Source organism: Schistocerca serialis, chromosome 7, assembly GCF_023864345.2.
Source record: "Schistocerca serialis cubense isolate TAMUIC-IGC-003099 chromosome 7, iqSchSeri2.2, whole genome shotgun sequence".
In the NCBI taxonomy this organism is placed as follows: Eukaryota; Metazoa; Arthropoda; class Insecta; order Orthoptera; family Acrididae; genus Schistocerca; species Schistocerca serialis.
In genome coordinates this window covers 269,446,962-269,735,319 of record NC_064644.1, presented here as the reverse complement: position 1 = coordinate 269,735,319, position 288,358 = coordinate 269,446,962, and the positions used below count along the sequence as shown (strand labels likewise).

General features: G+C 40.7%; 2 protein-coding genes across 2 annotated transcripts; one reads left to right on the top strand and one right to left on the bottom strand.

The window, feature by feature from the left end:
* Positions 1–75,537: 75,537 nt before the first annotated feature.
* Positions 75,538–203,218, bottom strand: LOC126412051 (histone PARylation factor 1). Its single transcript, XM_050081429.1, has 8 exons — positions 203,017–203,218; positions 183,382–183,483; positions 176,260–176,503; positions 154,969–155,105; positions 128,544–128,692; positions 111,094–111,332; positions 107,778–108,031; positions 75,538–75,679 (listed from the first exon to the last, which is right to left on the bottom strand). The coding sequence occupies exons 1-8, from the start codon at positions 203,161–203,163 to the stop codon at positions 75,626–75,628; spliced, it is 1,326 nt and encodes a 441-aa protein (XP_049937386.1). The 5' UTR covers positions 203,164–203,218; the 3' UTR covers positions 75,538–75,625.
* A 361-nt stretch (positions 203,219–203,579) lies between these two features.
* On the top strand, positions 203,580–256,790 carry LOC126412050 (rab proteins geranylgeranyltransferase component A 2). The gene is made up of 10 exons (XM_050081428.1): positions 203,580–203,735; positions 215,515–215,581; positions 225,663–225,863; positions 228,503–228,716; positions 234,811–235,048; positions 247,679–248,108; positions 248,641–248,765; positions 251,110–251,255; positions 251,870–252,064; positions 256,049–256,790. Exons 1-10 carry the CDS (start codon positions 203,687–203,689, stop codon positions 256,235–256,237), a joined length of 1,854 nt encoding a protein of 617 aa, XP_049937385.1. The 5' UTR covers positions 203,580–203,686; the 3' UTR covers positions 256,238–256,790.
* Positions 256,791–288,358: the final 31,568 nt, after the last annotated feature.

The window sequence follows — 288,358 nt, the reverse complement described above, 5'->3', positions numbered from 1 at the left end:
CTCATTACAGATGTCGGACATCGTACACTGGGCAGACTGGTTAAACAGGACAGGGCAGCGAACTGTGGTGGAACTAACATCAGATTTGTCGCTGTGCAGAATACAAGTGTTTCTGAACACATACGAGGGGCGTTTGAAAAGTCAGTGCAAAGTCCGAGAGATGGCACCACCAGCGCGTATCGAGGTCATGTTTAGTTAATAGCATCTTTGGAAAGAACGCACACCAAGTTTCAGCCATATTGGTCTATTTCGTTGTGTTTGGCATTCGTGTGAATCAAGGAAGTCGAGTGATTATCAAAAAATGGACGAAAAAGAATTTCGTGTGACGGTTAAACATTACTTTATGGAAGGCAAAACGCCTCAGGAGACTAAAGAGAAGCTTGATAAACATTACGGTGGCTCTGCACCTTCGATTAGAACAGTTTATAAGTGGTATCAAAATTTTCGGAGTGACCATAGGGGCACAAGTGATACTGAACGTTTTGGACACCCTGTGGAGATTACAACTCCAGAAATCATTGATAAAATCCATGATATGGTGATGAAATATGGTGATGGATGGCAGAAGAGTTAAGGTGGGTGAGATTGCTAGTGCTGTGGGCATCTCGAATGAACGGGTACATAATATTTTGCATAAACATTTGGACATGGAAAGCTTTCCGCAAGATGGGTTCCGCGACTGTTCACGCTTGACCAAAAACGGAATCGTGTGAAGTGTCGTTTCGTCACTGTGGATGAAACATGGACACATTACTATACTTCTGAGACCAAAGAACAATCTAAACAACGGGTACCGAGGGAGAATCTGCACCAAAAAAGGCGAAGACCATTCCTGCGGCCGGAAAGGTTATGACGACTGTCTTTTGGGATTCGCACGGGATAATCCTCATCGACTATCTGGAAAGGGGTAAAACTATTACAGGTGCATGTTATTCATCGTTATTGGACCGTTTGAATACCGAGCTGCAAGATTGGACCGCAAAAAAGTGCTTTTCCATCACGACAATGCACCAGAACACACCTCAGCAGTTGTGGTCCCAAAATTAATTGCAATAGGATTCCAGCTCGTTTCACATCCCCCCTATTCTCCAGACTTGGCTCACTCGGACTGGTATTTGTTCCCCAATTCGAATGGCTGGCGGGACAAAGATTTTATTCAAACGAGGAGATGATTGCAGCAACTAATAGCTATTTTGCAGACTTGGACAATTCCTATTATTCGAAAGGGATCAACAAATTAGAACAGCGTTGGACGAAATGTATAAGTCTAAAAGGAGACTATGTCGAAAAATAAAGGTTTACCCCAAACACGTAAGTAGTTTTTATTTTTGCACGGACTTTTCAAACGCCCCTCGTAGTCCACTCATCACTCCTAACGATGGGCCTCCACAGCAAATTGGGCACGTGACTATCGGCATTGGACGTTGTCGCAGTAGCAGAGTTTTTCATTATCCGATGAATCCCGATACATTCTTCATCGGCATTGGACGTTGTCGCAGTGGCAGAGTTTTTCATTATCTGATGAATCCCGATACATTCTTCATTATGCCGATGGCAGGGGTCGAATCCGTCGTCTTCCAGGGAAAGAGCTCCTTGACACCTGTACTGCGAACGGAGACAAGCTGGCGGCGGCTCCATTATGCTATGGGGAACATTCACGTGGGCATCCACGGGTCCAGTAAAGCTCGTGCAAGGCACCATGACGTCAAAGGAGTATTGCGCACTGGTTTCAGACCATGTACACTAATTCATGACGATCATGTTTCCTGGCGGCTAAGGCATTTTTCAACAAGACAATGTGTCATGTCACAAGGCCGGGGTGAGATGGAGTGGTTCGAGGAACACAGTGGCGAATTCTAATTGATGTGCTGGCCCCCCAACTTGCTAGATCTGAACCCGATCGAACACATCTATTATTTGATTGAACATGACGTCAGAACTCATCGGCCCCCTCCCCAGAATTTACGGGAATTAAGAGACTCATGTAGACCACATGTAGATGTGGTGCCAGCTCCCTCCAGCGACCTATCAAGGGCTCATTCTTTCCATGCCACGACACGTCGCCGCTGTTATCCGTGCGAAAGGTGGCTATTAGGTATAGGGTCATAAAGTTCTTGCTGAACAGTGTACTTTTTACACTGAAGCGCCAGAGACTGGTACAGGCATGCGTATTCAAATAAGAGATATGTAAACAAGCAGAATACGGCACAGCGGTCGGCAATACTTATATGGGACAACAAGTGTCTGGCGCAGTTGTTAGGTCGGTTACTTATGCTACAATGACAGGTCATCGAGATTTAAATGAGTTTGAACGTGGTGTTACAGTCGGCACACGAGCGATGAGACACAGCATCGCCGCGGTAGCAATGAAGTGGGGATTTTCCCGAACGACCATTTCACGAGTGTACCGTGAATAACAGGAATCCAGTAAAACATCAAATCTCCGTCATCGCTGTGGCCAGAAAAAGATACTGCAAGAACGGGACCGACGACGACTGAAGAGAATCGTTCAACGTGACAGAAGTGCAGCCCTTTCGCAAATTGCTGCAGATTTCAATGCTGGGTCATCAACAACTGTTAGCGTGCGAACTACTCAACGAAACGTCATCGGTATGGGCTTTCGGAGGCAAAGGCCAACTCGTGTATCCTCGAAGAGTGCACGATACAAAGCTTTACGCCTCACCTGGGCCCGTCAACACCGAAATTGGACTGTAGATGACTGGAAACATGTTGCATGGTCGGACGAGTCTCGTTTCAAGTTGTATCGAGCGGATGGACGGGTACGGGTATGGAGACAACCTCACGAATCCGTCGACCCTGTATGTCAGCAGGGGACTGTTCAAGCTGGTAGAGGCTCTGAAATAGTGTGAGGCGTGTGCAGTTGGAGTGATACGGGACCCCTGATACGTCTAGATACGACTCTGAAAGGTGCCACGTACGTAAGCATCCTGTCTGATCACCTGCATCCATTCATGTCCATTGTGCATTCCGACGGACTTGGGCAATTCCAGCAGATCAATGCGATAACCCACACGTCCAGAATTGCTACGGAGTGGCTCCAGGAACACTCTTCTGGGTTTAACCACTTTCGCTGGCCGCCAAACTTCCCAGACATGAACACTATTGAGCATATGTGGGGTGCCTTGCAACGTGCTGTTCAGAAGAGATCTCCATCCCCTCGTACTCTTACGTATTTATGGACAGCCCTGCAGGATTCATGACGTCAGTTCCTACCAGCAATACTTGAGACATTATTCGAGTGCACGCCACGTCGTGTTGCAGCACCAATTTCTTTCGCTCTTCAGTGTATATAATCTTAAAAACATTTCATTGATGTTTTTGTGATCAAAATGAGAAAATTTCTCGTAAATTTACAGAATTGTCAACGAAAAACTTTTTAAATAATTTGTTAAGTTTTCCCTGCAGTTGCATATATTTTCTTTTTATTATTGAGTAGTTTCGAACGCTTGCGTTTATCTACTAACCATTCCCTACGTTAGAATGTATAACATCAATAAAAACATAAAATATCAAATAAATATGTTGATCTGATAAGCCGACCGTTGTGGCCGAGCGGTTCTAGGCGCTTCAGTCTAGAACCGCGCGACGGCTACGGTCGCAGGTTCGAATCCTGCCTCGGGCATGGATGTGTGTGATGTCCTTAGGTTAGTTAGGTTTAAGTAGTTTTAAGTTCTAGGGGACTCATGATCTCAGATGTTAAGTCCCATAGTGCTCAGAGCCATTTGAATCATTTTTTAAAGTAATTGTATGTGTAAAATGGGCACAGCCTGAAAACAAATGAAATAAAACATTACGGTAGAAGTTGCAGTTATAATTGAGGCACTCAGATACGCAAGGCATATAATATCAACGATATTCTGATAATAACAGATTCGCGCAGCGCTGTGAAAAAGTAGAACACAAATCATGGAACATGAAAACGAACTGTAACCTTTTTGAGGTACAAGAACTAATTTATCAGTGTACCCAATAACACAAAAGAGTGCAGCTTCCCTGAGTGAAAGGGCTTTCCAGAATCAGAGACAACGAAATGATCGACCTTTTAGCAAAAGGAATACCTTTCTTAGTACGGCTATGTTAGACAGATTTCGTAACTGCTACAATAAAGAAGCATTTCATTATGTTCCTGGACTGAATTTTAACGACGAGCCCTGTCAGAAGTTCTTTAATCCTTTCAGGACAGGAGGGTACACCAAGAACAAAAAATGCACATGAACTACCTTCCACTCCTCCTGCAGTATGGCACGTACACTAACTATCCGGATTCTGGCTAATGTCCAAGAGTCCGGCAGAAAATAAACAATCTACACAGATAGCACTATAAACGAAGCTTCACTTCGGATCGTCGTTTACTTCGCTGGCACGCCGACGAGAGCTATTGAGGGACTGCAGCCGGCGCATGAGATGGCCAGCTTTCGCCGACGGGATCTGCCCGCTGTGGTCGCTGCGTTTGCTTAAATATCCGTTCTTCCAGAAGAGACGTACTGCCCTCTCCGCACACGTGACCAGCAGGGGCGTGGCTAGGCGGTACTGCAGCAGCCTCTGGCTACGGCTGGTGAGGCTTCTCGCTCCCGGTACGCCTCCTGGTGACTTTCCAGTAACGCGTCCAGCGATGTCGCGACCGCGTGCATGAGCGGCGCTGTTCCTTGCCTGTGCAGTGTATTCGTCTTGTGGGTTGCGGATGGTGTCCCTAAACACAATAGCAATCTCTTCCCCCACCGATGCGTCGAAGCGCCGACGGTGGCTTCAATGAAGTCGGATTCAAACGGTTCAAATGGCTCTAAGCACAATGGGACTTAACATCTGAGGTCATCTGTCTCATAGACTTAGAACTACTTAAACCTAACTAACCTAAGGACATCACACACATCCCTGCCCGAGGCAGGATTCGAAGCTGCGACCGTAACAGCAGCGCGGTTCCAGACTGAAGTCCTCATCCAGTGGCCGCTGCAGATATATTTCCCAAAGGTTGATTTTTGCAAACACCCAGCCACCTATGAGACGGGGAATAATGTACTCCAGTTTGGAAACGGGATATGCAGCGATCATTGACTGGGCATTGACAATGGCCTTTAAATCGCGCAGATACGAAGATCGCCTTTAGGTTTCTCTACTATAATAATGGGGGAGGCCCACTGGCTATATTTGGTTGGGACGATGATACCGTCATCCTGGAGGCATTGTAGTTCAGGTCCAAGCCTGTCCTGGAGGACAATCTCGATGCCTGAAGAATTTTGAAACAGCAGTCAGTGTCAGATGAATATGGGCGTGGAACCCAGAAACACCCTTTGATGACTTCTTGAACACCACCCCGAATTTAGCCAACAGTTCCTCAGTATAGGGGCACCAGCCCATTGCAGGAACAGCTTCAGATGTATTGTGTATTTCGAGACCCAAGGTGTTAAACAAGTCGAGTCCTAATAGACTGGATGCCCCAGGGGCGTTCACCATCAGGATTTGAGCTGGTATCAACATGGCACCATGACGAAATTGGCGTTGGAAGTAATCCTTCACTGGAATGAGATCATTACTGAAGCTGCACAACTTCGTTTCAGAAGGGTGGATTGGGAGAGACCCAACAGCTTTATAAGTGGCCCAATCATTGCCGCTGATCCAGTATCAATCAGTAGGGTGTCAGATTCATGTTCCATCTGTACTTGTATAGACATCAGCTTTGTGAACCGGGGAAGGACAGCCTGCACAAGCGCCACGTCAGGAAAAATGGGTTCAGAGTCCAGTCTAGAGGCATGGAAGTGGGCGAGCAACAAACTTAGGCCGTGCGCTCAGATTTACCATAGGCGGAGTACTTTGTCTTGCAGGACCGACACTGATACTGGAGATGGTGAACAAAACAATGCTTGCACTATGGTAAGGTTTTGACAGAATGGCTCCTAGGAGGATCTTGATTGGCTGTAGCAGCAGCGTGCTGACGTGAGTATCAGAAGAGGGTCAGGCGGGAAAAACCAGAGCCGGATCCTGAATGGAAGCGGCTGCTCGGATAGACTTTTCAAAGGCTCTGATAAAAGGGAGATATATCTCAAGGGAGGAGTGCTTTAATTCCAAGAGATCTTGCTTCAACGGGTGCATGAACTAAAATCATATCCCTAACTAGGGCTGAAGCATAGGAAAGCTTACATTGACCGTTATAGCAGTGAAACCAGCAATGCCGGGAGAGAACCTGGAATAGGGCAATCCATTCCCTGTATAACTCAGAATGTAGTTTTTGACAACTAAAAAACTTGTATCGAGTCACGGAAATGTGCATTTGTGCATCAAAATAGTCAGCTAAACCCTTGTTTAGGAAGACGTATGGTACAGCGTGAGGTTCTGCCTGTGGATACAACGGCTGTAAGAGCTTGTAGATGATGGGACTCGCATTGTCCAAAAGGAAAGCTCATTATTGTTCATCACCACAAACATTGTACACCGCAAAATGCTGTTCTAACTGAGTCATGTAACACGCCCACTGTTCGATATTCCTATCAAGAGGTTGGAACAACGGTAGTGCCGATGTGCCGCGGCGCCCTGGTGCGGTAGATAGGGAACTGAACTCTGCAGAACGGGAGGGGGGACTCATTCAAATCGAGGATTTGCTCGATGAGAGCTTCATTAGTATGCTGCATCCTTTGAAGCAAAAGCAGCACTGGACTCGTAATGTCCATGAGGGGTGGCGCAGATACCGCTTGATCCTGCTCTACCAGGGGCATTGCACACGGAATTAAAGTCCAAAATTGTCCTCACCGCCACTATTGTGTTCTTAGATTGAGTCTTAACGACTAGACGTGGTAAAAGTTCACAGTGGTTCTGTATTCCTTTCAGGAGGGTACACCAAGAACAAAATTTACACAGAAACTACCTTCTGCTCCTCCTGCAGGATGACACACTAACAGTCTGGGTTCGGGTTAGTGCCCATGTGTCGGGCAGAAAATAAACACTCTACACTTTCCACATCTGATGATTGGTACCGATTCAGAGAAACTTCTCGGATGACGAGAGGACGTGTTTCTGCAAATACTTAACCATTCACGGCATTCGGAGTTCAAACTTGCACTACGTCATGCAACATCAATAATAAGAATGCGAAATGATCACGGATACAATCCTGCACATCTCCGCAGAATAAAAGCTTTAAGTACTACTTATTGCAAAAATCGTCACTCAGAACTTGCAGATCTAATGCTGTTTTGGGTTGGGATGTTTTGGGGGGAGGAGATCCAACTGCGGGGCCATCGGTCTCATCGGATTGGAGAAGGATGGGGATGGAAGTCCGCAGTGCCCTTTCAAAGAAACCATCCCGGCATTTGCCTGAAGCGATTTAGGGAAATCACGGAAAACCTAAATCAGGATAATTCTATAAAGCAACTGTCAAGGTAGGAATTCACATGCCCCGAGTGTCCAAGCTTTAACAGACGGTCAAATCTCTAGTGCGCATTGCAAAATATTTTCGCGAAATGGACATTCATCAGCAGAATTCCAGGACGGGAAGACACTGAGCCACAGCAACCACATTATCTAATTGACTCCTGGCCGTGCGGTTAAAGGCGCTGCAGTCTGGAACCGCAAGACCGCTACGGTCGCAGGTTCGAATCCTGCCTCGGGCATGGATGTTTGTGATGTCCTTAGGTTAGTTAGGTTTAACTAGTTCTAAGTTCTAGGGGACTAATGACCTCAGCAGTTGAGTCCCATAGTGCTCAGAGCCATTTGAACCATTTGAGCCATCTAATTGACTCCACAGCTGCACGCTAGCCAAACGATTCCACAATAAGAAACCGTCTGCAGGGATTCTCATAACTGCTTATTTGTTCACAGTTTTAATACGCAGCCCTGCTACGATCGAAATACGATAGTCAGCTATTAACATCCTGAGCACAAGATCGGTGCATCACCTGATAAAGAAAAATATTAATATAAAGCAGATGAAATAAGTTTACACGGCTGTATTATTTGGACTGACATCTACATCGCAATCAAGAAAGAGAAGAAATGCATAGAAATCTCAGCGTAAATATATCAAATGAATATGTATTGCTCAGCAAAGCGAACGAAAGACCTAGTCGTGGTAGAAGTACCATCATGTTTTGCCCTAGAAACAGGAGGAGACATAGCAGCAGCGTACACTCCAGTATAATTACAAGTGGAGTGTGGCAGTACTTTACACGTCAGCACGACAGCGGCCTGCGTAGCACAATTAAATATAGATGACTCTATTTTTGACAATGTTCTTGGCATATTTCGACAGAGTATACTGTGTTTGAAACCATTTTTCGTCAGAATATGCCACCGGCCCCATTTCTCCTGATGCCTAATTTTTACATATGACTTTAATGTTGTATGCCTTCTTTGAAACTAAATAGTCTTTCTCGCACACCACAGCTCCTTTGTTCTGGCAATATATCCCATGGACATGATAATTTTTCGAAGCATTTATTTGCTAGCCTTGAATCTAGTTATGAACATAAAAATACTGAAGTTTCGCAGTGTTGGTATTTCTTTATATTGTTCATAATATCGCAGAAACTGTTGCCTTACAACACATTTATCTATACCGCAATGGGACACTTATTGTGTGCCCTTTGATTCTAGACAGTTGAATCGCCGTTCTCTCAGCATGCTGTCCCTCCTTCCATAATTCACGCACCACAGACGTACTCAAGTTTTACACATTGCTTGTGCATTCTGTCATGCTTCCAGTGCGCCCTCTCGCTCCTACTTCTTCTCATAATTAATAAAGTTGGTGATGTTGGCATGAAGCCGACGTGGCAGCCCAAGAACGCACTTTACCAAATTACTTGCTATATTTGCACTGCGAAACAACAATGCGTTTCATTTTGGACTCGAACAGCGCTGTACATAGTCACTTGAAGAGATTATTCCCTGCTGCGACCAGGTCTTCGCTTTGTCGAGCAATGACTTGTAAACATACTACGAGGGTGCGCTTAAAAGTAATGACTCAGAATTTTTATGCGAAAACTCTTGAAACTTATTGAATAAAACAAGCGTTTGTAACATTCTACATCTTTTATTGTTCATTACTACTTATTGTCCGCCCTCTGCCATTAGAGGGTTCCGAATTGTAGCATATAACGTTGACGATCTGTAATGTAACTATGTCGATGCGTGAAAAATAGAATGCTGTAATCGAACTTCGAATTCGTAGAGTTCGTCCACACATGGAGCACTCTCTCCTTCATAATTACACTGGCAGACCACGCACGCGCGCTGCGACTCCTGCAACAATCTGACGCCTTGGATTCGCTGCCCATACAGTCCCGGTTTGGCCTCACCCGATTTTCATGTTTCCAGAGCTCAAAGAACACGTTCGAGGACTTGTGTTTGAAAGTGATGAAGTATTGAAGGCACAGATGAGGTTGTGGCTCCGTCAACAAAGTCATACATTCTGCAATGACAGTATCAACAAGCTGGTCTCTCGTTGGGACAAATGTGTTCGTCAAAAAGGTGACCATCTTGGGAAATAAATATGAAGACATGGAGAATAAAGATGGAGAATGTTAATACGTTTGTTTTATTTACAAAGCTTTAATAGTTTTCACTTAAAAATTCGGAGGTATTACTTTTCAGCTTGACCCCGTAAATAACAATGTACTTGGCTATATAGCTGGGCACTTAGAGGTCAAATAAATGCAGGACAATTCAAAATGAAAACAGCGATTACGAATGGTTATAACTATTTAATGTGAAAGAAAGTTCAGTATTTTTACGTACTTTATACGTGATCTATGTCTTTCCTCTTGACATAATCCATTTTACGCCATACGTCCTAAAGCACATGTGGAAGCACAGACGCGAGTACATTAGAAATGATGATTTTTCATTCTGGAATTATTTTCGGCAACGGAGGTGCATACAGAAGGTCTTTCACATAACCTCATAAAAAGATCTCATAATCAAATTTTCCTCGAGACATAAAGTCTCATCTTTATCTACGAGAATAATTCAAAAATGGTTCGAATGGCTCTGAGCACTATGGGACTTAACAGCTGAGGTCATCAGTCCCCTAGTACTTAGAACTACTTAAACCTAACTAACCTAAGGACACACACACATCCATGCCCGAGGAAGAATTCGAACCTGTGACTGTAGCGGTCGCGCGGTTCCAGACTGAAGCGCCTAGAACGGCTCGGTCACAGTGGCCGGCTCTATGAGAATGATGGAAGCTGAACGAATGAAATAAAATTCGTAATACGGCCGCTTCTTGAGCCCAGTCTCCGCCCGCATCTCGTGGTCGTGCGGTAGCGTTCTCGCTTCCCACGCCCGGGTTCCCGGGTTCGATTCCCGGCGGGGTCAGGGATTTTCTCTGCCTCGTGATGGCTGGGTGTTGTGTGATGTCCTTAGGTTAGTTAGGTTTAAGTAGTTCTAAGTTCTAGGGCACTGATGACCATAGATGTTAAGTCCCATAGTGCTCAGAGCCATTTTTTTGAGCCCAGTCTCCTTGTGTACGAGGCAGGAATGGTGACCTTTATACCACCGCATCAGATGCAGGAATGTCAGCCGTAGTGCTGTGGTGGTTTAACAATGAAGTAGAACAAGCGGCATGGGACGACCGCCCCGGACGAATAGAACGAAAAAAAAAGTAGCTCAGCGTGTTCAGGCATGGGGCTAGATCCCCTCTGTAATAAGAAAAAACAGAGTGAATGGATCAACGATGAACTTGAACAAGCGTCATTGGACGTCCGCCCAGAACAAGTACAACGACCATTAACGAACAAAATGAGATCAACACCAAAAAAAAATGGTCAACATTCCTGCCTAGTAAGCAAAGAGACCCGGATTCAAGTCCCGGCCGTAGCACAAATTTTATTTCATTTATTCTATTTCCATCATTACCCATAAAAATAAATTTATAAGAATCAGACCCGGAGACGTAATTGGCCAACAGCAGAATTCAGGGTCGTCATGATCAGAATCATCAGTGCAACTGTTTGGGAGATGCTCACTTAGAAACGTGCGAACTCCCGTAACCCAATGTGGTGGCTGTTCCATCTTATTGAAGTTGTAGCACCCGCCATTGCTCAAGCACGTCCAGACAACAGTTTCTTGAAACATTTGATTCAATGAAGAAAACTGGGCCGTACAGTTTTTGTGCTGAGTAACACTGTGCTTGTACAGCAATCGAAATTTTGAACTTTGTTTTGGATTCTCTGTCATTCTTTCGATGTATGAATCAATTACACAGGTGTGCGAAACGTAAGAACGAAAGTAACGTTCACATGACTTGTCACTGCCAAATAACATAGCTCAATGAAACTTGGACCATACACAGAAAGAATTGCTAGGATACATTACAGTACAGTACAGAAAATAACTGAACGAAATACGCAATGAGGCGAACATAAATAACACTTTTATTCGTGATGGTGCCCTGTACATTACAATAGACGAAACATTGTTCTTAATAGGATGTGTGATCACCGCAAACAGCAATGCAAACGCTATGTGCTCTTATGCTGGTCACAAGCAAGGTAAGGGGTTCTTGTGGTAGGGGTTCGGTTGTAGGCGCTTCAGTCCGGAACCACGCGGCTGCTACGTTCGCGGGTTCGAATCCTGCCTCGGGCATGGATGTGTGTGGTGTCCTTAGGTTAGTTAGGTTTAAGTAGTTCTAAGTCTAGGGGACTGATGACCTCAGATGTTAAGTCCCATAGTGTTTAGAGCCATAGGGCTTCCATTCCGCCACCATTGCAGCTGACAGCTGCTGGAGAGTCGTTGGTGCATATGGACATGTTGCAGAACGTCTCCCCAATGCATCGCACAGGTGCTCAATGAGCTTTAAGTCAGGAAACGGAAAGACCACCTATTCGCCGAATACGCCCTCGTTCCAAGAGCACCTCCACCTGCGCTGTCGATGCGATCGCGCATTGCCTTCCTTAAAAATGAAGTTAGGGTCGAATTCGCCCGTGAAAAGACGCACATGAGGAAGAAGGAAAATGACACAATAACTTTGACCAGTCAGTATATGTTGTTCGAAGAGCTGAAGGTCAGTACGCCTATGCAACATTATGCTTCCCCATGCCACATCACCTGGACCACCAAAACGACCATTTTCGAGAATACTGGACATACAATCATATGGAGAGAGGTGGAAATATGTAATTCATCCAGAAACATTGTCGAGCATGATCATTTTGATGTTGTGGTATGGTGAGGCATAATAGTGCATGGGCTTGCTGACTTCCAAATCTAAACGCAGTACACTCATTGGTCAGAGTTATTGCGACACTGTACTCCTTCCCCATCTGCCTCTTTTCAGTGATGCATTCGGCCCAGACTTCACTGTTATGAATCACAATGCGCGTCTGCATCGAACTGTGTATGTAGAGGAGCTCTTGAAACGAGGGGATATTCGGAGAATGGACTGGCCTGCCCGTTCTGCCGACTTAAATCTCATCGAGCACGTGTCGGCTGTGTTGGGGAGACCTGCTGCAGTATGTCCACATGCACCAACGGCGATCCAGCAGTTGTCAACCGCGCTATAGGAAAAACTGAACGCCTTGCAACTACAAGTACTTACCAGCCTTGTACCCAGCACGGGAACACATTGCAGAACGTGAACTGTCGCCTGGGGTGATTACCCAACCTACTAAGAACCATGTCCCGCCTCTCTTAATGGCCAGGGGACCATCAAGAATTGCGATGACTTTATTCTAATTATTGTCTTTAAATAAAATAGGCATTTCTGTTAGTCTTATTGTACATTTATTTCAGTTACCTTACTTTACTTTACTGATTCGTGTCTGGAAATCAATCTCACTACTGGGCCACGTCCAGTGTTCTTTCTTGTCCAGAGGCAACATCTATAGGCACAGTTTGGACAGGCCAGGATGTGCCCCATGTCTTGCAGAGCACCACAATCGCGTCTGCTGTCATCCACCTTACCGTGACCCCACCTGATAACTTTTTTTTTTCACCAGGGGCCACTCCTGTTCTTATACGATTCAGAGTCCTCCATGTTTCCTAGTTTGTTGTGGAGCCACCAGGCACTACCTTTGCTGGTGGATATTCAGGTGGTGGTTCTTCAATGGCCACTTTTAAGAACCTTCTACGGGATCTCAGTCGTCCAGGATGGCATGTGGTGCCAAAAAGAGGATGTATCTCATCAACAGTTTGTCTGAGCCTCTCTGTGAATTCGTGAAGTGTTCTTCAGGGGCTGGGACTCGCAAGACCAGCAGCTCTGTAAATATTTGCTAGGGGTGCGGCTTTCATACACTCCACTGTTACTCAACATGTTTCATTAAGGCTTATGTCGACCTTCTTCGCATATGTCGTTGTGGTCCATACTGGGGCAGGCATATTCAGCTGAAGAGAAGCACAGTATAGTGCTTGGGCGGTGGTTCTCAAGATAGTAATTTGCTGTTTATGAGTATCCGCAAAATATTATTTCTGGGGGCCACATTCCGACTGATCTTTTCATAGTGATATCGTCTATATGTCAAAGATATATTCAACGTTACACCCAAATAGGTTGGTTTATCTGTGTGTTCCAGTGTGGCATTATTCAAGGATGCACTGAGCTTTCCCTTCGCTTGAGATCAAAAGTGGAAAACACTTACTTTAGTCTTCTAATGATATGGTCTGAGAGAGTTATTTTGATGGTACTCTGACAAGACTTTGAGTGTTTTCTCCAGTTTCTGCTCTACCTGGTTGAAAGACCTCCCCTCAGCTGTGATAGCCAAGCCATCTGCATATGGGAAATGCTTAGTACGATTAGATATTGGCTGGTCGTTAGTGTCATCATCATCATTTCCTTAGCCCCTTGTCCCACTTCAATCCGGGGTCAGCCCTGTTACTATGGATTTGGCGATGTCAGTGTAAAAGGGTGGCCAGATACCCTTCCTGTCGGCACCTGTACCACCTGGGGCGGAAGTAGTGTACCTCAGCTGTCTGCATCTAGTATAAACCATGAAATAGTGCGAACGTTTGCAAATGTCTGTGGGTCGTGTAAATGAGGCGGTACATGGGGACCAGCCCAGTATTCACCTAGTGGGATGTGGAAAACCGCCTAAAAACCACATCCAGCCTGGCCGACACACTGTCCCTCCTCGTTAATCCGCCAGACGGATTCGATCCGGGGCCAGCACACCTACCCGAGTCCAGGAAGCAGTGCATTAGTGCTCTCAGCTAACCTGGTGGATTTGACTGGTCGTTAGTGTACATATTAAAAAAAGGAAGGAGGCCAGAACGCATCCCTGGACTAGTCCATTTCTTTGTTTTCTATACTGCTGCAGTTCCTTCTATGTGCAGTTCAAGTTTTGTTGACCTATGTTACTTGGCTGTGACACATTGTGCGAAAGTTTCTTTCATCCTAAAGTTTTTGCACATCAATGTCGTCATAGCTGTTTGTAATCGCTACATTCATTTTTAAGTGTCCTGTACATTAATAATACACTACTGGATATTAAAATTGCTACACCAAGAAGAAATGCAGATGATAAACGCGTATTCATTGGACAAATATATTATACTAGAACTGACAGGTGATTACATTTCCACGCAATGTGGGTGCATAGATCCTGAGAAATCATTACTCAGAACAACCACCTCTGGCCGTAATAACGGCCTTGATACGCCTGGGCATTGAGTCAAACAGAGCTTGTATGGCGTGTACAGGTACAGCTGCCCATGCAGCTTCAGCACGATACCAAGGTTCATCAAGAGTAGTGACTGGCGTATTGAGACGAGCCAGTTGCTCGGCCACCATTGACCAGACGTTTTCAGTTGGTGAGAGATCTGGAGAATGTGCTGGGCAGTGCAGCAGTCGAACATTTTCTGTACCCAGAAAGGCCCATACAGGACCTGCAACATGCGGTCGTGCATTATCCTGCTGAAATGTAGAGTTTCGCAGGGATCGAATGAAGGGTAGAGCCACAGGTCAAAACACATCTGAAATGTAAAGGCCACTGTTCAAAGTGCCGTCAATGAGAACAAGAGGTGACCGAGACGTGTAACCAATGGCACCCCATACCATCACGTGGGGTGATACGCCAGTATGGCAATGACGAATACATGCTTCCAATGTGCGTTCACCACGATGTCGCCAAACACGGATGCGACCATCACGATGCTGTAATTTCATCCGAAAAAATTACGTTTTGCCATTCGTGCACCCAGGTTCGTCATTGAGTACACCATCTCAGGCGCTCCTGTCTGTGATGTAGCGTCAAGGGTAAACGCAGCCACGGTCTCCGAGCTGATAGTCCATGCTGCTGCAAACGTCGTCGAACTGTTCGTGCAGATGGTTGTTGTCTTGCAAACGTCCCCATCTGTTGACTCAGGGATCGAGACGTGGGTGCACCTTCCGTTACTGCCATGCGGATAAGATGACTGTCATCTCGACTGCTAATGATACTAGGCCGTTGGGATCCAGCACGGCGTTCCGTATTACGCTCCTGAACCCACCTATTCCATATTCTGCTAACAGTCATCGGATCTCGACCAACGCGAGTAGCAATGTCGGGATACGACAAACCGATCGCATTTCTCCTCCTTAACGAGGCATCACAACAACGTTTCACCAGGCAACGCCGGTCAACTGCTGTTTGTGTATGAGAAATCGGTTGGGAACTTTCCTCATGTCAGCACGTTGTCTTTTGTGAATGCTCTGAAAAGCTATTCATTTGCATATCACAGCATCTTCTTCCTGTCGGTTAAATTTCGCGTCTGTAGTACGTCATCTTCGTGGTGTAGCAATTTTAATGGCCAGTAGTCCTTCCGCCCCCTGAGCCGGCCCGTGTTGCAGGTGATCCAGCCGACGCCGGACGCGTCGCCGTGCGGCAGCGAGCGCACGCTGTACGCGGCGGTGCTGCCGCAGGCGCAGCTGCTGCCCGGCGCCGCCAGCGCGCGGCCATCGCTGAGCAGACCCGCCTCCCCCGCCGCCTCCGCGTCGCTGTCGCCGCCGGCGCCGCCCCCGAGGCTCGCGCCGCTCGCCTCCATCAGCTCCTGCGCAGCTTCGCTGCGCACCGACGACTGCGCCTCCGTCGGCTCCGACTCTGTCTTCCTCGACGACGATGACGTGCTGGACACCGAGGACGAGGTAAAGAGCCGTGTTCTGTTGCTAGAACCATGAATGCGTTTGACATACGAGGATTGAACGACAATACGAAAACACGAGGTGAAATGCATGCTTCAACATACAAAGTGCGTGAGAAAAGTAATGAGATTGATTTTTTTATCTACCAAAGTTTTTGTTTTTTCCGCTTCAAAGTAGCTACCCCGGCAGCTATACGAGGTCCGTTCAAAAAATTCGTAATTTCGCGCCAATGGTGTGTCGGAGCGAAATGCTGTTGGCATCCCTGCACACGCCTGTGTTCAACCCATTACAATCTGACGGGACTTCAACGTCACACTTTATGAAAATGAGTGTAAAACATTCTTTGTCATTTGAATTGCCCGGAAATGTAGCGCGCCACTTATTCTTGCTATGGTAAATTTTTAATGCATCGCAGTTCTTTCACGGATGTGTTATCTGTGAGGCCAAACCAATTTGAATTTCAGCGCGTGCAGTCCTCGCAGTATTTGGTTGTATACAGTTGCAGGATGATCGTTCAGTTTTTATTCCGTGCATTTCCAGTGACATTCCGACCTCCATATTTCTTTTTCCTATTACCCGGTAAGTCAATTTATGCTAATAATTGGCTAGAAGCGGAATATATTATAAATGCTTAGATTAAATCTGTAAAGACAATTTCGTACTTGTAAGTCTCGTCAGGCCTATAGATATGTGTTCTTGCATGACAGGCTATGGCGAGAAAGTTGTAAGGTGAAGAGATCCTGGAGTTACTCTTGGAGTATTTGTCATCTCACATCGATACACCTGATAAGGAAAGTAGAGATTCTGACACAGAACGAGTTTTAGAAAAATTCAAACTCAACAATGTACAAGTGCAAAGAACAAAAAATTATGCCACACCCTCTACCAGTCAACAAGAGAATATTTCCACTTGTTCTGAAGAAGCTGAAGAAATGCACGCTTCAACACTGGAAGTGTGTGAGAAAAGTAATGAGACTGATTTTTTATCTACAAAAGTTTTTTTTTCCTTCTGAATTTGAAAATGACCTGACAGATGACGAACAAGAAATCAACAATGTACATGCGCACCAAGAGGAACTAACAAAAAACACGCTGCTAGGCGCAAAGACAATACAGACTCTCCCTCAACCGAAAATGAATGAAATGCTGAAATCATGAATGGCAATCTAAAAGTTTCTCGCAAATTTAAGAGACAAAGCTGTCCAACACTTGTGAATTCATACATTAGATATTCATGACAAAAGGTAAAACACTTCTGAAGGAAAGAGGAAGGCCAAAGCAAGAAACGTCTCCAAGTTCTTCGCTGAATAAAAGACGGAAGAAAGGCTTTTCAGCTTCAAATGAAATTCAGACCCAAAGTCTCGAAGCTCATTGGCCAAATTTTGTTGCAAATCGTGGCCGATGTGAAAACTGTGGTATTCATAACATAGAATCAAAGCCTCATTCTAAATGTTCTCATTTAAAGTATTTTTGTGTGTCAATGAAAGAAAAAACTGTCTTTATGAGTACCACTTTTCATGAAGTACTGTCTGTTGCTGTCTGTACCGCTGTGACCTGAAGGGACACTCAAGTCCCTTTTTGATAAAAATTAATAAAATTTGCATAATGTTATTTGACCTGGTTTTTCTTTGTACTAAACCTATTTCCTAACAACTAGAATACCACGGAAAAATTTCGAAACGTCTAAGTCAAAAAATTAAAAAATTCAGACCACAAAGGGTTAATGTGTAACTGCTGGAAGTTTTGTTGTTGTATATGTGTTAGTTATTGTTCAGTGCTATATTGAGTACAACGTTGTGTCACACACCTTGCGAATTTCAAGATGGCAGAGTTAGAGGAACAACGCGTCTGCATTAGATTTTACGTGAAACTCGAGAAAATTTTTACAGGCACACTAAATGCTGCAGAAAGCCTACAGGATGAGTGCTTAAGCGGTACTCAGTGTTACGAATGGTTCACAGGGTTTTAAACTGGCCGGATGGAAGTTAAAGATGAGTCTTCGACGTCTACCGACTACGCTCACGTGAGGAACGTCAACGAAATTGTGTGTGCCAATCGGAGACTATCTGCCCTAGAGATTGCAGAAGAATGTAACATTTCAGTTGAATCATGTCATGAAATCCTGACACAGCATATTGGAATGCATCATGCTGCCTCCAAGTTCGTCCCACGTCTCACGAGTCAAGACCAGAAAGACCACAGCCTCGCATTCTGTGAAGAGCTTTCGGACTGCGCAAATGTGAGGGAGATGTTCCTTAAGAGAATCATAACTGGTGATGGGACATAGGTGTATAGTTATGATATTGAGACCAAAGGTCAGTCTTCACAATAGGTCGATAAAGGTTCTACAAGACCAAAAAAAGCTCGTCAGCTCAGGTCAAATGACAAAGCCATTCTGATAGTTTTATTTGACTTTGAAGGATGAGTTCATCATGAACTCGTGCCACGGGGAAAAACGGTTAATCGATGGTACTACTGGGATGTGTTGCGACGCCTGCGAGAAAATGTGAGAAGGAAATGACCTGAAAAGTGGAAAGACAATTCATGGCTCTTGCATCATGGTAACGCATCCAGACATTGATCCTTGCTGGTGCGTGATTATTGCACAAAAAACGAAATCACTGAGTTGCCTCATCCTCCGTACTCTCCAGATCTGGCCCCTGCAGACTTTTTTTTTTATTTCAAAGTTGAAAACCTCGTTGAAAGGAATAAGATTTGCAACGATAGACGATATAAAAGGTGCTTCACGTGATCCAGCAACAGGTGTACAAAGACTACTTCTGGAAGTGGAAACAGCGTTGGGGGCGATGTTATCAGTTGCGGAAATGCGTCTTACGAAGGAGACCATGCACAATAAGCAAAAGCTAATCGTAGACAAATTTTATGGACAAAGTTCTGGAATTTTTTGAACAGACCTCGTACACCGACGGCGTCGTTGTTCCCTGACTTGGTAGTAGCGCTGAAATACTTCAACTTATAGGGCCTTTACCATGTCGATCACATTCTTTTGAATGTTCTCCAGAGTCCCAAAATGACATCCTTTTAAGACACTTTTCAGTTTTGGGGAAAAGAAAAAAAGTCACGAGGACGCAGATCTGATGAATAGGGGGGCTGTGTAATAACAGGAACTCCTTTCGAGGCCAAAAATTCCGTGATGGAAGTGTTAGAGTGACATGAGGTGTTGTCATACTGTAACATCCACATGTCTGCAATGGGCAAAACTTTGGTCAAAATTTTATGTACAGTGAAAGTGTTTAACAGGTTACCCATCATCCTTATTGTCATACGATTGTCTGATCTCACACCAGCACACACGCATTCGACGTTTTCGTTGGTTTTTGAAGTTGAAGGTCTCCCTGAGCGAGGTTCATCTTCGACATGTTCCCGGCCTTCCAAAAATGATTTGTGGCAGTGAAAAACTTGTGCTCTTAATAAGGAATATTCCCCACGGGCCTGTTTCAACTTTTCAAAGGCCACACTCGAGGATTCTCAAGTTTAATACAAAACTTGATTGCATAACATTGTTCTAAATTCCGCTGTTCCATTTTAACAGCTCACAACAAAGACACTACTTACTTTCTGGCGCTCTCAAAAATCACGTGATAGCTGTACACAGCTGAAACTCTGACAGAGCATGTAGAAGAGACGGACGAATACGCCAGTGTACAGTAGTAGAACAACACAGCGTTGTCATATTGTTTGCAGTGTTGTCAGTCTCATTATTTTTCTCACGCACCTCATAAATGCAGAAGCTAACCAAGCCTGCAGGTTGCGCTGTTGTATTTGACAATAAACGGTATCTGGGTAATGTCCTCAATCCATTGCGATTAACAGCTGCGGTCAGAACAGTGTTCTACACAGTTGTCACTGCACTGTGTTGGAGATTCGTGAATTCTCATGTGGGCAAATTTATGGTGCCCTTATGACGGGTGCTTCCAAAACCAAGGTAGCTGAAGTGTTCATTGGTTCAAGAAGCATTGTATCTAAGATTTATAGCAAATACAGGGAAAGCGGGAAAACATCGTCTGTTTAGTCGCAATGCAGATGAAACTGTGTGTTCAGTGTTCACGACAGAAGCTCATCTAAGAGGATTGTGACGAAAAATAAGAGGACAGCAGCTCCAGATGTCACTGCAGAACTGAATGCCACACCCCTGAACGCTGTCAGCACTAAAATAACATGAACAAAGCACCATAAGCTGCTAATCACAAAATGCTCATCAGTGACACAAATGCCAGTAACAGAAAAAACTTGGTTCTGAAGCCATAAAACCTGGACTATGGAGCAATGGAGGAATGGCATTTGGTCAGATGAGCTTGCACACTGTTGCCAACTTCTGGCTGAGTTTTCGTCCAAAGACTGAAACATGGTGGGGGGTCAGTGACGATTTCAATAGCCATAGTGGTGTATGCTTGGAGTTCAATGACGCTCAACATCAGGGTTATCAGCACCCCAAAGGCAGCTGTAGTGGCATATTCCATGGTTACGCTGCAAAGCAGCATTACTGCCAAGGTTTATGTGACCATTTTGGCTATTAGGTCCATCCCATGGTACAATGTTAGTTCCCCAATGGTGATTCTGGGGTCCAAGACTGCAGGGTCCCTGCACATCGTCCAGCACTGGATTGTTGCTTCCTCCATGTCCGCCACAGTCACTAGGTCTCTACATTATTGAGCCTTTGGAGAGAAGGGCGTATGATCGCTACCTACCTCCATCCCCGCTACCTGAACTTGCCACTCTTTTCAGGAAGAATGGTGCACTCCCTTCTTAGGTTGGTGTACAGATTGCACCTCGCAACTCTCGCGATTTATCTCAGGGACCAGCTAGGCTGTGCACTATTCTTCCTTAGCATCAAACTTCTTTCTTCCATGCAGATTTCTGTAAGTGAAGTGGCTATAAAACAAAACTCAGCTTCTCTACTTAAATAAAGTGTGGATTGGTTCCAATAAACTCTGTATATTGTCACAAACTTTCATAAACAGTTACAGATTGCATGGGAAGTTATTACTCCCAGAACCAACTCATATTGCTGTCTTAAAGCCATCTCATTAACATGTCTGTGAATAGTATAAAACAGCAACTACTTACATACATCATATTCATCTTCTTGGTGCTGGATGTCTTCCATGGTACCATAGCTCCTTCATTCCTCCTTGCTCCATGGAGATTACATATGCTCTCGAGCATGTTAACTCTGCACCTGTTGAGTAATACTTTCCCACAGTATGTGGTCTGCTGTTTACAAACTAATTGCAGTGGCACACGTCTTTACTCTAAGCTCTATATTTTACGATGTGATACATGCCTTTCCATGAATGGCATGTATCACCGCATATCCCTCCACTAAAAGAAAAGACATCATAATCATATATTTAACAATCTATCAATACAAACATACATATCCTCTAATTAGAATGTTTGTTAGCTCTGTTGTTATATATTTAATAGCTCCCCTAACTTTGGCTAGCAAAGTGGCATAGAGTGAACCACAATTACATTGCTTTCTCTCAGAGCGCTTTCATCTCTTTAAACATTAATTCCATTAATCTGTATTCTTGTCTTTGGATGAAGCAATTGTTATACACTATTTTAGGACCAAACTTCAGATTATGCAGAGACTCAAATACTAGTGGTAAACTACAGAGTTAGCTAATATTTACTTTCTCAATTTATTATCCAGTTTAGAGGAGATGTTCCCTTAAGCAGAGTCCTTATTCCTTTTCTTCACAAACATTATTCTTAAGCATTTCTCTCTTCTTTAAGGCTATCTTTCTGGGGATTCAGTACCCTTTTCCTCTTATTTTGTAGGCCCAGTCAGTGTGATGTACCTCTCCTTTCCTCTAAAGAGTTTGGGGTCCTTCCTTCCACAGGTCCACTTGAACCTGGCATAAGATCTCTTGTTTGGGGTTTACTTACCCACAAATTGGTTGGGATCCCCCTTTCCTTGAGTACTTCATTACTTCTTCCCTTCCACTTCACCTCATCTTAAGGCCACACCCTCCATGAAACTCCAGCTATCTCCTGCTTTTCCACTACATGTTCTCCTGTCTATTTTCCTCCCCCCAATACTCCTTTTCCTTCTTAATGTGGGCTTGTTATTTTTATATCAAGCTTATTAGTAAGACACTCTGTCCAACTCCTCCCTCCCCTTGAAACAGCGTCTAGCCTAGCGAAAGAATACCCTTAAATCATTTGTGTTTGTGCATAGTCTGTACGTGTGTATATGGATGTGGGTGGATGTTTGTGTATGTGCGTATGTGCATGTGTGTGTGTGTGTGTGTGTGTGTGTGTGTGTGTGTGTGTGTGAGAGAGAGAGAGAGAGAGAGAGAGAGAGAGAGGAGTAGTATACACAAATCCCATACCTCCCCTGTAAAAGTTAAAAATAAACTCATCCACAAAACATCAAATTACTACAAAAGTTAACAAAGATCGTCACTTACATTCTCGATAATCATGAAATGACACATTTTGTACCATGTTCGTCAAATTCATAGCCAACTGACTATTTTTTCATCACATAGTTCATTGTTTGTACTTCTTTACCATTTCCACATTGTATAACCTATCTCTTTCTCCATTGTTGACTTTATCAAAAATAATGCTTTGAGGTGTGGCACCCTGTCAACTCTGTATGGAGCAACAAACTTAGGAAAAAACGTACTTATCTCTTTCTTGAGGTTTGAACTCGTGTGATGGTCGTTAATTGGTACCAGATCTCCAATATTAAATTCTGGTATTTGTGCCTGTATATTATACCGTTTCACTCATGAATCCTCACTATCTACTATGTTTTTCTGCACTTGTGGATGTACGTCGGCTATCACTCTCATTGCAGCCTGAGGCCAACTAAACAATTTTAATAAAGGTTCTCCCGTAAATGGCTTATCCATTATTTACATAGATGACAATTGTAATCTTACCCCCCCTACACATCACTATTAAAATTCTCTTAGTCTCTTCACTGTTTTCAAAAGCTTTGAGAGGTGTAAGATATACTGAAGGAAAACTTTTTACTTATCTTCATCATCTCATTGTTGTTGGCTCCAAGTCTTTCATCTGGGGTACATTCTTGAGGCTGTAATTTTTATAACATTGTGGGTTCTTGTGGACCTGAGTAACTGATGAAGATTTGCCTATTGCTATGAATATCTTTGTAGTTTATCCCATTCTTCTAAATCTCAATCTACATCTACATCTACATTTATACTCCGCAAGCCACCCAACGGTGCGTGGCGGAGGGCACTTTACGTGCCACTGTCATTACCTCCCTTTCCTGTTCCACTCGCGTATGGTTCACAGGAAGAACGACTGCCGGAAAGCCTCCGTGCACGCTCGAATCTCTCTAATTTTATATTTGTGATCTCCTCGGGAGGTATAAGTAGGGGGAAGCAATATATTCAATACCTCATCCAGAAATGCATCCTCTCGAAACCTGGACAGCAAGCTACACCGCGATGCAGAGCACCTCTCTTGCAGAGTCTGCCACTTGAGCTTGCTAAACAGCTCTGTAACGCTATCATGCTTACCAAATAACCCTGTGACGAAACACACCGCTCTTCTTTGGATCTTCTCTATCTCCTCTGTCAACCTGACCTGGTACGGATCCCACACTGATGAGCAATACTCAAGTATAGGCCAAACGAGTTTTTTGTAGGCCACCTCCTTTGTTGATGGACTACATTTTCTAAGGACTCTCCCAATGAACTTCAATCTGGCACCCGCCTTACCAACAATTAATTTTATATGATCATTCCACTTCAAATCATTCTGTACGCATACTCCCAGATATTTTACAGAAGTAACTGCTACCAGTGTTTGTTCCACTATCATATAATCATACAATAAAGGATCCTTCTTTCTATGTATTCGCAATACATTACATTTGTCTATGTTAAGGGTCAGTTGCCACTCCCTGCACCAAGTGCCTATCTGCTGCAGATCTTCCTGCATTTCGCTGCAATTTTCAAATGCTGCAACTTCTCTGTATCCTACAGCATCATCCACGAAAAGTCGCATGGAACTTCCGACACTATCTACTAGGTCATTTATATATATTGTGAAAAGCAATGGTCCCAAACACTCCCCTGTGGTACGCCAGAGGCTACTTTAACGTCTGTAGACGTCTCTCCATTGAGAACAACATGCTGTGTTCTGTTTGCTAAAAATTCTTCGATCCAGCCACACAGCTGGTCTGATATCCCGTAGGCTCTTACTTTGTTTATCAGACGACAGTGCAGAACTGTTTCAAATGCCTTCCGGAAGTCAAGGAAAATGGCAGCTACCTCGGAGCCTGTATCTAACATTTTCTGGGTCTCATGAACAAATAAAGTGAGTTGGGTCTCACACGATCGCTGTTTCCGGAACCCATGTTGATTCCTACAGAGTAGATTCTGGGTTTCCAGAAATGACATGATACGTGAGCAAAAAAACATGTTCTAAACTTCTACAACAGATTGATGTCAGAGATATTGGCCTATAGTTTTGTGCATCTGCTCGACGACCCTTCTTGAAAACTGGGACTTCCTGTGCTCTTTTCCAATCATTTGGAACCTTCCGTTCCTCTAGAGACTTGCGGTACACACCTGTTAAAAGGGGGGCGAGTTCTTTTGCGTGCTCTGTGTAGAATTGAACTGGTATCCCGTCAGGTCCAGTGGACTTTCCTTTGTTGAGTGATTTCAGTTGCTTTTCTATTCCTTGGACACTTATTTTGATGTCAGCCATTTTTTCATTTGTGCGAGGATTTAGAGAAGGAACTGCAGTGTGGTCTTCCTCTGTGAAACAGCTTTGGAAAAATGACTTCACAATCTCCATTTCAGAACACTAATTCACATTGATGTTGACAAACTTAGAAAAACTACTTCCATCTAAGACATGCCCACTACTCCTTACATTCTGCCATACTAACTATATTCCAAAGAGTTTACAAAACAAAAGAGCTTGCAAACTTTCTTAACAAAAGAAGGATCTTCAAGTTATATCATTATTTTATAAATGTGTCCAGAAATCAATTTAATAATTAACATTAGATGGTGCAATTAATAATATGAATTTTAGATTACCTATAAATTTTGTTACTTCAAATATTTTTAAAAGAAGAGTAATTTTAACCATTATAGTTCAATTCTTTTATCTTGGCGGCTCGTGCATGCCCGCCCAGACGCGGGAGATTGCTGTGTTGCCAGTTGCACACGACGCACGCGCCAATAGAAGCAGCGCCATAGTATAGCATAGTTCGCAAGCTTACGTTTAGGAGGAAGTGCACAGTTCATGAAGTAAAGCCACCACGGCCGCATTAACCCTTTCGCTGCTACAAAGACGTGCTCCCTGCATTCCACGCTGTGCGCGATTTTGTCACTGCACTGCTCGCCTGCACTCTTCAAAATTTCGTGCAATGGTTTACTACATTTAATGCTGCATAATAACTGCGTTGAACATCGAAACAAAATTAAGTCATTTATGGGGGAAGGTATCAGTCAAGAAGACGTGTAAAAATCAAATTTTTGGGCCAAATAGTTTTTGTCCAAGCAGTGGGAACACCATGTGTCTGCACAGGCGAGCAGTGCAGTGATGACAAAATCGCGCACAGCGCGGAATGCGGCGAGCACGTGTCTGCAGCAGCGAAAGGGTTAATGAAGAGACAAAGCACTAGAAATTTCAAAAAATTGTATTCAAACGAATATAATTCGTGTAGTAAGGCACTTCGATATTGCTTTTAAATAATGAAAATATTAAGCACTGCGCAAGGTTTGAGCTCATAACCTTTCGCATGGCAGCCCAACACCTTAACTGTTACGCTAACGCACCTCGCCTGACTATAGAATGCCATGAGGACTATAACACGTGACGCAAAATACTGACAAACACTGTTGGTATGACTATGAATTACTCACGCTTCGTTGAAGTACAATAGGAAATAAACAATTACCGCTGTTCTTTATTGCGAAAAAGCGGTTCGTGAGAGTGATACAAGCACCTTTCCTTGCTATCGCCTGAATTAGGAGTGTTATTGCTTGTTTGGTTTAATTAATTAATAGAATATGAAGCAATTGGTATAAAGAATGCTTTCTCCAAACTTTCTATAAAAGAATGTCTGCTATCAAGACATTGCTTTTGTTCTATTACTTTATTTATGACTGAACGTTTCTAAAACTGAAGACTTTCGTCCATGCTCTACACTGCAGTGGAGATGTGGCAACGTCATTCTCTATTCATTAGCTGACAGTGTTTTGTGATGTCAGATGCGCAGAACGAACCTAAACTCGGCCGCCAACATAAATGACGCGCACTTTAGTACATATCGATTGTAACAAATTAATTTCTTTTTATACATTTTAGCCTGAAACATAACACATCATATACAAAATCATATGAAGTCTATGCAGTTAGACAGCTGATACAATGTTCACCATTACAAGAAATGATAGTGTACATGGTATTAGTTATTTGTATAAAAAAAGGTAATGTTAGAGGAGGGTGACCCATTACACAGTCCTGTTGTTAAATGTGGATATTCATTAATTATCCCTTAGAATTTGGGAATCAATTGCAACCAACCTGAATGCCTCATCAAACAGTAAGTCCTACACAACCTAGCAATTTTTTTCAATGTGCATTCACTATGGTTACTTTGCAGGTGGTATTTCAAAATAGCAACGTGTCTAACATTTTCCCAAGCTTTAAAGTTCTACCCACAAACTATGGGCCATTGTCTGTCAACAATGTACATGGCTGTCCTATATCTGAGAAATATTTTCGTAGACATCTAATTGCTGTCTCTGTGTTGACATGCTTAATAGGATAGAGTTTAACATACTTAGATCAACACTCAACTAGTACAAATATTTAAGTCAACTCCCTCTACTCATTGGTAATTCACACACCCTATTAAGAACAATGTTGTGTCTATTGTAATGTGCAGGGCACCATCACGAATAAAAGTGTCATTTATGTTTGTCTCATTGCGTATTTTGTTCAGTTATTTTCAATTGCTTGCACAACAATCGAAATTTTGAACTTTCTTTTGGATTCTCTGTAATTCTTGTCGATGTATGAATCAAGTACACAGGTGCGCAAAACATAAGAACAAAAGTAACGTTTACATGACATGTCACTGCCAAATAACATAGCTCAATGAAACTTGGACCATATATATATAAAGAATTGCTAGAATATATCACAGTACAGTACAGAAAATAAGAAATCAATTGTCCCTCCTTGGCTTAAGGTTTTCCACTTACCCCAAAAATATGGATCATCAGTTATATCCTTTATTCTTAAGGCTAGGTTTCTTACTTCATTATTAGTATAAGTTATTGATAAATAATGAATGTTGAAGGCAACACCAGGACCTTCCATTCTTACTAAATCATTCATGCTCAATGGTAAGCATGATGATGCATCAGGAACTACATTTTATGAGCCATTTGTATACTTAATGTTAGTTTGATATTCTATCATAATTAGTACCCAACGTATTGACCTCCTATGTAGTAGTCAACTTTCCATAAGGAAAGCTAGTGCTTGATGATCAGTCTACACTATTAATTTAGATTCCCAAATTAGAATTAGAATTTTTTGTACACTCCACACTATAGCAAGTGATTCTTTCTCTGTTGCTGTGTAGTTCAAGTCATGTTTGGTTAGAGCTTGGCTCTCAAAAGCTAGTGTATTATGTTCTCCCATGCTAATATCCCACTCTCCCTGAAACAACTCACATGTTATTCCATAATCTGAGGCTCAGTACTTGAAATAAAAGGTTTGTCCATCTGAGGGTGTTTTAAAATGGGTGCCTCTGCTAGACCTACTTTAATCTCATTAAAGGCCTAACACTCTTCGTTACCCCAAATCCATTTTGTTTTTTTCTCCAGTAAGTTTGATAGGTTTATAGGTTGACATTGAATATATTTGCTATAGAATCCTGCTAACCTCAGAAATGCTTTCAGTTGTTTTGTACTTTTAGGTTCTTGACATTATTTTATGGCTCTTATCTTATGTGGACTTGCTTTTATTCCATTTATGCCTACCAAGTGACCAAGAAACTTAAGTTCTTCTCTTCCAAAATCGACTTTGACAGTCTTATAGTGATTCCTTTAACATGAAACCTTTCTAATGTTTGAACCAGTAAATCACAATGTCCTTCCCATGTCTTGAGTTCTAGGAGTGTGTCATGTAAATGGATTATTGGTTCTTTCAATAAATCCTTTCCCAGCGCATCATCCAAGACTTATTAATACTGACACTGATATATTTAATCCAAAGGGTAACACTCTAACCTGATATGACTTACCCTTATACAAAAAAACAGTAACTTTCTTTGAAGTATCATCAAGTTTGACTTGCCAGTGCCTAATATGAGATCCATTGAGCTAAAATACTTTGCTTGCTCAAACTTCATCAATATTTCATTTATACTGACCAGTTGACCTTTTTCAGTTTCTATAAGGTTATATAGAGCATGGGGGTTCAACACTAGACGTACTGCCGCCATTGCTTTATGCACTACTAATAACAGGTTATTGCACACACTAGAACGCCTTTCTATCATTCCTCCTTCTATCATTTTATTAATCGCCTATTGTATTGATGGTGGTACACTTAATGGTACCGGATAGGGTTTATAGAAAAAAGGCGATTCATCTTTGATCTTAAAACAACATATATAATTACCAAGTATTCGAGGTTTATCTGAGATAACTTCACTACACTTCATCAATATGTGGTATAGATCATTTTTCTATAACTCAGTTAACAGATCAGATTCATAAGCTTTTGTCCTAATTAATTCTTGCGGTATACTTTGCGTATCCAAAGCATTCTCTCAATCTATCGTGGTGCTCGTTGCTACAAGGTAGATGTTACATGCCTTGGTATAACCAATAATCTTGCCACTAAATGGTACTACAAATACTTGGTCTTGCTTTGTATATGTTAATATCTATGCTGAAAAATCCGGTATGACTTTAAATCTTATCAGTCAGTCAATACCTAGTAACAACTGCAAATTTACATTAGACATTACTAAGCATGTCTGCATAAATATAATATTGTTTAATGCCATCAGTAACCGCACTTTATGATTAATTTTCTTGCTTTGCTTCCAGTTAATCCTACAATGTGTACCCCTGTAAGTGGCCATATTGGATACACTCTCTTATATTTTAATGCACCAAACAAAAACTGAGATACAATAGAAATTTCACTCCCTGAATCTATGTGCACACTCACTTCCTGACCGTCAATCATCCCAAAACTATTATTTTAGTAAACTCAATATCTGTTTCTTTGTCTTCTTCAGCAAGTACCAGTTTTGAAGTCATGTTACCTTTTTTTTCATATGGGCCTACACTTAGTTGAAGATGTGCTGAATCATGACCCCTTGACCAGGACAATGATTGTCTACAACTATTGTTGTATGGTATGGTTTGTCAAAAAAGGCTGCACTATCCTAGCACCTTCCTTTAGTCCACTGTTTGTAAATGATTGTGTATCAATGCTTTGTACTTCCAGTCTTTGTTGTTTAGATTTACTGTTCTGACTTTTATTTACCTGAGAATAATTAACCTCCTGTTTTTTCTGGTATTTGGGGTTAAATTTACCTCATTCCTGGCATGTATCCTCATGACTGGGATTAGGTGCTTATTATTCATCCCATCGAGATTTTCAACAAATGACAGCAATTCATTCATAGTAGACCAACTTCTATATAAAATTTCGTTTCTACATGGTACAGTAAATGCCTTACCAGTACCTTTGTTGGATTACCTTAATAGTTAGATCCTGTTAGATATCATTCTATATACTTTTTGAGACTACCCCATGAACTGTTAAAATCTTCTGGGTCTAATAATTCTGGCATCAAATTCTCTCATATTGTTTTAGACAGTTGAATTTCTCCTGAGAATCATCCCACTTAGCAGCATCCCCTAGCAAATAACTCAATGTGAAATCTATCTTTCTGGAGTCTTCCCACTTCTGTGATAATGACCTGCGAATCACTCACAGGAAGTACATTGGACTTACTTCTCCATCTGGTTTAAACTTTGGAAAATGCTTGTAAAAGTTCATTCCACTTCCCAACTGTTATTCCTCTAATAGTGTTAAATCAAAAGATTTACCTTTAAGTTGACTTTCTGTTAATAGCCTTCCACTTTTTGCCAGTTTGTCCCATAGTCCTTTTAGCTCATTGGTGTTGTTAGTGACTTCCTCACAATTTCCTAAAGTTTGTGGAGTCTCCTGACATTTCTGATCTAACAATGCTTGTATTTTTTTCAACAAACCTGAGTGTATCTCATACAAATATACAGAATCTCTGTTGTTGCTTCCCTGTTCTAAAATTTCTATGCACATTTGGGCATCTGACGCCTGATCTTTTACCAGTTTACATTCTGTTTCTGCAAAGTAATGTAAACTATCTACATCCATATGCAAATCTTTAATATTTTCATGTATCTCTTCCCGAAATAAGTCACATTCTTTCAAGACTTTGGTGTGTATTTCTTCTGTTAACACATTGAGTCTTTCATCTAGATTATGTACTAAATGTGCTGTAATGCTTCATGAGTGTCTTTAATCTGGGTTTCTAATTCTTGTCAAAGTCTGTTTTGGTTTTTTGTTACTTGCTGATGAGTGTCTTTAATGTTATTTCCTAAGTATCTTAGAAAATTTTTCATTAGGTCCCTTTATTACTTGTGAAAATTCATCATTTGACTGTCTCTGTATGTCTTCCAGTTTTTGTAATAACAGAGTTTGTAATAACATTTCACATTGACATCTGTTAACATTTTCCTTTTTTGCACTGGCATAAACAGACTCACAAATATTATCAAATCACAGCACTACACCCACAAAACCAATTTTGACGTGAAGTACTGGTGTAGCTCACCGTAATTGTACTGCATGCTGGTGATGGTCTGCTCATTGATGATTGCATTATGATGACACAATGGCTTAGACTGCATGTTGGCATTGCAGTAGTGTAGACTGCTTGCTGGTAGTATGGTGATGCAGACTTCACTCTGACAATGGATCAGTTGTCAACAGCTGTGTGCTGGCCAGATGTCATTCGCTGCATGCTGGCTCTTGGTGAGTCATCTACGGCCACGTGTTTGTCAGTTTAGAAACATGTTCTTCACCCAAACACATTGACTTGTTGTTTATGATACATATTGCCTTGCCAATGTGTCTTCTCCTTGCTGGTTTATTACAGAATTTCTTCCTTTCAATCAATTTTTTATCTGCCACTTTCTACTCATGACCATACTGACACCATGTGGAGTGTTTTTAATGACTGATGACTGCTATATTCAGCATGTGTGGTGATGTTTTGACTGCTTGAGCAACATCTGTTCAAGACCTGTTACTCCATGCAACTACACTTAACATCACTGCCTTAACACTTCCCTATTAGAAAGGTGCACAGATTCAACTTTGCAACTCTTGCTATGGTGTGCCCTACTCTTCCTTATGGAATAAGACTGCTACTCATAAAAGAAATATTAATTTATTAATTAGCTTGCTTGCTCTTTGACTTATTGTCTTTGACACAGATAAGACAGATACTGGATTTAAACTCACTTTTGATTATTTTTCCTAGATGCATACATTCTAATTTTTTTCCCTATCTAAGATTAAAAAATCTGTGAAAAAAAATTGACTATGGATGAATATGTTTTCTTTTTGGCTGCTGTAGGGATAGAATGGGTTAGATACAGGACGAGTTGGCAGTTGGAGGTTTCTGCTTCTCCAGTTCTCAGAGAAAGCCAGGCAAGGTTGGAGAAAACTGCTACAGCTTGTGAGGAAGACTCCATCTCTCTCCTGGCCACAAAAGTACTCACAGTCACCATAACATTTTCTAGAAAACACTTTCAAAATGAGAAAGTTGAACAAACAGTATCAGTATGGTATCTTCTGACTAACAAACTGGTCGCTTAGGGAACGTCTTGAACACACAAGCTGACAGCGAAATATTTCATGTCATTCAGACTGTGATAGTAGCAGATTCACCCAGTATTGTTAATTCACAAAGAAATCACTATGCACTGTATTGCAAAACACACCAACAGTTTTTATGAAGGTCCAGGGATCCAACATCGAATAAAAGTTCATAAATGATATATACCTTTTTCACAAATTAAATTTTTTAATGCTTGATAATTGCTATTACAAGTTGACTTCATATGACTTCTATATAGAAACTTATCTGACCTCAAAAGGCATAATGTCCAATCAGAATTTCTTATCTCCAACAACTAGAAGAAAACATAGATGCTCCTCTTTTTTTCAGCAGAGAGGATCGTCAGAGCAAAGAGCGTTGTCATATCAAATTCTGGTAGCAGAAGCCTGCCAAGCTGATCTGTGGAAAACAAAGTCCCCTATGGACAGCAAAAGAGAAGTTATCATCAGGCTGCCATCTCCAGTACAGGACTTGGCAGGCTCTTAATAAATCGAAAACAGGAGTGACAAGATGCAAAATTTATTTAAAGAAAGAGGGTATCAGAGAGGAAAACTCTGTGAATTTGGGGTAAAGGAGGATTCTAAAAATTTGTTGGTTTGCAGTAATCTGAGCGAACCCTTTGACAAGAAAGGCTCAGCTGCAGCCAATGACCATGCTGTTCTGATGGCTGCACACTGCACTCACAAAGCATGAAATTTGCTTAATAATTAATAGTGGATTCTAGTTAATTTACAAAATATTCTCCTCCATCACTCCAATTCAGAAATGAACATGGGGAAATTGCCCATACTAACACCAAAAACTGTGAAATTCTTGCAAAATACTTTTCTAAATTACTGAATTGTGAAAAGCCTGCAGAAAAATTTGAGTTCCGTCACACACAACAAAACCCAGACTCAAAGCCACCAAGTTTACAGGAGATTAAAGAGATAATTCAGTCACGGAAAAATAACAAACCATCAGGAGAAGACCAAATCATCACAGAATTATGGAGAAATGCAGGAGAAAATCTTATTGCAAAACTCAAAGAAATTATACATGAAATCTGGAAAACTGAAAAAATCCCCACAGATTGGAAGACAGCAATCATACATCCTATGTACAAAAAAGGAAGTAAAATAGACTCCAACAACTATTGTGGAATCTCTTTACTGTCAACAACATACAAAATTCTGTCTAAAGCCCTACTAAGCCCAGCAGAACCTCAGCTGGATTCAAAACTAGGCGAATACCAAGGTGGATTCAGAAAAGGTCGATCATGTGTAGAACAAATCCTTAACTTGAAAAACTCGATGAAATATTTGTATAGTACTTCAAACAAAAGTTATGTCATCACATTTGTTGACTTTAAAGAAGCATATGACAGTATAGACCGAGAATCCCTTTTTGAAGTATCAGCGGAATTTGGACTAGATCAAAAGACAACAAACATCATAAAAGAAACACTCATGGAGACCAAATCCAAAGTAAAATTTATGGGAGAATTGAGCACAGAATTTGAAATAGACACAGGAGTATGACAATGGGATGTACTGTCCCCAGTGCTCTTCAATTGTGCTCTTGAAAAAGTTGTTGAAGAATGGAGAAAAGCAGGTGCACCAGCACAAATACTGGGACCAAATCGTAAGGGCATAGAATTAGACTGTTTAGCATTTGCTGACGACATGGCACTGATCGTACAAGACATTACTAATGCATAGAAACAGCTAGAATTATTACAAGAGCAGGCAGCAAAAATAGGATTACAAATTTCATTTGGAAAAACAAAATTCATGACTGACATCAAAGATGCACCTTCTGATCTCAAAATTGATAATAACTACAGCTCTTGAGTAAAAGAATTTAAATATTTAAGTGAAAGGATTGCAGAAAATTGTAATGAAAAGAAATCTGTCAGATCAAGAGACCAGAAAATCAGAAAATGGAGACGGCGTTTCAGTTAACAAAAAACGTTTACAACAAAAAGAGTCTCTCGTGGAACTGCAAAGTACGACACTACACAACAGTAATTAAACCCGAAGCTCTCTACGCATCTGAGACACTAAACCTTCAACACAGAACACTAAAAGGGGAATCAGAAGTAAAATAATGAGGAAAATCCTAGGTTCAAGAACTAAAGATGGTGTGCATTATCCAAAACCCAATGCAGAAATATATAAAAATATCTCCAAAATAACAGACACAATGCACATGAGAAGAATCCAATTCATGAGGCATTTAGAAAGAATGGACCCAAACAGGTTAACGCACAAAATCCATACATTTTTCAAGAACAAAACTACAAGACCGAACTGGTACAAACAGATGGAAAAAGACCTGAGAGAATTAGGGTCTCCAGATCTACATGACAGAAATGAAATTAGAAAAATCACAAACACACAGCATTTTGAGGAAGAAGAGAGAAAAACTAACTGACATACATGGTCTACGCAATGAAAGCCAGCCCATTTGTTGCTTATGAAGGAATACTGGGAGAAAAGGAAGGCCAACAAATGTTGATTACGCGTGGTCCTAAGTGATCCATCTGTGAAGAAGAAGAAGAATGATTGTAGTTCTAGCATTATATTGTGCTTTAGTGTTTATCTGGACTCAGATAAATAAAAATCTGGAAAAAAGCTTCACTGTGAAATAAAACAAAGTACAAACCAAACTGGACCCATTCTGTTCAAACAAGTGCATCTTCGCCCATCTGTGAAATTAGAATCAACTACTGTGTTTCATCTAATACTATGCTACTTCCTCCCAAGAACTGTAACATGCTTGGGTCCTTGTTGGCATGCCATCCACATTGTGGTTGAAACATTTCTGCTCAAGCTTATCCCACTCTTCAATAGTAGCCCTCCTGCAGTCATCCAGTATGTGACAAGTGTTCCTGCATAGACACATAGATATTAAAGATGCCCAATTTCATTCACAGTATCAACTCACAGTAAGATTGACCCATCTCCCTGCTAAACTCACTGGACTGCCTACTTGATGATATACATTGGTACATGGCAGCCTCCTTTTATTAATGATCATCAGTGTTGGACAAATCTTGTTCTTGTTGGTGAAAAGAACCCAATGTCAATGATTCAGTTCCACTGCAGGTGTTCCTCTGTCCAAGCTATTCATGCATTATGGTGCTGGAGAGTTATACTGTGTTCAAAATGGAAGCATAGATCCTAAATTAGCCCTCAAAGTTGCGTCCAATAAAGCTTTGTTTTCCCTGAGAGTACTCATGAAAGTTAATTTGAAGGCAGTGGCCGGTGGTGCTGACAATGGGAAATCAATATGGGTTTGATCTTTGGTGTTTTGTGTCCAGGTAGTGATTGAATATTCAAAAAACTTTCTTATTGACAATCCTTCTTACCATAATATGATAATGCATGCATGAGATTAACCTGAAATGACAATCCAAGGCACGTTCACAAACTGAACATTGTACACAAGATGCAATGTCTCAATCACAGTTGCAGGTACACCATACTGTACTGAAATATGCTCAGAATGCTGGTTAATGTTTTACCTCCATTACACAGGTGATTTTGTGTAATGAAAATAGTAACAAGGAAATGTTTTCCAATGAAAAAAACACAAGATATGGAAGTCATGAGGATGCCACTGAACTTTTTTTGAGTAGTTTAAGAACCGTTTGTAACATCTACAATTCCAACAAAGTAATAAAAATTACTTTATTATCATATACTAACAACTTTACACCATGTGTTGACACATTGTGTAACTAGATCACATGATGACACACTATGCTTAAAGAATTGCAGACATCAAATTCACTGTTAAAGAGAAAAACTCTGATGTTGAAATTCATCTTGCACTACAGATTGCATACGGAGATGTGTTCACGTGCTCAAACAATGCTAGGAAATGGGTGAAACACTTTGCAGATGGGAACACAACCATCTGAGATGAACCTCAACACAATCACCTTCAAACTGCATACAATTTTATGGAACAAGGAAAGAACTGATGAGTTAATCAGAAAACCTCATATTGCTGTAATTGGAATTGCAACAAAACTTGTGGCAGGACCTAGTGCAGAGCAGGAAATTATACAAACCTTCAGTCATCAAAAAGTTTGTGCCTTTTGGCTACATGATTAATGACTGATATCAATATAATGGAAGGAAACATTCCACGTGGGAAAAATTATATATAAAAACAAAGATGAGGTGACTTACTGAACAAAAGCGCTGGCAGGTCGATAGATACACAAACAAACACAAACATACACACAAAATTCAAGCTTTCGCAACAAACTGTTGCCTCATCAGGAAAGAGGGAAGGAGAGGGGAAGATGAAAGGAAGTGGGTTTTAAGGGAGAGGGTAAGGAGTCATTCCAATCCCGGGAGCGGAAAGACTTACCTTAGGGGGAAAAAAGGACAGGTATACACTAGCACACACGCACATATCCATCCACACATACAGACACAAGCAGACAACTGCGCTTTTGTTCGGTAAGTCACCTCATCTTTGTTTTTATATATGATTAATGACTGAAGACCATTCAGTTCAAGTTTTCAAATGAAGGGTGTAATCTTACCCTCCAACACATCACCATCAAAGTTCACATTCTTTGCACAAATTTTGAAAACTTCGAGAGGAGTAAGATTACAAAAGAAGAACTTTTTACTTATCTTGATTATCTAGTTGTTGTTATTGTTGCTGATTCAAAATCTAATTGTGTCTAGGAGTGCATTCTTGCTGCTGAAAATTTTGATTTAATGTTGTGAATTCTTAAAGACGAAATAACTGATGAAGAGTTGCCTGTTGCTATGAATAGCTATTTATTTTATTCCATTCTTCTAAATCACGCCGACTTTATAATTTCCACATTCAAAAAACTAATAATTACATTGTTGGTGACAAACTTATAAAACCGTCTACTTCCGTCTGAGGCATGCCCGCTGCTACTTACATTCTGCGGTACTCACAGTTTGCAAGGAGTTTACAAAGCAAGAGAAATTACAAACTTTCTTGACAGGAGAAGAATTTTTACCAAATTATATCATTTTTCATAATTAAATCCAGAAACAAATTTAATAATTTGTGTTTGGTTGTGCAATTAATAATATGAATTTTAAGTATGCCAGATATTTTGAATTTTCAATTATTCTTAAAAGAAGAGTAATTTTAACTGTTAGTACATATTTATTGTAACACTTTAACTTCTTTTTTATACATTTTAGCCTGAAATATAATACATCGTACACAAAGTCATATGAATACTTTTAGTGAAACAGCTGAGGTAATTTTAACCTATGCAAGAATCAATAGTACATATGGTATCAATTATCTCTATATAAAAAAAAGGTAATGTTGCAGGAGGATGATTCATTACAAGGGGAGAATTTATTAGTGAATATTATGACAGGTGATGAAGGATAGTTCCGTTGAAATGAACCTGGAACAAAATACCAGGGGATAACTTGGTACCATTTTGGTTCACCATCAAAAAAGAAAGCAAGGATGGTGTAATCTGCTGGGAAAGTCATGGGCAGTGTCTTTTGGAATGCATGGGTTTGTATTCTTGTTGTTCTTCTTGAGTACAGTTGGATCTTAAATGCTGTCTACAACATCTGCTTTAGAAGTTCCATGATAAATTGTACAATAGATGCCCTGGAGAGATGATCATCCGGTAATGCTGCATCACACTGTTTGTGCGACCAAGGAGAAAGTTAGGACATTTGGTGAGAAAACCTTCTGCACCCACCCAACTGTCCTGTCTCGCCACCTTCCAAATGACATCTTTTTGGTTGACTGAAAGAATAGCTGTGAGGAAGAGGTTACAACACACTGGAGGCTCTTGTAAAAGAATCTGCTATGCTGGTTCACGCATATAGCTCACCTTGAGCTGCACCCAAATCACAGCAGCATCAGTCTGTGAAATTTGAAATGTATTTTATTCATCTCATAATGTACAGAATTTCAGAACATATCTCTGATGTGCAGGAGACATGTTGAGGTTACAATTTGCTTATTTGAAATTTTGTCACATTTACAATAGTACTTGTGAAGAATTTACTTATTTAAAATTTGTCAAACTTACAATATGTACATCCGCTATAACTATTGTAAATTTTTATTCCATTTTAGGGATCCAGCTCAAAGTATCACTTGATCCTTCGTGAAATCTTCCAAAGAGTAGTAGCATCCTTCATTTAGAAAATCATGTAGCTTGCTTTTTAAAATATTTATTTTCGTATTCGTAATGTTGCACCATTTTATTGTGTTGTGAATTTTCATAGCTATATACTGAGGAGTCTGAGCACACTATTTTAAGTGATGTGGGTTGAGCATGAAGTTTTCTTTATTTATTGTGTTGTATGCATGATCAATTTTTTTTTTTTTTTTTTTATGTTTTGGATCAGCTCTGATGCGTAGGAAAAGAATCACCTCAAAGACATATAAAGAGGGGACTGCTAATATTTTTAGGTCTTTAAATAATGATTAACATGACGCCCTCTGCTGTGCAGTGCACATGTTACAAATGATTCTTTTTTGCAACTTTAAAAGTCGTGTAATGTTTCCCAAGTTTCCCCAAAAAATTATGCCATATCTAATAACAGATTAGAGTAGCTATAGTATGCTATATTTTCCTATTGTCCAAATGAGTGGCACTGGTTAAAATTTGCAATGCAAATGCAATGCTGTTTAATTTATTTGCTAGGTATTTTGTATGTGAATTCCAACTAAAATTTCTTTCTAAATTTATTCTTAGGAATCTGACTGAGTCAAGTTCAGTTTCTTGATTATTGTGAGTAATACAGATTTCTTCAGTTTTTGACTGTTTGGTTTTAAAACTCATCACGTGGGTTTTTGAAATGTTTAGCCTTAAGCCATTTAGAGTAAACCATGTTTCCAAGCTACTTAACATATTTGTGCCAATGCAAAGATATAATTAGGTGGAAGGTAAGTGCAACACAATTTAATGGGACAGGTACACAAACGCCTAGAGGAAATACTGTTCATGCAAAGAAAAAGAGAGGGGCAGTCAGTAGTCAAGAATCTGACAAATTTCAGAGAAATCATTAAATCTGGTGCTATGTGCCTGCCTCCAGACATCTGAGGTTTGATTGCAAATGTGAACACACTTTCATGGCAGTATCGAATTCTTTTTCTGGTGTCTCTAGGACCGTACAGACTGTAAGAGTGCAGAGTCCTCAACTGGAGTGAGAGATTTCAAACTGTTGGTGAGAACATTAACATCTTGTGGAAAATCACAGACACCTAATAGCCTACTATGTGCAGATAAATAATCCATTCTTGGTTGTAACTAGGTTGTTGTACTGTAAACAAGAAGTGTAAGTGCTGGCCTGTTCTTTCAGTCACAATTCAACCTTACGGCATAGAAGATAAGAATAGAGAAAAACAGTTACTGAATGAGCAGCTTGACTGAACTAGGTCAAGCCTGATTAATTCTTCCCGTTTGTGAGTGCTCAGTATACACTTACATCCAGATGACAAGAAACAAAAAAATTCTCACAGACTGATAAGATCTGTGATCCACACTCGATATTCCCATCCCTTCTGTGATCATTTGCCTCGTCACATTCCATAATTGGTGCATGTTCTTAATATGTTTCCCAATAGCTTGAAAATCACCATCATCAAACCCTAGTATAACCAACCACATACGTTAAAGCAATGAGCAGGCATCAGAGTATTGGAACAATTCATCTTGTCATTGAAGAAGCTTCTGATAATAATCTGGAATGATATTTTTTAGAGCCAGTATCTCCAAAAACTTATGAAAATTAAAGCCCGTTTTGTGTGTCTGTTCCCCTGCTACTGCTTGGTGAGTAGATTTTTTCCTATCTGCCCATTTACATTATATTATCAATAATTTATTATTTTTGTTGGAACAATATTCTGATACACCAACTACCTCAAATAGATTTTTCTTACACTCAAACACAGCTCTTTATTTTGCTGCTTGTAGTCAATTATCAGTGGATAGTCACACTTTCTGAAAGTGTGGATAAGCAAACAATATAACATAAACAAGAATGATTCCAGTCTAACAACTCATCTAATGCCACACACTACAAAAAATTACAATGGCAAGAAAATATTAAAGTCCAGGTTGATAAGTCAGTTTCAGTGTCATTCACTATAAGTTTGAGCGCTGAGCTGCACAGAACACTGAACTGGACGTGGCTACTCTGGAATGACTTTTTGTCAACATAAATTAGCTACAGAAATACTCATAAAAATTTGGTCACAATTGCTAGCATCATGGGCACGATTGCTGTGACCTCCTGAAGAAGAAAATCTTTTTGCCTTGTTGATATGCTATCCAATTCAAGCCTTTTTCTTCTTCATAGCATCTACAAGTTTACACTGCACATAAGAAGCTGCCACTTGGGTAGCAACTGTGTGTGGAGAGCACTCGAGGATTTTTTAGGTTTATTGACTCTCCATTCAGTCCTTATAATGATAACAGTAGAAGATGTGGAAGTATCAATGTAAGATCCAACAAGATGCCCCCACAAAAGTGAGAGTATCAAAAACCTAGTGGTTCACTGCTGAAGCACTTGTAGGAAAGGGTCAAAGTTTGAAGCTTTTCCTAAAAAGCAATGGAGCTCACATAACACTAGATACTACAGAAAACTCTTTAAAACACAAAATTGAAAAAAAGCAGGATTTTTGTGGAAAACTGAAACAGACATTGAAATGATAGGCTTAAGGGAAACGGTCAAGAAACTCTAATCAACTGAGATAGAAATTGAAGATGCATGTGACGTTTTTTAGGGATTGTATCAAAGGTGGCATAAGCTTATAAATGGCTCCTTCTGCTGATGATTGGATTCATCCCCAGATGTAACTGAAAACTTCAAAGAAAATCTTTATTTGCCACTATGTAAGTTTCCCAATCATACTGTACTCATTGGAGGAGATTTCCATTATCTATCAATTGATAGAGATAATTACAGTTTTGCTAGTGACACTAAAGTTAGTACCCAGGCACTCACAGATGAGATGGGCACTGAAATTGAGGATAGCAGTGCTCCTTTACAAATGCAATTCCAGGAGTATTGCCCCAATTTAACTATTGTAACATTGCCAAAATGACTGAAATAGAGACTAGTGTCAGTGACACTAGAATACAGCTAAAAACATTAAAATTGAACAAAGATCCAGAATCTCTATGAAATTCTCTACTGAATTTGCAGCTGTGTTAGTCCCTCTTTTTACCATACTATATCATGCATATTCTGATATCAAATGTAATGACGGGCCTTGAACAGAATGACTAGCATGGATTTCGAAAATATCAGTCATGTGAAACCCTACTCATTCTTTTTTCACATGATATCCTAAAAGCCAAGAATCAAGGCAGCCAGGCAAATGCAGTATTTCTTGTCTTCCACAAAGCATGTGACTCCATATGTACATATACTTATTATCAAAAGTATGATTGTATGAGATATCAAGTGAAGTTTGTGACTGGACTAAGGACTTTTTAGTAGGGAGGACAAAGCATGTTATCTTGTTTGCAGCATCATCAACAGGTGTAGAAATTGATATATGTAACCCACGAACCTGTCTTTCACTGCAGATGCACACCATGCCTGACCTCTTAAGGGAATCAGGAACTGTGAATAAGGAGTCCATGGGTAGGTGATGCAATGTCAGTACTGTGTGGCAGGCTGGGAATTTTGGGTCAGATGGTTAGCATGATCAGATGGTCCAGGCAGCTATGTCAACTGCTCACATTGAGCAGAAGGTCCAGGTTTGAGTTGTGGTCCAGCACAAATTTTCACTTGTTACCATTGATTCATTTCAATATTCAATGCAGCTACCATCATTGATACCTCTGAACAAAGATGTAGAAGTAACTTCAAATCTGCCCCAGGGACATGAGTTGGAATCCTTGGTTGGTTGGTCAGTTAGTTAGTTGATTGGATGGTTGGTTGATTTGGGGGAGAGGACCATACAGCAAGATCACTGGTCACATCAGATTAGGGAAGGGTGGGGAAGGAAGTCAGCCATGCCCTTTCAAAGGTACCATCCCAGCATTTGCCTGAAGCAATTTATGGAACTCATGGAAAACCTAAATCAAGATCACTGCACACAGGTTTGAACTGTCATCTTCCCGAATGTGAGTCCAGTGTGCTACCCACTGTGCTGCCTCACTCAGTGTTGTTGGAATTCTTGCTGTTCTTGTTGTATATTACTGACCTTGCAGACAATATTAATAGTAATCTCAGACTTTTTGCAGATGATACAATTATCTATAATGAAATACTGTCCAGAAAAGATGTACAAACATTCAATCAGATATTTATAAGATTTAAAAGTGGTGCAAAGACTGGCAGCTTGTTTTAAATGTCCAGAAAAGTTAAATTTTGCACTTCACAAAACAAACAATGAAGCATTATATGAGCACAATATCAATGAGTCACAATTGGAATCATTTAACTCGTACAAACATCCGAGTGTAATAATTTATAGGGATATGAAATGAAATGATCACACAGGCACACTCACAGGCAAAGCAGGTGGCAAACTTTGGTTCATTGGTAGAATATTAGGGACTGCAATCAGTCTATGAAGGGGACAACTTACATAACATCTGTGTGACCCATCATAGAATATTATTCATGTGTGTGGGACCCATACTAAATAGGGCCAACAGAAGAGATTGAATGTATACAAAAAATGGCAGCAAAGATTTATTTAATCAATGGGAAAGTGTCATGAAGACACTGAAGGAACTGAAACGCAAAATGCCTGAATACAGATCCCAACTAGCTCGTGAAAGTGTAATATGTTTTAAGAAACATTTTTCAGTGATGCCTAGGAATGTACTAGAACCCCTTACATATCACTCCCATTGGTATCATAAGAATAAGATTAGACTAACTCCTGAGAGTCATGTACCTGTGATACCACTATCAGAGGTACCTCAAGTACTATTATGTCCTGTGAATCCTGTCTCCTCTGCAGAAGTACAGGGTCTGTCATTACTCATCCACTTGATAGTGAGTGGCAGATCTAGGAGACCTGTAAAGGATGTATGGTACCAGGGAGGCCTCTGTGTGTTGTACCGATCCCCCTAACCAACAAGTTTGAGGTGCTGTCTTTCACTTAAATTGAGCCTGTGGGACTCACATCACCTGTTTTGGGGAACCTTGTTCTATCTGATATCAAGAGGAGGCAAACACAAAGCGGTAGGTTTTATCAGCAGGTTATCATCAGCAGCTCAAATGTACAGCAAATGATGGTATGCCATAGGGAAATGGCAGGAAGGGGCATGAAAGGACACCAGGTGCACGCAATGTATATTCTTGGGGGCCTCATTCAACATGTTGAAGAGGCTATTCCAGCAGCCAATGACAGAACAGGGTGCAACCAACTGCAGATTGTGGCACACATTGGAACAAATGATGCCTGTTGTCTGCGTTTGAAGGTCATACTTGGGTCATTCCAGCAACTGGCAGAGGAGGCTGAGAAGTCCAGTCTTGTGCATGGAGTTTTAACGAAGCTCACAATTTGAAGCATTGTCTTCAGAACTGATCTTGGCCCTTTAGTTCTGAGTCAAGAGGAAGGACAGAACCAGAGACTTCAAAGGTTCTGTGACAAGCTAGGCTGTGACTTCCTGGACTTTCACCATAGGGCTGAGAACTGTAGGGTCCCCCTGAATAGGTCAGGAGTGCACTACACATTAGGCCACTTCTCAGGTAGCTGACTGTGTGTGGGGTGCACACAAGGGATTTTTAAATTAGGCAGCTCCCCAGCCAACCCAGATAACTATAGCCATAAGAAAACCAGAAGCATCAGTGTAAGACTGAAAGAAATGCTTCCCACAGGTGAGAGTATTAAACATTCACAACCAAGTGCCAGAGTTTGAAACACTCATGAAAAGCAGTGCAGGTCAGATAATACTAGGTACAGAAAGCTGGTTGAAACCTGAAATTGATTGCAGTGAGATTTTTGTCAGAAATTTGAGCATGTATCAAAAGGAAAGGCAAATGGGAAATGGAGATGGTGTTTATGTTCCAGCAGACAAAAACCTCAAATCCACAGGGACAGAGACTGAAGCTGCACATGACATTGTTTGGGCAAGACTCAGTATCAGAGGTGAGCATAAAATGGTAACTGCACCCTTCCATCACCCACCACACCCATCTCCTGATGCAACAAAAAACTTAAGAGAATATCTCAGTTCCTTTGTACTCATTTCCCAAATCATACTGGAATAGCTGGCAGAGACTTTAGTCATCCAACAATTAATTGAGAAAATTGCAATTTTGTTAGTCATGCACATGATAAAGATGTCCTGTGAAACATTACTAAATGACTTCTCTGTAAACTATCTAGAACATATAGTTTGGAACCCCACTCATGATAAAAATATATTGGATCATATTGCAACAAACAGACCTGACTTCTTTAAGGATGTCCATGTCTGAACTGGAATCAGTGACCATGGCATGGTTGTGGCAACGATCATTACCAGAGTACAAAGGACAACTAAAACAAGTAGAAAGATACTTATGTTCAATAAACTAGTTAAAAAATCAATAGTGTCATTCCTCAATGAGCAACGTTAAATTTTCAGCATAGGGTAGGAGCACTTAGAGGAACTATGCTCAAGTTTAAAAGAAAAGTTGACCATGCACTGGATAGATATGTATCCAGTAGAACAGTTCATAAAGGGAGGAAACCTCCCTTGTATAGAATCATTGTGAAGGAAACAGATTAACGCATAATAGGTGTAAAACAAAGCGTAGAGTTGTAGACCAAGAGCTGCTGAATGAAATGCATTTGGCAAGAAACCAAACTACCATAACAGAATATTATCAAATGATATTTTACAAAATCCAGAGAGATTCTGGTCATATGTAAAGGCATATGTGACAACAAAATTATTTTCCTGCTGCTAGTGAAAGAGACAGGAACTGAAATCGAGTGTGGCAGAGCAAAAGCTGAAATGCTTAATTCTGTTCTGAAATGTTTCTTCACAAAAGAAAGCCCGGATAATTGCACCATTTTAATCCTTGTACCACTGAAAAGATGAATGACATAAATGCACTACTGGTCATTAAAATTGCTACACCAAGAAGAAATGCAGATGATAAACCGGTATTCTTTGAACAAATATATTATACTAGAACTGACATGTGATTACATTTTCACGCAATTTGGGTGCATAGATATTGAGAAATTGGTACCTAGAACAACCACCTCTGGCCGTAATAACGGCCTTGATACGCCTGGGCATTGAGTCAAACAGAGCTTGAATGGTGTGTACAGGTACAGCTGCCCATGCAGCTTCAACACGATACCACAGTTCATCAAGAGTAGTGACTGACGAATTGTGATGAGCCAGTTGCTTGGCCATCATTGACCAGACGTTTTCAATTGGTGAGAGATCTGGAGAATGTGCTGGCCAGGGCAACAGTTGAACATTTTGTGTAGCCAGAAAGGCCCGTACAGGACCTGCAACATATGGTCATGCATTATCCTGCTGAAATGTAGGGTTTTGCAGGGATCGAATGAAGGGTAGAGCCACGGGTCGTAACACATCTGAAATGTAACGTCCACTGTTCAAAGTGCCGTCAATGCGAACAAGAGATGACCGAGACGTGTAACCAGTGGCACCCCATACCATCACGCCGGGTGATACGCCAGTGTGGCGATGATGAGTGCATGCTTCCAATGTGTGTTCACTGCGATGTCGCCAAACATGGATGCGACCATCATGATGCTGTAAACAGAACCTGGATTCATCCGAAAAAATGACGTTTTGCCATTCATGCACCCAGGTTCATTGTTGAGTACACCATTGCAGGCGCTCCTGTCTGTGATGCAGCATCAAGGGTAACCACAGCTGATAGTCCATGCTGCTGCAAACGTCATCAAACGGTTCGTGCACATGGTGGTTGTCTTGCAAATGTCCCCATCTGTTGACTCAGGGATCGAGAGGTGGCTGCACGATCTGTTACAGTGATGTGGATAAGATGCCTGTTATTTCGACTGCTAGTGATATGAGGCCATTGGGATCCAGCATGGTGTTCTGTATTATCCTCCTGAACCCACCAATTCCATATTCTGCTAACAGTTATTGGATCTTGTCAAACGCAAGCAGCAGTGTCGTGATATGATAAACCGCAATCATGATAGGCCACAATCTGACCTTTATCAAAGTCGAAAACGTGATGGTATACATTTCTCCTCATTACACAAGGCATCACAACAACGTTTCACTAGGAAACGCTGGTCAACTGCTGTTTCTGTATGAGAAATCGGTTGGAAACTTTCCTCATGTCAGCACATTGTGGGTGTCGCCACCGGCGCCAACCTTGTGTGAATGCTCTGAAAACCTAATCAATTGTATGTCACAGCATCTTCTTCCTGTCGGTTAAATTTCGCATCTGTAGCACGTCATCTTCGTGGTGTAGCAATTTTAATGGTCAGTAGTGTATTAGAGTCAGTGGTGTTCTGAAACAGCTGAAATCCTGAAAGCTGAACAAAGCTCCAGGGCCCAATGGAATCCCTATCAGATTCATACTGAATTTGTGGTTGAGTGAGCCCCTCTTCTAATTATAATCTATCACGGATACCTCAGACAAAAAACAGTGCCCAGTTCTTGCAAAAAAGCACAGGTCACACTCATCTACAAGAAGGGTAGTAGAAGTGATCCACAAAACTACCATCCTATATCCTTCATATCAATTTGTTTTAGAATCTTATAATATCCTGAGCTCAAACATAATGAGGTATCTTGAACAGAATAGCCCCCTCAATGCCATTCCGCACGAAATCTGAAAACATCAGTCATGTTTTTCTACACGACATAATGAAAGCTTTGGATCAAGGCAATCAGGTAGATGCAGTATTGCTTGATTTCTGAAAACCATTTGACTCAGTAGTAAACCTATGCATAATGCCAAAAGTATGATCATATGGGGCATCAAGTGAAATTTATGACTGGACTGAGGATTTTTTGGTAGGAAGGATGCAACATGTTATCTTGGATGGAGAGTCATCATCAAATGTAGAAGTAACTTCAGATGTGTCCCAGGGAAGTGTGTTAGGGCTCTTGCTGTTCATTTATATATTAATGACCTTGCAGACACTATTAATAGTAACCTCAAACTTTTTGCAGATTATGCAGTTATTTATAATGAAGTACTATCTGAAAGAAGTTGCATAAATATTCACTCACATCTTGATATAATTTCAAAGTGGTGCAGAGATTGGCAATTTGCTTTAAATATTCAGAAATATAAAATTGTGCACTTCACAAAATGAAAAAATGTAATATCCTGTGTGTTGCAATTGGCCAGTTCATAAATATCTGGGTGTAACACTTTGTAGGGATATGAAATGGATGATCACATAGGTTTACTTGTGAGTAAAGCAGGTGGCAGACTTGGATTTTTTGGTAGACCACAAGGGAAGTGCAATCAGTCTACAAAGGAGACTGCTTACAAATCACTTGTGAACTGGTTTTAGAATAATAGTCAAGTGTGTGGGACCCATAAAAATAAGACTAATAGGGGATATTGATGTATACAAAGAAGGGCAGCATGAATGGTCACAGGTTTGTTTGATTCATGGGAGAGTGTCAGAGGAACTGAACTGGAACTCTCTTGAAGATAGAAATAAACTATCATGTGAAAGTCTATTAACAAAGCTTTAAATGAAGACTCTAGGAATATACTAAAACCCTCTAATATCACTCACATAGGGTTCATGAGGATAACATTATAATAATTACTGCATGAACAGAGGCATTTAAACAATCAATCTTCCTGTGCTCTATACATGAATGGTACAAGAAGAAACCATAATAACTGGTACAGTGGGACATACCCTCTGTCATGCATCTCACAGTGGTCTGCAGAGTATAGATGTAGATGTAGATGTGCATAGAAGTGTTTAAGCACTCATTCCTCCCATACTACATACACAAATAGAGTGTGAATAAGCCCTAATAAGTGGTACAGTGGGAACTACCATCTGTCATGCACTTCACATCGATATGAAGAGTGTAGATTAACTGTAGATGTAGACATAGAACTAGCCTAAAACTATATACCAGCTTAAAGCAACACATTGCCTCTTACCACTACTAAATGAAGTAACAAATTATGGCTACAATGTTGATGCATGAAGAAATCAGAATCAGAATTCATGTGTGGTGGACCACGTTTCATTCTACAGAAATGATATATAAACACAAGCAGTCAAAGCTTCTGTTATAATGCTGAAATTTCTTTTTCTGTCATTTCAGTTGTTTTTAAGAAGACTTGAACGATGGAAGACATAAGATGCATATTTGTGTATATGTGTAATCAGTTTATTAACATTCAAAATGATGAGACTAATTAATGATTCCTCAAAAATAATGAATACCATGAACCAGCAAAAATGACATATGGCATTTTACTAAATACAACCAAAATTGATGCAAAGAGTTAAATAAAACTTGAATGGCATTTCTACTTATACTTTAATTTCAAAGTAAGTTCCCAACATGATTTAATGAAACTGTGCTTCATCCTGCGATTCACTATTAAAGATGAATGAACATAAATTGCTCCAGACAGCACCACAAGATCAACCAATAGGTGCTTATGAACATGAGCAATAATACTAAAAAGTGATACAATTTTTAAAAATTCTGTAAAATCCAAATTGAAATAAAAACAGCAGATCCAGTCACAAACATAGACCCTTCAGGTAGCCGCAACAAACAGCCACAACATGTTTTACTTAGTGATTCCCCCTTCCCCTTTCTTCCCCTCCCCCCCTTTCCAATTGCTTATAGCTCTGCGCAAACAGAAAGGTAAAGAAGTCATTGCACAACAGAATTTTACAAATTTGCTGTATTTTAACATACTAAATAAAATGAAAAAAAACAAAAAATTACAAAGATGATTTTGAAACAGGATTAACTTATCCTACAGAATTCATGAATGGATGAGAATCTGTCCTCTGTCTAAGTGCGGTTTGTCATTTTATCCCCATACAAGCTCAATATAAAGCATTTGCTGCTTAAAATAACTGATGAGAGGTATTAATTGATTATTTTTATGTTACGTATTGCTGTATTAAGCTTTAATGTATCCACTGCCATAAATAAAATATATCAAGCAGATTTTGAAAACCAAAATAGTATGTCCACGAGGATAGCTTCAACTATTTTAATGGAATAGGAAACTGAAACTGGCCATTTCCCAATAAAAGTAAAATGATTGCTTACCTGATTTCAGTCAAAGACTCTTGGATCAGTAATAGTTAATGTTTTTCAAAATTTTATGGTTATGTAACATTTTCCTGCAAGTGTTATGGAATTCTTAGTTGTGTGATTCATGCATCTCTCCACTGTTCTTAAAAGCCAAAACCCATATTTAGTGAACAGGACTAACTTATCTAAAACTATTTTGAGAGCCTTAGTGACGTGGTATCTGCAAGAAACTATCAAAAACAGATGTTAATTTTTAATGAATCCTATGCCTCTTATCTTCTCATGCATAATAAGTCTCATTATTTTTCATGCAAAATCTCTGATAATTGTTCACTTCTGCTCTCAGGTGGAAGGGTTCTCGACAGACAGCGATGAAGGTGATGGTAGCAACCGTGTACGTCACTTCCTGCAAGTGCCACCTACTGTGCGGACGTTCACCCCTACGAAACGCTGGAGTGACGGAGCTGCTTCTTACTACCGGCCACGGAGGTTGCTGCCACGCCAGGCAGCTATAACCTCACAGCTGTCAGTATCGACGGAAGACACAGCAGCAGCTGCAGAAGTGGAGCGAGTTGCTCGGCGACCGCCCTGTCCATTGCCACCGGATGCCCGTCATTCCTCAAGCAGCTCTAGTGGGAGCCCCACACTCAAAGAGACACGCTTCTAAACATCCACTGCAAACTTTGTGGTTAACAAATGCCCATGATAGCGGTGAAGACAGCAACATGTTCCTCACTGAGTAAAATTACAGAGCCACTATGCAGGACCTGTCAGATTTTTGAAAACATTCAGCTGCAACAGGCTAAAGTGTGTGCTTCAAAAGGACTAAGACTGGTAATGAATGTAAATGAAGGGAGCCCAAGTGGAACAAATTTAAACTCTGCCGTATCTCAGGAGCCCACATACAACAAGAATGGACAGACAGACATAGATGTATTAATATTAGCTGGGTAAAACCAATCAGTTAATTCTGTACTGGCAACAGCACATTACAAATAAAACTGTTGAGCATGGTACTCAGCAGTTTCTCCAAACATATGAGTTTTTTTCTCATCAATAGTATGGAATTCAATAAAGTTATGGAGCTACTACAAGGTGTCCACAAATCAGAGTAGTAAAACAATATTGCTGTCCAATTTCTGTACGTGACTGATGTAGTGAACATATGTTAGGCGTTTCAGTCTTTGTTTAGTGCCCTAGGAGTTAAATAAATATTGAAAACTGTTAGAACGACCGGTGTAACATACCAAATTAGCATGGTACAATCTCATTGGTGACTTATGTCAAATTGGCGTGGAAATGGAAGATGTGCAATGATTTCTAAAGAACTAAATAACTGCAGTGAGATAGCAATTGTTAATGTCCAAAAGACCCTAATACTCGGGTGAGACCAGTACGAGTTTTGTGTATTACAGCCAGTTGATAGGTTGTTGACCCACTCTTAGTATTGTCGGATGCCTAATGGTAATCATGTATGGAAACCAGAAAATGTTGGTATACCTCCTTTAAAACATCAGGACTTCAGGACTCCTGCATGTGGCAACTCTGTACGGGGGCTGAATGCTGTATTGTGTCTGATTATCCACATCAGTGCATATATGCTATGATGATTGTCAGACACTGTTTTCTAACATTATGAATTTCTCTGGGCAATTGTAGTTCCATACATCTCCCATTTCTTAACTTTTCAAATACGCGACATAGATAGACCTAAGAAAAATTGCAGTCTGTGTATAGAGTGTATGCACATTTTTCTATGCTTTTATGTGTAAGTTAGTGTGTGAGTGCCACAGGTATCCTATACAATGCTTAACCATTACAGTGTATATGGATATTCACACTGTGCCTTGTCTTGTATGTGCTTTTCAGAATCAACAAGCTCATGGGAGAACAGTGCAGCTAACGAAAACAGTCACTTTATGTGAAAGTACGCTATTACCATTACTGTCTCAAAGTTTCCCTATCATGAAGCTGTATTCATTTTTCATTTTGCCAATGCTGGTTGCTGGTAAATGTGTACATGTACTACAAACTTTCATATGTTTGAGGAAATCCTAGGTTACACAAAGTCATAAATTTCAGTTCATGGTGATGAAATCTTGATGAATATTATTTAAAGAAAGAATCAAGCTACACACACAGATACATGTCTTATGCAACTTACTCTTCTTCAGATCATATAGTAATCTTGTACATTACATTACTGATAAAAAGTGACAAGCGGCCTCACAAACTACATATTCACTCTAAGCATCCTTCATTAAGGAGACATCATAATTTCTATCAGTAGTTACAACAGTCAGAATACTGTTTGCAACTGTTATGTCAGATGTAATTCTAGATGGTTCTTCAGCCTCTGACATATTGTGACTCAGAATCAATGGCAGGGGAGAATATTTTCACAATTGTAGACAAGTTCTTCTGCAGAATTTCTGTAAATTTATTTTTACATTACAAAGGTAACAAATGAAATATTTGTTGGAAATTACAGGAGATGCTATGAGGTGATAATTGAATTAATCACTACATATGTGGTTCTTAGTATGAGTAGCTGAAGTTCACTAGGATCCAGTACTACCAAATATAAATCTCATTTATACAAGAGTTGTTTGCACATTCAGTGCTATTTCTGTATGACCCAGACAAACCGAATTATATGAGCTTCAGTTGTAGTGGCCTTCCAGATAATTACCATAAAAGATATGGTGCTCCTGATAATTCAAGTATAACAAATGTATGTGGTGGCAATGTGCCAGATAAATATTTCTGTGCTGATGTCATACAGGACAAGTACATGGAACAAATTATTTTTCCTGTGTGTGTGTGTGTGTGTGTGTGTGTGTGTGTGTGTGTGTGTGTGTGTGCGCGCGCGCGCGAGTAGCACAATTATAAGTGCTGTTTCTCTCTATATTATAATTTTTGTTTTCTCACCAATGTACAATCAGATAAATATGGACCCTGCGGAAAACCGGACCAGCAATTAAAATCTTCCAACAGTAGTGAAAAATGGCGATGAAAGAGAAAGATAAAGGTTAAATAACAATGCAAAATGTAGCAATCAGAATATTTTTCTGGCATATTTTTTTTCCTTGTTACTATGTTGCATGTGTCACAAGTTACATGAATGTCTGAGAAAGTAATTCCAGTTCACGTCATTAATCTGACTTGATAAAACATGTTGCAGGTAATGAGTAATAACAAAAAAAAGAGACCAAAAGTATTTTAAGACAGAATAAAAGGTAGCAGAGCCTCTATCCCAGTTACTGCAGTGTCTGGTGCTCACCATAACGTCATTTGTATACCAAACAGTATTTTAGAACTACATAATATTTGTCATAGTATACAGTCTGTTTGCATTTAACATGTGGATGCTGAATTTGAGGATGAGAGATCAATATATATGGTGGTCTAGAACAACATACACAATCTCATGATACCAGCTGATGAGCAACCTGTGTAAATAAACAGCATGCCGAACATGTAGCAAACTGTCTTTGAATTAAAAGACTTGCATCAAGTCTTACATGTTCCCTTTACATTGAAATTGTCCATCAACCACAAGTATACATTCTTCCTACCCAAACATCAGTATGCCACATGAAAATAAAGTAATTCGCTTAGGTGATTCGTGTATTATGTGTGACATGTATAGCAATGCAGTAACAGATATATTAAGTCATGAAAGCTACTGACCACACAAATGTGATCAACTTCATGGTGCTGTTGTTTCTCTCAACCCAATGGAAGACTTTTTGCCATGAGTTTATTTCAGCAACAGTGGAACAGACCAACAGAGAATTCAAATTTCACAGTCTGCAGCATTTCTTGAATCTCTTCCACACCTACACAAAATGGTAAAGAAGTACATGCACTGTACAGATGTTGTATTTATTGTTGCAGACAAAGTTGCCAGTATGTTGAAATTTCGAATGAACAGACATAGAACACATTTTGTTTCTGGTACACAACATATTAATAACGTGACATTTCAACACATTCCTGAACTAACACATAGTTCCCATTCACTTGCTGATGAAATCTGTGTTCCTAGCACAAAGTTATATTTTGAAAACCTGAACATCTTTTCATAGGTAATTTGCATGAATTTTTTAATGTTACTATATCTATTAACAATCCTTCAATACAATATTCCTGATTCTCAAAAACAGGATTTCCTTTCTGAGAAGATCTAATGCTTGAGCCAAGACGTTCTCTCTGTTCATCTGTTAAATGATGTAAAGTCAGGTAATGGAGAACTCATCCAGAGAAAAGAAAATTATCCTCAAGCACAGGTTGATTCAATTTAAGTCAATGTCTGAGGAGTCTTATCTGGGTGGTAGAGAGCATGGGGTATCACATACTCAACTCTATCTTCACAGTTACGTGGTTATAGCATTTCTGATGGGAGAGAAAATTTTTATTTTCATATGGAAGATGAGTCTCTGGACTGTGCTATTAATTCCAGCTCAGTTTCTAATTCACTTTTCACCAGTAATGAAAATCTGATTTAAGATTTCTTTATCTTTAATATAAGATCTTTGTTTAAATAAAGCCATTTTGGATGCCTGTTTCACAGTCTGTCCACTCAGTACAGGACATGTTGTGCAAAAACTTTTTGCTTGTTTAAATTACTAGTCATAATTCAAAATACTGACGTTGGTGGGATCATTGTGGTCTCCGAAAGTGACTCACATATTGCATGACATTTTCCTTCATGAGCAACAGTCACAAATTTCATTCATCTACAGATGTTTTTTGCCTCTTCATTCTTGGTTTCGAGTTTATGTTTCCACAGTCACCAAGGAAACAATTATGCCAAAGTAAACCGTAGTAAATTCACCACACAGATTACTGCACGAAATATGTATTTCTGAAACTCCCTGCCAGGAAGTTTCATATCAGAAAATTCATTCTGGAATATGTATTTCTGTCCTTATATGACCAAGTAAAATTATGATTTCACTGTATGATCTTTGATCTAATAATTCCAATGGAAAAGATTTGTGCAAACTCCTTCAAGTTACCTAGTCACAGTAAAACAAAATAACTGCTTCCTTATCATAATTTCAACAGTAAATTACATAATGTCCAGAGTTGTTTTGCCATGTAACCGTTATTGCCAACCATCTTATTACTTATTAATAAGTCTTCACAAACATTCGCAACATTAGACTTTTAAAAGAGTAAAAAGCATCAATGTATTCAAAGTGAACATTGCAGCAGTTTGTGGAAAGTTAAGTTTTTGAAAATAGTTGCATGAAGATGACAGACTACTTGATTGCTGCAAATCAACATTCATGTATGGATGATTAAGCTGAAACATACAAACATAATTGATTACATTGCTATAGAATGACAGCAAACACCATTTGCACAAAATATAATTCAGTTAAAAATATGCTGACTGTAACAACACAATGGTCCTTCAGTTTTCTAGCAGTGAAAATTCCTTCCAGTTCCCTGATCAGTACTGACTGAAAAACACAATAAACTGAGTCCACAAATAATTTATTATTTGACTGTATTCTATAATGTGCCATTAGTAGCTACAGATGCATTGCTAAATAGGTACAGCTGCAAACTATACACAAATACTGAAACTTTTTGAGAAGTAAAGCACTACCTCACATACTTAATGTTGGCCATTTAACATTCAGAAAAGGTAATGGCACAGGTAGAATTAAAGTTGAATAATGAGTTCCTTTGTGTATGGGTGATATAACTTTTGTGGATTCAACAACATGCTTAAGATCTAATTGTGATATGATCAAGTCTGATCCACAACAGGGCACAGGCTTCTAAAGACTGTTAACAAATGTGTTAAAAAATTTTGGCCCAAATTTAGTGCAAAAACATTTATTTAAAATATTTTTATTACAAAACTAATAAACTATTTCAATATAGAAGTACTGTAACTTATGATTTTTTTTAAAAAATATACAAGTATAGACATCAATCTAACACCTCTAGAAACAATATATTCTTCAGCCAGTTTACTGAAACAGCTTTGTAACACTGACAGTAAAACCATGGGGTATCTATCAGTTCATATCTAGAAGTAATCAAGAATAATTATTGTTACATATAAACATTACTGCAATACAACAACATATGCTTTTCTCCGCAAAATGTTTAAAATACTTTACTAAGTGGCACAGAACAAACATGATATAAGAAATAAGTCAACAGTCTTGTGCAAGCTGGTATGAACAGTCACACTTCTTTATACAGTCCAACACTTACAATGGCAACAACAAAAATGGGCTACAAAAATACCATAACACATAATCTAAATATGAACTACATCACATGTCACTGAAATTAGTATTAATTACCAAAATGTCAAATACAGAAACATTTGAAACCTTAGATACCTGGTTGTGCATGCTATGTGTTAACAAAATACAAGGCTTGCACCAACATTTATTGCACTAAGCATTTACACACATTTACTGGTACCTAAAAAATGGCAGAGCTGTCATCATCAAAAATGAAAGCAAATCTTTTACTTAACATATTTTTCTTCATAACATGTATTTCATTCTTTGAATTTTTTTAAATCAAAACAATGTATGTGCAGTCAGAATTTCTGGCAGTTTTATGATAGTTTTTAATAAAACTGAAATGAACTGTCAAAATTGTGTCAAAAGACACTCATCACATAGTACAGGACAAGCAGGAGCAAAAGAACTCAGCTTAAAAAGAGATATACAAAAACTTCTAAAAACTGATTTGATTTCTGTCCATATACTAGGCAGTTGCAACACACAGGCAAGAAAATGGGACATCAACATAAAAGAAGAAATCTAAGAATGTCAAATAATCTCATGCATATAGACTACTGTAGTAAATGATAACTCAGTTTCTCTTTTTAGAGGGGGCAATGTGCACATCTCTTTTCACATACAGAAATCGTATACAAAAATGAAATAATCATATTTTACACTTACATTCATACTCTGTAAACCACTGTGAAATGGATGACTCAACGTACTTTCCACTGTACCATGTATTACAGCTTCTTCCTATTCTATTAGCATATGGAGTACTGGAAGAATTGATATGAAGCAGAGTATGAAACATTTCTATATTAAAAAAATTATTAAAAATAATGATATTAATAATATATATTCATATTTTGATCATTTTGTACAATGGGATGGACAAATCACTTGGACAGAAGTATGTATGGGGCAATCAAATGAAAGCAAGACAGATGGCAAAAAAGTACGTAAACTGTTTATTACTTCAAACGTAATCCTCAGAAGTGTTAACACATTCATCCCATTGTGGGACAAGGCAGTTAATGCCTTCATCAAAAAATGTTTGCAGCTGCATGTAGAACTGTGACTGTACCCAAGGCTGTACCTCTTCATCTGAAGCAAATCAACAGCCATGAACATCTTTCTTCACAGCTGCAGGGCCAATGCACATGTTGCCGTGGTTGTTTCAAGTATGCTGCAGCAGTTTTGCTGCGAAGCCCTTACACATCTTCCCCACTGTCTCAACGCCTCCCCATGTGATTTCCATATTTCTGAAGCCCTAAAGAAAGACATTTGTTGCTGTCGATTTGCTTTGGATGGAGATGTGCACACCTGGGTACAATTATGATTCTGTGAGCAACTGCAAACCTTTTTCCACAAAAGCAGTAACCATCTTGTCTCACAGTGGGACAAATGTATTAACAGTTAGGACATTTACTTTTGAAATAATAAACAGTTTACTTACTTTTTTCCATCTGCCTTGGTTTCATTTGGCTGTCCCTTATACAACGTACCAAATGTAGATAATATTACACACAAACAATTTTGGCTTTAATTACACATAAAACCAAAGAAAATCTTACGTCACAGGTCCTGCCAGGTTACGGGAGGAAACAAGGCAAAGACTGAGAAAAAAGCAATAAGGTTGTGCAATCTTCAGTTCAGAGATGGTAGAAGGTAATGATAAAGAGAGAAGTAAAAATATATCTGTAAGAAGCAGATAAATGGAAAACAGTGAGAGTGATCAAAATTTCATACAACAAGTAGAAGAAAGAAAAATGAAATGCTATCTGTGAGGGAGAAAGAATAAAAAAATAAACAAAAGTAAAGCAAAAAACTTCAATAGAAGAAGAAAGCAGATGGACAGCTAATGCAGTTTGATTCCATGAATGTGACATGATGAGAGTAAATTTTGGAGAGACAGGTTTCGTCTTCCAGAGTTCAAAGAAGCAGCTGCATGGTGGGAGCGTTTAAATAGCCCTTGTGCTATAGCATGCACTCAGGGCTCTTTTTGTGGAGCAACTGGGTTCTGGCCACCTCAAAGACATCCATACCCATTCATCCATTCTGCTAATTTGATAGTTATTGCTATGGATAAAGCAGTACAGTCCACTTGTAAGATGGTAAATTAATGAGTAGTTCAGGATACGGCCTTTCCTTTAATGCTATACATTTTACCAGCAGTAGGCTTAGATTAGGTGGCAGTAGGTGAGGATACAGTTAACATTTCATAGTGGACAAGCAACTTAGGGATGGGATGCTGGTCTTGAATGTCAGAATCTCAGAAGGGTGTTTAAGAGGTAGCAGCATACAGGATTAAGTTGATAACACAATGAGAAAATATTTCAGGACTCAACCTGGGAAAATCATAGTCCTGATGGAGTAATTCAGTAAGGCATAAAAGTGTGGGTACTACTGCATTATGAGCATAATGTTTCTTAGCTGTTTGGATGCAGGAACTTCACTGATGGTATGAAGTGACAGGAGGAAATCGCACAGGAGATATGTTTGTGGATGTCAGTGGGGTAGTTGCAAGAGAGAAATGCTTGAGAGAGCATATTGGTATAGGTGTTACGGGATTTCGGTTTCAATCAGATTCATTTACCACAATCACCTACACTGTACGAAAGGGAATATTTGACTTGAAAAGGATTAGAGCTGTGAGAGTGGAGATATTGCTGTTGGTTGATGTGAAGGGGGCTGAAGTTTGGATGTATGACTCACAGAGTTGCAAGTAAACACTCAGCAAGATGGCTTGACTTATGGACAAGAATGAGGTGAATTTCATCTGGGAAAATAAGTTGAAGGAAGTTCAGCAGATCTTCTTTACAATGAGTTTATACTGCAAAGATATTTATGACTATATAGGAAGTCAAGGGGCACAGCTTCTAGGGAGCTGATGTATGCCTCTTCCACGCACCAGACAGCGCATTCTGTTTCCCATTGCCACCTATTCCCTAACAACTAATAAACACTCTTTTTGTTACACGTTATCAGCACTGTCTTGATGGCCTAAGAGATTATTGGCAGAGCTGGGGCTTTCTCGTGCTGCACCCTGGAATGACATCATCCCTCCCTGGTCTCCTAACAACATGCACTTTCACTTCCAATTATTCTCTTAAACTTTTCAGCATCCTTGTAACGCCCTACACCATTCCCAGACCAAAATTTTAACCTGTAAAACATTTTCCATGCACTACCACCTTCTTTACCCACATCATTACCAAAATGTAAAACTTAAAAAGACTTAGCCACAAGCAAAATTAATTGTGTGGGTTACCAGCTGATACCTGTCTACAATGTGCATTTCTACACAGGGATGAACTACAATCTGGCAGAAAGCATGAAAGGACACAAATACACTGCTTCAGTTGCAGAGTGTGCTCTATAGCATAATTCAAGAGACCACAGTGGTTACTATACCACATGGTCCCACTCAGAAGCTGTTTCCCTAAACTGTGGAAACAGGAACTTCAAAATATACTTTAATATACCTAAACTCAAATCATTTACCTTCACCCTTTTTCCTTCCACAATCAAATTTCTTTTTATTTTACTTCTATGTTTATATTTCCCCTCTATAATTGCCCCTTTGTTTATCCTCCATTTATTATATTTTATTTGTGTCATTCTCTCAGTTTTGTTATTTTATCTTATTATTAAAAACCTGCTTTTCTTCTTACTATATCCCTCACTTCCACAAACTCTAAGCTGAAGAGGGACTAGTGTTTTTTAACATAATACTTTATATCTCCTACTTTATCTGATATTATTCTCTTCATATTTGTCTCCTTCTTCACTCATACATGGTAGGACATTGTAGCCTGATTTCCAATTGATCTGTCCATCCCACTTAGCCAAAGCTCTTTTAAACATCAGGTATAGTCATGAATGCTAGTACTACTGTAATTTATTTTTTGAAATTGGTATTATATATCAATAATGTTGTATGTGTCGATTATACCAATGTGAAAGGAAATTCAACCACATCCACAGCAGTCTCGATAGTGTTCAGAGATGGTGGGCGTGTGTCTGTGAGGTGTCTGTGCTTGTGTGAATGTGTGTGTGTTTTCCTTTCTTTTCTGAAGAATGCATTGGCCAAATGATTAGTGTGTAATAATCTTTTCATTGTGCCTGTTTGCAAATCAGGGTGACACTATATGGTGAATAATAATCTCTCCTTTTCATAATTGTTGATACTTCAATCTGGACTTTCTATTGTTTCATTTCCACAGTTATCTATTTCCTTCTTCACACATTTTCTAGTAACATTATAAGTCTGCAACAAATGGGTTTCTGTCTTTAGTTAGAGACTTTCTTGGGAAGTTTTAAGGTCTTCAGATTTTTATGGAAATTCTCATTCTGCAGAAATCACAATGGCAAATGATTAACAACTTGCACGCATCTTTCATTCGAAGTAACAATAATTTTATCAGTGATAACTATAACCAAACTGTTTTAGTCACCAGTTACAGCAACTGTCATCAACTCCTCCTTGAGAATATGCTGTAGTTTCATGTCCACATCACTGTCTTCAAGTGGCCTGGCATACCCCTCAGTCTCAAGAAAACAAAATACTGTCCAGCATTCTTATAGACAGTGGGGGGCATTACATATACAATCTTTTCTTTCTTATTGTGGCCCTCTCTTGAGCAATTTATCTTCACATGATCGTGAGGGCAAATGAACTAACTGTTGTCAACCTCCACAACCTGATTCACTTTATGTTCCAGACTCCAACAAAGCTTAAGTAATTTCAGCAATCCCGTCTAATAGTTTCTTTTCAGCTAATCTATTGAGTTCAGTTCAGTATCCAACTACTTACAGCTCACCACAAGTGTACATTAGCCATAACACAACCTGGCTGTTAACTGCTGTAATAATATGCTTACCAGTTGGGTACCTATGTCACTCCGATCCTGTATTAATATGTAGACGTTTTCTTTTGCCTTTTGTGATCAGTTCTTATATTTTGTTGCATTCCTAAATACTTTTACTATGATCTGCAGAAAAAAAATCAACTAAATTTTATTTGGTAATGTCACTAAAAAACTTGTCAGAGACCAAGTAATTAAATTTCTGCAGAGATGAAATACGTGAACTGATTTTGTTTAAGCAATATGGTTATTGCATCTTCAAAGTCTATTCATATTTTGGAGAAAATACTGTAACATCATTGTTTATCTTTGTATGGAAAATCTGCATTGAAGAAAGGCTTCACGTATGCATTTGACTATCCACATTATCTGTTAGGAGGCATTGACATAAGTAGAGCAAAGAGAATTTGGCAGTTTTAAAACACTACAAATGTGATAGTGTGAATGAAAAACTAAATTATTATCTATTTTTATCAATAAATGGTTTAGAAGGGAGTTTTTAGTGATTGGTAGTGACCAAATGTAAATATGTGAGACGTTAACTTTTCCTGGCGAATTGAATGTTCAAATAATTTATGAGTTTGCTGCCGGGTGACGTCGTCATCCACTGCCACCATGGTGGTCGACGACGTCACCCGGCAGCAACCTGTAAATTACATGAAATGTAATTTTTTTTGAAAACCTCACATCCCTCTGGTGTAATGGAAAAACAATAGATGCACTGAAGATCTAAGACTTACAGCCCACTACAGATTTAATAAGTAATGGTGTCAGAGACTTTTATGTTGACTTTTTGGGGGATAACATTAGGGTGGATGTTGTTGAACATTTTTTGGGCATATGAAACCTTGAAAATGTGTTAATTACATGTAATAACTTTGTAGAGAAATAACATGTTATATGAATGTATAATATAACTGGCTTAAAAGTAGTTTTCAGTTCTTCAGTCCACAGATTTCAATAGTACATTTCAGTCATTCACTCAAATAAAACAAACCACAAAAATCTGCAATATATTAAAATATAACAAAGTCAAAAATTTCATATTGTCTCCTGAGGCATTGCTAATAATATCACTTTTGTTTACTTCACAAAATTCAGTTGAGAGCTGTTAATTTTCTTCTAACTTTAAAAATACTTTCCATGGTTTCAGCATCTTGTGTATTGGTTCCTTTCTATATAATGGGATCCATTTAAAAATGGGTAATCCCATTTTGGTTTCTAGTTTGCCTTCTTTCAATAGGATAGCCAAGCAGATCTGCTATGGCAATAAAAGTCTCCCTGAAATATTCCCCTTTGGCTGGGAATTATTGTGATGATCTCATTTTTGAACTAGACATTTGCCGTGATGTCTATAGTTCAAGGTGTAGTGCTTAGCATTGCTGCCTTTAAATTGTCGGGTCTTGGGTTCACTTCTGGGCCTGGTTGGAGATGCTCTTCACTTGGAGACTGGGTGTTATCCTAATCATTTCATCTCATTTTACTCACAAAGATGTGCAAGTTGTTGAATATGTATCAAATAAAAAGATTTGCAGCTAGTTGCCAAGCAACTACAGACAAGGTTTCAATTCTGTCACTGATCATTTCATTTTTCCATATGTCCATCATTGTTTCCTCACAACTAAAGATGTGTAGGCTCATACTGTTAATTTAGAATATCTCAAGGAGAAAATTATTAGACATTAAATCAGTAGTCTTGGCGTCATCAGTGTAAGAAATAAGCAAATTGCATTTCTTAATCTGCATCTGTTTCACTGTGGTAGGATCAATGAAGAGCACACAATCAGCAAGTTATTTCATTAATATCCATGGAAGATAACACACTAAAGGACCAATTACAGAGTCAGAATGAAATGTGATTGTGGCTTCTTGTATAGTAACAATACATAAAAATAATTATAACGCATGCACACAATAAAATTACAACAACAACAATAGAATAATACCTATTTATTATCATGTGTAGTCTCTTTTAATGAGTATCACATTTCAAACAAAAGTGTTCAAATAAAAGAAATTTCTTTTTGATGTTTAAAATACTATAGAAGTTGTACACATGGAAAGTTTTTTTCTTAACCAGATCCAAAGAAATGAAGAACATATTTCCCATCCTTTTTTTGGATACGGACTTTCCACTGGTACTGCCTATGTTATAAGTACATACTTCTGTTGAGTGTTACAGTACATTTAAACTTATAAATTATTGCATATTTTTACTTTTCACCCAAAATATGTAATTAATTTTATGTTACAAAGGTGTGTATATGTTACTGCACTTTATCCTCATTCTGGCAGGTAAAATTCAGGTATGTGCAACAATAAAAAACAATTCCATATTATGTGGTGGGTGGTTGAGCTACTATTTTTTCTACATTATTATTAGTAGTTTCCCTTCATATATGTACTACATTATTGTATAATCTATGACAACTACGATTTTGTTAATTCATTTCACTATCAAATGACAGTCTAGAAATAGACGAAAAATTACCAGAAGTATGACAAAAAATTTTCAACTAGATGTGTTTATATTTTACTTCACTCGAACTGCATCATAATAAAATGAAAAGATAAAAAAGAAAGGAAGGAAATAAAACTATGAGTGACTGTGTTGCACTTTATAACTCTATACTGTTAATACTGAATATCTTAAACCAGTTATTATTTATGTTTCTGTAGACAGTTCTCAATCTATAAATTTGATTGAATTTGTTCACTTTCATTTTTTCTTATAATTTCTACAGTGTTTAGCTCTCATCTTTCATCTATCAAATGCATCCAGCTCATTCCTAAATCTATTAAAAAGTTGTTAATTCAAAGATGATCACAGGTTTTAGGAGTAACTTTCTTTTTCCTTGTACTCTGTGCATTTCTTCCTATTTCCTCTTTTCACCTTTTGAAATATCTTATATGTGTGAAGCTGCACCATGGTTTTGTTTGTGTTAAACTGTAGATACCCAAGAAGTAGCTAAAATCAATTACAGATTAAAGGAAAGCAAGGGAACACTATCTCAAATGAAACTGCAGCCTCTCTGACAGTATTTATGAAGTAAATTTGCAACAATCTCTCTCAAATACAAAAATTATGAATATTGACACACCAGTAATGTCTCACATTTCATTTGTTCCAGAAATGCTCTGTGCACTCCATTTCCGTCACCTCATGGCAAACTTTTTCTCTCATTGAAGACTAGGTAAATTCTTTGTTCATAGATTTCAAATATTGGTCGATAAAACCACTAAGTCACATACATATGGCAAGAGGTAGCCACTTACTCTTCCTCGAATTAGTAGAGTTCAAGTGGTATTTAAGTACATACACCCTTCCACTCTTTTGTTCCTCAGTTTCCATCCAGACTACAGTTGTGCTCTGTGAGAATTTGGGAAGAACATTTAACAAGTAAGGATGCGTGCCAATTAACCTGTGTGTTTTGTACCAACAGACAGTACAGGCCTGGTTTTGAAATAGAACTTCTAATGTAATATATACATGTGATTCCTTCATTTGTGTGAAATTAACGGAAAATGTCACAACAATGTAGCCATAAACTGGATGATAGAAAAAGCATTCCAAGTCAACGCAGCTGATACATGAAAACCAGTTAGGTTTCCCACCAGGATGTAACAAACTGAACAGGCTATTGCCAAACAGGTGATCATGCTAGGATCTTCTGATTATACAGTGAACTCATGTAGTTTTCTCTTTGCTTGCTTAAATTTCTCAAAAAATAGAGAGAACTTCAGAACTATTAGCTGTGTGTTGCGGTATTATCCTGACTATTTTCCACAACTTTTTGAACAGGGTCTAACGTTTGAAGGTACAGTAAGTAAGCTGATAAGCAGAATGCACACAAATGTAGGAATTAAATGAATTTCCTTCCAGTATAAATAAAGAAAAGAATTCGCAAATTCCCAGATGTTAAACATATACATAAATATTCTCATTAGCTATATGAACTAAAGTACAGTAAGCAAAGAGCTACATTTATCAACTTGAAAAATCCAGAATGGAATGTAATAATATTAGAGAAGGAAAGTTGCTACTCACCATATAGCGGAGATTCTGAGTCGCAGATAGGCACAACAAAAAGATTCTCACAATTACAGCTTTCACCCACTAAGGCCTTTGTCAACAGCACACACACACAAACACACAGACACACACATATACACACACGCACACACAAATGCAACTCGCACACACGACTGCAGTCTCAGGCAACTGAAACCGGTTTCAGTTGATTGCACTCTCAGGCAACTGAAACTGGTTTCAGTTCCCTGAGATTGCAGTTATATATATGATGATATGGTTATAATAAAGGGAAACATTCCACGTAGGAAAAATATATCTAAAAACAAAGATGATGTGACTTACCAAATGAAAGTGCTGGCAGGTCGACAGACACACAAACAAACACAAACATACACACAAAATTCAAGCTTTCGCAACAAACTGTTGCCTCATCAGGAAAGAGGGAAGGAGAGGGAAAGACAAAAGGATGTGGGTCTTTAAATACGTCTGCTTGTGTCTGTATATGTGTGGATGGATATGTGTGTGTGTGCGAGTGTATACCCGTCCTTTTTTCCTTTTTTCCCCCCTAAGGTAAGTCTTTCCGCTCCTGGGATTGGAATGACTCCTTACCCTCTCCCTTAAAACCCACATCCTTTTGTCTTTCCCTCTCCTTCCCTCTTTCCTGATGAGGCAACAGTTTGTTGCGAAAGCTTGAGTTTTGTGTGTATGTTTGTGTTTGTTTGTGTGTCTTTCGACCTGCCAGCGCTTTCGTTCGGTAAGTCACCTCATCTTTGTTTTTATATATAATTTTTCCCACGTGAAATGTTTCCCTCTATTATATATATATATATATATATATATATATATATATATATATATATATATATATATATATATATATATATGTGTGTGTGTGTGTGCGTGTGTGTGTGTGTGTGTGTGTATTGTCGACAAAGGCCTTAATGGCCGAAAGCTATAATTGTAGAATCTTTTTGTTATGCCTATGTGCGACTCAGCAACTCCATTATATGGTGAGTAGCAACTTTCCTTCTCTAATATTGTTATATTTATCAACTTGAGTCTACACAGACAACAATTAAAAGAAACTGTTGAAATTACTTAAATGGTACAGTATAGGTTTCTTGTGAAGTAGTTTCAAATCCTCTACATCTCCTAATTTATTGGCTTCTGATACTCTACTGATTGGATATCATACACAAAACCAATTTTATAAGTGGTTCCCTATGGTGTAACATATAGGCAGCACTTATTACTTCTTGTAACACACTGCAAAAAAGTAATGAGTAAGGAAATTACTTTTTCATGTGTCCAGTCTTAAGGCTTGGTAAGTTCTGCTCTTAACAGAAATGTCACATCAAATAAGTGGATGTTAGAAAATTTAATTAACAAACTGCCTGGAAGGCCAATCAGGAAAAAAGCAGCAATTATAAAATTATCTTATCTTCTCATAACAACCCATACTTTTACTTCCTTCACAAAGCAAAGGAACTTTAACAAAAAATAAACAAAAATGAGGACAGGTAAACACTCATCTATAACTGATTGTGTTATGTTTGGTGCATAAACAGATAATAAGCAAAGGCACTTCAGTTCTGAGAACTAAATCACACACACACACACACACACACACACACACACACACAGTGATGCTAACTGTTTATAGCTGGTTGCTCAAGCTGAGAGAATCAGCTGATGGGTGGAAGGATGCCTGTGACAACAGGGAGGGGTTAGACGTAGTGAATGACGCAGAAGTGGGCCTTGCAGGAAATGAACCCGAAAATTCAATTTATTTGTATCATGAATGTAATCTTTGTCAACATACTTTGTGATAGAAAAGCAAAAATTATTAATCAGACAATGAAACAACTTATTTGTGACATCTGCAAACCAAGTAATGTGAATTCCAAAGTTAAGAAAATATATATATAGAAATGGTTGGAAGAGTGGAAAGTGTATATGTATAATCCACAAAATGTTTATTTTCCTATGATGAATGGTTGGTCTAGAAGTGTGCCTCTAGAAATCAAATGAACTTTAACATTCAAAATGCTCTGAAAAAAAGAATCTTACAAAGTTGTTTTGTTTGTAGTATTTGTATGTGTTCCAAATTTTAAAAATATAAACAAAAATAATTGTTACATACTGTGCAATATGGCCTTTGATTGTTTTGTAGCTAATAAATTATATTGTACAGTCATTGTATTAATAAATTAATGTCAATGTTAACTTGTTTTTAAGTGTTATTGTAAATGAAGGATAATACACTCCCTATTTGCTCACCTGCAAGGAAGAATGTTCCAGACCTTTTGAAGATCATATAATTAGATTACAATAATGTACTTGTATGACAACATCAAGTTAATAATCCTGATAGGAGTGAAACATGGAAGGACATCATCTTGCCACCATTGATGAGACAGATATAGAATTACTGAAGGAGCTGGACACCATAATGAACAGTGGGTTCCAGAAGTGATTCCAAGATTGGAAAAAGTGCTGGCAGGTTTTCTACTGCATCTCACAAGAGCTCAACAGGACCAAAGTATGGTGGCTTGAGGGCCATACTAGCACCTCCGTATGAGCGGAGTGTTTCTAAAACCAATACGGGCACAGCTTAGGAAGGTGGGAGGCTGAACCGTTCTGCTGATATTTCAGGTAGCCTGCAGGGAGCTACAGACAAGCAAATGATGGCAAGTGATCAGACAAAATGTTACTGTACAGCTTAACAAAGAGACATGATAGCAAATACACTGAGATGCCGAAAGTCATAGGATACCTCCTAATATCATGCATACCTCCTTTTCCCTGGCATAATGAACCAACTTGATGTGGCATGAACTGAACAAATCATCAGAAGACCCCTGCAGAAATACTGAGACACGATCCCTCTACAGCCATCCACAATTGCGAAAGTTTTGTCAGTGCAGGACTACGTGCACAAACTAACCTCTCGATTATGTTGGGGTTGTTTTGGGGAAGGAGACCAGACAGCAAGGTCATCGGTCTTATCGCATTAAGGAAGGATAGGGAAGGAAGTCGGCCGTGCCCTTTCAGAGGAACCATCCCGGCATTTGCCTGGAGTGATTTAGGGAAATCACGGAAAACCTAAATCAGGATGACCGGACACGGGATTGAACCATCGTCCTCTCGATTATGTCCCATAAATGTTCGATGGGATTCACTTCAGACAATCTGGATAGCCAAAATGTTTGCTCGAACTGTCTGGAATGCACTTCAAACCAGTCTCAAACAACTGTGGCCCAATGACAAGGCATATTGTCATCCATTAAAATTTCATCATTGTTTGGGGACATGAAGTCCATGAATGGCTGCAAATCATCTGCAAGTACCAGAACATTACCATTTCCAGTCAATGATTTGTTCAGTTGGACCAAAGGATCCAGTCCATTCCATGTAAACACAGCCCACACCATTATGGAGCCACTACCAAATTACACAGTGCCTTGTTGACAACTTGTGTCCACGGCTTCATGGGGTTTGCATCACACTCGAACTCTAACATCAGCTCTTTCCAACTGAAACTGTAACTCATCTGACCAGATCATGGTTTCCCAGTTGGCTAGGGTCCAACTTATATCATCACGAGCCCAGGAGAGGCACTGTAGGCAATGTCATGCTGTTAGCAAAAGTACTCGCATCAGTTGTCTTCCGCCATAGGCCACTAATGCCAAATTTTGCCACTGTCATAACGGATATGTCAGTCAAATGTTTCACCTTGATTCCTGTGTTTATTTCATGAATTGTTGCAACTCTATGCAAACGTCACTGCTCTCAGTCATTGAGTGAAGACTGTTGGCCACTGTATTGTCCTTGATGAGAGGCAATGCCTGAAATTTGATATTCTCGGCACACTCTTTAACAGTGTGGATCTACAAATATTGAATTCCCTAGCAATTCCTGAAATGGAATGTCCCATGTGTCTAGCTCCAACTACCATTCCCTGTTCAAAGTCCGTTAATTCCCATCATGCAATCATACGCACATCAGAAACCTTTTCACATGGAGCACCCGAGTACAAATGACAGCTCCACCAATGCACTGTCCTTTTATACCTTGTGTATGCAATACTACTGCCATCTTTATATGTGAATATCATTGTCCCATGACTTTTGTCACCTCAGTGTATATCTCAGACCCCATTTCAATCACTGTAAACTTCCCCAAACAAGAATACCTTCAACATCTGAACAAAGTCCACCTCGATAGCTGAGTGGTCAGCGCAGCAGGATGCCAACCAAAGGGTCTGGATTCGATTCCCAGCTGGGTTGGAGATTTTCTCCGCTCAGGGACTGGGTGTTGTGTTATCTTCACCATCATATCATCCCCATTGACACACAAGTCACCGAAGTGGCATCACCTAAAAAGACTTGCACCAGGTGACACGTCTACCCAACAGGAGGCCCTCGCCACACAACATTTCATTTCATCTCAACAAAGCGTGTCCTGCTGGCTAGTGGGATGCATACGCTCATGTGATATTTGATGCACTCATACCATGGCCCCTGTTATTTGAGTGTAACAAGCTCATGAGAACTGGCTTCCATCACGAGGTTAAAGCAGAGTAGGACAAACGGAATGAAAACATTGTCTTATTCAGCAATGGACTGAGCATCCAGCCAGCAACCATCAGCAGCCAAGTTACTGCATGACAATGACCAAGGAGTACTTGGATGATAGCTTTTGGATGTACAGGGTAACCCAAAAGTCTGTTAACATTTAAAAATTCAATACTTCAGGGGATAATGTAGGTAGAGAGCTACAGATTGAGACATACTCGAAATTACTTTTTTTGAACCAAAAAAGTGAACAAAAGACCAACAGATAGCACTTCATATGATACAAAAGTAATCATTAGCATAACAATCGATTTTTAGTAAAGACAATTGTCTTTACAGCAATGCTCAACATGTCAATCACCATTCATCAAAAATACCAGAAGTTGCACTGTACAGCATATCAGAAGGTATGATGAGAAATTCCCATTGGAGGTTGCCTTTTACCATCCATAATGATGTTGGATGACCACAGTTGATGTGCGACTTCAGGTAACCCCACAACCACTAATCACATGGACTGAGGTCTGTGGACCAGAGAGGCCAAGCATGACGGAAGTGGTGGCTCAGCACATGATCCTCGCCGGATGATATGCGCAAGATATCTTTCACACTTGTAGCAATATGAGATGGAGCATCATCCTACATAAGATCCTACCTTCTAGTACATGTTTATCAACCAGGCTAGGGATGACGCAATTCTGTAACACAGCAGCATACCTCGTACTCATCATGCTGATAGTTTGAAAAGCAGCACATCACTGTCCAGCACCATCCGTTGGCCGCTTTTTGCACTCATGCCATTTCAGGATGTGTGTGACAAGTTTTACCTCTCTACCAACATTATTCTATGAATTAGTGCTTTCTCAAATATTAATGGATTTTCTGGTCACCCTTTATAGTCCCCTCATGCAGCTGGAAGCCAAAAAAATGTTTTGTTCAATGGCAGTTACAATTTGTAGCTGCTACAAGAGCAATATTATGAGTGATCTTTTGCTGTGTCATCAGTCATAATATCTGAAAATATCAGCCACAACAAAGGGAAAGTGATTTCTTGCCACAGACTAAAGAAAAGAAATGAGAGGAATGTATTCCAATAGGTATGTTGTGGCACAGGCCGTGAAGAGAAGTGATGATGAAAATTGATCGGCAAATTGTGAATGGCTCAAGCAATATATGAGTTCTGTTAGAAAAGTAGACAACATTTGGCAGAGAAGGGCTTACCTGCAGTGTTGGACATGTAATCACCCTCAGAATAGTTCCCTTGAGACTCCACACACTTCTCCCAGTGGTGCTGCCATTGTTGGAACCAAGCCAAAAAAACCTCTTTCGGGATGGAGTTTAGCTCAGCTGTCATAATGTCCTCTCTTGTCTCAAATTTCATTTCTTTTAAAAGCCTTTTGAGTTTGAGGAACAGCCAGAAGTCACAGGGGGCCATATCAGGAGAATAAGGAGCCTATTAAAGTACAGGAAACTGGTTTCACATCAAAAATGTCTGAATCAAGTGTGGGGAACGTGCTGGAGCGCAGTTGTGATGGAGGCGCAAATTTCTGGTTGACCAAAAGTCTGGTCTCTTGCCCCCACACACAATTACATAAGTGACAGAAGATGCCCCTGCAGTATTCTTTGGTGATTTGAGCTGGTGGAGTGTACTTGTGGTGTACCACACTGCGGGAGTCAAAGAAATCAGTCAGCATCACTTTGACTTTGCTGTGCACTTGTCGGGCCTTCTTTGGTCTTTGTGATGAGAAATGCTTCCACTGTGACAACTGGGATTTGATTTCTTGGTTGTACCCGTATACCCTACACCCAGGACTTGTCGCCCGCGATTATGATGTTCAAAAAGTCGGGCTCACTGTTTGTGGAATCCAATATGTCATTTGAAACTTCAACCACAAGTTGCTTTTGTTTTGTCATCAGCAGCTTCGACACAAATTTCCCTGACACTCTCTTCTTGGCCAAATCTTCGGTCACAGTGGAATGTGCCAAAAAAGTGCTGACGCCCTCCCCTTCCACAATTTCTACAATAGTCATACAACGGTCTCACATCACCACAGGATTCAGTTTGGCCATGACCTGGTCAATTCAGCATGTTGGAGACCAACCGGAGCATGGCTTTCTCTCCACCAATCTGCAGCCATCTTTGAACTTGTTGTACCACTCCTTAATCTGTGTGATACCCATATCATCGTCACCAAAAGCTGTCTGAATCTTCTGAATGGTTTCCACCTGGCTGCCGCCCAGTTTCTGGCAAAATTTGATGCAGTAGCGCTGCTCCAGTCATCACGTCATTTGCCTTGCCATAAAAAACTAATGCAAGCACTCCACAATACTTCACTCAACAGCTGCTTGCCAGCAACTAATGCTATCGACAGCCGTGAAAAAAATTCACACATGTGTATGAAGGTTAAAAAAAAAATATGAAGAAGAAGAAGAGAGGGAGAGGGAGAAGAAGAAGGAGAGAGAAAGAAAGTTAGTTTTATACATTTCTAGCAGACCTCATATTACCTGGATTTCTGGACAAGGTATGATTCACAGATGAGGAATATTTAAATTAAATGGCTAAGCTAGTTCATAAATACACATACAATTTAGCAAAACCAGTTGAACATGCACAATCATATTGTTGTACTCAAATACCACCACCACCACATTTTCTGTTATGTTAGCAGTCCCTTTGCAACTCCGTTTCCTGTAATCCACTGCATCCTTCTTAGTATTGCTGTATATGATGTCGATGAGCACATCATTTAGGATCTGAAATCTCTTCCTCTCTCACCTCATCTAACCTTCCAAATACCCCTCTAACAAGAAGACCTCACGGAAATCTGATTTTTGTAATTTTTTATATTTACAGTAAAGTACATGGAGTTCAGAAAGCAAATATCAGTCACATGAAACAGTCAGGTTTCTTGATGACATCTTTATAATCTGGACCCAAGGCCAGGACACCTTATCCTCATTCCTCTACTATCTCAACACCACCTCTTCCACCCACTTCACCTAGTCCTCCTCCACCCATCGCACCACCTTCTTAGGTGACTATTTCTTCCTCTCAGATGGTTCCATCCACACCCCAGTCCACATAAAACCTACCAATAAACAACAGTACCTGTGCTTTGATTTCTGCCACCACTTCCACACCAAAACATTCCTCCCATACAGCCTGGGCAACTGTCGCTGAATCCTCCCAGACATAATATACAAACAGATCTCCCATGCCATATCACCACACACACCAGAGCCTCACAGCCATCCCAACCACAAAGAAGTGCTGCCCTTGTCACCCAGTACCACCCAGGACTGGAATGACTGAACCACATCCTTCGTCAGGGCTTTGGTTACCTATCATCATGCCCTGAAATGAGAGTCATCCCACCCAAGATACTTCCAAGCCCACCCAAAGTGGTGGTCCACCATTCACCCAACCTCACAATATCCTAGTACATTCCTATGCCACTCCCACCCCCCTTCCCCCTGCCACTGGGATCATACCCTAGTGGAAGACACAGATGCAACACCTGCCCTATCCACCCACCCACCACCTCCCACTCCATTCCTGTTACAGGCTTATCCTGTCCCATCAGAGGCTGAGCCACCTGTGAAAGAAGCCATGTTATATCAGTTCTGCTGCAACCACTGCACAGCATTTTACATTGGAGTGACAACCAACCAGCTGTCATTCAGAATGAATGGCCACTGCCAAATTGATGGCAAAAACAAGTTGGACCAGCCCGGGGCACAACATGCAGCACAGCTCAACATGCGAGATTTCAATGTCTGCTTCACAACTCATGCCATCTGGATCCTTCCCACCACCACCAGCTTTTCTGAGCTGCTTAGATGGGAGCTATCCTTAAAGCACATCCTTCACTCCTGCAACCTCGCTGGCCTAAACCTAACATAACTCTCTGTCCCCCCAAGCAAAGCTCTGTACCTCTTGTTTATGTATCTATCATCGACAGAGTGCTTCTGCCTTTCGGTAAGTCAACTCCTTTATTTCTAAATAATTTGTTTTTATCTTATAATACACAGGAATTTTGAGATGTGGATTTCTAGCTCAGTTTTGAGAATCACATGGTGATTTGAGTGGAGTTATTTCCAAAATCATGTGAGAGAAATACAGCAATTCAAAACCACGTCAGCTGTGTCATCAAGGCTATGATGTAACGTTCTAGTGTGTCAGTAGGTTTTTATTCTTTCCGTACTGCCTCTACATGAAATAAAAGAGAACCAATGCACAACAATGTCATTATTTGAATAGGATGGAAATCTGTAGTTGTGATGTACATGTCAAGACAAGGATATGATTACAGTTTCACAAAAATAGGGAGATTTATTCAAGAGAAAGAGGTTCACAAATTGAGCAACTCAAATCACACGTTTCTCCACTTCTGGTTCTTATGCAAGCAGTTGTTTAGCTTGGCATTAATTAAGAGAATTGTTGGATGCTCTTCTGAGGGATATCATGCCCAGTTCTATCTAAATGCCATGTTACTTTATCAGAATCTCTTGATGGTTGGATAGCCCTGCTCTTAGTGCTCCAAATGTTCTCAAGTGGGGGGATTTTTGACGACCTTCCTGCCCAAGGTAGGGTTTGCCAAGTATGAAGACAAGCAGTAGAAACTCTCAACATGTGTGGGCAGGCATTATCTTGCTGCAATGTAAGCCTACCAGGACTCCTCATGAAGGTCAACAAAAACGGGGCATATAATATCATCAAGGTACCACTGTGCTGTAAGGATGCCTCAGATGACAACCAAAGGGGTCCTGCTATGAAAAGAAAAGGCATCCAAGACAATCACTCCTGGATGCCAGGCCATATGATGGGCAACAGTCAGGTTGGTAACCTGCTGCTTTCTCGGGTGTATCCAGACACATCTTCGATGGTCTTTGGAATTCAGTTCGAGATGGGACTCACTACTAAAGACAATTCAACTCCAGTCGAAGAGAGTAGTCTGAAGATCTGTTTGGAAAAGCCCGGACAGTGGTGGCATACCAATTTGACTGTCAAGCACAATACTGCTCGACAGCTAGTAGTGATGGTCTGGGCATCCATTTTTTCTGAAATTGTATCATTTTTTTGTCTGTACATGTACCTCACATCTACTGCTTTCTGTCCCATTTGGATAATTCCTCTGAGGTGTATCTTTTTTTATGTCTGAGGTGTGAGTTTTTTATGTCTTAAGAGTGTATCATTGGCAGCTGTGCTCTACCCTTTTGTTCACTTAGCACTTATTATTTACCCTAATATGAAAAAAACTCTACCATCCGAAACAAAAAACTTACATGAGAAGAATCAAAGTTTTTGGCAAGACTGAATACTGTGCCACAATGTCCCAACTAGATATGTGATCACCATAGTATCATGCTGCAGATTACATTATCAACAATTGTATTTCAACAATATTGTGTCAAAATTTGAATTATTTGAAAAAAATACATGAACAACATTTTGGACAGAAAAATTGCATCCTTACCAGCTTGGGGGAATAACCCACTGAACACAAATGGCAGAGGAGGAGAGAGTAGGTTGGGGAGACAAGGGGGAAAGGGGGGAGGGAACAGAGGCAATTACAAAGAAACCTATACCTTCTATATCTTTCAACTATTTTAAAAAATTTCTTCACTGAGAGAAAGGGAAATATAAGAAGTTAATGTAAGGAAGAGAAAAAAATCTTTCCAAATGGTGGGTCTGTTGTGGTGTAACATTTCCTTCCATGTTCCTCTCCTGTCCCTTTATTACATATCTCCACTTCCTACTTCATGCAGCCCATAAGCACATAAATTGACAGGAGGGCAAGACCTACAAGTTTCAAAAGTGCTACCTGACAGTCCCAACCACACTTTGTTGACAAATCACTTTTACTGTAGATATGCAACCAGATAACAGAGTGGAGGATAGAAAACGGTGAAAAGGAGTGTGACAGAAAGGGGACGATGACAATGACAGTTAGAACATGGAAAAAAGTAGGCAGTCCTAGATAACTTTGGGATGGTGGAAGGGGGGGAGCGGTAATACATGGCTCTAAGAGCATAGCAGCAAATTTTGACTTAATAGGAGAAAGAATCACAAAACTAATGCACAGTATGAGGAAACTAAAAAAACATACCATAACAGGTGGGATAGGAAAAGCCAAGAGAAGAAATAGAGTGACAGGGAAGGGAGTGGCTAAGAATGGGAACAAACTGAGTTTTGTGCCAGAGGGATTTTTGAGGATTGAGGATTTGCTGGAATGAGAAAAGCTGACTACACAGCTCAGAGAAACTGGTGCTATATGAAGGTCTGGGGATTAGGGGGGGGGGGGGGGGGGGGGGAGTGTCTAAAACGATATAGCAAATCTAATGATGCAGCTGTTTAGGTGAAGAGGGTTGACATGAAAACAATATCAGTTGTCAAAATGGATATATTAATGGCAGCTACACTGACAGGCAGAAGCTTTATAAACGTTGGGACTGTAGAAGTTGACAGTCATCGGATTATACATCACGGCTGTAGAGGTTGACAGTCATCAGATTTGCTTCTCTACCGAGGACAGGATAATGAGACAATGCAGCAACAGGACACAATTTTTGTAGTAAACTTATTTTTCATATTGTATAAAATATCATTTATTAATAAACCAAATTAATTTTTCAAAAAGTGTTACAATTACATTATTTTTTCAAGAGACTTAAGTCACTGCCTTTCCTACGATCTTCTAGATGGGCCTGTAAAACAAAATAAAATTCAGTTAAATATATATTTATAAACACACTAACGCTGATAAATGCCACTGAGAGTAAAATGTCTGTAGTAGACAAATCTACATGGTAAGTCAGAAAGGACTTAATAACTTAGGGACAATATAAAAATTTAATGAGATAACTAACAGAATTGGCAGATGTGTAATTTTGTAGCAAAAAATCTGAAGTTTGATTTACATAGTGCATCAGTACTCCATTCTGCCACCAGGAGCACCAGTGTAGTTCACAGTTAAAATGGCTACTTTCACTGGTACGGAGCATGCTCACTGTGTGTTTTGGTTTCATGCAATGAACTCTGCAACAACTGTTCAGCATACATTTTGCACCAAATACACTAATGTACCTCCAAGCAGGCCTACAATTTGCTCTTAGCACAAGAACTTTGTTGAAACGGGTTGTACACTGCGACATCATAAATTGCCAGGTAGCCTGCTTCTTTTTGATTATGTCAAACACGTTTGATAAAGATGAATGAGATGGGATGGTTTACTACCAGTGAGATGGTGAAGCACCTCACTTCCTCACAGGAGCACAAGGTTTTTTCCATAATAGCTTCCCAGTCAATGGATTGGCCATGAAGGCCAATTGCATGGCCACCTTGCTCCACACACTTGACACCACTGGATTTCTTTCTCTGGGGTTTCAGTAAAGATGGTGTGTATGTTCCCACCCTACCAAACAATTTAGCCGAGCTGAAAAATTGAATCTACAGTGCTGTTGCACAAGTTACGTCTTGTTTGCTGCAACAATTGTGGGAACAAACTGATTACCAGTGGGATGTTTGCCGCATCACAAATGGTAGTCACATCAGGCCAAAAGGACACTTGACACTAAGTCATTTGAAACATGAAATTGTATGCTACAAAATGACACATCTACCGATTCTGTACCACATCTCAATAAATTCCGAAGTTGGAATGTGCTTCTTGACTCATCTGTATCATCTAACTCTACTATTAAAAAATCCCCAATTACACATAAATTTCACATTCATACTATAGTTTTTGCTTAAGTAATACTCATAATTGTGATATAATTCTGCCACCAAGCATGACTTTTTACGGAATATTATAAACAAATGCACATGTGAATGCAGTACACTTGAAGATTTAATTATTAATTCCATTGCAGTGGATATGATCTATTGTATGTACAAAATAATTTCCTTGCTGTAAGGAAGGTAATCTATTACATGTTATACTTATACAGACCTCAGTTGCATACACATGTAAGGTTACGTATACAAGGTTACTTGCTTTGGACTCACTTTACTAGATGTGATGTGCTAAAATTCAAAGAACTTTTAGCATTTTTATATTTAAATTGAAGGTGGAAGGGGGAGAATGGGAAAAAAAGGGAAGGAAGCGGGTTATTGATGTCAGTCAGCTGCATCGGGACTTCATGTGGAACCAGCAGCGACGAGTGAAAATGTGTGCTGGCCTGGGATTCAAATCGAGGATCTCCTACTTTGTATTTGATAATGGTGTAAAAGCTAAATCTATATTGCACAGGAGAAAAATGCAGTAATATACAGTCAAATAGCAATGGATTATTTCAAAAAATATGTAAGGTTGTCTGTTTCTTAAACATACTTCATGAGGTCACACCACAAGAAGTAAGTGATGGTAAATCAATAAATGAAACAAAAAATTTAAACTATACAGTTTTTGTTCATTGGAGATAATATAAGATTTTGAAGGTGGGACGTCAAAAAGTTGACTTTTTCTCTCTCTCTCTCAATTCACTTATGTCTTGTGGCATCATATTCTGGCACAATTCGTTGCCAAAAACAAAAGTATTTGTTGCACAGAAGCATGTGATAAAGATAATATGTTGCATCCACTCTAGAATTTCTTGCTGACAGTTTAAAAGTTTGGCATACTGAGAACAAGCTCACTGGACACTTACTTCCTAATAGTCACAGTTTGAAAACTGCAGTGACATTCACAAATACAGTACTGGAAGGAGAAATGATTTACACTATCTGTCACTCAATCTTACTGCAACACAGAAACAAGTGAAGCATTCAGACATAAAAATAACTGACCATCTATCCTGTGATGCAAATAAGTTAATGGCTAATAAAATTAACTTCAAATAAAATCAGAAATCATATCTGCTCAACAACTCCCTCTACGCCCGGTACCCACAGCTTTACTTCTGCCAGTACCTCGTCTCCTACCTTCCAAACTTAACAGAAGCTCTCCTCCGAACCATGCAGAACTAGCACTCCTGAAAGAAAGGATATTGCGGAGACATGGCTTAGCCACAGCCTGGGGGATGTTTCCAGAATGAGATTTTCACTCTGCAGCGGAGTGTGCGCTGATATGAAACTTCCTGGCAGATTAAAACTGTGTGCCCGACCGAGACTCGAACTCGGGACCTTTGCCTTTCGCGGGCAAGTGCTCTACCAGTCTCGGTCGGGCACACAGTTTTAATCTGCCAGGAAGTTTCATATCAGCGCACACTCCGCTGCAGAGTGAAAATCTCATTCTGGAAACATCCCCCAGGCTGTGGCTAAGCCTTGTCTCCGCAATATCCTTTCTTTCAGGAGTGCTAGTTCTGCATGGTTCGCAGGAGAGCTTCTGTTAAGTTTGGAAGGTAGGAGACGAGGTACTGGCAGAAGTAAAGCTGTGGGTACCGGGCGTGAGTCGTGCTTCGGTAGCTCAGTTGGTAGAGCACTTGCCCGCGAAAGGCAAAGGTCCCGAGTTCGAGTCTCGGTCGGGCACACAGTTTTAATCTGCCAGGAAGTTTCATATCAGCGCACACTCCGCTGCAGAGTGAAAATCTCATTCTGGAAACTCCCTCTACTTCAAACAGGACCATGTGGAACAATCTTGCATGTTCTTGTACCACTCCTGACATTAATTTGTTTCCTTTATTGAACCACACTTTGTAGAAAACACTCACATACTTATCTGACTGCTCACTTCAAGCAGGCACTTTACCTGATGTATTGAAAAGATCTACAATTACTCCAGTATATATATTTAAAAAAATGAGAGAGTGTATGTAAGTAACTACAGACCCAACACAATTTCCTCTCGCATTTCAAAAATACTAGAAAAATTTACATATGACAAACTTATGGAATTCTAAATAAAAACAATGTCCTATGTAATGAACAACACATATTCTGAAATAAGAGGTCAACAACAACTGCATTTATGAGTGCATCAATTGCAGACTAAGCCTTATGGACAAGAAACAGGCATCGACACAAGTATTTATTGACCCATTTAAAGCTTTTGGCATGGTGGATTGTCAGATTCTACTGTCAAAGCTTGAAAAATATGGTACTTGAGGTCTGTTCCACAACTGCATTATTTCTTTCCTCAACAATCTGAAGCAAGCAGTATGCATCAGGCACACAAATGACAACCTTAAAACTACTTCTGAACACTTGATGGATTATAAACTAATTAAATATGGTGTACTCCAAGGGTCAATAATGGGGACCTTCTGTTCCTTCTGTACATAATTAACCTAACTAAAATGGGGATAATCATCATTAACCAATCATATTTACAGATGACACCATAATTCTATTAAGAAGACAAGTAAGGAAGAATTACAATAACCTACATCTACATTTACACAGAAACTACACAAGCCACCACACCGTGCATGGCGGAGGGTATACTGTACCACTGCTTGTCATTTTCTTTCCTGTTCCACTCTCAAATAAAGCAAGGGAAAAATGACTGTCTGTACACCTCTGTATGAGCCATAATTTCTCATATCTTATCTTTGTGGTCCTTACACACAATGTATGTAGGTGGCAGTAGAATCACTCGGCAGTCAGCTTCAAATGCCAGTTCTCTAAATTTTCTCTGTAGTGTTTCTCAAAGAGAATGTTGCCTTCCCTCCAGGGATTCCCATTTGAGCTCCTCAATCAGGGGGGGGGGGGCGGGGGGGGGGGGGGGGGGAACTAAAATTTCACACCACTTCACAAAGAAAATGTACAGCCCATCTTTCTCCATCAACGATGAACCAGTTGGTATCAGTACAGAAACTAGGTTCTTGGGACTAAGTAATGTGAAACTGAAGAAATCTATTGAATGCCTTAATGCAAAACAGAGCAAGGCATGCTACCTTTTTTGCACACTAGAAACCTGCTATAGTGCTAAATCAGTAAAAAATGCATACCATACTTACTCTCATTCTTGCCTTAAATGTGGAGTCACTTTCTGTGGAAGCTCTAAAGCAGTTACAAGCACTTTTAAACAGCAAAAAATGGTCATTAGAAACATGTCTGGGTGCCTACATACTCATGTAAACTTCTATTTAAGATCTCTGGATTCATCCTTTACCATGTATCTACATCGTGGAAGCCCTTATATTCTTTAAAATAAATGTAATGGGTAAGGACTGCGGATTACAGAAAATGAACTGCAATACACACGATCACTTTATTGAGGAGAAAAAACTATATGACCCAAATCAACACATTCCTGTGTCAAAACTGTTCTTTCTACATGAGAGTTAAACTTTACAACAAAATTCCTGACAAAATTTAAAAGCAATTATTGAAGTCAAAACATTTGGAAAATATTTAAAGTCATATTTACAACATCACTGCCCTTATTCCACTGAAGAATATTAACATTTATGAAGTGTAATGTATAAATACATAATGTATGTAGTGTATTACTGACATCTTAAATAAGTATTTGTAGAAATCACTTCCACTTGTATACTTATAAATCCTTTTGTCCAACGTCTTATGCATAAGCTGCTTTGTAGACAAGAGAACCGATAAAATACAATCTACAAACACACATAAGACAATTAAACAAAATATTATTCTTATTTCATCTGATGTGATGTTTCACAATATAGTTTCGCAATCACTGGCAATAATGCTATAGTTAATTTATCTGGAAATAAGTTTCATAATAAAATATTCATTATTTAAGTCATCAAGAACACACAGAGATAAAATCTCCTGGGAGCTAGCTAACAGTTGCTCTTTGCTTAATTGTTACAACTCATAAAGGAGTCTCCATTTTCCTCTTTTTAACAAATGTCTTTCTTTTTTCTAAACCTTAATATTTAAAAGCATCAACAAAAGTAATCAATTTTTGAAAATATAATATAATTGGAAAGATTAAAAAAACAAAACAAAAAACCTTTTCGCTAAGCAGCCGAAGGAGAAAACACACATAAATGTTAACAAAATGTGCAAGCTTTCAGAACCAGTGACTCCTTCTGGCAGAAGAGTTGAAGTGGAAGAATGAGGAGTGACAGAAAAGGACTGGGGAGATTGGCATATGGGGAGACTTACAAAACAGCCATTTGTAACCCTGGTTCAGAGGTGATTAACGAGAAGGGATAAAGAAGGAAAGACGGATTATTGGGGACAGCACCAGACATGATTTGAAAACGTGAGAGCTTAAAAGGTGGAAGGTAGGGTACTAAGCAAGACAGGGATTACTGATAAACAACGTGCATGAGTTAATAAGAGCAGAAAGCTAGGTGCGCTCTACACCATGTCAGTCGTGACTCCGGTGCCTGTTTCACTACACGTGCCACCTGGTTTCTGCACCTTGACACCAGTATTTCAGAACTAAGCAGGTTTTGGGACTGGTGTTGCAACATGTCCTTGGTTGTCCCTTTCCAATCGGTATTTGGTCTCACATACTTCACTCCCTCTCAGTTTTATACAACTTTTATTTCCTGACCTGTGTAAACCAATGCCCGCCCACCCCCCCCCCCCCTCCCCTCCCCCCACACACACACACGTCTACCCCATATAATGCACTTAGTTTTCTGTTCTTATTAACTCTTGCATGATGAGTGGTCAGTAATCTCTATCTTACTCAGTACCCTACCTTCCACCCTTAAGCTCTCAGGCTATCCGGCAGAGCACTCAGGGATTAGACTGCCAACAGGTGTAACATTGGGAGGCTGTGAGGAGGGGAGAGGGAAACAGGTGCAATAAAGGAGAGGGGAAAGGGAAAGATGGGTGGATACTGAAATACAACTGTATCTCATTGCTACCTATCAGAACCCCTCGGAGAGCATTAAAGATAAACACCAGTCCTAATTGTTCAACTGTAAAGTGACCTGTTTCCAAATTAAATAAATAAAAAGAAAACACACACACCACTATTTCAGTATACATATAATTCATAAACGATGCTTTGCTGATTAACGTTGTTCTTATGTGAGAAACATAATATAAATGTGAGATTAATACTGTAACTAATCGAAAGAAATGTAGCACATGGTCAGGATGTACCAGTAAACTTATCATTATAAAATTACCACAGCAAATTAAATAGAACATATAAATAAAGCACATTAATTGAATCTCCAATATATGTTAGCACTAAAATTCAGGCACAAGTTGATTTGTTATAAACAAATTTAGAAATGTAATTGTTACCTGGAACATAATTAGTCAGAAAATGTTATATTAACTTGTAACTAAGCTGAAAATAGGTTCACCATGTTCAGCACTGAGATTGTAAATTTTTAGCAATGTGCATCTCATATTCAGCTTAACTTTTAATTGTGATTTTATATAAAATTGTAATTTTCATTGTAGGTAATTGTTAACAAAAGTATAAATAGAGGTCATGCAGGCACCTTGGGGCACTCGTTTTTTGGCTAGGGTTGCGAGCAAATGTATTGTGGGCTCACTCGTTTGTTGATTGTTGTGAACTCTGTGTCGTTTGATGTCAACTTTGGGTACAGGTGATGTAACTGGTACAGTTCACCAGGCTCGGACACCAGAGTCCTGTAAATGTATTGGTATTAAAACTGCACTGTACTTTGGAATTTATTTGGGAGTCTTCCGCAATCCTTTACATGGGCTGCACAGCGACGAGACATGAATCCAGGAATTTTACGAAACCCAGAGAACTAAACAACTCTCAATGTTGGTAGAATTGACGTGAAAACAACAGCGCATCGACTGGGCATTTCAATCAAAACATTTGCAATGCGGAGGTGTGAAAATATAAACATCTCAACGTGGTGGAGGAGCTGGGATCAAGTGGAAGACTGTGCAGAGGACGACAACTCGCAAGAATTCCATGTACAAGAGGCAGGAACCATAACCTTATGAATCAGATAAGTACCCCTTTTAATTGTTTTTATTTCAGTCGCAGACAGTGTCCTACAATTTTCTGTTTTTGTTTCATTGCGTGCGTGTGACAATTTCACTTGTTAGGCAGGAAAGTGTTTTGTCTAGTGTTTAGCCACTTTGATCAAAATGAGCGAAACTCAGTTAAATCGAATAGGCATAACCACACATTCAGGCCGTCAATTTCATGCTTCAACTTCAAATGTACACTTAAACAGTGAAGCAAATTCTGCGAGCAGTAGTTGTTCGCCTTTTCATGGTTTTTCGGGAGCAAATCAGCAACCTAATTTAATTGATCAGATATCTCAATTGTTCAATAATAAACTAGAACAACTGATAACTCAAAATAACCAATTAGGTAGCAACATTAAAGAGGTCACAGAAAGGCTGGACCAAAATTTGAAATCATTGAGAGAAGAAATCAATGCAACAAGTAACAAAGTACAAATTGTTGCATGTAACATAGAAAGGATAGAAACCAAAGTTGACTGTTTGGAGGCTTTCACAATCTCCGAATTTAAAGAAACAAACAAAGGCATTGAATTAGTTAACGAACGTGTCAAAACCATGGAAGTACTCATTTTAAATGAATCAGTGAACCGAAAAGATGAGTTAAAAATGTTGCAGGAACTCTTTGTTTCAGAAAAACAATTCGTAGGGGAAAGATTGAAATAAAATTCTGAAGTTGTTTCTGATAAGATATCTCGTATTGACGAGAAAGTAGAAAGTGTAACAACAGAACTGCAAACAGTCAGCTCTGAAGTTTCAAAATCGCAAAATAATAGAATGTCCAATTTTGATTCAAACCAGATGTTTGTGCATGGTTGCAACAATGTTAGTTTAAAATGTTACCCAGGTGATGTGAAACTGCATCCGGTTGACTTTGTGCATCAGTGCAAAGACAGTTTCCAACCAAACATACCAGAGTCTGCTAAAGTTAAATTTGCGAAACGTTTTTTCGATGGTGACGCCCTTACATGGGCGAACCAAAACATTGATACAAATACTACGTCTTTTGCCGATTTTGAACGCCAATTCTTGGCAAAGTTTTGGTCGGAAAACAAACAGGCAAGAATAAAATCTGAATTTCTTAACGGTAGCAAATATCACACAGGTCTTGCAATTAGCATGCCAGAATTTTGTGAAAAACAGTTAGGGACATTGTCGCATTTGAGCAAACCTTTGGACGAACTGATACAGATTGACGCACTGAAATGGCGCCTACCACACCGTTTTAAGTGGGGACTTGTATATGGACCAGATGACAGTGTTGACGAATTTTTACGTTATGTAGACAAAATTGACCGTGCATGGCAGAATGATGACAGACAGTACAATCAAAACCTCAGAAACATTCACAATAGGAATGGGGGGGTCACAACAATATAATGGACACAGAAATAATAACTGACGTGGTAACCAAAACAGTAGTTACAACAGACACGAAAACCATCAAGAACAGAGAAACAGTAACCAGTTTCACAATAGCAATTCCAACCAGGGAAACAGGTAACCACCTCGTTGGGAGCCTGTCAATTCGAGGTGAATAATTATGGCACAAACCAGGCAAATAGGAGGTTAAAGAGACGGAAACATAAAAGCAATCATTGTTGTTGTTGTTGTTGTTGTTGTGGTCTTCAGTGCTGAGACTGGTTTGATGCAGCTCTCCATGCTACCCTATCCTGTGCAAGCTTCTTCATCTCCCAGTACTTACTGCAACCCACATCCTTCTGAATCAGCTTAGTGTAGTCATCTCTTGGTCTCCCTCTACAATTTTTACCCTCCACGCTGCCCTCCAATGCTAAATTTGTGATCCCTTGATGCCTCAGAACATGTCCTACTAACCGGTCCCTTCTTTTTGTCAAGCTGTGCCACATACTCCTCTTCTCCCCAATTCTATTCAATACTTCATCATTAGTTATGTGATCTACCCATCTAATCTTCAGCATTCTTCTGTAGCACCACATTTCGAAAGCTTCTCATATTTAAATATGTCTGCTTGTGTCTGTATATGTGTGGATGGATGTGTGTGTGTGTGTGTGTGCGCGCGAGTGTATACCCGTCCTTTTTTCCCCCTAAGGTAAGTCTTTCCGCTCCCGGGATTGGAATGACTCCTTACCCTCTCCCTTAAAACCCACATCCTTTTGTCTTTCCCTCTCCTTCCCTCTTTCCTGATGAGGCAACAGTTTGTTGCGAAAGCTTGAATTTTGTGTGTATGTTTGTGTTTGTTTGTGTGTCTGTCGACCTGCCAGCACTTTCATTTGGTAAGTCACATCATCTTTGTTTTTTTATATATATATATATATATATATATATATACTTACTTATCGCGAATGGACCCAGAAGGATCACGCAAAGCTTTCTGACGTCGTTTCTTCCATACTTCTTTCATTCGTTCTCCATGTTTTCTTTTTCTTTCTTCTGTCCATTTTGTTCCTGCTCTCTTTAGTGCTTCCTTCTCCGACAATACAATCCACTTTTCCACCTTATTTCTAAAAGTTTTCTATCTTTGACATCTTTAAGTTCAATATTTGCTTTTTGTAAATCTAATTTTACTTGGATAATCCATGGTGTTGTTGATTTGACTTTTTCTATGTAAGTGAGAATTCTGTTGGTGAGTCGTGTGGGGGGAAGTCTAGTGACATGTCCATAAAATTTTAATCTTCGCCTTCTTATGTCTGCTGCCAGGTTTGATATAGTTTCTGTGGTTCTTCTTGATTGTATCCGGTATCCTTCTTCTGTTAGTTTTGGACCTAAAATCTTTCTCATAATTTTGCGTTCTTCTTTTAGTATTTTTTCTAAATCACATTTTGTGTGGAGTGTGAGCGTTTCACTAGCATATAGTGCTGCTGGCTTAATTACTGCGCAGTAGTGTCTGATTTTTGTGTTCGAGGAGATGCATTTTTTATTGTATATTTCATGTGTCATACCATATGCTCTCTTCATTTTCTGTTGTCTGATCTTCTGTGCAACTTTCTCTCCTCCGGTTGGCTCCAAAATTTCACCTAGGTATTTAAAATGTTTTACTCTATTTATTTTTCCATATTTTGTGTTCAAACTGTGTATATGGAATTTCGTACAGAAAAATTCTGTCTTTTGAAACGAAATTTGTAAACCTACTTTATCCGCGCATTCCTTAAGGATCTCTATTTGTTTGGTGGCGATTTCTTCATCATCTGCAAGTATGGCCAAGTCTTCCGCGAATGCTAAACAAGATATCTCCACGTTGTCTTTGGTTCTACCAAGATGGATTGGTTTCCAGTAGGATTGATTTTTTAATTCTTTTTCCCACTCCTTAATGACTTTATCCAGGACTATATTAAACAGAAGTGGAGATAGCCCGTCACCTTGACGTACTCCAGTTTTTATGAGAAAAGGTTCAGAGATTTCTCCCCTGAATTTAACTTTAGATACAGTGTCTGTCAGTGATTCTTTGATAAGCCTTAGTGTTTTGGAGTCAAGTCCAAGTTCCTCTAAAATGTTAAACAAAGATTGCCGGTCAATTGAGTCATAGGCTTTCTTAAAATCTACATATGTACAAATTGTGGGGGCATTTCTAATTGCTTTGTGTTTTAATATTGTCTTTAAATTAAATATTTGTTCTATGCATGAGCGACCGGGGCGGAAGCCTGCTTGATAATCACCAATTTGGCGTTCCAGCTGCTCTTGTGTTCTTTTCAGCAGGCATGTTGAGAGAATTTTGTAGGTGACTTGTAAAAGTGAGATTCCCCTGTAGTTATTGACATTTGTTCTGTCTCCTTTTTTATGTAACGGGTGAATAAGGGCACATTTCCAATCCTCTGGTAATTTTTCTGCTTCCCATATTTTTGTTATTATTTTTGTGAGCTCTTGCAACGTCTTTGGTCATTGGTTTTTTAATAGCTCTGCAACAATGCCATCTTCGCCAGATGTTCTATTATTTTTTAAGTTTTTAATGTGACATTTGATTTCTTCCTGTGTTGGTGGTAATGAATCCGGTTGGGTGTTGGCACTGATTTCTTTGGGAAACCTTAAACTAGGTTCTGGGCAATTTAGTAGGTTAGAAAAATATTGAGCCAATACTTGACAGTTTTCCTGGTTTGTTAGGGCTAATTTACCATCCGGTTTTCTGAAACATAGATTTTGAGGCATATATCCTCGTATTTTATCTGCGAAAGTTCTGTAGAAGTCTCTTGTATTATAGTTTTGGAAATTTTCTTCTATGGCATCCAGTTGTGCCTTTGTGTACTTCCTTTTTGCTTGCCTAATAGATTTTGAAACCTGTTTTCTAACCTCGTTAAATAAATGTAGACTTTCTTGTGATTTTTTACTGTTATATTCTTGAAATGCCTTTTTTCTCCTTTCCAGTGCATTTTCACAGTCTGAATCCCACCAAGGGTGTTTGAATATCTTTTTCAAGGGAATAGTTTCCTTAGCTATTCACGTGATTTTAGAATGAAATTCTTCCCATGTGTTTGCCTTTTCCTTCTCCCATTCTTCTTTTACTTTAGATTCTTTAATCTTCTTGGTGTCATATTTCTGTATTCCTGTTTTCTTCTGATGACTTCTTCGTGCTGTAAACTTGATTTTAATTCTAGTTAGGTAATGGTCTGAATCAATGTTTGCTCCTCTGCGTACTTGGACGTCGTAAATTTCTTTTTGTACTGGGTATGAAATCGCCACATGATCTATTTGAAACTCGCCAATTTGTTGTATAGGAGATCTCCATGTCTTTTGTTTTCTTGGACATTTTCTTAGAGATGTTGATATATATATATATATATATATATATATATATATATATATATATATATAAAAAAAAACAAAGATGAGGTGACTTACCGAACGAAAGCGCTGGCAGGTCGATAGACACACAAACAAACACAAACATACACACAAAATTCAAGCTTTCGCAACAAACTGTTGCCTCATCAGGAAAGAGGGAAGGAGAGGGAAAGACGAAAGGAAGTGGGTTTTAAGGGAGAGGGTAAGGAGTCATTCCAATCCCGGGAGCGGAAAGACTTACCTTAGGGGGAAAAAAGGACAGGTATACACTCGCACACACGCACATATCCATCCACACACACATATATATATATATATATATATATATATATATATATATATATATATATAAAACCCCTGCCACCTTTAGAATTTGAAAGAGAGTATTCCAGTCAACATTGTCAAAAGCTTCATCTTCATCTACATCCTCTTCCACTTCCATAATATTGTCCTCAAGTACATCGCCCTTGTATAGACCCTCTATATACTCCTTCCACCTTTCTGCTTTCCCTTCTTTGCTTAGAACTGGGTTTTCATCTGAGCTCTTGATATTCATACAAGTGGCTCTCTTTTCTCCAAAGGTCTCTTTAATTTTTCTGTAGGCAGTATCTATCTTACCTCTAGTGAGATAAGCCTCTACATCCTTACATTTGTCCTCTAGCCATCCCTGCTTAGCCATTTTGCACTTCCTGTCTATCTCATTTTTGAGACATCTGTATTCCTTTTTGCCTGCTTCATTTACTGCATTTTTATATTTTCTCCTTTCATCAATTAAATTCAATATTTCTTCTGTTACCCAAGGATTTCTACTAGGCCTCGACTTTTTACCTACTTGATCCTCTGCTACCTTCACTACTTGATCCCTCAGAGCTACCCATTCGTCTTCTACTGTACTTCTTTCCCCCATTCCTGTCAATTGCTCCCTTATGCTCTCCCTGAAACTCTGTACAACCTCTGGTTCTTTCAGTTTATCCAGGTCCCATCTCCTTAAATTCCCACCTTTTTGCAGTTTCATCAGTTTTAATCTACAGTTCGTAACCAATAGATTGTGGTGAGAGTCCACATCTGCCCCTGGAAATGTCTTACAATTTAAAACCCGGTTCCTAAATCTCTGTCTTACCATTATATAATCTATCTGATACCTTCCAGTATCTCCAGGATTCTTCCATGTATACAACCTTCTTTCATGATTCTTGAACCAAGTGTTAGCTATGATTAAGTTATGCTCTGTGCAAAACTCTACCAGGCGACTTTCTCTTTCATTTCTTAGCCCCAATCCATATTCACCTACTATGTTTCCTTCTCTCCCTTTTCCTACTCTTGAATTCCAGTCACCCATGACTATTAAATTTTCGTCTCCCTTCACTACCTGAATAATTTCTTTTATTTCATCATACATTTCTTCAATTTCTTCATCATCTGCAGAGCTAGTTGGCATATAAACTTCTACTACTGTAGTAGGCGTGGGCTTTGTGTCTATCTTGGCCACAATAATGCGTTCACTATGCTGTTTGTAGTAGCTTACCCGCAAACCTATTTTTTAATTCATTATTAATCCTACTCCATGTAAATGTAATGTAAATAGGGACTACTACTTAGATGATACTAGTTATAAGCAAAACTTTTGGGATCACATGTTGAGTGAATTGAATAATGCACATACTCAGGCAGGACCACAGTTTGAACTTAATGAACATGACTCAGCATTAATTGATGACACATTAACACCTGATGTAGACAGAACTTATGATATGTATGGTATCACTAGCTTGTTTTCTGATGAAGGTAAGGATAATGAGGTATCTATATTAGTAGAAATTGGTAGCCAAAATGAGGAAATAACACCTGACTCTGATAATGAAACAGGTAGCGATTTCAGTAGTGTAACTTCAGATGTTGAACACTTAGTAGTTAAGGCAGATGTTCATGCAGAGGCATCACCCACATATTATTTTGATGATGATTTTGGTAAAGATAGTGTTGTGAAGGATGATGTATTTGATGATATATGCACACAAGAGGAATTAGATAGCATTATTTATGTTGAAGTTATTGATAATGGTGTTGCAGTTGAAAGTAACTCTGAATGCTAAATTGGTTCGTGTGAAGATATTAAGGGTGCAAACAAGGTATTGGTAACGATTTTTATAAAAGAAATCTTAAGTAAATCTACTAATAAGAAGGAACAAGCTAAGTTGATAGGTGAGAAGATTTTGGAATCAATTGTCGGTGAAAATGAAGTTTGTTTAAAAAATAATAAGGAAAGTGAAGTCATCAAATCAGATCCATCCATGAAAGATAATTTTAAGTCTAGTGAAAGTAAGGTATCTGTCTCTGTTGTGACTCGCCGATCATTTAAAGTGCAATTACGCGCATCCTCTACGTGCGGCACTGTCTGCCAGCCATGCAGCAGCTGCACCACCTAAGCAGCCAGCTCAGCAGCGGCCGCTAGACTGGGACTCACTGCTCATTCGAATGTTAACGCGTGCACGTCTTGCTTGTCAACTTACTCTGCGATTTATATGTGTTGTGTCGTTCTGAAATGTGTGTGTTCAACTTGACGTTATAACAATTGGCGACGAGGTAGTGGATTTTTCCTTTTCACTGTTGACCCACAGGTTTCCATGGCTACTGTCGAGCAACTATTACAAAGTCTCCTTGAACAGCAAACGCTTCTAACAGCGGCGATTCGCGATTTTGTCGCGGCGTCAAATGCGGCGCGTTTCTCGTCATTGGCTATACCTCCTTACGACGAGACGGCGGAAGACTGGTCTGACTATGAAAAACGTCTTCGACAGCACTTCTTAGCATTTCATGCCACGGACGAACAACCGTGTAAGTCACTGTTCCTTTCCTGGATTTCACCTCAAATGTATCGGTTGTTGTCACAATTGGCTCCTTTGAAGGATCCCGCGTCTTTGTCCTTTGCTGAAATGTGTTCACTTCTGTCTGTCTATTTTCAAAAGCAAACGCATGTGGTAGCCTCTCGTGTTGCCTTCTATCATTGTCAAAAACAGCCGCATCAATCCTATCGCGCTTGGGCTGCTGAACTTCACGGCCTCAGTCGAAAGTGTCAATTTGTTACTGACCTTCACAAAGAATCCTATGCCGATTCCATGGTACGGGATGCTATTATCCGGTCGGCACCCGACAAAGAAGTTCGGCAACGTGCCCTTCAGTTGGCAAATCCGACTCTCGATGAAGTTCTCTCCATTGCGAAGTCTTTTGAAATTTCTCGTGCCGCTGGGGCACAAATCGAGGCGTGGGGTGATGATGGAGAAATACAACCTCTGTGCGCTGTTGACGATGCGTGCGGTGCGTCCCCGCCGGCCGACGTGGCCGCGGTGCGCTCCCACGCGCAGCCTCGGCCTAACTGTAAACAACCCGCTAATAAACTGCACCAAACCCCCGCAACTTCCTTCATGTCCGCAGTGTTTTACGAAACATTCACGCGAGGATTGTCCCCAACGTTGGGCTGTGTGTCACAATTGCAAAAAGAAAGGTCATGTGTCTTCTGTTTGCAAATCCGACCGCATACATTATGTTCATGAACGTGCCACTGATTCTGATTCTGTGTTGTCTGTCAATTGCACTTCTTCCCTTTCAGGGAAGTTATTCCTAACTGTCCAAATCCTTGGTCGAGATGTTCGCATGCAGGTGGATACCGGTTCTGCTGCCATTATAATTAATTCTCAGACGTATCTTCGGTTGGGTTCTCCACTCCTGTCATCTGTCACTCGGCAATTACAGACGTATAATAAACAGAAGAATTCTCTCTTGGGACAATTTAATGCTGAGGTATCTTACAAATCCGTCATTCGCACTGTTCCCATATTTGTGGTCGACCAGAGTAACGCAGAGAATCTTTTTGGTTTCGATGCCTTTCGTGTTTTTGGGTTCTCCATAGATGACTGTCAATATCGTCTCTGATGCTATTCCTTATGCTCAATTGGATTCCTTGTTGACGACATTTTCATCCCTTTTTTCTCCTGGGTTAGGCCGTGCAAACAACTTTGAAGCTCATATCACACTCAAACCCACTGCTCGGCCTAAGTTTTTTCGGGCTCGGCCCATTCCTGTCGCCCTTCGTGATCAGGTAAAATAGGAGCTGGATCGTCTCACTACTTCAGGGGTCTTGCTTCCTGTCACTTCCAGTGAGTGGTCCTCTCCTGTCGTCGTCGCTGCTAAGCCAAATGGTGATATTTGTCTCTGTGGCGATTTCAAAGCCTCTGTAAATGCTCAATGTCTCATCGACACTTACCCTATGCCACAACCTGAAGAACTGTTCACTAAACTTGTTGGAGGCCAGTATTTTTCTAAAATTGACCTGTCGGAAGCTTATCATCAACTTCCTCTCGACGCTGCTTCCCGGCAGTTTCTGGTCCTTAACACGCCTTTCGGCCTCTATCAATACCAACGCATGCCTTTCGGGGTTGCTAGCGGCCCTGCTCTCTTTCAGCAATTCTTGGAACAATTATTGCTCCCTGTCCCTGGGTGTATCAATTACATGGACGACACTGTTGTCACTGGCTCCACCACTGAAGAACATCTTCAAAATCTCCGCACACTTTTTCATGTCTTACAGACTGCCGGTCTTAAGTGTAAACTTCAGAAATCACAATTTTTTCAGGCATCTATCACGTACTTGGGGGTTTCAACTCTCTCGGGAGGGTATTCGTCTGCTTCAGCAAACTGTCACTGCAATCGATGCCCTTCCTCGCCCTACATCTGTTAAGGAACTGCAGGCCTTCTTGGGGAAAATAGCATACTATCACAAGTTTTTACCGTCTGCGGCTTCGGTGGCTCAGTCGTTGCATCGCCTGTTGCATAAAAACGTGCCTTTTCACTGGTCTGCGTCATGTGATGCGGCTTTCCAGAAATTAAAGACTATGCTGAAACAGGCCCCGTGCCTGGCTACTTATCGACCTGGCCAACATCTTGTTCTTGCCACAGACGCCTCTCAATACGGGGTTGGTGCAGTCCTTGTGCACTGTTTTTCTGACGGTTTGGAACAACCCATTGCTTATGCCTCCAAAACGCTCACGGATGCCCAACAAAAGTATTCTCAAATTGAAAAACAAGCTTTGGCCATTATTTATGCTCTTCATAAGTTTGGTGTTTTTCTCTATGGCTCAAAATTTCATCTTGTTATGGATCACAAACCACTTGTTTCCTTGTTTCATCCATCAACGTCACTTCCCGACAAGGCTGCACACCACCTCCAGCGTTGGGCTCTTTACTTGTCTTGTTTCAATTATGAGATTCATTTCCGGCCAACGGCTCAACATGCGAATGCTGATGCTCTGTCTCGCCTTCCCATGGGTCCTGATCTGGCATTCGATAGGGGTGAACTTTTGTGTTTCCACCTGGATGTTGCCAAACAGCAGGTTGTGGACGGGTTCCCCATCACTGGGGACAGGCTGGCGGCTGCTACGGGTTCTGACCTTACCCTCTCCCGGGTTTTACGCTGTATTCAGAAGGGTTGGCCAGATTGCCCGCTCGCTAAGACTTCTGATCCGTTGCGGAATTACTACGCTTTGCGCTACCGCCTCATGGTTAGGTCGGTGTTATCCTCCTTTCCACTGACAATGCTTCGCCGCGTGTTGTGGTACCTGCGTCTTTGCGTGCTTCGATCTTGCGCCTCCTTCACCAAGGGCACTGGGGTGTGTCTTGCACAAAATCTCTGGCGTGCCGTCATGTGTACTGGCCTGGCATCGACTCTGAAATAGCACATATGGTCGCTGCCTGCGGCCCTTGTGTGTCACAGGCCACTGCCCCGAAGTCATCTTTGTCACCGTGGCCTTCGCCTGAGAAGCCCTGGGAACGCATTCATGCTGACTTTGCGGGACCCTTTTTGGGTAATTATTGGCTCCTTGTAATTGACGTCTACTCTAACTTTCCTTTCATTGTCCGTTGCACGTCGCCTACCACCGCGGCAACCACCACTGCTCCCGCCCGCATTTTTTCTTTGGAAGGCCTCCCCTCTACTCTTGTTACTGATAATGGTCCGCAATTTGCCTCTTCCGAATTTGCGGATTTTTGTGCTCGTCAAGGCGTTATGCATGTCACGGCTCCGCCGTTGCATCCACAGTCAAATGGTGAGGCTGAACGACTGGTCCGCGCATTTAAGGCTCAGATGCGGAAACTTCTGACTTCTTCTGCTGCTGATGATGCGCTTCTCCAGTTTCTGGCGTCTTACCGTTTCACCCCCATGGGCAACCACAGCCCGGCTGAGCTCTTACATGGCCGACAGCCCCGCATGCTACTTCATCTTCTGCGGCCTTCCACCTCACGGCCGCGGGTGCCTTCACTTGGCCGGTTCACCGCTGACGACCTCGTCTGGGTACGGCGATATGGCAGGCAGCCAAAATGGAGCCCGGACCGCATCTTACAACACCGTGGCCGACGCCTGTATGAAATCCAGATGGACACGGGTGTTGCAGTGCGTCATTCGGACCAGCTTCGGCCTCGTGTGCCGGCAACGCCTGTTCCGAATGCCGCTACACCACCTTCGGCTCTACCTGACGCTCGGGATCTTGGTATCTCTCAATACTCATAATGCAGCCCTCTCACCGTCATCGCGATGCCAGCACAAGAACGGACGCCACCACGAGATGCACCCATGCAGGAACCGGATGACCATCCTCTGTCAGAGCCAATCTACTTGCCTCCTCCTCCAACGGACGCCGACACATCGCCCATGTCTCCTGTTATATCAACTGGACTTGCCGCAATGGGCAGATTGGTGCATGGGGCCCCAGCAGAGTCAACCCCTACGTCTCCTGTCATCTCGACCCGTTATCATTGGGGACACTTCCGTCCGTACGGGAAGCCTCCTCCTCGAGACTTTACGGCGAGTCAAACAACGCCTATGGATGTTAGCCGTATCCAGGACGCCTCCATCAGGACCAGTGCAACAATTTCAAAGGGGGGAAAAGTGTTGTGAGTCGCCGATCATTCATTCAAAGCGCCGCCGCGCAATTACGCGCGTCCTCTACGTGTGGCACCATCTGCCAGCCATGCAGCAGCTGCGCCACGTATGCGGGCAGCTGAGCAGCGGCCGCTAGACTGGGACTCAGTGCTCATTCGAATGTTAACGCGTGCACATGTCTTGCTTGTCAACTTACTCTGTGATTTATATGTGTTGTGTCGTTCTGAAATATATGTGTTCAACTTGACGTTTTAACAGTCTCATGTGTATTTAATTCCAGTCATAATGATACTCAATCATGTGTTGATTCTGACATTGAAACCTGTAGTGAAGAAGTAGGTAATAACATTGATACAACTGAATTAGAAAGTGACTTGTTGGCAGAGAATGTGAATAGTGACCCAAATATTACCTTAGGTAGCCCTTACGTAGAAATAAGCATTAACAATTGGTCAGGACTTTGATTGATTGACACTGGCAGTCCCAATAGTAGTATCTCAGCCAAGTTGAGGAACAGGATAAAAGACACTGAAAGTTACATCGAATTTCCCATCACAGGTGTACGGATTAAAGGTGCCACCGGCAAGTTTAGTAAGTTAATAAATAAACAAACTTTAATTACATTTTCTGTTGGCAACATTAATTTTGAACATGGTTGTTTAGTTATTCCAGATCTCAATGAGCAAATGATTTTAGGGATGGACTGGATAGTTAAAGCAAAGGTGAGTTTTGATTGGCAAAATTCAGAATTACTGTACACTGAAGCAAAGGCTAGTATTCAAGGAAAAGTAGTGATCCAGTTAAATTCAAGTACAAAAAAGCAGGAATTGGAAAATTTTCTCTGGGAAAACTGTAACATTTTTAGTGATCAACGTGGTAGGATCAAAGATTATGAATGTCATTTGAAGTTAAAGCCACACGAATCCTTTTTCATTAAGCCTTATGGGGTACCCATCTGTAAAAGGACAGAAGTGGAGAGGGAACTCCAGAAAATGCAAAAATGGAGAATAGTAGAGAGAAGTCAGAGTCCATAAACAGCCTGATGGTCTGTATTTCAACAAAGGATGGTGGTGTTAGGCTGGTACTGGATTCACGTCACCTGATTAAGTTTATAGAAAGACAAACAGATCATCCTGAATCCATGGAGGAACTCCTGTACAACTTCAATGATACAAAATATTTTTCTAGCCTGGATTTGACCTCAGGTTTTCATCAAATCACATTAGCACAGGATTCAAGGCAGTACATAGCCTTTTTATATAATGGTAAATGTTTTCATTATTGTGCTGTTCCGTTTGGGCTGAATGTGTCTGTAGCCGAGTTTATTCGAGCTTTGGATCATGTGATTGGAAGTGAACTACTATCTAGACTAATTATTTACGTGGATGATGTATTAATAACCAGCAAAACTTGGGAGGAACACCTTGATACTTTGTACAAATTAGCCAATAAGTTCAGGCAAGGCGGTATGACCCTTACATTAAGTAAATGCAAATTTGGAGTATCAGACTTGAAGTTTTTAGGCCATATAATTAACAGAGAAGGCGTTCTGCCTGACAGTGATAAAATTTCTGCAATTGTCCAGTTTCCATGTCCAAAGAACAAAAAAACAGCTGAGGTCATTTTATGGTTTATGTAATTTTTATCGTAAGTATGTCAGCACCCAAGCTTTAAATGCACCGTGTTTGAGAGAGCTATTAAAAAAGAACACCATATGGGAATGGACAGATCAGTGTCAAGCAGCATTCGATGAGATCAAACAACAACTAAATAACAGTCAATTACTCCACAGACCTGACCTTTCACTACAATTTTGCCTAATGACAGATAGTTCAGATTACGGATTTGGTGTACATTTTTTTTCAACAGAAGGAAATTAATGGAAAAATACACTCCTGGAAATGGAAAAAAGAACACATTGACACCGGTGTGTCAGACCCACCATACTTGCTCCGGACACTGCGAGAGGGCTGTACAAGCAATGATCACACGCACGGCACAGCGGACACACCAGGAACCGCGGTGTTGGCCGTCGAATGGCGCTAGCTGCGCAGCATTTGTGCACCGCCGCCGTCAGTGTCAGCCAGTTTGCCGTGGCATACGGAGCTCCATCACAGTCTTAAACACTGGTAGCATGCCGCGACAGCGTGGACGTGAACCGTATGTGCAGTTGACGGACTTTGAGCGAGGGCGTATAGTGGGCATGCGGAAGGCCGGGTGGACGTACCGCCGAATTGCTCAACACGTGGGGCGTGAGGTCTCCACAGTACATCGATGTTGTCGCCAGTGGTCGGCGGAAGGTGCACGTGCCCGTCGACCTGGGACCGGACCGCAGCGACGCACAGATGCACGCCAAGACCGTAGGATCCTACGCAGTGCCGTAGGGGACCGCACCGCCACTTCCCAGCAAATTAGGGACACTGTTGCTCCTGGGGTATCGGCGAGGACCATTCGCAACCGTCTCCATGAAGCTGGGCTACGGTCCCGCACACCGTTAGGCCGTCTTCCGCTCACGCCCCAACATCGTGCAGCCTGCCTCCAGTGGTGTCGCGACAGGCGTGAATGGAGGGACGAATGGAGACGTGTCGTCTTCAGCGATGAGAGTCGCTTCTGCCTTGGTGCCAATGATGGTCGCACGCGTGTTTGGCGCCGTGCAGGTGAGCGCCACAATCAGGACTGAATACGACCGAGGCACACAGGGCCAACACCCGGCATCATGGTGTGGGGAGCGATCTCCTACACTGGCCGTACACCACTGGTGATCGTCGAGGGGACACTGAATAGTGCACGGTACATCCAAGCCGTCATCGAACCCATCGTTCTACCATTCCTAGACCGGCAAGGGAACTTGCTGTTCCAACAGGACAATGCACGTCCGCATGTATCCCGTGCCAACCAACGTGCTCTAGAAGGTGTAAGTCAACTACCCTGGCCAGCAAGATCTCCGGATCTGTCCCCCATTGAGCATGTTTGGGACTGGATGAAGCGTCGTCTCACGCGGTCTGCACGTCCAGCACGAACGCTGGTCCAACTGAGGCGCCAGGTGGAAATGGCATGGCAGGCCGTTCCACAGGACTACATCCAGCATCTCTACGATCGTCTCCATGGGAGAATAGCAGCCTGCATTGCTGCGAAATGTGGATACACACTGTACTAGTGCCGACATTGTGCATGCTCTGTTGCCTGTGTCTATGTGCCTGTGGTTCTGTCAGTGTGATCATGTGATGTATCTGACCCCAGGAATGTGTCAATAAAGTTTCCCCTTCCTGGGACAATGAATTCACGGTGTTCTTATTTCAATCTCCAGGAGTGTAGAACATCTTTCAATCAGTTTTGGCAGCCGAGATCTGCAGAAACATGAACGTAATCACACGGTGACTGAGAAGGAACTACTTGCCATTGTATGGGGTTTCACTAAATACAGGAACTATCTAGCAGGCCATAAAGTCATAGTTTTCACGGATCACAAAGCTCTATGTTATATTCAAGACTGCAAACTTTTCAATAATAGATTAACCAGGTGGGCCATATTTTTGCAACAATTTGATTATAGCATTCAGTATATAAAAGGGGATCAGAATCTAATTGCTGATGCGTTGTCTAGATTACCTGTGGGGGGTGGTCAGGAAGAAGAATTATTGGATAACAAAGTGTTTAAAATAATGGACATGAGAGGGATTACGGGTGAAAAGGAAATTACTAACATTTGCAGTCAGCTTAAGAGATACCAGAACCAGGATGATGATTTGAAACTTGTGAAAAGCCTTATTGGTAAAAAGGGTTATGAAAAGGTTGGCATGTATTATCAAAACTTTAAAGGTATTTTATTCAGGAGACATAACACTGACTCTGACATCTGAAAGGTTTGTTGGCCTATACAATGTGTTGAGGTTTTAATTAAGTACACACATGAGAGCTATGGACACTGTGGAATCATGTAATGCACTGACAAACTTAAAGAAAATGTCTATTTTAATAATATGTTTAGAAGAGTAAGAAAGGTTATACAAAAATGTGATCGGTGCCAAAGAGTAAAAGTCACAAATCAGAAATACCAAGGTTATTTACAAAGTATTGTGCCAAAAGGCAAATTGGAACTGATAGGAATTGATTTGTTTGGCCAATTGCCGAGAACTAAAGAGGGTTATACATATTTGTTTGTAGTTGTTGACTTATTCACTAAACTAGTAAAATTGTATCCACTAAAGAAGGCAACAAGCAGGAAAATTTTAAACTGTTTCTGTAATGATTACTTCACACAGATTGGAAAACCAAAAGCCATACTTTCAGACAATGGGAGCCAATTTACATCTACCGTTTGGAAAGATTTCATGAAAGATGAAGCCATTAAGTACATTCTTATTTCCATATATTCTCCGTCTTGTAACCCAACTGAGCACTATATGCGTGAAATAGGCAGGCTTTGTAGAACTTACTGCTATAAAGATCATAAAATTGGTCAAGTTACATATGTGATTTTGAAGATGTTTTGAACGCCTTACAACATACAACAACTGGCTTTACGCCTTATGAAGTCCATTTTAACAAACACCCACCAAACATCTTGTATGAATTGATCAATTTCGCTGTCTGTAATGAGTTAACACCGGACGAGAGAACGGAAATAGTAAAGAAAAACATTGAAACACACTGTGCCAAGAGAAAGCTTAAGGGAGGCTGTGGGGAGGGGAGAGGGAAACAGGTGCAATAAAGGAGAGGAGAGGGGAAAGGGAAAGATGGGTGGATACAATGGCACAAGATGGCACACAAAGAGGGTGGGAGATGAGAATAGGGAGGTGATAGGACAGAGGGGGTGGAAGCTGTTGGGTAGAGGGTGTGGGGTCAGCAGGTTACCAGCCGGGATAATTTCGGGATTGGAGAATGCATTGTAAGGATAACTCCCATCTGTGCATTTCGGGAAAGCTACTGGTGGAGGGGAGGATCCAGATGGCCTGGGTTGAGAAGCAGCCATTGAAATTAAGCATGTCGTGTTTAGCTGCATATCATATCACAGGATAGTTTCTTTGCTCCTGTGCACAGTTTGGCAGTGTCTGTTCATCCCAGTGGACAGCTGGTTGCTCGTCATACTAATATAAAAATCTGTGCAATGATTACAGCAAAGCTAACATAAGACATTGCTGCTTTCAGGAGATGGCCTGGACTGGACTATCAATACTGGAATAGGAAGTGCTGGGTGGGTAGATTGGACAGGTCTTGCACCTTGATCTTTCACAGGGATCATATCCCACATGCAAGACCTACCCAATCAACTCACCCAGCACTCCTATTTCAATCCTGTCACAGGCTTATCCTTCACATCAGAGACCAGGCCACTTGTGAAATCAACAACATCATATACTAGCTATCCTGAATCACTGCACAGCTTTTTATATTGGTACAATTACAAACCAGCTGTCCACCAAGATTAACAGCCACCGCCAAACTGTGGCCACAAGTGAAGTAGACTACCATGTGGCATAACATGCAACTAAACATGACATGACATGCTTTATTTCAATAGCTGCTTCCCAAACCAGGCCATGTGGACCCTCTCCTCCACCAATAGCTTTTCTGAACTGCATAGATGTGAGTTACCCTTACAACACATTCTCTACTCCCAAAATCATTCCGGCCTCATCCTACAGTATCCTACTTCACCCAACAGTTTCCATCCCCTCTGTCCTGTAACCTCCTCCCTATTCTCATCTCCCACCATCTTCATGTGCTGCCCTCTGCCAACGTACCCACCTATCTTTGTCCTTCCCCGACCCTCCCCTTTTTCGCTCCCTGTTTCCTCCTCCCCACCTGACTGCCCCACAGCCTCCCGAAGCTGTGTCTGTTGAAACTCTAGTACCTGCACACTCCACCAAACATGCTCTTCTCTCCAGCCACCCATACCCTGCTACCCCTTCCCCTTCCCTGCCCCCTCCAGATTGCTGCTTCCATTCTATGTGGCATGTGCATTCTGGTTCGAGCTGCCGGAGATGGCGGTCACGTGCGTATATATATATATATATATATATATATATATATATATATATATATATATATATATATATATATATATATATATATATATATGTGTGTGTGTGTGTGTGTGTGTGTGTGTGCGCTTGACTGAAAGCTAATGTGCAAGTGTCTTTTCACTGTGCCTGTCTGCAACTCAGCACGTCATTTTTATGGTGAACTGCAATCTATCTCTGCCTTATACTGCTGATATTCCGACTAGGAATTTCCCTTGTCTGATTAGTTTGTTTACTTAAAGGAAACAAATATTTCCAAGTGCTTAAATTATTTAACAACCCAATATAAGCACCCTTCTTACACTTGTGTAGAAGGAATGTCATTCTGAAATCAAAAAATTAACCATTATTCACTTGTTATTTTTGTCTTTCATAAGGCAAACAATACTTCATTCAGCTGTAGCTTGAATAAGCCTGTGCCTTCATGAAACTTGGTGATATATTATATCTGATCCATCTCTTTTATTCGTACAGAGTGGTAACTACAGTCATTGTTTAATGTTAGGTCACAATGCCTCTTAGCAACAGCACTGGTACTCCCAAATGATTTAAATTTTTATGCATTTGACTGCTGTTAGTTTTGTCTTACAAGCAGTCACAGGTTTCGTCTGTATCCAAAATGAATAGCTGATTTTCAATCATGATGTTATACAGCTGACTTAGATTGCTAAAAAGCTATTACAAATCTTCACATGAGGAAAAATTGCTCAGAGCTCCAGAATGTATATGAATATGTAAAGGTACCTGTTCATTTACATACAAAAATATACATACACAATGTAATGGAATATGACCAGTTGCTGAGAGAGAACATAAAATACACAACTCTTTCTTTCTAGTAGGTTTTGACCAACATGAAACAAAAATAATGCAACACTATGAAAACCTCTTATTGTGACATGAGAGACTTGAAGCTATATTGCTTTACCACACCTCTTGCATGTGCTAAGTGCTGAATACTTCTGACATGCTTAACATTTCCAAGACGACTCTTTTTTTTTTTTTTGTTCCCGCCCCCCCCATCCCCCACCCCCCCTGGGTGTTGGATGGGCACTAGGAGCATTACAAGTATTGTGTCCTATTGAGCCTTCAAGACGGCATGGCTGAATAAAATAATCTCTGATTTCAAGCCGCGTCAGTTCAAATAAAATTCTTGAGCTTTCAATGGCTAGCTTGCCATCATGGTAAGGAGTAAAACTACTGGCAGCCATAACTATGATTACGGCCACTGGTACCAATCAGAGGGGGCTGAAACGATGCACGCACAGAAGGTAAGTTGGATAGCTCACAGTAGCTCTGGCCCACTGTGAGACCGAGTGACATCAAGTGGCGTGAGGGGCCAGCGCCACATTTGAAACTGCCACTTCCGCCTCCCTAAAAGTGTCTGTCATTGATTCTTTTTGACATCCACAGCCCACCCTTATGCCCTACTCAGTGTGTACCCCGGTCTCTGTTGAAATTGTTGATGTTCATTCTAATCTCAGCCGCCTCTTTTATAACGGAGTCCCAGTATGTTGACGGGCCGGAACATTTGTCTCAATCCATGTCTCTGTAGTACACATCCTAACTTGCTGCTTGTTGCCCCACAGTATGTCAGGAAAGCCACTGGCTTCGCTTCTTCTGCTGATTCACAAGGCGTCCTTCTTTGGTGACACATGAAAGCATTTGCAATGTCTCTTTTGCTGTAGCCATTCACCCTCAACAAGTGCCTCAAGTGCTGCAATTCAGACTGTAGGTGGTTATTGTCAGAAATAACTTTGGCTCTGTATATTGAGATGTTCAGGACCATTTTCTCGTGTACAGGGTGATGGAAACTACCGACGTTCAAATATTGAACAGTGAGCGTTGGTTTCCTGTACACTGAATGACCAAGCTGGCCTCCTGCCTTCCGTTCAACTAAAATATCTAAGAACAATAGCTTGCCATCCTCCTCCATCTCCATGGTGAGCTTAGTGTTGGGATGGACACCATTCATGTGCTCCACAAACTGCTGCAGTGTATTTTCACAGTGAGGCCATATCAGGAATGTGTCATCGGCGTACCTAAGGAAGCACACGAGTGCAGGGGACTGTGGCGAGCCCATTGCTGTGCCATCCATCATTTCATAATATTTGTTGTGGTACAAGAAGTACGTTGGTGCTGGACCAACAGCTTTCACTTGGAATTGCCAAGTTGTCCTGTCATATTCTAATGACAATGCACTTCTTGCACCATGACGAATATTATGAAATGACAGATTGCCATCAATAGTTTTACTCCTGACACAATGGTGGAGCTAGCAATTGAAAGCTCAAGAATTTTATTCAAATTGTCGCGGCTTGAAAACTGAGAAGATTTTATTGATTACGTACTGTATTTATTTACAATATTTACACTATTTATTGCAGTTTTTCAAACTGACAACTCCACAGCAAAGCAAAAAACCTCAGTCAACATAAATCCCAGGATGTACATTGAAATGTAATTTGTTGGTTTCACCAATAGCACTGCAATTAAACTGACCTCATATTGCATTTACCCAAGTATAAGTTGACCCTGATTATAAGACAACCCCTTTATTTTCAAGAGGTTTCTTGAGAAAAATTTACTTTTTATGTTCTGTAACAAATCAAAATTACAAACTGTTTTACTGGTAAAGTATCTGCCTAAAGAGTTAACATTATACCTATTCTAAATTTATTTAATTTATTGACTGTCTACATTTTAATGATGCAAGGAGAAGTACAGCAAATGAAAAGAAATGGTTTACACTGATTTGTGGATCATTTTCTTTTCTACATTTTTTGCTTACTAGCCCTGTCTTTTGTGGTTTTGCTATTTTTAATAATCAACATCCTAATAGCACAAATGTTACATTTCTATCTTTGTTGTCAGAAATATTTGGCCGAGTCTTCTGAATATGTTGTAATTTCTAGGACTTTTGTCACCATGGGACCTGAGAACATGACTCTTTCCATCCAAATGGACACAGACTTTGCTTCTATACTGACATGAGAATGTTACAATATCTCGTTTCCAAATATATTGTCTGTCTGCCACTCCCTCATTGGCTGTTTAGAACCAGCAGCTGGCACACCCCCTTTCATTCATCATACATCACGGCATCAATCGATAACATTGCAGAAAAAAAAAAACTCCACTGGCCTTTAGCGTCTCTTGCACAAATGAATGCAATTTTGATTATTTGTGCAGTTTTAAAGTCAATTCAATTCATGCCTTGGCTGTGGTGGTGTTGTGGTATCTTTGTATCCTCTGATTGACTGGTATCCCAGTAGGAGGCACGAGTGCCGAACTGATTCGCTTGGTTTATTGCTGTTTGCGATTGAGGAAACAGGTGACCAGTGCCACGGTAGAGAGTTGGTGTTCTAATAAGGCAGCAGCAGGTATGCACTGAGGGGCCAGTCTGTTGACAAGGTGGTCGTTGGGGCCTCCTGGTGTATTTGGAGCCATATGCACAATAGCATCCATTGTTGCTCTCTTCTGGGTTTTGGAGAGAGTGTACCAGCAATCTGCCTTCTGGAATGTCATCACAATGCACTTTGAATAATCGCATATGGTGTATTAAAGAAGCTATGGTGTGTGTTGTGTTTTTCCTCTCAGTGAAACTCGCCTGTAGAGTTTGAAAGATGAGGGTTTCTTGCAATTGCTGTAACCTATTTGAAGCTGCAAATGTAACTTGGCAGAACTGCTTAGTGATTTCTATTTCTGTGTGTATGAGAAGTGTTGTACAGGCAGCTGGTCTGTTAGACTCTCCAAGTTAGCCTTGGGTTACATGAATGTTTACTTAAGTGGGCCACTGATTGAAGTGGTAAATTGGTATTTTGAACTCTTCAACTACAGTTCTCCTGGTGGTACTTAATGTGCACGTGTGTTTCCATTTGTTGTTCCTTAGCTTTAAGTCATTCCTTATCTGTCATAAGTTTTGATCAATGTTGACTAAGCTTTTGATGTTTTAATTTAAATGTTCTTTTAAAACTTGTTTTAGATGGGTTTAAATCTTGAGGGTCTGCAACCTCAGTCTTATCTGTAAATGTTAAGCCTAAAGTTTGTGCCATGGGGGTAAGATTGTATCTATTTTTCTGCAGTTTCGAAGGAGCTTTCGATGTCTATTGGTAAATCTGCTATTGGTTATTGCAAATGTCTTATCATTTTATAGTAGCAGTTTTAGTACAGTAATTGAAATTTTTGAGGATAATTAAAAGGTTTAAGCCTTATTCACTTAACTTAGAGTTAAGTAATTGCTTAGCGAAGGTTATGTTACCTTAAGGGCTTTATTAACTCTTGAAAGACCTGAAGACATTATTGTCGGAGCTCTTGACTTCAGTGTCATAATGTGTATGCTATTTATTGACAGCCCCGACTTCTGAGCCGTGACATTGTAATTGACGTGGCACTGGCTCACATGTATGTACTTCCGTATTTCGACCTGTGTGCGTACTCTGGCAGTGTCTCTCATGGCCATTAGCTCTCGCAGGGGTTTTGATTCTGGCTCCAGCTGCTAAACAAGTTTAGTTTTCTGGATATTCTATTTGATGGGTGGTTTTAAGTAACTGCCTTTTTGAGCTTGCCCTGTCTTGTGATCTCACATAATGAACCAAGGAATCTATTTTCTGCATTGAGTTTATGAACACTTATGTATGTAAATTTTTGAATGTTTAAATTCCATCTGCAATTCACTGCTCTTGATGGTCAGCTTGGAATGACTTGCTTGCACACTTCTCATAACTTGTTGATAGATTACCAGACACAAAGTTGTAAATTTGCCCTCTTTCTTGTTCTTGGTTGTCATGTAATTTAATTAGGAAAATGGAAATGGAAATGAAGTCCCATGCTTCTTTACAGAGCGTAGGGGAACGATGCGGAAGACCCGCACCGCTTTACTAGGCAAGGTCCTAGTTGAGGTGGTTTGCCATTGCCTTCCTCCGACCGTAATGGGAATGAATGATGATGATGATGTAGACGACACAACAACACCCAGTCATCTCGAGGCAGGAAAAATTCCTAACCCCGTCGGGAATCAAACCCGGGACCCCGTGCTCGGGAAGCGAGAACGCTACCGCGAGACCACGAGCAGTGGACAACCTTTACTTAATTCCACTGTTATACTTGTGTGCATTTTATTTAAGGGCCTTACAGCCATTTAAAATTTTGGATTACTTTAATGTGTTGTTTACTGAGTTTTAAGAGTGGTTTGGAGTTGTTTGGGTGAAGAGACCAAACTGTGAGGTCATTGGTCTCATCGGATTAGGGAAGCATGGGGAAGGAAGTCAGCCATGCCCTTTCAAAGGAACCATCCCGGCATTTGCCTGGAGCGATTTAGGGAAATCATGGAAAACCTAGATGAGGATGGCTGGACGTGGGGTTGAACCGTCATCCTCCCAAATGTGAGTCCAGTGTGCTAACCACTGCGCCACCTCACTTGGTTTTTAAGAGTGGTCCCTGCAGGATTGTCATAAACAGTATTTATTTCAAGTATTGTTTCTCCATTTTAAATTTGCTTGTGTATGTGATGCTTGTAGTTTAAATTGATATTTCTCTTGTCTTAAAGTCTGCTTATGTAAGAGAAACTTGAAGTTCATTATTGTACAACAGGTGCAAGAGAAGATTGTGGTTTTAATTATCATTCTGATTATTGACATATTTTGAAATAAATTTGTAATTTCTTAAGGAAAAATGATGTGCTCATCCTGGGTTCACATTTCCACCTCTACTATCATTTGTCCATTTGTCCACTACAGACCGATTCATGGAAATTGCAGCTTAAATGTGGTACACGTACCTAGAAAGCCAAAGTATCTGGTGCACATACCCATGGTTTTCAACATGATGTAGTTTTGCTGCCTGCTCACTACTCCCATCCCTGTACTCATCCTGCTTCTCAGCCAAGCTGGTATCACTGTTCCCCATGAAACCTTTAGATAGGGTTGTGCTTGACCAAATGTGTATCACAGACAGAAACAACTTCCAGCATGCAAATCATATGTAACAACTGCAACAATACATAAATGAAAGATCGTAATCACGATTCAGTCCAGTTCTCAATCTTTTGTTTGTTCTGCAATCAAATAGTGAGGTATGTTCGTACTATCTTCACAACGAGTCTTGCTGCTGTAATTTATTCTCGCAACAACAATTAGTCGGTTTATTTTGTTTCTTAGACATTTCATTCTGAATTAAATTTCCTTCTTGTTTCATCTCAAAGTTACCATCTTCTAAAGTTTATTAAATGCTGGTAACATTTTTACCTAGTATTCTAATATGTGAACAGCGAGAAAATTTCTCACTTCCAAATCATTTAACATATCTGTACAATGTCTCATAATCTGGGTTTAAAATCAAGCAATGGGTTTTGAAAGACAACATTTGTGGTTCTTTGTGTTATCTTTACTTAATAAGCAGTATTAATGTTGATTAATGTTGGTATACAGTATCCATACACATATGAGAACTTTTATTGTAAACCTGTTCAAATATACAAGAGTCTGTAAGTTGATATAATTTAGCACTACTTCCTCCTGTGTTTCACAAAATTGTCAAATTTCAGGCAGAGCAATAGATCGTTGGATGGGCTAGTTCGTAGTTTCTTATGTATCCTTTGTACTAGCACCATACGAGTCGAAAGTCATGATTGCTCAAGCAACATCAATACTGTAACGAGTGCTTCAGCGTATCAGGAAATCCTAAGCCTGTTTGAAAGTCTAAATCATCTACCCAGCCCTGCTATCACAAATTCTTCAAAATAAATCTGCATGTGACCTCATAGCCAAAGCTTCACCTGTAAATGTAAGATGATCCCTAAACGCTATATTAAATAACGAAAAATCTCAACCCTGCAGCTATTGTTTAATCTGTGAATATAAGACAGCTCTTTATTTTTAGAATGACTAATTTGGGGAAAAACCTCGTCTTATAATCAGGTTAATACTGTTTTCCATTACTGCTAAAGAAAAAATAAGCCAAGTCTGAAAACCTCCTTAGCACTTCATCACACAATTGGCACTTTAATGGTCAACTGCCTTAATAGTCAATCACACTCACGGTACAACCTGCTTTGACTGCTTTAGCAGTACACACAGTCAAAGTGATAATAGTGTTGGCCTAAGGAACTTGCTGAGTTTGTTCACGGAGAAATCTTTCCTATATCAATTGCTTATAGTCATCTAATGAGTCATAACCTCACATTTAAAGAAGAACAAGTGATCTGTTAGAAGAAAATAATGTTTACTAACATAAGAACAAAACTCAAGTTACCTCAAGAATAGTAGCAAAGTCTTCTCGACCCAGTAGCCCATATGCTGTTCCTGCTAACTGCCTGATGGTATTGTGGAAGACATCACCACCAAAACAAAACAGTGCTAATGCTAATTCCAGTCCCGTACCAAAATCACATTCATCAGTGGCGATATTGGCTGCTGTAATAATTTCTTGTAATTTTCCAAGGTGTGCATCACGTTCCTCATCTGTTGTTGCTGTTACAACCTTTTCCAACAGCTTCTTCAAGGTTCCTTTTCAGAATTGAAAGATAAAAGTAAGACTTACTAGTAAATAAAAATTATGAAACTGAATTACTGGCCAGTAATGGAAGTAACTATTGTACTGTGCAGAGAAAGAAAGGGCACACATTGAATGTTCTTTACTGTCTATATTAAACTGTTTTTAATAAAACTTCAAAAATTTGTAGAAAGAAACAACCTTCAAAATCGAAAATCCTGTCCTTTCCTGCCTCACTCCCCCCTCCCTACACACACACACACACACACACACACACACACACACACACACACACACACAAGATTTTAGAAAATTTTACATTTGTTGTCATAGTTAAAATTCAGCACAGATCTACTCTTAACGTTGCAAGTAACCTCTTGTTAAAAAATGGCATTCAATGTTACATTTACCGGATAAACTCCACAAACTGGGATCTTACCCTAGTGAAGTGTAAAGCTGTAAATAAAAGAATAATGACCAATTCAAAGGTGGATCACGGCAATTTCATCCCTCCTTAGTGACTGGTATGAGGTACAATGAGCTTTTGGCTGAAGCCTTCTTCAGAAATGAACACACACACATTAACACAAGCAAGCACACCTCATGCACACATTACTGCTCTGTACATTGAAATGTAATCTGGTCATTCTTTCACAGGGATCAGTTCTCAGTTCACTTTTCTTTAGCTTGCACATTGCAGACATGCCAAAAACAAAATTATGAAAGTTTGGTGACACTCGTGACTGCATACTTGCAAAAAGGTGTACCTAAATTGAACAGTCAGAAAAGATCCAAATGGAGGAACTGGAGGAAGTGGGAATTACAAATGGAGACTCCAACCAAATGTCACCAAAGTGAAGGCTTTCTGCTTCCCCCTAAATAGTAAAAGTGAAGAAAAAAATCTCAACAGACAGTTTGAAAACACTACAATTACTCACAATAAAACATATAAGTACTTGAGGGGAATCCTTGATAGAACGCTGTCTTTCAGAAGGCATCTAACAAAAAGGGCAAAAAAATTGAAAATCAGACTCATCATCATTCAAAAGTTATGTGGTACAACGTGTGGAGCATCGGTATCCACCCTATATTCTTCTGCTTGGGTCTTGCCTTCTTGTCTATTGAACATTACGCCTCAGTTTGGCTAAGCTGCCAAAATGCACAAAAGATAGATTTCCAACTAAATAACACCATGAGAATGATTGCTGACATCACTAAATCAATGTCTATGGGATAGCAGCCAGTACTAAGCTACCTTTCACACCCCCAACTACGACAAATAAGTGCTCTCATGAAAGAGTAAAAAAAGATAATGGATAGTAAAAATCTACCGATTCGTCAAGATGTGAATGATGCAGACTGTAACTGATTCTGCTCTAGATGACCACCAATAATAATAGCAAGGGTCGCTGTGGAAGATAAGTTCAACATAACTAATCCATCAACTCAAGAATGGACTGGACAATAAAATAATACAATGCCATGTATCACCCAAAAACCACTGGGATTTGACTTGCCATGCAAAACATGGCCAGTGCTAAACAGAATTAGAACCCAACATGGCAAATACACATACCTTTTACACAAATGGGATAAAGAACCATACTCACTTTGTTTTTGTGAAGAACCATGAATTGTCAGACATATCATCAAATAATGCCCCACAAGATCATACCATGGCAGACCAGAAGACTTGCTGCTGGTGATTCCAAAATCAATAGATTACATAAATGCTGCAGATGTTTGTGTATAAGATTTTATATTGTAAATGTTATGTTCTAAACTCTATGTATTTTTCTCTCAACGTGTCAAAAATCCAAATGATAGAAAAACACAGGCAAAACATACAACATTAAAGAAGAACACATGACACTATCCAGGCCATTTACCAACATGCATGTCCACTTTATAGCTTTCTATAAAAAGATGAATACTACCAAACTGGCTCACAGCATCCATGAAGAACTGTCACGTTAAGGAGTTGCGAGACGAATTTGCTGAGCGTGCTCCACAATGTTATTCAATAGACCTACGCGTTTGTTGTATTACACAGGACATCTGGATTTTCTCATCAAGAACCAGTTTCCTCGAACTCCAGAGGTACGAAATTGTCCTTCAAGATATCTGCTCACCATTTAATCAACAGTACTAGTACTTATGATCAACTAGTATACCATCTACCTCACTTCTCCTGGATGCTGGATTTGTACTTTCTCCCCCCCCCCCCCCCCTCCTCCCCGTCTCCTTGTGGGTACTGGAGCTGGGATTTCTGCAAATGTATGAGTGGAAATCATAACTGCCTTGAAAGCTGAGTATTTAAATATATTTGCCAATGAGGAGCGTGGCTGCCCATGCTCATTCACAATCAATACCTTGAAAATGAGAGCCAGGCTCACTCAGAACATCTTGGTGTTCACAATCAGACAAATAAATAATAAAGGATGAAAAACACGAGTACAAGACTGAAACCATATATTGCATGTGTGATATAATTCTGAAGAGATGGTCAATACAAACTTTAACAAATAAACAATAAAAAACTATTAACACCAATAAAATGTTGGGCCACCAAAATGATATACAGTGGTCTAACAGCTCTAAATATCATCTTTTAGTAAACAGTTTGAGGCACATGAAAGCCTGAAAAATGTAATCACTTAAAAAATGTTTAATAGATGCAGTTCCAACAATTATGACACAAAAGATGAAATTAATTTATTCTGCTTTCAATAATGTACTGGTCTACAACTGGATTTTATTTATTTCAAGATACTCAAGATTTGATCAAGGAGTCATTGCTCGGTATCTTTAGGAAGCATGATTACTGCCACTACTTTTACTTCCTCACAAAAGCTGTGAAACCAAACTGTGATAGAAAGAAACATTATAGGTTTTGGGCAAACCAACGATTTCTAGGCACCTAACACTTTTGAGCTTCTGTAATCTGATCTTACAATCCTCAAATGACCTTAACCTCTTTAAACACTTGCAAAGCATATTAACAGAGAAATATGATTGCCTTCTTTTTCGTCAGAAATTTCAACACCTTAAGATGTTGTCATTTAGTTGCACTTACTTTCAGACTCTATGAGGCTTCTGTAACCAAGTTCAGTCTTCTTGTCATAAGGAACAACCATTCCTGCCTGATGAAATGTCTTACAGACAGTTTTCCTAGATCGAGCTTTCATTTGTGGTGTGTTGAGATCCAGAGTGATCTTGTGGTTTGTGGCCCATTCTTGCAGACTACTCTGTATTCGAGAAACTTTCATTTTTTGGAATGGATCTGCTTTAGAACGGTATTCCTCAAGATATGAGCTGTGAACAGAATGAATGAAGCATGCAGAAATAGGTTACAAAGTAAAATAATATTAAAAAACGAAATTTCTCAAACTATTGTTTTAATAATAATAATAACAGTGGTAATAATTAATGTGCTGTATATGCTATCTTGCAGTACATCATCGAGGATCTGATTCTCTTCCTCCCTTGCCTCCTCGTCGCTTCAACATACGCTTCTAAGATTGTTTTTATAACTCCCTTACTCCTCCTTTCTTAATATATGCTCTTCCTTTCTTAATATATGCTCTATCCAGTTACTTTTCCTTCTTTTTATTACACTCGTGAATTGTCTCTACTCTCCCACTCTTCTCAGGACCTTCTCATGTTTCACACTATTCACCCAACTTATTCCTTGCATCCTCCACCAAGTCCACATATCAAAAGTCTCCACCTATTACGAACTTAGTTTCTCATTACCCACATTTCAGCATCATACAGGACGGCACCTCCCACGAACTGTGGATCTTGCCAAGTCGGAGACTCGTGTACCTCAACAACACAGAAAGTCATACTGTACATGCAGCCAAAATGGAGGGGTAGCAGTGCAGAGACCAGAGGGGCAATTTTCTTTTCAATAGTGGGGAATACTCAGGAGAATGTCATAATCAGGAAAAATAAGATTGGTATTCTGCAGTCAGAGAGTGGATTGTTACATTACTTACTCAGGTAGGTAGGTTAGAAAATGAAGAAAGGGAAATGGACTGGTCGAAGTTATATATAGTGGGAATCAGTGAACTGTGGTGGCAGGAATAACAAGACTTCTGGGTAGGTGATTACAGGGCTATAAGTACAAAATCAAATAAGGGTAGGCTTAAAAATGAATAAGAGAACACAAATGCGACAGCTATGAATAGCATACTGAATGCATTATTGTAGCCTAGGTAGATACCAAGCCAACACCAACCACAACAGTAGAAGTTTATATGCCATCTAGCTTTGCAGATGATGAAGGGACAGAAAGAGTGTATCGTGATATGAAGGAAATCATCCAGATAGTAAAGGGAGATGAAAATTCAGTTGTGTCAGGTGTCTGGAATTTGGTAGCAGGAAAAGCTAGAAAAGGACCAGCAGTAGGAGTACATGAGCCGGGGGAAAAGAATGAAAGAGGAAGCTGCCAACAAGAATTTTGTATGGAGCATAATTTAATCATTGCTAACACTTGATTTAAGAATTATGAACAAAGGCTGTATACTTGGGGAAGAGCCAAAAACAGTGAAACATTTCAGATTGATTACATAATGGTAAGGCAGAGCTTTCGGAACAAGGTTTTAAACTTTAAGACATTTCCAGGGGCAGACCATAAAATATGAAAACTGGATAAATTTAACAAACCACAGGTTGTTGAGAGTTTCAGAGAGCATTAGGCATTGTTGGATTGCAACAGGAGAAAGGAATACAACAAAAAATGAATGGGTAGCTTTCAGAGACGAAACAGAGAAGGCATCAGAAGATCACACAGGTAAAACAACAAGGCCTAGTGGAAATTCTTGGATACATTAAATTTAATCAACCAACACAGAAAATACAAAAATCCAGTAAATTAAGTAGGTGAAAGAGAATAAAAATATCTAAAAAATTAGACAGACAAAAAGTGCAAAATGGCTAAGCAGGAGTCACTAGAGGACAAATGCAAGGCTGTAGAAGTAAGCATAACTAGCAGAGAGATAGATGCTGCCTACAGGAAAATTGAAGAGCTCTTTGGAGAAAAGTGAAGCAACTGTAAAAATATCAAGAGTTCAGATGGCAAATCAGTACTTAGCAAAGATGGGAAAGCTGCAGGTTGTAATGAATATATAGAGGGTCTATATAAAGGAACAAACCTGAGCACAATATTACAGAAAGAGGAGGAGGAGGAGGAGGAGGAGAAGAAGAAGAAGAAGAAGAGGAGGGAGGTAAGATACTGCAAGAATAATTTGAGAAAATGCTGATGCTGATATAATGCACCTGGATTCATTACCTCAGAATTATTGAGATCCTTGGGTGAGTCAGCCATGACAAAATCATTCAGCCTGATGTGCAAGAGCAAGATATATGAGGCAGGCAAAATACTTTCAGACTTTAAGAAGAACATAATAATTCAAATTCCAAGGAACGCAGGTGCTGACAGGTGTAAATATTACTGAACCATCAGATTAATAAGACACGGTTTGCAAAATATTTACACAAATTATTTGCAGAAGAATGGAAAAAAGCAGTAGAGGCTGACCTTAGGAAAAATCAGATAAGAAATGTAGGAACACGTGAGGCAACACTGATCCTACAACTTAGAAGACAGATGGAAGAAAAGCAAGCCTATGTTTACAGCGTTTGTAAATTTAGAGATAGGTTTTGGCAATGTGGAATAGACTACAAAATAGGTAGCAAGGATAAAATACAGTGACCATAAAGTTATTTAAAACCTGAACAGAAACCAGACTGCAGTTACGAGAGTCAAAGAACATGCAAGGGAAGCCATAGTTGGAATGAGATTGAGACAGGGTTGTAACTTATCCCTCGTGTTTATAGCTGTGAAGGAAATCATGGAGAAATTTGCAACGGGAATTAAAGTTCATGGAGAAGAAACAAAAACTTTGAGAATTGCCAATGACAATGTAATTTTATCAGAGACAGCTTATGACTTGGAAGAGCAATTAAATGAAATGGGTAGTGTCTTGAAAGGTATTATACGATGACCATCAATAAAAGCAAAACAAGGGAAATACAATGTACAGAAGTTGAAATAAATCAGCCAACACTGAGGTAATTAGGATAGGAACTGAGACACAAAGTAGTGTATGAGTTTTATTATTTGGCCAGTAAAATAGCTGCTGATCACTGAAATAGGGAAGATACAAAATGCACACCGGCAATAACACAATAATATCTGAAAAAAAAAAGGAATTTGTTAAATCTAGTATAAATATAAGTGTTAGGAAGTCTTTTCCGGAGATATTTGTTTGAATTTTAGCTTTCTATAGAGTGAAACATAGACAATACACGATGCAGAGAAGAAGAAAATAAAAGTTTTTGCAATAGGGTAGTATAGAAGAATGTTGAAGATTACATGGGAAGGTTAATAACAAATGCAGAGATTATGAATCAAACTAGGAGAAAGAGAAATGTGTGGCACAACTTGACTAAAAGAAGGGACTGGCTGAATGGACACATTCTGGGGCATCAAGGAATTGTCAAAGTGATAACAGGAAAAGATGGATTGTAAAAGGAGATCAAAGATAGAATATAGCAAGCAGGTCCAAATGGACACAGATTGTTATATTTATGCAGAGAGGATGAAGCTTCTTTCACAAGACAGACTAGATGGAGGGCTGCATCAAAACAGTCTTCATACTGACTTGTCTGGCATAGCAGTAATAGGTTATAAACACAAATATTCCTCATGAAACAGTCATCTATTAGTGAAAACTGTATTAAATTCCCTAAAGTAGTCCCAGAGATAAGCCTTCACATACAAATGGAAAAACGTGGCTGGGGACTTTAATTTATAATATTAATGATTTGCAAACAATTAACTGGGTAAAAATTAAGAAACATGCCATGGCTAATGCAACGGGCTGCATTAGCAGATCTCACCACAGCTGACCGAATGTTATTGCAATGGGGACTGCTGTTGGTACAAGGACTGCACTGCAATGCCAGGCAGTTACTATGTCGCTTGGTGCAGCCGGTTTGGAAATATCAATGACACAGCAGGAAGGCAGAGACATTGCAGCACTGGCAGCCCAATTACTTCACACATGAGCCACAGGTTTATTGTGGCTTACATGATAAAATATCAACGACGCAGCAGGAAGGCAGAGACATTGCAGCACTAGCAGCCTGATTACTTCACTTACGAGCCACGGGCTTCTTGTGGCTTAAGTGATAAAAAACAATGCTGTAACAAAACATGCCAAGTCCAAAGTTCTGGAATTAGTGCTCTCTACCTACCCTTTGGGTCACTTGAGGGTCTGCTTCAGATGTTGCTGGCCCTCAACCCTGGAGGTCTCTGGCTATCATACAGGGCCATGCAACTGCTCGTAGGCAAATTTTTGCTTGCTTGCCTCTGTTCTGGAAAGATATTGCTGTGGTGAGCAGTTCCTACTATCTTATGTCTACACTGTGATCTCACGCACCACATCTGGGGCTACCTGGTCACCTTTAGGAATCACAGCTGTTGCAGTGGGACACTGACTACCTTGCCTCTGGCATTATTGCTCCCCCACCTGCGCAAAACCACTGAGCTGTGTGCTGACCATAGTGCCTTCTCTGTCAGCGCATACGGTTTTTATGTCCTGTGGCATTGGCCTCTATGGGCATCAGCATGACCATTGCAATACAAAGTGATAAATATGTGGTTTATCAATGCTGTATCACTGATGACATGTTGGATTCTATCAGGCATCTACTCACCACCTTGCTGCTACCCTGCCTGGATGCTGGGCCACAAGCACCCAGATTTCCAAGAACCTCACGCATAACCCACCATAGGGCCAACCATCACAGTCACTATAATATGTACAGAAGATACAAATAGATTCTGGTGATAATAATTTCATGTGGCTTAATGGCCTTGTGAAAGTCTTTCAATTGGACACCACTTCCGTGACTTAACTGTCCCCAATGGGACTTAAAGTTTAATGTGGAACCTGAACTGTGTGTCATTTCTAGTGAATCTCCACTTCACTGAGATATGAATGTTAGATTAAAAGGCAGACAGAAAAATCCGTAGCCCGAACTGGATTGATTCCATGACCTTCCAGTTTCCAGGCCCAAGCATTACTGCTAGATCACCAAGCCTGACATAGATTCAAGTCAATCTTTGCTGCTCCCTGTTGTTGTGGCAAATGTTTACTTTACTGCTTTTTTTCTGCCAGATACTGCCTTCTATGTAGCTGACTAGCTTATTTCCATGAGATGTCAATTAAATTCAGAAAAGATAACAATACAAATATTACTGGTCCACAATTACTTATCAGTAGCAAATTACACACAAACCTTCCTTGTGAATCAGTCTACCAATTAGTGAGAACAGCATTGAAATCACTACAGAAGTTCCCAAGATTAGTCTGAATTTGCGCACAGTAACTGAGGCAAGGGATGTTAATTTATAATAAGTATTTACTGATTATCTACTCAACCTATTAATGTTTTATCTTTATTTATAGAGCTGATGATGATCATTAATTGTTCATGCCAATTAATAATTTGTGACAATCTGCAACCCCAACTATTAAAATAAATATTTCCAGTTCTCTACTCGCTATTATCAACACATCTTTCGTGGCATGTGTAATGAGCCTAATTATCATATACTGTAAAATCTTTTAATTAGTAACAGTTTTCACTTACACTTAGAAAGATCTCCATGCAGCTGCTTTGTATCATTTGGCAACCTATTAAGGATACAGGGTACTTATAAATGGTGGAAAATTTTTTTATGACTTTATTAAATTCTATACTCTTTCCTGATTATATTGATATATACATTACAGGGTTTCAAATGAAAAATAACCGATATATACCAAATTTTAAAGTTACAGTCATGTATACCGCCACGGCTCCTCTATTTCTGTTACAGAAACCAGTATTATTTCGAAAAGAACTGTGAACTTTCTGTATCCAGCGATTATACATATGACACATTGTATATGTTGCTAAAAGTGCAGGTTTCTAGTGTCTGTAAATGATTATCTTTACTTTTGTCTCGTTGAAGCAGTTTTTTTTTTTTTTTTTTTGTGGTTTTAGGGCGCACAACTTCAATGGTCATTAGCGCCCTGACTACTCTAAGAATGCACCGCGAGGCACAAGTTGACCACAACAACTAAAAGGGAAAACACGATAAAAGACAGACTGACAGGCATATGATTAAAAAACAGCATCATCAAATGTCCTTAGCGAGGTGTGTCAAATTGATAAAACAAAGAACACGAGCAGCTGCTCGTGGGTCATCCGCTAAAATGGCATCGAAAGTATTTGGCAGGTTAAGATCGAGGCGCAGTGTGTTAAGATCTGGACAGGACATTAAAATGTGTCTAACCGTCAGCAAGTGCCCACATGGGCAGAACGGCGCCGGCGCAGCCGTCAGCAGATGGTGATGGCTGAAACGGCAGTGTCCAATTCTTAACCGGGCTAAAACGACCTCCTCCCGCCGAGAAGGGCGTGAGGAGGACGTCCAAGCCACGGGAAGAGGTTTTAAGGCCCGAAGCTTGTTGTCGGTAAGTGCAGCCCAATCGGCATGCCACAGAGATAAGATGCGCCGACAAATCACCCTGCTAAAATCGGACGAAGGGACGCAACAAGAAGCTGTTCGAGGCTGGAGGACCGCAGCCTTGGCCGCGGCATCTGCAGCTTCGTTCCCAGGGATACCGACATGGCCCGGAACCCACATAAAGCTAACTGGAGAACCGACGTCCACCAGCTGCTGAAGAGAGCGTTGGATCCGGTGTACGAAAGGGTGAACCGGGTACGGATCACTGAGGCTCTGGATGGCGCTCAGGGAATCTGAGCAGATGACATAAGCAGAATGTCGGTGGCGGCAGATGTAAAGAACAGCCTGGTAGAGGGCAAAGAGCTCAGCTGTGAAGACCGAACAATGGCCATGGAGCCGGTATTTGAAACTTTGTGCCTCGACAATAAAGGAACACCCGACCCCGTCATTGGTCTTAGAGCCATCTGTATAAATGAAAGTCATGTCGATGAACTTCGAACGAAGTTCCAAAAAACGGGAGTGGTAGACCGAACCGGGGGTGACCTCTTTTGGGAGCGAGCTGAGGTCAAGGTGAACGCGGACCTGAGCCTGGAGCCAAGGTGGCGTGCGGCTCTCGCCCACTCGAAAGGTTGCAGGGAGGGAAAAAGTAAGGTGTTGAAGGAGGCGACGAAAGCGAACGCCAGGGGGTAGCAGGGCAGAGACATACAACCCGTATTGACGGTCAAGAGAGTCGTCAAAAAAGGAACGATAAGACGGATGGTCGGGCATTGACAGTAGCCGACAGGCATACCGACAAAGCAGTATATCGCGCCGGTAGGTGAGTGGCAATTCGCCAGCGTCAGCATGAAGACTCTCTACGGGACTGGTATAAAATGCTCCGATCGCAAGTCGTAAACCCCGATGTTGTATGGAGTTGAGGCGGCGTAAGATGGATGGCCGTGCAGAGGAGTATACGAAGCTCCCATAATCCAGCTTGGAGCGGACGATCGACCGATATAGACGAAGTAGGACGGTTCGATCCGCTCCCCACGACAGACCACTGAGAACACGGAGGACATTTAAAGAACGGGTACAACGGGCGGCCAAATATGACACATGTGGAGACCAGCTAAGTTTCCTGTCAAATGTAAGGCCTAAAAATTTGGTTGTCTCCACGATTGGGAGAGCAACGGGACCGAGTCTTAAGGACGGTGGGAGAAACTCTTTGTATCGCCAGAAGTTAATACAGACCGTCTTCTCGGCAGAAAAACGGAAGCCATTGGCGACACTCCAGGAGTAAAGACGGTCAAGAGAACGCTGAAGACAGCGCTCCAGGACACGTGTACACTGCGCGCTGCAATAGATGGTAAAATCGTCCACGAAAAGGGAGCCTGATACATCAGCTGGGAGGCAATCCATTATTGGATTGATCGCGATGGCGAAGAGAGCGACGCTCAAAACTGAGCCCTGTGGCACCCCATTCTCCTGGCGAAAGGTGTCGGACAGGACAGAACCCACACGTACCCTGAACTGTCGATCCATTAAAAAGGAACGAATAAAAAGAGGGAGGCAACCGCGAAGGCCCCATGTATGCATGGTGCGGAGGATGCCCGCCTTCCAACAGGTGTCGTAAGCCTTCTCCAAATCAAAGAACACAGCCGCGGTCGGGCGCTTCCGCAAGAAGTTATTCATAATGAAGGTCGACAAGGTAACCAGATGGTCAACAGCAGAGCGGCGCCTACGAAATCCACATTGTACATTGGTAAGTAGGCGTCGAGACTCGAGCAGCCAAACCAATCGAGAGTTAACCATTCGCTCCATCACTTTACAGACACAGCTGGTAAGCGAGATAGGTCGATAACTGGAAGGCAAGTGCTTGTCCTTCCCCGGCTTAGGAATCGGGACAACAATAGACTCGCGCCAGCATGCGGGAACATGTCCCTCAATCCAGATGCGATTGTATGTACGAAGAAGAAAACCTTTACCCGCAGGAGAAAGGTTCTTCAGCATCTGAATATGAATAGAATCTGGCCCTGGAGCAGAGGACCGTGATCGGCCAAGTGCGTTTTCGAGTTCCCGCATGGTGAATGGGGCATTATAACTTTCACAATTCGAGGAGCGGAAGTTAGGTGGCCTAGCCTCCTCTGCCTGTTTGCGGGGGAGGAAGGCAGGGTGGTAATGAGCGGAGCTCGAAACCTCTGCGAAAAAGCGGCCGAAGGCATTGGAGACAGCCTCAGGGGCCACAAGGGCGTCATTCGCGACCTTCAAGCCAGAAACTGGTGAGTGGACCTTAGTGCCAGATAGCCGGCGCAGGCTACCCCAGACAACAGAAGAAGGAGTAAAACTGTTGAAGGTGCTTGTGAAAGCAGCCCAGCTGGCTTTCTTGCTTTCTTTGATAATACGACGACACTGAGCACGTAATCGTTTATAATTGATACAATTCGCCACTGTAGGGTGGCGTTTAAAAGTGCGTAAAGCACGTCGACGAGCACGTAAAGCGTCTCTACATGCTGCGGTCCACCAGGGGACCGGTACACGACGTGGAGAAGAAGGAGGGTGAGGGATGGAATATTCAGCAGCAGCGAGAATGACTTCCGTGAGGTGTGCGACCTGACGATCGCAGCTTGTAAAGGTTTGATCCTGAAAGGTCGCCCTGGAAGAGAAGAGCCCCCAGTCTGCCTTGGAGATGGTCCAATTAGAGAAGCACGGAGAGGGGGTATGCTGCAGGAGATGGATAACACACGGGAAGTGGTCGCTCGAATATGTATCAGAAAGTGCATACCACTCAAACCGGCGTGCAAGTTGGGGAGTACATATAGAGAGGTCTAAATGGGAATAGGTGTGAGATGTGTCCGAAAGAAAAGTAGGGGCGCCAGTATTGAGGCAGACAAGATCGAGCTGGTTGAAAAGGTCTGCTAACAAGGAGCCCCTCGGGCAGGATGCTGGAGAGCCCCAAAGGGGATGGTGGGCATTGAAGTCTCCAGTTAACAAAAATGGTGCAGGTAGCTGAGCAATAAGTTGCATCACGTCTGCCCTGGCAACGGCAGATGACGATGGAGTGTAAACGGTACAAAAGGAAAATGTAAAAGTGGGGAGAGTAATGCGGATGGCAACTGCCTGCAGGCCGGTGTGCAACGTGATGGGATCGTAGTAAATATCATCCCGGACCAGCAACATAACCCCTCCATGAGCTGGGATACCTACCACAGGGGGTAGGTCAAAACGCACAGAGGTGTAGTGTGCCAAGGCAATTTGATCGCATGGGCGTAGCTTCGTTTCCTGGAGGGCTACGACAAGCGGACGGTGCAAGCGGAGCAGCAACTTCAAGTCCTCTCGGTTGGAGCGAATGCTGCGAATATTCCAGTGAATAAGTGCCATCGTAAGAAAAGAAAGATGAGAGAAGTGGTCACCTCGAAGGCCGCTTAGGGCCTGGCTTCGAGCAAGCACTGCCGCCGCTATCAGTAGGCGGACAGTCATCGTCCATTGGGTCTATAGGGTCATCGGCCATCTCGGGAGGATGGCCGGGAGGGGGAGCTTCCTCCGCCAGTGAACGGCCAGATGTACGGCAACCAGCGGTGCGGCCAGGCGAAACGGATGACGGCCTGGGGCGGCAGCCGCTGGGTGGCGCAAGAGAAGAAATGCGCCGTGGCGGGGAAGGAGAACTGTGCTTCCTATGCGCCTTTTTGGAAGGACGTGTAGTGGAAGTATCGGTCGAAGGCTGGGAGGTCGAGGTACGGAGGAAGTCTGCACGGGATGGTTCCTTCTTGAAGGCCCGTGCATCTGACTACGGTGTCTTCGTCTTAGCAGAAGCTGAGGAAGTTGCTCGTGTCTGTGGGGTGATGGGAGGAAGAGGAGACGTCGACCGCGCGATCTTAGCACTGGCCGAACGGACGACCGTGGTGCTGAAGGTCAGATCGCATGTCTGGGTTGCTACCTCCCGGGTAGTCCGAGGAGAGGCGAGGACAGTACTGTATTTCCCCGCTGGGAGCAGCGTGGGCTTCCTACTAGCCAATAGCTTGCGAGCAGCCGAGGTGGACACTTTCTCTTTGACCCGAATTTCCTGGATACAGCGTTCTTCCTTATAGACAGGACAGTCGCGGGAGGATGCGGCATGGTCACCCTGACAGTTCACACAACGAGGAGACGGAGGTGGACAGTCACCCTCATGGGCATCCCTGCCACAGGTGACACATTTAGCCGCATTGGAACAAGACTGTCGAGTGTGATTGAAACGCTGACACTGGTAGCAGCGCGTAGGTGTCGGGATATAGGGGCGAACAGAAATAACCTCGTAGCCCGCCTTGATGCGCGATGGCAGCTTAACACTATCGAAGGTCAAGAAAATTGTCCGGGTCGGTACAAGGTCATTGTTGACCTTTTTCATGACCCTATGGACAGCCGTCACGCCCTGCTCAGCGAGGAATGATTGAAGCTCCTCGTCAGTCAATCCGTCGAGGGAGCCAGTATAGACCACACCACGAGACGAATTCAAAGTTCGGTGGGCCTCCACCCAGACAGGGAACGTGTACAGGAGGGTGGCCCGAAGCAGTTTTTGTGCCTGAAAGGCATTCTCAGTTTCTAGTAATAAGGTGCCGTTACGCAACCTGGTACAGGATTTGACAGATCCGGCTATGGCATCTACGCCCTTCTGAATAACGAAAGGGTTGACAGAGGAAAAATCCTTTCCGTCCTCAGTTCGAGAAACTACGAGGAACTGTGGGGCAGGCGGTAGTACTTTTGTCACTGTTGGCTGGTCACGTTTCCGTTTTTGGGTCGAAGTCGAAAGAGATGGAGTAGAATCCATTGCGGAGGAATCCCCCATGATTGCCAGCGTCTCCGATGGCGCACTCCTTCCTTGTGGGGACCCTCTCAGAGGGCACTCCCGCCTTAGGTGAATGTTTACACCTCAGGTCACACCTCCCGAGAAACAGACGGAGGGACCAATCGGCATGGTCAGAAGGTATCAGCTCAGGCAATCACCCCTCCCCGGGCCTGGCCTTTACCAGGGGGTACGCACGTGCCTTACATGTCTACCCAGGGCGGGGACTTACGCGTTACCCCGTCACCGGCTACGCGTGCGAACGCGTGGGTCGGCCTTCAGGCACGCACAGGGAGGAAGGAAGAAGAGGAAAAAGAAGAGAGAGAGGGAGAAAGAGGACAGACTGTCTCAAACGCCGAGGCGGAGACCAGAGAAGGCAAGGAGAAGAAGGCAATGAGAAAGCAAGGGGAAGAAGGCAATGAGAAGGCAAGGAGAAAAAGGCAATGAGAAGGCAAGGAGAAAAAGGCAATGAGAAGGCAAGGAGAAAAAGGCAATGAGAAGGCAAGGAGAAAAAGGCAATGAGAAGGCAAGGAGAAAAAGGCAATGAGAAGGCAAGGAGAAGGCAAGGGAAAGAGTAAGGAAGACAGTGAGGTGGAGAAGAGCAAAGAAAGGAACCAACAAAAGGAAGGAAGAAACGAGAAGTGAAAAAACCAAAAGGATCACGATGATAGGTCGTGGAACCGTCCGTCTCCGGACGCAGGCGCGAACTACCCCCGTGAGGGGGATGGACTCCTTTTAGTCGCCTCTTACGACAGGCAGGAATACCGCGGGCCTATTCTAATCCCCGGACCCGCAGGGGGGTGAAGCAGTTTGTTCACATGTTACTGAGTGCTTGTTGCCCAAGTGCTACATATATTTGTGGAAGTACATATCCTTCAGTGTGCAATAAATATGAACTATGCCATGCGTCGAGAAATTCAATAAAAGGAAATTCCTTGGTAACCAGTTCACAAACAAAGCAAGCCACATTTTTGAAAGTAACCTATGTATCAGTTCTTCAGCGAAGATACTCCCACATGGCACGTCTCCTGGTGATTCAAATTTTTGTGTTAACAATGACACTGTTTGTAGTGGATTTGTTGTTGATGATGTGGACATCTTATCTTCTTTGATAATGGAAGAGGCAAAGTATAAACAATGTGACTGTGTAGACTGTCTGGAAATAACTGAACAACAAAATAGCAGGAAGGGTTTAGCGTCAAAATTGGTTGTTCTGTGTAGATCCTGCAATAAATTTACTTCGAAAATGACTTCAAACGTTGTGCATAATTCATATGATGTGAATTTGAAGTTAGTGTATCCAATGCATGCAGCAGGAAAAGGAAAAAAGGCTGCTCAAACAATTTGTGGTTTGATGGCCTGTCCTCCTCCTCCTCCTCCTCCTCCTCCTCCTCCGCCTCCTCCTCCCAGTAGGTTCAGCAAGCACATAAAAATACTTTTAGGTGCCTTGACGGTTGTGTCTAAAGCATCTATGAAACTTGCAGTAGAAGAAACTATATATTAGTGGAACCAGGGGCGTTGCTGTTGCACTTGATGGGACATGGCAACATCGAGGACATCGTTCCTTGAATGGTGTTTTAAGTGCTACTTCTCTGGAGAATGGAAAAGTTGTTGATTTTGAGTGCTTATCTAAGTACTGCCGCACCCACCATGGTAACACTGACAGACATATTGAACATCAGTGTTCTAAGAATTATGAGTGTTACAGTGGAGGTATGAAGTGTGATGGAGCTCTAAAAATATTTCAGAGGTCAGTGCACATTTATAACGTTAGATATACGAAGTACCTAGGCGATGGGGACTCTAAAGCTTTCAATAAAATTAATGAGTTCATTGTTTATGGTGATACCTCGGTAACAAAACTGGAGTGTTGTGGACATGTGCAAAAGAGGATGGGTGCTAGATTGAGGAAGGTACAAAGAGAAATGAAAGGAAAGTTGCTATCAGTTGGAAAACCTCTGTCTGGCTGAGGCAGATTGACAGAAACTGAAACAGACCTCCTTCAGAGTTATTATGGACTGTCCATTAGATGAACTGCACCTCTGAATGACGTTACAGCAATGAGAAAAGCTGTATGGGCCACCTACTTTCCTAAGTTGTCCACAGATGACCACCCTGTTCACAGATTTTGCCCTAATGGAGAAGATTCTTGGTGTGGTTACCAAAAAGCAAAAGAAAATGGTCAAATATACCAGTATAAGCATTCTCTTCCTGAGCTTGTTATAAATGTAATAAAACCAATTTTTAGAGACATGAGTGACCCTGTTCGGCCTAGTAAATGTCTTCATGGGGGCATTCAGTAGACAAGTGAAAGTTTCAACCATTCCATATGGGAAAGATTACCGAAGAATGTTTTTGTAGGACTAAATACATTAAAAGTTGGTGTCCTAGATGCAGTGATATGTTTCAATTATGGAATGATAGGAAGGTTGGAAGCCTTGAGAAATTTAGGCACAAAATGTGGCTCTAATATGGAAGATCTATTGCTTGCATGTGACAGACAACAGGTGCATGAAGCTGAAAGCTTCACTCTTCAAGTTACCAAAGAAGCAAGAAGTGCTAAAAGGAATGCCAAGAGGAAGCTTGAAGATGAAGAAATGCTGCAGGATGAAGACTATGCTTCAGGAATGTTCTGAGGCACAGTTTAACATATCTTCATTCACAATTTCCCACAAGAAGTATTTTTCAGAATTCAGGTACAAATATTTCCTAAAGTTTATAAAGCATTGCTCTAATTTTTTCTGTAACTCGCAAATAGTCCATACTTATGTAGTAGACCTACGCTTTATTGCAGAATCAACTACATTACAGAAAAAATAACATTTTTAGGAAAAAAAGTATAAAAATTAAAATGTAAGATGTGATTTTTTTTATCCTTGCAATATACATAATAGGTTGAATTAAATATGTCTAGTCCCTCAGCCATCATGTCATGTGTATCTGGTAAAAATTTGGTCTCCTTCAAATGTATAACATTGGATTAAATGGTACCTCAATTTGAGGGAACATTTTGGAAAAAAAATTGCATCAATGTCTTTGTAATTTTTTTTAATAGTCCTAAACAGGTTCAAAAATATTCAAAATACTGCTAATTTGTTTAGAAAGTGTGCTGCATTACCTGATATCAACAAAAAAAATCTGTAAAACACATACATTATAAACAGTGTCTGAAAGAAATAGGTGTTGACTTTACATAATATTGAGCTGGAAAAGTGCCCTGTATCCTTAAAGAAAAGACTTACAACAAGTGGGCTCTGATCCAAGAGCTCTTTTATTGCTCAATACTAAGATAATCATCTCTGATTGCAATATTGTAATGATAAATGTATTTAATCATTGTGTTACTTGCTAGGTTCTTTTCTATGGATGTAATTGTCTTTAGAATAGACACAGAAAACACAGTTAGCAAATTATACTTACTGAACCATTCCCTGATAGATTTACATTTATTTGAATTACCCAGTATTCTAACTGCTAGCTTCTATAGACTGTTGTGACTTAAGGATTGACTGCTACCATGGAAATACTAGGGGGTGGAGGCCCATATGGGAGGCAAGGACTGCATTCTGCCAATCCCACAAGACCTGCCTAGCTGCAGCAACCACTTGAAGTTGCCAAACCTTGATCCCACCACCACAAAACTTATTGCTTGCACTATGCTACAGTTTCAGTCTGCTCACTGTCCTGTGTGACCACTGTACTCTGTGACTTTGTTCATTTTCGTTTTTGTAACTGTAGGATTTTATTTGTTTTTACCATTATTTGTTGTATGGTTCTGTACAATGTCAGTAGGAAGTCTGTCAAAAATTTAGAGTAGATAAGATCTCTTGGCCAGGGGATTGCCACATCAGGGCAGTCAAGGGTTTGCATGTTACATGAAAAACTTAATTGTGACCCGCTGCTCACCGTTAACAATGTAATCGATAGAACTGCTACAGTTTTGATACATAAACAAAAACACTGTTGTGAACGCTGACAAAGAAAACGTTTGAGAATGAAAAGTGTATTACCAACACATGAGGGGCAGTCAAATGAAAATCGAACACCTGCCACAACAGGACCATGGAATCATTGCATTGAAAACTAATCATCATATGAGTTAAGATATTTATCCCACTGAGGAATGAAATGATCAATTCCTGTCTCATAGAACGAGTCCGGCTGCTGACAGATGCACATTCGCTCTCATTCTTACACTTCCTTGTCCAACTGAAACCAACATCAAAACTTTTTTCTCAGGTTGTCAAATATGTGAAAATAACACTGTGAAAGACCTGGTCTGTACAGAGGATGCTGTAGTGTTTCTGAACCAAATTGCTGAAGCATAGTCTTTGCCCAATTGGCAGCACAGGTGCGGGTGTTATTGTGCAACAGGATGATTCTGTCTGACAGCATGCCAACAGCCCAAGGGTAAATGGCAAAGCCAACAGTGGATAAATCCCACACCTCCCTTGCCAAGGAAATCAAAAGCTGAAACTTCCTGGCAGATTAAAACTGTGTGCCAGACCAAACTCGAACCCGGGACCTTTGCCTTTAGCGGGCAAGTGCTCTACCAACCGAGCTATCCAAGCACTACTCACGCCCCATCCTCACAGCTTTACTTCCGCCAGTACCTTGTCTCCTACCTTCCAAACTTTACAGAAGCTCTCCTGCAAACCGTGCAGGACTAGCACTCCTGAAAGAAAGGATATTGCGCAGACATGGCTTAGCCACAGCCTAGGGGATGTTTATAGAATGAGATTGTCACTCTGCAGCGGAGTGTGCGCTGATATGAAACTTCCTGGCAGATTAAAACTGTGCGCCGGATTGAGACTCGAACCCAGGACCTTTGCCTTTCACAGGCAAGTGCTCTACCACTTGCCTGTATGTTATTTATTGACATCTAGGGCTACCAATTTTTTCTGTGTACAAAGTCTTCTAATATAATATTTTGTACTGTCGGGTGTACCACTGGAAAGTGAATTGGAAAAACACACACACACACACACACACACACACACACACACACACACACAGAGAGAGAGAGAGAGAGAGAGAGAGAGAGAGAGAGAGAGAGAGAGAGAGAGAGATCCCTATGTGGCAAATGTAAAAAAGTAATCTTGTAGCAATATATCATCAGTGTGCAGAACTCATGATTATAGGAAAACACAATTTTACATTCTTGTTGTATTCTTATCCCAAAATGAATCCAATTACAAATAAAAAATACAGCTACAAATGAAAATAATGTTCAATGTCACATGTCAATTTGACCACTGTCACTGTTTTACGTTTATAAAAAAATTCCCTCTGTTCTAATGTTAACGTGCTAGCTGTTCCACATTTTACTGTATTTGCAGGTGTAAAACTGTTGAAATACCTAACTAGTGGCAAGCAGTGATATACATTGGTCAGTAAAATTTACCCTTCTTCCACCACATCTTGAGAACAATCTGAAATTGTCTGTTAAGCTAGCGCTCTCTCTCTCTCTCTCTCTCTCTCTCTCTCTCTCTCTCTCTCTGTGTGTGTGTGTGTGTGTGTGTGTGTGTGTGTGTGTGTGTGTGTGTGTGTGTGTGTGGTGTTTTTTTTTTTCCAATTCACTTTCCAGTGGTACACCCAACAGTACAAAATATTATATCAGAAGACTTTGTACACAGAAAAAATTGGTAGCCCTATATGTCAATAAATAACATACAGCCACATATGTCCTAACGTTATCCCTAGGAGTTTACAAGTAACTTTAATGTTTTGGCTTGGGGATAGCTGCAAGTATGTACACACCTTTTAGTAAAAATAATGATAATACAAACAACGTATGGTGTTCTCAGATTTACTGACAAACAATTGCTTTTGAATGGCAAGTGGCAACAGATGTGCCAGCATTGAGAGTAAAATGCAAGGATGTGAGAAATGAGAAGAAACAATACTTGTGAGACTTTGTGACATGTAAATGCACAATCAGAAACATGGAAAGGAAACACACTAGCTAGGCTTGACATTCTTTGATTTGAATTCAGTACTTGCCAGTATACACACATTGTTATTCCCAACATATATTAGGGCTCCAATATGAAGGCAGTAGTAATTATCAAATTTTTATTTAACTACTTTCATTCTAAGTGGTAAGTATTGTGAAGCTGCAAATCTTCTTACTGTAATAACTCACAATTAAGCTTTTGGGTTATGATAACTTTTTCTGTTATTAAATGCATGTTATCCTTACTTGACGGCACCAAAGAGATTTTCAGCCATGGGTTTTATCAAGCAATCCACAGCAGCACAATTACTTGCGACGAAGCAAGGTGCTTCTTTGGGATCATCACGAAAATATCCAATATGGAACAGTTTCTTTTCATCTCCTTTAATTACTGTCTGTAATTAAATAAAAGCAAGTTTAATGGGTGGCAAAAATATAATCAACTGGAATAATTAGTTACTTTTAAATTATTACTGAATAGTTACCACCACCATTACTGGATTCTCCATTCTGTCAATAAAGAATGCAAAACTCATGTACTATGCTTAAAAAATAAAACACTTCAAGAATAAGGCAAAAATTATTTGGAACATCAAAAACAAACCAAACTTATTCAAATGAAACTGAGTATCTGGAAAACAGCTCAGGCAGAAATGGTGACACTTTCAAATCATTTGCTACCAGTTCCATTTTTACTTCCTTACAATGCCTACAAGCACTGCACCCAATAATGAACAACCAAATACATATGCACTAAATCTCTTGTGCAGACACTGCCTGTATCACCAATGGACAGTAGTTTTAAAAATACAATTCCTAAGGAAACTACAGAATTCAGTAGCCAGTGCCACTGGCTGTGATGGTGTTTCTAGCAGAAAATTAAAACCTTGTTCTGACTTGACAGGATTACCCTTAAGTTATCTTTGCAAATCAGGCAGTGACTTGGGGTATTTCCTGAAAGACCTAAATAGATTCTACTAACACCCACTGACGAAACTGGAGAACTGAACTACCTGTAATTACAAACCTATATCACTCCCAGCCCCGCATGAACCATGGACCTTGCCGTTGGTGGGGAGGCTTGCGTGCCTCAGCGATACAGATGGCCGTACCGTAGGTGCAACCACAACGGAGGGGTATCTGTTGAGAGGCCAGACAAACATGTGGTTCCTGAAGAGGGGCAGCAGCCTTTTCAGTAGTTGCAGGGGCAACAGTCTGGATGATTGACTGATCTGGCTTTGTAACATTAACCAAAACGGCCTTGCTGTGCTGGTACTGCGAACGGCTGAAAGCAAGGGGAAACTACAGCCGTAATTTCTCCCGAGGACATGCAGCTTTACTGTATGATTAAATGGCAGATTCAGAAGGATGTAGGTTGCAGTAGGTACTGGGAGATGAAGAAGCTTGCACAGGATAGAGTAGCATGGAGAGCTGCATCAAACCAGTCTCAGGACTGAAGACTACACAACAACAATCACTCCCAGCCTTGTCAGAAGTGTTGGAGGAGGTACCTTACAACTGAGCAGACTTGTTAACTGCCTCTCACTTTGGTCTCTGTAAAGGATCCTCCACGCAGAAAGCAATACAAGATCTTATGAATGGAGTATCAGCACAGCTAAACAAGAAAAATTATCCGGTTGATATATTCTGTGGACCACAAAATTCTACTTAGCACACTTAGACCTCCTTCCCACTACCTTAAATGCTTTTTGTAGCAGATAATAAAAACCTGTTTCAACTAAACTGTGATACGCACATTTGCAGTACAATATAAAAAAAAATAATATTCATGTAGACTGCCTTCTTGTTGATGGTTCAGTATGGAACTATAAACTATGCTGGTAAGACATTCAATAACTTACCCTCTAACATAGAGCAAGAATTTGGGAACCACCACCAGTTCAAAAGAAAATTAAAAACACACCTCATTACAGACTCTTTCTACTAATGATCTGAATACCTAGTTGTAAGGAAAGCTCTGTTAACTTTATGAGAAGTAGTAGTGTCTATTATAAAGCTGCACGACAAGTAATAATGTAATAGAAGTAGGACTCAGTACTTTTAGACATAAAAAACTATATTATGTGAAAAACATCATTGTAATCAAGCAAATATTAAGCTACTAACAGGAGTTAAACAGCACCTACATAGTGAAACTGAGGAGGTAGCAGCTTTTTTTTGAAGAAGCAGTCTCTTTACAGTGTATGTAATATTAAGTAGGACACTGATAATTATTGTTAATGCAGTACATAGATTTAAGTCTTTATAATGTGTCTGTCTCATGCCAGCTCATTCTACAGCCTTTGGTGTGATTGGTTGGTTTGTGGGATTGAAGGGACCAGACTGCTACAGTCATCAGTCCCTTTTTCCAAAACTTCAAACACCCACACAGAATAAAAACGAACAATGGAGGTGACAACAGACAACACAGGACAAGAAAGACTTAGACGGAGACCAGACAAAAGGAATTAAAATCACACAGAGTGTGACGTGGTTGGCCGACCATAGAGACAAAAAAGGAAAAGCCAACCACCTAGAAACACACTAAAAAAAAGTACCCAGTCTAAAATCGTAGGCCAAAGGCCAGACTCAAAACAAAAAAATGACAAACACTCAGATTAAGTGATAAAATCCCCCTGCCCAAATAAAATGCAGAACTAAGCCTGCCATGGCAGCGTCATCTGTTAAAAGGGCAGGCAGTGTATCAGGCAGCACAAACGTCTGCCTGATCACAGCTAAAAGGGGACAGGCCAACAAAATGTGGACCACTGTCAAAGCGGATACGCAGCGACATAGAGGTGGGTCCTCACAGCACAATAAGTGGCTGTGCGTCATCTGCGTGTGCCCCATGTGCAGCCGGCAGAGGACAACAGACTCCTTGCAAGAGACCCACAAGGAGGAGCGCCATGCACCGGTAGCCTCCTTGATGGCCCGAAGTTTGTTTGGTGAAGGCAGGATGCGCCATTCTTCACCCCAGGTGCGAAGGACAGTCTGCCGCAAAACTGCCCTGAGGTCACTCTCCGAAGGCCCAATCGATAAGGCTGGTGCACCGAAAGCCTGTTTGACCAGCATGTCAACACGTTCATTGCCCGGGATGCCGACATGACCAGGAGTCCACACAAAGACCACAGAGCGGCCGCAATGGGCAAGAGTTTGGAGGGACTCCCGGATAGCCATCACCAGACAAGAGTGAGGGAAACACTGGTCGAAGCTCGTAAACCGCTCAGGGAGTCGTTACAGATAACGAAGGACTCACCTGAGCAGGAGCGGACATACTCTAGGGCACGAGAGATGGTGACCAACTCATCAGTGAAAACGCTGCAGCCAGCCGGCAATGAGTGTTGTTCGTAATGGTCCCCTAGTGTGAGAGCATAATCGATACGACCAGCAGCCATCAAACCGTCAGTGTAGACAACGTCAGAGCCCTGATACGTGGCAAGGACGAAAAGAAAGCGGCGGCGGAAGGCCTCAGTAGGGACCGAGTCCTTTGGGCCCTGTGCCAATTCGAACCGAAGGCATGGGCAGAGCACACACCACAGGGGTGTATGCAGAGAGGCCCGGAAAAGAGGTGGAAGAGGGAAAACCTCTAGCCCAGAGAGAAGCTCTCTGATGCGAACCGCGATCATACAACCCAACCGGGGCCGACGTTCTGGGAGATGGACAACAGACTGAGGGAACAGGAGATGGTAGTTGGGATGCCCAGGCAATCTACAAACATGTGTAGCATAAGTGGCCAGTAGACGTTCGTGCCGTAACCGCAGTGGAGGGACACCTGCCTCCACAAGTATGCTGTTCACAGGGCTGGTCCGGAAAGCTCCAGTGGCAAGTCGGATCCCACCGTAGAGGATAGGGTCCAGCACCTGCAACGCGGAAGGGGATGCTGAACCATAAGCCAGGCTACCATAATCCAGACAGGACTGAATTAACACCTGATAGAGCCATAAGAGGGTAGACCGGTCGGCACCCCAGCTGGTGTGGCTCAAGCAACACACAGCATTAGGATGCCGCCAACACATCTGTTTAAGCTGCCGAATAAGAGGGAGCCAAGTCAACCGGAAATCAAAAACCACATCCAAAAACCGACGTGTCTCCACCACAGCAAGAGGTTCACCGTCAAGATAAAGCCATGGCTCAGGGTGAACAGTGTGTCGCCGGCATAAATGCATAATGCAGGTCTTGGCACCCGAAAACTGGAAGCCATGCGGGAGGGCCCAAGACTGCGCCTTGCGGATAGCACCCTGCAGCTGACGTTCAGCAACTGCAATGCCAATGGAGCTATAGTAGAGGCAGAAGTCGTCAGCATACAAGGAAGCTGAGACAGACGTTCCCACCGCCGCAGCAAACCCATTAATTGCAATTAAAAACAGGCAGACACTGAACACAGATCCCTGCGGTACCTGTTCTACTGAACTCGGGGGGAACTATGGGAGGCCGTAACTTGCACGCGGAAGGTACGATGCGACAGAAAATTTTCATATGAAAATCAGCAGCAGACCCCGAAGACCCCAACCGTGAAGGATAGAGAGGATGTGATGTCGCCAGTCATATTGTATGCCTTCCGCATGTCAAAAAAGACAGCGACGAGGTGCTGACGGCAGGCAAAGGCTGTACGGATGGCAGACTCCAGACTCACCAGATTATCGGCGGCAGAGCTGCCTTTACGGAACCCACCCTGAGACGGAGCCAGAAGGCCCCGAGACTCAAGTACCCAACTCAACTGCCGGCTCACCATGCGTTCGAACAACTTGCAAAGAATATTGGTGAGGCTAATGGGACGGTAGCTGTCCACCTCCAGTGGGTTCTTGGCAGGTTTCAAAATGGGGATTACGATGCTTTCCCGCCATTGTGACAGGAAGTCACCCTCGACCCAGATACGGTTGTAAAGGTCAAGGAGGCGTCGCTGGCAGTCCGCCGAGAGGTGTTTGAGCATCTGACAGTGGATGCGATCTGGCCCGGGAGCCGTATCAGGGCAAGTGGCTGGGGCACTTTGGGATTCCCACTCACTGAACGGAACATTGCAGGATTCAGGGTGGCGCAAGTGAAATGAAAGCCTCTGACGTTCCAACCACTCTTTCAGGGAGCAGAAGGCCAGTGGGTAATTTGCAGAAGTGGAACTCAGAGCAAAATGCTCTGCTAATGGTTTGTAATTATGCCAGAGTCAGTACCAACTGCCCCCTTCAGTGAGAGCGCAGGGACGCTGGCAGGGGTCCGATAGCCATAGAGGTGCCTAATCTTGGCCCAAACCCGCGACAGAGAGATATGGAGGCCAATGCTGGAGACATACCTTTCCCAGCACTACTGCTTGTGTTGGCGAATGACGCGGCGGGCCTGCGCACGGAGCACTTTAAAGGCGATGAGGTGTTCTAATGAGGGATGTCGCTTGTGACGCTGGAGTGCCTGCCGGCGATCTTTAATCACCTCAGCGATCTCAGGCGACCACCAAGGTACAGTCCTCCGCCGAGGGGACCCAGAAGAACAGGGAATGGCAGATTCTGCAGCAGTAACGATGACAGTGGTGACCGAGTGAACCACTGCATCAAGGGAGTCATTGGAAAGAGGCTCAATAGTGGCAATGGAGGAGAAAAAGTCCCAGTCAGCCCTATCCATAGCCCACCTGCAAGGGCGCCCAGAAGAGTGATGCTGTAGCAGTGACAGACAGATCGGAAAGTGGTCACTACCACACAAGTCGTCATGCGCACTCCATTGGACAGTGGACAGACGGTAAGAGGCTAGGGCTGCAGACCGAAAGGTCGATGGCTGAGTACGTGCCATGCGCAACACTGAAATGTGTGCAGGCACCATCATTTAAAAGGGAAAGGTCGAGCTGTGCCAATAGTTGCTCAATGGTACTGCCTCAGCCTGTTGCCACTGCTCCACCCCACAGAGGGTTATGGGCGTGTAAGTTGCCCAGTAACAAAAAAGGTGGCGGCAATTGGGCTATCAGCGCAGCCAGGACATGCTGCAGGACATCACCATCCAGTGGAAGATACAGACTGCAGACAGTAACAGCCTGTGGCGTCCACACCCGAACAGCGACAGCCTCTAAAGGTGTTTGTAGAGGGACAGACTCGCTGTGAAGGGAGTGAAGGACATGGATGCAGACGCCACCAGAGACCCTTTCGTAAGCTGCCCGGTTCCTATAACAACCCCGATAGCCACGGAGGGCAGCGGTGTGCATTGCTGGAAACCAAGATTCTTTAAGAGCAATGCAGGGGAAAGGGTGAAGGCTGAGAAGTTGTCGGAGCTCAGCAAGATGGTGGAAGAAACCGCTGCAGTTCCACTGGAGGATGACATTATCCATGGCCGAGAAAGGCGTGAAGGGACTTGGGAGGCAGATTATGCCTCCTAGTCACCTGCTGCCACCGATTGAGTACCTGTGCAACTGCAATCCATTGCGTCTGAGGGACCAGCGAGATCCAGGCCCTCAGCAGATGCCAGAATCTCCACCTCATCCTCAGATGCAGAGCTCGAAGGTTGCGGTGGGGTGGGTGCCACCGTGAGTTCCTTGGGCTTACATGTCTTCTTCTTGGATTTCTCACGCTGCTCCTTGGGTTTCACTGGCTGGGAGGGCTTCACCGACTCAGTCTCTGGGACGGAGGAGGATTGCAAAGCCCTACGACCAGCTGCTTGTGGGCACTAATGCCACTGTCAGGCGTCATCCTTCCCGCTTGTGGAAACCTGGGAAGGGGACCCAAGGGACCCCTTGCGAGTGAGAGTAGCCGAAGAAGTTGGACGCTTCTCCGGCTTGGAAGTGGGAACGGATGTCGCCGATGGGTGGGGGGTGTTGCTCCCAAGGTAGGCGGCACAGGAGCAACAGGGTGGGTAGTGCCCCCCATGGGCAAGGGGGCACGTGGAGTTGTACGGCTCGGCGACCTGGCTGGAATTCGCTGAAATGATGTGGCTAGCATGGTTGTTGTAGCAGCGGCGTATGAAGATGTCATTCGCACGGGATGTAGTCAGTCATATTTCCTCTTAGCCTCCGTATAGGTCAGTTGGTCCAGGGTCTTATATTCCATGATTTTTCGCTCTTTTTGTAAGATCCTGCAGTCTGGCGAGCAAGGTGAACGATGCTCTCCACAGTTGACACAGATGGGAAGTGGGGCACATGGAGTATTGGGATGTGAAGGATGTCCGCAATCTCGACATGTGAGGCTGGAAGTACAGCAGAAAGATGTATGGCCGAACTTCCAGCACTTAAAGCACCGCATCGGAGGAGGGATATAGGGCTTGACATCACATCGGTAGACCGTCACCTTGTCCTTCTCCGGTAATGTATCACCCTCGAAGGCCAAGGTGAAGGCACCGGTAGCAATCTGATTATCCTTCGGACCCCGATGAACTCGCCGGACGAAATGAACACCTCGACGCTCTAAATTGGCGCGCAGCCCATCATCAGACTGCAAAAGAAGGTCCCTATGGAAAATAATACCCTGGACCATATTTAGACTCTTATGGGGTGTGATGGTAACAGAAACATACCCCAACTTGTCACAAGCATGTAACCTTTGTGACTGGGCAGAGGACGCCGTTTTCATCAATACTGATCCAGAGCACATTTTGTCCTCTAAATGCTCTACGAAGAATTGAGGCTTTGTGGAGATGAAAGACTCCCCATTAGCTCTCGTACAAACTACGAACCAGGGCAAATAACTGTCACTGCCATCCTGAGACTTACGCTCCTCCCACAGTGTGGCCAGGGAGGGGAACGATGCCCCAAGGAGATAGGCATCTACTCCTTGGCATACGTGGGGAGTTAACGGTGCAGGCATCAGCAGAGCGATCCCTGTGTTGTCAGGGGGCTACAACCAACAGGGTACATGGTGGCCCCACCACAACGGACTGGCTACCGTGCTGGATATTAGGTGCAAAGATGTCCATGGTCGTCATCGGCACAAAAAGCAACACTGCGCAGTGCATAGTGGTAATCGCACCCAGGAACGTATCCTCGTCCAAGAGATGGAAAACGAGCGGGACAGCATTGCGACGACAAGAAAGCCGGCTAAAGTTCTCAATGCACGAAGGATACGATGCACCATGTAAGGGGCCCTTCGCCAATTGGCTCGCTCTTCGGAAGAATTTGGAAAGATGAAGGTCAAACCCGAAAGGGGACCATCACATAAGGCCGAAACTTTTGAGACTCCTTTTAGTCGCCTCTTACGACAGGCAGGACTACCGCAGGCCTATTCTTACCCCCGAACCCACAGGGGGACCCTTGGTGTGGTCTGCAGAACAAAATTAATTACATATGGGTCTCCGCATGCTCTATGGCCCTGGTAGGGTAGTGTCCCAAGGATAGAGTTGATGAAGGTCTTACTGTCACATGAGAGTACTGAGTATAACAATATCCTATTGTTGATTATAGAATATATGAATTTGAGCAAATGGCTTTAGACCATGGGGAACACCCAATTATTCCTACACTCACACACACTGCTATACAAAATTTGGCAACACAAACATTAGAGGTAACAACATAACGGTACTTTAGAATCTGAGAAGTAGTAAGTGGTACTGGAAGAATACTTAATTTTTTTTAATGAAAAATGATTCTTTTTATAGTTTGATAGTTTTATGGGAAAAAATACAACATAAGAATTATAACAACTGTTATTGAAGTACATCTGCAGCTGTCATTTACAGTCAGTATTACCATAAATGTACCAAAAAAGGAGAAGTTAATCAGTATTGTCATTTATAAATAGAATTTGACCCATTTTAGCCAACCTGAGTCTGTATATCTGTGCTGCTTTTGAACATAGTCGCTCACAGGCCCTGAAGTTGTGCTACACAATACTTTTAGAACCAATTGATACAGCATTTGCCACAGCAATTTTCTGGTTTCCCACCAGTTTAAGAGATAGGTGTTCCTCGTCAAATATCCCTTCACTAAACATTTTCCAATTCGACAACTGCCACACTTTCTGGGTCGCGACTCGCCTCGACAAACACTTTCATCGAACACCCCCGCCCCCGATTGAAGAAGTCGCATGCATTATGGAGGTAACTGGTTGAGAAATGAGCTGTGTTTTTTCTCCTTGAACAACATCTGCTTTCATTTCTGCAATAGCTGTCACACAGAAGTTCTGAAATTTTTTGTCATCTGGAAATCCCTTACTTTGAATTGGGGGTCCACTAAAATTGTCTGACTAATCAATTTGTTGCTCGAGATAACCCCAAACCACTCTGATAACTCTTTAAGCAAATTATAAACCAATGACTATTTCTGGAGGATATACTTTATTTTTATCTTTAAAAGATTTTAGTTGCAGTTCCATTTATCTAGGCAAGATTTTCATTTCTGAAAGTGAGACTGCTTTCTCTCAGTACATCTTTTTGGTTACCTCATCGAAAACTTTCAACACCTGTAAAACCTGTGGCATTATCTCCCAGTCTGTACATTTTACGTTTAAGATTATCAATTGTCCACCTAAAATAGCGAGGCAAGAAGTTACTGGCTCTTCATTTAAAGTAAATCTTTGTAACATTTCATGAGTAGAGTTCATCTGGTTGGGACATCTTGTTCAGTTTCAGTCAGTCTTTTTTTTTTAAATTTTCTCGCATTTCAGCAAGTTTGCTTAAAGCAAAGTGTTTCTCCTTAAAAAGGTAATAACTCTTAAATTTGTCAATGGTTTCTGTACGGACTTCTGAACTTTGTATTGCATAGTGAGGTTTAAAGAAGGTGTAATGCCTGGGATATGTGGAAGTTTCAGAAGCATGGCAGTTAATTTCATATTTGGCGCATTGTCTGTCGTTATGGAAGTGATTTTAAAATTGTATTTTATTTAGAACAACACACTATACCCAGTTTTAGATGTTTTCTGCAATGTGTTGGTTTTTTGAACTGTGAGCACTCTAAAAGCACTTACGTTTCATGCTTCTCATGTATGAAACATGCAGTGAGTGCATAGAAACTAATGTTTTTTACATTCGTCCACACTTCAGATGTAAGGCAGACTGCCTTTGCAGCGGCCAAATCATATTTAATTTTACCAAATAACTCATGATGCAAAGTGGGCATTAGAGAATTTGACAACTTTTTCGAAACGTAAATTACAATTTTCTCTGCAAATCACTTTTAAAAGCTGTACATCTAATGCCATACTTGTATTTAATGTGAGCGGCGATATAATATCAAAAAATTTGCTTATTGGTTGTTGTAAATGAAAAGCAGTTGTGGGTGAGGGCATAGTCAAGGGAAATAAAACCTGAAGACACTGATGGGCTGAATACATCTTGATACTGAATTTGCCTTCTGAGAGGATACCTTCTCCCAGTTGGAAACAAACATCAGTGAGGATGGTTCAAAAGAAACGATTTCTCGAATTTCTGCATCTATTGATGACTATCTTGATAGGCTTCCTCATCCACATCATTTGGGAGGTACTGTAGGATGCTACGATTTTAAATGTCTTCTCAGGTTTGACGATGAGCCAGAAGCCATGGAAATAATCTGCTGACAGTACTGGATTTTCCTTTTCATTCGTAATTCTTCAATCTGAAGGCAATGTATATGACATATTGTTGTGCAGCACTGGTAAAATTAAAATATTTACTATTGACATAGACATTTTAAATTGTAAAAGCTTAAAGTGAGAACAAATATACCTGCAGCACATTCTATAATCATAAGTTATAGAATAGGATGTAGAAAGTTGTGATCTGCATAACCTAGACCCACAATCATGAAGTTTGTATCATATACGGAAAGGTCTTCAACAGTCATAGTGGTTAAGCATGTAACAAAGACCAGTCTGACAATAAGCGAAGATTTCACTGCTGAAAAATAAAAATTTTTAGTAATATGACATCCAAATCGGGCTACATAGCACGTGAACAAGAGACGGAAGGATAATGGTGCAGATAAAGGCTGGCAAAAAGCAGTGCAAATGAAGGCTAAGGCCAGTGCTTTAGGAGTTATGAACTTGTCAACTCATGGAGCCACTAGTTCTACCAGTGTATTTGTATTGTTACTGTAGAACAAAGTTGGCCATCACTTTCAACTCATTTCGACGAACTGCACCATATATTTCAGAATATCTACATCCATATCTTCCTTCTAATGAACATGGACACCTGGCTCAAGCCAGGCAGGCTCTCCATTGTCCTAAGACACCACAGAAGTGGCAGATGAGGTGGTGGAATAGTGGCATGCAAACACTTTGATGTATTACTGAACATGCTACTCACATTGAAGAGTAATGAAGACAAACTAGTCAAATATATGCTCATAAATATCAAATTGCTTAACAAAATTTGCCTAATCTACATCCCTTAAAGACCTTCAAAAGTAGGCAGGACAGCTTGTTTCAAAATAGACCTCTCAAAATTCGATTCAGCTTAGGAGCATGCGAATAATGCTAGTAACACTAACATCAATATTATACACCTTCACTGTGAAATTCAAGTGTATTGTTTCTTCTTCTGATATAACAGTATTTCAGTTTGCACCTACCCATAATGCAGCTACAGCCACACCCCCACACATATATTTACCATTAAATCCACCAGAAAAGAAGTTATTACCTGGAATATCAGGTCACATCACCATATTCATGACTTACTCTCTAAAACATCCAAAGAATAAACTATAATTGACAGCATACAAAGACTTGAAGTGTATCAATGTATCTGAACTTGCACCGGAGGCACGAGAGAATTTTTTGGGATGCAACTTCCACTCCATTCCTGGAGTTGCTCTATGGAGAAGCTCATGTGATCTAGGGAAGAGTAGGCAAAGTAGAAGCTGCAATTGAACCAATTGTCCCAACCAAGGAACTCCATGGATTTATTACCAAAATAAATATGCTCCCCAAAAAGATCAGAAACCTGAAACAAAAACCTGCACCTTGGCTAATGGAAGAGCTAACACCGTTCACTAATCTGAAACATTGCACATTGGACTTACAAACAACCTCCTACTCTTCAAAATAAAACTGATTACAAGCAGAAAGCAAACAGTCAATAAATCTGAGAGAAATAATAACTAAGGGATGCTAGTACATTAATCTAAAACAAAGACCAGATGCTCTATGGAGAAGCTCATGTGATCTAGGGAAGAGTAGGCAAAGTAGAAGCTGCAATTGATCCCCTTGTCCCAACAAAGGAACTAAACCAGTACTTAACTTTAGTGATAACCTTCATTGAATCATAAACAAAACATGGACTTAATAATTATTTCGTGGTGATAAATGACGGTAGTCACGAAAAATTCTTTCTTGAGCTGACAACACTGTCAAAAAGTCGTTCAGATCAGCATTTCCTGTACAGGACAGTTTTGCAATCCAAATGATGAAGCTTATTGTTGACCCACTACTGCTCCCTAGACCTCGAAGCTCTTGCCTGGACAACACAACAGTTATTTGTTCATTTGATTTACCCTCACAGTATTTCTAAAGGAGCAGACTTGCCTCAGGCAGTACACAATTGCATGTATTGAGTTTTATCGAAGTTCTGTTAGATTACACTAGCAGGGACACAGTTATTAATTTTCAGTTTGATTTTTATTTTATTTGTTAGAAATGTTTTGTGAAAGACTGTGAATGTTAAAACAGTGGGTTTGTTTACAAAATAAGTTTTCTGCTACTAGTCATGTTCTTCTTTATATATCTCTTTTTCGTTTTTTGGGAAATGATTTTTCAGGTGTTCTGCCAAAATTTTGACATGAAACACAAAAAACATACTTGAAAATAGGAATCATTTTCTGAAATGCGCTGTGCACAAGATAAATGGAAACAAAGTTGTGACTGATAGAAAAAAAAGTTATTTTACAAACTAGCCCATTAATAATTTTCAATAAAATTTTACGGACATTAGAAAGTGTTGAGTGATTCTCCATTAGGCTCGATTAAAATACTTGTGGTGTCAAAAAGGGTTATTTCTGTTTCTTGTTTAAATGAAACCAGATCATTTAAACTTAGGTAGTAAAAGACATGGGTCAGTGATATTCTCATATATTGATGGTGCTAGTATTGTGTACACAAGGTATAAAAGGGCAATACGTTAGCAGAGCTGTTATTCGTACTCAGGTGATTCATTTGAAAAGGTGTCTGACATGATTATGACTTCATGATGGGAATTAACAGACTCTGAATGTTGAATGATAGTTGGAGCTAGACACATGGAACATTCTATTTTGTAAATCATTAGGGAATTCAATATTCTAATATCCATAGTGTCTAGAGTCCGCCAAGAATACTAAATTTTAGGCATTACCTCTCATCACAGACAATGCTGTGGCCGATGGCTTTCACTTTACGACAGCGAGCAGCGGCATTTGTGTAAAGTTGTCAGTGGATCCTCTGGTGCAATGGAACTAGTCATAGGCTGGAAATTGTTATTTCAGCTAATTGGAGACCATTTGCAGCAATAAGGTTTTTTTTCCATTACAGGCGATTCTCAGCAGTGGATACATGTTTCAAAAAACTCATGACTTGGATCACATCCTTCATGATGGCTATAGTACATGAGCATGTACCTGATATGAAAAGATATATCCTCCATTGCCAGACTGGATTTTATTAGTACTAACGGTTTCGTCCATAAGCCAAAATCTGGTACCTAACACCACAGCATTCTAATTTGTAGAAAAACATTACGACAACACAAATTGGAGCCTAGAAATTACATAATAATATACTTACGAAAATCACTTGAAACATTTCACTTGTCATGAATATTGAAACAAAAAGCAATGAATGTATAACTTGCTGATGATGTGGATGACATATACAAGATTCATTATTCTGTAAACGTACAGTACAAGTACAAAGAGTGATGAAGTAGGGTACTGAAATTGCTGACCTTGTGGTAATTAGATCAACAAACCATAGTTATCTCCCAAGTATTGCTAAAATACAATTGGTTTTCAGTTATCTGACACTGCTCATAATTTTGATGTCTTACAATGTAAAAAAATAAAAGCTGAAGAGGGGAAACGAAATTCGTGTACAGTTTGAATCGCGCTGCATTAGAGCTTGGTTATTTTCCAGTGTGTGATAACATAGAAACAAACATGATGTGATGTAGAATGCCACAAAAATATCAATCGAATAGTGCTCGTGTGCAGCAAGAATGAAGAAAATGCCAAACATGTTTACCACCCAAGTAAAGATGTGTAAGAAGTACTGGTGTCGAGGCAAGTCTTCAGTGATGAAGAAATTAAACAATGTGAGTGCAACAGTGTGTCCACTAAGCATAGTCTCCACATGTCCTAACACCTCGGATGGACATCCCAGCACCACGCCAAATGAAGTTTGCCTTCTGCACCTTTGTCCACCTGGTCTTGGCACCTGGTCTTTCTGGATGGCTACAGTCCAAGTGGGTTCCAGGAATGGACAGCAATGTGATCAGCATTGTAAAATGCTGAAGAAGGAACACTGTGCCAGATAGAGGAAAGAAGCGATGCAAGCAATATGAATCTGTGTTTATGCATTGCCAGCACCTTGAGCCATATAAACAGCAAAAGTGTCCCAATCCATTCACACATTCTGAAAGCTCATGAGACGCATGGAACATTGTTGAAGACAATGTCTGGCAGTGGAGGATGTTTCTTCATATTAGGTACATGCCCATGTACTATAACCATCATGAAGGATGTGATCCAAGTCACAACAAACAAGTATCCTATGCTTATGAAGGCTTACAGATAAGACTGGTATAAAAATGCAGCACAATATTGATAAAGAATCTGTATATGACCAATCTGGAGTACACAAGATTAACTGTGAGCAATGTGACACATTTTATATTGGTCAGATGGGGAGAAAACTTAAAATCAGGTTTACAGAACATTCTTACCCAAGTAACACTTCAGTTCTAGAAGCGTATTTAAAAACACACAAACGTGTATTACGTAATATAAATGATCAGATGATTTTGTTACATAAGGCCAATAACAGCATTGGAATGAATTTGTTGTATGAGACAATTTTCGTCCCCCCCCCCCCCCTCCCCAATGCGATAACAAACCCAGAAAAAAATACTCAACGAGTAAATTGATTTGAAGAAGAAGAGTTTCTTTGATGTCATTTTCCTTCTGATAAGACCCTTACAGACAATAATTACGTAATGGGCGGGTATGGTTCTGGATTTTGTGATAAGGTTTTTCCACTTTCAATTCTGTTGGATTCTCTCCCACCTTAGCTATGTCCAATGCATCACAGTGCATGTGTAGTAATAAAAAATATAAAGGAATGCTGCTAGCTTACTGAGTTTTATTCTTTTTATCATTTGGAGATTTTTGTAAGTATAGTGATGCTCATGGAGGCTGAGGTTCTTAAACTACTGTACCAATTGCCAGATATGTTAACCTGGCAGCTCTACTGTTATAGAGCATCAAGTATTCTACTCTCACTTATGTCCAGAGCATGAACACAAATGTTTAGGTATCTATTAAGAAGGTGTTTTTACATGAATGTTCTAGTTATTAGCTAATGTAACAAGAAAAGTATTTTCCCCCATAATTTCTCTGTCTGAAATAGGATACAAGACATACAACTCAATGAGGGGATTTATATTTTCACTGACACATAGGACCAGTGAATACACTGGAATGAATTTCCTGTAAGGGACAAGACAATATTCTCAGTACGACAACAAATGGTGAACAACTGTGAGGTCAATTTCCCTCTAGGATGACCCTTATAGTCATTAATAAATTGATAGCTGTGTGAAACTTGAATTTGTGGCAACATTTTTGCACTTTCAATTCTGTAGGATTTCCTCCCACCTTGTCTTTATCTAATGTTATGATATTACATGTATATTAAGATTTTTTTACTGCATCCTACTTTAATACTATATTACTGGTGAGATAATCCACCTGACAGATTTTTATTCTTACAGTGAGTTGAAATAGTCCACTGGTACTACCATCCAGAGTATGCATAAAACTGGACTGACACAAGTAAAGTTTTAATATAGGTAGAGTTTTATTCTTGAAGTTTCTGTATCTGTGTGCAGACTGTTCAATACAGAACTTATCGACCTGACTCAAATGGTTAGTCACCAAGATAGATTTTTACTGTTCCAACATACCTGGGAGATAAGCATGGTTTGTTGATATAATTACCATGGGTTCAGCAATTCTAGTACCCCACTTCTTCACTCTTTGTACTTTTACTGTGTGTTAACAGAATAATGAATCTTGTAAATGTCACCTAGAACATCAGCAAGCTATATAGAGCTGGAAAGGCTTAGAGACAGGCTATGTAGTAACTTGGATGAGCCACACAATTGTAAGATCTCACCTTATCCTGTCACTAACTTTAAAAACATGATTGTTAATGGTATTATGAGAAGGAAAGTTGCCACTCACCCTATAGCGGAGATGTTGAGTTGCTGATAGGCACAACAAAAAGATTTTCATACTTAAAGCTTTTGGCCAATGGCCTTTGTCAACAATACACTCACATATGCGCACACGCAAACGCAACTCACACACATGACTGTAGTCTAAGGCAACTGGTTTCTGTTGCTGGGACTGCAGTCGCATGTGTGTGTGTGTGTGTGTGTGTGTGTGTGTGTGTGTGTGTGTGTGTGTGTGTGCACTTATGGGTGTCTGTGTGCACACTTATGTGTGCCTATTGTTGACAAAGGCCTTTGGCTGAAAGCTTTAAGTGTGAAAATCTTTTTGTTGTGCCTATCTGCGACTCAACATCTCCGCTATATAGTGAGTGGCAACTTTCCTTCTCATAATATTGTCACACTCCCTTCGGGATTTTCCATTGTTTGATTGTTAATGGATCATTTTTATGTTAGGTCTCACTTTTGTTTCAGTCTGTGCTATAATTTGCACAATATTGTGGTACTGTAATTTATACAATGTTACATTCTCAGTCTTTAGATGGTGATTAGGTCAATTGAGACCTTGATGTATGCTTTTCATTCTGTCTTTTTCTGTGTGTTAGGATGGCATGATGGTAGTAAAAAAAAACTACTATGCTACATGACAATAGTGATGATCAGATTTAGCTTTCTTTACGTTATTTGTCACATTTTGTAATTGAATAACGTACATGTCAATATTTCTTCATAGGTATATCTTCAGCATAAGGAGATCATTGGACTGTGATGCTAAGTCACTTTGTATTTGTTGATGTCATCATCTCATATGATTAGGATGATTGGTACACTTGTAAATGCTACGGTGAGGATTTTTATTGTGTGTGCCATGTGGATTAAAATATTCATTGCTTTGCGTTTCAATATTCATGACAAATGAAATGAGTTAAGTGATTTTCGTAAGTACATTATTATGTGATTGCTAGGCACCAATTTGTGTTGCCTTAATGCAGTTCTACAAATTGGCATGTTGTGTTGTTAGGTACTAGATGATGACTTGTGGCCGAAACTGGTAGTACTAATAAAATCCAGTTAATGCAGTTCAGTGCCATGAGCTTTTTGAAACATTTGCAGCCCTTTATGGACTGCATGTTCCCAAACAACAATGGAATTTTTATGGATAACATGTGCCACATCACCAGGCCATAATTGCTCGCTTTTGGTTTGAAGAACAATTTGGAGAACTCTAGCGAAAGATTTGGCCACCCAGATGGCTCGATATGAATCCCAGCGAACACTTATGGGACATAATCAAGAGATCAGTTTGTGCACAAAACCCTGCACCGACAACACTTTGTAATTATGGATGGCTACAGAGGTAGCGTAGCTCAATATTACTACAGAACTTCAAACAACTTGTTTTGAATCATTGCCACATCAATAAAATATTAGGAGGTATCCCATGACTTTTGTCACCTCAATGTATATATTACAAGAATAAGAACAGACCCAATATCGTGTCCTGTGGTACACATGTGAAAATTATTCCCTGTTCTGAAGATGACATTTCATTGTGTACGCTACCTGGATTTCTTAATGTGACACTCCGCAGCTTTTTCTTTTTCTTTTTTTAATATATATAAACAAGAAACTAGTTACCAGCAAGATCTACACCATAATATTTTACGTAAGCGAAGGCTTGCAACAGTAGCGAAAATGTCGGGCACTTTTATATACTGACAATGCGGTCAGTAGCCAAGAAGAATTTTATTGACAGCCATAATATTTGAGTTTCTCTAGAAGAATACTGTGAACTGCTCCATCAAATGCTTTTGACCGGTCACAGAAAATCACAACTGCATTGTAAGATGCCCCATGTGGAAGACATGCTCTTGTTTGTTTGTGCTCCAAAATTTTTGCTACTGCGTGTGATAAACTGAACTTTAATGCTCATCTTTAGCACACTAGTGTACAAAAGTCATAAATTCAATTAAGTTAAAAAATCAGTGTAATCCACATGTTTGTTTACATATTTAAGACCACTTTCAGGTTTCTCTTAATGAGAGAGTGCATGTACATTATAACTCCAATTCAAAATTCTAGATACGTTACTGTTCATGTCTTTTTCCATAAACTTTTATGGGCTGCGTCACACCTTAAGGGTATAATTTGTGAGGTGTTCAGGTGCCACCCAGCTACCGCAACACCCACCTGACTTTCGTTCGTTGCTGAGTCTCATGGCCCCTACAGGGTAGTTATCCAGTCTTTGTGTTATACGGGATGTAACAGCTCATGCATCATCTGGATGAGCTCTGTGTCATCAACGGACTATAGCCAAGACGGCACATGATAACTCTACCATGTCGAATTGGCTACCTCGTTGACCTTTTTTAAAAATTTATGTAAAAACTCCTTTCCCCACATTTTCCCATTCATGTTTAAGATATGTATTGCTAAATTTACAAAGAACCATTGGACGAGCTTTTTTATTTAGAGAATTTGAAGGTGAAAACTGAATGGAGATCAAAAGAAATAAAGAGAAGAGCAACACAGCATTTTCTTTGGACCATTCCAATTTTGTTTCAGATAAACTAGTACAAACTCCAAAGTGACTGACAGCAGTAACTTATCTGTTGTAGGGTTTGTCTGGAGCACAGAAAATTTTTGTTTACATCACTTGATAGAGGGTTTGTAATTTTATTCCCCCCCCCCCCCCCCCCCTCCCTTTTTTTTTTTTTTTTTTTTTACACAACAAAGCATAAACAGAAACTACTTCAGTGTGAGTAAAATTACTACATGTAAAATTTTATAAGAAGTGTTATATAGACTTAATTGATTCATTGTTAAATAGCATATGTATGTGTCTTTGTGTATTGTAACACGCTGATTCATTGAATGGGTGTACGTAGATGTTATAAGTGATAGCAGGGTACAACTTTACCAATATGAGAGGATAGTTTTAGCAAACTGAGGTACAGGTTGTTCTGCTTACACAGGGTATATACACAGACAACAACAAAAAATCAAAGATTTTTTTCCAGATTTCCCAGTAAAAAACACACTTTTTCCTGGGTGAAATTACACTATAAACGGGGTAAAATAAATATTTTTCCATGTTAAGTGGCAGTATACTTTCCCTTGGAGCTGCAAAACCTATCAGTCCTTTGACAGGTAAAGGTCCTATACTGGCATAGGACTTCCCAGCACTTTAGGAAACGAAATCCAGCAATAAACAACGTGTTTTGGAAAGATCTTTGAAATGCAACAGTATGTCCACTGCTTATTTTCATACTGAAAAAGTACATATACAAATGCCACCAATTACAGCACAGTAGCTTCTGGAGCTCTGACATAGAAATTGCATTGCGTGATGCACTTTTGTCAGCCAGTCATAGCTAACATCAAGAGATATCGTCAGCCAATGACAGCAGATATCCAGAGCATTAAACAAGTTACATAGTCAGCCAATAGCAAAATCACTGTTACGTAGGGCGACCACACGAAGAGGAAAATTTAATGGTTTAAATTAATATAAATACAGTATTGCTACTTGAAAAGCTGAACTTTCACATATAATATTGGACATCAACAATTTTTTGCTGTTTTTCTCTGAAGGTATGGTTAGGCAGGAACCTACGAGTGCTTTGGAAACCAAACTTCAGTATCTGGTGTAATTCGTATTTCTACTTTTGTATTACACAAACAAGCAGTCCAAATAGTTCCAGAATGAGATTTTCACTCTGCAGTAGAGTGTGCGCTGATATGAAACTTCCTGGCAGATTAAAACTGTGCGCCGGACCGAGACTCGAACTCGGGACCTTTGCCTTTCGTGGGCAAGAGCACTTGCCCGCGAAAGGCAAAGGTCCCGAGTTCGAGTCTCGGTCCGGCACACAGTTTTAATCTGCCAGAAAGTTTCAGTCCAAATAGTGATGCGCATCAAAGATCTTTCCAAAACACATTGTTTTTGCTGGATTTCATTTTCTTAAGTGCCTGTAAGTATAAAACCTGTAACCTTTCAATAATCTGTTTTTCAATAACTCAATTTATTTAATATTTATTTTGTGACCATGGTTGCAGTAATTTAGGAGAAACTTTATGAAGTAAAGTTTATACTTAACTGTAGTTGGTGTCATATTTTCTTGAAGAGTGATGCAACAACTTTTACATTGTTTTTACACAAAATTCCAGCTATAATGTACAATACTTGAACAACCACTAACATAAGACTGTGAGCAATCACTGCAAGGTCTGGGGATCTTTGCGAGCATTCAGCATTCTGAGTGACAGACTGAAGTGGCAATGAAGGATGGGACTGAATAAGAGCAGTCACCACAGCATCAGCTGCTCACAGCAACACGATCCAGTGACTGGATGAAGGGGGAAGAGAGACCACTGTGAGCTGAGGAGATGAGGTGAGGTGAGGCGAGGCAAGTGAGCCAGCAATCGGTCACATGAAGGAAGAGCCATCACTTTCACCAACTAACATCATTATATGCCTGCTCAGAATCATACAGCTGCTGTTAGTATGATTTAAATACAAATAAAACAATAACCACTTATACACCCAATACAAATAAATATAACTTGATATATTTAAAGTTAGCAAAAAGCGTTGCGGCAGTATACGTGATTTTCGGACATGTAGTATGTTCTTGAGATGATCTTTGGCTACCGTGTATATAGCACATTTCGGTTTGTTTTTGTATCCTATCTTTGCAACAAATATTCCCAGATACGGAAGCAGTTACTAGAGAGCACTCCGCAACACCTAAAGTCTCCAGCCATCGGATCAAGGGCAGCCGTTCTGATTTCATGGTCCAAATACACAGAGCCATTCTGGCACGGAAATCCTTAAATAGGTTTTACAAGGCACGTAAAATTTGAAATATTATCCACAGTGTTTCCTTTACTGTGGACTTGATTAGGTAGAAAAATATGGAGAGGGGGACATCAAAGAACAGCTAGCAAACATAATGTGAACACAATGACACCTGAAGAGCATTTATTATATTTTTAGGTGTGAATAGATACTTAAAAAGTGACATGATCAACATAAGGATGAAGTAACACCTTATTTTAAACTTAAGCAGGTAAATCATTCCTCTACAAATAAATCAACATGTACGCTGGTATAGAATCTAGGCTTTAAATTAAAATTGGTATATGTACAACAAAAAGTCTAACAAGTCCTAAAGCAAGTTGGAAATTTTACATACAGTACACAGTATAGCACCTATGTTGTAAAATAATTGGGAAGTAAATTTGTTCGTAACCGCAGACTTCATAACTTAGAAACCATGGCTGGGAGGGTAGAGCCGAGAGATACAGAGAGGGGAGGGGGAAGGGGCAACGGAGGGGGGAGGAGGGGTAAAAGTGAACAGGAGTGAGAACAAAAATGAGGAGAATCTTGGAGAGAAGAAGGGAGGAGTGTGTGAAGAGCAGCAACCAAGATTTTGAGCTAGAGCGAAATGAAAGCAAAGGGATATGCCAACCTGCATTCAGAACTTTGGTCAGAGAGCGCAGCGGCCGTAGCATCTTTCATCTTTACAACTGATGCACCCTACTGTACACACAAAATTAGCTAAAAACACACAACAGATTACTGGAGTGAGACTGGTTGATATTCTTGTCACTGATAGTTTCTTAAAAGGTCAAAGAAAGCTATTAGTAATTTCGTAACTTATGATGAATGTTGCTTGGCAGAGACGGGGTTGTCAAACCTGTCTTGCTTGCTTTTCAAATCACCCAATTCGTCAGTAGTCAATCAGTGTGCTTGGCTCACCTGATGAGTTCAGTTCTGCTCATATGTGGAGCAAAGTTTTATTAACTGACAATGTGGGTACCACTCATTTGTGTCATATTTTGTCATGCGTAACAACAAGGCTCAACCTTATTTACATCTATCGGCCCTCTCTCTCCAATAAAGGTTGCCCACCAACAATCACTGAGACAGCGCCCTGTCAAATTGTTTTCAAGGCAGTTGGCTTTCAGATCCAGCATTCAAGGACTGGTCGATGAAAGTACCCATGCACCTTTATAGTGCTAAATGTGAATATGTCCAGGGACCCCTATAACATCAGTACTACAGGAAGATCGGCTCTTACAGGTCACATGACAAAATCCAAGAAGCACATTGCAAAAGCAGCTGCCATCAGAAGCACAGCAAGTTTGTATGTCAACACACGACTGGCAGTGAAGACTTCAACCCAGCAGGCAGGTTCTACTTCCACTACCACATCTACAGATTCAGCTGGACCAACAACAGTGACGCTGACTGCTCGAATTGTTTGCCTCTGCAGAAGAACCTCACTGCAACATCAAAACCCAGGGATAAACTGAGAGGATTTGATCAGATGACAATAAAGGATGAAGTGACAAAGGCAGAAATATTGTGGTATTTGTAGTGCATCGTTTCACACAAGTCACCGCCTAGTTCAGCAAGCGAAATATTACTTTTCCCCATTATGTTCCCCAATAGTGAAGTGGCCAAGAGCATGTGTTTACAAAAGGACAAAATTGGTTATACCATGCAATACGGACTAGCTCCCTTTTTTGAGTCAAGTTAAAGCTGACCTCATAAATGTATCATGGGTTGTTTCTTTTGATGAATACTTCAACAGGGTGTGCAAAAGAATACAGATGAACATTTTAGTGCAGTAAAAAAAAAATCTAGTATGCACTCTTTACTACGCATTGGCTTTTCCCAGCAGTTCGACAGCACCTAAACGACTCGAGTCCGTCAAGAAAAAAATACCCAGTGAAGCAATGAAAAAAACTTTTTTACAAGTATTGATGGGCAGCCCTAGCTTCAAACGTTCTTAAGGGAACTTAAAATTTTTTGAAAGAAAACGAAGGGACAGACAGTTTTATTGAAAACTGGGACTTGTGGGCTTCATGTTGTTCATGCACCTTCAAGTCTGCAATACAGGAGAGACAATGGATGATAATTCACATTTTACATGCCTTTTACAACCTTTTTAAGGATGTCCCTGCCAGAAGAGCTCTGTATATTTCTACAACAGAATCGGATCTGTTTCCCTTAAAGTTATGCGCAATTCAATTTCTGGAGAATATGGAAGTTGCTGAGCAAGCTCTAGTAATGCTTCCATTTCTTCAAATATTTGTTCCGAAACTGGAAGACAAAAACAAACCAAAATGTGCTAGCTACAAGGTAATGAAAGATCACTTCAAGGACAAGCTACTCAGTCCAAAAACTGCCTTTTCCAAGACTCTTGCTGGAGACTTGACACCTTTTCTACAGGATTTCCAACTGATTGACCACTAGCATCATTCTTCCATTCTTATTTGACAGAGATAATGGAGACAATGATGACATGAATTGTCCAGCCGACGAAGATCTAGCCGTCAGTTAATTTGGACAAAGAACCCAATCTTTTGGGTGTGAACCACTTTAAGACTGGGTTCACTGTACAAATGAGTTTAGGAAGTACAAGTCCCTCACAGCCCTTAAAATCACTACATTCTGGAACAAATGCAGAAGAGGAATTATCTAACTCTTGTCAAAGTTTATGGACAAATCACTCCTATGTTTAGGTTGACAAAATTCACCATTTAACTGAAAATACAATGATAAAAGCACAAAATTCACCATTAAACTGAAAATAAGATGATAAAAGCACATGTTCATCTTATTTTCAGTTCAATGGTGAATTTTATGAGCAGATTGATGGTGTTGCCATGGGAAGCCCTCTCTCCCCTCTGGTAGCTAATTTATGCATGGAAGACTTCGAGGACAAGGCACTGGACTCAACAAGTTTTAAACCAACAGTCTTCTGGAGGTACATGGACGACACATTTGTGGTATGGCTGCATGGAATGGATGAGTTACACCGATTTCTTGAGCATCTGAATTCCATCTACGCTAGCATCAAATTTACTATGGAAATAGAGAAAGACGGCTGCCTCCTCCTTTTGGATGTTGTTGTTCACCGTGAAGTTGATGGCACTTCAGAACATGCCTTATATCAGAAACCAACACACACAAATCTATATCTTCATGCCAGTAGCTGCCATCACCCTTCACAGACCATAGGTGTCAAGACCTTAGTGCATAGAGCGCACTGCATGTACGATAAATTTGCAAGAAGAGTTCACATACCCAAGAGCATTTTTTAATCGAATGGATTTTCTCCACAGCAAATTCGTAGAGCATTCAATACAAATCTAGAATGCAAATATGTGATGGGGAAGAAGACAGTAATTCCTTCAGATCTAGTGCATTTTTGCCCTATGTAGGTGCTCTTTCCTCAAAGATAGGCTGTATTCTACAGAAACACTGTGTTAAGTGATCCTCCGGCTCCCCACGAAGATTGCAGCTTTGCCCGGCTCTGTAAAGGATGATTTACAGCTTCATGAAGCGGGTGTGTATCAGATTCCTTGCGGAAATTGTGAGAAGTCATACGTAGGTCAAACAACACACACCGTTCATGAGAGATGTGTGATGCATCGAAGATACACATGCTTATTACAGCCAGACAAGTCAGCTGTGGCCGAACATTGTATTGGTACAGGGCAGGCCATGAATTACAGTGATATGAAGATTTTAACACCCACTTCTTCCTTTTGGGAATCTGTCTTCAAAGAAGCTATAGAGATTAGATTAGCTAATAATTTAATAAATAGAGATAGTGGTTTTAATTCGGACGAAGCATGGAATCCAGCTCTTGGGATAATTAAACTGTGGAGAAGTCGTCATGGTGTCACTGCCGCCTATCATACATTGATAAGCGAATCTAATGTCTGTAAGCCTTCGCCACAGGCGGTGCATGTGTAAGCGTTTTTCTCTGCCGCCAACCAGCATCTGCGACTCGCATGCACAGTACTGCTGCAGTGGAGCATATAAGGCCACACTTGGCATCTTGTCGTCAGTCTTGTGACTCACTCTGAGGATGGCCGGGCGATATGCGGCCGAAATATCAGTGGAGGAAATTTTATTTACGCGGCTGCAAGCCCAAAATTTAATGGACCATACTTGTCCTAATTGAAAGCAAATTTCAGAGTGGTGAATAGAGTTGTTGCACTTGACACTTGTTTTCACTTTATGTGAACCACCTATCGCTCTAAAACTGGACAAATTTCGTATGAGAGCAAGGTACGAATGTGCTGCTACCTGTCACTTGACTGGTGCTGGCTTCTGTTGTCTATTTATAGAATTACTTAGAAAGAAGCAGTAGCAAACATTAGGAGAAGACGAGACAATTCATTGGCAAAACAAGGAGAAAAGAAGCAAACCGGTATTGCTCTTATTGCAACACATTTCTCTGCACACCAGAACACTTCGCTTTTTTTGTAAAGATAATTACACTTTTTTCCATCACCATTATATTATTTTTAATCTATGAAAGAACAAAAACAAATATAAAAACTAACCTTGAAGTTTGGTCTTTTTTAGTGAGTATTACCATTTATGACACATCAAACACAAATGTGTCAGTAAAATTTTAAACAATGGCGTAAGTGGCTAGTCTTCTGGGCCCGAAAATTTTTATATAGCTGATCCTTCAATGAGAGTCAAATGCTCCACGATTTAAGAAATTCATTGCACATTCTCAAATATACTGTAATTCATCTTGCATGGAATTTTACTTTGAAATGAACACTTCTCAGGCCACCATTTGCAATATTTTCCCATGATCTGTTAGAAATGTAAACAACTGTGATGTAATGCTCATCAAATGTACATTTGTTGTTACGAAATACTGCATAGTCTTTGTCATAAAGCCTTTGCCTCATTTTCATCTCAAGAGACTTGTGTGTGCACTGTGTTTTGTTGTTGTAAATGGCCCACTTTCCTTGCAACTGAAGTTTTATTTTGGTGTTACTCTCTCATTTACATTTCATTACTGCATTATTATCCAGCAGTAGTGGGCTAAGGTAAAATTCTTTGTTAGGGTATCAGTTCTTAAAAGTCAAACTTACACAAATTTAACTGAAAACTAATACAATGAGAAATTCACGGAATTCTAAAAATTCCCAAGTTTTCCCAGATGAAAAACTCCCGAGTTTTTCCCATATCTCCCAGTTGTCCCAGGAGAGATACTCCATTATATCGTAAAAAGAGCGTCTTTCAGAAATTATGGAAATTCTTTACAGTTGATTTTGTTAGGTCTATCTCACATTGAAAAAAATTTTATGACTGTTCGACAAGCTGGACGAAAGCATTCCCTTGTGAGATACAGGGGTGGCATAAATATGAACACTTTCACAGAATACTTACAAAAAAGGGCTGTGGATGTTTCATGTCAAAATTTATTAACAAATTACTTAAAAATAATAGAAACTTGATAAACATTCATTACATGTTGGAGCATGTGTGATTTGTGTTCCTCACTATGATTATGAACACTTACTGTTCCCGACAGTTATTTACCTGGAATTCTGGTGGGTCATAGTAATATCTCCAATGGCGAAGATATTCTGATTTCTTGTACTTGCTTCCTGGACCCAAATTGCCACACAAAACATCAAATGGTCCTACCAAAGTCAGTCCAACTGGACATAATGCCTCTGTTGGAAAAAAAAAAAGGTATATGAGAGACATGCAAATGGGAGCTGGTGATTTTGAGTCGTAAAGCAGCTCTTTACTTTATTAAGCTTTTTAACCTCTACACAGAATGAAGCAATACCAAGTTAAGACATCTAGAATCATGCTAACGCTGTCTAATTATTTTGTATAGCCAATCTCTTCTTGTACAATTTGAAACCTGCATTACAGGAATCAACAAAACTGCTACTGCTAACATTTTTATGCAAAATGCATCCTGCAATATCATCCTATAAATCCTTCAGCCAGTGTTGGTCGACCACTGAATATATTATCGCAGTAGTAACATTATTATTATTATTATTATTATTATTATTATTATCATTATTAGTTTATATTATCATTATTAAGCAATGGAAAATCCGGGGTGGAATGACGACAACATTACGAAAAGATTGGGTTGCTACTCACCTTACAGAGGAGATGATGAGTTTCAGGCAGGCACAGCAAAAGTATCAACAATGCAAGAAAAGACAGATTACTACTCAACACAAGGATGACACACTGAGTTGCAGACAGACATAATGAAAATACACTTTCACATTAACTTTTGACCAAAGCCATCTTCGTAAAAGGAAACATAAACATATTCATTCATGAGGCGTGCTTGCTTGTGTGAACGAATGTGTGTATATTTTCTTTTGAGAAGAAGGCTTCAGGCAAAACATAATGCATAAGCATCTTTACATTGTGCCTGTCTGCACCTCAATGTGTCATCTTTACTGTGAGTAGAAATTTATCTTTTCCTTGTATTGTTGATATTCCAACCTGAAGTTTCCATTGTTTGATCAGTTTCTTTACTTAGAGAAAACTTAGAGGACTGGTTTAGGCCCCTCCCCCAAAAAGAAGAGAAACAGAAGATGGGAATAAGAGTAATGGGTGTGTTAGTGGGATAGAAGGTTGTGTAGTCCTGGAGTGGGAGCAGGGAAGCAGATAGGTGGGTGAAGGACATGGACTAGCGAAGGGTGAGGTCAGAGGGGTTATGGAAACATAGGATATATTTCAGGGAGAGTTCTCACCTGTACAATTCAGGAAAGGTGGTTTTGATGAGAAGAATCCAGATGGTGCAGGCTGTGAAGCATATTGTGTTGGGCAGCATGTTCAGCAACTGGGTGGTTCAGCTCTCTCTTTGCCATAACTCGTCGGTGGCCCCTCATAGGGACAGAGAGCTTGGTGATTGTCATGCCAACATACCAACAAGCACAGTAGTTGCAGCTTAGTTCGTAGATCACGTGACTGCTTTCACAGTAGTGCTGCCATTGATAGGGTAGGTAAGGTTCATTCAGAGAGAAAGCTTGTTATTTGTCATGCCAACTTGGGTAAGAAGTACAGTAGTTGCAGCTTACCTCATAGGTCACATGACTGCTTTCACAACAATAGCCCTGCCATTGATGGGGTAGGTGCTGCCTGTGATCAGACAACCACCACCACCACCACCACCACCACCACCACCACCACCTACTCTAGCCTGGGGTTGGATCCAGTGATGTCATCAGTAAACAGTGGTCAGAACAAAAATGCACTGCTATTTCGCTCCACTAAACAAGTGGAATGTGTATCTGTACCTGCCAAGAGGGCCACAGGTGGTGATTTAGGGTGGGGAAAGCTGCTTGATTGGCTGCAATCCCACACAGACAAAGTCGTGGGTATAAGCTAGTTATTTCACACACACACAAGCAAACACTGCACGTGACTGCCGTGCTTTCAAGAAATGTGAAATATTCCCAGTACTTAAATGATGATGTCTTTGTTTTAAAAAATAGGGAAACTTACTTTCTGAATGTGCCTTGTAACTGATGAAACAAAAACCTAATCTCACACAAATTACTGGGATTCTACCATCAATGAAGTTGTAGAGGTCAGCATTTGCTGCAAAATGTTTCACTGAGATAGCACCTCTAATCTTAGTTATGGTCTTGACATTGATTGAGAAGAGAGAAATGCAGAGTGATCACAAGCAATGATACAAACTCTGGCAGCAGGACAACATCAAGATGTTCCTGATGAAGACGACGAGGTTTTTTTGCGCAAACCAGTGACAGGAGGGTAATATTGTGGCGTGTGTAACGAGGTGTGGTTCTGACCAAAGTGTGGAAGTTCACAGCCCGTCACTAGAGGCCACATGTGCACGTCACGTGACTATACAGAGCTAGCAGAAGCATGCACCGATTGTCCAACACTGCCAGTCACATTGCAAACAGTGACATGGAGGCGTCAACAGAAGAGCAAGGAGGTGTTGTTTGTTTTCTGACAGTGGAAGGAGTAGGAGAAAAGGCACATCATCAACGAATGTCACAAGTGTACGGCAAACACTGCATGTCCCTTGCAAGGTTCAAGGCGTGGCACAAGCACTTCAGGTAAGGGCGGGTGTCGTTAGCCGATGATTCATGGTCTGGAGCACCACACTGCATTACTGATGACATTGTCCAGCTGGTGGATGTACTTATTACCCAGGACCACCAAGTTACAGTGAACGCCACAGCCGACATGATTGGATTGAGCATTGGAAGTGTTCACACCATCATGAAGAAATGAATGCACATGTGCAAAGTGTGTGCCCAATGGGTGCCCCCACAGTCTTCGACCACACCAGGAAGCACGTCGAATGGTCCACTGTCTTGCTCATCTGCAGCACTCTGCTTGGGAAGGGAATGCGTTCCTTGTATAAGTGGTGCCTGGAGGTGAGTCATGGTGTCATCACTTTGAACCAGAATCAAAACGACAAGTCTCCAGTGGAAGCATCCAGGGTCACCATCACCAAAAGAAGCCAAGGGCATCCACATGAGGGCAGGAAAGGTTATACTGACGTTCTTCTTTGACCAAGCTGGCCCATTCTGACTCACTTTCTGCAGCACGGGACAACAGTGAATGCCCAGCATTACTCGCAAACCTTGACCACCCTACGCCATGCGATCAAATCAAAACGACCAGGCAATCTAACCCATGGGTCATTCTGTTCCACAACAATATAAAGCTTCATACCACCAACACAGTCAAGGCACTCCTGCAGAAATTCAAATGGGAGGTTCTCAGCCACACTCCATACAGTCCGGACCTCTTCCCTGTGATTAAGCCCCTTTTGGTCCCCTTAAAAAGGCTCTGAGGGGCAAACGATTCACCTCGGACGACGATGTCCAGCTGTATGTGTGAAACTGGTTAACATCGCAGTCCCAGAAATTTTATGAGACAGCCATTCACCACTTGTATTGCAGTGGGACAAATGTCTCAACAGCCAGGGTCAATACTTCCAACATACAGGTACTGGTTTCTATAATTATGCCTCTGGCTTGTTTCTTTTTGGGTGCCCTTACACATACGACCAGCTGCGGACACCAGAGGGGGTGGGGGCCTGCAGAGCAGCCTGTTGCTGTGATTGCAGGTTTGAAGTACAGGACCTATGGCGATGGTTGATGCTATTGTGGCACTAATGATGGGAAGACCATCAACTGCATACATACATACATACATACATACATGCACACATACATACCCACATACATGAAAAACACTATGCTCAGAAAAATGCATCGTACAGAAAAAAAGCACTGGCATCGAAAAAGCACTGGTACGGTACTGTGGGAAGGGGTGGGGGTGTACATATCTCACAAGGCACAGGCATTACGAGTCATGAAAAACACCAATGACAATGCCAATGCCCATTTCATTGCCAGACAATGACTGCCGCTATAGCATGTGGTGGGCAGGACCAGTCAGCAGGGGCAGAAGTGATGAGAGGCGGGTTGGTGCAGCATACCCCTCTCATGAGAGGCTGTAGAACAGGACAGGGGACAGCGTCTCCATAGCGACGTCCTCACTGAGTTCAACAACGGCGCTGGAGAAGTCAACAGGGGCATCTGAGATGACAACAACACAGGACCCAGCAATGTAGCTGGTGGCGGCAGCGGCAGCAGCAGCAGCAGCAGCAGCAGCAGCAGCAGTGGGGACTGCATTAGTGATGGTAGTTGACGATTGGGGACAGAGATAGGAACCCCAGACAGCTATCTGTCAGGCAGCGATTCCCTCTGCAGCACGAACCAGATCATCTGTGACATACAAAAAGGCGTCGGAGGAGGTGGAGGCGTGGGAGGCGATGGGCTCTCCAGGACAGGCCCCACCACACGCAGCCAAAGCTGGTCGAAGTGACAGGACATCTGCCCGTTAGAAGTTTGGATGATGCACGGGCACCGGCCTCTGTGATGCTCTATGATGGCAGAAACCCAGTTCGTCCGATAGCTGAAACCATGAGCCCAAACAGGCGCACCCAACCAAGACCGTCACATAGCTGATAACGTCGGATGCAGCAGCTGGAGGGCAGTCCGAGGTTGGTGTCCATGTAGCACCTCCACCGGGCTCTTATAACCCACCGGAGTGAAACAGTAATAATTCAAAATACGGTCTAAAGCAGCTTCGCGGGACCTGCCAGATACATAGTTCCGCATCTGAGCTTTAAACGTCCGAACCATGCATTCGGCCTCACCATTAGATTGAGGATGAACCAGGGGAGCTGCGAGATGGCGACACCACTAGCCTGACAAAAAGATACATACCCTCGAAAAACAAACGAGGGGGGGGGGGGGGGGGGAGGCACTGTTATCGGTACCCATGGTACATGGAGGATCCTCAATTGCAAAAATATTAGACAAGGCTGCAATAGTGGCCGTCATGGACGTGGGCGGACAATGCATCATATAGGGAAACTTGGAGTAGGCGTCCACTGCAGTGGGTCAATACTGATTTAGGAAGGGCCCAGCAAAATCAACATGTAGACATTCCTGTGGGTGCTGTGGCATCTGCCGGGAAGCGGGGCGGGGGGGGGCGGGGGGGGGGGGGGGGGGGGGGCGGCATCTGTAGCCAATACGAGATCATGACCCGGCTGAAAAGTGGCCAGTCTCGAGACAGACTGAACCTTAGATTTAAGGATAGCAAATGCTATGGAGCAGAAAAAGGCACATTTTGATGCAAAAGCGTGTGCAGTGGTTGAGCAACAGTGGATGCGTCCAGTAAAACTTATGACAGTAAGCAACTTTACCTAGAAACACCTGCAGTTCTGTAATGTAGGTTGTCCAAGGCAAAGCCACAACTGTATCAACATGGTGAGGCAACAGCCTGACCCCTGTGCAAGAAATCTCAAATCTAGGAACTCAATTGATGGCTGAAAAAAGGGAGGTTTGGCAAGATTGCACTTGAGACCATAGACTGCAAAACGGAAAACAATGATTGGAGATTGCTAAGGTGATCTTCAGTGGAAGAACATGAAAAAATGATATCATCGAGCTAACTGAAGCAGTCGTGTACAGAGGCTGTCAACTGTTCTAAATAAAACATTGAAAAATTGCTGGTGCACTAGCGATGCCAAAGGCAAGTGTTGATATATGTATACACCGAAAGGTGTACTGACAATGAGAAGGTGCACAGTGGCTTCATCCAAGGGGAGCTGGAGGTACGCTTCCAACAAATCAGTCTTGGAAAAGTAGAGGCCACCTGACAATTTTGCGAGCAACTCACCAGGGCAGGGCAAAGGGTATGTATCTATCATTAACTATGCAGTAATCACGACACTGAGGTCGCCACAGAGACGACGTTTACCCATCAGCTTCTTAACGACAACCAGTAGTGTGGCCCACTCGCTGGAAGAAATAGGCCAAATGACATCGAGAGACATCAAACTGTTTAATTTGGCCTTGACAGAGTTGCACAATGTGACAGACACCTGTTGCACCTGAAAAAAATGAGGGCGGGCAGACTCTTTTATGGTAATGTGGGCCTGAAAACTTATCACAACCAGCCCAGGGGAAAACCGAGATGAAAACTTAGAGCACAGGGACTCCAACTGCTGAGTCAGAACTTGATCTAACCCAACATGTCTGCAGAATGGGAATGATCCACAACAAGGAATGTGAGAGGACAAACAACAGATTTGTAAGATACAGGAGCAGAGAACTCACATAGAATTGGAATCTGCTGTTTACTGTAGCTAATCAACTTCCGTGAAACCTTTGTGAGGGGAAGGGAGCCCAAGTCCATGCATGTTTGTTCGTTTAGTAAAGTCACTGCAGCTCCTGTGACCACTTGCATTTTTAGCAGCTTATTAAATACACGCAAGACAATAAACAATTTGCTCAGGAAAACAATCATTGTAGAGATACAGTTTATGTCCATTGGTACTACTGTATTCACCACACTGGAAGAGAAGTTACACAATGGCGCTATGTGGCCTTCCTTTCAACATTTGTTGCAAACCATCCAATTTTTAGGGCTTGCAGCACACTCATGTTGAGCAAAGCAGTACAAGAAGGACGGAAGGGGGGTATGCAGCTGCTGCTGTCACGTGGCCTGTTGCTACTGTGACCATAACAGACACTGCTCCATGTGACACTCAGTTGGAGCTTGTACTGCTGCAACGGCTTCCCCTTCATCTTTCTGTGGACTTCCCTGTCCAGGGCCAGACGAACAACAACATCACGCACCATGTGATCAGCGTAGGATTTGTGTTTGGCACTAGTGACAAATTTAGACGACTTTTCAACCCGTGTAATTCTGCAGCCCACGTTTTGGCCATTTCTGACAATGGTAATATTCTACATGCATTGTAACGACATGTGTTCTGTCAGAGCAATACGTGGAGAGAAACTTCTACATTTCATGAAATGACACTCTGGGAGGTTCTTGCAAAGGCAGAAGTTGGCACAGCAACTGAAACATGTGCGGGGAAAGCCATGAAAGAAAGAAAGCCCCACACAGGTATGAATTGCCCATGCAAAATATCTGGAAATGTTGGCATAACCGTGTCTCACACGAGTCTCAGTCTTCAGCCAATTCATCATATGCAGGAAAGGGCAATGGTTACACTGATCAGAGAGTAGTGTGACGTGAATACGCAGATGCCTCTTGACTGAGAGCCGTGGTGAGAACCTGCTGTTGCTCTGCGAAAGCTTGCTGCTGGGCACTGAGATGTTGGAGTATTTCTTTCATCAAGATGTTTGTCAGGTGACGAAGCACTGACACCAACGCGTGGGGAAAACGTAACCCTCACTTGTCATCAAGTTTGCTATAGCAAGAACAAACATGATTTATGGAACATAGTACTTTATAGAGCAACACGCAAGATACAGGTTGTGCATAGCACTGAACACGTTGACTGGGCAACAGTAACACAGTGTAAAGTATAGGCTGAACACTCATTTGTGATTGTTTAAATAATGCTGTTTCTTTGACGACTCATCACAGCACTATATGGAAGTGCGCTCTCTGAAATCACGAGTACTATGAGTGAAGATACATCAATTAGAAATAAATCAGGTGTTCCCGAGTAAGAAGACATTAATTTGTTGTTTTCCCCTCTCAGTCAACTGTTTAATGTATGGTATTACAGCTAAAATTATCATGATGAAAAGTTATGCAGCATTTTTGGTTGTTTTCTTATTTCATCAATTGCTTGTGGCAAAAAAATAGATACATAACATTCTGCGTTAACTGTTATTCGACTCTCTAAAACAGTGGCCACGACATGTTCACTGTAATCTCGTACACAAGCGATCAATTTCTTGGAAGTGTTCCACATAACAATTGCGTTTGTTGATTTTGGTTAACCTCAGAACAAACAGATGGTTATGCTTTATTTCAAGCTGTACAAGTATGTCTCCTGTTATGATGATGTAAATGGATTTTGTGTTCACCCAGTTGAATTTCATGAACATTTCTTCACACTGACAGACACATAACTGTTTCTGAGCTTTGGTCAAATTGAGGTATATCCATTGGGATAAGATGTTTTTCACATCTGAATATTAATGCAAATTTCATGTACTGCAGTCTTTCTCTATTACACTGATAGTCACATGCTGATCCTCTTAAAATTATGTTGTACACAACATTGATGGTTTTGTTTTGATCAACAGCATATAGTCTGCTCCTATCCTGCACACGAATATTTGAATATTTAGTGGCACTTTATGCTTTGTTTTATTAATAAAAACATGCTAAGATGCTTACATTTCTTTAGATATAATGTGAAACAGTTGACAACAAAACAAATCGCCATGTATTGGAACTTACGTAAGTGAATACAACTATTCCACACCACATATAAAAAAAATGTAAGCACTTTAACACGTTTTTATTAATGAAACAACTTATAAAGTGGCACTACACATTCAAATATCCTTGTGCAGTGTAGGAGCAGACAACATGCTGCTAATTAAAACATCTCTGTAAGATGGGCTTGGTAGCCCGAAACTAGTTATGGCACTAAAATAAAACATTTTACAAAGTAAATATGGCTGGTTGCGTCATCACCAACTATTGGTGACCGATGCAGAGTTCACAAGAAGCAACTTGGTTACAACGATAACAATTTTGATCAGCCTTTCGAAATTTATCTTCAACAGACGTAAAACCATGTTGTAATCCTGGAAACCAATTGTAAACAGGCTTTCCTGAACAGGCTTAAAGCTTTTCTTATTCATCTATGCCTCTACAAAAGATAATATAAAATCATCCAACAAAACAAAAAAAACCTTCATGAGATTTTTTTTCACAATGCTGTTCCTTTAAATACTAAATGTAGACAAAAGTAAACCAACTACTTGCCAATTTCAGAGTTCCACAGTAACAGCACATCTCAAGAGAGCCATCTAGTGTTCATTTTTAAACACTTAAAACTCTGTCCTCATTTCTATTATTGGAACATAGCGGCACCATCTACAATTTACTTATGGCATTGAATTAAATGCCTATAGTGCAGACAAACCGCAGCAATAATTCAGTTAACTCAATGACGCAAGTTTGAAAGTAGGCTTACCATACTGACGATTCCTTTTTGCCTTAGGATGTGTCCTATCAACAAATGCCATCTTTTAGCCAGATTTTGTAACAAATTTCTTGTCTCTACTATTTGTTTCAGTACATCGTCAACAATTACTTCATCTAATCATCTAATCTTCTGCATTCTTCTGTAGCAACAGATTTCAGAAGCTTTTATTCTCTTTTTGTCTGAATTGTTTAATGTCCACATTTCATTTCCATGCCAGGCTACACGCTAGATAAATATCTATCCATTCTGAAACTTCCTGGCAGATCAAAACTGTGTGCCGGATCGAGACTCGAACTCGAGTTCCAGTCTCGGTCCGGCACACAGTTTTAATCTCCCAAGAACTTTCATATCAATGCACACTCCGCTGCAGAGTGGAAATCTCATTCATCTATCCATTCTATTCTAATGCTCTTCCAAGTCCTCTGACATCTCAAAGAGGATTATTGTAAGAACAAAATCTTATATTATCAAACTAATGAAAAACAGACTTTTGTATCTGCTTGGCTCAGCACAACAGCGCCATTAAACTGTCCTGTTGGCACAAATGTCCTGTTGGCACAAATGTTGTCTCCACTATGAAAACAAGGGAACTGGACTCCTGAGGAGGAAAACAAACTCAATGTGCAATTTAGTCTAAGGGGGAGCAGAGTGTCCAAACACAAGATAGAGATGGGCACAGTGAAAAGCACAAAATGTGACCAGCACAAATGACTACACAACTAGCAAAAGCACCAAGAGAATAGCACAATACGAAGGTCAGGTCCGATCTGAACAAAGTCAACATAAGAACTGATGGGTCCAGCCTACTGCTGCCGACAAGTGGACGCATGGGTCAGTGATTCTGCACCATACAACACACTGTATGCACCATCTGTGACTGCTTGCACGCCACCTGCGACAGCCTGCCGCAAGACCCATACCAGCTCATCTATGTCCATATTAATGTCCGCCAGAGAGCGTACCCAACAAACAGCGCAAATTAGGTATTAAGTCATAGTTGATAAGTTTATGTATGCTAATGACGTTGAACACAACAGTTGGATGCACACCAAATTAAGAGGAAAGAATGAGTAAAATGGCCTGGAATGCTTTCAGTAAACTTGACTAGATTTTAAAAATAAAGCTGCTAGTGCAAACAAACAGAAAAGCTTACAATCTGTTGTACATGTGGCTTAAGTGATACAGAACAATACTATGAGAGGATGCCACAAAGGCACAACCACTTGCCTGATGCCTCTCAGTTCTGAGCAGCAGCCTCCAGGTGGCACTCACTATTTGGGAGCACTTACTGCTTCTGCCGCCATGTTCATCAGCAAGTCGTATTCGTCCATCAATAGTGTTTCCAGCCTCCAAAGAGAACGCTGTCAACCAGGGACAACACTGTTCCTACCTAATACTGGCAGAGGTGGAAATCCTTCGACCGACAGGCAGAAAAACAATGTGCCGCAGACATTCTGTCAGTTCCAATCCTGCAGTCAGACAGTACTGTTATGTGTCTACAGCCTTCTCATTACTCCTACTTCAATTATGCTACAGAGCACAGTTCCACAAGTTCTGTTCTGAAGACTACATTCCAACTTAGCAGTCACTATTTACATGGTAAACAGATACAAATGAGTATCTGTCTAATTATTTTCATTCATCATGACTATATTATAGACTGTCAAGTTATTTAAATTTCATTGTCTTGGGTATAGGACATCAAGGGTCATGCATCAAACTGCTACAAAAGATAAGTTTTGTAACATACTCTTAATAAATGTCATTAGTTATTTTTCATTGTGTTCGTACATTTCTGTTCTAGTGCCACCCGTAAAGCAAGTGTATAATTTTATAGTAACTAGAGTGCAGTCTGCCACTCATATTAATGAACTATAGCAGTAAACAAGATTTTTGCTACTGTGGATGTTAGGGCTGAATAATAGTAACACTCGGTCACAACATCCCAACATTTGTTGACAAGGAAAAGATTAATGATTATCTGTAATTTTTCATCAGCTGTCAAAATTCGGTGATGAGGTAAAAGTTTACAAGCTTTTAACAAAAATTTTGGCATTTCCCAACAATGGTGACAAGAAAAACTGGAAATTGATCACAAATTTCAACCAGTTTCCAACACTGACAACACGACAGTGCAGACCCACAGTATTACTGTCAACAAAGGTGATCAGCAAATGGAAACAACACTGGAGAAAAAATTCATTCGGGAACTAAGAAGAAATTTTATTATCCAAAATTTTTCTTTGAAAGCATAATTCATTACTTTGAGTTTTTTTACCAACATTCGATGGCTTATTAGCCTGTGCATATTAGATCCTAGAACTGCTAATTCATTTCCTTTCCGAGAAGACTTTTGTGAATTTTCTAAAATGTTCCGAGCATACTTTTTGGACTTGGCCTAACCAGAACTTGCTATTCTATGGCCCATGCTACATTTACTACAACTTCAGCAGCTCAGAGGTGCTTGGCCAGACTTTTAGAAGGCAGGGACAGAGATGAAAAACAACCACTGCAATTCAAGATGATCCTGTCACCACCTTTCCAGCATTCAACTGGAAGGCCTGGAACAACTACATACAACATCTGGGGCAGCACTACATAATGCATCAGGTATCAAAGAATAGGTCCTTCTTATTGGCTTATGCAGGCACCACAGTTTTCCACATTATATCTAATGCATCAGGTATCAAATTTCAGGCACCACAGTTTTCCAGATACTTCAGATATTGCCACCTACTCATGAAACTGGTTCTCTCCTGTATGAGACTAAAGAAACACTCAAGAAATATTTTCACTCTCAAATCCCTGTTACTGCTGCCAGACATAGATTTTTTTCAATGTTTCAAGAAGTCAAATCAAAGCTATAAAGAGAGGATTACTCAATTACATGGCCTGACAAGGGACTGTACATTTCTTTGTCAAAATGATCAATGTAAGACAGCTTGAGCATATTAACTAATTCACAATGTGCTATCATGCACTCCCTTGACAATACACTAAGCAAGGACCTACTTGTTCAAACAAACCCATTTTTACAAGACTGCCTGCCATTGATTTGGGGATATGATCAAACACGTGTATTTGCTATAGCAACACAGTGCAACGATGCAGATGTATTCAGTATATTTCAGCAGCTGACGCAACCAAGCAACGGGCACAGGGAAAACACAGGATGCACTGATTACTCAATTGAAACAGTCAATAAGTTTTAAAGTACTAAGTAACAATCTTGTTCAGCCTGCAGTGTAAGCCACAAAAGAAGTAACTGTTTCTGTCTGAACATGTACTGTAATAATTGTGAAAGGACCAGACATAGGGCTGAGGTGTGCAAAACAAAGCAAAGCACAAAAAAAAAAAAAAAAAAAGTAATGTTCATAATAAACAGGTGCGAATTCAAAACCTTTCACAGACAAATTGTCAAGTGGATGCCATCTTGTCTGTTGATACCAAGTTATTGTCTTCATATTAACAAAGTGCCGATCAATATTGACATGGGGTTGTGAATTTCAATAGTTAATCTACATGCAGTCAAGTAAAAGAAAAATTTTCAACAGATGTGTATAAGTGGTTTATGAAACAAGCTACATTTGTAGAGGTAAATTCAAATAATGCAAAGAATTTACTGGGGCTAGATCTCTTCAATGCTTTGGGCTTCACCATTCACAAAGGAATACATCAAATTCAACCTGAGATACTGAATAGAATATGATGATTTTTTTTCTGAAGCAACAGACAATATTAAAGCTCAGCAGGCAAACATTACGCTGAAGCCAAATGTGGTACAAAAATTTTTTAAATCATATAACATTCCATTTGTGTTAAAAGAAAGAAAAACAAGAACTCAACTGTCTTGAACAGAATGAGATTACAAAAGCCTCAACCAGTAGCCAATGGGCAACGACAGTTGTACAGACTCAGAATGGCTCACTAAGCATTTGCAGATATTTCAAAGAGACAGTTAATGTTCATTTTATTATTGACTCGTATACTGTTCCCAAGCTCGTGGAACTAATGTCAAAAGTAGCCTGTGATGTGTGATTTTCCAAACTAGATCTTAAAGAAGTATATTTCAAAATTCCTTTGGTAGAAGGCACACAGAGAAGTATATTGACAAATATTCCATTTCATATCTACCGTTACACAAGATTACTTTTTGGAGTAGCCAGTACACGAATTTTGTTTCAGAGGTATTTAGAACAATTAATTTGGTAACTTCCAAACACTGTTAATTACTTGGATGACAGATTTGTCCAAAGCATCACTTTACATAATTAGGAGTCTGTTTTCCAAATTCTACAAGTGACAAATCTGAAATGCAACAAAGAAAAGCGCATCTTCTTTCCATGTGAATTACAATACTTAGGGACACATTGTCTGCACACGGTATCAAGCAGACGCTGCAACATATTGATGCCATTACGGACCTTCCAGATCCCAAGGGCTTCCTGCAATTACATTCCACATTAGGACAAAGAAACTACTGCAGCTTCCAGCAGTGAAGCAGTGCACCAACTCCTGTAGCATTACTTTTCATTACAGTAGTTGTCGATACCAATGGTATTTTTTGAATTTTGGACAGGTCAATATTATCTCAGTTGCTTTTCTGAAAACTTTCATGTAATTTTATGTACAGTATGTTATATTTCAAGCTAAAATTTATGAAAAGGAATTACTTTATAAAATATTTTGGTTTCAATGTTATAATCGATAAGTACTAGTTCTGAATGTACAGTTAAAATTATTTTTTTTAGAAAATTTGAAATTATGAAATATTTGCACACTTAAAAATTTCTATTATTAATTACACAATCCTGTACTATTTACTACGTTTATTTCTGGATTCATTTATGAAATAATAATTTAAATTAACAATGTAACGAAACATAGTAGGATTCATTTGTTAAGAAAAATTGTAAACCATTTGGAGTATTTTTTTCCACATAGTTGGGGAGTTGTAATCTTGCCTCTGATGTGCTCGGACATAATTTTGTAGAATAGGTGCAAACAATGTGATTTCAGCTTTGTTAATGTGAAGAGTCAAAAGAATGTATGATATACTCAAATGCGAGAAAATATATTTATGTAAAAAAAAAAAAATAAATAAATAAAAAACATTATGCAGCAACAATCTTCCAATTCATTTAGTCCACACCAATCATGAGGACCTGATGTGAGATTTTCAGCTTCAAGAATCAGACCCCTAGACAAGAAGAACTGGAGCCATGTTAACACAACAAGCTAAGTAAACTTGAAAGTTTATTGTAATCTTCACTCCTCTCAAAATCTCGATAAATATTTTGCTTATTAATTACTTGGACTGGGCATTGTTTGGTGTGGACAATAGATGGAAGAAAGAAGGAGAGGGGAGATTACAAACTGGAGCAGTGAATGCCACTGCACTTTTAACAAATTAAAACAGTGTTTGTTTTATGCTAATTGTCTTACTACATACAATCTGAGAAAAATCTCCAATCACTGCAGATGTTGGAGACTACGGCATAAGCGCTGTCCTGCTGCATCAACATGTGCTTTTGAACAACCTATTGCATTTGCTTTAAAAGACTCTGACAGTGGTACAAAGAAATTATAGTCACATCGAGGAGGTGGATCTTGTAATTATATCTGCAGCCAAGAAATTTCATGATTACATTTACAGACATAAATTTATCCTCCTCATAGACCATAAACCTTTAGTAACTATCTTTGGAATGAACAACACTGTTCCCAAGCAGACAGCTTAATGTTAGCAGCAATGGGAGCTATTTCTGTCAAGTTATGGCTCTGGAATTATATTTGGGTCCACCGCACATCACACAAACACAGATTTGTTTTCATGTCTGACAACAGTGCAATACAAAAAGTTTGATTCACTAGTGGAGTCTGTTTTCATATAGATATCAGTAGTCAAGACTGTGTGGAAAATCTCTCAGTCAGTTCTAATTTAACTGCTAAACTTGTGCATGCATACCCTGTTTTGACTTAAATTAAACAGTGTATTCAAATGGAATGGCCTCAGGATAAGAAGTTACTTAATCAAACAGTGATTAAATCCTACTGGAATATGAGGCATCCACTTGTAGTGTACAAAGGTGTCATTCTGGTAAATTCAGAATAGGGCAACTTGCCATAAAAATCAAATCGGATGCACTAAGTTCACCTGCATTTAGGCAGAACTCCTAGGCTATTTTCTTTCACATAATCAGAAGACCTGTAAGCCTGAAGGACCAGCCGGTACAGCTGGCAGATGTTACCTCCAACAGTGGAGCCCAGCTGCACCAGCCAGCAATGAACAGTGGACATTGTGCCTCCCACCTCAGACCAGCCTACGGGCAGTGAAATGGCAAACCTCTCACTGTGGTTTTGAATGACTTTCCCATTGTGCCATGGGTGAATGCCAGGGGGCAGCAATATATGCCCACCCATAACAATGCACACTGGAAAGCAAAGAAGTAGAATGATAATGAAGCCAACTGGCTTTGTCAGCTCCCCCCCCCCCCCCCCCCGCCCCTCCCCCGCTCATCCCATGCCAGGGGTGGGATGCTGTGTACATGGCTGAAAGGTACACAGTAATACTGTAAGATGTTGCCACCACAGAGGCACCATCACTCACCTGGCACTTCTCAGTTCCAAGCAGCAGCTGCCAGAAGGCACTCACTTTTAGGGACCACTTTCTGCTTCTGCCATCACATCCATCAACATTTCGTATGCCTCTGCAAGTAGTGTTTCCAGCCTCCAAACTGAGTCCTGTCAACTGGGGACAACACTGCTTCCACCTAGTACTGGTAGAGATGGAAATTCTCCCACCAACAAGCAGACAAAACAAGACCCCACAGGGATCTTGACAATTCTGATGCTGCAGTCAGACAGTACAGTTCAGTACAATTCCTGCAAATGTGCTATGGAGCACAGTTCCACAAGTTATGTTCTGAGGACTTCACAATTTACATAACAATCAATGTCTGCCTAATTACTTTCACTGATAGTGGCAATACTATAGACTGCAAAGACAAATCCTAAGTACACTGTATCAGGTATACGACATAAAGTGCCACACACCAAACTGTTACGAAAGTTAAGTAAGGTTTTGTGACATACTCTTAATAAATGTTACTAGTTATTTCTTATTCTGTTGATACATTACTATTACAGTGCCACCCTACAAGTAAATGGGTAATTTGATGGTACTAAAGTGCAATTTGCCACCCATATCAATGAACCTTAACAGCAAACACTTTCTTTGCTACCATGTATATTGGGGCTGAATTATTAGTAATATTCAATTACAACATCCCAACATGAGCAATGTTTATTACCAACCTATTATCCTGTCCCTCACCCCATCCTCCTACCATGAACCATGGACCTTGCCATTGGTAGGGTGTCTCATGCGCTTCAGCAAAACAGATAGCCATACAATAGGTGCAACCACAACACAGGGGTTTCTGTTGAGAGACCAGACAAATGTGTGGTTCCTGAAGAGGGATAGCAGTCTTTTCAGTACCTGCAGGAGCAACAGTCTGGATGATTGAGAGATCTGGCCTTGCAACATCACCAAAACAGCCTTGCTGTGCTGGTATTGCGAGTGGCTGAAAGTGAGGGGAAACTAAAGCCTTAATTTTTCCGATGGCCAGAAGCTCTATTATATGGTTAAATGATCATGGCACCCTCTTGGATAAAATATACCAGAGGTAAAATAGTTCCCCCTTCAGATATCCAAGCGGGACTTAATGCAGGAGGACATCGTCAACAAGAGACATAAAACTAGCCTTCTATGGACTGGAGCATGGAATGTTATCTCACTTAATCAGTCCGGTAGTTAAAAAATTTTAAAAGGGAAATGGATAGGTTGAAGTTAGATACAGTGTGAATTAGTGAAGTTCAGTGGCAGGAAAACATGGCTCCTGGTCAGGTGAATCGATTATTATAAATAAAAAATCAAATAGGGATAATGCAGGAGTAGATTAGTAATGAAAAAGAAAACAGGAATGCAGGTAAGCTAGTATTAACAGCACAGTGAACAATTATTGTAGCCAAGATAGACACAAAGCCCACATCCTCCACAGTAGTACACGTTTATATGTCATGTAGCTCTGCAGATGAAGAGATTGAAAGGATATATGCCAAGATATAGGGAATTATTCAGGTAGTAAAGGGATACGAAAATTTAATTGTGATATGAGAATGGAATTCAGTAGCAGGAAAAAGAGATAAGGAACAGTAGTAGGAGAATAAGGGATAAGGGGAAAGGAATGAAAGAGGAAGCCACCCAGTAAAATTTTGCATGGAGCATAATTTAATCATTGCTACCACTTGATTTAAGAATTATGAAAGAAGGCTGTAAATATGTGAGAGACCTACAAACACTAGAAGGTTTCAGACTGGTTTCTATAATGGTAAGACAGAATTTTAGGAACCATAGTTTTAAATTGTAAGGCATTTCCAGGGGCAGATGTGGACTCTGGCCACAATTTATTTGTTACAAACTGTAGATTAAAACTGAAGAAATTGAAAAAAGGTAGGAAATTCCGGAGATGAGACCTGGGTAACTTGAAAGAACCACAGGTTGTTGAGAGTTTCAGAGGGAGCATTAGGCAACAGTTTACTAGAAGGGGGGCAAGGAATACAGTAGAAGACAAATGGGTAGCTTTGAGAGATGAAATAACATCGGTGGCAGAAGATCAACTAGGTATAAAGACAAGGATTAGTAGAAATCCTTGGATAACAGAAGATATTTAATTTAACTGATGAAAGAGGAAAATATAAAAATGAATCAAACGAAGCAGGCAAAAGGGAATAAGAACACTTTAAAAAGGAGATTGACAGGAAGTGCAAAATGGCTAAGAAGGAATGGCTAGAGGACAAATATGATGATTTAAAAAGCATATATCACTTGGGGAAAGATACATATCACCTACAGGAAAGTTAAAGAGGCCTTTGGAGAAAAGAGAAGTAACTGTGTGAATATCAAGAGCTCAGATGGAAAATCATTCTTAAGCAAAGAAGGGGAAGCTGAAAGGTGGAAGAAGTGTACAGATGGGCTACACAGGGGAGATGAACTTCAAGACAATATTATAGAACTGGAAGAGAACATGGATGAATATGTGATGGGAGATATGATACTGCAAAAATAATTTGGTACAGCAACGAAAGACCTCAGTCGAGATCGGGCCCCAGTAGTAGATGACATTCCTTCAGGACTACTGATAAGCCTTGCGACAGACAGCCATTAAAAAACTCTTCCATTTGGCATGCAAGATTTATGAGACAGGCAAAATATCCTCAGACTTCACAAGAAGAATATAATTCAAATTACAAAGGAAGTAGGTACTGACAGCTGTGAAAATTGCCGAACTATCAGTTTAATAGGTCATGGTTGCAAAATAAAAAAAACCTTCAGCTGAAAAGCCCATGAAGGCCAACAGTACCAACCGGCCATTGTGTCATCCTCAGCTCACAGGCATCACTGGATGCAGGTATGGAGGGCCACTGCTCTCCCGGCCATGGCAGTTTTCATGACCGGAGCCGCTACTTCCCCATCAACTAGCTCCTTAATTGGCCTCACAAGGGCTGAGTGCACCCCGCTTGCCAACAGCACTTGGCAGACCGGACAGTCACCCATCCAAGTACTAGCCAAGCCTGAAAGTACTTAAATCTGGTGCTCTTACAGGAACTGGTGTTACCGTTGTGGCAAGGCCATTGGAACGTATGGGGCAATACTGGGCCTACAACTTATCTTAGAAGATACGTTGAGGAAAGGCAAAATTACGTAGGTAGCAGGTGCAAAATATAAGAAGCAAAAGGCTATTTACAAGTTGTATGGAGACCTGACGTCATTTATATAGTCGAGGGACATGAAAGTGAAGCAGTCATTGAGAAAGGAGTAAGACAGGGTTGTAGGCTATCCCCAGTCTTATTCAGTCTGTACAATTGCATTAGATTAGATTGGACTGGGTTAGTGTCAGTTTTTGATCCACAGACCCAAAAATGAGATGATTCTCATGGGTGTGGAACAAGTCAGAAAATACAACACAAAAAGCATAAAACATTTGAATATAATACTCACTACCCCAATAATTTGTCAGGAGGTTGTCAAAATGTGTGAATACATTACAGTAAACTGGAACTGCTAATATTTCCAGAATGAATACATTGTCAGAATGAAACATAGTTATGCACTTTTAATAAATTTATCAAACACAAAATATCTATTTTTTACTGTATTGACCAAATGCTGTCAAAACTGAAAGCTAACAAACATTGTTACTTAAGCTGGTCTAACAATCTCTGTTAAGATATTCTTCTATGGTGTAGAAGGAGCTGTCTTTTAAACTCTGTTTAAACTGTGCTTTATCTGAAACTAGTTTTTAATGGTTGCTGGCAATTTATTGAAAATTGTGTTTACCTGAATATTGGACCCCTGTTTGGACCAAAGTAAGTGATTTTAGGTCTTTAGGTAGATTTTTCTTAATCCTAGGACTGATACTATGTATTACGCTATTGGAAATAGAGCCATATTGCTTGGAACAACTGTCATATACTGACAAGCAGCAGTTAGGATACCAAGTTCCTTGAACACGTTTCTACTTGATTTTCTTAAATTTACACCACAAATGAGTCTTATTACATATTTTTGCATGCTAAAAACTTTCATTCAGTTTGATGAGTTACCCCAGAATATGATCCCATTCCACGTAATGAAAGTAACCAAAGTACACAAGTTTTTTTATATATCTCCTGCAGCTGGCATCATTCTCCCTGCAAGTGCAGACTTGTTTAGGCACTTCAGTAATTCAGAGCAAACAATAATAGAAACCAAAGAAAAATTCGGGGAGAAGAAATAAAAACTTTTGAGGTTTGCTGCTGACATTGTAATTGTGTCAGCATCAGCAAAGGACATGGGAGAGCAGCTGAACAGAATGGACAGGGTCTTGGAAGGAAGATATAAGATTAACATTAAGAAAAGCAAAATTAGGGTAATGGAATGTAGTCGAATTAAATCAAGTGATGCTGAGAGTCATAGAGTAGGAAACAAGACACTTAAAGTATTAGAAGAGTTCTGTTATTTGATCATCAAAATAACTGATGATGGCTGAAGTAGAGAGTATATAAAATTTAGACTGGTAATGGCCAGAAAAGCGTTTATGAAGGGAGATTGGTTAACATCAAATACAGACTTAAGTGTTAGGAAGTTATTTCTGAAAATTATTTTATGGAGTGTAGTCACGTATCGAAGTGAAACATGGACAACAAACAGTTAGGACAAGAAGAGAATAGAAGCTTTTGAAATGTGGTGTTACAGAAGAAAACTGAAGATTTGATGGATAGATAACTAATGAAGAGGTACTGTGTAGAATTGAGGAGAAAATTAATTTGTGGCACAACCTGACTAGAAGAAGAGATCGGTTAGTAGGACACATTCTAAGACATCAAAGGATAACCAATTTAGTACTGGAAGGAAGACGGGTGGGGGGTAAAAATCATAAAGGAAAAATAAAAGATGAATACAGTAAGCAGTTGCAGAAGGATGTAGGCTGCAGTAGTTATTCAGAGACGATGAGGCTTGCATACGAAAAAGTAGCATGGAGAGCTGCATCAAACTAGTCTTCGGACTGAAGTCCACAACAACAACAACAACAACAACAACAACTACTACTACTACTACTACTACTACTACATTGTTGCAGTAGCGTGACAGGACTCTGAATGTGAAAACCATTCAAAATAAATTTAGAAAAAATAAAGAAGAATGAAAGGAGGAAATATGTCATTAGATTGATATAAAATTGAAACAGGGTAAACATAATTGCTGTACACGAACTAATAAACAGTCACTTTAGGGAACACAGAATAACAAGTACAATGATTTAAGATGAACAAGATGGCTGGATAATGGAACCAGAAAAGGAGGTGATAAGATGGAAACAACAACTGCAGAAACTTTAAAGGGGCCCAGATGAAATTAGGCTAATTGAATATGAGGACATGGTACTATAATAAGTATTAAAATAATTTTAAAAATTCATTATACTGGAAGCCTCTGTACCAGAACACACATTGTAATTAAGTTTTCCTTCAACATTTATTATTATTATTATTATTATTATTATTATACAGGTACTGTCAATTTGGCCCAGTTGTGTAAACAGTAAATATGAGCTAAATGGATTCCCTGCTGGCAATGTTTTCCAAATAACCAAGCCTAAAAATAATCAAGTTCGTAAGATTACAAACATTGTCACATAAAGACTACAGCACAAAACATGGACATTACCAAACAGTCAAAGCTTACAAGTTCTGTGTCTCACCTTGAGGCTTGTTGTTAGACAAATGTTCACAAAATAACCAAAACTCATAAAAATCTTCAGGCATTTCAACCAAGAACTTCTGCTTGATGAATTCTTTTACATCACAAGGGGAGGAACTTCCTTTGTCATCCATTTCACTGGAGTCATCTTCGCGAATAATACGCGCTTGAGGAGTATGTGCAGTTTCAACTTCAACACTGCTCGTGGATTGTTGCTCTTTTTTTTCATTTTCACCACCACTAGGCTGAAAAATCACATTAATTTACTATGTGGAGTCAAGCACATGAATGACTAACAAACTGAAAGCACACAGAATAAGAACATAACTTTCCAACAATATTCAAAGCCACCATCAATACACGGTACATGCAAATACTTAATATTTTTTAAAAGAGTGTAAATTTAAAACTGTTCATATTTTACTGATAATGAACACGCAAAACGTTGACATCATTGAACTGGCTTTGTTTCATATCCAAAATCGATGTAAGGAGTAAAGGAGACCACTACCCAAAAAGCAGAAGCGTTGAGTTGTCAACACACACATGAAAAAGAATTAAAACTTTGCTAGCTTCCACACAAAATCTTTTCATGACCTAGTGCACACGTGCGCACACACAAATATATACACACGTGCACCCACAAACATATGGACGCGTAAGCACGCACGTCCACACACGCACTTGAGAGCCTAATTGTGTGCGTTGTGTGTCCCACTACATAATGTAGACGTCTGCTTTTTTTTTTATTTTATTTTTTATTTTTTTTTTTAATTTTTTTTTTTTTTTTTTTTGTTTTAGGGCGCAAAACTGCTATGGTCATTAGCGCCCGGTCCGTTACTTAGGAAACAGTAAAAAACGAAGATGGAAACCAGCAGCAATGGGAACGAAATTCAAAAAATCGGAGAAACTAAAAGCAGAAGGAAAGCTTAAAATTCCACTACAGAAAGGGGTTGGTTGTCCCCCCCCCCCCCCCCCCCAAAAAAAAAAAAAAAAGCTTCAAATGACTGACGTCATTTCACTGGCACTAATAAACTCGAGAACGCGATCGGCCGAGCGTGTGTCATCTGCTAAAATTGACGATATATCAGGCGACAGCTGTAGACGGGGGCGTAACGGAGTAAAATAGGGGCACTCAATTAAAAGGTGTCTTACAGTCCACATCTGAGAGCAGTGGGGACAGAGTGGGGGAGGATCGCCGCTTAAAAGATGTCGATGGCTAAAAAGACAGTGCCCTATCCGGAGTCGAGTTAAAATTACCTCCTCCCGATGACGCGTTCGGGAGGAAGAGGTCCAAGCACAAGGAAGAGCTTTCACGTCCCGCAATTTATTATGGGGAAGTGTCGACCAATGTGCGTGCCATAAAAGAACAACACAACGACATAAAACGCTCCGTAGATCGGCAAAGGGAATCGATTGAATAGCTGGCCGAAGAAGAGAGACTGCAACCTTGGCCACTATATCGGCCGCCTCATTTCCACAGATACCTACGTGTCCCGGGAGCCAGAGGAACGCCACCGAGACGCCCCCCAGGTGGAGCAAGCGCAGACAGTCCTGAATCCGGTGGACCAGAGGGTGGACAGGGTAAAGAGCTTGGAGACTGAGGGGAGAGCTGAGAGAATCTGAGCAGATAACGTACTGTATCCGCTGATGGCGGCGGATGTAGTGGACAGCCTGGAGAACAGCGTAAAGCTCCGCAGTATAAACCGAACACTGGTCGGGAAGCCGAAATTGATTTGGGGTGTCGCCAACAATATAGGCACTCCCTACACCAAACGATGTTTTTGAGCCATCAGTGTAAATAAATGTGGCTTCCGTCATTTGTGCACATAGAGCAGAAAATGCCCGACGATAAGCAAGTGAAGGGGTACCATCCTTGGGAAACTGACAAAGGTCACGGAGCAGGCAGATCCGGGGACGGAACCAAGGCGGTGCTGTACCCCAAGTTGTCAAGAAGGTTTTAGGAAAGCGGAAGGAAAGAGAATGGAGCAGTTGACGGAAGCGGACTCCCGGTGGTAGTAGGGAGGAGGGGCGGCCTGCATACCCTACATCAAAGGAGGTGTCGAAAAAAATGTCTTGGGCTGGATTAGCAGGCATGGAAGACAGATGGCTAGCATAACGACTCAGAAGGACTGCTCGCTGATTGGACAGCAGAGGTTCAGCAGTCGCAGCATAAAGGCTTTCCACAGGGCTGGTGTAAAAAGCTCCAGACACTAAACGTAATCCACGGTGGTGGATAGAGTCGAGATGCCGAAGAATAGACGGCCGAGCAGAGGAGTAAACTATGCTTCCATAGTCCAATTTCAAGCGCACTAAGGCGCGATAGAGGCGGAGAAGGACCACTCGGTCCGCTCCCCAGGAGGTACCATTCAGGACATGGAGGGTGTTGAGGGATCGCAGACAGCGAGCCGAAAGATAGGAAACATGGGAGGACCAGCATAGTTTTCTGTCAAACATAAGACCCAAGAATTTAGCGACGTCTGAAAACGAAAGGTTGACAGGACCTAGATGTAAGGAGGGCAGAAGAAATGCCTTACGTCGCCAAAAATTAACACAAACGGTCTTACTGGGAGAAAAACGGAAGCCGGTTTCGATGCTCCAAGAGTGGAGGCGATCGAGACATCCTTGAAGACGTCGTTCAAGAAGGCTGGTCCGTTGAGAGCTGTAGTAGATCGCAAAATCGTCCACAAAGAGGGAGCCCGTGACATCAGGAAGGAGACAATCCATAATTGGATTTATGGCAATGGCAAACAGTACAACACTCAGCACGGAGCCCTGGGGTACCCCGTTTTCTTGGGAGAAAGTACGGGAGAGAGTAGTGTTCACCCGCACTCTAAATGTGCGCTCTACCATAAATTCGCGAAGAAAAAGGGGCAGCCGACCTCGAAAGCCCCAAGAGAACAGTGTGCGGAGGATGCCTGTCCTCCAACAGGTATCGTATGCTCTCTCCAGATCAAAAAATATAGCTACTGTTTGGCGTTTCTGGAGAAAATTGTTCATGATATAAGTGGAGAGAGCAACAAGATGGTCAACTGCAGAATGATGCTTTCGGAATCCGCATTGGGCAGGTGTTAAAAGACTTCGGGACTCCAGCCACCAAGCTAAACGGCAATTCACCATACGCTCCAAAACCTTACATACACTACTCATGAGAGAAATGGGGCGATAGCTAGAGGGGAGATGTTTGTCCTTTCCAGGTTTCGGAACAGGAACAACGATAGCTTCCCGCCATCATCTGGGAAAAGTACTGTCAGTCCAAATTCGATTATGAAGGCGAAGAGGGTACCGCAGACTATGGGTTGGTAAATGCAGCAACATTTGGACATGGATACCATCTGGTCCTGGGGCGGAGGAGCGAGAAGAAGAGAGTGCATGTTGGAGTTCCCACATGGAGAAAACAGTATCGTAGCTTTCGCGATTTTGAGAGGAGAAAGCAAGAGGTCGCACTTCCGTTGCACGTTTCTTCGGGAGAAACGCTGGTGGGTAATTTGAAGAGCTCGAAAACTCAGCAAAGTGCTGACCCAATGAGTTAGAAATTGCGACGGGGTCCACTAATGTATCATGCACGACAGTGAGCCCAGAGACCAGGGAGAAACTAGGCGCGCCTGATAACCGTTGAAGCCGACTCCAAACTTCCGAGGAGGGAGTGAAGGTGTTAAATGAGCTAATAAAGAATTTCCAGCTTCCCTTCTTGCTATCGCGGATGACGCGACGGCATCGCACACGGAACTGCTTATAGCGGATACAGTTGGCCAAAGTAGGATGGTGGCGGAAAACGTGAAGAGCACGTCGCCGCTCACGTATTGCGTGATGGCACGCCTCGTTCCACCAAGGAGGCCGGGGCAATTCGGAGGTGCGTGGTATTGAACGTTCCGCAGCTGTAAGAATAACGTCGATAATATGTGTGACCTCATCGTCGACACTGGGAAAGTGACGGTCATTGAATGTCGCTAGAGACGAAAAAAGTGTCCAATCGGCTTGGGCAAACTTCCAGCGTCGCGGGCGCATATATGGCAGTTGAGGCTGCAGTCTAAGGAGACATGGAAAGTGGTCACTCAAGTGTGTATCATCAAGGGCGAACCATTCAAAGTGCCGAGCTAGCGGAACAGTACCGACCGAAAGGTCCAAGTGAGAGAAATTTGTCGTGGAGGCAGACAAAAATGTAGGGACCCCAGTGTTGAGGCAAACTAGATCCGCTTGGTGGAAGACGTCTACCAATAGTGAGCCACGTGGACAAGGATGTGGAGATCCCCAAAGCGGGTGGTGGGCATTGAAGTCCCCAACCAGCAAATAGGGGGGTGGAAGCTGACCAAGAAGATGAAGGAGATCAGCTCGTGCCATTGGTGTGGACGATGGAATGTATACAGTACAAAGAGAAAAGTTATATCCAGAAAGGGAAAGACGGACAGCATCAGCTTGGAAGGAAGTGTTTAAGTGGATTGGGTGATAATGGAGAGTATCATGGAGAAGAATCACGAGTCCTCCATGGGCTGGAGTGCCTTCAACAGGAGGGAGATCAAATCGAACGGACTGAAAATGGGGGAGAACAAAGCGGTCATGGGGACGCAACTTGGTTTCCTGAAGACAGAAGATGACCAGCGAGTAGGATCGTAAGAGGATCGCCAATTCATCCCAATTGGCTCGAATGCCGCGGGTATTCCAGTGGATAATGGACATAGGGTGAACAGAAAATGGAGGAATGTGACCAAGGTTGCTGTCAACTCATCGACTGCTCAGAGCTTGCGACTGACAGCGTGGAATGGCATTCAGCCGAAGGCAGAAGATCCCGATCCATAGGTTGTTCTGGAGCAGCTCCTGCCACCAGCGATTGGCCGGTTGATCGGCCGCCAGCAGTGCACCTCGGCGACACAGAAGACGGCCGAGGGCGATTTCCGCCAGGTGGTGCTGTAGATGGGACACGCCTTGGCGGAGAAGGAGATGAACTGGTTTTCTTAGTAGCCTTCTTGGAAATGTGATGTTTAGATGGAGGAGGAACCGATGGTTGTGAAGTTGGGGTGCGTAAAAAATCTTCACGAGTATGCTCTTTTTTCGAAATCTTGGTGTCTGACTTTTGGGCTCGAGATTTAGCAGAACCCGATGAAGGGTGAGCCATAGAGTGGGCAGGCGAAAGTGGTGAGGTTGAACGGGCGATCTTTGCGCTGGCCGATCTGACGAGCGTGGCACTAAAGGTGAGGTCGCAAGTCTGCGTGGCCACCTCCTTTGTTGGCCGAGGAGAAGCAAGGACAGTGCTGTATTTTCCTGTCTGAGGCACGGTGGGCTGTCGACTGGCGAATAATTTTTGAGCAGCAAAGGTCCACACCTTTTCCTTGACTCTGATTTCCTGGATGAGCTTTTCGTCTTTAAAAACGGGGCAATCTCGAGAGGAAGCAGCGTGGTCACCCATACAGTTGATGCAGCGAGGGGATGGAGGTGGACAAGCACCCTCATGGGCATCCTTGCCACATGTAACACATTTGGCCGGATTGGAACAGGACTGGCTGGTGTGATTGAACCGCTGACACCGATAGCAACGCGTAGGGTTTGGGACGTAAGGGCGAACGGAAATTATCTCATAGCCTGCTTTGATTTTCGATGGGAGTTGAACTTTGTCAAATGTCAGTAAGACAGTGCGGGTTGGAATGATGTTCGTGTCAACCCTTTTCATAACTCTATGAACAGCCGTTACGCCCTGGTCAGACAGGTAGTGCTGAATTTCTTCGTCAGACAATCCATCGAGGGAGCGCGTATAAACGACTCCACGCGAGGAATTTAAAGTGCGGTGCGCTTCAACCCGGACAGGGAAGGTGTGGAGCAGTGAAGTACGCCACAATTTTTGTGCCTGGAGGGCACTGACTGTTTCTAACAACAAGGTGCCATTCCGTGATCTGGAACAAGACTTTACAGGACCTGCAATTGCGTCGACACCTTTCTGAATAATGAAAGGGTTGACCGTGGAGAAGTTGTGACCTTCGTCAGACCGAGAAACAACAAGGAACTGTGGCAACGATGGAAGAACTGTCTGTGGCTGAGACTCAGTGAACTTACGCTTGTGAGCAGACATAGTGGAAGGTGAGGAAACCATTGCGGAAGAATCCCCCATGATTACTGGCGTCTCTGATGGCACGCTCCTCCCTTGTGGGGGCCCTCTCTGAGGGCACTCCCGCCTTAGGTGATTGTTCACACCTCAGGTCACACCTCCCGACAAATGGACGGAGGGACCAATCGGCACTTTCGGAAGGTATCAGCTCGGGTAATCACCCCTCACTGGGCCTGGCCGTTACCAGGGGGTACGTACGTGTCCTACCTGTCTACCCGGGTAGAGAATTCCGCGTTACCCCGTCACCGGCTACGCACAAAAATGCGTGGGTCAGCCTTCAGACACGCACAAGGAGAAAGAAAGAGAAAGGGAAAAACAAAGAAAGGGAAAGGAAAGAAGAGAGGTCTCAAACGCCACAGCGGAGAAAAGGATAAAGAGAAGAGGTAAGGAAAAGAGAAGGACAAAGGATGGATAAAGACATACAAGCAGAGAAGGCGAAGAATGCGTTACATTTACGAGCGTCCGTCTCCGGACGTAGGCACAAACCATACTCCCAGAGGGGGAGAAAGGGAAGGAAAGAGCCAGAGGTGAGGGGAGGGGGGGCGAAGATGGGGGATACGGAAGGATGAGGAAAAGTACGGTATGCAGCCCGGAAAGGAAGGAGGGCCACATTAGCTCGGGGTCCCTTGCTCGCTACGCACGTATCCACAAAAGAGTTGTGGACCCCCTGGGGGGACGTGTGTGTGTGTGTGTGTGTGTGTGTGTGTGTGTGTCGGGGGGCTATGTATCCATGCATGCATTTGTGTTCTAGCTCATGGAAGGATTTCCTCCAAAAGCTAATGAAGTTCTCATTCTTTCTTGTGTGCCTTCACTCCTGAAGTATTTACATTCTGACAGAACTTTGTTTACTATACAAAATAAATTTAATTCACTTCTCAATTCCCCCCCCCCTCCCCCCCCCCCTCCCCCCCCCCTCCCCCCACCCGACACCAACACTTTATTTTCAGACACAGATAATTTTACATTTGCAGCCTGCACCCCAAACTAATGAAAACTAAGCTGCTTATAATTTTGTTCTGAACATACCTGGTCGCTGGAAGAATGGGCCGCCACTTCATCTTGACTCTGCTTTACAATGTTGTGCTTATCTGCTTTATGTCTCTTGTTTTGTTGCAAACCATGATGATCCTGAAATAAATTCAGTACTACTGCAAGCAGATCACTTATTATAACATAACTGCACTGATAAATGCAAAATAAAGGATCAAAGACATTTTACTTAGATGGTTGGGGTGAGGCTGTTTAACAAACTGGTTCACACTGCTTACATTGACTTAGGCTATTAATTTTTTTAATACTGCTACAGCTTCTGTCAGCCACGAGATTCCCTCTTCACATACTGCCAGAAGACGATTCCATGAGAATGCAGGTTTTCAATTAAATTTCACTGAATCACTCCTCGGGTTATTAGCCAAGTGGTACTATTGCCTTGGAGCAATGTTTCAACAAATTTCCTACTCACTATCTTCATATAAAGATGATGAGGAAGAAACTTGTGGAACTGTTACTTTCATAAGATGCTGCCAATCTCAGTAGATTTTATCAGAAATTACTTTTCCTCTCCACCAAACTATTCCATCTATACCAAACAAAGTGCAACAACTAGAAGAGGGATCAACTACAGATAGCTCACTAGTTTGCATTACAAGACATTGGTGTTGATGAACTGAAATAATGTGTATAGCTTTAAACTTGTGCAATCTATCATGCCATTATACTAGAAACTCCGTAGAAGTAGTGGGTCAGAAATGTCTGTCAAGAAATGAATTGTGTATAAAGTTAGAAGTAACAATTTCACTAACGAAGAGAAACACTTAATTATCTGCTACATCCGTAAGTGTCAGATTTGTACCAAGACACTAAGCCAGTTATTTACCGTTCTCCCAGTGGTGACATGCATGCTCTCAACGATAAATTAATCAAGGTTCAGGTAGAAAAACCTCATTTGCACAGACCTGAATATGAACACAGTGAATCCAGATGGGTTTTTGTGGGACATTATTTTCTCAACAACATACACAGTTTCAGAATTTCACCAATGACACACACTGCCACAAGGATAACAAAAGATACAGCACCAGTCATTAATCATATACTAAATGACATAATAAAGGAAGTTGTGCTACTGCTGCAAACAACCTTACTCTTTCGGGCTACTACTGCCAAAACTTGTAACAAAACACAATCCTAAAAAAAAAGTCTTTGTCAATGCAAAAGGTTTGAAATTACTAAATAGTTAAACATTGAATCAGTGTGAATTAGAAGTTTTCATGATTGTTGTATATATCGAAATTTAGATTTCTAGAAATATTCAAGAAAGTATCAAATTCCATAGAATCACAAGAGACAAATAGTTAGGTACTCAAAAGTGATAAGCAAATCCTCTGCGACATAAACACAACTTTTACTACACATACAAACTAAATCTACACCTATAAATCGCAAGCCACCTTATAGCATGTGGCAGAGGGTATTTCTGGCATCACCATCAAAAAACTCTTCCCCATTCCATTTGCGAATTGTGCGTGGGGAGAATGACTGTCGACACACTTCCATATGAGCAGTAATTTCCCTGATTTTCTTGTCACAGTTATTTCACGATATCTGTGATGTTACATAATATGATGGCTGGCTCCTTTGAATGTAAGCTCTCAGAATTTCAGTAGTAACCCTCCCTGTGATATGCAATGCCTCTCTTGTAGCATCTGCCACTGGAGACTGTTTAACATCTATGTAACGCTCTCATGCTTATGGAACATACCACACTTTGTTGGCTCTTCTCTATCTCTTCTATTAACCTGACCTGCAAGGATCCCAGATTGATGAGAACAATACTCAAGAATTGGTCTAACAAGTGTTTTGATAGCCACTTCATCAAAGGATGAAGTGGCCGATATTGGCTTTTTCTACAGTTAAGTTTTGTAAGATCACTCCACTTTAAGTGGTTCCTGAATCACAGACCCTCATCAAACTAACATCAATTTGCAATGTGATTTTGGAACCTATTGTGTCTGAACATTACAAATTACCTTTAAGAAAATTATCTATTGACAAATAGCACAGATTCAGAAAATATTGTTCTTGTGAAACACAACCAGCTCTTCTATCACATGAAGTCATCACTGCTATCTACAGGAGACCTCAAACTGATTCAACATTTTTAGATTTCCAGATGGATTTTGACACTATTTCTTACAAGTAGCTTCTAATCAAACTGCATGCCTAAAGAGTATCATCCCAGTTGTGTGATTGCAATTATGTTTTTCCCATATGAAAGATCACAATTCATTGTAACTGATGGAAAATTGTCGAGTGAAACAGAAATGGTATCTGGCATTCCCTAATGAAGCAGTATAGGCACTCTGCTTTTCTTAATCCGTATAAACTATCCTGGAGACAATCTGAGCAGCCCTATTTACTGTTCTGCATGCATGCTCTCAATGATAAATTAACCAAGGTTCAGGATGCAGTTTCTATTCCCAGGTAGAAAAACCTCATTTGCACAGACCTGAAAATGAACACAATGAATCCAGATGAGTTTTGTGGGACACTGTTTGCAAATGATGCTGTCACTGACCATCTAGTGAAGACATCAAAAAATCAAACCAATTACAAAATGATATATATAAAAACAAAGATGATGTGACTTACCAAACGAAAGCGCTGGCAGGTTGATAGACACACAAACAAACACAAACATACACACAAAATTCAAGCTTTCGCAACAAACGGTTGCTTCATCAGGAAAGAGGGAAGGAGAGGGAAAGACGAAAGGATGTGGGTTTTAAGGGAGAGGGTAAGGAGTCATTCCAATCCCGGGAGCGGAAAGACTTACCTTAGGGGGAAAAACGGATAGGTATACACTCCCGCGCACACACACACACACATATCCATCTGCACATACACAGACACAAGCAGACATTTGTAAAGGCAAAGAGTTTCGGCAGAGATGTTAGTTGAGGCAGAAGTACAGAGGCAAAGATGTTGTTGAAAGACAGGTGAGGTATGAGCGGCGGCAAATTGAAGTTAGCGGAGATTGAGGCCTGGCGGATAACGAGAAGAGAGGATATACTGAAGGGCAAGTTCCATCTCCGGAGTTCTGACAGGTTGGTGTTAGTGGGAAGTATCCAGATAACCCGGACGGTGTAACACTGTGCCAAGACGTGCTGGCCGTGCACCAAGGCATGTTTAGCCACAGGGTGATCCTCATTACCAACAAACACTGTCTGCCTGTGTCCATTCATGCGAATGGACAGTTTGTTGCTGGTCATTCCCACATAGAAAGCTTCACAGTGTAGGCAGGTCAGTTGGTAAATCACGTGGGTGCTTTCACACGTGGCTCTGCCTTTGATCGTGTACACCTTCTGGGTTACAGGACTGGAGTAGGTGGTGGTGGGAGGGTGCATGGGACAGGTTTTACACCGGGGGCGGTTACAAGGGTAGTAGCCAGAGGGTAGGGAAGGTGGTTTGGGGATTTCATAGGGATGAATTAAGAGGTTACGAAGGTTAGGTGGACGGCGGAGAGACACTCTTGGTGGAGTGGGGAGGATTCCCGCATCCTTTCGTCTTTCCCTCTCCTTCCCTCTTTCCTGATGAAGCAACCGTTTGTTGCAAAAGCTTGAATTTTGTGTGTATGTTTGCGTTTGTTTGTGTGTCTATCAACCTGCCAGCACTTTCGTTTGGTAAGTCACACCAGCTTTGTTTTTAGATACATTTTTCCCACGTGGAATGTTTCCCTCTATTATATTCAATTACAAAATGATTTAGATAAGATACCTGTGTGGTACAAAAAGTGGCAATTGCTTCTAAATAATGAAAAGTGTGACATCATCCCCAAGAGTACTAAAAGGAAACCATTACATTTTCGTTACATAATAAATCACACATATCTAAAGGCTGTTAATTCGACTAAATACCTAGGGATAACAATTATGAACAACTTAAATTGAAACAACCACATAGAAAATGTGTAGGGAAGGCAAATCAAAGACTGTGTTTTATAACAGTATTTTCACAGTTGTTGAAAATAGGCCAGGGATGCCAAGCCTGGTGCAGAGCGGAACCAAAACACTGCTGCATGAGATGCAGCAATATCACCAGCTGGTTTCCACACTGCCATCGGAGGCCCATGGCTTGCAGTGCCGCCGCCACAGCAGAAAGGCTGTACGACCGCAGCAACAATGGGCTACTTGCCACACCCAACTGGCTGCTGCCTTGTTTCAGTGTATGTGTTTACAAGCAGTACATCAGCACGATACTTATGCACATAACCAGTACAAATACCTGCCATTTCTAGCCAAAGTATTAGCAGTTTGGCAGTGCCTACAATGACAGGAGGTTCATGCCAGGTGACAGGGCAACACTGTCCTGTAAGACTCGATGACCAATGAGCCACCTACTGGTTATTTGGTACCTTCCAGCTGATTTGCTACCTCAGGCTCGCATCAGCTGTAGCTGGTCTCCTGCCTTGGAACGCAGAAGTTTATGTCCAACATGGTGCAGCCACCCACCACCTGTACTTGTGCAGCCAAACTATTGCTGCATAACACTGCTTGCAGGAGCGGGCTCCACTGCCAGAGAACCACAAGAAACACAGCACGCTGCAGAATTCTGTGTCTGCAGCAATGCCCTGTACTGAATCCCAGAGCCATGCCAAGGTGGCACATGCGTCAGCAGTCCTGCTCTGCACTTATCATAAGGCAACCAATGTTTGGAAAACGCCTCAGTGACTACTGACCTTGGTGCCATCAACACAAGCCTCGTCATAACTGCTATGGGTCAATGTTACAAGTGTTGCAACTTGAAACTGAATGAAATTTTTGACTAGTGATGCCATTCACATATGCTCTGACGGCCATCCTGACAACAACCTACTACCATGTCCCAAACCTGCTAGTGTAGTGACCAACCACACCGGCGCACTGCAGTTGGTGTCAGAAGTTTTGACTACCACCACTAACAGCAATGTTTGTAGTAACACATAGCATCAAGTCACAGCCAATGTTTACAGTGGAGTACTATTCTCAATCAGTAAGGTGTTCACAGAGCAACTTACTAGGGCACTGCATGCCATGCACTAAGTCATTACCGGTGGGGTGTTCTACACACCACAGCTATGGCCATACTGCTAGGCAGTGTACTGAAACAAAATGGTTAATGATTAGGCATAGGGCATGGGTCAGTATGCTATGGTTATGAGTGTGTAAACTATTGTTTTGTATTACTGATTTTTATATCTGGTTGTGTATTATGGTTAAAGGTTCCACAATGGCAAGGTCCAGGACACGAGGTATTTTTGGGCACGAAGCAATTCAGTTGTTAATAAATCAGTTACTTCAATTGCGAGTAGATAATATGGAGTTGCATAGGCAACTGGCAGCTAAGAAGGAAAATGAGATATTGCCAAAGCCAGCTAGCCCCTAATACATGAAGCAACCACTATTACTCCCTTTTCTTGCAAATCAACTGAGGATGTTGTGTCTTTCTTGGATGACTCAGAGGCAGCAGCAAATATTGTAGGTTGGGTGGATAGTCAGCTATTGCAAATGACATACCTGAGACTGATAGAAGAGAGAAAATATTTTGTGAGATGTACAGATGCTATAAAAAATGGACACAAGTTTGAGGATTTAAAACAAGGTCTCCAGTAATGTTACAAAAAATGGAATAGCACAAGGTTTATCTGTGACCAGTTAAGTAGAATAGCGAAAAACACAATGAGATGGTTGAAAGTTTTTCTCATAGAATATGGAAAGTTAATGCACAGACTTATGAGCTGGGGGACAGTGATGAAGTAAATAGGATTAAACTGCCAGAAGCCAAGCACAGGGAATTAGACATCTTTCTGAGGGGGCTGCCACCAGACATATCTACAGGGGTTTGGTTGGTTGGTTTAAGAGGGGGGAAGGGACCAAACTACGAGGTCATCAGCCCCTTGTTCCAAAGGAAACAATGCCACAAGGGTGAAAATACGACAATGAGAATTACAGCACAAAACGGAATGAAAGGAAAAACCACAACAACAACTGAAGGGCAACAAACACTTAAATGGACAAAAGGGGTCAAGAAAACCACAAAGACGCAAGAAACAGGTAGGAGGAGTTAAAACGAGAAAGCATGTTTTACCATGGCTGGCTAACCATGAGGATGAAAAGGAAAAGCCAGTCACACTGCTACACATTAAAACCTCCACCCTGAAAGCACTAGGGTGGAGGACACACAGGGACAGAGGACATGTGTTAAAACTTAGAGCAAATGATAAAACTCACCCTCACGAATAAAATGTAAAACTAAAGCTGCTGTTGAGGCATTGTCGTCCAACACTGAAGGTCGGGTGCTGGGAAAGTTAAAAGTCCGCCAAAGATCGGCTAAAAGTAGGCAGTCCAGCAAGAGATGGACGACCATCATTCATGAGCCACAGCAACACCGAGGTGGGTCCTCGTGACTGAGGAGGTAACCACGTGTCGGCCGTGCACGGCCAATGTGGAGCCGACAGAGAACCACAGAGTCCTGGCGAGAGGCACACGCAGGGGTCTTCCACACATTCACATTCATAGTATCCTTAATGGCATGCAGCTTGTTGCGCGTACCGAGGTTATGCCATTCCGTCTCCCAAAGCCGCAAGACCTTGTGGCTTAATACTGAATGCAGGTCAGTTTCAGAGAAGCCAATCTCCATAAGCGGTATCCGCGTAGCCTGTTTGGCCAGCCTGTCGGCAAGTTCGTTGCCTGGGATTCAGACGTGACCTGGGGTCCAGACAAACACCACTGAACAACTGGATCATTCCAGGGCATAGATAGACTCCTGGACACTTGCTACCAAAGGATGACGAGGTTAGCACTGGTTGATAGCTTGTAGGCTGCTCAAGGAGTCAGTTCACAGGAGAAATGACTCACCTGGGCATGAGCAGATGTGCTCAAGAGCATGAGATATGGCAGGCAGCTCTGCAGTGAAAACACTGCACCCATCTGGTGAGGAGTGCTGTTATATATGTCCTCCATGAACACAGACAAAGCCAACGGGACTATCAGCCATCGAGCCATCGGTGTAAACCACTTCATGGCCCTGGTACATGTAGAGAATTGAGACGAAGTGACAGCAGAGAGTTGCAGGGTTAAATGAGTCCTTAGGGGCACATGAAAGGTCCAGGCAAAGCCGCGGCCTAGGTGTACACCATGGAGGTGTTCGTGAACAAACCTCAAGTATAGGTGGTAAAGGCAAGGACACCAGTTCGGAGAGAAAGGATCACACACGAACTGCAATTAAAAGCCCTGACCTGGGCTGCCGATGAGGGAAATGAACCGCCGTGGGCGGGAAAAGGAGACGGTAATTTGGATGCGCAGAACTACAAACGTGTGCAACATAACAGGAGAGCAATTGTGCATGCCTAACCTGCAATGGCAGGACTCCAGCCTCCACCAGGACGCTGGCCACTGGACTCGTCCTAAAAACTCCTGTCGCTAGGCAAACATCACAGCGGTGCATTGAGTCGAGTAAACGCAACACTGAGGGTGCTGCCAAACCATAAACCAGACTCCCACAGTCAAGGCAGGATTGAACAAGGGCTCTGTAGAGCTGCAGCATAGAACGATCTGCACCCTAGTTGGTGTTGCTCAGGCAGTAAAAGGCATTGAGGTGCTGCCAGCTCGTCCACTTAAGCTGATGGAGGTGAGGAAGCCAAGTCAGTTGGGCTTCGAAAACCAGTCCTAAGAATTGATACGTCTCCACTACAGTGAGTAGATCATCATTAAGGTAAAGTTCTGGTTCCGGATGAACAATACAATGCCGCCAGAAGTGCACAACACATGACTTTGCGGCCGAAAACTGGAAACCGTGGGCTACAGCCCATGACTGCGCCTTATGGATGGCTCCCTGTAGGTGCCGCTCAGCAACACCAGTACTGGTGGAGAAGTATGAAATGCAGAAGTCGTTTGCATACAGAGAAGGTGAGACAGATGACCCTACAGCTGCTGCTAAACCATTAATGGCCACTAAAAATAGAGATACACTGAAACGGAGCCCTGCGGCACCCCATTCTCTTGGATATGGGGCGAACTATGGGAGGCACCAACTTGGACACGGAAAGTACAACGCGACAGGAAATTGTGGATAAAAATTGGGAGCAGGCCTCGGAGACCCCACTCGTATAATGTGGCAAGGATATGATGTTGCCAGGTCATGTCTTATGCTTTTCGTAAATCAAAAAGACGGCAATCAGGTGTTGGGATCTGGAAAGGCTGTTTGGATGGCAGACTTGATGAACACAAGATTATCAGTGACAGAACGCCTCTGGCAGAAGCCACCCTGACATGGAGCCAGTAGGCCATGTGACTCCAGGACCCAACCCAACTGCTGACACACCATACGTTCCAGCAGCTTACAAAGAACGTTGGTGAGGCTGATGGGCTGACAGCTCTACACATGAAGCGGGTTTTTACCGGATTTGAGAACTGGAATGATGTTGCTCTCCCGCCATTGCGATGGAAAGATGCCATCACACCAGATCCGGTTGAAGACGACGAGGCGATGTCGCTTTTAGTCAGATGACAGTTGTTTAATCATCTGACTGTGGATCCGATCTGGCCCAGGATCTGTGTCTAGGCAATGTGTAAGGGCACTGAGGAGCTCCAACTCTGTAAATGGGGCATTATAGGGTTCACTGTGGCTTGTAGCAGATGAGAGGACTTTCCTTTCCATCCCCTGTTTGAGGGTGCAAAAGCCTGGGGGATAGTTCTCCGGCACAGATGCTTGGCATAGTGTTCAACAAAGTGCTCAGCAATAGCGTTTGCATCAGTAGATAACACACCATTGATGTTAATGCCAGGGACACCTGCTGGGGTCTGGTAACCAAAAAGACGTCTGATCATCCAGACTTGGAAAGGTGATGTATGGCACACAGTGGTAGAGACATACCCCTCCCAACACTCCTGTTTCTGTTTTTTGATAAACAGGCAAATGCAGGCATGGAGCCGCTTACAGGCTATGAGGTGCTCCAGGGAAGGGTGCCACTTATGGTGCTGTACATCTCGCCAATGCTTCTCAATTGCCTCAGCGACTTCTGGTGACCACCAAGGGATCACCTTTCTCCGGGGGCACACTAAAGGGTGAAGGATCGCATTTTCTGCCGCTTTAATGATTACTGTAGTCATCTGCTCAACCATCACATCGATGTTACCATGTGGAGGACTGTCAACAGTGACCGCAGAGGGGAAAGTTTCCCAGTCTGCCTTGTTTGAAGCCCACTTGGGCAGGCATCCACGGGCCTGACGCCAGGGCAGTGATAGGAAGATGGGGAAGTGGTGACTACCGCACAGGTTGTCATGTGCTCTCCAGTGGATACATGGGAGAAGTCCTGGGCTGAAAATGGATAAATCGATGGGCAAGTAACTACCAGGAGCCACACTGAAATATCTGGCGGCCCCAGTATTTAAGAGGCAGAGGTCGAATTGAGACAGTAAAGTTTCGACGTCTCTGCCTCAGCCAGTAAGCATAGTACCACCCCACAAGGGGTTATGGGTGTTGAAATCTCCAAAAAGTAGGAAAGGTTTAGGGAGTTGATCAATCAGTGCAGCTTATACATTCAGGGGTGCTGCACCATCTGGAGGAAGTTATACGTTGCAGACAGTTATTTCCTGTGTCGTCCTTATTCTGACAGCCACAGCTTCAAGAGGAGTTTGAAGGGACACAGTTTCACTACAGACTGAGTTTAGGACATACACGCAAACACCACCTGATACTCGATTATAGTCACTATTGTTCCTGTAATATCCCTTATAGCCTTGGAGGGCAGGGGTTCCCACTGCTGGGAACCAGGTTTTCTGGAGGGCAACACAGAAAGTAGGTGTAAAGCTTAACAGTTGCCATAGCTCAGCCAGGTGGTGGGAAAAACGGAAGCAATTCCACTGGAGGATGTCGTCGTCATGATATTCGGAAGGCATGGAAGATTCAATGAGGCAGTTTACACCCCAGGGTCACCTGAAACCACCGACTTATTGTCTGAACAGTCTACGTCCATTGCGTCTGAGTGTCTGGCAAGATCTAGGTCCTCAGCGGACGCCAGAATCTCCACCTTATCCGCAGACGCAGAGCTTGTAGGTAGTGGTGGTGTGGGTACCACCACGTTTTCCTTGGTCTTAGGGTTCTCCTTCTTGGACTTTTGTCACTGCTCCTTGGGTTTCTCTGGCTGGGAGGGCTTCACTGACTCAGTCCCCGGGACTGAGAATTATCGTGAAGCCCTACAACCAGCTGCTTTTGGGCATTTCAGCCACTGACAGGCATCATCTTTCCCATTAGCAGAAGCCTGAGAAGGGAGTGACCCAAGGGACCATTTTGTGGTGAGAAGAGCCAAAGAAGACTTACTCTTCTCCAGCTGAGAAGTGGGGACTGGTGTCCCCGACGGCAGTGGGAAAAAGGGGGTGGGGGGGCAGTACTCCCGAGGTAGGTGGTGCGGGAGCAACGGAGGGGGGGGGGGGGGGGAGAGTTCCTCCCCCCCCCCCCAACATCAAGGGGCAGGTGTAGCCTTCTGGCTCTGAAAGCCGACTGGAATTCATGGCACTGATGGGGGCTACAACTGTTCTCTTAGCAGCAGCAGCATATGAGGCGGTCATAACCAGAGGATGTAGGTGCTCATATTTTCTCTTAGCCTCAGTGTACTTTCTTTCAGGAGTGCTAGTTCTGCAAGGTTCGCAGGAGAGCTTCTGTTAAGTTTGGAAGGTAGGAGACGAGGTACTGGCAGAAGTAAAGCTGTGAGGACGAGGCGTGAGTCGTGCTTGGGTAGCTCAGTCGGTAGAGCACTTGCCCGCGAAAGGCAAAGGTCCCGAGTTCAAGTCTCGGTCCGGCACACAGTTTTAATCTGCCAGGAAGTTTCATTCCCCAACTTGTTACAAGCAAGCAGAGTGCATGACTGGGCAGAGGATGCTGTTTTGATCAAGACTGATCCAGATTGAATTTTGGACAAGCCTTCCACCTCCCCAAACCTGTCCTCTAAATGCTCTACAAAAAAAAGAACTGTGGCTTCATCAAAACAAAGGAGTCCCCATCAGTTCTCGTACATATGAGATATCGGGCTGAATAAGGTTCGGTGCCATCCTCAGCCTGGCGTTCCTCCCATGGTGTGGCTAGAGAGGGAAATGATTTAGGGTCATATTTTATTGCATTGTACTGAGACTTTGAACGCTTAGAGACTGCTGGCGTTTATCACCCGCAAGTGATGACGTGGTACGCTTCACTGAGTGTCATCCACCCTGATGCCACCCACTCCAACCACGAGTGCTCCTCACAGACGCCACCCAGCCGCAGCAAAGGCCACCTGGCAGGATGGCCATTGCTGGGAGTCCCGATGCCCCAGGATGACAGGCATCTACTCCTTGGCATTTGTGGGGAGTTAACGGCGCGACATCAGCAGAGCGATGCCTTTGTTGTCAGGGGACTACAACCAACAGGGTACACGGCAGGTCCCACCACAACGGACTGGCTACCGTGCTGTATATGAGGTGCAATGAAGTCCACGGTCATCATCGGCACAAAATTCGACACTGCATAGTGCATGGTGGAAAAAGCATCCAGGAAGGCATCCACACCCAAGAGCTGGACTGCAGTGCGATGATGAGAAAGTGGGCTAAAGATCTCAAGGCACGATGGATACAATGCACCCTGTAAGACACCCTTCCCCAACTGGCTCGGTCTTCAGGAAAATTTTGGAAAATGGAGCTTAAACCCTACAGGGGACCATCACATTAAGGCCGAAACATGAGACTCCTTTTAGTCGCCTCTTATGACAGGCAGGAATACCTTGGACAGGGGGCTACAGGGGTTTGGATATATATCTCCTGTATGCCGCTGTTAGGTTGACTACAGAGTTAGAGGAGAACGATGTACCAACAGGGGTCTGTTTTCTGCTGATATAAAGTGTTACTGGTATGGATAATCAGAGCACGTCCAGAGGTGATGTCGTCAGCCAAAGATGAAAAGTGTTGTGCGACTGGACACTGACAACAAGACTGTAGGGGCAACAGACAATGTAGGAACAGGGGAAATAAGCAAATGTTAAATATAAATGGGAAACCCAAATCTACTTATGCAGAGACAGAGTGTGGTGGTGTAGTAGGAATAGTGAGAGGCAAGAAATATACATTTATGTTGGACACAAGGGTACATATGTCAATGGCAAGTTTGGACCTCATAGGGAGGAGGCAATTAAACCCACCAGGCTATAGTTTGCATGGTGTGGGGGACAGTGAAGTGGAATCATTAAGTTCAGCAATTTTGAGGTTTCATTTTAGGGCACAGCAATTTCAGCAATATGTAGAAGTAGTGCCTCATGTACGCAAAGGTTACACCACAATTTTGGGGAACTTCCTGTTCAAACATCATGCCAAAATTGACCTTTGGCAATGCATGGTGCAACTTAGAGGAACAATGTCAGCTGACAAATATCCTAAGGGTTAATTCGCAAGATTTAAAGCCAGAAGGCACTGGGAAGTTATCTTGGGTGAGTGCAGAACTGGAGTTTACTGTAGATGTGGGTATTGAACACTTACTGGAGAGAGATGACAGGAGAGCAATACCTGTCAGTTTGGATAATTTTGGCACCAATGAGGTAAAGGTGACCAAGAGGCTGATGGTAGAGAATTCGGACAGTCTAGATGACAATGATTGGGACATGTCAAGAGAGTCATCGTCATACACAAACTGCCATTAGGACTGATACTTATGAATGTGGTGCATCTAAAATAAGGAATGAGGTTGGAAATGGAAAAGCTGTTACTGGAATTCAAGAACCTATTTAATCCTCAGGCCCCACTGCCTGCGACAGATATAATGCAACACAGAACGCCAATTGGGCATGAAGCAGCGGAACATCGTAAACCATACAGAACACCTTGGCATTTACAGCCAGTTATTGAGGACTTCATTAAACAGTAGCTAGCCAATGGAATAATAGAAGAAAACACTAGTCCTTGGGGCACAGCTGTCTTGGTTATGCCCAATAGATCAGCTAACAGTTCAAAAGTTCCATTGTGACTATCAACATCTAAATCGTAAGGTGGTAACAGATGTGTAACTGATACTCAATATCATGGAGACCATCTACAACTTGGGGCAGCACCAGCACTTTGCTACAAGAGATTTAAGGAGTGCATATTGTCAGTTGAATGTGGTTCCAGAGGACTGGCCAATGATGGCATTCTCAGTTTCCTGGTGTCATTACCAAGGGTCGAACGAAGCATCCGATCCCACCCGTCGGCTTTGACCTGTGACGTAAGTCTGTTGTGGTGTGCGACGTCACGCCGGCGCGGAATTTAGTTTGTGAGTGGTGTGTTTGTAGGTGTCGTTTTGATGTGATCAGTGGTGCTCTTTGGTGGTGAGTTAGGCGATGCTTCTGGTTTAGTTTGCATGTGTGGCATGTTTATAAGTGGCGTATTGTTGCGATCGGTGGTTATGGGGTTCATTTGCATGATAGCATTGTGCGTATGTGGTATCGGGACTGTGCTTTCAGCTGAATATTTTTCAGTGAGTTAACGATTTTAGTTTTGTTATTTCGACATTATTGTAGATTTTTTCTGTTCGTCGTGTGTGAATTTTGGTAAATTGCTTTTTTTATGCCTTTGTTAGGTATGGGTATGACTGACAAGGTCAACAGTTTTCGGCTGTCGGCGATGATGGGGGACAGTGCTTTGTCTCTAATAAAATTTCTTCAACTATTCGGATTTTTGGATGAAGTCGTGAAGTGTTCAGTATGTCGTGAAGAAATGAGGCTTACTTGTTGTGTTTTTTGAGGTAGTGATGATTGTCTACGTGGTTGTAGTTTTGGGTTTTATGATTTGGTACCAGTAGTTTCTGATGACCTATATAGGTCAAGGGAAGTGTTCGATTCCAATCTGTGGGATCGGGAGCTGATGTTGAGCTATATAGGTCAAGGGATGTGTTCAATTCCAATTTGTGGGTTTGGGAGCTGCTGTTGAGCTATATAGGTCAAGCAAAGTGTCCGATTCCAGAGGATATCGTGTTTAGTGGAATTTGGGCAGTTTTGTGTTGACAGTTTTTTTTCGTCATTTTGTGTGGTTTGGTATGGTGGGGTGTGTCTAAATTTGTTTATATTTACTTTGTCCCCCACCCAAAAACCCTCAATTTCCCATGTTTGTCCCATTAGTTTCATTAGTTTTTTTGTGGAACATTTGTGTGGTGGTTTTTCAATGTATTTTCGTGTTTGTGGTCATGTTTACGTAATGACGTCATAGGCGCCATATTGGAGTCGTAGTGTATGGTCGTTTCTGCCATATTTGTGACGCCATGGGTCAAAGCAGACGGGTGGAATCGGATGCTTCTGTATTTCCTACCAATACCAAAAGATTCAATTTGGATTAAAAAATTTGCTAGGAACATTTCAGCAGTTGTTGGATGGGTTTGAAACCTTGGCAACATATGATGTACCTCAACAATATAATTGTTCTCAAGGGATATGAAGGAGCATGTGCAATGATTGAAGGAAATTTTTAGAAGGTTAAGCACTTCACGTCTACTGTTAAGCACTGAGAAGTGACATTTTGCTCTGAAGGAAGTTAGTGATTTGGGGCATATAATTACTCAAGACGGGGGGAAGATATACTCGAGGCTAACACAAGTAGTACAGGATTTCCAGACTCCTAAGACAAGCAAGAAGTTAAATCACTTTTGGGGTTGACCAATCAATAAAGAAAATTCATGAAAGGGTTCACAAATGTTGCATGGCCACTTAAACAACTGCTACAAAAAGAAAGAAATGAAACTAGAATTAACGCAAAGCTATACTTGAGGGGTTGAAAAGCTTTAATAAGTCCAGTGTTGGTTTTTCCAGAATATGAGAAAGAGCTTTTTACTATCATGTGAAGCTTTCAACCACACATTGAGGTGTCTTTTGAATCAAGTAATAGATAGTGTGGAGCAACCTGTGTCTTACACTTCTCGGCAGCTGAATAATGCAGAAAGGAATTGCTCCACAATGAAGGAGATACTAAGTGTAATATACAATTTATATGGTAAGAAGTTCAGGGTGGTAACCAACCAAGCCACATTGAAATGGTTGTTGAGGTTGAAAGACCCTTCAAGCAGACTCACTAGGTAGGCATTGAGACAGGGAGAGTTTGACCATGAGGCCATTTGTAAGTTGGGCAAGAAAGACAGGAATGTGGACAGTCAAAGCAGGAAGGGTACAGTAGTGCAACCACTGACTTACAGTGTTGCAGAGTGGCAGACACCACAAACTGCTGATGCCAAATACAAGCTGTACATAACACAGGCACACTTCATTGCGCACATCTTCCTGTTATGTAGGTCAACTAAGTTGGGTCAATGCATGGTATCTGCTAAGCTGAGAAGAGAGGTGTTGAAGGAAGAGTACGATCATATGCTATCTGGGCACAGGGGTCGAAGGGCAATGAATCAAAGGATTTTGAAGTAATACTGATGGAAAACGAGGAAAGAAAATGTATACCAGTATGAAAAAAAATTCTGTACCATGTGCAAAATGAGCAGATACAAACCATCAGCAAGTACCATTACAAACATTACCAGAGGCAGCTAAACCTTCTCAGACAACCTGTATAATGTGTTTGCATCACTGCTTGATCTCTTTCCATCCTCTAAATTTTTCTTTCCCTTTGGTGGTGGTGGTGGTGGTGGTGGTGGTGGTGGTGGTGGTGGTGGGTAGTGTTTAACGTCTCGTCGACAATGAGGTCATTAGAGACGGAGCGCAAGCTCGGGTTAGGGAAGGATTGGGAAGGAAATCGGCCGTGCCCTTTCAAAGGAACCATCCCGGCATTTGCCTGAAACGATTTAGGGAAATCACGGAAAACCTAAATCAGGATGGCCGGAGACGGGATTTCCCTTTGGTATTGTACAAATGACAATCTTTTTCTCTATGCTGTTGCAAGTGGCATTCAAAACTAAGTCAATTCTCTGGAGTCTGTTCTATCACTTTTTGTTAGTTTTAAAGTTCCATATGCACTCCTCTGACTCATTTAACATTGTCAGTTCCACAATTTGCTGCCTTATCTAGATCATTATCACATTGTTCACTAGACACTCACAATATCTTAGATAAAATCTGAACTCTAAACATAAACATTAGCTATTGCCATGCTGTGGCTACATGCCATGGCTATGCAGAAAAATTGTTTCCTTTCATCTGTCAGCATCGCCATAGTTAGCTGCATCTGTGTTTTGAAACAATCCTGCCACCCATTAGTATCTACCAATATTATTGGTTTTTGACTTGGTTATTACCCGAAGGCTTATTAAAGAAAGTAACAACACATGGAGTATCAAATGAAATCTGCGGCTGGACCGAGGATTTGTTGGAAATGAGGGGACACAGTATTATCTCATATGGAGAGTCAATGGGAGATGACTGCCTTCACACAGGGAAGTGAGCTGGGACCTTTGTATTCCAGTTCTATATTAATAACCTGGCATATAATATTAATAATCACTTCAGACTTTATGCATATGCAGTTACTTAAAATAATGCATTGTTGTGAGCTACAGTTGGAAGACTGGTATGATAAGATCTCCACACTAAGTCCATCCTCTGCAAGGTCCTTCATCTCTGCATACTTATTGCAATTTACAGCCATTTGAACCTGCTTACAGTAGTCATGCTTTGGTCTCCCCTGTAATTTTTAGCCCTGCTCAGCTTCCTCTGTTACTAAAGCTACAATATCTTGTCCCCAGTTGAGTCCTATCAATCACTCGCACTTTTGAATGAATTTATGACCTACATTTCTCCCCCCCCCCCCTTCAAAGTCCATTTAGTACCTCACAAAAGTTGTCAGAGCTACCCTTCTAATATCCGGCATTCTTCTGTCAGTACCACATTTCAAAAGCTTCTATTCTCTTCTAATCTGTAACTTCATCATCCATGATTCACTTCCATACAAAGCTACACTCCAAATGCCTTCAGAAAAGATTTCTTGGGGCTTAAAATCAAAAATCATATTCATTATTAAGAAATTTCTCGTTTTGAGAAATGCTTCTCTTGCTATTGTCATTCTGCATTTTATACCCTCACCACCAGTTATTTTTCTGCACAAATAACAAAACTCATCTGCTTCTTTTAGCATCATTTCCTAATCTAATTATCTCAGTATAACCTGATTTAATTACACCACATTCCATGCCTTCATTTCACTTTTGCTGATATTCACCTTTCAATTTCCTTTTAAAAAATTATCCAATCTGCTTAACTGTTCTTCTAATTCCTTTGTTGTCTGTGACAGAATTAAGTCATCAGCAAACCTCAAAGTTTCAGTATCTTCTTAGTGAATTTTAATTCCCCTTACAAATAGCTCCTTGTTTTTCTTCACATCTTGCTCAGTGTATAGATTGAGAAGCATCAGGGATATGCTACAACACTGTTTCATTCTCTTTTCAACCACAGGTTCCTTACAGCTATTGTTATAATAGCAGTGTGGTTTCTCTGGTATTGGACCCCATGAAAGCTTAGTTGTGGCAATAGAGAGTTCGAGGTCTGGATTGGATGGTGACAATTTGCTTATGAGTTGGAAAAGGCTCTGAGCACTATGGGACTTAACATCCACGGTCATCAGTCCCCTAGAACTTAGAACTAATTAAACCTAACTAACCTAAGGACAGCACACAATACCCAGTCATCACGAGGCAGAGAAAATCCCTGACCCCGCCGGGAATCGAACCCGGGAACCCGGGCGCGGGAAGCAAGAACGCAACCCCACGACCACGAGCTGTGGACTAGTTGGAAAAGGCAACAAATGTGAAAACAAAAAATCTGGTTGTGGTAACAAACTAACTGATAGCGAAGCCTAATCATTAAGTCTGCGCCAAACTGAAAATGCAAGGGGGCTGGAGGTATCTTTTACCAAGAAATCAATCGAGTGATTACATACGCTTATTCATTGATAAAATAGATGTCAGAGTTCACTTCATTGATCATATAATGAAAAAATGCTATCACTCTAAAAATAAAACTTGAGACTGAAGTTTCTCACAAGCACGTCCTTGTATCAAACATTCTCCTGGTGATCAGTTGCTCCTGACGAAAATAATAGGTGATTGTTGAAAACTGTAATTTTAGTCAGGCTTGACACACAAAGAAGACTGAGAATGTTTTACACAAAGGAGACTGACTACGAAAAACTCATTCTACAATACTGCACAAGTGTGTGGGGCTCACTCCAAACAGGGCTAATAGGGGATATCAAATGTATAGAAAGGAGGTCAGCAAGGATGATCACTATTTGACTGATGGAGGGGCATCACTGAAATGCTGAAAAACCTAAACTGGCAGATGCCTAAGAGACACACCAACTGTACCATGAAAGTCAACTTACAATGTTTCAAAAACCAATAATACATGAGGAAGCTAGGAATGTACTATAACCTCTACACATCACTCCAGCAAGGACCACAAAGACACAATCAGACTAATTAAAGTGCATCTAAATGCATTTACGCAATCCTCCTCCTTATCCTCCATATCAAAATAAAATCGGAAGAAACCCTAATACACGGTACAAACAGCGGTACCCTCTGCCATTCACTCAACAATTGTTCACAGAATATGGCTATAGCTACTATTTGTTCTCAATGATATGAACAAGAGCTCCCAAGTTCTGGATTGGCTAAAGTCGGCAGAAGCTGGTCAACTTCTAGCAACGGGTGTTTTCAGAATGAATTTTCACTCTGGAACAGTGTACACTTATGCAATACTTCCTGTTAGATTAGAACTGTATACCAGACTTGGACTCAAATCTGGGAGCCCTGTCTTTCGCATGCAAGTGTTCTGCTTATGAAAGCTAAAGTTCTAGTTCCAGTCTGGCACACAGTTTTAATATGTCATGAACTTTCAACAAGTGTTCTGTGTCCAGCTGCCACCATTAGCGGTATAAAAATACATTACCTGTGCCTACAACTGTGTTTTGTCGAACTAGTAAGCACATGAGAAGTTGCCAACAGTGTGTGAGGAACTCAGAATCCCTCTCTCCCCAGGGTTGCCTGAGTGTTGGGCTCCAGCAGGCACAGTGTGCTTTCTACACTCCCTAACAACTCCCCCAGAAAACTATCTGGATGCAGGAGGCCATGAATGGAAGTGTCTAATAGTCACCAGTGTAATGGAATAAAATCTTACAACAAATTTCACAGCAAATCAAAGACAAAAAAATGGATTCCATACCTGCGGAATAGGCTTAAAATATGATTCTTAAATTAAAGTTGCTAAACAGTTGAAGATTACTCCACATGGCACGTAAATTCTTTACTCAAACAGTTATCTTCAGTACTAAATTTTTGTGATATATAGCCACTGCACAATGTAGTAATAATATAAACATATAACAAAACAAGATAATATTTTGTGTGTGAGCGGGAGGGAGGAGGGGGTTATGTATAAAAGTTACTACACTTCTGACAATATCCATGCAATTAAAATTATCCGCGGACGGCGAATAAACAAACACTGTATTTAGTACTTATTAATACCTGACATCTCGTAGAATGTATCTACTGATGAAATGTACCACAAAAACAACAGTCACTGCACTAAAGTGTGGTCCTATTCTGTGTGTACATTCAAGATACAAGTTTAACAACAAAATTTTCGATTGGAGTTATTTGGTGGAACATTTACGTAACAGACGCCGTATCACTTACATCCGGACGTCGTTTTGGAGGATGCTTATACTTCTTGTGATGAGTGGGATTTTTCTGGAAGCATTTAACGCCATATTTACAAGGTATTCTAGTATCTTGCTTATATGACTCGAATCCGTCATTCACATCTTCGCAATTACCCGCCATTTTCAACTTTCAATATGTAAACATACGCCTACGCCAATGCAGTTCAGTGTCACAACACGACTACCGTTCAATGCTGATAGAGCAGAAGGATCCGCGAAGTCAACTGATAAAAATATGTGAATTATCGTCACAACTAGCGAATACATGTCTCTTGTGCCACTTCCCACTCCTTTAGTCTCCAGATGATTCAATTTATCTTTTGGAAATATGTTAAGATTGCTTTCGACGCACCATGTCTTTGCTTTAAAAATAAATAAAATAAAATAAAATAAAATCTCTAATTACTAGTTAAGTTATTTTCAAATTTATCCCGCCATTTGGCTGAGAAATTATTTTATATGGTTTTGCGACAGATTTTAAACAGCGATAGAAGTTCATCTTGGAACTGTCTGGAAGAGGTAGCTCTTTTACTCCTTGGCTGGAAAAGTGCATTGCGTCGGCTGTCAATAATGGTCGAATGTCAAAAGCTGAGCCAGTAGTGTCAGACTTCTGTTAATATAAGAAAAAATACCGTCTTAAAAAAATGGAGGATGATCTTCCGACAGAGTATGATGTCATTGTGGTTGGAACAGGCAAGTGTTGATTTTTATCTAACAAACAAATAATTTTGTCGAGGGGCATGCTCTAATGATGGTAGAATGGGGGTGAAGTAGTGCGCGATGTGGCACAGCTGCTATGGAAAGGGCGATTGCATGGGAACACTATCTTATTATTATTTGTCATTTTTTTATTTTCCCATGGTTTTATAAATAAGTTTCTCGCCCCAAAAATATTTCCCATTAAAATGTTCTTTTTAAACAATAAAATTCGCCATATTCAGTGTTCCATAAAAAAAAGGCTAGTGCCACTAGCTTTTTGTGTGTCTGTCACTTGACACGTTTTAGGTGCTGTGAGGTGCCTCTCAAATAAAAATTTGCAACGTCGTACCTGATCCTATTGCACTGGATGTATCATTAACATTATTAACCTGAATTCCTCGTTATGAAATGTCAATCTTCAGCCTAATTAGGTTTAATTTGCAAGAATCTGGCGTTACCCTGGCTGCGAGTTAGAGCAAATTTTTATTGTTAAATGGAATAGTCCACAAATTAAAACTTTAACAAACAGAAAACTAACTATGAGCAATCTATTATCTGACCTACATGTAAAATTGAAATGTGCTAACTGGAAGTAACAGTTTAACGTGAATGTAGTCCGTCAGGAAAAAAGTTGGTTACAATAAAGATGTTGTAATTGGATAATGTTCATCTCACCAATCATAATGATATATGACTATGAATAAGAATTGTCAAGATTTCTGTGTTATTTCATTTTCATAGTAATTAATAGACCAGTTATTTTCAATCATTTTTACAGTGCTACATTCCAGCCATTTATTCCATGAGAGAGAATCCTGAACTGCCAGTCTCTCGTGGAGCAATTGTATATTTAAAAATGCTGTAGCAACATCTTTAACTTTTATAGTCCTGTCTTCCTCAGTTGCGTGTAATATTACGGTATATTAATAATTTTTACTTATGGACTGTCTGACAGCAGTTGCTGTCAGACAGTCCATAAGTAAAAATTATTAATATACCGTAAGAATGCTGTAGCACTTTTTATCTTTTCTTTTAATTTACTGTACTTAACAGTTCATGAGTAATGTTGTATTCATGAATAAGATACTCATTGCACTCTAGCAGAAAAAAACTAAGAGCTGCTTCTGTTTGAGTGGGTGTACTTTTAGTGTCGTGAGCCTCTGTTTTCCAACCATTTTATTTTCAAATATTTGGAATGTGTCTTGAAATGTAAATGGCCTGAATAAATTAATTTTCTGGTTGACATGTTGCAGAGGCAACTGGGTGAGGAGGGTGTGGGGAGGGAGGGGGGGGAGAGGGGAGGGGAGGGGGCAATGGGAGTAGTGTTGCCAATATCCTCAAAGTCAAGCTTGAGAAAGCTCCACATGTACCTGCAAAAGAGGCAACACAGCAAGCACATGGCTGTCAAGAAGTAACTGCAATTGGCTGGCATTCCTTCTATGAATAATCTGAGTATTTAGATTCAAGGTTTAAAAATTCCTGTTCATCTACAAGGCAGGTGGCAGTGTTCATTATAAAGCTGCAGTACTAGTATTACTATATCGTAAACAGGCCCCTGTTATTACAAATGTGGGTAACTATTTTCTCTGACAAATACAGTGTGATGGAATAAATATTAAGGGTCCATTCTCGTCAGTCAGCCCATAAAATAAGCATTTTTTTCCCAAATGAAGCAATAAATGTAAAAGTTTTTGCAAATTATTTATTGATTCTTGGATATCATGTTCAGATTTCTTTAAAGAAATTGTCATCAGTAAGCCCCTTCCCTAGTCAAGGAGTTTAAGTTGCTCTTTGCAAAAGATGGGGCTTTGACAGAAGTCCTGCACTCTGAAAATAATGTCAAAAAAATAACAATTTTATTAAGCTGTAAGATAATTGTGCTGGAGTAAGAGCAAAGTATTTTGAAATTTGAAAAAATAATAAAATGGTGGACGTTTGAAGCAAAGATTTAGTTTGAACAACAAATGCTGTAGTTTTGTTGATCACATTTTTTGCAATAACTAATGAATATATTAAAATAGAAGAATTAACATATTACTCCATGTGGACATGCCCAAGGAATAATTCAGCCAAATTTCAAAAAGATATCTTTATTAGAGTGCCGGCAATCCATTCTGTCAGTTTGGGAAACTGTGTTTCAAGCTGATCAAATGGATTGCGGGCATACTAATAAAAATATCTGCCAGACTGTAGAGTTTCTGATATGCACACATCTCATTTGGGACAGCAACTTTAATTCTTGGATGGGTCATAAGGTGACATAATTTCTTTTAAAAAGGACAGAAAATGTCCAAGAATCAATTAATGTGCAAAAAGATTTACATGGATTGCTTCATTAGTTTTTTCCAAAAAATATCGTAAAAATAGCTTATTTTGTAGGTTGGTTAAGGAGAATGGACCCTTAAGCTATCAACAGAGAATGTACAAAGGCTGTTTAATGCAACAGAGGAAGTTTCTGTGATCTGATTGTCTTTTGTTAATGTATTCTGAGACTTATTCCACATATCTGAAGGTTCTCTTTCTTGATGGGATCTACTTCAATGCTTCTGTTTATTATCTTCCCATTTTAAAAGATGATGGTCACTTTGTTTGTGCCAAACACTAGTGTGTGTTGATCACTTAATAACTTGAAGGTTAGTTACTTGAAGTCTGGGGCAGCTAAGTAGGCTTCCCAGTTTTATTGCTGTAATCATTCTCCATTTCTTCCATTAGTCTAATAATTAGAGACTGTACTTCATGGAATGGAAAATGCCTGGCTTAGGGCCTTAATTTTATATTCTCAGGGCCAGCTACAGCTGAAGGCACAAATGGGATTGTAGCAGACTTGTTTAATGATCAGCCTAATGTGAGACACATTGATGAAGCTTAAGTATAGTTCTTCAGAAAACAGCAAAATCTCGTGTCAGTCTGTTCCAGTTTATGCTGTTGGGAGGTCAGAATACATCACATGTGACGTCACATGGTTATGGATAAGTTAGTGAAGATCCTAGTGGAAAGAGAAGAAACCCCTGTTTTTTATTTGATCAAGCAGGCAATAGGCCTATTTAGTATAAATTGTCTCCTATTATTAAAGCAGAAAGAACAGAGTGAAAAATAAAATTATATATGTCACCAGAGAATAAGCAAATGTGAAGCAGGAGATTTTGTATATTGTCACACATTGAAAAAATTAGTAAACTGAGTTTAAGCAAAACTCTCAGTAACCCAAAGGTTGTTTGAGCACCACAGAGCTTCATTAAGCACGGTCCTATTGGAGGTGGTATTCAGTTGCCTTCCTGTGACCTTTGAACTGACTTAACAGTCAGTTATAAGAGGATCTACAGTTCAACATGGGCTCTAAACCATGGTGCAACTTGACATTTTTCACATTAACATACATCGCTACAGGTGAAAGGTGGGGTAAGCGACAGATAAAAATCTTGGGACTGAGTTAGGAAATAGTTACTGTAGCAGTTTTAATGAGCAAAATCACACTGAGATAGTAGGACTCTTTGATGAAAGAAATTGACTATGTATTGTGCTTTCCAGCAATAATTGCTGGAATGGATTGTGCTAATTTAATGACAACATTGTAAACAAAAAAATTTAGGATTGAAAGATAGTCTGAAGAAAGGCAAACCCATGTTTACTGCATTTTTAGATTTAGAGTGAGTTTTAGCCACCATTGATTGCTCTACACTCTTTGAAATTCTAAAGGTAGTAGGAATAAGATACAGAAAGGAAAATGTTGTTTACAACTTCTACAGAAACTGGGCTATTGTCATAAGTATCAAAAGACGTGCAAGTGGAAACAGTTGTTGAAAATGCACTGAGACTGGGTTGTAGCGTATCCCCAATGCTACTCAGTCTGTAAAATCAGCAAGCGTTAAAGGAAACAAAGAGAAATTTGGAAAGGGAATTAAAGTTGAGAGAGGAGTACTTTGATATTTTATGATGGGATTGTAATTCTTTCAGAGATGGCAAATGACTTTGGAAGGTAGCTGAATGGAATTGATAGCATCTTGAAAAGAAGTTGTAAGATGAATGTCAAGAAAAAGTGAAACAAGGATAATGAAATATAGTCTAATCAGACAATGCTGAGGGGATTAGATTATGAAATAAAATACTTAGTGGTAGAAAATGGGTTTTGTTAATTGGGCAGCAAAATAACTGATGATGGCTGAAGTAAGGAGGACATAGGACACAGGTCAGCAATAACAAGAAAAAAAGTTTGCGGAAAAATGAAATTTCTTAACATCATCTAATGCATTTCTCCGTAATTTTACATACATAAATGGAAGTAGCGTGTCCCAGTTTTGTGGGTATGTTCGGACTAATATTGGGAACTACTCTATGAACTTTGATACAGTTTTAACTAATTGTGGAATGATTTACATGGAAGGTTTGTGTACATAATTTATAAATATTTTGTACAAATTGGCTGAACTGTGATTAATTCGTCTTCTGCCACTGTGAAAAGATGTCATTGCCATCTAGCAATGAATGGCAGAATTCTGGGAAGCACAGCTGTGCACTGTGTGGTGCAGTTACACCCAAACTGTGTCTGTGTACAAACACTCCACTTTGTTTGATGTACCAACAACAGACAGAACATGTTCAATACAGTCAGTGTGGACACGCCTTGACACATTCAGATAAGATTTGTTTGGACTTGTAAATTGAGGATTGAACAGGATTAAAGAATCCCTTGTTGATAAGTATAAAAGATTTTGGAAAAAAGAGGACAATTACAGTCGCCGGTTTCTTTTCTCCTCAGATTTGCACAGTTCGCACTCATAAATTCACTCCACATTATTCAAACAATGGGCAGTGAGTTAACTTCAAAGAATCATAAACAATCATTTGAGAACAATTGCATAGGGAAAATACCATGAATACAAAATGTGGTTTTTAATTTTTTATGCTAGAAATAAACATTTTACAAAATATTACTTCAGCAGGGGATGCAGCCTTGATTCGTTTTTCAAGTCTCTTCAGCAGCACAGCAGATGACTGAACTTTCAGTTTTCCGTTTTCCTTGATCAAACCTGGATGTGCACGTGATTAATTGCAGCTATGAATCTGATCAGTGAATCGGTGCTTACTGGGATTTACAAGAGGTGGGGTGTCACAGGCTACATATCTAGCTCAGGTGTGGATTTTCTGTTTCTTTTCTTTTTATTTGTGGCCTTTGGACATGATCCACTCAGCCAGCCTCCCATACACGATATGCTATGAATTAAGTCATATCCAATCTCATACTCGTAATCACTCTACTCTTTACATTGGTTGTCACTCCAAACTCCAATTAAATGTAGAACAGATAACATTCATGTCTCCTGAGAAGTTTCCTGGCATCCACTGCTTAAATCATTGAAGTTATATGAAAGTGATGATATTCGGTTATCTAACATTGTTCTCCGATTTTTTATGTATAACTCTATGCAGTGGCCCATAAACAAATTTATTGCTACATCAGACAAGTCGTGTAGCCTTAGGTACTGGTTGTGCTCCCCTTGTGAAGCTGTGGCAGGTTGCTAGTTGGTTATAAATTGAATTGCTAGGAAGTCATATCTCAACAACAGTTGGAGACAAGAAGAGAGTATAAGCTTTTGAAATATGGTGCTCCAGAAGAATGGTGTAGATCAGATGGGAAGACTGATAGCTATTGAAGAGATACTGAGTCTAATTGGAGTGTGTTGCGGCACAACTTGACTAAAAGAAGTGATTATCGAGAGATGTAGACACTGGCACATTGTAGGTGAGCATGGAGAAATACATCAAACCAATCTTAGGAATGAGGTCAACAACAACAGTGTAAACTTTCAAAGTAGTAGACCAGATGTTACGTAAATAGACGTGGTAATTCAAATAAATTGAACTTTCTATTAACATAACGATCAACTACATACATTTCTTAATCTGTAGAGGCATTGTTTAAAATGTTGACACCGCAGGTCCTTCTGGTGCATCAGTGTTGCTTTAATTGTTATGGTGCGCCCTTCAAGTTGTCCACAAATGATAATCACAACTGGATGAATTGAGACCATGGATGCAATAGGTGATTTCAGACTCTTAGGTCAGATTTTTAAGTGCAGCATTGTTCATCTGTCTTTAATTTTTGTGTGAAGAGGTCTCAGATATCAGCAAGCTAATGCACTGAGTTCATATTGTATATGAAGAAAAGCATTCCAGTGATTTTATTGTGGTTGACAATAACCACCATACTCTAGTCTCTGCATCTTGCAGTGGTAGCTTGCAAATTGACATGGCTACTAACATGAAATCATGCCTCATCTGTCATAAATTGTAGACTTTGATAAAAAAAAAACCAATTTACCTTTCCTGCAGTAGCCATGTGCAGAACCGTATACATTTAACATCCTCTTCTATAGTTATTAACTGGACAATATTTGTTGAGGGTAGTATGTAGACTATGTATTTACTTGTCAGCAACCATCTCTTTAAGCACTGATATATAACGTAAGCAGCCTGTTCTATCTTTTTAAAGTTTCCAGTCACAGTTACACTACAGTTGAGTGAAATGAGAGAAGTGAAAGAAAAACTGCAGGAATGCAAAAAGTGTAAAAGATTATGTAATATTGGACTGCATAACTATTTGAAGTATAAGTTCAGATAGATAGATGGGTCTAATAATACTTAACTCTTCTATAGTTGTCTTTCTTCCTAACTGTGTCAAATGTGTTTTATGAACTCTGGAACGTAGTTAACACAGCGTCTGTTAAATGTTTTTTGACCTACTCTCTTTGTTGCCTTTTCTTTTATATCTTTGTGTTCCTTCATCCTCATATAAGCTTGGGTTTCTTTAAGCCTGTGTGCGGAATGACCTGCACCCCATGTCCAACATCCTCCAAATCCTCCAAAAACCATTCCTCCATGCTTGCTCAAGAAAGACCATGTGGTTCCAAAATCTAAGAGTGATGTTATTGATTTTTGTATGTTTCTATAGGTTGTGCAAAATCTGCATATTATTTCTCTCCTTGGTTCCAACCAAAAAAAAAAATTCCGTGGATTTGGCTCCAACTAACTCCCTGAAGCTGGAACTTGTACACCAGTGGCAAGACGCAGTCAATACCTTCACTGCACGATAACAACTTGTGGAACACGACTAGCTCTTTATACTCGTGAAGTAATGAGTGCTATTGACAGGGGATGTCAAATTGACTCCATATTTTTAGATTTTCCCAAGGCTTTCAATACCGTTCCTCACAAGCGTCTTCTAACCCAACTGTGTGTCTATGGAATATCGTCTCAGTTGTGCGACTGGATTCATGATTTCCTGTCAGAAAGGTCATAGTTCGTAGTAATAGATGGAAAGTCATCAAGTAAAACAGAAGTAATATCCGGCATTCCCCAAGGAAGTGTTACTGGCCCTCTATTGCTTCTGATCTATATTAATGACAATGGAGACAATCTGAGAAGCCCTCTTAGATTATTTGCGGATGATGCTGTCATTTACCATCTTGTAAAGTCATCAGATGACCAAAACAAATTGCAAAATGATTTAGATAAGATACCTGTGTGGTGCGAAAAGTGGCAGTTGACCGTGGATAAAGAAAAGTATAAAGTTATTCACATGAGTACTTAAAGAAGTCCGCTAAATTTTGTGTAGCAGTAAAGTTACACAAATCTGAAAACTAAATACTTAGGGATTACAATTACAAATAATGTAAATTGGAATGCTCGCATAGGTAATGTTGGGGGTAGAGCAAACCAAACGCTGTGATTCATTGACAGAACAATTAGAAGGTGCAATAGATCTACTAAAGAGACTGCTTACACTACACTTGTCCGCCCTATTCTGGAGTATTGCTGTGCGGTGTGATATCCGTATCGGGTGGAACTGACAGATGATATTGAAAAAGTTCAAAGGAGGGCAGCTCGTTTTCTATTATCGGAAAATAGGGGAGGTAGTACCACAGACATGATATGTGAATTGGAGTGGCAATCATTAAAAACAAAGGTTGTGGGTTTTTTTTTTTTTTTTTTTTTTTTTTTCCAACGGGATCTTATCATGAAATTTCAATCACCAGTTTTCTCCTCTGATTGCGAAAACATTCTGTTGGCACCCACCTGCGTAGGAAGAAATCATCCTCACAATAAAATAAGAGAAATCAGGGCTCGCACAGAAAAATTTAAGTGCCTGTTTTTCCTGCGTGCCGTTAGAGAGTAGAACGGTTGAGAGACAACATGATGATGGTTCATTGAACCCTCTGCCAGTCGCTTAATTGTGAATAGCAGAGTAATCACGTAGATGTAGAAACACTCAAATGACCATCACTCAAAGAGACTTTGTTTCATGACAGAAGCCTGCTCCTCAGTGTTACAAAGTCTTCACTGATGGCACATTGACGAGAACTTAATTGAGATACTGGAAGCAGTTGATGCCAGAATCCGCCAGCTCTCGTCAACAAGTACTGTCGCAGAGGTTCCTGGGTGTCCCTAAATAGAAATTCTTCAGGAAGAGATGTGCTGTGCCCTAGTAAATCATGACCAGGTATAGGCGTGGTCTTGTGATGGGGCCAGCAACCTCGTGCTGTTGCATAATGAGGTACCTGGCAGTCTGGGGTATTCTTGAAAATCCCGCATGGCTGCAATGGACTACATGAGCTTTGCTTTCCATGACTTGCATATTATAACCATCATGCGTATTGTGATTGGTGCCCCTCAGCACCAAAGCAGGTTGCATTGGAAGTTACGTCTCCTGAAAGTAAGTACTGACCAGCCTGGCTGTCTGCCTTTGACAGTTTTCTGAATGGAACTTTTCATTTTACTCGATTAAGTGAATGTAAGAAATCTAAATGCAGTTAAAATTAAATTGTCCCTTACTTTCTTCATCTTGTACTGCTGCTGTTCATTCCATGCCTTGGATGACTTTGGTAATTCCTAATAATTTACAAAAATTGACACATCTGACCAAGTACCTCATATGGTTGAATTGAATCTCCTCCTTTACTAAAGATTTTTACTGTAATTCAGTAATAGAGCCTGTTGCCAAAATAATTTAACAAGTTGGGCCTACCATTTCTGAATAACATGAATATTCTGAATATTGATGGCTTTGTGACAACAGATGTAACTTTAAATAATATAACTGGCTAAGTAGGGCTAAGTAGTTTTCTTTTAATCTTGTATTTGTAATATTGAACCATTTTTTTGGATGAAACAGAACATTGTCCAAAGTCTCGGAAAACTGGTTGCGAAAAAGTATTACTGTGTGACTGAAAATAATTTACAGAATGGTGTCTAATTTGGAGGTGACATCATTTTAGAAGTACAGTGTGTGAAATATTAGGATCCAGAAAGATAGATAATTGGGGCTGGAAGAGGAAATGCACAACATCAATTTATCAGAAGTGCAGCAAAAGAGTGAAGTATGAGGAGGAGGAGGAGGAGGAGGAAGAGGAAGAGAAGAGAAGAGAAGAGAAGAATTAGTTGAGTAATACATCTGTAAAATTTGCAAATAACAACAATATATTTGTCCTTATCATATTCCTTCAGAACATATCAAATAGAAACTGGACTTAGCAGTGCCTGTATGGAACTAAAAATGTCATCAAATACTAAAGCAGTGTAACACAGTTTGATAATAGTAAATCACTTTTGAATTGAATGTGATTATTGATTCAGAAGTTTGTGAGTAAAAAGTAGTTACATAGCTGAAAACATACAGATTTATCAGAAAGGGAGTCAAATAGAAACCATGAAAAATTTGAGAGTAGGAAGACAGACCAAATGAAATTTAACCAGGACAGCATCTAAGTAAACAGTTACGCAGAGCTACACCTTATGCATGCAGCAAAATATATTGCTGGTGTAAAGAAAGAAAAAGAAAAAAAAATTCCAAATAGAAAAAAGTATTAAAGAGGAGGTGAAAATTTCAAGAAAATTATGATAAGAACATAATATAATATGTTGAATCGACAAAAAATGGAAATGTCCTTGAGAAGATTTGAGAAGTGGCAATAGTAATTTGCTAAGTGAAATAATTGAAAACAATAAAACATGAAAGGAAAAAAAAAACTTATGTAGGGCGTCCATTATAAGTAATCATCTAAGGAGGCACGGTAACTAAAAGCTAAATTGTCATGAAATAGGGGGGAGAGTGCCCTGGATACGATAAGCAAATGGGAGTGGCTATCATTAAAACAAAGGTGTTCATTGCGGCAGGATCTTCTCACAAAATTTCAGTCACCAACATTCTCCTCAGTGTGTGAAAATATTTTGTTGGTGTCCACCTACATAGGGAGAAACGGTCATTATAATAAAATAAGAGAAATTGGAGTTTGCATGGGAAGATTGAAGTGTTCATTTTTCCCCACACACTGTTTGAGAGTGAGAGTGAAAGTGGAATTGTAGAGAAGTAGCTTGAAGGTGGTTCGATAAACCCCCTTCCAGACACTGAATTGTGAATTGCAGAGTAATCATGTAACAACAAAAATAATCAATTTTTGAAAATGTAATGTTATTGTATGGATAAAAAATCTACTCACCAAGCAGCGGCAGGAAAACACACATGTAAAAAGTATTGTTTACACAAGCTTTCAGAGCCAGTGGCTCCTTCTTCTTGGAGAGGGGTTAAAGGGGAAGGAAGAGGGATGAAGGAAAATGATTGGTGAGGTTTAGGAAAAGGGGAAGAGTTCAGAAAAGTCTCCCAGCACCCCAGGTTGGGGAAGACTTACCAGAAGAGATGAGAAGGAAGGGCCTACAATATATTCACTAAAGTTGTCACAAGCAACATTGAAGAAATATTAGATTTTAATCAAAGGAGAAAAACAAACTGGCTCTAGAAGTGGATATAGCACAGGAGACCATCTGTGCTGCAGCTCCATTAGACTTAACCAGGATAGTGAACAATTTGGAGGAGAAAGGGCAAGTTGAACAAGGTGGTTCTAGATTACAAAAACTAATTTTGAAAGTCCTTGAAACAGTTTCCAGATTCTTAAATGGGGAAAACAGAGGAATATATTTCAGTTGATCAAATGTTAATAGCCTCTATTTTGCAGATGATTTTTTTACTTCCTGCCTCTAGAGCAGATAAACAACAAATGGAAGAACTTTTTAGACCAACTCTGAAAATAAATGTGAAAATAAATTACAATAAGAAAAACAATTTATAACTAACAGGTCAAAAAGAAAATAGTACAAATTAACAAAGATGTCATAGAAACAGTTTGTTTTGTAGTTAGGACTGTTTATGACAACGGTTGGATGGACTGGAAAAGAAATTAACAGATTAGCCAAAATTACCTGGAGAGATTTCTTAAATTAACTTCAGATATGTTTTTAAAGAAAAGTTTACCTTAATTTGAATTACCAATTTTGAATTAATGGTATCGAGACATGGACTTTAATGAAGAAAGGTAGCTCAGCAAGCAGATGAGTAAAAGATTGATTATGACTGTAATTAAAATTAAATGGTGATGGGCAGAAGATACATCTAGGTGCATGGATGATCAGTGAACCATGGAAGTACTTTGCTTGATGCGGATACATAAAAAAACTGAGAAGGCATCCTGATTAAAGGAGGGTAGATAGCTCTAGAAAATTTGCAGAATCCACTTGGGTACATGTGCCCTAAGGCTATCAAATATGGACAGCTCTTGGAGGAGGTCTTTATTCAGCAGTGGATGAAATGGCTGATTGTGTTACGCAGTAATGCAAAAAAATCATTTTGCTGTAATAATAGTCTACTCAGTATATTTTATTGGTTATAAGTAATTTTTTTTAACTATTCAGTTAACAAAGTATTAATTTAAATTTCTGTTTACAGGAATGACAGAATCAATTGTTGCTGCAGCAGCCAGCAGAGTTGGTAAGAAAGTTCTTCATCTAGACAGGTAAGGGAAGAATTAATTCTGTTTTGATAGCTACAGAAAAATAATCTGTGTAATATCAGTATAAAGATAATAAAATTAAGTGTATTATATTAAAGGGTTTACTGTTTGCAGTCAATCTTACAGTTTATACATATTTATTTAATTTTTTGTTCAAGTTAGGTAATATATTACCAGCAGAAAAATTCTACTTTGGGATCACAAAAGCTGAATATGTTGTTCTTTAAAAAAACTGACAGAAAAGTGGGGAACCAGCTGTCTCAAACCTCAAAAAAAATTTTGGCATGTGAACATGTTAACACTCTTTTTAACAGACATTGTAAATCCGTTTACCCAGTTTGTCTTTATAGTTCAGTCTTCATACTCAGCATCTCCTTGTCACTGCCACTGTCCATATATATCACTCTCCCACTGCCTCCTTTTTCTCTGTTGATTTAAAATATATCCCACAGCCACCGACTCCATTCTCATTTACAGGGTTTCATTGTGTGTTTCTTTCCCACTGCCACTGCCTCCATCATACTTGTTGTTGTTGTTGTGGTCTTCAGTCCTGAGACTGGTTTGATGCAGCTCTCCATGCTACTCTATCCTGTGCAAGCTTTTTCATCTCCCAGTACCTACTGCAACCTACATCCTTCTGAATCTGCTTAGTGTATTCATCTCTTGGTCTCCCTCTACGATTTTTACCCTCCACGCTGCCCTCCAATACTAAATTGGTGATCCCTTGATGCCTCAGAACATGTCCTACCAACCGATCCCTTCTTCTGGTCAAGTTGTGCCACAAACTTCTCTTCTCCCCAATCCTATTCAATACTTCCCCATTAGTTATGTGATCTACCCATCTAATCTTCAGCATTCTTCTGTAGCACCACATTTCGAAAGCTTCTATTCTCTTCTTGTCCAAACTATTTATCGTCCATGTTTCACTTCCATACATGGCTACACTCCATACGAATACTTTCAGAAATGACTTCCTGACACTTAAATCTATACTGGATGTTAACAAATTTCTCTTCTTCAGAAACGCTTTCCTTGCCATTGCCAGCCTACATTTTATATCCTCTCTACTTCTACCATCATCAGTTATTTTGCTCCCCAAATAGCAAAACTCCTTTACTACTTTAAGTGTCTCTTTTCCTAATCTAATACCCTCAACATCACCCGACTTAATTCGACTACATTCCATTATCTTCGTTTTGCTTTTGTTGATGTTCATCTTATATCCTCCCTTCAAGACACCATCCATTCCGTTCAACTGCTCTTCCAAGTCCTTTGCTGTCTCTGACAGAATTACAATGTCATCGGCGAACCTCAAAGTTTTAATTTCTTCTCCATGGACTTTAATACCTACTCCGAATTTTTCTTTTGTTTCCTTTACTGCTTGCTCAATATACAGATTGAACAACATCGGGGAGAGGCTACAACCCTGTCTTACTCCCTTCCCAACCACTGCTTCCCTTTCATGTCCCTCGACTCTTATAACTGCCATCTGGTTTCTGTACAAATTGTAAATAGTCTTTCGCTCCCTGTGTTTTACCCCTGCCACCTTTAGAATTTGAAAGAGAGTATTCCAGTCAACATTGTCAAAAGCTTTCTCTAAGTCTACAAATGCTAGAAACGTAGGTTTGCCTTTCCTTAATCTTTCTTCTAAGATAAGTCGTAAGGTCAGTATTGCCTCACGTGTTCCAGTGTTTCTACGGAATCCAAACTGATCTTCCCCGAGGTTGGCTTCTACTAGTTTTTCCATTCGTCTGTAAAGAATTCGTGTTAGTATTTTGCAGCTGTGACTTATTAAGCTGATAGTTCGGTAATTTTCACATCTGTCAACACCTGCTTTCTTTGGGATTGGAATTATTATATTCTTCTTGAAGTCTGAGGGTATTTCGCCTGTTTCATACATCTTGCTCACCAGATGGTAGAGTATTGTCAGGACTGGCTCTCCCACGGCCGTCAGTAGTTCCAATGGAATATTGTCTACTCCGGGGGCCTTGTTTCGACTCAGGTCTTTCAGTGCTCTGTCAAACTCTTCACGCAGTATCATATCTCCCATTTCATCTTCATCTACATCCTCTTCCATTTCCATAATATTGTCCTCAAGTACATCGCCCTTGTATAGACCCTCTATATACTCCTTCCACCTTTCTGCTTTCCCTTCTTTGCTTAGAACTGGGTTTCCATCTGAGCTCTTGATATTCATACAAGTCGTTCTCTTATCTCCAAAGGACTCTTTAATTTTCCTGTAGGCGGTATCTATCTTACCCCTAGTGAGACAGGCCTCTACATCCTTACATTTGTCCTCTAGCCATCCCTGCTTAGCCATTTTGCACTTCCTGTCGATCTCATTTTTGAGACGTTTGTATTCCTTTTTGCCTGTTTCACTTACTGCATTTTTATATTTTCTCCTTTCATCAATTAAATTCAATATTTCTTCTGTTACCCAAGGATTTCTACTAGCCCTCGTCTTTTTACCTACTTGATCCTCTGCTGCCTTCACTACTTCGTCCCTCAAAGCTACCCATTCTTCTTCTACTGTATTTATTTCCCCCATTCCTGTCAATTGCTCCCTTATGCTCTCCCTGAATCTCTGTACAACCTCTGGTTCTTTTAGTTTATCCAGGTCCCATCTCCTTAAATTCCCACCTTTTTGCAGTTTCTTCAGTTTTAATCTACAGGTCATAACCAATAGATTGTGGTCAGAGTCCACATCTGCCCCTGGAAATGTCTTACAATTTAAAACCTGGTTCCTAAATCTCTGTCTTACCATTATATAATCTATCTGATACCTTTTAGTATCTCCAGGGTTCTTCCATGTATACAACCTTCTTTCATGATTCTTAAACCAAGTGTTAGTTATGATTATGTTGTGCTCTGTGCAAAATTCGACCAGGCGGCTTCCTCTTTCATTTCTGTCCCCCAGTCCATATTCACCTACTATGTTTCCTTCTCTCCCTTTTCCTACACTCGAATTCCAGTCACCCATGACTATTAAATTTTCGTCTCCCTTCACAATCTGAATAATTTCTTTTATTTCATCATACATTTCTTCAATTTCTTCGTCATCTGCAGAGCTAGTTGGCATATAAACTTGTACTACTGTAGTAGGCGTGGGCTTCGTATCTATCTTGGCCACAATAATGCGTTCACTATGCTGTTTGTAGTAGCTTACCCGCATTCCTATTTTCCTATTCATTATTAAACCTACTCCTGCATTACCCCTATTTGATTTTGTGTTTATAACCCTGTAGTCACCTGACCAGAAGTCTTGTTCCTCCCGCCACCGAACTTCACTAATTCCCACTATATCTAACTTCAACCTATCCATTTCCCTTTTTAAATTTTCTAACCTACCTGCCCGATTAAGGGATCTGACATTCCACGCTCCGATCCGTAGAACGCCAGTTTTCTTTCTCCTGATAACGACATCCTCTTGAGTAGTCCCCGCCCGGAGATCCGAATGGGGGACTATTTTACCTCCGGAATATTTTACCCAAGAGGACGCCATCATCATGTAATCATACAGTAAAGCTAGTCTGCTCAAAAATTGTGAGTGATCTTAACTTATTTTGTCCTCTTTACTCACATGTTTAAAATTTCAGTCAAAAATGTGCTCTCCCCTATACCTGTATGTTAAAGCTCATCATTCTAGGAGAGTCCAGATCTCCCAAGTGTATTCATGGTCTCCAAACATTTGTATTTTCATTTCCACTGTCTCCTTTTTATTTGCTTCCACTTCCTCTATCTCCACCCGTCTCTTTTTCTATTTTATTGCTGCTACCTCACAATGACCATCAGTATCTCCTCTCTTTTCCGCTATCACTGTCTCTTTACTACTCTCTCAGCAAAAAAAGTGTGAATGTTTGTGTGCCAAAATTTTTGGTGAGGAAGGTGGAATGAGAATGGAGGCAGCTGGTTCCCCACTTTTCTTGCAGACTTTTAAAGGGGAATATATTTGCTTTTTTTGTGCTCTGACAGGAATATATTTCTGCTGGTTCCCTTCTTTTCCCTGCCACAACTCATATAAAAAAAGTGCTATACAATTCTTGAAATTTTCCTGCCATAGAAGGTATTCCAAGAATTTTTGGAATTGCAGCAGGATAACGTAGGCTTTTTGCCACAATATTTTGGCTGACAGCCATTCAGCCATCTTCAGGTGAGTGTTTCGCACTACATGTATACTAAAAATTGGCGAGGACATGCGCAATGGCAGCTGCTTTATGAGCGACCGCTCTACTGTTATGCGCCCTCTTTGAATATTGCTCCATCTATGGCACGCAGGCACGTGCATAATGTGATACTTGTGTGCACTCTGTCAGAATGCACACTCGTGGACTTACAATTCAGATGTGGAAATTAATAAAATATAAACACATTCCACAGATTCCTAATAATTGAATCCCAGAAGGATCTCGTCGAGGCCAAGATTTCCATGGAATGTCCTGCAGAGATACAATTCCTGGCTATAATAGACTTACTGAGCTGTGAAAGGCAAGCGAGGCAGTCATGTTCAATGGATCTTTGTCGCACTGTGCACATTGTCTGACCAATGTAGGTTTTGCCACACTGACAATGTATTCTGCAGATTCCAACCTTCCACAATCCCAGATGGTTCTTTGACGAACGAAGAAGAGTACAAGTCTTTGTAGGTGGGCATAAGATTATTTCAACGTGCTGTTTCTTACGATTCTCCTAAATCAATGAAATACTGCTGATGTACAGCAGGAACGTCCTGGATTTGAACTGATCCTTCTCCTTGTGATCTTGTCTGTGGTCACATTTCTTCTTCCTTAAAGCTGTGTTGATCTGAAGTGGGGAATAGCCATCATCTATGAACAGTAATTGCAGGTGCACCAGCTCCTTTACAAGGCTGTCTCCCTCGGACACGACATGCGCCTGGTGCACCAACATTCGAAGGATGTCCATAGCTTGTGATGGGTGCTGGTAACTAGATTCCTGAAAATACAGAACTGTATGTGTGGTTTATTGTAAACAGAATTCCCCAATGATCTGTCCACTTTCCATGTGGCCAAGATGTTTAGAAAAGGCAGACAGCCGCCCTTCCCCACTTTCATCGTAAATTTGATATTCTCAGATAGAATTCAGATGCTGCAAAAAGCATGACAGTTCTTATTCACCATGGAGCCACACTACAGAAGTATCATCTGCATTTTGCCAGAAGACATTTGGTTTAAGTGCTGTTACAGAAAATGCCCTTGCCTCAAATTATTCCATAAAAAAGTTTACTACTAGAGGGGAGAGAGAGCCACCTATGGCAACACCATCAATTTGCTCAAAATATTCACAGTTGAATAAAAAGTAGCTTGAAGAAAGGGGATGATGAAATAGTGGTGTTGTTTCGGCTTTGAACTTACTGCTGCTGAGTGACAATGAATCCATGAGAGGAACCCGTAGTGAAGACTGAGATAACATTGAAGATTACTAAAAAGTCACTTTGACTCGATGAGTTGAATTTAAGTCTGCTAGTAAAGTCACTGGAGTTGTGAATATCATGTGAACACTTCCCTACAAAAGATCTCAGTAAAGAATCAAGATGCTAGGTAAGTCATGGAGTGCCAATATTGCTCACAATAGGACATAATGGAAGACCTTCTTTGTGTATTTTTGGAAGACTGTATAACCATGGTGGAACAGAGCTGTGATATTAATATTTTTGCAACTTCTTGTGGAAGGGAAGAGGAATTTGGCAACACTGCCATTTTTCTATTCTCTCTGTGGGGTCTCTATCAATCTTCTGATACATTGGTTCACTCACCAAGCCATTTTGTACTAGCACAGTGGTGTTTTCCTTGTCCACTGGAAGGATCACCTTGTGAGGATCTTCTCGCAGCTTTCCTAATGCGACCCTTTCAATCGAGGAAATGTTGTGCTTCAGAGGCGCAGCTCACTAGGGTCCCCCTTGTGGATTCATCGTCACTCATCAGCAGTAAGTCCAAACTTTATATAGCAGTGCTGTTTTACCATGCCCTTTCCTCAAACTATTTTCTGTTCAACAGTGAATATTTTGAGCAAATTGAAGGTGTTGCCAAGGGTAGCCCTCTCTCCACTCTGGTAGTGAAATTTTTTATTGAAGACTTTGAGGAGATGGCTCTTGATTCGGCAGAACTTAAACCAAAAGTCTTCTGGCAATGTGTGGATGGTACTTTTGTTGTGTTGCCCGAAGAAGAACTGTCACACTTTTTGCAGCATCTAAACTCTCTCCACAATAATATCAACTTCATGATGATGGAAACGGGGGAGGGCGGCTGTCTGCCTTTCCTGGTCGTCTTAGTCAGACAGAAAGTGGATGGATCATTGGGACATTCCATTTACCGCAAGTCCACAGATACAGATGTGTATTTGCATACATCTGGTTGCCACTATCCATCACAAACTATGGGCATCCTTCGAACACTGTTACTCCTTGCGAAGGATCTACACCTACAATCAGTGTTTAAAGATAATGGATATTCCCTGCATCAGTTCAGCACAGCTTTAAGGGAGAAGAAGAGTGGCCATCCGCAGGATCAAGAGAAAGAGCGGTTGAAGTCCAGTGTGCTCCTCCTGTAGGTCAGCAATATTTCTTCGAAATAAGAGAGAATCTTAAGAAAACATCATGTCAAAGTAATCTTCAACCCACCTTCAAAGACTTGGCCTCTTCTCGGTATGGAAAGTATAATCTGGGATTGCGGAAGGCTGGAATCTACAGAATACCTTGCCAGTGTGTCAAAGCCTACATAGGACGGACGATGTTTACAGTGTGTGAAAGATGCATTGAGCTTGGCCTTGACAAGATCTTATGGGATTTAGTTATTAGGAATAGGTGGAAATACTTTTAGTATAAGCTCTTATTAATCCCGGTGGCAGCATTCAACTGGATAAGGTGTGGGACCCAGTGATTTCATTCATTTCTTCAGAGAGAAAATGTTTATATGACCAATGACCTGTTCAGCGATATTTAATTTTACTAATTTTGGCATCTGAATTTTAATGCCACAAGTGTGCATCCTAACAGGGAGAGGACATATATTACCGCATTACGCATGAGCCTGCACACCATAGATGGAGCAGCGGGGCGCATAACTCAACTGATATCACACATATAGTGGCTGTCTTTATGCATGTGACTGAGCACCAGTTTTTGGTATAAAGGTGGCAATATGAACTAACAGACTCAAGTGTGAAACACTCACGTGAAGGTACTGTAACTTTTAACCTCCCCCCCTCCCCCCCGCGCGCCGCCAAGAAACAATTACAGGGTGTGTAATAAATCAGACAATGGAAACTTCGGGTGGGAATATCAACAATGTAGGAAAATACGTGGTGCTACTTTGCATAAAGAAGGCACGTCAACACACACACACACACACACACACACACACACACACACACACACACACACACACACACACACCAACCCCAGAATCTTCGGCCGAAATGCAACCATTGATAGTGGAGAAAATTAGAATGACATTGTTGATGACATAGTGCCAGCATGTTACACTTGCAGTGGGGTCTTCAGTGTGGTAGACAGTTGACAGCACCACCTCTTAAGTTTTCTTTTCATAAGATCTCTCTTAACAACTGCAAATAAAAACTTGCTCAATAAACTGAAAATAATTCCACTGTATAAGCACTATCTCAGTGAAGTTATTTGGTATCTTCACATAAGAGAACTGGGCTGGGAATGCTAGAGGGATATAGTCTGTTAAACTGAAAAGCAGGCAGTGCTGGTGGTGAAGAAAGTTGCCTGCCCCAGCAGATTGCACTTCTTGTAATGTAGTGAGGTAAGGAGAGTGGGGACTTACTGCTCGCTCTTCAGCTTGAAGACCTATGAACGAATGAACTGCATCATCACAATCTGCCAACATACCTTCCCTCATGCAATTAACATCCACCACCACCTCCTTCCATGTTACACCACCAGAACACATTTAATCCCTTAATACAGCTGTAATGCACATAGATGTGGTACAGTCATTTATTATTTGTTTTTGACTCACTTCGGTTAACAGTAAACATTTATTTCATACTATTAACACTGTTTTTAATAATTTGTGATTTTTTTTTTTCCATTCCCTGATATGTCGAAGCTATGAAATTAAGAAGACCGTTATTCATAGAAAGTTTAATGTAGTTTGATTTTATACTGGGAAACATTTTATCTAGAAGCCATTTTCAAATTATTCAAGGAAAAATATTAAAAAGTGACCATTTAAATGCATCGCTGCCCGCCAGGCTGTAGAGAATGAAGGTGCAGAATGGAGGAAAAATATGAATTATCACTTTGCCTAAGACTCATAGATTTTGGGGAACCTTCCGACTCAATTTCAATGAAAGTATGTACTAACAGCTCTTGAAAAACAAGTCATTGATTTCAGCATATGTTAATATAGAAAAGAGTACATCTCTTAGTACTGCAGCTTCCATTAGATTTCACCAGGACAGTTGAACATTCAGAACTCATAGAGAAGTAGGACAGGGCGATCAAGCTTTGAAATGCTTCAGAAATTGTACAACCAATAAACATGTGACTAATGAGGGTATTATTGTCATTAATTAACATATCTTCAAATAAAGTCTACCTTCAGAAAAATAGGCAATAGGATTATAAACAAAAATTGTTCTCTGTTTTTGCCATTGTAATTATAAATGTGATAGAATTTTTCATATATTAGCAGTAAAAACTACTAACTCAACCTCCTGTTTTTAATAAAATGAGGTCAGTTGTGTATTGAAGTTAAGTATCAAGGGGACAACTCGTCAAATTTGCAGAGTCATTGAGAGTCACACACAAGAGAGAAAGAAAACTTGCTAGCTTTCAGAAAAAATCCTTTGCAGAGCTAGCGCACGCGCCCACACACACACACACACACACACACACACACACACACACACACACAAGACGTGAGCAATCGACCCAACCAGCACTTCCTACACCTGCCCTGCCACAGGCCTATCGAACACATCAGAGTGTTTCACCCGTTAAAGCAACCACCTCATCCCAACTGTGCTGCAATCGCTGCTCAGTTTTTTATGTTGATATAACAACCCAACCAACTGTCCTCCAGAATGAATGCCCACCACCAAACTGTGGACAAGAACAGAATTGACCACCCAGTGGCACAACACGCAGCCAAGCACAACATGCTTGATTTCAATAGCTGTTTCACAACCTAGGCCATCTGCATCCTTTCCTCCATCCCCACCTTTTCTGAACTACACAGGTGAGCTTATCCTTGCAACACATCCTTCACTTCCATAAATATCCTGTCCTCTGTCTCTGTTAAACCACTGTACCCACATCCTCCACCCAACAATTTCCCCTTCCTCAGCCCTGTCACTGCATCCCCATCCACACCACCTCCATTGTGCACTGAACTCCACTGGCTCCATTACCCGTGCAACATATGCCTAGCTTGTGCACCTCCCACCCTTCCTCCCTGCTGCATTCTCAACCAGCAAACCTGCTACCTTCCTCTGAGCTGCTACCCACCGCAACCCCTATTCCTACCTACCACCTCTCTTTCCCTTCGCCCACCCCACCTGACATCAAACCCCATCCCACCACATTCTACCTGCAAAAATGTGATCCTGGCATTGACTGCCCAGCCAGCACAATGTAGGGGTGCGTGCGTGCGCATGCACAAATGTGTGTGTGTGTCTATACTCATGCTCAACAAGGGATTTATTCTGAAAGCTAGCCAGCAAGTTTTCCCTCTCTTTTGTGTGTGCCTGTCAATGGCTAAACAAAGCTGCAATTTGCTGAGTGGTCTTCTTTACACCCAAATTATTTGCATTCTACCAGAACTTTCCTACCACTTCAGTTGTATGTACGTAGAGTGGGTTGAAAATCTTTGCCCAGAACTTAAAAAGAAAATACTTTCAAACTTTTCTCTGCATAAATTGAAAGCCCTTCTGAATTGACTAACTTTGGTGAGTACATTTGGCATTAATTTTGGAGACTGCTCTTGAAATAATAAATGGAAAACTTTTTCCTTTTCATATCCCATATTTTAAAAATCCCTAACTGTGATTTGATTGCCATATAATTGTAACTTAATGTCTTTCTGTTCTATTCATTTTGTAGCAATGAATATTATGGAGGATTATGGGCATCATTCAACTTTGAAGGCTTCCAGAAGTGGATGGAAGAATGTAGACAACCAGCTAAGGCTACTGATGATGTTGAATTACCAGATGGAATACTGAGGAATGGCGAGGCTGCTGTAAAGGCTGGAAATCAATTCTCAGTAATAACCAATATTGAGGAGAAATGGTGTGTCATAGAGTAAGTACTGCATGATATTTCCTTCCAGTTATGCTTCTTCTGGATTCTGATGTTGGAATTGCGATAATAGTTGATGACTTGATTAATGTTACGAAACATTTGCGCATACTGTAACTGTATTCTGTGAAGTGGATTGTCTCTGTAATTGTTTTTATGCATAAATATTGAAGAGATTGAAGCTTTATTAAAGTGGTAATTGCCATCAGAACTGATACACTACATCTACTGTGCATTTATGCTTCACTTGCTATTTTATGTAATTCATTGACTATTGCTTTACAGTCTGAGTTTTGATGCCGTTAAAAAAAAATAGGAAGGTTAGGAGAATATGAGAGGAACTGCAAGAGAAGTGGGAGAGGGGAAAAATGAAAATTAAAGAAGTAATTAATAAATAATGAAACTGTACCATTGGGGGGGGGGGGGGGGAGGGGGGGATCATTAAGGCAGGTCTAAGTCAAAGACGGTGATAAAAAATATGTTGAAGGACAAGTTTCCATACTGAAACCTTGAGAGGAAACTAGTCTTGGGTGAAGGGCAAGTTTCCATATTGAAACCTTGAGGGGAAACTAGTCTTGGGTGTGAGAAATCTGATGACCCATGGGGTACAGCAGGCACTCGGTATGGTGAGCCACACTGTGTAGCACATTTGGCTTTGAATATTTCCAAGGCAAATGGTTCTTCTGTATCCATTCATCCAGTTTAGTGCTCGTAATTCCTTTAGATTCATTAACTAATTTTTCTTTCCACTTTTTGACAATAGGAAACACCACAGATCTAACTCAGTGTTGATCGATTGTGGATGCAGGACAGCAGCTGGTCAAATATACCCCAAGTAAAGTTGCCAAACAGCCATATGTCTTGAAGTTTTTATTTTATTTTGTCAACAAGTTTTGGCATTTCGGTATGCCATCTTCACACCCCATGTGACTGCAAGGTGGCACAGTGTGTAGCACGCTGGACTTGCATTTTGCAAGATGATGATTTCAAACCCATGTCCGGCCATCCTGATTTAGGTTTTCTGTGATTTCTCTAAATCACTTAAGGCAAATGCTGGGATGATTGCTCTGAAAGGGCATGGCTGACCTCTTTCCCCATCTTTCCATACTACGATGGAGCTGAAAACCTCGCTGTTTGCTCCCTCTGCCAAACCACCCAACCAACAACCCAACCACCCCATTTGCAGTTTGTGTATAGTCATTCAGATGTATCAGTATTGGCATACTGGAGCCATCAGTATCCGGCTACCATGAATTCATTAGTCGAGTGGTTCCTTCGAAGACTTAACAAGTCTTTGTAGGAAGCACTTGAATAACTAAGTCATGGTATCCAGATACTGATAGCTCCAGTATGCCAATACTGATACATCTGAATGACTATACATGAAGTGGATATGGGGCTTGAAGATAGCGTATTGAAATGCCAAAACTGGTTGTCAAAATAAAATAAAATAACTTCTCAAAAAATACAGCTGTTTGCCAGTTTTCCTTGGATCTAACCTGTTGCATAGTTGCAGAATATGATGCTCCTCAGAACATCTGAAGCAGTAAATTCTGTGCTTGCTACATCCTGTCTCTGGTTATTGATTAAATGACTGATTCTAGTCACAAACTAAAAATTGCACACGCGGTGTGTGTTTAGTTTTTACTGTGATATGGGTTTGATGATATGAACCAGATGCCCAAGTATCACTGATCTAGTTTATTGGATAAAATCTGTCCACTTATCCAACTTCAGCAGACTGTGTGTCTTAATGAATTAGTAGATAATAATAAACTACAAATGCAAAGTTTTTCCTTTCAAATCCCAGTCATAAGACTCTACTTTTTAATGTAGAATATTTTTACTGAAACTTAAGATAATGTCTACCTGTGGGAAAGCTTCTTATGTACATGTGAGCAGTTTAATCAGACACTTGACTGCTTACCCAGCAGCATTTGGCAACTCCTTAAGCTCTGATACCTATAGATACTCATTGTGTTGACAACTCCATTAGACACAAAAAGTATTGGAGAACCATCCTGATATAACTACTTGGCTACCAGCTAGAACATAAGGAGATTGTGTCCATGCCATGCTAATTGTGCTCAGTGATAGCCCAGATTGGCTCAACAGGATTGAGGTCAGGTGAAATGGGGAAACCATGTAAGCATCTTCAGGTATGTGGAGTATTCATCCACTTCATTATTGTCAGAATTTAGGAGGATAGTATGATGCATTGTTATGATAAAGATACAGGTGGCCTACTGTGTGCTATGTTAACAAAGGGATGCATTTATCCTCCATAATAGTAGTTATTTATTGTATGTTGCTAGGAAATGTGAATTGCCATAAAATCCAAGGGCATTTGTGCATTTTGTGGGAATGTATCACATCACTTTACTCTTTTCCTTCCCCTTCTTTTTATAATGATTTCATTGTAGCTTATTCACATGTCTACATCATCTAAATACTACTTACTAAGTTGTGTGTATCTCCCAGGTGTTCCTATTCTAATTCATTCTCTCTCATATGCTTCAAATTGATCTTCAGTTTGTCTGCTTCTAAGTAGTACCAAAATTTCATTACCCAATTTTGTGCATTTTTAATGAATGAGACTTGGTTAAGCTTGTAGCTCAATAGATATCATTTCGTGTTTACAGGGAAGCTGCAGATTCTGTGGAAGGACAGTCATCCTCACAGCATACTCAAACTGATGGAACTGATGATGCAAAGGGTGATGCTGATGAAAAAGAATCTGAACAAGGTGACTCAAAAAAGAATGAAGAGAAGCAAATACCACCACCTTCAAAGCAGTGGAGCCAGAACAGAGTTCGTAAGGAGTACCGCAAATTCAATCTGGATCTAGCTCCTAAGGTAAGATGTTGCAAGAGAGTAGCTGAATCAGCTGTTCTGTACAAATACTGCATTAAAGGCTTCATGTACAACATAGTTGAACCATTAAAAAATGTGCAATTGCAAGTAGTTTCTAGAGTTGATGATAACCTAAATGAGAGGCTGGGATAGATAATATATGGAGTGAAATTTTAGTTCAGTAGTTTTCTGTATCCCAAAATATCTGAAGATCAGCAAGATTTTCTGTTTAACTGTGTAGAGATAACTGAAACTGGATCTTGCATAAATTTGACCAAAACTGATTATGTGCAGTTGCTTTGAGTTTCTGGGGAAAATATGTTAGAAAGTATTGTTGTTATATTTGACTTTTTAATACAGTTGTCCATTAATTGTTATGAATGTCTAATATTAGTTGCTGTACTAGTTTTCGTCACTAAGTGAACATAAGTGAGTCCCATTCAGGTATGTTTCTTTGACAGCCTTGCAAAAATCTCTGAAATAAAGTTGTTAGTTGAATTTTGTTATCCGTAACTTCCTAACTAAGGGATGATTTTCAGCAAAAAATAGGGGCTAACAATGAAACTGACACTCATATTATATCCCTTCAGTTCAGTAATAATACTAAATTCCACATTCAAGGCTTTCAACTTTTTTGGTGTGAAGTGTACACCCTGATTTGGTTATGACTGGCTTACAGAGAAATTTGGCATTGTGATATCACTATATCTCCCTCCTCCCCTCCCCCCCCCCCCCCCCCCCCAAAAAAAAAAACTTCTTTTTTAGATCTTCCCAATGGCCACTATTATGGATCTCAAAAATAGTTTACAGTTTGACAATAATAAAATTCTATTAAGTATCCAATTTTTGTGAAGTGAACGCACTAAATATTTAGTTTCAGGCATATTAGATCATTACTCAGCAAATTTGTGTGTGGAAAATCAAACAGTGGAAAATCCAGGGTGGTATAATGACATTATTATGAAAACGATACATTGCTGCTCACCATTTAGAGGAGTTGAGACACAGACAGGCACAACAAAAATGCAGCTTAACATCTTATATTTTGGCCAAAAGGCCTCCCCCTCTCACACACAAGCCACTGAGGCTGGATTGCAAGTAACTGTATGTGATGGAAGAAGCTATGTGGGTGGTGGAGGTAAGGAGGAGGTTGAGGTGGAGAAGGGGGGGCGATAGCAGGGTGGGGATAGGGTATGGCAAATTGCTGCTTGCTTGTGAGATCATACAGGGACACAGTGAGGACAGGGGGTAGGTCAGTTAGGTAAAATGAGACTGGGGAGAGGGGGGAGTATGCTTGCAAAGGTGAAGCAATTTTGGGTGAGGATATAGTTGGTCATGGTGACCAGGAAGGAGATTGTAGGTTGGGAATCAGTAGGGCATTGGGAATGGTGGTGTTCAATAGTGGAAAGGCCATAGGCATTAGGGATTTTAGTGTGATCGGGGGTGGCATCAATAGTGACGAGCAGGGTGCCATTTGGTAAAAGAACAGGAACAGTGGAGAATTGATGGAGGGGATGGATTGTGTCTTTTCAATAGGAGGGTAGATTATGGGTAATAAACTGAAGGTGGTGGTCTACAATAGCAGATATTCTCTCTGTAGGGGCCCAGTAACTGTTCACAATGGGGCATCCTGGCCGAATGGGTTTATAGACATTAGGAAGAGAGAGAGAGAGAGAGAGAGAGAGAGAGAGAGAGAGAGAGAGAGAGATGAATGAGTGATGTTCTGAGCTGGGCCTAAGTATTTGAAAAGAGACTGAAATTGGGTCACTGTGGCAGAGTTTGTAAGTGGACAAATCTGACAGCTGACAGTCCTGCCACCTGGTAATCCCTGTGGTTCAAAACCACACAGTGGTGCAGCCTTTGTCGGCAGGTAGGATTGTAAGATCGGGATCAGTTTTAGGTGGTGGATTGAAGTTCTTTTTGCAGGTATAAGATTAGCTTCGATGTTGAGGGATTTGGGGAATGATTGTGAGGTAATGTTTGGGATTAAGAAATTCTGGAATGTTAACGGGATGGTTTGGGGGCAGTGGGGGTGGATGACAGTTGGCTGTAGGAGTCAACTCGTCATGCAGGGTTCAACATAGGTTTTGGGTTGACTCTGATTGGTAGAGTTGATAGTGGAAAAGTGTTTCCACTGCAGGGACCATGAGAAGAAGGGAAGACTTTTTAACAAGTCCAGGATAAATGGATTTGGGAGAGTGTAACAAAAGGTAAGCCTTTGTAAATGACTGTCTAATCTCCCAACTGAACTTAGCTGCCCTAACTTGTCCCCATCACATCTCTGCATGCTCCCACAAGCAGCAGTACTCGAGCCCTACCCTGCTGTCTTTCCACTCCATACCCCCACCCCCCACCCAGATAGCTTCTTCCATCTTGCACAGTTAAGGCCTTTTGGCCAGAAACTTGCATGTTTAGCAGTCTTTTTGTTGTGCATGTCTGCAACTCAGCATCTCTATACGGTGAGTAGAAATGTATCCTTTCCATAGTATTGTCAGATTCATGTTACAATATGATTATTAGTACTTCATATTCTAATCATCCTGTTGCTGATTACTTGTCGATTTTATACTGATAGCTTCAGGTGTCTAAAGATGGAGACCTGTAGCTTTGAAATCAATTACAATTAAATAGGAAAGCAATAAAATCAGGTGTTCAGATATAAAAGTAAAAGGCAAATTAATTTATTTGGGGTATGCTCTAAAACAACAACAAAAATCAAACTGAAACCACAGAAAATTGAGAACTGTTCATAGAGATGTTTTCAGGAAAAATGTAAGTATTCAGAAGAGCAATAAACAGAAAAATAGTTTGGAGGTATTGGTCTCAACTTACACGAGATGAGGGGTGACATGGATGTAGCTCACTAGAGGAATCTGGTAGTGTTATAGGACGTCAATGCAGAAGAGCTGAGGTTTTGATTATAGTTCATACCAGTTTGGAAGCCAAAAGAAAGAATATGATCTTAAAATAGACTGGTAAATCCAGGATGGAATAACAATGAAATGGAAAGGATGGACTGATACTCGCCAAGTAGAGGTGGTGTTGTCACAGACAGGCACAACAAAAAGACTGCTTAACTTTCAAACAAAAAGTTGGCCTACCAAAATAGATCTCTCTCTCTCTCTCGCTCTCTCGCTCTCTCTCTCTCGCTCTCTCGCTCTCTCGCTCTCGCTCTCGCTCTCTCGCTCTCGCTCTCTCGCTCTCTCGCTCTCGCTCTCTCTCTCTCGCTCTCTCTCTCGCTCTCGCTCTCTCTCTCTCTCTCTCTCTCTCTCTCTCTCTCTCTCTCTCTCTCTCTCTCTCTCTCACACACACACACACACACACACTCGCACCAGTACAACTCAGTCATAAATGCCTACTGGGCACAAAGCAGGGTGGGTAGCAAGGTAGGGACGGGGGAAGATGTGCCACTTGTGTGTGTGTGTGTGTGTGTGTGTGTGTGTGTGTGTAGAGATGTGGTTGGGGTAAGATAGAGCTGCTAGGTGCAGAGTGGGAGACTGTAAGGAGGAGGAGGGAGAAAGGGAGAGGGGAGTTGTAGAGAAAGGGGGAAACTCTAGGAGGTGCATTGGTGGAACAGAAAATGTATGTAGTGCTGGAGTGGGAGCAGGTAAGAGGTTAGATAGGGGGAGGATAGAGACTAGAGAAAGTTGAGATGGGGAGGGGGGGGGGGGTTACAGGATTGAAAGATGTGTTACAGGAAGAGCTCCCACCTGCACAGTTCAGAAAAATTGGTGTTGGCAGAAAGAATTTAGATGGCAGAGGCTGTGAAGCTGTCATTAAAGTGAAGCATATTGTGTTTGGGGGGTGGGGGGTCATGTTAATCTGCTCTCTCTTGGTCACAGTTTGATGGTGGCCACTCATACAGCCAGATAACTTGTTAGTCCTCACGCCACATGGAAAGGAGCACAGTGGGTACAGCTTTGTTTGTAGATCACATAGCTATCCTGGACTTTGCATTGTCTAACAATATGGGGAGGATAGATTTCTACTCACCGCATAGAAGAGGTGCTGAGTTGCTGATAGGCAAAATAAAAACAATGCTGGAAATATCCAGCTTCCCAATTTCAGTGCTTGAGCAGATGTAGGAAACTCTGACACATTCAGAGAAGCATAGCACATGCACAAATTGCCACTGTCATCTCCAGACACTAAGCTCCAGCTTACAAGGAGAACACGGAGAGTGCTATAACCCAATTTCCCAGAAATTTAGCTTGGTGGAAGAGGGGTCAAAATAAGTGAAAACTTAGATTCTTGACCTTTTCTGAGAAAATGACAGTGAAAGTTTTTGATGCAATTTAGATGCCATTCATTGTATGGTAAGTTCAACTGAAGTGTTTGCACAGTTTATAGTGTTGCAGCTTCCCAGTTTTGCACCCCATGTTCGAAATCCAATTCTTGATTTATTTTCTATCTTTCTTTTTGATTGATCTAGCCATGTCCCTACTACACAAATGCTTCTTATGAAGTAAATGGATATGAGGGCGTTATATTAATTATAAAACTTCAACTGGGTTTCACAAAGTGTGTCATACGTTTATTACATAATATAAATGTGTGTGTGTGTGTGTGTGTGTGTGTGTGTGTGTGTGTGTGTGTGTGTGTGTGTGTGTTGGGAGGGGGTCCATTGCTATTTGTTCACTTTGAGAACTAATTTGGGAGTGATGAGTTTCCTGTACTGATTTTGTCAAGAGTACAAAACCAGCTGGGCAGGTCAGAATCAGTTGAAAAGAAGCCTCTCATTGCAGGCTGCACTAGTAAATGCGTATACTTCCTGGATGACCGCAACCCACTCCTCTGAAACAAGTACGCAACACCACCAATAAATATTATGGACAAGACACACAATAGGAATTTCGCTAAAAACAGTTTCAATTTTTCCTCATTCAGTTATTGTTTTACACATTTGTGTATTAATCTTCTACAGGCATGGGTAGATAAATCAAACAAAAAAGGCAAATAAAAACTGTTACAGTTTCGAACACGAGGTGTGAAAGTGTGAAGTCAGGGCTCTAGCAACTTTGCCACCACTGCATCTAAATGACTTGCGTGCTAAAATGCGCATAAAGTACCTTGAAAACTTTGACTGTTGTTTTCTCGGAAATGTGTCAATACCTACAGATAACCCGAGACACGTGTTCGCTTATTTTGATCCCTCTTCCACTGAGCAAAGTTTCTGGGAAATTTGTTTACTGTACTTGCCATATTCTCCAGGTCAGACTGTGTATGAGGTGAACAGCAGTGTACCTGGAATTGGTAGTGGAAGTACAGAAAAGGTGTGGGACTGGGTAGGGAGAGAGAACTGGTTAGTGGTAGGGAAGATGCCAATGCTGCATGTGGGAGCATGCAGGGATGTGGTGGGGACAGGATAGGTCTGTTAGGTGCAACATTGTGAGGCTTTTCTGGGATTTTAGGGGAAAGGGATATGCGAGAAGTAGAGATTTAACATTAATTCTGAACAACAGTGCAACTAGACATCTCTCACTTCAACAAACATTGCCAGAGGGGAAAGAATTGATTAGTATCAGATAAAATTCTACTTGGACTGACCTGAAATAAAATTCTAGCCCTTTAGATCCCCAATCTGACATTTTACCATTGTGCCACCATCTGACTCAACCGAGGTAATATGCTGGAAGCTGTCGTCCATCAAAATTTGTTATGGATGAAGTAAATGACAGTGTGTCAATGGGACAAACAATTAAAAGGAAAAATGTATCTGTTCTTAAATGAAGGGAAAAAAGAGAAGCCAAATCAATGAAAAGTAAATAAAACATATAATCTACAATTGTTTAGTTTTATTTCAGACAACCAGGTGTTATTTTAGTGTATTTGGTTGGCTGTTTTGAATGTAGCTACTCAACACAGTCACACTAATGCACATTTGTAACCCCATGTTGAAGCCATTCTATCAGCAGATTAGAGAAATGTAGTTATGAAATAAAGATAGGTGCAAGAATTTTCTTAAAGAAGTTATTTTCATTGTAATGTCAAGATACAGTATATTCCGAAAGTTGAATATTACACATGCTGTCAGCCCTCTTCGAAACCTTAATTTTGTTGTTCCCTGTACTTAATATCATTATTAATTTTGCTGCAGCTGCTCTTTGCTCGTGGCTCATTGGTGGAACTGCTTATCTCGTCAAACATAGCCCGTTATGCAGAATTCCGCAGTGTTACAAGAGTTCTCACATGGTTGGATGGTCGTTTGGAGCCAGTTCCATGTTCACGAGCTGATGTGTTTTCCACAAAGAATGTATCAGTTGTGGAAAAGCGTTTGCTTATGAAGTTGCTCACAGCTTGTGTTGAGCAAGAAGATGCAAGTAAAGAATTTGAAGGTACACGTTTATAATTATTTATCAGCATATATTGTTGCTTAACCTACTTCCATCAAAGTTCTTACAATTTCAGCATTCTAATAAATGTCACCTACCTGTAACTTCTATATTTAGACTATTTACTGTGGCGTCTTGTAACAGCTGCTTTCACTTCATGACAGTCTATCTGCCAGATGACTTCATATTGTATTGAGTACCTATAGAGAAATAGTGATTATGTAAAAAATATATAATGAGACATTAATTCAGGGAATATACTTCTTTGGAATACTAATACCTATATATCTGCCACATTGTATAATAATTCAAAATAAGTTCTTTACATCAGTATTATCAGTTTACAATTGGACTTGGAGGACTTGAATCAGACTGATTTTTAGTATGCTTTAACTATTAAGAAACAAGAGATCAGCCCTTGCAGTGCTGGTATACCCAAATATGCCTGTAATCTTTACAGCGACAAAATGTTGTTGTTGTTGTGTTTCTGCTGCTGCTTGAACGTACTGTTGGAACATCATCATTTGTGACAAGCTTCAAATGTTGTGTAGAAATATTCTAGTTTTATGCAACTTGAGCCAATGTAGGGTCTGTTTGACTGTTTTTAATAGTTCTTATAACTTTTGAAGTATTGTATACTATACAGCAGAGTGTAAGCTGTGCCATAAACAAAAGTTGGTAGGCATGTTTCTACAGGTGTAAGATGACATACATTCAAATTTCACACCAGTCGCAAAGTTTGGCATTAGTAGCGCCACTATGAGAATGGGAATCAGGTTTGTCCTTAATACACGCTGTAATGGTCATGAGCGTTAGTTACCTTTGAGATTGATGTAGCAAGTTGATGTTAGTAAAGAATGCCTTTAATGTAATAAAGACACCATTATCAACCCCTCACTGAGTTTCAAAGAATGCTTTTAATGCAATAAAGACGCCATTATTAATCCCTCACTGAGTTTCAACAAGATTGTGTAATAGAGCTATGAGAAACTGGATGTTCCTTCTGTGTGATTGCAGGAATACTTGGCAGGAATGTACCCATTGTACATGATTGCTGGCAGCAGTGATCACAATAATGTGCGACTGCAAAAAGACCAGGCTCCAGACAGCCACATGGCACCAAAGAGAGGACTGTCATGTTCAGTTTGTGGCTCTGGCACATTGTACTGCATCTGCAGCTGCAATTTGAGCAACAGTTGGCACCACAGTAAGACAATAAACTGTTACAAATCGGTTACTTGAAGCACAGCACCGAGCCAGGCACCCTGTAGTATGCATAGGGTGGAGATCTGTTGTGTTTTCTGATGAAAGATAGATCTGCCCCAGTGTCAGTGATAGCCATGTGCTGGCTGGGAGGAGGCCAGTTGAGTGCCTCAATCAACCTGTCTGCAAGCTAGACACACTGGACCAATACCTGGAGTTACAATCTTGGGTACTATTTTGTGTGACAGCAGGAGCACTGTCGTGGTTATATCATGCACTGTGACTGCAAATTTATGTGTCAGTATGGTTATTCCATCTGTTGTGCCACCATTTGTGAACAGCATTCCAGGTTCCTTTTTTTTTTTTTTTTTTTTCCAACAGGATAACAGTCATCCACATACTGCTGTTGTAACTCAGCATGGTCTACAGTGTGTTGACATGTTGCCTTGGCCTGCTTGATCACATCTGTCTCCAGATGACAACTCCAGAATCATCCACAACCAGCATTAACGGTCCCTATATTGACCAACCAAGTGCAACAGGCATGGAAATCCATCCCACAAACTGACATCTGGCACCTATACAACACAATGCATGTACCAGCATTTCACATTTGCAATGGCTTATCTTGTGCTTACATTAACCTATGGTCTTGCAATGTGAATCATTTAAATAGGTTACCTAGACAAATGTATTCCTGAAATTTCATTACCCAGAATTAATTATTTTTTGATATTGCAATTTTTTTCTGCTAGTGTACATATAAAAGTTAGTAAAAATAATTAAATGTGTGCAGTCTCTCACAACAGATTGTTCAGGGTTATTTAATGCACCGTAATGCCTTAGTGTTAATCAGCATGGTGTTTTGAATCTGGAAGTATGTATCAACTTTCATGGGCTTAAATCCTTGGGCCCACAGGACAGACATTTGAGTCACTTTTCACCTATTATATTGTCGTTGTTTATTTATCAGGATTATGTAGTAAATAAATATATGTGTGAGTTTAGGTTTTCCTGGTGTATGAAAATTTTGAACATTTCTCATGTATTCAGCTGGGTGGTGCCGTCCAAAAAGGACGGTATTTTGGTAAGCTGACTTATTGCCATCTTCAGGTGTTCCAGAGATGCCTGAGGATAGTAAAAAGTAAGCTTGCTGAAATGCTGTGCCACGTGGATGACGCCACCTGGCTGAACACTCAACAAATATTTATGGTATATAAATGTTGTATCAAAAGTTAAAGTGCAAAATCTTTTAAAATTGCACTGAGAGGATGACTGACATAAACTTTACTTCAGGAGGCAAAAATCCTTCTATTGTTTATAGAAGCATGTAGAAAAAAAGTGCTAGCTTTTGAAAGTAATTGTTACTTCCTCCAAAATGGAAGGGATCGGTTGGTGGGGGGGGGGGGGGGGGGGGGGGATGTTGAACACTGAAACCCAGCATCAATCTCTCACTTGTGATGATGAGAGAGGAGATGGGTTAAAAAAAAAAAAAGTACATTGGTAAACACTGTGACCGTTTCAATTTGTTGTGAGAAATAAGTATAACTTATAAAAAAAAAAAAGAGAAAGAAATGGAAGTGTAAAGTAAGCACAGTAGACAAAAAATTAGTCACCCCCAGGAGCTATTGTTACTACGTACACCACCTTTAGTGTTGATAATGACCTCAATTCAGCAAGAAAGTCTAAAAGTTTCTTCATATATGCCATACCAAGCTGAAGCCACATATTGCACATATTGTTGCAGGTGTTACTGCACAGGTCATTTCAGTTATCCTCCCCATACTACGTCTGTTCAAAGAATTCCGGAACTGTCATAATTTCACGCCAATGTTGTGTTGGAGCGAAATGCAGTTCGCATCCCTGAACTTGTCTGTGTTTAATTAGTAACTGCCAGAAATTTCATTGTTGAGTTCTGTTACTTATTGTTCAGTGTTGTATTGAGTAAAATGTTGTCACACAGTTTGCAAATTTCGAGATGGCAGAGTTAGAGGAGCAACACACCTACATTAAATTCTGCTTGAAACTCGAGAAAACTTTACACACGCACACCAGACAATGTAGGAAGCCTACGGTGATGAGTGCTTAAGCCATACTCTGAGTACGAATAGTTCATATGGTTTAAAAAATGGCCAGAGGTTCAATCTTGGCGATGGGTCAGGAAAGGTTCTCAAAGACCAAAAAAAGCTCATCAGATCAGGTCAAATGTCAAAGCTATGTTCTTTGACTTTGATGGATGAGTTCATCATGAATTAGTGCCACAGGTATAAATTGTTTATCAGTGGTATTATCAGGATTTGTTGTGATGCCTGTGAGAAAAAGTGAGAAGGAAATGGCCTGAAATGTGGTGAGTCAATTCATAGCTCTTGCATCACAATAACGCTCCCACACATTCACTCTTGTTGATACGTGACTACTGCACAAAAAATGAAGTTGCTGTGCTGTCTCATCCTCTGTACTCTCCAAACTTGGCCCCTGCAGACTTTGTTATTTCTAAAGTTGAAGACCCTGTTGAAGGCACAAAGATTTGCAATGATAGATGAGAGAAAAGAAAATTTGGAAGTGGGGCTTCATGCTAGCCAGCAAGAGGTCTACCAAGTCTGCTTCTGGAAGTGGAAATGTCGTTGGGATTAGTGTATCAATTGTGGAAGAGAGTATTTTGAAGGAGACCATGCACAATAAGTTAAAGGTAACTGTAGAAAAAAATTGTGGAATTTTTTGTACAGGCATCATATTCCTGAACTCTCCAACGTATTCTCTAACTCTGTCATCCTCTGGGAGTTAAACTCCACTAAAAGCCCAACCCCCTTTTCCCATCTTGTAGAATCATCATCATCATCTTGGACAGTTTCCAGCCACTGGCTGGGTCTGTCGGGAACACAAGCCTCTCCATCGTGTTCTGTCTTTCCACCATTCCCCCTCTTCCACCTTCGTCCAGTTCTCTCCTCTTCTCGTCACACATTCCTTCACTCCCTTCACCCATCTATCTCTTGGTCTTCCTCTGGGCCTCTTCCCCTCCAGTTGCAGATCAAACATCCTCTTTGGAATTCTTCCCTCATCCATTCTCTTCATGTGTCCATACCACTGCAGTCTTGATTTTTCTATCCTGTCCTGTACTGGTTCCTCACATACACATTTCGCAATCTGTCTCATCTTGTTACACTCAACCTGCTCCTCTGGAACTTCATTTCACTAGCCTGCACTCTACTTTTGTTGCTTTTGTGCATTACCCATGTCTCACTTCCGTATGCCAATATGGGGACAAAGTAGGTTCGGTATATAATTCCCTTTGATTTCTGTGGCACCTCCTTGCTCCAAATAAGCCCCCTAATGCATTTGTAGAACTGCCCTGCTTTTCTGCACCTTTCATTAATTTCCATTGCGTTTCCCCCCTTACTTTCAATCATGCTTCCCAGGTACTTGAAGTTCTCTACCACTTGTAGTTTTTCCCCTCCACAAGTTATATCCACATTTGGCCTATTCTTCTTCCTTGTTGTGACAATTATTTCACTTTTCTTTGCAGAGAAATGCATTCCATATTGTGCTGCCGTTGCCTCCCATACATCAAACTGCTCTTGCACCTCCTTCTCGCAATTTCCCCATAACATCAGGTCATCGGCAAAAAGCACTGCTTTCATTTTATGATCTCCAATTGCATCTGATACTTGCTGTAGGATTTCATCCATAACAATAATAAACAATAAAGGCGAAAGTGCACTCCCCTGTCGCAGCCCGTTTTCCAGCTTGAACCATGCAGTACGTTCCCTCCCCACTTTCACACAACTCTCACTTCCCTCATACATTTTTCTGACTTTTTGTGTTATCTCTTCATCTATCCCTTTTGCGTTCAGCACATCCCAGAGCTTGTCCCTACAGATATTGTCATACACCTTCTCAATATCTAAAAAGGCCATGATTAAGTCCTTCCCGTACTCATAGTGCCTTTCCTGCAGTTGCCTTACCGCAAATATGAGGTCCGTTGTTGATCTTCCCGGTCTGAAACCATACTGCTCCTCTTGCAGTCCACTTTCAATACTGCTTCTTATTCTCTTCTCCAGGATCTTTTCATAGATTTTTCCACAGTGGCATAGCAGGGTGATTCCTCTGTAGTTCTCACATCTCCTTTTATCCCCTTTCTTGAAGATCGGGACTATAATTCCTTTCTTCCAATCCTCAGGAATTCTGTTCTCCTTCCACACCACCCTCAGCACTCTGTATAGCCACTGGGTTCCTACTTCTCCTGCTGCTCGTATCATATCCACTGTTATATCATCTTGTAGAATGTAATTACTAATTTTTGTTTATTCTCAATTTTAAAATCTCTCTTCCTCACTAGGTCTCAAGTGCAGTATTCCTTCCTCCTCCCATTTGTCTTCCTTGTTTGATGCATCTTTCTTCTCTCTCTCATGCCCCTTTATCATCTATCACAGTGTTTACCAATACACTATATTCCATATATATATATATATAAAACACACACACACACACACACACACACACACACACACACACACACACACACAAAACCTCTTCCTTCAGCTTTGTGTCCTCTCCTCATGACAGGGGGAGGGAGAGCACACACTCTCTCTCTCTCTCTCTCTCTCTCTCTCTCTCTCTCTGACTGACTGATGAACCTGCTCTCCTTTTCCAATTTTCCTCAATCCCTTTTTCCTCTATGATGGCAGAACATGGGCTTCAGATAGGTAAGATTACTGTTCTTGTGTGTCATTTGTGAACTCTTCTTGATACCCATGCAAAAGGGACCGATGACCATAGCAGTCTGGTCCCTTTACTCCCCCCCAAACCAACCAACCAACCCATGCAAAACTACAAGCATCTGCTGCCAAGCACTGCATTTATCACATTTGTAATTTTCAAATATTGAGATTACCTTTAATAATTCATACACTGTATATAGTCTTCATACTGTGTCATAAATAGTGTCCAGTCATTAGATACAACAGATGGCCTCTAATACCAGTTTCTACAAAAGTAGTTAATGTTGTGACCTAATCAGTGCAGCTGCAATTAAATTGGAATCTACTAGCTCAATGGATATAGTGATTCTTTTTGTACAGTTATCTTCCATAGAGCTTGTGTACCCATACCACATGCAGTAAAGTGATATGCCAGTAACTGTGATTTTAGCAAGGTTCATTTCAGCTGGTATTTTGCCAGATTGGACAGTAATGTTTGTTGCAGTCAAATACTCTCACAGAATATTTCAGTGGGTGAACCAGTTTGGAGTTTTCATTTTCCCCTGTCCATAGAGTCTTCAGGAAGACACCATCAACATAATTTGACATAGCCTTGGGCCAATAATAATTCCTCAACAATTGAAAATTACTGGCAAGTCGAAACTGGTTTAGGCATTGAAATATTTTATGTGAGTATTTTGACTGCAACAAGAAAGATATATCAGCTGTTGCTCTTCACCAACAATATGCAAATACAAAAAGATTGGAGAATGCAAATACAGATTGTTGCTAGGTATTTTGTCACATGTGTAAAAAGAACTCTTGAGTGTAAGCTGTCAAAACCTGATGCTTTCCCAGCTTTCATTCCTTTTAGAGCTGTTGCCATTTCATTATTGGATGGTCTTGAATAGTTTATCTTGGATTTACAATTTAATTTAAGGACTGCTAATTCCTTCTTGACTTTAATAACTTGGAGTACTCTAGAGGCAAGGCTGTGACCAACTTGGGCTTAACAGATTTACTTACATAACTGGGAGGTTTGCCAGCTCCATGTCTCCTTAACACCACAAAGCTTTCCAATTTGCTGTGACCAACTTGGGCTTAACAGATTTACATACATAACTGGGAGGTTTGCCAGCTCCATGTCTCCTTAACACCACAAAGCTTTCCAATTTGTAACATTGAAAGATTAATGTTTTGATTGTATCAGTCCACTTTTTGTGTCTCACTGCATTGATGCTATGCAGAAGCCCATCAGCTATCTCATATTCATCACTGTTACAAAATATCTTATATAGGCTCTCACTGTGTTCATGTCAGCAAGGTACGTATATTTGTGGGCCTTACTTTCCTTGCTGTGGATATTGTAGGTCCAGCAAACTGCTTGTAGCTTGTGCTTACAGTTGTGCTCATTCCACGCATCTGTTAAACAATAATTGTTTCCACACAAAGGATGCTTAGTATCTTTCAAACACTTTGTAATTTCCACATAAGTATGTTTGGCGGAGCAAGTCCTTTTGCCAGACACTTTTTCGTATGGTGTGGCTTAAGATAGCCAGAGAAAATTGTGTAAGTATTGTTAAATGCAGTGTCAGCATTCGTCGCGTGGTCTGAGCATGCTAATGTGGAATGTACAGTTTTAGCTGCAGAGTAGCACAGTGCAAGAGCTGAAGTCTGCTTGACAATGAAGCTTCCTCCACGTGAAGAACTGATAAGTTTACAAACTAAGTTGTTTCTCATCTGGGCCTTCTGCTTCAATTACTCACAATTATTCTTAAAGATGATGGATCCATCAACAGTGACATGTAGATAGGTTGGTGAGTCAGTGTTTGTTCACTAAAGACAATGCTAAATTTCCTTTCAGCTGTTTTATTTCATGGGCGGAATGCTGTCAATCTTTGTGTGTGTGTGTGTGTGTGTGTGTGTGTGTGTGTGGGTGTGGTGGGGGTATCCCCATCTGCTGTGTTTACTGTATTGTGAATGTCAATGTATAGCTTCCTATTGCACAATAAGACTGATATTTTGGTAAAGAAAACATCCTGTATTATTTTGAAACATTTACCAACTGGATTTCAAGTTGTACTGTGTTGTATGTGACTGTTAGCTCAACTATCACACCCTCTGTTACTTTCTTCTGGTAATACTCATCCTCTATGTCTTAGGTATCGTTAACTACTTGTCAGGTACAAGTTTCACCCCTCCTGAAACTGTCTGGTTCAGATATAACTTCCAATTCAACCAGTGGTTTGACATAAGCCAGGATTGTGTGTTCAGAGATTTTGTGAAGATAACATAAAAGTGAAATTTGATACTCAGGGTCTTTTTCTGGTTTTAATAGTGTGCTTGCTTCTTAGGCAGTTGATTTAGCCTGATGCAGTTGGTAACTAAAGTAGTCTTAAATTTGAAACATTTTACCTGATTGTTCAAAATGTCATCTCTTTTAGCAACGTTATCATACTTAAACTTGCTCCCTACTTTCTCTGGTTCATTTATTGTTACTTTTGTGTGATAAGTGGTTTTCCCTGCCTTAAATAACCATCTTTATTTTTGCTGGTCTTTTCTTTTTCACTTTTTCTGCTCAGTAGTTATTGAGCTGTTCTGTCTGTGATAATATCTATAATGTTCTTACATTTTGCTGATACTTGAATGGCCTCAAAGCTTTCTGTCTATTTTTTTAAGGGAATTAATACTGTCAACTTTTACTTTTTACACTTTTTAGCAAAAGGATTATCACAATAATTTCTTTGCAGTAGTTTGCTGGTAGTGTTGGTTGAACAGCCTTTCATAAAATTCTCATAGGTGTGGAAATGATTTGCTGTTTGTTATACTTGGATCAAGCTCTTCCGAAAACTGAACCCAGTTTGCTTTGAAATTGTAATGTATTTTGCATGTGACCATTGATGGTCCTATTGAGGCACAACTTGAGAGATAATTGACCTATGTTGTGTTTTGGGAATGGGATCACACCTATTTTTTGACATTTTGTTGGCTTGTGTTAGAGAGATGAAACTTGAGTCTGAATTATAGTCGCATTTTTCATCTTGCATCAGTAAAAGGATGAAGAAGTTCAGCATCATAATCAATGTGTAATTACTTTATGTTGTCCAGTTTTCATTGGTTTCACCATTCTGATCAGTTTTCAGCATACCCTCATTTTTCATTGTGGCTGTTACAGCCACCTATCCATCAATAATTAGTGAGGATCAGTTAGGTTTACAATGTTTGGGACTAGTAAACGGGAATGGGGTGCTGAGTGGTTTATATGAAGAACAAGTGACTCTGTAAATTTTTTGTCATGAGCTCAGTGTTATTTACATTGGTATTGCCAGTTTTTATAGTAAAAGTTTAATACCTGGTCTGGTAAAGATGGCAGTTCCATAGTACTCGTACGGTTTCTCAGAGTCTTGTGCACATGAAATGTTGCATCTTTCATTAGTGCACATGTACTTAATACCAGGAGTGGACTGTGAAGGTTGTAAGAGAAATCCTGTAAGCGCTTTCTAGATACTGGGTGAGGTCAGCCAATTTTGTCAGTTGAGGTAAAATATGAGTCAAGAGTTGTGATCAGTCTTCTAGGCATTTGATAGGAATGTGCTTCAGCTTTGTGTATCAAATGCGAGGTGGGGCTTGCGATCTTCAGACCACCTGATCATAGCACTTTAACTTTCATGATTGTGTGTGTATTTTCATAGCATGTGACGGCTGTTGAGGTTTTCTAGATGTGTTTAGAATGTGTGTAGATATCAAACACTCATTTTGGCCCTCTTACTCAAAGGTTTTTAAACATTTATGGCTCTAGTTCCATCAGCTAGATAAAGTCACTATATTACATTGTTGTTAATTTTGCCTTTTGTATTTTAATTCGTACTAATTGCAGTAGATAGAAACTGAATGAACCTATTATTCATTGCCTGCCCAAAGCATAATTTCTAAAAGATGAAAATAATATTTCAATGAAGTCTTATTTAATCAGTTGGTAGACAGCGTTCATGAAGGTATACCGAATCTTACCATGAGCCATTGGTTGGAGAACCATACTTATTAGAAAATTCAGAAAACATAAGGAAATTCAAGCAAGTCTACTCAAAGTGAAATCATAGAAATACGAGGGCGGTTCAGAAAGTAACCTCCGATTGGTCACAGTGCGGGTTGTGGGGGGAGTAGCGACGCCATCTGTGCGTTCACGCATTCAACAGGTCAGTCGGCATCAAGCCGTGGTCGAGTGAATGTCGTACCTGCGCTAGTTTAGTTTTTGTGGCAGTTTGAAATGTGTGCTGCAATAGAAAACCCCGCCAAATGTGAAGTGCGTGCTGTCATAAGGTTTTTTACAGCCAAAGGATATTCTGCAGCAGCTATTCATCGTGAGCTTTGTGCCGTGTACGGACCAAGAGTTATGAGTGAAGGAGTTGTCCGTGAATGGGTACGTTTATTTAAAAGTGGACGAGAAAACGTTCATGATGAAGAGAGGAGTGGTAGACCATCATTGGTGACTGACGAACTCGTTCAGACAGTTGATGCAAAAGTTCGTGAAAATCGACGTTTCTCAATGTCGGAGTTGTCTACTGGTTTTCCACAGATTTCTAAGACTCTCTTGTACGAGATAGTGACAGCAAGATTGGGTTACCGTAAGTTCTGTGCACGATGGGTGCCCAAAATTCTTACCGACCACCACAAAACTCAAAGAATGGCCTCTGCATTAGACTTTCTGTCACGTTATGAGGACGAAGGAGAACCATTGTTAAACAGAATCGTGACCGGTGACGAAACCTGGATTAAGTACGTGAACCCTGAGACAAAAGAACAATCAAAGATGTGGGCACATTCAAATTCGCCTACCAAACCAAGAAAAGCCTCGCAAGATTTTTCTGCCAGAAAACTGATGGCAACGGTGTTTTGGGATGCCAAAGGGGTGTTGTTGGTTGAATTCATGGAACGTGGTACAACCATTAATCAAGACGTGTACTGTGAAACAATAAAAAAGTTACGACGGGCTATACAGAACAAACGCCGTGGTATGCTGACTTCGGGTATCGTTTTTTTGCACGATAATGTCCGTCCTCACTCTGCTCGCAGAACAACGGCCCTTCTTGAGTCCTTCAAGTGGGACGTTATCAACCATCCGCCTTACAGCCCAGACCTGGCGCCAAGTGATTATCACCTCTTCATGCATTTGAAGAAATGGCTCGGGTCACAGCGGTTTGATGACGACGAAGAGCTCAAAGATGCGGTCACAGGCTGGCTCCAGGCACAAGCGGGTGATTTTTATGCAGAAGGAATTTCAAAGCTTGTGAAGAGATATGATAAGTGCCTCAATCGCTATGGAGACTATGTAGAAAAATAGTGCAAAGATGTAGTTGTAAGATGTATATATTAAAATATTTTTATTTAACTTGGTGTATTATTTTAAATCAATCGGAGGTTACTTTCTGAACGGCCCTCGTAGATACATGAAAGCTTCCTTTAATAAACAGCCTTCACAATATTATCAGTACCATGTGGAAAGAAGAGCAGGTTCCACATGGTGGGAAAGAATTGTTTTTTGCCCTGTATGCAAAAGGAAGGGCCTGGCAGATTGTTGAAACTTAAGATGAATCACATTACTGAATGCAGCTTATAAAATGTTGTCAAATATACTGTTAACAAAATTAAATCCATGTATTAAACATTCATTAGATGATGTCCACTGTGGTTCTAGATAAAACTAATCCACCATTCACATTTGATACATGCAAATCATTTTGGATAAAAGAAATTGGTATTGCAAGCAAGTGGATAAATTTAATAAATTCTGCACTTTAATTTGCAAAATATAGAAGTCGCAAGCGAAGAAAACTGAAGGGGGAAGGGGGCGGAGGCGAATAGGACAAATTAATGGAATTTTCACACAAAATCTAAAGAAAAACACTATTGCCCATAAGAGAGAAAGTAAAACAGATTGGGACATGTTACGTAACAAAGAACTATATATCATATATAGAGAACCAGATATAGTAGCCAAAATTAATGGCAAATGATGACAGTAGATTGAGCATATACATCACAGCACTATCAATGTGATCAAATTCCACTGGACAGTGATATTTTGAATGGCCTCATGTGAGATACCTCTAGCAGCCTAGATAGTAATCAAGTATTTGTGCAAGCCAAGTGAAGAAAAAAATTCAGTGCTTTGTTGCAAGGTTATTGTTGGAACAATAAAGTCACATGTTATAATCAAATTACAAAAATTAACCAACCACAAGATTAGTTATGTCCCAGAATGTTAGCAACAAAGGAGAGTATGCCCATCAGTTGTTGCTTAAAGGTATTGCGTATCCCAGTTTTCAAACAGTTTTCGATATGATACTTATTGGCAGAGCATATTGTTTTGACATTTCTCACCTTGCTAGTAGATGGATGCTTTCAAAATAATGTTTTAGATCTTTCATTTGCTACCCTCAGTTTTTCCTTCTGTAGTACCTTTACAAAGCAGTAACTTAAAAAAAAAAAAATGCACTTTTGTGACACAGCATTATTAACACTTTGCTCAAGCTTTCAGGATCAGGCGTTCTTTTCAGGAAAAATTAAGGACCTATGATGGAACAAACAGAAAATGTTAGGTAAATGTAAAATTTTCATTTCATGTTTGACATAAAGTATAGAAGAGACAAATTATTGTGTTAAATTATGTTAGTCCATTTTATTTTTTTCTCCAAAAGTTTTGAATTTAGCGTTTTATTCACTTTTGTTGCAGGATTTGAAGATAAGCCATTTGTTGACTACCTGAACTCAAAGAAGCTGACTCCAAACCTCATGCATTATGTAATACATGCTATTGCTATGTGCACGGAAGACACTTCCTGTGACGAAGGCGTGGCACGCACACAGCGTTTCCTCAGCAGCCTTGGAAGATATGGAAATACACCTTTCCTTTGGCCCATGTATGGCAGTGGAGAGCTACCCCAGTGTTTCTGTCGACTTTGTGCAGTGTTCGGTGGATTGTACCACCTGAAGAGAGCTGTACAACACTTGCTAATTGAAGATGGAAAATGCAAGGGCGTGGCTTCTGGGGGTCGCCGCCTTGATGCGGTTAATCTTGTGATGGGTGTTGGTCACGCACCTGCGGAGTACTTGGCAGCAGCCAAGCCTGGAGGATTGTCACGTGGGATCTTTATAACTGACAGGTGGGAGCTTGTTACCATTCTTTTCTGTGCAGCTCATAATAGTTATCACAAATTCAGCTTCTTGAAAGTATGTGCAAATTCTTATAACATTGTAGAGCTGAAAACTTGCAGGGTTCATTTGTTGTTTTGTGAGTGTGTGTGGCATAATTTTTTTAGTGAAATTAGCAACCTGTCGTAAAAAGTTTATACTTTTCATGTAGCAGAGATGCTGAATCGCAGATAGGCACAACAAAAAGACTTGTCACAAATAAAGCTTTCGGCCATTAAGGCCTTTATCAAAGCGTTTTCCATTGTCTGATGCAATTCATCTTTTCATACTTTTTCCCTCCATGCAGTGACTGCATCATGTAAATAAATAAGTAGTTCTCCTAAATTAGAGAATAAAACTGTAGCAACTCGCACATATTGTGGAAACTTGATAGTAGTAATATACGTCTGCTCAGATAACCCCCCCCCCCCCCCTTGGGAAATATTAATGCAGTATCTACATGGAAAGTTGGTAATATAGCACAGATTTAAATTTTTTGAACAGGTCCATTCTGCCAGCTGATAAAGAAGCACTTACGCTGCTAAGATTTCCACCAGTTGAAGGTTCTAAAGAACCAGTGACTGTTATTGAAGTTGGTCCAGCTACAAACGCTTGCCCACAAGGATTGTGTAAGTATATGACTTTTAAAGTGAGAATAACAATTTGTTGCCATAAGTTGAGACAGTGAAGAAATGTCGTTTAACAGGTGTAAGTGCATACAAGAGTCAATTTGTAATGCAGATCAGTTGATACTTCCATAAGTATCTACACATTCTGAAACACTTGGTGGAATTCCTACTATATTAGGAATTTGTAATTCTCTCAGATGAGGGGAAATATTGAATCTCAAGCTTTTTAAACTATTGTGAAACTGCAAGCTTCAAAAGTATGATTGATAAGTAAAAATTGGGAGCTTTCCTTTAATTTGATACAACTTTTTATTCTTTGCTGGAGATCTTAGTGATGTAGCATTGGTAATAGCACTGAAACTACGGCATATACTTTGGCTAGATTCTGTAACCTCAGATAAAAAACCATTAGTTAGTGCTTTTTGGGAATTTAAACCAGTTTGTGAGAAATTGTTTTCCAACACAAATAAAAAAGCTAAACCATATTCTGAACAAGAAACATTATGGTGGTCAAATTTACCCTTTTTTGTATGTGAACTGAATTACTTAGGCAGTATGGCATTTCTCCTGTCTAGTCTCAAAGCATTGGAAGTATTTTTATTTAGTTCATGAGAGCATGTTTCACAAGTGAGCATACGCTGATGTAGGTCTTCACATTGTCAAAACAGTTTGAAATATCTTGAAGTACATCCTAGAATACTGAGTTTCAGCTTAATAAGATAATTTTGAGTTTGTCATGAAACTTCATACAGTAGACATATCTTTGAATGAATGGTTGAGGTGCCAGTCCAGACTGCTTTATATTTGTAGAGGTGCAACAATAGGTGTTAGTTTTGAAGGCCACAGAAATGACAAAGTTTTGGTTTCCTACCAGACGAGATGCTGTCATTTCATGCTATGGTAAAGTTAATTTATTAATTAGGTGTGCAAGTCAATTTTGCTAGCTTTTTGTGGTAAATTAATACATGTTCTAGTTAACTTAATAACAATTTCATTGTTTCCATTATATTACTAGAAAGAAAGGAAAAATAACACTGTTACCAGGTTAGTTGACAATGAATGGAGGAAAATGTCTGCTTAGTCTTACAAATAAAATGTAAATGTAAGTCTCTTAATATTGAACATTTTATTACAGGAAACTGGGAAGGTTTGGTTTCAGTAAGGTTGCATAAAAGTCTCCAGTGTTAAAGCTGTATCTGCAAGAATAAACATGCATCAGATTGAGTTAGCTGCTTTAATTGTAATCTGATTTAATTGGTTTTCAATTAATCATAAATGATAAGGAATATATTACTGATTTTGTCACTATGATAGTACTGAAAGTTAAATTTATTTGTATTTGTTCAGTAGGTCTTACTGTGGAAGTTGGGAGGGGGAGACTGATGCAACTAACGAACATGTAGATTTAAAATATCTGTTGTTATTTGTAGCAGTATCACCATAGGGGACAAATGTGTCTCCTGTTGCAGGCTGTTGTTCATGGAGGAGAGGAGGAGTGCAATGCTTGTATCTGCAGTATTTTTGTTAAAACCGTAAAATTACAAGGAGACAATGTCTGCCCAGTACTCATCTTCAGGGGACAAAACTGAAAATCTTGTCAATAGCAATACTAAAAAAAAAAAAAATACTGTTACCCAGCTTTCAGAGCAATTAGTCCCATCGTCAAGGAGGATAACTTTAGGAAGGTTTGAAAGGAGAGCAGGTCACTCAGAAGTTCATTGAGACGGACCTAACAGTAGTCAGAACAAGGAGAGAAAGATCTTTCCCTCATCCTTCCTTGAGGATGGAACTAATGGTTCTGAAAGCTAGGTTCTGTTGTCTTATAATTCATTTTGATAAAGCACCCTTGCCTCTCAGGATTCTCTAATTGGTAAGTGCCTCGGCCAGTAGTTGCTAAGTACAGGTTTGGCTGTTCCTGAACTTTCTCACGTAATTTGATATACTTTGTGTTCCTAAGATACTAAAACCTCATTTTTGAAGGATTCTATAGTTTATAATCGATAACAAAAATTTAAAATAGTCGTATAATGTGACAAGGTGTTCAGGTAGCATTCAAAATTTTATCTATCCTTGGCCAGGATATGTGACGTTTTCTTCTGTTGCATATGTGTGTCATACAGTGGGCTCTATTCTGAAAGCAGTTCAGACCAAATAATGCTGATAATTTAATATGTAACTCTAAGAGCTCATTCGTGGAGTGCATTAGTGAAAAACTATTACAGTTTTTCCTTATTGATTACATTTATTTATTTATTTAAATACAAATGCTTTATTTTAGCCCATATTAATAAAACCAATTTCTGCTAGTGAAAAGTATACTCCACTTAAATTTCTTCACTCCTAGATGTTGTGCACATGACATGCCGACAACAGAAGACTGCTCGAGAAGATATGCAAGAAGTTGTGAAGAGTTTACTGCATACTGAATTTGATGATGGGACAGTTAGCCGTATTGATACAGATACACAGTCTACACAAACTTCACATCCGGTATAGTACTGTGTTCTTTAATATCATACAATTCACAGTACATTAACATAAAGTAAGGCTGAAGCACTTACGGGCTTATCAAGTGACCTTTGGGTAAAGTATCGTACAGTCCTCTAACAATTATTCTAATAATAATAAAATGTTGCCAGTTTGTAATAAAGATAAATTGTCACTAATGAATCAAAAATACAATCTAAAAAATCAAACTTCACTCACATTATTTTCTACTGAGAACCATTATTTTTATGTGTGTAAAACTAATATTTGGTTGTATTGCTGCTATATTCCATTTTGTAATTGAAGATTCCCAGCAGCTGTTTATTGAAATGTGTGTGGACTCAAAAATGGAACTGTTTCACAAGTCATCACACAGCCTTCTTTGTAATGTTTGTGATCAGAATACATATTAGCAGCAAAACCATATAGGGATTTTTGTCAGTTTCAGTGCTTGTGTTCTTGTACCCAAAGAAACTGGCTGTGGATTAATTGTAATCAGTGAAAGTGACAGAAAATAATAGTCCATTTATTGAGAACAGTAGTGAATTACATATTTATAAGCTGTGTTGGAACAATATTTTAAGAGTGCTAATACCAGAAATGTTTAAATTTCTAAGGGTGGTGAAGGAGACGGGGAAACAAATGAGGAGAGTGCTACCCGCCCAACGGCATTGAAGCCTCAGGTTTTGTGGTCTCTGTACTTCAATTGTCCAGAGACTTCCAGCTGTGATCTAACAACAGGAGTGCCATCAAATGTTTTTCTCTGCTCTGGGCCTGACCTGGACCTTGATTTTGAACATGCAGTTGCAGAGGTAAGTTAACGAAATGAAGTTACTATCTCATGTGCCTTGGTTTAAATGATTCATATTTGTATCTTGTCCACTTGATGCATTGGAAAGCTAGGGGAAGCTCACAAGTGTGTGTGTGTGTGTGTGTGTGTGTGTGTGTGTGTGTGTGTGTGTGTGACATAGAATTTATGGAAGGGTAGTATTTAAATATTTAAAAGGTATGACATCTTTCATTAATGTGATAACAAATTGAAAGTTGTGAAAATGAAAGCAGCCAAAAAAAAGTCATTTAAAAGGTGGTGGGTGTAGTATTGAACTGGTCCATTGTAAAATATTTCGTAAGATCAGATAAATTCTCATTTCTCTTGCATGCGAGTTCCATCTCACTCTTGGCCTTCCCCACCCCACCCCCCTCTTGAAAAGAGGGTACACTAGTTTCAAGAAGTCCTGATTGTATTTTATTTTAATTCACATTGAAATATTATTTTCATAGGTACACCTATGTGGTATTCCTCACTAATTAAACAAAACCTGCTGCTATGAGAGTAAGTCAGTTATTATCTGCAAAGTAGTTATAAAATTTTATTGTAATAAAATAGGAAACTTACAAGAATATCATGTTAGACATAGTCTCCTTGCGTTTCAACGCACTTGGTCCCTAGTTGTACAAGCTTCCTGATGCCCTCATAAAAGAAGGTTCTCGGTTGAGCTGCGAGCCAGGAATGCACCGCTTCTTTCACTGCTTCGTCCGAGGCAAATCGATGACCCCTTATTGCCTGTTTGAGAGGACCAAACAGGTGATAGTCAGGAGGGGCCAGATCGGGACTATATGGAGGATGATTCAGTACTTCAAATTTGAGTTTCTGGAGCATTTCAGCAGCTTGGGCAGCAGTATGCGGACGGGCATTGTCGTGCAACAACACAACACTTTTTGACAGCAATCCTTGGCTTTTGCTTCAAATTGCAGGCTTTAGCCTGGCAGTAAGCATTTCACTGTAATGTACGCTGTTTATTGTTATGCCCCTTGCCCCATAATGTTCCAGTACTGGACCTTGTGCGTCCCATAAAACCATAAGCATCAGTTTTCCTGCGGATGGTTGGGTCTCGAAATTTTTCCTGCACGGCGAATTCGGATGTTTCTATTCTATACACAGCCATTTACTACCTGGCATCGTAATGATGGATCCATGTTTCGTCGCCAGTAATGATCCTGTCTAAGAAGTTGGACCCCTTCATTACCATAGTGATCCAAATGTTTTTTGCAGATGTCCAAGCGGGTTTGTTTATGCAACTATGTGAGTTGTTTTAGGACTCATCTTGCACAAACTTTATATAGCCCAAGTCTGTTGCAGATGATTTTGTAGGCAGAACTGTGACTAATTTGCAGACGATGTGCCACTTCATCAATAGTTAATCGTCTGTCTAAGAGAATCATTTCACGTGAACGCTCAATGGTTCCTTCATTTGTGGCGGTAAACAGTCGTCCGGCTCCTTCACCATTCATAACACTTGTGCGACCATTTCGGAATTTTTCAATTTATTCGTAGACACCCTGTTGTGGCAAAACACTGTTCCTGTACCGTACCGAACGTCTTTGATGAATTTCGGCCCCTGATTAGCCTTCCGACCACAAAAAGCGAATCATCAAACATTGCTGTTCTTTGGTGCAAATAGACAGCAGAGCAGCCATGATTAACTTCATGGCAGCAATAATGAAACTAACCTATCAACTTGAAAATTGCAAAGATGTAACAACAAATAAACAAAGCATGCATCATCAACGTAAAATGACAGTACTGCCAAAATAAACAAAAATATGACTAAATTTTGGATAATAATTGACTTACCCTTGTATAAAACCCAATAAAAGACTACACTGTAATTTTGTTGCTATTTCTTTATTTTCATAATATAAAGTTACATACAACCAGCTTTTAAAAATGTTTCACAGACTCTGTGTTACTCTTACTCAGTCTTCAATTTTTTCCTGCAGGAATTGTTCCTACTGAGCAAGCATACTTTACTCATATTCAGGAGGATGACTGTTCAAATCCGCATCCGGCCATCTGAATTTAGGTTTTCTGCGATTTCCCTAAATTGCTTCAGGCAAATGCCAGGGTGGTTCTTTTGGAAAGGGCACAACCTTTCCTAATAAGAGTTTGTGCTCTGTCTTTAATGACCTTGCTGTCAATGGGACGTTAAACACTAATCCTCCTCCCATTTGTTCTTTGTTTGATTATATTAAGAGTTATTAAGAAAAAGTTTGGCTATCTATCAGTAAAACTTGCAGCAGCATGTTTTAATCTTTGCGCCTTGCGCTTAGTTCAGTTTTTGTGTGTTTCCATCATGCAATGTGAAGTCTGCCTGTTGTATGAGACTTGGGTTCTTTTGTAGGTTTGATTGTACCATCCATTGTAAATATGAGTTTTCTTTCATTAATATTGTCCATAGCACTTGCGTACTAATCTCAGTTTCATCCCCTTCTTAGACTAATAAACGATATTGGATCTGTGCAGCTTCATAATTATGTGGCATACTGACTGACCAGTCACAGAACCTCAGTTTCTTGATATGATATTTTGGCTGTATACTATTCAGCCATCTTTAGTGTGAACTGACAAAGTGAAGATAAGAGCACCCCTACATTTTATATTAAAACAATGACGTGGAACTGTGCAGAAGGCTTTCTGGTTGTCAAGAAACACATCAAAAATTGGAGTTACGCTACTTACTACCTTCTGAATCTCTTGGAATGAACAGAACAGTCAGGGTTTTACACAGTCAATGTATGCAGACACCATGTTATGTCTCACATAGCATTTGTTAAGTCTCTTGAAAACTCATCATATGCAAGTTCAATAATTGTTTTATAATACCACAAGAATATTCTTTAACTGAAGCCCATAAAAGTTTAATTTGTTTCAGTCTATTTGATAAGAACATGATTGAAGAACTGACTGTCCTTATCTGGCAATGATGGTATCTGTTTCGAATGTTGCTTATTGAAAGTGAAATCAGGCAGTAAGCTTTTTGTTGTCACTCAAACCACAACACACAGTATGTAGTGAATGCATGGAAGTTTCAAAACGTATAACAGATTTCCAACTGTCGTGTAATTCTGAATCTGTCTTCAGTATTACAAGTGATTTTTGAGAATGTTTTATTTTTAAAAATAATTTTTATGTATTTACTATTTTTTTCTTTACATCCGAACATTTGGGACTCACATGATGCTTACTTCCAGTTTTAAGAAAATATTTATAATGTTTTCATTGTTGTGCATTTGCTCTTCATTTTAAGTAAACTGGATTATCCATTAAATGGCACAATTATCACAACTCTCAGTTTACATTTTCAGATTACTTCTGGAAATGTTTCTTTTCTGATGTAGTGAATGATCCAGCTTCTACACCACCACATAGCACTTATTAATGATGTTTTGGAAGCTGTTCACAGACATCCTTGTTGTGAGAAATATCTGCTTAAATACTTTTCAAATTAATTGGCTGGATTTGATTACCTTCATTCATTACAAACTTCATAGGTGGTACACACACTCGTATCTGTTTCTGCACAGTTCACTTGATTACTTCCTCCCCACGCAAACAATGCGTAGATTCTGTTAATTTAATTGATGCAGTCCTGTTTAGAAAAATTGATGCTTGGTATTTGGCATTTTTCACTTAACATGAAGTAATGTTAGAGATCAGGCATATTAACTGTCAAGTTAAATCATAGAACTACTTAGAGATTGAAGTTGCATGTGACTCAATGGAGATTTGATCTTATTGTACACCACAGCATCCATACCTGTTAATCACTGACCTCATAACATACTGAGCTATGAAATACAAAGGTAGCATGTGAGATGTGTCATATCTGTTAAAAGGTCACAGTCAAAATAAGACACTTGCAAAACTACTTTATAAAAAGTATTCATTAATGCAGAATAAATCGTTCTTGTTTCCTTTATTTTATGAGGTGTAACATGTATACATTGTGTTGCAGGCAAAGTCCATCTTCATGAAGATGTACCCAGATTGCGAATTTCTGCCACGTGCTCCTGATCCAGAGGAAATCGTTCTGGAAGGTGATGATGCACCTGGACCTGCATTTGAAAGTGGTGATGCTGTTGATGGTGAAGCTGAAGGAGAAGTGGGGGGTGATGCTGCTCCTCCAGCTGTTGAGGGTTCTTAAGAAGCTACACCTTCAGTCAATATCTGTATAATACTCCCACTGTGACTGATCTTTAGGGAGCAAATGGCATTGGCACACAGTTATTCCCTTAGCTTGATACTGCTTCCAGAATATTAAAGCTTTGGGTGTTTCCTTGGAGTATCAGTTAAGTTGCTAGTCACACTATTATATTATTTCAGTGTCACCTTCAATGAAATTATTGTAATTTCTAAACGTGACACTTTTTCTTCAAAGTGAATGATGATAATTCGTTAGACATCAATTTTGAAAGCAAAGAATGAACTGTAGTACATAATCCAAAGAGCTGCAATGAATGCTAAATCATTCCCTTGTACTTATCAATTATGATGTTGCACTACTTTTCTTCTATTCTCATTGGGAAAGTGAGGCTTGGAAAAGCAGTAATTATGGTGTGATGGTACTTATGTATGACAGTGAAAGTTGCCTAGTATGAGAATTGTAAAATCTTTCTTCATATTTTTAAGGATCTCACTATTTTGTATGCAGGAAATTAAATAAATGTCCTGAAGGCATTGCCTGTGGCTTATCTGAATTATGTCTTTTCCTTCTTCACCACTCCCTTTCTACTAAAGAATAAAGCACCATACTCAATGTTGGAAATGATTTTTAATTTTTTGACAGTGTACTTAACTAATAATTTCACTGCTGTTAAATGTGTTGACTAATTTAGAGCAGTCATTTTCCATCATTCTGACAGCACTACAGCACAATAATTCAGACTTGGCTTTTTTCCCGCAGGAGCTTGTAATTTGCAGCGGCAATGTTAGGGTCAGCTGAGAAGGCTGGGGCTACAATCGGATCCATCAAAACAATGAAATGATATGTCAACAATGAATGTATTTATTCAGTCTCCAAAACTATTGAAGGTTTCTAAATCTGTGGCTGTAACACAACCCAATGAATTCAGAAGCTGACAGTACATCATATGAGGTACAAGGAAAGGCTGCAAATGAAAGCGTTAAAAATGCTAGTAAAGGCCTTAATTTGCGGGAGGGGGCTACCAGAAATGGTGCAGAACCAGTAATTTTAAGCCAAGTATTCGGTTCAGTGACCCAACTGGTGAGTTGGGCTGTTTGCATACAAAACTCAGTAAAGATGTGATATTATTCTAATTATGTGTGCAAGCAACAATTTGGACCATAATCTCCGTCATTCATCAGAAGATCACTTCAGGCATTTCACTGGGAGTACCCCTGGCACGAATGTGAAGCTAGTGTGGTTTGAACTTAGTGTTCTGTGGAACTTTCTAGTCCACAACTTGCAGAATCACTCAGGAGAAGTGGGTGTTCGCAGGTGTTACTGCGGAGATGCCTCATTATTTAGTTGGTTGCATTGTATGTGGCACATTCTTCACCTGAATGCTTCTGGAAAGAGGCTGGTCACCAGGAGGATCCATTCTGACCAAATCATGTTATTAATAAAAGTGTATTAAGACTCAAAGGCAAAAACATTTCACAAGTTGGCACTTATATTACAGTTTGTTGTTTTCAGTGTATCGTATAATTCTGATGTAAGAAGTATGGTTATCTTTAAGACTTGTGATGTCATGCCTTATGAGAAAAGAATATAAATTCTTGAGCTTTCAGGGTATGTTCTCATTTCTTATCCCTAAATTAAAGTGTCTCATGCCAGGGAGAGATAACTCTCCCAAATTCAGAGGACATGTTGTTATAAACAGTCATGGAGTCTCCATTACCATCTGTACTGTAAAATATTCCTGTCATTCACTGAAATGTTAAAAATACGAAACATGTTGCGTTTGAAGAGTGAAATGAAAATAATGGTGTTCCCAAATAATTATTGTGGTAGGGATGGTGACATACGAAATCACTTGCCTCAGAGTTTATTATTTACAAGATACCAAGCTGTCACAGGTAAATTAGGTTTACTCCAGCGGACACTGCTTATACTATTGACTTGCCTACTACAATGTCCCCCATTTTTTTCTTTAGCCAAGGTAACTGGTGCAAATATATGGGATCACCCCCTCTGTCTTCTAAATTCGTCTGCAGATGTACTTGAAAGTACATGAACTCAGCACACTGCCCTTAAGACTGTATGCCTAGTCCTGTGTAAGTTTGTCACTAACCGGGTGTGGGACACTGCACACAAATTTTCAAAAATGTTTCCTTATGGACACATCTCAGCAAGTTACCCCACCTCTACCTCTCCTGATAGTTAGGGACATTAAGTTGACTCATCTTTTTATCTTTTCTCCACAGTTTTGTTTAAGTGATAAAGCTAATTTAGTAATACGGTCAATTGTTAAATGTGTCCATTGTTGACCTTCTTTTAACCTATCTCATATTGCTTATGACAACTGCATTCGTCAAGTGTCATTAAACATAATACATGTAGCTTTCCTTATAAGCTATTGCAATAATTAATTCCAGTCTCTTATTATTTACATGCAGCTTACAACCAGTATTGGCCATAAACTCCTTTTCATACTGTTCCACAAGTCTGACACCTCTTAATCCAGCTTGCTCCATTGTACTCACTACAACCATATGCATCCTTTATTATCTCAAGAGTGTGGCAATTTAGCCTGAAACAAGTTTAAAAATGTAACTAAGGACCTTAAACAATGAAAACTAATTCACGCTTTGTGTGTTCCAATTTCCAGGTGGATTTCGTCCCATCAGTCCTCCCCTAAACAGCTACCATTATTCTTGAGCTGTGCCCTTTTGTCCAGGTTGTCGTTCAGTCGTTTAATGCCCCATAGTAGACTTCCATTTCCTCTTTTACTTCACTGCATGAAATTGCCTGCAAATAAACACATACGTATAGTACTTACATTAGCAACTTACGCCTAAGAAAAAAAAGGATGCACAATGAAGAAATTATCCAAATGGGACAGAAATCAGTAGATGTGATGTACATATACAGACAAACAAATGATTATAATGTAGAAAAACTGGAAGATCTGTCCAAGAGAAAGAGCTTGATTGAAATACTTGGTGGATCTCCCCCTGAGAGATATCATACCAAATTCTGCCCAAATGACACATTAGATCATCAGAATCCTGAGCTGGTTGGAGAGCCCTGTCCATAAAGCTGAGAACGTTCTCAATTGGGGAAAGATCTGGTGACCTTCCTGGCAAAGCTAGGATTTGGCAAGTATGAAGACAAGCAGTAGAAACTCTTGTTCTGTGCAGACAGGCATTATCTTACTGAAATGCAAGCCCTTGAAGAGCAACAAAATGGGCCATAGAATTTAATCGCCATACCACTGTGCCGTAAAAGTACTGCAGATGACGATCAAAGGGGTCCTACTATGAAATAAAATGGCACCCAGACCATCACTCCTGGTTCTTAGGCCATATGTCAGGTGACAAGACAGGTTGGTACCCTGGCACAGTCCAGGGCGCCTACCTCCAGACATGTCTTTGCTGGTCATCAGGGCTCAGTTCATCCACAGCTTGTGGTCTAGTGGCTAGTGTTCTGCCGCTGGATCACAGAGTCCCAGGTTCGATTCCCGGCCATGTTGGGGATTTTCTCTGCATGGGGACTGAGTGTTTGTGTTGTCCTCATCATTTATCATCATCATCATCATCATCATTCATGACCTTGGCTAGATTGGACTGTGTAAAAATTGGGCTATGCACTGTGCACTTAGCAACACCTGGAAGAGTGCACTGGATAAAGAAAAATTGCAGAGGAAAACTTCCCACACTTTACCACCTGATTCAAGGGATGGCGCTGCAAGCAACTTGGGATAGAAACTACATCTATGGAAGTAGAGGGCACCACTTTACTACGCGCCATATCGCTGTTGCTATGACGTATTCCAGGCAATCAGAAGTTGTCCTTTGCATACAAAAGTGGAAGCCTCGCTAGTTTACGACAGTCAGTTTTAGCCCGGACGACGACCATGGAGGTAGTGGTCGAAAGCTTGGAGTTTTATCCTGAACTGACGCGGCATGTACACCGAGAAATTTTTATTCAAGAAAACCGAAAGACTTCGTAGCCATATTTTCCATCAAAACATCACTGACTGTGTGTGTGTGTGTGTGTGTGTGTGTGTGTGTGTGTGTGTGTGTGTGTGAGAGAGAGAGAGAGAGAGAGAGAGTGAGTTAGTGTAGTTCTCACATTACCACAGGAAATTGAAAACTCTAAAGGTATTTCTGGACTTGCTGTGCTTGAAATTATTCTGAAGTTATAGAAATTGAACAGATTCACCTAGATGGACCTAAGAAAGTATCACTTTGCTTTATGCATAATCTGAGGTACAAGGTTGTGGTTATATTCTGAGTATGTGAATTTTAGTATCAGATGACAGACCTCAATACTGATTTCAATTTGGATAGTTCTGATCAAGGACACTTAACAGTTACTGATGTCCAGCTTTGGTTTGTTACTCACAGTAACATTTCCAACAAGAATAGGATGTAGTGCAACTGCACTTGATAATTTTCTTTTGAATCCAACATGAAATATTATGAGCCCCACAACAAGGGTTTTTCTGACGTCGATGGCCAAATGGCTGTAAAAAAAGCATCCTCATCAGTCAGGATTTACTGACAAGGGAAGCAAAATTTCACACAATTGTAAATGTTGACTTACTTTTAATATTTGACAAGACATTTACCAACTACACACAGTAGAAGAGAACTTTAATTCTTTGCTAAAAATATTATTACAGCACTATAAATCCAGTTTTCGCATAGAATAGGCCAGGGACAACTACAGTGGAAGTGAAGAGAAAGAATGGCTGTAATTTAGAAGTAAAGTAATTTGTGCTGTTATTTACTGTAGAGGACTACTTATTGGTCATCAAAAAAGCAAGATGCACAAAAAAATTCAACATTCTAAGAACAAGGTAATGAAAATTTGGGGCACTACTAGGCACAAAAAATAAATTTGATAAGGTAAATGATTGGTGTGGTACCACCCAAAGATTGCAGTGCCATAACAAAGTCTGCACCTCTCATCGATACCACAAAACACAGCAATGTCTCGCTGCATACCACAGTGATGAATGGGAGGCATTGGCAGAGTCTTACCCTCTCTCCGAGCTTGCAGAGTTACTGCACATAGGCTGACATAAAGATGAACATAGAATCATTCAGCCAATAGTTCATGACCTCTGATCAAGTAGTCAACATTTTCTAGTTAGTACATATGATAGAACTGTCAGTTTGAACTTTGTACTTCAAGAGAAGAGTTTAGTACATGTGTGCATCAAATGATGCTTTATTATTCAAAGAACTGTTATAAATATTTGGCTCATTCCTGTGGCAATGGATTGTATAAAGACAAGTAAATATTGTTATGATTCTTGTAATAAGGTGAACTAATATTTCATGTGTTGTAGTTCCACTTCACCTTCTAACAGAACAATCAAGAGCTTATGGTTGTACTGGACGATTGTAGTTTCATCAGGTCATAATAATATGTAACTTCCAGATGACAATAGCAGTGAGACAGATAATATTGACATCAAATCATTGCCAACTAAATTCAACGAGTTCTTCTTAACAGTAGCTGAAAATGCCAGGACGTAAAATGGTCCATCAAAGGCAGATGCAAAAGAGTTACTGAGAAAGGCAATAATGCTGAAGGAATGATTTAAAGGTTCCCTTCTATGCTCTGAAGGGAATACATATTTATCAAGACACGCTAATTAATAAAGACAACAATAAATAACGAGGTGTGCTGAAAGAGGTATGTGAGCTCATTTGGACATATTATTCCTATGAGATAACGGCTACAATAAAATTTAATAAGTTATTACCTTTTAAATCAAGGGGAGTCCTTGTTCATGACGGAGTCCTTGAACAGGGTGGACTATGAGTAGTTTACAGTACTTTATTTGGCATTGTCTGGTTGCTTGAGGAGACAAGTGCTGAGAAGGGGGACATCGTCACACGATTTTGCTGGAATGGCGCCTGTATGCAGGTCTCACGAAGCCACGGGAAAAGAAGGGAGGAAGTTTGGGAATGAGAAGGACTTTCCTAGCGATCAAGGGAGCCAGTACGGTCAGAGAAAAAATTTGGCGGTAAATGGGCACCAAAATGGCCAGGGATGAAACGGCAATAAAGCTGCCTGGTACTCTTGGTGCACAAGCACACCACCACAATAAGTACACCACACTATTCCAGCATTGCAGTCTAAGCTCTGCCTCTGGGAGAAGTGAGCATCAAGGGCGCTGAGGAGATGCAGTGGTACTTTGGCCACCACGTGGTTCGCTGATCACTGGTTTTCGGTCAGCGCAGATCGTTGTCTGCTGCTACAAGTGGAGGCGAATGGAAGAAGTCACCACAACACGCTGGAGATAAGTTAAAAGTAGATAGATTGATACAAAACACTGAACCTCTTTAACAGCAGCTTAGTTTGTTTTCCGTAAAAGCTTTTCTAATGAGAAAGTAGTACAATGATATAAAGACAGTTGTCATAAAAATAAATAAGAAAAATTACTCGGTTGACATTTGCTGTGATCTCGCCAAGATCTTTCATTGTGTGTATCATAAAAGTTTACTAAGAAAACTAAATTGATTTGGCATTAAAGGCATAGACACAGCCTTATCTTAATAATAGGCAACAGATGGTCACACTAACAGATGATACAACAGAAATAAGACAACATTCAGAGTGAAGAAACGTTAAATATGGTTTCCTGTAAGGTTTCATGCTTGGCCCTCTCCTGTTCTTTGTCTTCATAAATGATTTACATGGGACACTGGGGGATTCTTCAAAAAGTATAATCTCTGCTGGTGACAAGTATAATGATAAAGGGCCCAAACACATCTATAGCAGACACTGCTGGGGGATTGTGGTAAAGCTAACAACTGGTTCCTAGATAACAGCTTAACCCTTGATCTTAAAAACATGTATTATGCAGTTCTAAACTCATAATAATCAATTACTAGTACCAAAAGTAGGGATTAATTGAGAAATTCAGGATGAGGGATCGTGGGTGATGTTCCTAGGCATCCATATTGATGACAAACACATGGCAGGTGGCACTAGCACATGGATAAGTTAACCAACATTTTCCATTCTGCTCATTTTGCACTTAGAAATCTCATTGTGTTGACCTGTGTACAGAGCTGCTAACACTAATTCTATGGTGTAATCTTCTGGGCACTGCAGGCAACTTCAAAAACGTACTTGCAGAAACATGCAGTATGAATATTTAGTCAAGTTGATAGAAAAATGTCTAGCAAGAGCCCCTTCAGGAACCTAAGGATTCTTACACTTTCATGCAAATACAGAGATTTCCTAATGGTATTTGAGGTCAATAGTAAAGGTGAATTTTGGCGTAACCACACAATTCACAACCAGAATACTAACAGTAAAAATAATTTCCATGTAGATTATGCACCTCTATGTAGGATTCAAAACAGTTTTATACTCTGCTGCATAAGCCTACAACAGAATGCCGGTGGACATCAGGCAGGAAATTGAAAAATTCTTAGGTATTAAAAAATGAAGCAAAAGAATATCTCATTAACCACTCATACAATTTATAAAGAACATTTGGACTCAAGGGTGTAAATTTCAATTACCTTTAACATTTGTATTATACAAATTATTGACTTTGCCAGTATACTGATAGCCGCTAGTAAGTACATTCAGTGTGAAATAAGTGCTTTGCTTGAGGTATTAGTAAAATACGGCAACTGAGTAGTGTGACAGAACAGAGCAGTACCTTTTTATTTTATATTTTTTTCTTTCCTCTCTCTCCAAAGTAGCCCTCTTTCTCCAAATACTTACATATAAAGTAATTTAGAAGGAATTCCCATAATTGTCAGTGTAAGTATATTAGCAATAATTGTAATTCCATATCTATATCAATACTCTTCAAACCACCATGAAGCTCATGGCAAAGGATACGTCCCATTGTCCCAGTTATTAAGATTTCTTCCCATTCCATTCACATATGGAGCATGGGAAGAATGTTTGAATGCCCCTGTGCATGCAGTAATTATTTTAATCTTATCCTGAAGATCCACATGTTAGCAATACGTAGGGGGTTGTAGCGTTGCTATAGCAAGAACAAACACAATTCATGAACATAGTACTTTATAGAGCAGCATGTAAGACACAGCTTGTGTGTAGCACTGAACATATTGAGAGGACAACAGTAATACAGGATACAGAATAGGCCCAGCCCTCATCTGCAGTTGCTTAAATAATAACGTTTCTTTGGCGGCTCACCAGAGCGGGGGTGTCAACCTCTATAAGTGCGCCTGTGAACTGTATCTCTGAACTCGCGCACGTCATGAGTGAAGGTAGATCACTCCTCCCTTCTACAGAGTGGGAAAACCACATAAATACATACACAAAAAACACTAGGCACAGAGAAAAAATCACTGGTATCGAAAAAGCACTGGTACCATGAAACAAATTCATCTCACAAGGCACTGAGATTACGAGTTACGGAAAACACCAATGACAGCAATGACGTCTATTTCATTGCCCAATGATGGCAGCTGCTGCAGCAGGTGGCAGGCAGGCACCAGTGAGTGGGGGCGGAAGTGTTGGGACGGGTGGGTGCACCATCACCCACACTCATGAGAGGCAGTAGGGCAAGATCGAGGATGGAGTCTCCATAGCAATGTCCTCGCCAAGGTCAGCAGTCAGTGCTGGAGGCATCAGCAGGGGCGTCGGAGACAACATCCACACAGGACCCAGCAATGAAGGCTGCGACATCAGGTATTGTGGGAGCTGCACTGGCGATGGCAGTTGAGGAGTGGGGGCGGAGGCAGGAAACCCAGAAAGAGATCTGCTAGACAGCGACCCCCACTGCAGTGCGAACCAGACTGTCTGTAACACAGTTAAGGGCATTGGTGGGGGCAGGGGAGGCGGTGGGCCTTGTGGAACAGGCCCCACCATGTGCAGCCTCAGCTGGTCAAAGTGACGGGATGTCCGCCTGTCAGGAATGTGGACGACACATGCTTGTTGACCACAGGAACCCAGTTCAACCGGCAGCCAAAACCACAGGCCAAGACAGGTGGACCTGGCCGTAACTGTCATGAAGCTGGCAGATGTGGTGTTGGATGCAGCAGGTGAAGGAGGATCCATGGTTGGTGTCTACACACCAGCTCCACTGGGCTCTTGTCGCCCAACAGAGTGAAATGGTATGAATTCAAAAATCATCTAAAGCAGCTTCATGAGACCTACCAGATACATACTTCCTCACCATTAGATTGAGGGTGAAACAGGGGAGCTGTGAGATGGCCAACACCACTGCCTCACAGAGAGATGCAAATTCTTGAGAAACAAACTGGGGGCCTTTATCAATAACCATGGTATACAGAAGTCCCTCAGTTGCAAAAATCTTACACAGGGCCAAAATAGAGGCCGCTGCGGACATGGACAGACAATGCACCACGTGTGGAAACTTGGAATAGGCATCCACTACAGTGAGCTGATACTGGTTTAGGAAGAAGGGCCCAGTAAAATCAACACATAGATACTCCCACGGGTGATTTGGTGTCAGCACAGGGGATTAAGGTACCACAGGGCTGAACATAGTGAGTGCAAGCTGTGTAATGTCCCCATTTATGCCCAGCCAATACACATGCCAGCAGGCCAAAGCTTTGGTGCGAGATGACCCCCAATGATCGACAAACAGAAGCCGCAGTACATTATGGTATAAGGAAGTGGGAATCACAACCTGGGGAGCAGCACCCTCTGTAGCTAACAAAAGAACCCAATCAAACAAAGAAAGGTGATGCTGGAGGACAAAGTAATCATGCAAGAAATATGAGGTATGGCCTGGGGATTTATCCAGCTAGTTGTGCTGCACAAAAGAGAGGATGCAACTAAGTACAGGATCCGCAGCAACGTCAGATGCTATTGTGGCCCTGGTCATTGAAAAATCATCGACTATGTTCTGATTCTCAATACCTAAATAAAAACAAAGCAACGCATCCTGACTTAACGCTGGGTCTGGCCCATTCAGAAGGTGAGGTAAGGCATCGGCGTGTTGTGCTGTCAGCCAGTAATGGGTCTGAATATGATAATGGGGAGCAGAAGAGAGCCCACCGCTGCAAACAATGTGCTGCCTTCTCTGGTACAGGAGCTTAAGGGTTGAAAAGAGCAACCAATGGCTTGTGAACCATGATTAAATGGAACTTAGATTCTTACATGCAGATGTGAAATTTCATGAGTGTGAACACAATTACTAAAGCCGCCTCTTCAATCTAAGAATACGGCTGCTGAGTGGAGAAAGTCCTAGAAGTGTAAGCAATGGATCATTCAAACCCGTCTGTATATTTTTTTGCCAATACCATGCCAAGATCATGCTGAGAGGCAACTTTAGCCAACACAACATGCTGACCCGGATGAAAAGCAGCCAGACACAGGGAAAATTGAAGCTTAGATTTAAGCAAAGCAAAAGCTCAGTCACAAGCTGGGGGACCAGAAAAAAAGACACACTTTTACACAAAAGTGCCTGCAGGGGCTGGGCAATAGTCAATGTGTTCAGTAAAAACTTGTGTTAGTACGCAACTTTACCCAGAAAGTCTTGCAGTTTCTTAATGGAGGTCAGCCATGGCAAAGCTGCAATTGGGTCAACATGCTGGCACAACAGTTTGACCCCTGTGTGAGTAAGCTCAAAATCTAGGTACTAAAATGATGGCTGAAAAAATTGAGATCTGGCAAGATTGCACTTAAGACCCACAGACTGCAAAACAGAAAACAACGATCAGAGATTTTTAAGATGGTCTTTGCTGGAGCAGCCCAAAACAATGATTTCATAAGGTATTTGACGCAACTGGGCACAGAGGCTGTCAGCTGGTCTAAAACACACTGAAAAATTGGCTGAAAGGCAAGCATTGATATTGGTATAGGCCATAAGGTGCATTGACAATGACAGGACCCTAGTGGCCTCATCTGAGAGGAGCTGGAGGTACGCTTCTGACAAATCAATTCTTCGAAAAGTTGTGGCTGCCTGATAATTTTGGGAGCAAATCATTAGGGTGGGGCAAAGGATATGTATCTATCACAGGCTGTTCATTAATCGTAGCACGTAACCCATCAGAGAGGTGAAGCTTACCTGTAGGCTTCTTAACGATGACCGGTGGTGCAGCCCATTCACTGAAAGAAATAGGCCAGATAACATCAAGTGATGACAAACAGTCTACTTCGACCTTGACAGAGTCGCACAATATGACAGGCACCTGCCGTGCTGATAAAAAATGAGGGCAGGCAGACTCTTTCATGGTAATGTGGGCCTGAAAACTGGTAGCACAACTGAGTCATGGGGAAAACAGAGATGAAAACTCAGCAGAGGGATCCCAGTTGCTGATAACGGAACTTGATCTGACACTAAATTTACATCACTGACAATGGAAAAATCAAAATTTTTAAAACACATCTAACCCGACAGGTCTGTGGAATGGGAATGATCCACATCAAGTAAGATGAGAGGACGAACAACAGATTTGTAAGAGACAGGAACAGAGACCTGACCTAGCATTGGAATTTGTTATTTACTGTAGCTAACCAATTTCTGTGAAATCTGTTTGAGGGGAGGGGAGCACAAGTCCACGTATGTTTATGTGTTCACTAAAGTCCCTGTAGCTCTTTGGTACACTTGCATTTTTAGCAGTTTATTGAACACACACAAGTCAATAAATAATTTGTTCCTGGAGACAGTCATTGTAGAGATAAAGTTTTTGTCCATCTGTACTGCTGAGTTCGCCATGTTTAAAGAGGAATTACACACAGATGCAAAGCGGCCTTTCTTTTGACACTTGTTGCAAACAGCCCAAAGCTTAGGGCACGCAGCACTCTCATGTTCAACGAAGCAGTACAGGCGAGATGGAAGGGAGGCGTGCTGCCACTGTTGTGACATGGCTGCAACAGCTTCATCATCACCCTGAACACTTTCAGAGTGCATAAGAGGGGTTGACTGAACAATTTCGGATACCTACTCCCATGCAGAAATCTGACCACCTGTAGCCCATAACACTTCAAAGGATTATGCTACATTGAGCACATCCATAAGTGCTGGATTCTCACATTGAAGCATTTTTTCACAAACTTCCCTATCCGGGGTAAGGCAAATAATAGCATATGCATCATGTGATCAGCGTAGGATTCATGATAGGTATTAGTGACAAATTTAAAACAACATGTTGACCCATGTAATTCTGCAGCCCATGCTTTGTAAGACTGGTTTGGGCATTTCTGCCAATGGTAAAATTCTACAAGTCACAATGACATGCAATATGTCTCAGTAATAGGGTGAGAGAAGCTTGCGCATTTCATCAAATGATAAGCTGGCTGGTTCTTGTAAAGGCACTAGTTGGCACAACAACTGATAAATGCACAGCAGAAGCCAGGAAAGAAAGAAAGCCCTACACAAGTTTGCATCATCCACACGAAAAACCCGGAAATTATGGCATAACCCTATCTCCTGGGAGTCCCAATCCTCAGCTGATCATATGCTGGAAAGGATGATGGCTGCATTGAAGGAAGAGTAACCTGCTGTGAACATGCAGATGCCACTTGATTGAGAGCGGTGGCAAGAGGCTGCTGTTGTTCCGCAAAAGCTTGCTGCAGAGTAGTGAGGTGTTGCAGTATTTCTTCCATCAAAATGTTTGTCAGGTGACTTAGCACTGACACTAACATGCGGAGAAAACATGAACCTCACTTGTCATTTTTACTATAGCACAGTTTACAGAACGAAGTACTTTATATAGCAACATGTAAGATACAGATCACGTGTAGCACTGGACATGTTGACTGGACAACAGTATTACAGGATAGGCCAAGCACTCATCTGTGATTGCTTAAATAATATTGTTTCTTTGATGGCTCACCAGAGTGTGGCAGGGGTCAACCTAGGTGACCTCTATAAGTGCGCCCATGAGCTGTATGGATGCACGATCTCTGAAATCATGTGCATCATGAGTGACGGTACATCAAACATATTCCTAGGGTCATCATTTAAAGTGGTTCTTCAACCAGCAGTATTCTAGAACTGGCAGCACAAGTGATTTGTAAGCAATCTCCTTTGTAGACTGATTGCTGTTCCTCAGTGTTCTACCAATAAACTGAAGTCTGCCACCTTCTTCATTTACAACTGAGCCTGTGTGATCAATCACTTTCATATTCCTACAAAGTGTTATATCCAGGTATTTGTATAAGTCGGCCAATTCCAATTGTGACTTATTGACATAGGATACTAAGTTTCTTTGTTTTGTGAAGTGCACAGTTTTACATTTCTGAACATTTAAAGCATGTTGCCAATCTTCACACCACTTTGAAATGTTCTCAAGGTCTGACTAAATATTTATGCAGCTTCTTTCATGCAGTATTTCATTACAGGTAACTGCATCATCTGAGATTACTATTAATTATGTCGGCAAGGTCATTAAAATACAACATGAGCAGCAAAGGTCTCAACACACTTGCCTGGGGCACACCTGAAGTTACTTCTACATCTAACGACGACTCTCCATCCAAGATGACATGCTGTGTCCCCCCCACAAAAAGTTCTCACTCCATTCACAAACTGCACTTGACAACTCATATGATCGTACTTTTGACAACAATCTTAGATGTGGTAGTGAGTCAAACTATTTTCGGAAATCAAGAAATACTGCATATACCTGACTGCCTTGATTCAAAGCTTTCAGTATGTCATGTGAGAAAAGTGCGAGTTGGGTATCACATGATTGACATTTTCAGGATATGTGCTGGTTGGCATTGAGGATGTCTCATTATATTTGAGCTCAGAATATGTTCTAAGATTATACAGCAAATGAATGTCAATGATATTGGATGGTAGTTTTGTGAATCACTTCTACTTCCCTTCTTGTAGACAGGTCTGGCCTATGCTTTTTTCAAAGAACTGGCCAGGTTTTTTTTTTTTTTTTTTTTTTTTTCAAGGAATCTACAATACATCATAGTGAGAAGATGGGCTAAGTCAGCAGCAAATTCAATATCGAATCTGACAAAAATGCCATCAGGCCCTGGAGCTTTCTTCAGTTTTAACAATTTCAGCTGCTTGTGTACACCACTGACACCGATATTTATTTCCCCCATTATTTCAGTGGGGCGAGGGTTAAATTGGGACAGTTCTCTTGTATCTTCCATTGTAAAGGAACATTTGAAAATGCTTTTGCCTCGCTACCTTCACTTTCAGTTCTGTCTCATTCACTAGGGCAGTTCACTAACTTGGTGCCACTAAAAGCCTCTACATATGACCAGAATTTCTTTGGGTTTTGTAAAAGATCATTTGACAATGACAATATTCACAGAAAGCAACATGCATTGCTCTCTTATCAGCCAGACACATTTCATGTAGCCTCTCTCTATCTGTAGTACTATTCTTTGTTTTACACCTGCTATGCAGTAGTCTCTGTTTCTTTAGAAGTTTCTTCAAGTAGCTGTATTCATGGAGTGTCCTCCCAGTATGAACTGTTCTACTTGGTGCATATCTATCCTGTGCACAGTCAACTATTGTTTTAAACTTGAGCCATAGTTCATGTACACGCCCTTGCCCAGTGCTAAAAGTTTCAGATTCCTCTTTGAGACTTGACACTGACTTTTTTTATCTAGTTTACTGAACATATATATCTTTCTGCTTGTTTTAGTTGTCCTTTGTAATCATTGTTGTCACAACTGCATCATGGTCACTGATACTAGTTTCGATGAGGGCATCCTCAAAGAGGTCAGGTCTGTTTCTTGCCATTAGAGCCAATGTATTTCCATCATGAGTGGTGTTCCTGACTGTCTGTTCTAGATAGTTTTCATAAGGCATTTAGTAATGTTTCACAGGATGTCTTCTCATGCCGACCACTAACAAAACTGTAATTTTCCCACTTAATTGTTGGATGACTGAAGTATCCACTGAGAACTTACAAACAAGTGAACAGAGGTTTCCCCTAAAGTTTTTGGTTACATCAGGAAATGAGTCTGGTGGGCATGCCCACACCTGATATTGAGTCTTGCCCAAACAATCACAAACGCGGCTTCCATTTCTACCCTGGTGGATCTGAGTTTCTTGTCTACTAACACAAATGCACCACCTCCACTTCCCATCTACCTATCCTTTCAATATACACTTCAAATTTCCCCAAAAATCTAACTGCTATCAATTTTAGGTTTCAACCAGGTTTCTGTAGCTTTTCAGGAGTGCTTCAAACTCTGGTACATTGTTGCAAACACTTCAGCAGTTAACCATTAGTATTTTAATACCCTCACCTGTGAGAAGCATTTCATTCAGTCTTACACTGATACTTCTGAGTTTCCTACAGCTATCGTTATCTGGATCGGATGGAGAGTCGCCTAATCTAAAAAACCTTTGTGTGCGCTCACAAGAGTCAGCTACATGAGTAGCAGCCTCTAATGCATAGAGCACACCTGACCCATTTAGGGGGACCCTACAGTTGTCTACCCTATGGCACAAGTCCATGGAGTTGTAGCCTAGCTTGTCACAGAACTTTCAAACTCTCTGGTTCATCCTTCCGCTCGGCTCAGAACCAAAGGATAATGCTGCAAATTTTTAGCTTCATTGAAATTCCGTGTGCAAGGCTAGTCTTCTCAGCCTTCTCTGTCAGTTGCTGGAATGACCCAAGTATGACCTCAGAGCCCAGACAACAGGCATCATTTCTTCCAGTGTGTGCCACAATCTGCAGTTGCTTGTACCCTGTTCCCTCAATGGCTACATGAATAGCTTCTTCAACATGTTGAATGAGGCTTCCAGGCATACACATTGAGTCCTTTCTTGTCCCTTGCTGCCATTTTCCTAAGGGTCACCATCATTTGCCACATGTCTAAACTGCCGGCGATCAGTAGGCCACTACCCTTTCGCATTTTCCTCCTCTTGGCACTGGAAAAACAGGCTTCCCCATAACAGGTGAAGCGGTACCACTGGTTCAGTTTCAGTGAAAGACAGCACCTCAAACTCGTTGGTTATGGAGATCGGTACAACATCCGAGTCCTCCCTGGTCCCCATCTAACCCGTACAGGAAACCTAGATCTACCATTGACGCATCACTTGCAGTCATATGGACTAGTAATGACAAATCTTGTACTTTCTGCAGAAAAGACATGATCTAAAGTGAGGACTTCTGATATCGTTATTACATGTACACAACTCTTGGGAGCTCTACCAGCACACCAATTTGCAGCAATTGCCAATCATTTGACAGTAATCAGGGCGATTTCCAGCTCCTTATGAACATCAACCAACTCATCCCATGTTCAAGAACAGCATTCACAGTGGCGATTCGTTGTCAGTACACTTTGCAGTAATAGTCTGCAGTGGGTGTTTTTGCCGCTGTACTCACAATATGACTCGTTCCACATCCCTAATGAGACTCCATGGCATGATTTACAGAGTACAGTGTGTGAATGAATAAATGGAAAAGGCAAAATCTGTTTCAAGACCAGCTTCAGTTATCTCATGAGGAGAAGAAAATATATTTGTCTCGCTCAAACATACATATGGTCCTGACACAAGGTGCAATTACTGCATCTTGTTATGGTTTCCTGTTAATTTGTCAGTGGATAAATTATTAGAATATTAATCTGCACATAGTAAGGCTGCTGGGGATAATAATTTCCTTGCATACCTGGCACTTAGTCCCTGATACTGCAAATATCCTTATTTGATGACAGTGATCCATTATTGATTATGGTACATTTTAGAATGCAGGCTTTCATGGTTGTTATTTGCGTTAGTGGTGGTAATTGTTTTTATGTGCATTATACTGTGTTCATGGCATAATTATTTGCCCAGTGTTTCATCTTCCAGTGTTGGAGATATGGGTCTTTAATGACTCAGAAAGCACTTAGTCTTGAATCAGCTCAGCAAGCCAATCACTTCATGACATCAGACAACCACCTAAGATTGCAGAGTTGTGCTGAAGTATGTTATGGGCCTTTTGGTGGGAAAGAGTTGGCACTGTTTGTTTTATTCATCACTAAGGCCCGCAACTGGCAGAGTAGCCATATTTCTTCAGAAGGCAGTTCTTAAACAATAGAGCTCATCCTCCTGCACTATGGCCTTTTAGCCCAGACCAGCAATGATTTTATAACTTCTCTTTTGTTGAGGTGGTGATAGGATGGTATGTGAAGGCACCTATCTGAGCATGTGGGCTTTTTGACAATTTTACACCCTAAAAATCCGTCAAGTTTTCTACATGCCTGTATATGTAAAAAGGAAACGTGACCTTTCTCTTTTTCTACAATGAATTTTATACTATAATTTATATTATTCAGAAAATTAAGAATTCTGAGAGTTCTTTTTCTCCATGTCACCTTGGAGAGAGACCTCGACAACACTGAATGTTCTGAGGGTGAAGAAAAATGTCATTCGGCAGCTGCAGATCAGAAGTATGATCGCACAGAACCAGCACTGCTCTGAGAGCACATCCCTCACATACAATGCGATCTGCCCACTGTGAAGTTAATAGAGCTACAAAATTTCCTCAAAAATAAGTTGCGTTGTGATATTTAGGGCAATAGACAGATGGAGAAATTCAACAGATTACAAAACAAGAAAGTAACTTTCCTACATTCAGATAAGAGTCATATTGTTAATGACAAATCTGGCAGGGTTTTGTCTAAGACTTAAACAGATGTTCCTGCCAAAGGAGGAAACCATGCAGGTGCACCTGCTAGAATACCAACAGGAGACACTGTTGTTACTATCAAACTTGGAATCAGTTTTTACCACAACCAGCTGCAGATGAAATATACATACAATCAGCCAGGCTATAGCTTAGGACTGAACCACCTAGCAGCAACTTAATGAAAGCTGAGATGAAAGCATTCCCAAGATTTACATTCAGATAAAGACATAATAATCCTTTCAACAGATAAAGGCACTGCTACAGTGGTAATGAAATAAGACTTCTGCAGTAAAATTCAGTGCTTATTAGAACCAGGAAGATAAAGAGAACTTGTGGGAGATCCCACAACTTCCATTCCCAGGATAATAAATAAGCTGATGAAGACCTTTCTAATTTCTCTGATTGAAAAGAAGGGTCTCACCAGTCAGAAGCATTGCCACCAAGTTTGTATGACTTACCACAAATTCACAAAAATGGCATTCCTTTATGATCAATTGTTAGTGCCACAGATTGCCTGACCTATGGGATTGCCAATACTTAGCCACTCTCCTACAGCCATTTACAGGAGTAGCAATTCCTCCTGATCACCTTGAAGCTGAAAGTTCACGCAAGTATGGAATGGTGGCGTTCAAAAATGTGCACAGTACCAACAGTTTAATTAACATTAACACATTTTATTCCATGCAAAGCAAATTTTTAATTGTGGTGGCCAGTCTTCACACTGAAACCAACCTTTAGCACAAATTTACAGGTCTGTACGAGCAATGACAGTGGTGAAGTTTTCAATTGGGGCACACATTACAATTCACATTTATGCAAAACCAACACAGATCACATTTAGCACAATCCTTTCATAATTTGTTAAAGATAACTATGCTTCGGTGGTTTATTTAAGTGAGTCTATCACAGAAATTACTGAATTCAACTACAGTCCAATCCAGTGACAACAACAGTTCACACACTTGATGATTAGAACACAGTTCAGTTCAAACACTTATTAATTTTAGACATTAAGATAACTTGTAGAAAATTAAACATCAAAGTGATTGAGTTTCATGTTGAAGAGAATGTGTATTCTCACTTACTTAATATATACTGTTTTGATTTGAGTCAAACAACGAGAGTGCTTCTGACGTAGATGTTAACTGTTCAATTTCAAACCACAGACTGACCTTACATGGCTTCCACCATGCTTCTTTTATGTATTTAAAACAATTAAATTTTATTTATACATTGTTGTTTGTTAGCTTTTCGCATATTTTGATTAAAGTTTTACCTTTCTGAGCAGCTGAGTAGTGGACGGACTTTCATTCAAACATGAAATTTCAAGTACAGTAATAACTTCTACAGTTTACACTTGTCAGTTAGTGCAAACGTGATCCTACTTCAGTAAACAACATACAGATGTTAATTACTTCAAAATTAAATGAGTGCAGGTACTGCTTACAAGGCTATTATAAATGATTGAGGCAACTTGATAAATTCACTGTCATTACATTAATTGATGCATTATCACAAAACTCAAAAGTCATATATAAAAATTCAAAAAGTTTTTTATGTTGCAGCCAAACTCCAGACTTCTCCCATGTGAGTGCAGCAGAGAGCAATTGAGCAAGATGGTGACAGGCGCCAAGAAAGCGCATGTTGTGCTTGAAATGCATTCACACCAGAAGCAAGAACAATGTGACACACTTCAGAACAAAGTTCAACAAAGGTCTGCCAACTCCATTCAGAGATAGTATGTGCAGTTTAAAGCTTCCAGTTGTCTCTGCAAGGGGATATCAACGGGTCGGCCTGCAGTGAGCGAAGAAATGGCAGACTACAACCAGATGAGTTTTGCACATAGCCTACAGAAGTCAACGAACAGAGCAAGCAGTGAGCTGAATATACCACAACCAACCGTTTGGAAAATCTTAAGGAAATTACTGATGCTGAAGCCTTACAATTTGCAAATTGCTACTAGCCCTGACTCCTGATGACAAAATCAGATGCTCTGAATATTTGGCATAGTTGTAACAGCTTATGGAAGAGGGTGGATTTTTTGATAAACTCATATTCAGTGATGGAAAACATTTTTTTTAAATGGCACAATGAACAAATCTGGGGGACACAGAATCCCCTTGCTATCATGCAGCACATTCGTGATTCACCAAAAGTTAATATGTTGTGTACACTCTCACAGTTTAAAGTCCCCTTTTCTACTGCGAGAAGACCATTATGGGACACCTATATCTGCGTATGGTGGAAAACTGGCTCATGCCACAACTGGAGATTGACAGTGTGGACTTCATCTACCAACATGATGTTCATTAATTATTACAGTGGGAGTTGAGAAACAGATGGATCAGCCATGATGGGGTTTATCAGCAATTCATGTCATAGTCTCTCCAGACCTAACCCCATGTTTTAAGTGAAAGATTCAGTGTTTAAGCCTCCTCTACAAACCAACCTCGCAGAATTGTGATCTTGTATCAACAATGCTTCTGAACAGACTGACAGCAACACAATGTGCTGAACATGGGATGAACTCGATTATCGACATGCATTTGGAGCACTTGTATTACGTAAAAACTTTTTGAGTTTTTCTATGTGTGAGGCAAAGCCCTGTGTCGATATGTCAAATAACACAGCTACTGCAAATCTGTGAAATCACTTCAACCGTTTATAATAACTCTAATTTTCACTGCTGGTTGCATGAATACTTTGTTTCTACAGCTTTCCCATCTGCTTTATCAGGAAGCCAGAGAACTTGTGTAGGTTTATATATGAACAATGATAATGAAATTAAACTACTGATATTTTGTAATTAACAGAGTTTCCAGGCAGACTAACAAGCTCATTATACTCGTAGTAACCAAAAGAAAACAATACATGATTAACACTGGGTCAATATTTGAGATTTTTATGTACTGGGCTCATGTTGTATAAATGGCAGCATTCAAGATATCACAAAATCCATGTGCTTTGTGATAAGCTGATTCTGCATTAAAGACTCTGGCTATTATATCGAAAAATTAAAATCCATCAGGTTGAGTGAAAGTTAGTTTGTTTTCAAGTTCTATCACTATTTGTTATGGTCCCTCTTAATGAAGTAATGTCACGGTTGTAAACTATTTTCTCAGAGGATGTTGTAGATCTCTTTAAACATTGTCTTACATCAACTTACTTTCAGTTGTACGACAAATTCTACGGGCAAACTGATGGTGTAGCTATGGGGAACTCATTCAGTGTAGCTACAGAAAATTTTTATGTGGAAAAATTTGAAGCAGCAGCCCCTCAGACAATGAAGAACAAATCCTCATGCTGGTTTCGTTATGTGGATGGTACTTTCCTTATATGGCCTCATGGAGAAAAAGAATGCTCAGCATTCTTAATTTTCCAAATAATATGAAGTCTAATATACAATTCATTGTGGAAAAATAAAGGTCAAATTTTATTTTTGGATGTACAGGTACACAGAAAGATTGACAAATTTTTAGAGCACAAAATCTTCAGAAAGCTCATACTCACAGATAGATGTCTTCACAGAAATCCCAAGCAAAAACAGAAGTTATAAAATCATTGGTGGTCTGGGCTAAAAGACTTTGTGAACCACAGTACAGGAGGATGAGCTCTATCATTTAAGAACTGGCTTCTGAAGAAACGACTTCTCTGACAAAGAGAGAAATCGGTCACTACACCCTAAAATGTCTAGAGCTTGTAATGACAAAGAACCTTTGGCTTTTGGGAAAGTTTTCTTTCCACTTGTAAAAGCTGTCACAGATCGCACCAACAGAGTACTCAGAACACATAATGTTGATACAGTTGTTAAACCATCAAGAAAGGTGCACAAATATTCCAACACAGTACCTAAAATCACATGCACTTGTGGCCAAGTGCACATAGGTACTACAAAAAGAAGCATTAACATCTGCCTTAAGGTACACAAGATCAATTATCATATGGGCATGACGAATGAATAACGAGTAGCAAATCAAGCACTGGGATCAGGAAACCACCAAATTTGTTTCTCTGACACTGCAGTTTTTGCAAGATCTAATGATAACTATGCTAGGATGTGTAGAGGGGAAGTAGAAATTCAGAACCACAAAATGGAGTTTACAGAACATGAGGAAGATTGAAATTAGATAAATTGTGGGCCTTAGTGCCAAATAAAACAAACAGTACCAACTCTTTCCCAGTGAAAGATCCATAACACATCTGCATGATTCCATGATCTTCGGCAGCTGTCTTCTGACTTCAAGAACTGACCATTGCATAGATAAATATATACAATGTGGCTTGTTGGGTTGCTTGAGACTGCAACTGCTTTCCAACTCATTAAAGCCCGTGGTGATATCTCCAGTATTGGAAATGAAACGTTAAGGCACAGAATTACGCCTTGGGCCGAGGCCTAATGCCAAGCAATAAGGCAAATTTTTCACACATTATGCCACAGGCATGAACCATGGACCTTGCCGTTGGTGGGGAGGCTTGCGTGCCTCAGCGATACAGATGGCCGTACCGTAGGTGCAACCACAATGGAGGGGTATCTGTTGAGAGGCCAGACAAACATGTGGTTCCTGAAGAGGGGCAGCAGCCTTTTCAGTAGTTGCAGGGGCAACAGTCTGGATGATTGACTGATCTGGCCTTGTAACATTAACCAAAACGGCCTTGCTGTGCTAGTACTGCGAACGGCTGAAAGCAAGGGGAAACTACAGCCATAATTTTTCCCGAGGAAATTCAGCTTTACTGTATGATTAAATGATAATGGCGTCCTCTTGGGTAAAATATTCCGGAGGTAAAATAGTCCCCCATTCGGATCTCCGGGCGGAGACTACTCAAGAGGACGTCGTTATCAGGAGAAAGAAAACTGGTGTTCTACGGATCGGAGCGTGGAATGTCAAATCCCTTAATCGGGCAGGTAGGTTAGAAAATTTAAAAAGGGAACTAGATAGGTTAAAGTTAGATATAGTGGGAATTAGTGAAGTTCGGTGGCAGGAGGAACAAGACTTTTGGTCAGGTGATTACAGGGTTATAAATACAAAATCAAATAGGGGTAATGCAGGAGTAGGTTTAATAATGAATAAGAAAATAGGAGTGCGCGTTAGCTACTACAAACAGTATAGTGAATGCATAATTGTGGCCAAGATAGACACAAAGCCCATGCCTACTACAGTAGTACAAGTTTATATGCCAACTAGCTCTGCAGATGATGAAGAAATAGATGAAATGTATGACGAGATAAAAGAAATTATTCAGGTAGTGAAGGGAGACGAAAATTTAATAGTCATGGGTGACTGGAATTCGTCAGTAGGAAAAGGGAGAGAAGGAAACATAGTAGGTGAATATGGATTGGGGGGAAGAAATGAAAGAGGAAGCCGCCTTGTAGAATTTTGCACAGAGCATGACTTAATCATAGCTAACACTTGGTTCAAGAATCATAAAAGAAGGTTGTATACCTGGAAGAATCCTGGAGATACTAAGAGGTATCAGATAGATTATATAATGGTAAGACAGAGATTTAGGAACCAGGTTTTAAATTGTAAGACATTTCCAGGGGCAGATGTGGATTCTGACCACAATCTATTGGTTATGAACTGCAGATTGAAACTGAAGAAACTGCAAAAAGGTGGGATTTTAAGGAGATGGGACCTGGATAAACTGAAAGAACCAGAGGTTGTAGAGAGTTTCAGGGAGAGCATAAGGGAACAATTGACAGGAATGGGCGAAAGAATTACAGTAGAAGAAGAATGGGTAGCTCTGAGGGATGAAGTAATGAAGGCAGCAGACGATCAAGTAGGTAAAAAGACGAGGGCTAATAGAAATCCTTGGGTAACAGAAGAAATATTGAATTTAATTGATGAAAGGAGAAAATATAAAAATGCAGTAAATGAAGCAGGCAAAAAGGAATACAAACGTCTCAAAAATGAGATCGACAGGAAGTGCAAAATGGCTAAGCAGGGGTGGCTAGAGGACAAGTGTAAGGATGTAGAGGCTTGTCTCACTAGGGGTAAGATAGATACTGCCTACACGAAAATTAAAGAGACCTTTGGAGAGAAGAGAACCACTTGTATGAATATCAAGAACTCAGATGGCAACCCAGTTCTAAGCAAAGAAGGGAAGGCAGAAAGGTGGAAGGAGTATATAGAGGGTTTATACAAGGGCGATGTGCTTGAGGACAATATTATGGAAATGGAACAGGATGTAGATGAAGATGAAATGGGAGATAAGATACTGCGTGAAGAGTTTGACAGAGCACTGAAAGACCTGAGTCGAAACAAGGCCCCGGGAGTAGACAACATTCCATTAGAACTACTGATGGCCTTGGGAGAGCCAGTCATGACAAAACTCTACCATCTGGTGAGCAAGATGTATGAGACAGGCGAAATACCCTCAGACTTCAAGAAGAATATAATAATTCCAATCCCAAAGAAAGCAGGTGTTGACAGATGTGAAAATTACCGAACTATCAGTTTAATAAGTCACAGCTGTAAAATACTAACGTGAATTCTTTACAGACGAATGGAAAAACTGATAGAAGCGGACCTCGGGGAAGATCAGTTTGGATTCCGTAGAAAGGTTGGAAAATGTGAGGCAATACTAACCTTACGACTTATCTTAGAAGAAAGATTAAGAAAAGGCAAACCTACGTTTCTAGCATTTGTAGACTTAGAGAAAGCTTTTGACAATGTTAACTGGAATACTCTCTTTCAAATTCTGAAGGTGGCAGGGGTAAAATACAGGGAGCGAAAGGCTATTTACAATTTGTACAGAAACCAGATGGAAGTTATAAGAGTCGAGGGGCATGAAAGGGAATCAGTGGTTGGGAAAGGAGTAAGACAGGGTTGTACCCTCTCCCCGATGTTATTCAATCTGCTATTGAGCAAGCAGTAAAGGAAACAAAAGAAAAATTCGGAGTAGGTATTAAAATTCATGGAGAAGAAGTAAAAACTTTGAGGTTCGCCGATGACAATGTAATTTTGTCAGAGACAGCAAAGGACATGGAAGAGCAGTTGAACGGAATGGACAGTGTCTTGAAAGGAGGATATAAGATGAACATCAACAAAAGCAAAACGAGGATAATGGAATGTAGACAAATTAAATCGGATGATGCTGAGGGAATTAGATTAGGAAATGAGACACTTAAAGTAGTAAAGGAGTTTTGCTATTTGGGGAGCAAAATAACTGATGATGGTCGAAGTAGAGAGGATATAAAATGTAGACTGGCAATGGCAAGGAAATCGGTTCTGAAAGTATTTGTATGGAGTGTAGCCATGTATGGAAGTGAAACATGGACGATAACTAGTTTGGACAAGAAGAGAATAGAAGCTTTCAAAATGTTGGTGCTACAGAAGAATGCTGAAGATAAGGTGGGTAGATCACGTAACTAATGAGGAGGTATTGAATAGGATTGGGGAGAAGAGAAGTTTGTGGCACAACTTGACTAGAAGAAGGGATCGGTTGGTAGGACATGTTTTGAGGCATCAAGGGATCACAAATTTAGCATTGGAGGGCAGCATGGAGGGTAAAAATCGTAGAGGGAGACCAAGAGATGAATACACTAAGCAGATTCAGAAGGATGTAGGTTGCAGTAGGTACTGGGAGATGAAGAAGCTTGCACAGGATACAGTAGCATGGAGAGCTGCATCAAACCAGTCTCAGGACTGAAGACCACAACAACAACAACAATGCCACAGGCAGACAAAGGTTAACAACAATATCAACTGAAGGGGTAAATTGTGCATAAAAGCAATTTCCTTCCTTAAGAAACAAAGTTCAAGTCTTCACTATTCCTGTAACAAAAACATACTTCAGGAGATTTTCTATCAGCACAGACTTTCCCAACAGAGATACTTCAATATAGCAGGTTGATGCTAGTTATAAAAGTACAATTGAAAAAGCGCATAACACAGTTGTTCTGAATGACCTTGCAGGAAAAGGTATAAAACTCTTTGTGGATGACTTTGCACTCAAAACGACATTTTCATAAAAAGTAAAACTGAGAGACAATTTGTTCTGTGGATTGCTGTTGCTGGAGAGCATAAAATAATACCAAACTGATGCCAAATTCCCTCTTAAGAAAACATGTGTTTACTCACATTTTGATCCAATGAAACTTGAAAAATAAAATTGAGTCCATTATTAACAAAAAAAATTTCTGAAATTTTTCAATATTTTTCTGGAGAATTTTGGTCACAATTTTTCTGAAACGAGTGACCTGGGTCTTAGAATACAACATAAATTGGTGGAAATGGGGCGAGTATACTATTAATGAACAGAATTAACTGATGCATGTATTATGTCCCAACTTCAAGGGGCATGGGCGTCACCTGTCAGTTGCCTGAGCATGTCTTGCAGACGTTTTCCTTCATTCAAACAGGTCTGGGGAACACACATGGGAATAAGCTGTGTCCTTCCCAACAGAACCACTACAGCATTCACATGAAGCTACGGGAAACATATTCAAGATTGCTTAGCAGGGATCTGAACCCCAGTTCTCCCCAATGTGAGTATAGTGTCTTGTCACTCAACCACCATACTCAATAAAATTTAAAGCCCCCCCCACCCCCCCAACACACACACACGGCGAACTCTTTGTTCCTGAATAAGAATATTGTCACAACACACTGATGTTCTGTACTAGCAAGTTCAAGTCATTGTTTTAATATACAGTCAATCATTGACCCTACAATAGCAAACAATAAGGATATTGTGCAGAAATAGGTAACACATCCAACAAAGCTTCTTGACACAATTACCTGTACATTTACTGTCATGTGGTATTTTTAGCTCGTGATAAAAATAAATTTTTATACACAACAAAACTATGAGACACACAGAAGTCTAAGTGTTAGACAGGCATGCAAATCTAAATATACAACCTGATCTGCATAAACCCGGATGACATCATTGCCCCACATTCTGGTCTGTAAACACAGCTCCTAAACACCTTTCAAAGCTCCCTATTTGCTCTCTAGCCACAATAATTGATTTCATACCATTAAGATTCTATTGCTACAGTGCAATTTTTTCTAGATAATTATGTTCATTGTAAAATGGATACCATTTTACTACAGATACCAAACCACAACTTTTACAGATACCAACATCATTGGATAAATATCAGCCAAGCATAAACAGTAGAAACCCCTCTGCCAAATATGCAATATGTCCATCCTTTTCAGAGATGATTGGATAATATTCAACTGTTAATATAGTCTTCTGAGGTTAAAGGCTCTTCTTGCCTCATTCCGAAACAGTGAGACCACCTGTTACGAATGTCTACCGAAATTCAGCGTCTTATTTAGTGACTCCAGTAACTTAATTGACTGCATCAGGGATCAACGTGGGTGTCAGCAACATTTAATTTTCATTAACAACACAGATCCATACTTATTAGCAAGTACATACCATTTATATTACGACAACTGCTTGTACACACAAAAAACACAAGCCAATCATAAGCATACAACCCTCACCAAGATTAGAATAAATAATGAATTACTTTCCCAAGAATAAACTTTTCTCATACTTTCATTATGTTTGTGTGTTACATTAACCACGCCAGTTTCAATCGTACAGCTGCTAGTTGGCATGTTCTTCATGATAGATAAACACCTGCATTTGAAGCTGTATTTTGAGCATGTTTGTATGAGCCCACAAGACTTAGTCTTGCACTGAATATGATCACTCCACAATTGAAATTAACATGCAATATTAATAAGAAAAACAGTTTCAAATTTATGCGACCATACTGGATTTTTCCGTGTTTGCATTAACTCAAATTGTTCTGAGCACTATGGGACTTAACTTCTGAGGTCATCAGTCCCCTAGAACTACTTAAACCTAACTAACCTAAGGACATCACGCACATCCATGCCTGACGCAGGATTTGAACCTGCGACCGTAGCGGTCACACCGTTCCAGACTGTAGCGCCTAGAACCGCTCGGCCACCCCGGCCAGCTTTGCATTAACTATGGAACAAATTAATGATAGTTAAATTAAATAATCCACATATAGTCGGAACCAGTACTTTGCTATTTTATACATGTATTTGTTCCACACACATCAAAGTTCTCTTTCATGACAAAATCTACAACACAAAGTATGTATGAATGAATGAAGGTATATTTCACTCACCACCTTCATATAAACTATAATCAGCACCAACAAAGAAAATTCCAGTCCAATGCAAAGAAGTAATAAATACATTACATAATAAAGAAACAAATACATCAATACTCTTCTATATAATTACCTCCATGGTGGAGACACCTGTCATACAATGAAAACTTTACTGACAACACCCAATCATTCCTCACTTAATGACTGACTAGTGGCAGTAGCTTTCATCTTGTCACCTTTGTGTAAGAGCGAGTCTTCTAATTTCCAAACCTTTCTCCCTTGCAATTTCTGCGTGATGCTGTTCCATTACTTTCTATCATTTCAGGTGGCCACACCACTCTCTCTTCTAATCATTCACTCACGCACACCACTCTCTCTTCTATTCATTGACTCTCCCATCCCACCCAAAACCTTGTAGATTTTATAGCATTTGCTGCTTGAATGCTGGTGCATTCAAATAATCATACACCTAACCTCACATTCAGTGGATATCAATGATCAGAATGGGGAGGGAAGCTATGTAACAATGTTTCTCTATACACAGTTTGTAGATATTAACTACAGAGTCAAGATTAAACTGTCATCACACCAACATCAAAATGTACTACTTACTGGAGTGCAGAGTTTGCTACTGTTACGTAATTAACTCCGTTTCATAGCATGTAATGAACAAGTGGCAAGTGGAACCATACAGTTTCCAGTACAACATTACAATGACAAACAACTATAGAATATTTTTGTTATCTTTTTATACTCTCTGTAGCATTAATAGTTGTAATTTACTCAGCTTAAAACTGCAAGTATTTGACTTTATTTGGACTGCATGGAGACAGCACAATTATTTCCTCTAACATGTTGTTGTTGTTGTTGTGGTCCTCAGTCCCGAGACTGGTTTGATGCAGCTCTCCATGCTACTCTATCCTGTGCAAGCTTTTTCATCTCCCAGTACCTACTGCAACCTACATCCTTCTGAATCTGCTTAGTGTATTCATCTCGTGGTCTCCCTCTACGATTTTTACCCTCCACGCTGCCCTCCAATACTAAATTGGTGATCCCTTGATGCCTCAGAACATGCCCTACCAACCGATCCCTTCTTCTGGTCAAGTTGTGCCACAAACTTCTCTTCTCCCCAATCCTATTCAATACTTCCTCATTAGTTACATGATCTACCCATCTAATCTTCAGCATTCTTCTGTAGCACCACATTTCGAAAGCTTCTATTCTCTTCTTGTCTAAACTATTTATCGTCCATGTTTCACTTCCATACATAGAAGTTGAAAATCAACCAGTGACAAAGAATGTTTAAGTACAGTGCTGACCATGTCGTCATTTTACCCATCAAGATGACCACAATAAATCTCTAGTCTTAAGAAACAAATGCTTCAATAAGGATAAAACTGGTCTGCTCACTGCACCAGTTTTGCAACAATTCGACATGTCACAAGCTTTCTCAAATTCAGCACAAAATTTAGGTCCAATAGTTTCACATGTTAAAAAATTATACAATACAGTATTTCATAATTAGCTCTTAATTTCTAATACACTCATCAGGGATCAACAATCAATATTTTCAAACAAGGAAATATTTCCCACAAAGTGAGTAATTATATTTACTTTTTTATTAATGAACATATACACATCTTTTAGATTTTAATTTCCAACTTCATTGTGCTAAAATACCACAAGTTTTGCATAAAAACATTTTGAGTTGGTACCATATAAGGCGAATGGAATCACCACAACACTTTCAAAGTTCTCCTAGAAGTTATGTGACATATTCTACAAAATAGTCAGAAACACTATTAAATAATAACAGTGGTCTTCCAAATATGGTGGTTTTGTTTTACATCAATATGGCCACAACCGAGAAAATAGCGTATAATGATGCATGGTTAAGAGTAAAAGAAATTTAAAATCTGTTCATTCCAAAGAACACTGCGGAATCTCCACTGTATCACACACTTCACAAATACTTCACTTTCTGGACTGTGGAGTTCCTCTGCCTTTTACTTTGTCACCGGCTGCATCCGATCCTGAAACAAATGTCCTTTGCAGTCTGGACTTCTGCTTTTCTCTAAAACTGTCCGCAATACCTTCCGATAATTCAGAAACCAATTCCATCGTCTCCTTCGGATACCGGCAACCAAGTAGTTCAACATTTGTGAAGACCTGAGCAAGGCAAACTACTCTTTGTTCGGGGTATTTTGTTTTATGGGCTTCTATAAATGATTTCCGTAGTTGCCAGTGTTCCTCGGATTCATGCTCCACTTTGTACTTTTCGACATCCCAAGACATATCAAAACTCATTTCTCACAATATATAACCATCAAACAAATACACACCACACACAACGACACACTTCAGCGTCCTCCAAAGCCAACGATTGAACGTCGAACGATAACATCTCCAAAGATTATCAACTTGCCACTTTGAAGCGATGAGTCGATTCAGAGCGCAGTGTAAGCAGCCAACGAGTTAAAACTTTAATTTGATTGGCACGGTGCATTCTAGTTGGCGGCATTCTTACACTTTACAGTGATCGCCATGTATTGTTGCTGTGCTATAACGTAATCTACACAAAATCTACTCATCAAGCGGTCGCAGGAGAAAACATATTTAAAAGGTTTGGAAATACGCAAGCTTTCGGAGCTAGTGTCTTCTTCTTCTGAAAGGAAGACTGAAGCGAAAAGAAGTTAGATGAAGGCAAACGACTTGCGTAACGCTCTCCATTTCCTAAACATCGCCAGTCCTTTTCCTTCTGTAGCGACGCTGCCGCGCGCTAATTCAAGCTCGCCGATGTATGTGTGATGTGTACGCGTGTGTCAGTGCAGTGCTGTGCAGTCGTAATTACAGTACACGACGTCTGTGTAGTTCCGCGCCCAACCTCTAGAGGCGCTGTGTTTTCTAGCTTTTATATACGTTCTGTTTACTATTATTATTCCTTGTTTTTTGAGTTGTGTGGACGAATACTGTTTTCTCTCCAATAACTACGGAAGTTTTCCCAGGATTAAGGATCCTTCTGTAGAGGCCGGAAGCAAATTTTGTAACTCCGATCAGTCCATGCATGCCGGGCGTCGTCAGATACGCGCTCGTAATAAAGTTACTGTTGCTGAACTGAAGGTCTTTATTCTTCTGAATCACGTTAAGCAAAGGTCGGATAGCCACCAATTAGCTGAACCCGACACTTCATTCTTCTTCCTTTCCCTTCAATGCTTCTGCCAGAAGAAGGAGGCACTGGTTCCGATAGCATGCGTATTTCCAAATCCTTTATAAGTGTTTTTTCCTGCCGCTGCTTGGTGAGCAGACTTTTTTTATACATACAATTATATTATATTGTCAAATACTGATTATTTTAGTTGATTTAGAGCTGGAGTTAGATCGACTGCTCCTCTCATTTACTGGGTCGAACGTTAGTTTCCTTTTTTATTGGTGTTATTGGCTGGTAACAAGGCCTCCTTATATATGACAATTTACCTTTTAAACTTTGTCAAGAACATCTGTTACGAAGTTTGCTGTGTACATGATAAACTTGTGGGAACGTTAGTATCGCTGGCCGAGAAAAGGACTCGCAGTCTTATCTCTGACGGTTGAGGAAACAGTTTAGTACACTTTGTAACTCTAATGTGTTATGTCGTGTATTATTGTGCGTATCGAGTTTCTATAAAACGAAGTGTGTTGTGTACTCCATACCACTTTGACGACTGTTATTCGTTATCACTACATACCGGAGCTCCACATTAGTGACCCCGAACTTCGAGTGAACGCTAAAATAGTGCAAATTCGCGTCGCGACAATGTGACCATCACACCCGCGTTGCGTTACGCTGACCACGAATTTCATCAACCTCTTGTGCAGCCCACTATACATGAACAGTGCTCCATATGTCACCCAACTGATTGACAGTGATGCATCTCACACTGCAGCCTCGTCGCAATTCGCAGGGGCACAACAGTGCAGTGCAATTGACAATCCTCTTTTTGACTTTCCTACAGACTCTACCACTGTAAAGTCAACCCCAGCATTTCGTCAACATTTTCACGACCTGGACTACCGATCTGTGTCAACCGCATTGCAGCTGTTATCATATGCACCAGAGAAGTGTCCACGTGATATGAATGCCATCTCATCTGTGCGTCATGATCCGTGCCTCTGGTCCATGCAACAGCCTACATTACCAGCCATAATCCACCCGCAGTTCTCCCTGTGCTCTGCAGCCGTATTCCAACCAAATTACCGAACCGAACAGTCGACTGATTCACTGGTCACACTGCTGCCATTCTGTATGGACAACCCACACTTGTGATTCGCGTTCGTCTAAAGCACGTTCGCATTCAACGCCATCGTCAAAGATGACACAAATTATGCCACCCTAGTCAGCCACCTTGGCACCCACGATTACGCTATCTACGACGTCATCCTGGCACTTCCGTCTATGGACAAGTACAGAAC

What these genes read in the sequence shown, in the direction of transcription:
- LOC126412050 (XM_050081428.1), top strand. Translation starts at nt 203,687, where the DNA reads ATGGAGGATGATCTTCCGACAGAGTATGATGTCATTGTGGTTGGAACA. An exon ending in ATCTGGATCTAGCTCCTAAG is followed by an intron (nt 228,717 to 234,810) that starts GTAAGATGTTGC and finishes ATTTTGCTGCAG; the next exon opens with CTGCTCTTTGCTCGTGGCTC. An exon ending in TGCAAGTAAAGAATTTGAAG is followed by an intron (nt 235,049 to 247,678) that starts GTACACGTTTAT and finishes CTTTTGTTGCAG; the next exon opens with GATTTGAAGATAAGCCATTT.
- LOC126412051 (XM_050081429.1), bottom strand. Translation starts at nt 203,163, where the DNA reads ATGGCGGGTAATTGCGAAGATGTGAATGACGGATTCGAGTCATATAAG. An exon ending in CCCATTCTTCCAGCGACCAG is followed by an intron (nt 176,504 to 183,381) that starts GTATGTTCAGAA and finishes GTGATTTTTCAG; the next exon opens with CCTAGTGGTGGTGAAAATGA. An exon ending in AAGCCTCATAGAGTCTGAAA is followed by an intron (nt 108,032 to 111,093) that starts GTAAGTGCAACT and finishes AATTCTGAAAAG; the next exon opens with GAACCTTGAAGAAGCTGTTG.